Genomic DNA, 287,945 nt, shown 5'->3' with positions numbered 1-287,945 from the left:
CTGTTTCTCTGGAGGAAACTCAATCAGCCCCTGAAACCGTCTAGCTTAAGAGAAGGGGGAATTGAGATTCAAAACTTTGTACCTGTCAAAGCTTGGCTTCACCTTACCGCATACCAACCGATCTGCATCTGACCCGAACTCTATTGATAAACACTGGCATCCCACTAACATTATCTCCACAGACTTGTGTTCAGAGAAATCAAAACATTGGTCCCACGAGTTTTCAATCACAGCTGCCCATTGCAATCACTTAGTCAGCTTTGCAAAGATCTTCACACTCAGGCCTCAACCCTGACCAACTGCTTCAGTGAGGTCCTGGCCACTGACAACGGTTCAAGCTTCTTGATCACCCTGGTAGAACCCCGATGCTGTGTGACAACCCCTGAAGTGTGGTCCTTGGACACCTACAGCAGAATCCTCTCGGGGTCGGGGCAGACACCAGTGGTTGTCAGTCTAACCACCATCCTCTGCTGCTGCATTTACAGCAAACCCCGGTCATGCTCAGGCAGCAGCATGGCCCTAGGGGATGGGTCACGGCTGTCTCAGGTGTAGATTCTGGTCAAGTTAGTCCATCTCACTGTCCCCAGTCACCTTCCTGTGATGGTGCTGCGTGTCACTTCGGCAGGAGTTTCCCAGTTGTTGCTGGGTGGTAGGGACACAAACACTTGGCTGGAGCACTTGCCGCCTCCAGAGTGCATGTGAGTAGCAGGATGGAATTGGAGACAGAGCCAGGACTGGAGACCAGGCACTCTGACCCGGGATGCAGGCAACACAAGCGGTGTCTTAACCACTGATCACACGCCCATTATCTCTGTACATATGCATATGTGCATGAGGGCACTTCAAGGAAATTTACCCAAGTTAGAATTCAAAGAGTTTTGACACAAAACATTTTGAAGTCCCTGCACAGTTTCTTCATAATACACACTTTCCCTGTGCCTTTTGAAGCCCATATATACACAAATAAGTGCATGCACACACATGTGCACACACACACATTAACCCTTTCTACTGGTTCTGTTTCTCTGGAGGACCCTAATACACGTCCCACCTCTTTGGGACACAGTTCCAGCCAAAACACATCAGGTGACTCTGGGGGGATGGGGGGTGGGGAGTGTCTGGGAGAGCGGCTGCTTCTGAATAAAAGACGAAGCTATGGGCGGACCGGGAGCACTGCCTGGTGCCATTGTCAAGCGGCATGGTGAGAGGACGGGCTCCTGCAGCCCAGCATCTGTGACTGCAAGCAGAGACGTGTCTAGAGGAAACGCTAAAATGCCGAGAAGGCAGGGGAGAGCCTGGGGCCCTGCAGATACCACCGAGCTGCAGTAACCCAGAAACCATGATGAGACGGCTGCTTATGTGGGATACTTAAGTTCCTATTGGGCACGTATGACCTGCAGCTAAGAGCATGTCTAAGTGCAGGCCAGAATGATTTAGAATGCAAGTAAGAACTGCTGGTGGAGGGCCTGGGTTATTTGCATTATTAGACACCACCCAGTTCTCTGTGCACTGAAGCCTAGGGTTATTTGCATTATTAGACACCACCCAGTTCTCTGTGCACTGAAGCCTAGGTGCTGTGTCCCAAAGCCACCTATCCAGAAAAGCCCAATCCGAAAACCCCATATTTGCAAATGCATCTGGAATTAAGAGGTAGGCAAGAGGAGTGGGGAGTGGGGCTGGGGACGTCGGGGTAGTGCTGACTTTTCAAAGGAATTGCTAAGTCCCTTTTGGAGGATAGGTGCTCCCAGGGCTGCTGAGATGCTGTTATCAGGGTGCACCGGGTTTCACAAATACGTATGTTCACTCTACCTAGCAGAATATACCTTATTAGCCTAGAGGTTTGTACAGACATCATCTCTTTGCCCAGAATCTTCTAGGCATCCCATTTGCGTGTCTTATCTTCATCAGAACCCCTGCCGTCACTGCTGGTATCTTAAAGATTCCACTGCATAGTAAATTGTGTGCAAGCTTCCTGAAGAGAGCAGCCGTGCCCCTTTGGTTCGTTGTCCTATGCAGAGCCCACAGAACAATGCCCTGAGGGCCTGCTTTGTGGCGCAGCCTGTTAAGCTGCAGCATGCGACACCAGTATCCCTTAACAGAGCACTGGTTCAAGATGTAGCTGCTCCGCTTCTGATCCAGCTCTGCACTAATGTGCCTGGGAAGGCAGCAGCAGGTGCCTTGGACCCTTGCCACCTCTGTGGGAGACCCAGATGGAGTTCCAGGCTCCTGAGTGCGGCCTGGCCAAACCTTGACTTTTGCAGCTATTTGGGGAGTGAGTCAGAGGATGGAAGATCTCTCTCTCCTTCTCTGTTGCTCTGCCTTTCAAATAAATAAATCTTTGAAAGAAAAGAACAATGCCTTGAACATGGTAGGGATCCCAACAGTTCTCTCCGCTTTGGGGGTGTGTGTTTTCTGAGGCAGCTCGAATAAACCGCCAGCTCATTGTTGCAGACGGAACCCAGGACACTGGGACGTGAAGTGCACCTGGAAAGATCGGCGGGCTCAGCAGCACTCTCGAGGTCTACCCTGTGCGCCTTCTCCTGGGTTTATTCCCTGTTGTGCCTGATTGACCTTTCTTTGAAAGCAGCCTCAAACATCTGCTCTATGAGCTTAAATGAAAGAGAATGGTCATTACTTATCCTCAACAAAAGCTGTTCTGCCATTTGAAAGGAAATGTGGATATCATAGAGTCCTCCTGTAGAATCAGAATTCAGTGTCCTTCCTTTGGTGACCTGTGACTCTTCTATCAGACCCTATGAGAGCACTTCTAGAAGTCTGCAGGAGGGGGCTGGCACTGTGGCGTAGCAGGTAAATCTGCCACCTGTAGTGTCAGCATCCCACACGGGTGCTGGTCTGTGTCCCGGCTGCTCCACCTCCGATCCAGCTCTCTGCTATGGCCTGGGAAAGCAGTTGAAGATGGCCCAGTCTTTGGGCCCTTGCACCCGCCTAGGAGACCCAGAAGAAGCTCCTGGCTACTGGCTTTGGATCAGCGCAACTCCGGCCATTGAGGCCATCTGGGGAGTGAACCAGAAGATAGAAGACCTCTCTTTCTCTCTGCAACTCTGACTTTCAAGTTAATAAATATTTTTAAAAATTTTAAGTTTGCAGAAGTTGAATTGTAAGGTTAGCTTCTTTTGGTGCACAGAATTTTAAGGCCATGCATGTGAGGGGGTGGAGGTCTTTACAACCTTGTGAAAAATGTGGAATGTGAAAAAAAAATCAACCATGGTTTTCAAATTTTTTTGCACCAAAATAAACAATTTCATTTTCATGACCTTCTTAAAATACCCTTTTACAGGGGCCGGTGCCGTGGCTCACTTGGTTAACCCTCCGCCTGCGGCGCCGGCATCCCACACGGGCACCAGGTTCTAGTCCCGGTTGCTCCATCCAGTGCTCTACTGTGGCCCAGGAAGGCAGTGGAGGATGGCCCAGGTGCTTGGGCCCTGCACCCACATGGGAGGAAGCACCTGGCTCCTGGCCTCGGATCGGCGCAGTGTGCTGGCCATAGTGACCATTTTGGGGATGAACCAACGGAAGGAAGACCTTTCTCTCTAACTCTGTCAAATAAAAAAATATTCTTTTATAGACAGCAAAATGACCAGTTTGGAGATTGCACATGCATTCACTGTGAGCAAACATCCAAGCACCAGACTTCTTCCCTGTCTCGCTCTCCTTCCCCTCTCATGTCCCTGTCCCGTTCTGCAGCAGGAATTCACAGCTCACTCGGCACATGATGAAATAAAAGTACGCTTTCCCCAGATGCACAAAACACATGTTTTACTTTCGGGGGAACTTTTGATAAACTGGAAAACAAGCAAAGGTCTCCGAATTCCGCTTTCCTCTAACTGCTCTGACAGCTGCTCACCTGGGAGGAGAAGTCTCCTGTACTGAACCGAAGACTTGTTCTCTTCAGCCTGGGTCATCCCCGCTCAGGCCGCCATGCTTCTCCTCTGTTGGCGCAATCTGTGGGAAATGAACTTATTACGCTAATCCCCCACCACTGGCTTTGTGGATGCCTCCCACCCACCGTGGAGGTGGAGGGAGTGCCAGGCAGTGGGGGTTCCTGGGCCCCGCACTGGGGAGAACCCAGGAGGCACCACGTGAGGAGCTAGCTGACCTGAGTCCACGGTCACTGTGCACCCTCCCCGTTCTCTGTCATCGCAGGCTGCCGAAGAGCAGGCAGCTCTTCTCTGGAAGCTTGTGTTACAACCACAGAGTGCAACTCTCGTACTTTTAATAAGCGGACTGGCATTCTAGAAAGCAGGGACTCAGTGTCTGGATTTCCTACGATATCCAAAGATGTTGGTGGTCTCGATGATTATCTGACCCAAAGTGGCCGGACGGGCCTTCTCTCTGTAGGAAGGGGCGCCTTCCCACACAGCTCCAGAAGCAGCAAAGCAAACCAGAACTGTGACAGTGCAGGCCAAGCCCTCCGCAGGCACCGTCCCGAGCAACTTGCTGACTGCTCCCAACCGCCCAAGCCCTTGTTATTACTCGTTAGCATCTCTCTAAAACATCAGTATGGTGCAGAATAGTTGAAATTGATTTTCCCCCATTATTGGAATGTTAAACTTTATTGCCAATGAGTGAGGCTCTACCTACCGAAAAGTCTAAAATGAAGTCATTTGTTGAATGAAGGAGTTTCAAGGTCAGGGCTGCATGGGGAACCAGCCGTGGAAGAAGGTCTGTGTGGGCTGAGACTTCCTGGAATGAAGGGCAAATAAACAGAAAGGTAACAGGAAACCTGACCCAGGGGCAGATTAAAATCACCCTCTCGTGGGCTGGCACCGCGGCTCTCTAGGCTAATCCTCCGCCTGCGGCGCCAGCACCCCAGGTTCTAGTGCCGGTCGGGGTGCCGGATTCTGTCCCGGTTGCCCCTCTTTCAGTCCAGCTCTCTGCTGTGGGCCAGGAAGGCAGTGGAGGATGGCCCAAGTACTTGGGCCCTGCACCCGCATGGGAGACCAGGAGAAGCACCTGGCTCCTGGCTTCGGATCGGCGCAGTGCGCTGGCCGTAGCAGCCATTTGGGGGGTGAACCAATGGAAGGAAGACCTTTCTCTCTCTCTAACTCTGTCAAAAAAAAAAAAAAATCACCCTCTCATCTGTGTGCTCTTTAAATCTTATCAGCAGATTGGATCTCCACTGTGGGCACAGCCAGCAGGAAGGGCAATGGCACACAAAGAACAGGCTTCCTTGGACGGCTTAGGGACTTACTAGCTTTGGCATGAGAAAGGCTGTCAATCCAGAAACTGGTAGTTTTTCCAAGTCAAAGTTTCCTGAACAGGGTATTAGCTTTTGATGGACAGGTCTGAAACTTTGTTTCATCATTAAATCAACTGTATCTTAGTTAAGGATACACTTGGCTATATACCAAGTGGCAAGTTGGTTTTTGGGGGTCTGGGTGCCTGAGACTGTTTTTTTTTGGGGGGGGTGCCTGTTGGTGTCTGCAGAAAGTCTTTTGCTGGTGATAGTTTATTGCACAAAAACTCCTCGGATAAAAATATTTCTAAGTACTAAATATGTCACAGGACATCAGCCTGACTGCTAAGGAGCTTACCAACCCTAAAATACCTGTAAAGGCATCCTCTGTTTGTATGCTTTCCTTTACTGAGCTTTCCAGATATTGCATTTTTTTTCTTACAAATTGAAGGACTGTGACAACCACGCATCAAAGAGATCCGGCACTGCCACTTTGAACAACACACGCTCACTTCACGTCTCTGAATCACATTTTGGTAATTAGGACAATATTTAAAACTTATTATTATACCTGTTACAGTGACCTGTGATCTTTGATGTTGCTGTTCTAATTGTTTTTGGGACACCACAAACTACACTCATATATAAAGGTGAACGTTAGATACATGTTGCCTGGGGCCAGCATTGTGGCATAGCGAGTAAAGCTGCATCCCATATGCAGGCCCATTTGTGTCCCGGATGCTCTGCTTCCAATCCAGCTCCCTGCTAATGGCCTGCGAAAAGCAGCAAAAGATGGCCCCGGTGTTTGGGTCCCTGCCACCCACGTGGGAGGCCTGAAGGAAGCTCCTAGCTTTGGTCTGGCTCAGCCCTGGCTATTGCAGACAAGTAAACCAACAAATGGAAGATCTCTGTCTTTCCTTGTCTCTCTGTAGCTCTTTGAAATAAATAAATCTTTAAGATATTAAAAACAAAAATGTTGCTGGGGCGGTGGGCGTTTGGCAGTGGTGAAGCCAGCAACTCGGGATGTCCACACCCACGTCACAGTGCTGGCGTTCCAGTCCCAGAGCAGCCCTCCATTCCCGCTTCCTGCCAATGTGCACTCTGCAAGGCTCCTAGCTTCGACTTCCTCTGGCCTTGGCTCCTGTGCACACACGGGAGTGAACGGACCATCTCTATTTCTGTCTCTCTTTCAAATAAAATAAGCAATAGCTTTACACAAATGTGCCCCGACAGCTTCACCAGCTGGCTGTTTTCTCTCCCTCTCTCTCCTTATCCCAGGACCTAGCCTTCTCCCCGAGATGAATTGAGGCCATTGATAACCTTACCATGGTCTCTAAGTGTTCAAGTATGAGGAGGCGTCCCTTGTGTCCCATTTTAAATCAAAAGCTAGAAATGACTAAGCTTAGTGAAGAAAGCCTAGGTTGAAAGTTGATGAGAAAGGCCAAAAGCTCAGCTCCTTACTCCAGTTATCCAAGTCTTGAATGCAAAAATAAATCTCTTGAAGGAAATTAAAAGTACTACTCCAATAAACACACCAATGATAAGAAAGGCAAACAGCTCATGGCCGATAAGGAAACTGTTTTAGTGGTCTGGATAGAAGATCAAAGCAGCCACACATTTCCCTAAGCCAAAACCTAATCCAGAGCCAAGCCCTGACTCTCCAATTCTGTGAAGGTTGAGAAAGGTGAGACACCTGCAGAGGCAAAGTCTGACGCCAGCACAGGTTGCTCCGGGAGGCTTAAGAAAAGGGGCCGACGTAAGCTACACAAGGGCAGCGGGCAGGAGCAAGGGCTGGGGCAGGAGCCGCAGCAAGTCGTCCGCCGGATCCACCTGGGGCAGGTGAGGAAGGCAGCGATGGATCCGCCCAGGCAGACGGCGAGGCCTTCTGCTGGGAGAAGAGGTCATCCGGGGCTTTCACAGCTGGCGAGGAGAAGTCCCTGCCAGGCTTCAGAGGTTCAGAGGACAGACTGGCTCTCAGACTAACGCAGCTGGAGTGCCCAGCTCCCAGTCTGAAACCCCCAGGCCCTTCAGGATCGTGCGGAGTCCACCCTATCCATGTTCTGTAACTGGAACCCCAGGGCCTGGATGACAGCACGTCTGTTCACAGCATGGCTGACTGAGTATTTTAAGCCCACTTGTTGAGGCCAGAAAAAAGAAATTTATTTCAACATGTGACTGTTCGCTGGCAACACACCTGGTCACTCCCGAGTTCTGCTGGAGACATACGAGAGTCGTGTTTTCAATCCTGCTAACACGATATACATCCTGAAGCTCATGGTGTGAGGAGGAATTGCATGTTTTATTTTTAAAAATACATTTTGTAAGACGATAGCTGTCATAGGTGGTGATTCTTGGCAAAGTAAATGATGTTGGCTAAGTAATCTGTGTGGGTGCAAACTGTTGAAATCTTTACTTAATATATACTAAATCAATCTTCTGTATATAAAGATAATTGGAAATGAATCTTGATGTGAATGGAATGGGAGAGGGAGCGGGAGTTGGGAGGGTTGCGGGTGGGAGGGAAGTTATGGGGGCGGAAAAAGCCATTGTAATCCATAAGCTGTACTTTGGAAATTTATATTCACTAAATAAAAGTTAAAAAAAAAAAAGAAAAAAAGCCTTAGGAAAAGATTCGCCATTGAGAACGCTCATGACTCATGGGAGGATGTTAGAATAGCAGTAACAGTTCAGAAGAAATCGATTCCAACCCTCATGAATGACTTTGAGGAGAACAAGACTGAAGTGAGGAAGTACCTGCAGATGAGGCAGAAACAGAGAAAGAACTGGAGTTGAAGTGGAGCCTGAAGACGTGACTCAACTGATGCAATCTCGGGGTAAAAACGTTCAACAAGCCAAGAGTTAAAGCGTTCTATTTGTGAAGGAGCATTGAGAGTAATTTCTCTCTTTTTTTAACTTTTATTTAATAAATATAAATTTCCAAAGTACAACTTTTGGATTATAGTGGCTTTTTCCTCCCCATAACCTCCCTCCCACCCACAACCATCCCATCTCCCACTCCCTCTCCCATCCCATTCATATCAAGATTCATTTCCAATTGTCTTTATATACAGAAGATATTTAGTATATACTAAGTAAAGATTTCAACAGTTTGCAACCACACAGAAACACAAAGTGTAAAGTACTGTTTCAGTACTAGTTATAGCATTAATTCACATTGTACAACGCATTAAGGACAGGGATCCGACATGAGGACTAAGTGCACAGTGACTCCTGTTGTTGATTTAATAGTTGACACTCTTATTTATGATGTCAGTAATCACCCGAGGCTCTTGTCATGAGCTGCCAAGGCTATGGAAGCCTTTTGAGTTCACCAACTCCAATCTTATTCAGACAAGGCCATAGTCAAAGTGGAAGTTCTCTCTTCCCTTCAGAGAAAGGTGCCTCCTTCTTTGATGGCCCGTTCTTTCCACTGGGACCACTCACAGAGATCTTTCATTTAGGTCATTTTTTTGCCACAGTGTCTTGGCTTTCCATGCCTGAAATGAGAGTAGTTTCTCGATACAGAAGTGACTTAGGGTGAAGATGCTAGAAATATTGTCGATATGCCAGAGGATTGAACATATTCCATCAACCTGGGAAAGTAATGGCAGGGTTTGAGACATTGTCTGCAAATTTGAAACAAGTTCTGTGAACGAAAAGCTACCAGCTAGCATTGCCTATTGCAGGAAAACCTGGGAGGAAGAATCGTTGATGTGGCAAACTCATTGTTGCCCGATTTTCAGCAATTGCACAGCCACCCCCACCATCAGCAATGTCCACCAGCAAACCTATTGCAACTCACTGAAGGCACAGGCGATTGGATTTTCAAGCAATATTTTTAAATTGAGGTATGTTCATTGTGTTATTAGACATAATGCATATTGTAGATATTTCACAAATAAACTATAGCATACTGCCAACATACATTTTATATACAAACCAAAAAAAATTATGTGACTCACTATATTGCAATATTTTCTTTATTAGGGTGGTCTGGAGCCAATGACATTGTCTCTCCTGAGCTAACGTCTATATTTCAAGGGTGGCATTTTGATAAATATGACAAGACAATCATTTAATTGATAAGGTATGTTTACAACATACTTTCCTTGAGTGCATTTTATAAATATCTGTACTTTCTGAAAAATATATGTACACAGTACAAAATTCAAAAGAAAAAATATAGTAAGAAATATATACCTTCCCTCATCTTGCTTTGAGTTTAAAACATGACTCCACTGGGAGATGCATGGTGCAATGGACATTACTATACTACAGTACTTTAACAGAAGAATAAAACAGAAGACTAGTCAATGAGTTTTAATCTATGGATGTAAAGAAAAAAAAGAAACTGGAGTAGATAGAAGCCAAAACTCATTCTGCAGAGGAGACACTGCGGGGAGCAAACTTTATTGGCAGATTCTATGTACATCTCAACACCTAGTTCTAGGTGCCTGGCACCTGCCATGTATTTGCCATGAATCCTCCCAATCTCTAACCAAGGTAGGCTTCATTATCCAAATGTACTAATGAAGTGGTGATTAAGTAACTTTCTTGAATAGGAATCTTAAGTCAGTTTATCAAAGTTTTGATCCTCACTTTCCTCATCCATAAAATAAGCATAAGCAATGTTTTCCGCAAGTAGAAACCAATCACATCTATGCTGGGGAACAGACAATCGAAGGAGCCCATTCTGGTTTCTTGTATTCTTGTTCCTAAGATCAAACTCTGACCCTTTCAGTCCTTATCCTAAATGACCAACATTTTCTATCTCAGAAAGGAAAATAGAGTCCAAGAATCTCATCTGCCACCATAAGTGATTACAGGAGTCTCCAAAAAGGTCATGGAAAATGTGTATTATTAAAAAAAACTATGCATGAATTTTTAATATTTTTAAGAAAAATAAACTTCACTTTTAATTCCATTTTTCCACTAACTCTTCAAAGTACACTTGCATGCCACTGACATTTCTATTACACCCCATGAGTTGTGATCAAGTTACAAAGACATCTACTTATATATTACCAATTTAGGGAGGGGGATGAAGAAAGAGGCCCTCTGTTTTCATTTCACATCTGCAATTCCCGATTGTGTAACTAAAGCTTACAGCCCCCACGCACTCCACAGTGCCATGAAATAGCAGGTCTGAGTCTGCAGCTTCTATGGGCTGGTTTACCACATTCTTATCGCCCCCTCTCAATCAACACCATCAACATGTGGCCACCCAGATCTAGGAAAAAACTTCTCCAGGGTTTAGATTTTTCAAAACCAGATTAAAGGGAAGTTCAACTGGGCAGAAGCACTGGATTGTAAATGATAAAGACACTTCTGGAAGCACAGTAAGATTAAGAAATCTGTTGGCCAAAACAGTAGGACTATCTTGCTGTCCTGCTCAAGATGAGTGCTAAGGCCTCCAGGAGCCTTTTGGAGCAGTACCAAATGTTCGCTGAGCAAGTGTGGATGCAGTGGACGGAGCACGACCACTCTCACCATTGGAGTACTAAGGATGGAAGCCTGAGCTGGCTCCTGCCCCAGCCTCACACAGAAAGAGGCGCTGAAGAAATACTTGGAGGTAAAATTCAAAGGCTCCCATAGGCCTCAGTTTATAAACTATTTCCAAAGCTCACCGGGGACGACACACATGGAGTTTACACCATGTCTTGATGTTGAATGTTCCACCTGACCCTCTGCACTGAACGTCACTCAGGGGAGGGAGCACCTCCCTTTCTGAAAGGCGGGTGTGCTCCATTCAGTAGCGCAGACACAGATTCATCATCACGGGAGGATTGCTAGGCCTCTCACCTTGCTACAGACAACCAAGTCAACCACGACTCTATCAGTGAACATAGAAAAAGACAATGCCAGTCAACATGTGCAGTGGTGAGTTAAGTCACTTACAGAGAGCTATCTGTCATGGCGTCATCTAGCTTATCATACTGGGGGGTATTTCTCAATGCAGGCACAGATAATGACTTGTCAGAAGCTTAGACAGGTAGTTTGAGTTGTTAGTCATTAACTTTAAGATTTATTTTTTTTAAAAGTCAGTATTACAGAGAGAGGGAGAGACAGATATAGGCATCTTCCATCTGCTGATTCACTCCCCAAGTGGCCACAATGGCCAGAGCTGAGCCAGGAGCTTCATCTGGGTCTCCCACATGGGTGGCAAGGGCCCAAGAACATGGGCCATCTGCTACTACTTTTTCCAGGCCATTAACAGGGAGCTGGATTGGAAGTGGAATAGCTGGGACTTGAATCGACTCCTGTATAGGATGCCAACTTCACAGATGGCAGCTTTACACATTACGCCACAACACTGGCAATAACAAGGTGACTGGGGCCAGTGTTTGAACCCTGATTTTCAACTATACGGAAGATGCACTTGCTATCATGCAGGCACATGGAAGTGATTCAATCACAACACAGCCTTGAGTGTATGTACATTTGTGTGACTTGAGAAGCACTGAACACATCGGATCAAATGGCAAATCCACCTGCTGAGGGATAAAATGCCCAAAGAACAGGTACGCTGTCAAGCATTGGAATATTCTTGATTATATCAAGGCTGTATCAGAGCACCTGGGTGCAAACCTCAGACCAGGCTCACGACTCCAGCTTCCCGCTAATGTGATCTCTGAGAGACGACGGCAGTGAGGGCACAAGTGAGTGAGCTCCTACCACCCACGTGAGAATCCTGCACCGACTTCCCAGCTCCTGGTCTGGCCCAGCAGTGGCAGGAATTTCTTGGGCGAATCACTGGATAGGAGTTCGTGCTCTCTATTTTTCAAACTGTATTGAAAAATGTACCAAAGAAACTTCAGCACATACCCTTGTCTAATGAGATCTGTTTAAAAATTTCTATGGAAACACAGGATATCTAGAAGCGAGTTACAGAGGACGCAAACCTTATCCCTCTTGAAGCAGCCTCTCAGCCTGTTGAGCGCAGTGATACAAATGGCTGCGGTCAGCTGTTCTGTGTATAGCATCCCAGCGAGAGCAGATGGAGTGTGCCTTTGTCAACTGCTTCAGCTACCTTCGAAAGAAATCAATGCACTCAATCTCCTGAGATTTCTTTTTAAACCTCACGCTGACAGTTCACGTGTAGTGATCAATTGGTGCTGATGGTATCCCCTATTGTACCCCATCTTTAACAAGAGAGGCTGTGGCTTAGTAAGCTAAGTCTCTGCCTGCAGGGTGGCATCCCACATGGACACTGGTTTGTATCCAGGCTGCTCCTCTTCTGATCCAGCTCTCTGCTTATGGCCTGGGAAAGCAGTGAAAGATGGCCCAAGTGCTTGGGCCCCCGCACCCACGTGGGAGACCCGGAAGAAGCTCCTGGCTCCTGGCTCCTGGCTTCGGACTGGCTCAGCTTGGGCCATTGTGGCCATTTGGGGAGTGAACCAGCAAATGAAAGCCCTTTCTCTCTGCCTCTCTTTAACTCTACCTCTCAAAATAAATAAAATTAAAAAAAATAGGGGGGAGGGGAGAGAGAGAGAAGCTATTTGAATAACATGCTCTCGTGGACTTGTTGCAAGAAGTTTGTCTGCAAAAGTGAAGAAATATGCTGTCTTGTTTGTAGAATAACAAAGCCTCCACCAGGAGAAATCCTATACCCAATCTCTGCCTCTCCCATGATTTTTGTAAAGGAATTGGTAGCCAGAATATCATCAGTTTCCCATTAGAAATGAGGTGACTTCACACTGCGACATATCTTGTGACAGGGTAAACGGTCATAACTACTAAAGTGTCCCTCTCAGTCTTCTCCCACTCGGCCTGGTACCAATGACATTGAACGCTGAGTGTACAGTGGCAGAGATTCCACTTTATAATAAGGAAACACAGAAAAACTTGAAGTGTTTGTATTCTAGCCTAAATAAATTAGATTATGCATTAAAAAATAAAACACTTCCAAGTCAGGCTGTTGCCTTGAGAAAGGATTTTTTCACGACACTCTCACATCTCTCCTCTCCCCTTTAACCTATCCCAGTTCCAGCCTGAAGGACCCAGATGACTGAGTCCTCCAGTGGGCCAGAGAAGAAACTTCTGCCATCCACGCTAGTAGAGCTCCCAGACCTGCTCTTTTGTGGTAGCAAACAGCATCACAGGGTAACAGACAATACACCCACTCTTCTTCCCAGGGACTGCCTGGAGGAGGGAGAGCAAGAAAGCCAAGGGCAGAAGCGATGTGTGTGCCAAGCGCCTGCTCCTCCAGCTCAGATAACTGAGGAGAGTTCAGGAGTTCAAGGGTGGCTCCCGGCCCAACCCTCCACTTGGGACTGCTGGAGGGAGGAGCTGACCTGCACCAGGCTGGAGAGGCTCCCACGGCACTCGGCAGCGCAGCAGCTCAGGAGCTGGCTACAGTTTCCCAAATGGCCCCAGTTCCCATGTGCATATACGTGGAGGATCCTGTGGCTACTGGCTCTTTGGGGCAGTTTCCCAGTAGGAATTGTTGCAGTAGTCAGGGGGTTGCTGGTAGAGAGGGTTACAGAGCAGGTGCCCACTCCTAGGAATCCGAAGGGTGATAGCACCGGAGAAACCAGATGACAGAGTGGCCACAGACTTGCCCTAACCACCTGGAGACGTAAGAGCAGCCTTCGGGGGCTGCCGTACGCCTTCCTAACCATTGCTTCGGAGCAGATATCGCGAAGTGCACATGCGAGGTTGAAATCCGTATGAGGAACAGAGGGCATCGTGCAGACTTTTTAGGCACACCACTGTTGCCACAACCACAGACCTGAGCCACAACCATCAGCTGGGCTAGTACCAACGAAGTAGGCTAGGTCCACTGTCCTCAGACACTGCGCCCCAGACATCATAAAGCCCACACCTGTCCCCACACAGCCACCGAAGCCATCTAGGAGGGGTACTGATGGGGCACCCCTGGTAAGAAATATCAAAGTCCCGTTTTTGTCCCCCCCCCTAAAATTTGGACGTTATCTGAAATGTTTGTTTTTCTTTACTAGAGCTAAAAAGTGATTTTTTTTTCTCCTACTGAAGTCAAGGAGAAGCCTACAATATTTGTAGATAAAAAATATGAGGGTCTTTCAAAAATCTTACAGAAACATTGAATTAGAAGATAGGTTTATTTGGGTGCAAAGAATTTTGCAACGCTCACGTAGGGTTTTCCTGTACACATCTTCCACAGACACTTGGAAGACTCTTCAAGGAGCACATCTCCATTGTAGCGTAAGGAACGTTGGCAACTCTCTTATATTTGTCTTTGAAATTCACAAGAAACAAGTCTGCTCATTACAGCCAAAGTAATGTGACTTCAAAAGAAAGTGTGTAGCGTATATTTAGCTTAGCAGCCGAGATGCCTGTGTCCCATAGCCGGGTACCTGCTTGCTCTCCCAATTTCCGCTCCTTACTGCAGCTTCCTGCTCACGCCGACCCAGGGAGGCAGCAGTGATGGCCCAAGTAACTGGATTCCCTCCACCCATGTGGGAGACTCTGATCGAGTTCTCAGCTCTTGGCTCTGGCCCTAGCTGCTGCAGGCATTTTGGAAGTGAACCTGTGGCTGGGAGTTGGCTCTGTAATGCTCTCTTTTCTGTGTCTCTCTGCCTCCAAGTAAAATTACAAATAAATTAAAGTCGGCCGGCACCGCGGCTCAATAGGCTAATCCTCCACCTTGTGGCGCTGGCACACCAGGTTCTAGTCCCGGTCGGGGCGCTGGATTCTGTCCCGGTTGCCCCTCTTCCAGGCCAGCTCTCTGCTGTGGCCAGGGAGTGCAGTGGAGGATGGCCCAAGTGCTTGGGCCCTGCACCCCATGGGAAACCAGGATAAGTACCTGGCTCCTGCCATCGGATCAGTGCGGTGCGCCAGCTGCAGCACACTGGCCACGGCAGCCATTGGAGGGTGAACCAACGGCAAAGGAGGACCTTTCTCTCTGTCTCTCTCTCTCACTGTCCACTCTGCCTGTCAAAAAAAAAAAAAAAAAGATATCCTTATTTCTACAATATCTCTGAACAAAAGCTATAGGAATATGTGTATTTTATTGCTATAGTTTAAGTATCCTTAACTCAAGATTATAAATAAACTGCATTTTTGTTTTATAGTTGTAATGGTCTAAAAAGTATTATCTCCTCTCAGAGAGGCTCCTTAGGCGGTTTAAGGATTTAATTTGAGAAAGAAAGAAAGCCAGTTCCCATAGAGTTAGGGATCAAGATTCAAAATTCCCCAGCAGTGTAGCTATCCACAGATCTGGGACCCAAGTTCTAACAGCAGCAACTCTACAGCAAACTCTGATCCAGATGTAACTAACCCAAACGGAGACACTGGGTCAGCGGTCATGTTACACCATGCCTTACAGGTTCTGATAGGCTGGAATGCCTGTTAAGCGGCCATCTGAAAACCTGGAGCATTACATAATCACTCTTGTTGATAGAAAACAAATGTAGTAACTTTGTATAAATTGCAAGAGCACTTGTTGAACATTAAATCATTTTAAATAGGGGTTCTCATGAGCTGCTGGCTCTTCAAGGCTCCGTGTGTCTGTGTCCTCCACTATGTCAGCCCAGTGAGTGTGCACCTGCCTCCCGGGCTCTTCCAGTTGGCACTGACCGTACAACCACTCACCACTGCAGCTCACTCCCTTCAGCAGCAGCAATTGGTCTTATTTGAAACTGGGGCTGCCACCATTCCACATCTCTGGGCCTGTCTCTCCCTTACTCTCACTCTTGTTGTCTAGGTGTTTTATCTTCTCATATACTAGTGGGACATCAGATTGATATTCAAGGACCCCATCACGCAGAGACACAGCATGGACACGTGTAGCATTTTAATGAGCAAGCATTGGTTAGAACGGGGCCATGAAAAAGACGGTCTGGATTCAGTTAGTTCTGCTGCCAAATAATTCTGCTTCTCCCAAGAAAGTTTGTCCACGTAGTCATGTCCCCCGGTCCCAGGGGAGTACATTGAGGCTGTGCGAGTTTGCTTCTTGGGAACGAATGAGAGTGGAGCTTTCCCAAAGTGCCCCAGCTGCTGCGCATGGCTGGGAGTCTCTTCCTTGTGGACTTGATGTTTTCACTTCACTTGGTGTTTGAAGGAGTCTGGCTGCCACTTTAGCATCTCAGCCACCCACCCCTCCCTACCTCAAAGTAGAATCCATTTGGGTGCATGTACGTTCTCTTCATAGCTTCATCAACACAAGGGGACTTCAAAAAGTTGGTGGGAGAAAATTGAATTAAAAGACAAGTTTATTTGGGTACAAAAGTTTTGAAGTCCATGTATGGTATTTTCATAGTTGTTTTTCCTATAAAGACTCCTTTAGACATGGATTTCAAAAGCTTTTTATACTAAAAACAAGCTTATCTTTTCCTTCCATTTTCCATGAACCATTTAAAGTATTCTCATATGCTTGCAAAGAGAAGTCCTGTATATATCAGGAGACCTTATACTTGACTAACTCTTCCTCTTGGCCCAGTAACGTATCCTTGGGGCACCTGAGCCCCTGGTCCTTCAATCCAGAACCAAAGACCCAGCTCCATTGAGAAGAACTCCAGTAATCTCACGTCAGTGTTATGGATATATAACTGTGCAGACATTAAAGCAGCTGACTAATGCCTGCTGCTACCGAGATTTAGAAAAGGACACACACGAATTTATTTTCGGGTATATTCTTGGCTAACAAAATTGGCTACCAATTAGAAAGACTGTCTGGATTCAGTTAGTGTGATTGCCAAAGATTTCTGCTCCCCAGAAGAAACTCTGTCCCATGCAGGCACATCTCCAGGTCCCGAGGGGATCTACCGGGGCGATCGGGAGAAGCTGCTGCTGGGGTATGTAGAAGAAATGAAGTAATTAGGCAGACAAAAGGAAGCAGGGAAATTGGCAGGAAAGGAATGGAAAGTTGTGCAATGAAACACTATTGTCCCTTGGTATCCACAGGGGATTGATTCCATGACACCATGTCTAGCAAAAGATGACGCTCAAGTTCCTTATATAAAATGCTATATTCATGTATCATCTACTCACTTTCAAACATCTCTAGATTAGTTATCACACCTCATATATCACACACGTTATATAACTAGTTGTTACACTGAACCATTTAGAGAATAATGCAAGGAAATATTCTATACATATTCAGTACAGGTACAATGTTTTTCCTGAGTATTGTCCATCCACAGTTGGATTACTCTGCTTATGCAGAACCCATGGATACAAGGAGCCCACCTTGCTGGCAAGATCAAAGAAGAGAATTCAAGATGACCCAGGCCTGCTGGGTAGTATGAACAGAAAGAAGCACTGGGGGCTGAGAAGCTGGGAGGTGGAGACGGAAACCCAGAATTCCAGAGTTACAAACTCAGAAAAATATTCATAGTCAAGATGGCCAATCATCTGCTGGCTCCACTTTCCTCTTCTGAACAGAATTCTCACTTATTTAGGGCAGAAATGTCATCACCACAAGACACTGCCCCTACTGGACTCCCTTGCAGCTAACAGTCTGATGCGACACCAACGAGACAGAGGCGCCTATCACTGCCAGCGTCTCTGTCAGCAAGTGAGGGAGCCTCAGGAAGGAGGGAACACTGCTCCTGCTCTTGCTTCCCTCACCGTGAGTGGTCCTGGTGTTTGCACGTGCTGTCTTACATCTCCCAGGAAACAAAGGCTACGCCCAGAGGCTGAGAGCTGCAGGAGTGTGACTCCCTACAACATCCTGGCCTAGCGTGTTTTTTTTATGACTGGTGCATTTCTGCCAGAGCATAGTATATTTGAGAACAGACACACCCAGAAGAAAAGGAGTCCTGCAAAGGAATCCTTAGCAAAACAAAACCACATTAGATACCTCTTCCTGCGATGGTGAGGGAGGGATTAAACTTCCAGTAACTGATAAATGGAAATTAACTGTAAATTACTCATCATCATTCATGTAAAATAAAATAGTACGACTAATTTCTATTTTGGGTTCTGCCTTTCTTCTATTTTAGTAAACCTACGAACAAGAGAGATTTCCTAAACTTACATACAAACTAAGTCTGAAGTGTTTCTAATTTTTCTGCGTGAGGTTTCAAAGTGTTCAGCTTCAAACAGTACTTCCTCAGGTGTTTTCAGGAATACAGCTGGCAGGGCGTGGACTACTGTGTTATGATTCTCTAAGACTTTGAGCCCAGGGATACACATATCTCAGTAATCACAGCCTTACAAGCATTCAATCTGTTCTCCTTGCAGCTTTTTGGATTTGGCTATAACCCCATTGAAGCCAAGTTATTAGCCGGATAAGGAAGAAACACCTCCAAAAAGCTGTTCACCCCACAGTTTGCCTAACACAGGCTTTGTTGTCAAGGCAAATCCTAACGTTACACACCCAAGGTGAGTGATGGAGGATTAACTACAGAGTCACAGGAATCTAAGCATGGGAGGGTAGCCCAGTCACTCCAATTTCTGAATCATGCTTCATAGGTTGAACCCACCTTAGATAAACTACGTATTTATTGTTGGTGCAATAAGTATGGGCAGAGGATGCATTTCCCATGGCCTCTTAGGAAATTTGAGTTTATGTTTAATATTACTATGTGGTGAAAGGAATATATTTTCTAAAATGTGGAAAATAGAAAAAGGTGATGTTTTTGTTCATTGAGTAAAAGCATTTTTAAAATATATGTAATGTACAAATGGGTGAATTCATCAGAAGGCAAATATTATCAATCCTATTCATATTCTTTCAGAATTTCTTTAGTTTCTTATTCAAAAATGTCTTAGAGGCCAACTTACATACTACTTAATACAGCAGAACTACCAACATCTTCAATACTTAGTTTGGAAGAGCAGGATCAGAACCCAGTTCCACCTTAAATGAACCAAGTCATTTTTTCTATTTTAGTTGAAATTTAAGAGGGAAAATAGTCCCAGTGGGGACATGCCCACATCAGGGGATGAACATGTTCCAAATGGAAGTATAGTTCCACGGTGACTTCTAGGTTTTTTATTTCAAGAGTTGGCTCAATACTTCATTACTGAGCAAGTGTGTTTGATCAGGCGAAACCTCCAGATCTGAGCTCCTCTGTGGTCAGGGGAATGCTAATGGCCGTCTGACAGCTTGTCACAGACATTGGATTTTTTCCCTAGCATCCTGGCTGGTTTTCATCCATTCTGGCGGCTTTGAGGATACAGACTGCCAAGAGACACGATACCCATGATCCTGCGAGAATTTTGTTTCCAGCAAGGTCTTCTACTGTCAGCCCTGCAAAACATCTCTATTCCAAGCCTCACTAGAATTTATAGTTGTACGAGTACAGTTTCAATTGGCATTTTTTTTGTTACATTGGGCGACACATCTCCTTTCTCTATTTCACGAGTCCATGTCTGATCTCCGTGGCAGATCAGAGTGTCTGCAGGATCCAATTCTCTTTGACACAGAGAAGCTCCCTGGACACCACGCCTTTGATTGATTCCACAGCCGGTAAGGACACTCTTTCCATGGCAAACTCTCAGACTGGCAAATGCCCTACGTTACCGAGTAGAGGAAGGAGAGGGGATGCAAAATCACAATACCTGTCCCCAAACACAGTGTGTGCTGGGCAGGGAAGCCGGACTTCCGCTGTCACCTCCTAGGGGAGCCTACATCTCAACCAACGGCAACCGCTGGCTTTTACCTTGGGGTAAACTACATATACAAAATCTAACAATTCTCATTATAAAACATGATGCCTTAACAATATTCTCAGATGCCAGTAACTGATTCGAGCTGCGTTAGGGGAAGGCTTCTCAAAAGTCCCAGGAGGGAGCAATCTCAGGCTTAATCCAATGCGGCTGTGCCCAAGAGCAGAGGGCAAGGGCTTTGGCTTCCCCTCTCCCACCCTCCTTGGGGTGTCCAGGCTCAGGTCTCAGGGAGCTGTGGTTATTCTGAATTTCAAAGACAGCAGTTGTTCAACAAGGACTGTTCCAATGGGCTGAGTGACACTTTGGAGCACGGTGCATGGGCACCACTCCTACTGAAGTGTGCAGGCATGAGCAGGAAAATGGACTCCCTCGTCTCCCAGCACAGGCATGTCCTGGGCACCAAAGCTGCGTGTGCCAGCAATCACCTGTTGCTGGGCCTTGACAGCAGGTACAGGGAGTAGTGTGGGTAACCATTCACCCTTCCTAAGGCTGAGAGCTTGTGGCACAGCTTGAGCCAAGGAGGGGTGTGGCTGACCCAGAAAGCCTCAGAGACTGCAAAGTGGGTAGGGTGGGACCTCGGGCCTCAGGTCTTGTTTAATCCTAAAAACTACTCCTTGTGCTTCTGTTCCTGCCAACGTATGAGTGGATGAGGCAGAAAGTGAGGCCACAAGGAGGAATAAGCGCAAAGGTGTAACAGCAGAGATTGAGTGTCAGGGTGCGTAGCTGCTGTGGTGTCCAGTACAGACACAGCATGGGGACGGGAGGCCAAGGACAGGCAGACAGAATGCTGGCTACACAAGGGCAGGCTGTTGCTATTATAATGCTTCTCCCCTCAACACCCAACCCAAGAATAGGAGTTCCTTGTCTTGCTCACATCTGTCGCTCTGCCTGGAGAGCTCCACACGGAGCAGGTGCACAATAAATATTCATTGAGTGAGTGATGAATTAAATTGGCTAGTATTTCAGCTCACTTTTATTACTGGGGAGATGAACAGCCAGCCAGCCTATAAAACACATTCTGGATTTAGAAGCAATAAGCATCCACGCATTCAGGTAAAAGCAATAAATCCTTCTTTTGTTCCTTCCCTCCTCTACTTCTCCCTGTCCCCCAAATCATTTGTTTTCTGTGACCTGTGAAAGATCTGTTTTGACCCTGTTGAGGCCCAACCCCCACCCCAACTCTGTTGCACCACAGGGTGGGGCCTTGTGCTGACCCCTCTGTGCAGGGAGCTTTTAGCAGCATCACTAAGGTAACCGGGAGGTGGGAACTCGGAGCAATTTTCCACACTACCGCTAAAGCCAAGCCGCAAAGTAGAGGGACACACAGGCAAGGAGTGGATGGCGACTGCCCAAATTTCATCCACTATTAAACCCATTATTAAGCCAGCCCTAGCGATTGAACGCCTTCACTTGCTGCATTGCTGGATTCAGCAAAGCTTCCAAACGGCACACAGAGACACCCTAATGTTCAGGTTTTCCAGGGACAGAGGAAGCCTCAGTGCAACACAGGGTTCTGTGCGATTCCTCCCCGCACTGTATGGGTCTCTCATTTTCAGCTTGGAACTGGAAACCCTCACCCGCTGCCTCAAAATCTTTGGCAGTGATAAATAAGGTAATTTTCTGTAGACAGCTATATTCAGGGAGAGAATGAGAAAATATGGGAGATTCAGAGTGTGTATGCCTTTGGCTTCCTGACAGCCGTTAGATGAAAACAAATTTTTTAAAGTTCCAGGTAAACTTTAATAACATCACAATCAAGATCCTATTAAATCACTAGCATCCACCAAAATAAATGATTTTTTCAAGCAATTCTCTCCCCAGGTCTCAAGCCTCATCCCGAGTCCAACATAGTGATTTGCTCACAGCCTTCCTGGACAGATACTCATTACATGAATGAAGGCACTCATTAATCAATGTGACATCAAGAATTTGGATAAATGATTCCTATGTCTCCTTAACAGGAGAGAAGCAGACTGATCAACAGGCTGATAGGATTTGCGAGTCCTCTTGAATATTCGGCGATCTGTGATTTCATCTCCCAGACACAGAATTTCCAGTTCTAACATGGAATGTTATGCAGATAGATATTTGAGTACCTCGTCTTTAACTTTGTCTTAGTCTTTGTCCCCTGAGCTTTTTGCCATGGATCCTATTAAGGAAAAAGAGATGGAAAGAAAGGCGAGGAGATAGGTCATCCCCATGATGAGGCTGGGATAGAGGAGGGAGTGGAGGAGAGGAGGGAGTCCCCTCGGGATGAACAGGTATGTTTGGATTCTCTCCCATGTAACTGGCTGTCCTCCACCACATCCACTCTGTGATGGCAAAAAGTACTCAGAACGTTGTATGAGCAGAAAACTCAAAACTGAATGCATCGTTGGGAGACAAGATCCCTGTGGACGTGGCCTTTTCATTCTTCCCATGAGGACCCAAGCCTTTTACTGGGTCCCAATCTTCAACTTTTTTTGGGAAAATGTGGTTAAGGATTTGACCCTAATTATAACATCCTGGCTGTTGAAGCTGCTGTTTTTGCCGGAACAACTACTCAGATCACTGTAATTATCTATCTGCCCTTCTGAGTTCTGCGAAAATAGGACATGACTTGTATGTTTAGAAAAGGTTGAAGAAACTCTTAGTGCTAAAAGGAAAATAGGCTAAAAACTCACCAGTATCTTGTTATAGTTCTATGTTTATCTTTAAAGATTTATGTGACAGGCAGAGTGACAGAGAAAGACTGAGGTATCTTCTGTCTGCTTGTTCACTCCCCGGATGGTAACAGTAGTCAGGGTGGAGCCAGGCTAAAGCCAGGAGCTTCCTCTAGTTCTCCCACAAGGGTGGCAGAAGCCAGCTTCCATTGCTTTCCCAGGTGCATTAGCAGGGAGCTGGATCCAAAACCGAGCAGCTGGGACTTGAACTGGTGTCCACATGGGATGTTGGTGTTGCAGGCACAGCTTAACCTGCCCCAATGCCGGCTCCGTCGTTCTATGTTTTAAGATGATCTTTATTGCAGTAGTAATCCTTTGAATCTTTAGAGTTCTTTACCGTTTTAACCCTTGTTATGCATACTTTCTTCCATAGAAATATGTGGCCAGTTTGATGGTTATTCTAAATTGCTGACAAAAACAGAAGCAAAGTGGTTTGCCCTGTTTAGTGTCATCTCTGCACTGTTGTCTCTGCAGGAATCCCCCCATCCCTATGGATTCCATCACCCCTTATGTATAAGGGTGAGACTAACAAATCATTTTTAAACTAGTCCTCTTTAGAACAGCAACCCCATATATTCTCCTGGACATTCCATAATGTCTCACAAGTGCCTTGAAATTGGTATTTAAAACCAAACTCATCATCTGCAAACTCTGACCTGACCTCATTTATTCCAGGCCGAACTCCGTGCACCCGACCAGGTCCTGACCTGCCTCCCTGATGCCTCTTCAGTGCCTTCTCCGAGTTCCTGCCTTCCCTTCATGTCACTGCTTCAGCTCTTCCAGAGCTCTCTGGACTCTGAACTTAGGTCCCTATTGTTCTTCTTGCTTGCGGCCTGGGCTCATCCAGTACCCAGCTGTCAGAGTGACCTTTTTAAGATCACACACCAAGGGGCCGGCACTGTGGCACAGTAGGTTAATGCCCTGGCCTGCAGTGCTGGCATCCCATATGGGTGCCGGTTCAAGACCTGTGCCCACTTCTGATCCAGCTCTCGGCTATGGCCTGGGAAAGCAGTAAAAGATGGCCCAAGTCCTTGAGCCCCTGAACCCACATGGGAGACCTGGAGGAAGCTCCTGATCAGTGCAGCTCCAGCTATTGTGGCCAACTGGGGAGTGAACCATTGGATGGAGGACCTCTCTGACTTGAAATAAATAAATCTAAAATAAAATAAAATCACATACCCAAAATTGTTACTTTCCCAAGTAAAATCCATGAATAGTTTCCCATGGCCTATAGAATGATGCCCTCATTATTCCATTTGGCACATAGGGCTAGCCCTTGGCCACCTGTCCAGCTGTATAACCTTTTAATTTCTGGGCATATAGCCTACACTCAGTTTTATAACTCAAAGAACACATATGCTTTGCTTCACATCTTCTGTCCATAGCAACAAGGAAGCCATGGGATTTCATTTACATAACATTTTTAAAATGGCAACATTATAGAATTGAAGACCAAGTTAGTGGTTTCTAGGTGCTACAGAGGGGGTTGAGGCAGGAGGCAAGTGGGTGTGACTGCAAAGGGGCACCACGAGCAATCCTTGTAACAGAGACGCTTGGTCTCTTGCCTACACCATCACGAATACCCTACATGTGAACGTGAGCTGTAGATTTGCAAGATGTTACTGTGTGGATAATTGGGTATACTGATTCTCCTATGCTTCTATTATTTCTTATAAGTGCACACAAATCTATAATTCAAGAAGTATTATGAAAAATAATTGACAATTACACCAAACATGTCGATTTGACCAAATGTTTTCAGGATTCCTGAAGATTCTGGCTCCATATCTTAGACCACCCCTAATGCTATGAGAAAATACTCCAGGATGAGTGACTTATCAACAGCAGACACTCATCTATTTTGCACAGTTCTTGGGGCTGAAGTTCAAGGTAAAGGCAGCAGCAGGACCAGTGTCCTCTAAGGGCCCAGGCGCTCCAGAACAGACATCTGTTGCTGTGTGCTCACACAGCATGGGGTGAAGGGCACAAGGGCCCAGCTGGATCCCCCCCCCCCCACCCTCTTATAAGGCGCTCATCTCATCCAGGAAGACTCTGCCCTCATTGCTTACCTCTTCAAGGTCCTCCTCACCACAGTCACACTGTTCACTACATTTCAACACATGCATTTAATGGGAGCACATTCAGACTGCAAAACCCAACATCATTGCTTATTAGCTATTTATGAGTTAGGTAGCCTTAATTTTTCCAAGCCCAATTTCTCTCCCTTGTACAGTGTGAATCCCAGCTTCTCTACTTCCTATCTAGCTCCCTGCTAATGCACTTGGGAAAGCAGCGAAAAATGGCTCAAGTGCTTGGCCTGTCACACATGTGGGAGATCTGGATGGAGTTTTAGGCTCCTGGCTTCCACCTGGCCCAGCCCCAACCATTGTGGCCATTTGGGGAGTGAAGCAGTGGATGGAAGTGCTCACTCACGCTCTCTGCCTTTCAGATGAAAGTTTTAAAGAAAACCCACAGTGACTTAATAAACAACATCATTTACAAAGAAATAAGACTTAGAAAAGTTTATTAACTTGACCAACACCTCAGTTACCAAATGGTTACACACGTGATCTTAGCCAAAAGGCTGAGAAGGGATTCATTGAATGGTTAAGCCCATATTTGAACCCAGGGGATTTCATGCCGCGTTTAAGTTCTTAACATAAAGCAATCCCATCTTAATCAAGGGCCTCCTCCTTCTCCTAGTCCTAATGGTGTATGAGAAATCAGTCCCAGGGCCATATAAGGCTCATAAAATCATTTGGTCTAGGGGCTGATGCCGATCTGTGGCATAGTAGGCTAAACCTCTGCCTATAGCACCAGCATCCCATATGGACATTGGTCCGAGTCCCAGCTGCTCCTCTTCCAAACCAGTTCTATTTATGGCCTGGGAAAGCAGGACTAAGTGCTTGGGATCCTGCACCTGCATGCAAGACCCAGTGGAAGCTCCTGTCTCCTGTCTTTGGACCTGCTCAGCGCCAGCTGTTGCAACCATTTGGGGAGTGAACCAGCAGATGGAAGATCTGTCTCTCCCTCTTTCTGTAACACTAACTCTCAAATGAATAAATTTAAAAAATCATTTTGTCTGGCCCTGCCAAGGCAACCATAGGCAGGACTCAAAATTCCATAACCCTATAGCAGGATAATTTTTAAACTGATAATACTAATAATGGCCTGCAAATGGTGTTTTAAATATCCAAATGACCCTTGGCAAAAAGTTTCCCCACCCCTTCAGAGGTTTAGAATATGCCACCCCCAAATATGCCAGTTTGGCAAAGGATTATCTTAAGTTGAAGGCAATTAAGAAATCACAGACATCAAGAAAAATGTTTTATACCATAGCATTTTTCCTGAAAACAGAATAAAAAATCCAATTTGTGTTGTTAAAAGATTTATTTGAAAGGCAGAGTTAGAAAGGAGAGGTGAGGCTTCCATCTGCTGCTTCACTCACCAAATGATGGCAATGGCCAGGGCTGGGCCAAGCCTATGCTGGGAGCTGGCCCTCCATCCCAGCCTCCAACATGGGCAGCACTCATCAAGTACTTAGGCCATTTTCTGCTGCCTTCCCCAGTGCATCACCAAGGAGCTGGGTAGGAAGTGGAACAGCCAATCCTTGAACCGGTGAGCTACCACACAATGTGAGCGATTTCCATATAATGAGTTATTTTTTTTACATTTTTTTATAAAGAATATTTGACAGGCAGAGTGACAGAAAACCAGAGAGAGGGAGAGATAGAGCCATCTTCTATCCATTAGTTCTCTCCCCAGATGAGTGCAACAGCCAGGGCTGGGTCAGGCTGAAGCCAGGGGCAGGAACTCCACCCAGGTATCCCGTGTGGGTTATAAGGACACAGGTACTTGGGCCAACATCTGCTGCTTTCCCAGGTGCAGTATCAGGGCGTTAGGTCATAACTGGAGCAGCCAGGGCTCGAACCGGTGCTCCAGTAAGGAGATGCCAGAGTCACAAATGGCAACTTAGCCTGCTGTGCCACAACATGGGCCCCTCCGTACAATCAGTTGTTGCGCAGGGTCACACTGACTAAGACAGCAACCTTCTGGTTTCACGCTAGGCAGAACACTTGACCTTGGCAGCTGTTTCACTTGTTCCCGGTTGCTTGATGATCCATAGACCAGTTTCTTTTTATTTGCAATGACTTCTACACAATCCCCTTTCTATATATTTGAGATGACACTAGAAGGTGGCAAGAGTTTAACAACTGAGAAAAGGGCAGGAATTTCTAAGTGAAGAGAACAGTGCCTATCAAAATACAAGGCAGAGAATCCTGCATTTCAGACAGTTCTAGATATAGGCAAGGGCAGAATTAAGGTGCCAACCAAATAAGGTGTGTAGCGAGAGTCCACTGCTAGGTTCCCTGAGGGCACTGTCTCATTCCCCCACGTGGAAGGAGCTAGCTTTCTGCATCTTTTCTCAGGGCAGTTACACTAAAGAGAGGAGTCCTCGGCAGCTCAGGACCACTAACGCCCCCTCCCCCATAGCATGTTGGGAGAAGCATTTCACCCTGACTTTGGGTGGACACATTCAGACTGCAGCAGCATGTTTTCAAGGAGGAGTGAGTGATGGATCTGACAGGAGTGTGAAGGATTGGGGTAGGCTAGGACCAGTCTGTGTCCTTCCATACAGTAGCCATCAGCCGCAGGTGGTCAAGAGAAACTTGCTGTGAATGTGAAATATGCGTGGTTTTGAAAAGTTAATTCGACTATTTCTAATATTTAATACTGATTATGTGTTGAAAGTAATTTTGGTAGATAGGACTTAAGTAGATTATTACTATTAATAATTTCTGCTTTTTAAATGTAGCTACCGAAAAATCTCAGGTTACGCTTGTGGCTCCTTTTTCTACAGGATAGTGCTGGGCCAAATTCTGGCCTGACTTGAGTATCAGACCCAAGTTTGAAGGCACTTCTCCCTCAGTTCTGGATATGGCAAAGTGAGGTAGTTATGACAGCACCTGCTGCTATTGTGATAACACTATCGCAATCAAGAGTAAGGGCCAAGTGTTGGGAAGGGCTATTTGAACTGGTGGTTTGTAGGTTTTATTCATGATAGAAATCAATGACAAAGATGAAGATGTCATAAAGGTGATAGAAGTGCTGTAGTTATAAGTAAAACAAGGAACAGTAATCTTCACACACACACACACACACAACAACAATAACCTCATTCAGGATCAGATTTCCTTATTCAGTCTTTATCACTATCAGTAGCAGGCGTGGAGGTCAAAACTCTCAAGTGCCCCACAAAGACCAAAAAAAAAAAAAAAATCAACAAATATACTCAGAAAAATAGCTCGGGGGGATCAGAGCAGTACCATGAAATGGTATTCTCATCAACTCTGCAGAGTGCAAATGGTGAAAATGGCTGCACAGAAAATCACAAGGAGGGGCCGGTGCTGTGGAGTATCAGGTAAAGCCACTGCCTGCCGTGCTAGAATCCCATAAGAGCGCAGGTTTGAGTCCTGGCTACTCCACTTCCTATCCAGCTCTCTGCTGTGGCCTGGGAAAGCAGTGGAAGATGGCCCAAGTCCTGGGACCCCTGTACCCACATGGGAGACCCAGAAGAAGCTCCTGGCTTCAGATTGGCCCAGCTTCGGCAGTTGCAGCCAATTGGGGAGTGAACTGGCAGATGGAAGACTGACCGACCCTCTGCCTCCCCCTCCGTCTCTCCTACTCCCTCCTACTCCTCTTCTGTGTAACTCTGACTTTTAAGTAAATAAATAAATCTAAAAAGAAAAAAAAATCACAGGGGATGTTTTACCTGTGGGACATCACACTCTAGTCTGGAGCAGCCCAAGGACAAGAGGGAGTCCCTCTGTGAAATTTCTCCCATGGGAGAATGGAGAGCAGGAGCATCCAGCAAACTTCATCATCATCATCTTGCACCACTGCAGTCATAGGAGCTGAGGACCCCCTACAATCGTAGTTGATGCTGATGGACCCGATTGGTCTACACCGGTCTACACTGCTGTGCTGCTCTCAGAGGATGAGGCACACCTGCGTCCATTCCCCAGGGATCAAACCAGCACAGCACTACACAAAAATTCACAGGGGCAAAGCCACCTGTCCTGTGGCACTGCACCATCAAAGACAGGGAATGGAGCTGTCAGTGCCGACGCAGGGACCTGGGGTGCCACTGTACCCTGTCTTCCTGGGGTCTCCTCTGTAGCTCACACCAGAGACCTGAACACCAGCTCTCCAAATAATCCACTCTCACTCATCTTACCACATGCACACTACCAGACCAAACGTGCCCATGGCCCTGAATACAGGCACCACAGTATCTCCATGCACCCCCGAGTCCAGGACCCTGACTCTGCAGCTGCTCTCAGAACCTGCACAAAAATGCCAGGGTCATCACTGCTGTAAATATACCTGTGCCCTAGAACCCAACAGGATCACTGAGGCAGGCATGCCTGCACACCTGCATATCCAGCCTTGGCATCCAAAGGGATACCTCTGGGCATGACTTACCCTTCAGGGTAAAGGGAGAAGGGGAGGACACTACCAGGCTTCATCATCAAGGTCCTCAATAATATTTACCTCTGCTACTTCCACCACACTGCCACAGCTTGGGCCACCAAGGACTTATGTAATCATTGCTGACAGTGGCCTCAACTGACAGAGCTAGATAGAGACTATACCACTGAACTCACCCTACAGCTGGAGTGTCCACCTCACCAGCCAGCACCCTTGCACTCACTCCAAGGTTACTATTCCCTCAAGTGTGCAGATATCTAGGCAAGGCCATAAGAAACACACACACACACAAATCAAGCAAACAACATCTCCAAAGGAACAAAGACTTTTTCAGCAACCAACTGCCTCTAAAGTGGAGGTATATGAATTGCCTGAAAAGGGATTCAACATAATTGTAGTAAGGAACTTTTTCCCTTAAAATTTAGGAAGACACCTGAGTAAAATGATAGTTTAAAGGAAGAGATAGAAAGAAATCATAAATGAACCATATAGAAATTCTGGAGCTAAAGGATACAAGGATAAAATGAAGAATGTAATACAGAGCTTCAGTAGCAGGTAAGGAAAATAAACATGAACTCAAAGCTTTTGAAATTAAGAAAGAAAAAAAAAATAAAGTATAAGAGTCTACAGGGCATATGAGACATTGTTAAGTGAACCAATATACCCATCAGAGCTGTTTTAGGAGAGCAAGTGAGCAAGAACAAGAAAATGCACGCACAGGTATGCAGGAGGAGGAAACTTATATTAGTAAATAAATGAAAGATCTCCCAAATATTCAGAGAAATACAGACTTCCAAATCTATGGAGCTCAGTTTTCAAACAATTCTTTATCAAGATGACTTTCAGGGATACACACTATGTTCAAATTGTTAAAATTCAAAGTTTGAAAGCTGCGAAAAAGTGTCATTTATCATATTATGTGTATCTACATGGCTGTCCGTGGATTTCTCAGCAGAAAACGTACAGGCCAGGAGAAAATAGGAAGCTATATTCCAAGTGATGTAACAACCACAACAACAACTCCTACCAAGCACAAATATTTTATCTGGCAAAACTGCTCTTCAGAAAATAGAGAATATTTTCCAAAACCAACAAAATCAAGGGAGTTCATCACCTCAAACCTCTTAAGAAATGCTAAAGGGAGTTCTTTAAATAAATCAAAGAATACTATTTTGCAACATGCAAACATAAGTATAAAATTCTTTGCCAAAGATAAATACATAGAAAAACCCAAGATACTATAACACTTGAAGGCTGGTGCAAATCAATTTCAACTATGATATCAAAGTTAAAGATAAATTAGAAATAACTAGCTATAATATTTTATTAATGGAAAAATGCAGGATGATATTGACATCAAAAAACAAAATGAGTGTGTTGGAGGGAGAAGTATAGTTTTTTCATGCTTTGAATTTAAGTTGTTACCAGCTTAAAATACACTTTTTCAAGACACATTATATAATTCTCATGGTAATCCCAAGGCAAAAATCCTTTAGTATATAGACACATATACAAGAATAAAATAATCAAAGTATACTATTACAAAAAAAATCAAATTATAAAGGAAGACAGCAAAAGAAAAAGGAACAAAGAAACTAAAAAGGAGAAAACAATGTAATGAAAATAACATGTTCTTACCTATTAGAAATTACTTTCAACATAAATGTTGTATTTTCAAATCAAAATAAACAGAGTGGCTGAATTGATTTTAAAAACAAGATCCAAATACATGCTGTCTACACGGACCCACTTCAGCTGAAGGACACATGCAGGTTGAAACCAAGGGGATGGAGAAAGACATTCCACGCAAACCGTGACCTAAAGAGAACAGAGGTGGCTGTTTTGATTTCAGCCAAAATAGACTTTAAGCCAAAAATTGTCATAAGAGATAAAGAGGCCATTGCATAATGATAAAGCTGTCAATAAATCAAGAGGACACACAACTGTAAATATATACACCCAATGCCAGTGTACCAGAACATATAAAACAAATATGAACACATCTGGAGGGAAATACATGTAACAATAAGGGGACTCTACACCTCAGTTTAAAAATGGGTAAATCATCCAAGTAGGTCAAGCCCAATGCTTTTTGGTTGATTCTCTAAAAAATTAAGAAAACCATTTCCATTTAGTGAAATATCAAAAAGAATACTTGGGAGTGAATTTAATCAATGAGGTGACAAACTATGAAACACTGGTGAAACAAAGATGACACAAATAAAAGGAATGAGGTGACAAACTATGAAACACTGGTGAAACAAAGATGACACAAATAAAAGGAAAGATGACATGTTCATAGATTGGAAGATTTAAATGTCCATATTATACACAGCAACTTATAGATCACTGCAATACATATCAAAATTCCAATGACTTATTTTAGAGAAACAGAAAAACAATTTTGAAATTCACATGGAACTAGGGTAGATCCAAGGTAACTGAAGTCAGTTTGGGAAATAAAGCCAGAGGCATCACACTACCTGATTTTAAGTTTTATTACAAAATTTTAGCAATCAAAATAATGTGCTACTTGGTTAGAAATACACACAGAGACCAGTAGAACAGAATGCAGAGCCCAGCAACAAACTCATGCACACACTGTCAAACCATCTTGGACAAGGGTGCCAGGACACACATGGAGTAGTTATTATCTCTTCAGTAAGTGGTGCTGGGAAAACCAGATATCTGGAAGCCAAAGTATGAAATTGGGCTCTTCTTTTACCATATGCAAAAATTAACTCAAAGTCTTAAATGTAAGGCCTGAACTGTAAAATTACCAGAAGGAAATATGGAGGAAATATTTCTTTGTGTTAGACCTGGTAGTGACTTTTGATGTCACACCAAAAGCACAGGTAAGAAAACAAAAATAAATGGACCCACTTCAAAGCAAAGTTTCTATACAGCAAAGCAAACAGTCAAAATAAGATATCCCATGGAATGCAGAGAATTTTTTTTTTTAACAGGCAGAGTGGACAGTGAGAAAGGTCTTCCTTTTGCCGTTGGTTTACCCTCGAATGGCAGCCGCGGCCGGTGCACCACGCTGATCCGAAGGCAGGAGCCAGGTGCTTCTCCTGGTCTCCCATGGGGTGTAGGGCCCAAGCACTTGGGCCATCCTCCACTGCACTCCCGGGCCACAGCAGAGAGCTGGCCTGGAAGAGAGGCAACCGGGACAGAATCCAGCGCCCCGACCGGGACTAGAACCCAGTGTGCCGGCGCCGCAAGGTGGAGGATTAGCCTAGTGAGCCACAGCGCTGGCCGGATTGCAGAGAATTTTTATAAATTATATATCCAATAAGCAGATAATATAAAAAATAAGAAATTCCTAAGGATACATCAAAAAGTTCATGGTAAATTTGTATTATGAAGAACTTATGTATGGATTAAGTATTTTTGAACTAAAGTAAATGTCTTTAGTTTTCTTCATTATCACTTTATCTGAAAGGCAGAGAGACAGATGCAGATTTTTCACTTTGCTGGTTTACTCCTGAAGTGCCTGCACATCCAGGGCTGCAGCCAGGAGCCAGAACTCAATCCCAGTCTCCCATGTGGGTGGCAGGTGCCCAAGCACTTGAGCCATTTCTGGCCTCCTCCAGGGGTGTGCATTAACACGAAGCGGGATGAGAAGAAAAGTAGCCAGGACTCAAACCAGGCACTCCAACTCAAGAGGCATGTGTCCCAAGTGGTGACTTAACTAGAGCACCAAATGCCCACTCCTGAACTTGTCTTTTAATTAACTTTTTCAACCTTTTTGAAGCACCCTCTTACAACTTACCAGCAAAGTACAACCTGCTTTGGCAAAGGATCTGATATTTTCCCACATAACACATTCAAATGGCAAACAGGTATATGAAGAAGTACTCAACATTATGGTTTCAACTCATGTTGAAATGTAATCCCTATGGTGAGGTACTGTAGAAGCTGAATGCTGGGTTATTTTTGGAGGTGGCACCTTTGGGAGGTAATGAAAGCTAAATGAGGCCATAATAGGGGGACCCTACTGCGGTGGGATGGTGGCCTTAGAAGAGGAGGAGAGACCTGAGCTAGAATGTTCTTTCTCATCACATGATGCCCTATGGCACCTTGGCACTCTGCAGGGAGTCTGCACCAGCAACCAGGACCTAGACAGATACTGCAGTCCCATCTTGAACTTTCCAGTCTTCAAAACCAGCTAGACATTTGACCTGGGGTTCAGTGGTGAGGTACGGCAGGTTAAGCCTCTATGCAATGCTGACATTCCATTTCAGAGCATTGGTTCGAGTCCCAGCTACTCCACTTCTCACCAAGCTCCCAGCTAATGCACCTGGAAAAGCAGCAGAGGATGGCGCCAGCACTTGTGCCCCTGCCATCCACGGGGGAGACCAGATGGAATTCCTCGCTCTTGGCTTCGTCCTGGCCTAGCCTCAAGCATTGTGGCCCCTTAGGGGGTGAACCAGCAGATTAAAGTTCTTTTTCCATGTCTCTCTGCCTTTCAAATAAATAAGTAAATCTTAAAAAATTATTTTTAAAGGACACCATCTGTATTCAGTCTATGCCATTCATTTATACCAACAGAAAATGAATTAGGACACAGAACATCAAATCAAAATTTTAACATCACCTTATACATGTGAATGATTATAATCAAAATGTCAAAAAAAAGTGCTGAAAAATATGTAGAAGAAGCCAAGCTTTTGATGGGATTGTATATTAGTATTACCATTATTACAAGAATACAGTGGGTCCTCAGAAAAGCTAAAACTACAACTATCTTATACAATAATCCCTCATCCGTATATACACCCAGAAGACATGGAATCAGTATCTCAGATTATCTTCACTCTCAGCAGTATTCACAATAGCTAATATATGGAAATAACCTAAGTATCAGTTGGTAGATGAATAGATAAGCCATACACAATAGAATACTATTCTGCCTTTGAAAAGGAAATCTTGACATTTGCAACCACATAGATGAACCTAGAAGACATGATCCTAACTGAAATAAGCCAAATGCTGCATGATCACACTTAGTCTAAAAAATAAAATTAAAAATTGAACTCAGACAGAATAGACTAGTGGCTAGTAGCACGGAATCTAAAAACTCACAAATGCAAAAAAGTGGACTCTAACATCAAACTTCGAGAACCAGAGTGTGATCGTGGTTTTCAGGGACTGAGGGGTATACAGGGCAAGGTAGATGGTGGTCAAAGGGTACAAACTTCCCGACAGAATTTAAAGAAGTTCTGGAGACCTGATGTACAGCCTGGCAATTACAGTTAACAATGCAGACCTGAAATGTGCTCTGAGAAATTCATGTGTCCTTCAGGGAAAAAAGGTAACCCTACGGATTGGTGAATAATTAGCTTGACTGAGGTAAACCCTGTCATGATGCTTACCTAAATCAAGAGTTAAATATGTACCATGTTTGTTTACAAACATGGATGGATGAAATAGTTTATAGCCATAGTGTTAGGGAAATGCTTTATCTAGGAATTTCTATACAAGTTCTTACTGGTCTCAATCTCTCTGGCCTGTAACTTGCATTTTCCCTTTGAAATGATAGTTCTTTAATGTAATTGTTAAACACTGAAGGTTGCTTAGGAGCCTTGTTACTGAACTTTTTAGACCGTCTGAGATTTACTTTAAGCATTTCAGCATAGATAGTATGAGAGACGGGTGCTTCAGTTAGCTCTAACCCACACCCAAGGAGATGTGAACACCCAGAGTTCTCCAGCTGCCAACTGACACTTGAAAGGTAGGTTGCGCATGAAGGTTCTGTTCTCTGGATGAGATTTCTAGAGGGGCTCCGGAGATCACTATCCGAACCTGCACTCAGGGGTTTTAGAAGAGACAGGGATAGACCATTTCCAATCGTGAAACGAATGGCATGCCTCTGCAGTTGAACTTAAGTATGAGAAGTTGATGAGCCTGCAGCCCAATGCCTTGGGCAGACCCCTCAAAGGCAGAATCCCAGCATGTATTCGTCCCCTGGGGGAGGGTGCTCCTGTCCCGGACAGTGAGAAAGCAAGCTGGTCTTTCCGTCAGAACACTTTCTTATTTTGCCTGGCAATCAGCCTTTCAGGCCAGGTGGCTACTGGAGTTCCTGAAATAACCAGGGTGCTAGGATTCACTGAGCTCACTGAAAGCCAAGATGATTGCTTGGAAGTCTGCTTGTCATAGATATTTGTGCACATGTTGGTCTCAGACTTAGTGGCTTGAGAGCTTGCAGGGACAGCTCTACCTAAGTGGCAGACACCTGGGTTCCCCGAAAGGGTCCCAAGCTTATACTTTTTCTTCCATCTTGGCTACTAATATCATCATCTTTCAGTCCCACAAGGCCAAGTTTGAATGGTAAGTCACATGGTTATTCTCTTGGGGAATTTTAAACACATGTCCATAAATTCTTTCCCTTCAAGACATGGAGCCTCATTTCCCACCCCTGGGTTATGACTCAGCTTTAGTGACAGGCTTTTAAGGACTGGACTAGAGTGATGACGCGTGACTCTGGTCTGCGCTGTAGAAGGTGGTGTCCTTGCTTTCTTTTGGGCCACTCACTTAAGGGAAGCCGGCTGCCCTGTTGTGAGGATGCTCAACCCGGAGAAGAAAACACACAACAGGGGCTGGTGTCCTAACAAGTTAAGCTGTCACCTGCAACCCTGGCATCCCACATGAGCACCAGTTCACGTCCTGGCTGCTCTGCTTCTGATCTAGCTCCATGCTAATGCCCCTAGGAAAGCAGCAGAAGATAGCTCAAGTATGTAGGCCCCGTACCCATGTGGGAGACTCAGAAGAAGCTCCTGGCTTCAGCCTGGGCTGTTGCGGCCATTTGGGGAGTGAACCCCCCCCCCCACCCCCGGCAGCTCTGCTTTTCAAATAGGTCTTTAAAAACAAGACTACAAAAAAAAAGAAAACACAAACAGCAAGGAACTGAGACCTTCCACCTAGAGCCAAGGTAGCAGGTCATCCCCAAGAGGATCTTCCAGCCCCCTTCAACCCTTCAGACTCTTGGCTCAGCTGACAGCTTAAGGAAAGCTGCAGGACAGACTCGGGCGGCACTGCCCGGCTCAGCCACTCTCAGATTCCCGATTCTCAGGCATTGTGCGTGGATGGAAATACTTGCATTGCTACATTAACTCCCTTTGCAGCAGTGGTTATTATTTAAGGTAACTACCTAATAGCTTTTTGCCAATTCATATCTGGAAGCTGTATTGATTTGCTTACCCTAGAGAGGCCTGACAAATGAACACACACATTTCCTTAGGCCTGGTTGTGTCCAAGACCCTTTCAACATGTTTCTCTATCAGCACAGCAGATAAAAAATTAACTAGCAGTAGTAGTTAGTAGCTGCCATTTGCTGGACAGTCAGTCTCCACTGGACACTTTGCTCAGGGCTTTCCCCAGGTTCATGGGATGCCCTCCTCCCAGGAAGTCCTAGGAACGCGCCCCTCTCCCCGTTTTGTAAGCAGGGACTCAGTCTTATAACGCAACTTCCTTCCTGCCAGCAATCAGGGGTGGTGGAGCCAGCTCCCAAACTAAGCCTTCCTCCAAAGCCCATGCTCCCACACAGCTGAAAACATGCCGGAAAAAAGCCCGGCGAAAGGACAGAACCAACATCCTCGCAAAAGGCCAGGAGCCAACACAGGCTTTGCTTGAAAGAGTGAAAGGTTTTGTTTGCCGTTTTAAGTCGGACTTCCTTTCCGGGTGGACACAGCAGTGAGATCTCCCGGCTCTGCCCCAGCTGTCATGCATGGAGCCACACTCAGTTTCCTGCATACTGTCTGAAAATACTTTATCCAGGTACAAGACCCTCACACAGGGACCCCGGCAACACCTTTCCTCTTACGCCACTGACGGCAAAGAAATTGCATGTCTAGCACCTCGCTTTTCCACCCAAGAATGAAATGCGGGGTGTCACAAGCACCCGTGCGTTAAGAAGTCTTGTTTCTACGGCTGCACTAATTCCAGTGAATTCTATGGCAGAGCGGATGTAACGAGTGGCCTTTCCATACACATGTTAGCCCTTTTCCACCCTTATTTATTTATTTATTTATTTTTTTGACAGGCAGAGTGGACAGTGAGAGAGAGAGACAGAGAGACAGGTCTTCCTTTGCCATTGGTTCACCCTCCAATGGCCGCTACGGCTGGCGCGCTGCGGCCAGCGCACCTCGCCGATCCAAAGGCAGGAGCCAGGTACTTCTCCTGGTCTCCCATGGGGTGCAGGGCCCAAGTACTTGGGCCATCCTCCACTGCACTCCCTGGCCACAACAGAGAGCTGGCCTGGAAGAGGGGCAACCGGGACAGAATCCGGCGCCCCGACCGGGACTAGAACCCAGTGTGCCGGCGCCGCAAGGTGGAGAATTAGCCTAGTGAGCCGCGGCGCCGGCCCACCCTTGGTTATTTCAAAACAAAATGCTGGGATGAGAAACTGTCCACACATCATTTCCAAATGAAAGTGCTTCCCAAAGGGTTAAGGCCTACATCACTTCCTGGCTCTAAATCAAAGCCACGGTGAGCAGCACGTTTGACGGTTGAGGTCTCTGCTGAGAGCAGAGAGAACCCCAGGTAACCACTCTCTGTGTGAGTCCTGGCTGGGAGACAGTTGGGTTGGGATGAGTCGGGTCCAACACACGGGGAAGTAAAACCAAAATGCAATGACACAGAAGAAATACAATGTCACTTACCTGTTCCAGAGAGGCTGCCGGGAGACGACACAGGCCAGCGAGGCGGTGCAGAGTGCGGGGAAGGGTGTGTGGGGCCACGCCTTTACGGAGGTCCAGGGGCGTCACTCCATTCGCTGTCACCAGGGGTGGAGGCATGGCTGCCTGAAAGGAAACACCTGAGAAGCCGGGCTGTCACTTACCAAGCTCTGGTTTGGGCTGGTAGATTCATCACGGTCAGCAGCTGTGCTGGGTTTGAGTTTGTGGGATGAGAAACAAATGGACTCCAACCCAAACCACCACCAGGGAGAGGACGTTTTAACCAGGCCGAAGGTGACAGATACGACTGGATTTCAGGTAACTGTGCCAGGCCTAAAAACGGGTGTCAGGACAGCAATGACATGGAACAAATCTATGTCGGGGCTGGAACGGCTGGTTTCCTTTACTACTCGAGAAAGAACACCATTGCTTTGTTTCTCCTCTTAAACCAACAGGTCTTCATCTTCTACCTCAGCAGGAGACAGCTGGCGCCATGATTGGAGCTTGGCAGGCTTCTTAGTCTGGTGCTTGATGCGTCCTCATTGGGCTACCCAAGCAAAGAAACACTGGGGGCTCTCATCCACAGACTTTCCCGTCTGCTCCTCACACATCCCCCTTCCTCCCTCTCCTCCTCCCTTCTCCCCTCTCCTCCCACCCCCAGCCCCACCCCCTGGTGCCCAGCACTAAAATCTCCCTCCCTTGTTGTCTGCCCTGCATCGTGGTACAAAGGTCCCAAGAGCCGGCCATTACCCCAGGCGCTAGTCCTTAGCTGCTCCAACACTGGCCAGCTGGTAGGGGAGGCTGCTTCTTGCAGCAGCAGGTGGCTGGGTCACACCATTCCCATACCTGTCTCTCCTACCCCGGGCAGCTTCACGTGGGCACAAGGTTTCCACACTCTGGGTGACCGGTACTGCCAGAGGAGTTCTGCAAACAGCAGCCTCCCATGGCGATACGCTGCTGCTGTCCACCTCTGCCGTGGACAAAGAAAAGGTGTCCAGGGGGCAGTTTCCACCATCAGAACACAGCCCCACACTGCACATCCAAGATGGCCCCCTGCCCCAGGACACTTCGCTGTGGGATGCAGGGAGAGTGGAGACTTCCAGCTATGTCTCCCCTGACGACCAGCCCACTGCTTCATCCCTGGCATCTTTTGCTAGACTCATGCTCCATGGCACTGTGGAGCACACAGTGTGACACAGGTGACCACAAAAAGAGCCATGGTGCTTGTCATGTAGCAGTCATCCCCTTATTCCTGCTAACTCTGCACAGTGAGCTTCCTGGATGATGGACACGGTCGGAAAAGCAGAGAGCAATGTTTTCCTGTCTCACCTCCCCGCCCCCTCTCAAACCTGCCCTGTGGATCTGCCCTGCACCAGCTCAGGAAGAAATGGCAGGAAAGTTCTCTCACATTCTCGGTCGCCGTCATGGAACGAGAAGCACCACCTAGTGACCAGCTGCCAAGCAGAGGAAACACAAAGACAGTCGGGGTCCCCAGTCACAGCCACGGCTGCCACCCACCCTCCCATGCAGGCTGGGAGAAGTCCTTCGGGCATCGCTGCCCTTCACAGAGTCCACTTAGCTGAGAGCCACAGCCTGTCAAAATCCTGGCGACAATGGAAAGACACCTGGGCAGGAAGTAGCCTCCTATGGTGGGTGAAACCAAGCTTCTCACATCCAGTCAAGTCATCCAGACCATCAGAAAGTGTTCAGAACAGAACGCTGGTCAAACCTGCTTCTCATTAGCGTGCAAGGAACTACCCGTATTTCCACACTCGTTTCTGAGGTGTACGTCGTGAGAAGGATGAAGACGGAGACATAAATGCAGTGTAAGACTCACAGGACAGTCATGTCCCCAGCCGTCCCTGCACAACCATCTCTCCTCCTGCCGCCACCAGAGGTGGCCAGCTCCTACCACGCTGTTCAACTTGAAGCTGGAGGCAGGCACTGGTTCCACTGACCTGCAAGCCTGGGGGGATACAAATCCAAGCTCTCCAAAGGTGGTTTTCTCTAAGCCCCTCTAATGAGCTGCAAGCAAGGGGCAAACATTCCCCGCCACTGCCCTATTTTGAGAAACACAACACACCTCCGTGTCCTTGAAAAGACGTCCTCAAAAGCTCTTCAACCTCCCACCTGTTCACCTTCTCCCTGATAGTTGGCAGGCAGCTGATGGGCTCAGATTGGCTCCTCCCTTCCTGACTCCCGCCACCCGTGCTGCACAGGCAATCTGCCGCCTCGCCCAGAGTGCCTGGCACTCACCACCTTATTCTTGAAACTTGGCTCGCTGCTGGTTTCAAGACAGAAGAGCAGGTTTCGGGACCTTGTCACTCTTCATGCTCGAGGCTCTACAATGCCGTCGTTGAAAGCACCAGTTCAGTAAGTTTCCATGTGACAGGGGAGAGGAGCCGCGGGGCGCCTCGGGTCTGATCGTCACTGAGATGTGTGTCCACTTCGGGATCTCAGCATCTGCAAGGGAAGAATCTGCCCTCGAGGAAGGAAACCCACGTTGCTTAACCCGCTCGCTCCTCTCCATCCTCCCAGCACCTACTCTTCCTCCCTGTCCTTGGCCGGAGCAGAAGTCTAACCCGCCGGTGAGCAATCAGTGCCAGGAGTCAGCGCTCCTATGCGCTCACCAAATTGTTCCCAGGATATCAGTGTGCTTGTTTCCTGCTCTTGCTGGAACAAATGCCCGCAGTTCTGCAGCCTGAAATCAAGGCGTCTGCTTCCCGAGGCTCTGAGGGACAGTTGATCTGGACTCCCCCCCCCCCCCCCCCCCGCCCTCCCCAGGCAACAGTGGCTCTGTGGCCTTTGCATTCTTTGTCTTGCAAATGCCTCACTCCAATCCTTGTGCTCATCTTCACATGCCTGCCTCTTCTGTGTGTCTCTTTTAGTTCAAAATCTCCCTCTCCTGCCTTTTTTTTTTTTTTGACAGGCAGAGTGGACAGTGAGAGAGAGAGACCGAGAGAAAGGTCTTCCTTTGCTGTTGGTTCACCCTCCAATGGCCGCTGCGGCCGGCGCACCACGCTGATCCGATGGCAGGAGCCAGGTGCTTCTCTTGGTCTCCCACGGGGTGCAGGGCCCAAGCACTTGGGCCAACCTCCACTGCACTCCCTGGCCACAGCAGAGAGCTGGCCTGGAAGACCAGGACAGAATCCGACGCCCCAGCCGGGACTAGAACCCGGTGTGCCGGCGCCGCAAAGTGGAGGATTAGCCTGTTGAGCCGCGGCGCCGGCCCCTCTCCTGTCTCTTGCAAGGTCAGTGAGGGCCCAAAGGGGCCTCATCTTGAGATCCTCAACCTGATCACATTTGCAAAGATCCAATTTCCTGTAAGAGCACCGTCACAGTCCAGGGGGCCAGGGGAGAGGGAGGGACTTGCACTTATCTTTTGGAGTGGACACCGTTCATCACAGAGCCTCTCCAAGCCGGCTCTTCCTCTAGTCTAGGTCCCCTCCCTCCCCCTCGCAGCAGAAACCTGAGGATGCTTCTGAAAGGGCCAGACACCAATGGACGGAGCATCCCTCCCTGCAGGGAGAGGTAGCTGGAGGTGGGGACTGGAAAAGAAGATGTCCAGAAAGCTCAACTGTAGAGGGAGGGCCCGGGGGCTCAGGGAGGCCGCCTCGGGGGGGGCCAGGGGCTCGAGCAGGACACTGTCCTCCGCGTGAGCAGCTCTCGTGGGGAGGCACTCTTCTGTACCCTGGGAACCCTGCTCAGAGCACACACACACACACACACACACACACAGGCCTGCCCGTATAGTGAGTGACCCTGGATCGAGGATCGGGCCCTGGGACAGCGATGGTGTGATGGTGGCATGAAGAGAAATCTTTGGCCTCCTTGGCCAAGGCACAATCCACCATTCCCGTGCCCCACAGCCAGGCCACAGAGCCATCTCTTCCCCGGCCTCTGGGCCTTGTCCTGCAGCTATGGTCCTAAAACTCACTTTGGCCCTTACTGTCACTCTGCCCTAGATGCTTCAGCAGCTCCTTTAAGCCTTCAGAATGGAACCTGGCTACGTTTCAACCACACACCTTGTATAATTTCCCTAACTCGACTCCCTTCGTCACTGGTTCTGTGCACGTGCTGCGCCTGGGGCTCAGGGTCTGCTGCCTTTTTCTTCACCTCTCACCACACCAAGGCCACATCCACTCGGTTGTGCCTTTAGGTATTGAGAGAGGAGGGTAAGATGGGTGAGTAGCACTTACGGCTGTGACGGATAAGCCACTGACCCAGGCAGCAGCCACCTGCGCACCTTGCGCTTGCCCGTCAGCCCTCCTCTCGAGGTTCTGAAATTGACCATCTCCTCCAGAAGACTGTGGCTCCTGCACCTCAGCCATGCTGCCTTACCGACCTTGTATTTCCAGTGCTTGGGACACAGTCAATGTTATGGTTGGATGCCTGGGGGGGGAGATGTTTCCCCAGGCCCCTTCCAAGTGCTCTTCCAAGTAGCAAGGGCACTTGACTTCCTGTGGGTGGGCAGTGTTGAGAACTCGAGGTCACCCCTGTGCCCCAGTTTCTTGGACTTTAACACTGGAGGGTGGGGCCGGCGCTGTGGTACAGAGGGTAAAGTTGCCACCTGCCACACTGGCATCCCGTATGGGTCCTGGTTTGAGACCCTGCTTCTCCACTTCCAATCCAGCTTCCTGCTAATTGCCTGGGAAAGCAGTGACAGATGGCTCAAGTTCTTGGGCTCCTGCACTCACATGGCAGACCTGGATGAAGCTCCTGGCTCCTGGCTTTGGCCTGGCCCAGCACTGGCCTTTTCAGCCATTTGGGGAGTGAACCAGCAGATGTGTGGGGAGCAACCGAGACTAGACTAAATTACTGGAACTGCTAAGACTAATTCTATGCATCTGATCTCCCACCATGTGGCACTGAGAGAGAGTAAACAACTTCCACACAGCTGCCTCACCAATTCGACTAACAAGCTGCAGGAGCTGATCCTGCCCCTGATTGGAGGAGAGCAGCATGCTCAGTACGTGGGGAGAGAATGCCAGCAGAGTTGGGATTGGTGGAAGAGGACTATAAAGGAGGAGAGAGACAACATGCAGGAGGAACATCTGAGGAACCCCTGAGAGAGCCGGCCGACAGTGTGCCGCTCCTCCGCGGAAGCAGGGGAAGCGGCGGGGGTGCCACCCCTCTGTGGAGGCGCGGGGTGGGGGGGGGGAGCGGCAGCAAACCCGGGAAGGACCAGGGAAAGAGAACAGCGCAGGGTCCAGTGTCGTTCCTCTGCGAGTGGGGGAGCGACACAGATGCAAGATGCAAGACAGAGCTCTCACGCTCTCTCTCCTTTTCTCTTTGTAATTCTGTCTTTCAAACAAATAAATTTTTTTTTAATTGGAAGATGAATCAGGACAGCCCTGTCTGTGACCTTGACTGAGCCCAAGACATGATTATCTAAAGCCCAACCTTGGGGGTAATTGCTTGCCTTAAAATAATTGTAATGCATTTTTCATTATAAATATTAATTGTTGATTCATAAAACAAGGAAAATATAGAGAAGTAGATATGGCTGTAGTTAGCTCCACCACTGTGTGATGTTTTGGTATGTGTTTATCTCCAGATGTGGAAAGCAGCTCCATTTTGGTTGGCTTAGGTTTGCCCCTTTGCGGAGGACGGTGACCCAGAGATGTTATCACATTTGGGCATCTGGCTTTTCAGGGCTAGCGCTTTGACGGAAAAAGTTTTCTACACTCCCATAAAGTCTTTGTGAGCATTTCGTGGCTGCTGCCTAACTTTTTGTATCTCAAGGCTGCACTGACTTTTTTAAGCTTCTCTGCCCTTCTAAAGGAAGAAGCTGAGGCAATCAAACAGTGCTATTGATTGATCTCCCCAGAGCTTCTGCTCAACCAGAAATTCAAGTACCAGAAATCTCCTTAACCTCCCGGGTCCGGTTCCCCACTCATTAAACCTACTTATTGTAGTCCTGAGGATTAAATGAGATCATCTGCAGTGAATGGTCAGCACTCCGCGGTCTAGTTGTCCTCTGCTTCTCTAACACTTTAGTTGATAGGCGCTCCGGCCAGGTCCAGCAGGGCGCTCACATACAGGGGACGGACGAGGGCGCTGCACAAGGCCACCTTCTTCTGCGTTCTCCCATCAAACCTCGCTGGGGCTCCGAGGCTGAGAAGCACAACCAGAAGCCTGCATTTTCTCTGCATTTTCTCCTCTTCAATTAGAAATAGCATTAATTTCTCAGTCCTTGAAGCGTTCACAGTGAAGGAGAATTTTATAAGGAAATTCTTAATAAGCATCGACGGTATTAGCTCGGGAATGACAAATTATTTATTTACACAAAACTTTTCTTTGCAGGGTAGCAGGAAGGGAGAAGCAAGTGGGAATGGGGTATAAAATAATTCCAGAATGAGCCCCTCCCCACCTTTCGGGGGCTCCGATGGCTGCACATCCACCCGTGGCAGGAAACCAGAAGTGTGTAGTTCCGTGTTGGCTGAGGGGGAGACCGGGCAGGCAGCTCCTGACTACGTCGGCCTGTGCCATTGCAGCCCTGCACCAGCCTCCCTGGGACACTGGCCGGCAGGGAAGCAGGAGCCAGCACACCCTAACCCGCCTGTATGCTCAGGACTTGGCCTGCACTCCAGGAGTCCCTGGAGAAAGGCAGTGTGTGCCCCTCGGTGCCTTCCGGGCAGGCGCGGACCTGTTCCTGGTAGCCTGCGGGGAATTATTCCTCTTCCTCCAAGGTGCTGATGGGAATGTCGTCTCCCACTGCCTGCAGCCAGACAAGGAGGAACAGGGGCCCTGCTGGGGTCTCGCGTGTCTCCAGGCCTTCGATCCTTCCTGGCTGAAACAAAGACTATGCTTGGACTCTCTCACTTTAGCTCCTGTCATCGTAAGGAACCAGTTGATAGAGCTGTTAAGAAGGGGAGATTTGCCATGCAGGGGACATCGACATTTTGTGGAAAATAGCACGAAGAGATAGTTTGTTTTGGAGCAAAACTTTTTGCAATCCTTAGCAGTTTAATAACATGCATTTTCCATGAAGATCCTTCATGGACGTGGATTTCTTTTCTTTCCTTTGCACCAACACAAACTGAACTTTTTTTTTTCTTTTTTGACAGGCAGAGTGGACAGTGAGAGAGAGAGACAGAGAGAAAGGTCTTCCTTTGCCGTTGGTTCACCCTCCAATGGCCGCCACGGCCGGCGCACCACACTGATCCGATGGCAGGAGCCAGGTGCTTATCCTGGTCTCCCATGTGGGTGCAGGGCCCAAGCACTTGGGCCATCCTCCACTGCACTCCCTGGCCACAGCAGAGAGCTGGCCTGGAAGAGGCGCAACCGGGACAGAATCCGGCGCCCTGACCGGGACTAGAACCCGGTGTGCTGGTGCTGCAAGGCGGAGGATTAGCCTGTTGAGCCGCGGTGCCGGCCACAAACTGAACTTTTAGCGCCATTTCCCGAAAGCTGCTTGTGGGGGGACTGGAGGTGGGAAGTCAGGAGAGAGCAGAGCAACTTCAGAAGCATCGTCACCCTGCTGGGGTCCCTGCCCCCCACCCCCACCCCGTGGCTGCTCCAGTCTCCCTGACCCTCCCTGACCCTCCCTGACGCTGCCTCTTCTGCCCCCGAGTAACCCCGGCTTGCACAGGACTCTCAGCGGCATGGCCCAGACTCGGGGTTATCGCACCAACTCTGGGTTATCGGGGTTATCACACCGTTGTACCGCCAACCCTACAGCCAGCTGGTTAGTTCCTAGCGTGTTTCTTCATTCGCATTCTCAAGAGGAAAAGGTTGACGCAGCGCTGGGGGTAGAACTGTGTCTCAGAGAAAGACGTGTCCAAATCCTGACTCCTACTCCTTATAGGTGTGACCTATAAGATGTCATTAGATGACGGTGGAGTCATATTAGATGGGAGTGGGCCCCAAGTGCAACATGACCATGACCGATATCCTTAGATGATCCTGAGACCGTGACCGGTATCCTCAGACAAAGAGGTCACACTTCGGCACAGAAACAAGACACCCAAGGAGCAGGCCGCGGGGTGGCAGAGGCAGCGACGGCAGGGACGCATCGGCAGCCAGAAGAGCGAGAAATCTTCCCAGAGCACAACACCGCCAGCTCCTGGGTTGCAGACGCAGCCTCCGGGCTGTTGGAGAAGACAGTTTTCCCTGGTTTTAAGTCCCCCCGGCCCTCCCCCGTTGCTACAGCAGCCAGAGGAAGTGAATACCCACACTGGAAACTGGATCACTTCGGGTCAGACACCTGTTGTTTGCTCAGACAGATCAGCCAAGGGAGTCAAAGCGACATCATCCACTCACGGCCACCGAGGTAGCAGAGCGGCGGGAGGGCCGTCTCTTAGAAGGAGGCAGCAGGGTAGGGGGTGTTGCTCCCTGTGACCTCTCCGTTACCGAGGAGATGACTTCTAAATCACCTTTCCTTTTTAAAGACACGCACTGCCCAGTGTTGATGCCATCTCTGGCTGGCTGCATTCTTCATGTTTTTGTTTGCCAAAGCACTGTTTTTAATAGGAGTTATTTTCCTACCTGTGGTTCCCCAGGGTGAGTTTCTACAAACAGGAGGTGTGCTGGATGCTGTCCATAGCTGCTCCAGCTCACAAGTGGGCCCTGTGGCAGTGCCACCCACACCAGGCAGCCACAGGAGGCCAGATGGCTCTGGTCCGACCTTGAAGGCATGTTTATCTGACACAGCCCGAGGCAACAATATCTGAGGGTGAACTAATGATCTCACGCAGAAGATTGAATAGGGCCAAAGTTCATGCCAAGTGAGGTCAAGACAAAGAAAGATATGCAGCCCAAGGGCTTAAAAGTTGCATGAGGGGCCGGCGCTGTCCCCTGGCCTCTTTCCCCTTTAGCTTCTCTCCTGGTACTTTCTTTCCTTGACCCTCAAGTCACTGACTTCTCTCCTGAACACATTCTGGCTATTTTTGCCTGAGGTGCCCATGGTTACTCAAGCTAGGGTCACTTAAAACCAAATCTACCGGTAAGCCTCCTCCCTTACTACTCCCACCTGCCACTGTCACCAAGCATGCAACCGTGCTTTCCAATTTTAATGGTGGCTATCGATATCTTGGGAGTATTTTTTCTCCCTTTCTACTAAGTTCTCAAATTTTCCACCTCTAAAATGTCCCTGATAACTATTTTAGTATTCATTCCCTACGACCTGGAACAATAAAATTGTTTTAAATAGTGTTTTCACTTTGTCTATTTTCATTTGTGCTACCCGTCACCAAGATGACTGGTTAATAATATTGGTCAGATTTTAATAACTATTTCTTCTTGATGCATTAGAGATACCTAGGATACAGGACAAGTGTCCACTACGACAAAACCGCTCATGGTATTCCTCCATAGCTCCCAATTACCCAGGAGGGTTAGACGTTGAGAAAATTCCTGTAACATAGAAGGGGAAGGACAACTGAGAACAGGTGGGGAGAGTGAGCATTCCCCCAGTGCGTCTCCACCAGGAGAGAAGGGTGGAGAAGCAGAGGGAGGGATCCTTCAATGGGGCAGTGCCCAAACCTCCTGGGCCAGAAGTGACCTGAAGCAGGGACCGTGGCAGCTCTCCAGGCCAGTGCTGGGCTTCAGAGGTGACCTCTGTGTGATGCATCTAGGCCAACTTGCAGACGTCACTCTCTTTGTAGAGGTTATCTGTAGGATCAGGTAGAGGCATTTCGGAGTCACTAAGTCAACCATGAAATCAAAACCCTGACTATAAGAGAGCAAAAGATTATGAAGACAAATCACAGACTGAAACCTGCTAGATTGCAATATTATCTAATGGCCAAGCAGGCACACACAGGCCTGAAACAACCTGTTGGGACCTGGGACAGGCCTCACTCCTAGGCTTAGACGGGCACTGGCCAGAGCTGTGAATGAAAGACTTGCTGAGTCAGCGTGACCTTGCAGGATGAGAGGCCCAGCGAGTGACTCAGATGGAGGAGGTGGGGTAGCGGGCAGAGAGTGTGGAATGTAGCTATAGACTCTTCCATTCAGGGTTAATGAGCACGGTACCTCAGACTGTACGCCACTAGACTATTTACAGTAAAACTTGCACACTCGATGAAATGCATACGCTTGTACTGCCATCACCACTGGGCCTTAGAACTCATCCATCACCCTCAAAATCCCCTCATGTCATCTGCAGTCAGTCCCCAACCCCATCCACTCTCTGTCTCTATCACTTTGTCTTTTCTAGAACTTTTAGGCAAATGGAACTGATGTGGGACATGGAGGTGGAGGGGGGGAGAAAGAGAGAGAGAGAGAAATTCCTGTCTGCTAATTCCCTCAGCAAATGCCCCAGGGGTCCCTTGCTCTGCACCACAGTTGGGAGCGGGGCATGCCATCCAGGTCTCGCACATGAGTGGCTGGAACCTAATCACTGGAGCCCATTGCCGCTGGCCCCCAAGGTCCACATTTGCATGAGGTTGGAGTCAGGAGCTGGAGCTGGCACTCCAATATGGTACCCTAACCACTAAGCTAAACATTCACCCTACCCTCTTCTACTTTCTAAGAGTTTCTTTCTGTTTTGCTTTGCTTTTTAGTATTGAGAGTGCTTCTTTCTTAAATATTTGCTAAAAATCAGCAGTATAGCTATCTGAGCCTCAGCTTCTCTTTGTTAAAAAAAAAATCTTAATGGCATTTTTTTTTTTGGCTTTTCACAGGTCTACTCAGCTATTCTGTTTCTTCTTGAGCCAGACTGGGAATTTTGCAGTTCTCTATGAATTTGTCCGTTTCATCTAAGAAATGAGATGCTGAACTGCTGCATCTAACAATTTGGTAGGTTCTCTTCAAAAGGACAGAACTGGACTGTTGGAGGTGATCTTTTGTTAGTGGTGAGGTATGACCCAGGTGAGACAAGGTGGGCAGCCTTTGCCACGGAGGTGGATAAGGCTACTGTTGAAACCCTGGAGGACGTGCGGTCCCGCACCGCAGGGGTCACAGTAGCCCAGGTACAGTGCTCAGTTTTCATGCTTGGAATGCGCTTCTTCACTGCTGTCATCAAGTCTCCAGTAAGAGTTCTTAAACCCTCTGTTTTTGGCTTTACTACTATTCAGGGGAGTTAGCAAAGGGCCTACACATCAAGCAAAGTGGTTAAAAACCAAACCACCCAGCCAAGTACGACGCCTACTACAAGATGTCAAGATGTGACTTCTGAGCCCTGCCGCAGCTGCGTCTCAGAGTGGCAGAAGTGACAAATCCCTGCCAGGAGGACTCTGCAGACCAGGGAGTGACTCCTCGCTGAGGAGCAGACATGGGGGAAGGACGGATTTTCATCAATGAAGGAAGATTCTGTGTTGTTCAATTATGGCTCCTTTAAAAAGCGATATCGGACCTCATTTGATAGCTGCAAGCACAAGACTGGGGGTATAACATTTACACCCCAGTTTCCCAGTCATTATTCTGCACATTCCTCAGAACATTAGCAGAGTCAGGACATTAGTTGCTCCTTTCCAATTAGATGCAACCAGATAAAATCATGTCACATAAAAGCATTCCCTTGCCCAAGGATGACACTTGCGTTTTTAAACAGATACATTCACTATCCCAGAGACACTGCCAGTTGGAAATAAACAAACAGTGAACTAGTAGAATTTCTGATAGGAGTGTTAGGTAGATAGAGAAGAGTTCTGGTTCTTTGGGGTGAGGTTTTTGAGCCCTTTAGATTGCAGAAATAGATAATGCTGTAACTTGCCTACTCATAGAAAAGTTCCATCCTGAATCAAGGATAGCAGCGAGGCTGCCAGCTGAAAGGATCATGTAAAAGGAGCATTTAAACCCCACTGACTGTGTGCTTAGGCAAGTTACTCACGTCCAGTTATTTGACTATTGCACGCCTGTGCGTCCAACCAAAGAGAAAGCTCAGGAGGACATGGATTTGCAGATGAACTCAGCCACCTCAGGAGTAGGTGTCTTTGAAATAAGACTCCCTTCCTCCCAACCAGGATGAGTCTGGAACCTGACTCATATTGAGACTGACATGCAGAACAAGCCACCTGTGATGTCAGGCCGGCAGGCCCTAGCTCTGGGAAACTCACCTTTACATCCCAGTGCGAGAAGACACTCCCGGTGTGATGGGAATTCTAGCCTTGAGGAAGCGTGGCGCAGGGACAAGACTTGTGCGAAATACTCCCTTGTATTAACTGTCTAACTCGTATTCTCTCCATCTGTCTGTTTTTTCTTATCTCTTCTGCAAGCCCCATCCCAGCTCATGGCATCCTGGCTGCTCCACTGTCTCGGAGGCAGCTTTGTCCAAATGTGGAATGCAGACCTACACAGAAGCTTGCAGAGAGACAAGGGTAGGGTAACTGTAGGGGCTCATTCTCAGAAAGACAGAGAAGAATAAGGCGAGGAGAGATAGCCCCTGGCTCCAGGAGAAGAGAAGGCTATGGGGCGGGTAGAGCAGGGCCCTGGCTGAACTGAGTGAGGAGGGGATGGAGCCCCAGGGACAAGGGCTCAGGGCCAGGTCCCAGGGGAAGCAGTCTTAGTCCCTGGTATTCTAAGCCACAGTACCAAAAAGATTTCCATGGTCTCAGAGTCAAAGGAAGGTAAAGAGCGGGGCCAGGCCCAAGGTGCCACACCCCTGCAGACAATGGACAGCGCTCTGTAGGATATGAAACTGACGGCCACAGTTCACCCAGCCCCCTCAGCACTGTGGTCAGCCCTAGAGGGCTGACAGCCTCAAGGCCTGAACACCTGGAGGTGCCCTATTGCCCAAGTGCACCTGAGGTAGAGTTTCCTCCCAGGTTAGTCTCCTGGGGACTCTGTATAAAACCACATTTCTAGGCAGGGGCAGGCTTTCTCACATCCTCTTGTTTGTGCACTGAGCTTGACGCAAGTGTGCACACAGATTTCTCTGTAAACACAAACTGGAAGTGAGGCTGGGGGAATCCTGTGTGTTTCCCATTGGACAAAAGGTTAACAGAGACAGGGAAGGAGGCAGGTGACAATCACAGTATTATTTTCAAGGCCACTCGCCAGCCAACTAAAACAGCACTTGCACTTTAAGGCTGTATTTCCTTTGGAGAAGGTAGTAACCCAGCTGTCGTGACTGGAAGGAGCATGGAGGGAGCCTTCTCCCTATCACCGCCTCTTACCCTGTGCCTCAAACCTGCTAGCGCATATTAACACACTCACTTCTTGCCTTGAAGACCTAAGCTTCAAAATGCATGCCATGAACAAGATAGCAACCACAGCAGGTAGGATTTCTTACCTCCCATCTCACTGCAAGAAAAGTCCACTTGGAATGGGGAAAGGAGGGTGCAGAGACAGGAGGCGTCATCAGGAAAGAGGTGCAATGGCCCTACTGTCCCTGAGATTGACCTGGGGATGCAGGGTAAGAAAGAGGTCAGGCTGCAGCCAGAGCTCCTGGGGCCATGACAGCAGAGCGAGCCCCTGATAGGAGCTTCCTTGTCCTGGAGGGCTGGTCTTGGCCACCATCCCCATCTATGGAAACCACAATCAATCAGTGTTAGAGAGAGAGAGAGATGGTGATGACCAAGAGAAGGGGCCAGTGTTGGCCTAGGCAAGAGTGCTGCTCCCTGCCTCCCTATCATTCACAGAGAAGGAGGGTTTGGGAGCAGAACAGCCCCCTTCTAGCCTGTGCTGGAGGAGAACAGGGGGTCTGAATGTGACATTGCAGTTTTATTGAATAGGAGATTGAGGATTCATTTATGAACATGACGAAAATGTAAGAACTGGGACAAGATTTTTTAATGACTGACTGAAAACTCATGAAACTGGATCGATACATTAAACTACCTGACTTTGAAAGGATACAGGTGAGGGGGCAGTGTTGTGATATGGCACATTAAGCTACCATCCTCAATGCTGGCAACACTGGCATCCCATAGTGGAGTGCTGGTGTGAGTTCCAGCTACTCCACTTCCAATTTGGCTTCCTGCTGATGGGCCCAGAAAGGCAGGGGAATATAGTCCAAGTGCTTGCTCCCCTATCACATATGATGGAAGACTCAGATGGGGTTCCCAGTTCTTGGCTTCCACCTGCCCCACATCTGGTTGTTGCAGCCATTTGGGTAGTGAATCAGTAGATGGAAGAAATCTCTCTCTCTCTCTCTTTCTTTCTCATTCTGCCTTTCAAATAAATAAATAAATCTTTATTTTTAAAGGATGCTGGTGGGGTTGGGGGAGAGGGGGAGTAGCTGAAGAGAGAAAGCTTTTAGGAAAACAAAAATTATGTTTTGTTTAAATAGCAGTGAGTGGAGTTTGCTTGTTCAGAATGATGTTTGTAAGCAATTTAATGTCTTTGTTGTCATTGGTCTGGATTTCCATTGGTTTGTCATCAGTACCTATTGATTAATTATATCCTAAGGAAATTAGTAGTTGGCATAGGCTAGACAAATATTTTTCCAAGTTTGTCATTTGTGCGTCATTCATCATTACTGATGCTTTGTTGCAATATTTTTATATAATTAATTTGACATGGTTTTCCTTTGTGGATTCTGAGGTTTGTGGCTTGCTAAGAAAAGCTTTCCTTTTCCTAGAATAACAGCAAAAGCAACTGTTCCACCATTTCTTCTGGGACTTTCTTCTTCTGTTTATAATGCTGTCTTGAGAAATGTGAACTAGCCTTTAAGACAGAGCATCTACTGCTGCTTTGGCAGCTTGCCCTTCCAGCACTCGTGCATTCATACTTGGGTATTCTTCTCCCCTTTGGTGGAGCCTGACTGGCTGTGGATCACCGACTTCTCAAGGTTTTCTTGAAACAATTCCACCTCATTGCTTGTTGCTCTTATTCTTTCTTGGTCACATGAATACCTGATTCCTTACTCTAAGTATGTGCTATTCTCACTGAATCTCAGTTCAAGGAGTGGCTTGATCACGGGCCAGTGCTGTGCCATAGGAGGTTAATAATCTTCTGCCTGCAGCACCAGGATCCTCTATGGGCGCCAGTTTGAGTCCTGGCTGCTCCTCTTCTGATCCAGCTCTCTGTTGTGACTTGGAAAAGCAGCAGAAGATGGCCTAAGTGGTTGGGGCCCTGCACCCATGTGGGAGATCTGGAAAAAGCTCCTGGCTTCAGATCGGTGCAGCTCCGGCGGTTTGGGGAGTGAACCAGCAGATGGAAGACCTTTCTCTCTGTCTCTCCCTCTTACTGTCTGTGACTTTACCTCTCAAATAAATAAAATATTAAAAAAGAAAAAAGAAACCCCATTGCATTCTGACTCTATCCACAAGATCCACTTTGATGGTAGGGACCCAGTCAGTTCCTAACATTCAAGATCAGCAGCAGTCCCCGTGGACCAGAACATCATCTTTTCCCCTATTTCTAGGGCTTAGATTGGGCTATAGCTTCAGTGCCATGTTGAAGCTGAAGCAATGTCTTGACGTTCTACTGTCCAGGATTCTCATTGCCTGCTGGATAGGGATTCTGGGGTTGGAAGTCAGCAGTGGTCATTACCAGACAGAAGGAACTGGTAGTAACATAAACATAACCTAAACATCCTGCCCTCTGTCAGAAGACACCTGGCAGGCTGTTTGCCGCTGGATTCACCTGTTTCTTGGGAGTTTTCTCTGGGATAAAGAATGATTTTCAAAAGCCCTCTACAAGCCTCCCTAATAAAGACACAAAAGGCTTATTACATTTAATAATGCCCTAAATATTTTTTTTCTCTGTTACAAACTCACTTGTTCATTCACTGGCTCACCACTGAACAGGCACTGGAGATAAAGTTGAACAACACTAGATTCCTGGAGCAGACAGACAGAAAATGCAAATAAGCCAATCAGCATAGCCATAGTGTTATATGGCTATATGAGGTTACTTCAAAAAGTTTTTTTTTTAATTAATTAATTTATTTGCAAGTCAGAGTTACACAGAGAGAGGAAAGGCAGAGAGAGAAAGAGGTCTTCCATCTGAAGGTTCACTCCCTAATTGGCCACAACAGCCAGAGCTGCGCCAATCTAAAGCCAGGAGCCAGGAACTTCTTCTGAGTCTCCCACGTGGGTGCAGGGGCTCAAGGACTTGGGCCATCTTCTACTGCTTTCCCAGGCCACTGAAGAGAGCTGGATCGGAAGCAGAGCAGACAGGTCTCAAACCAGTGCCTATATGGGATGCCAGCACTTCAGGCCAGGGTGTTAACCCTCTGTGCCACAGTGCTAGCCCCACTTCAAAAAGTTTACAGAAATGTATATTATGAAAAAAAAAAAACAACTATACATATTTTCCAACCATTTTGCTCCTAAATGAGCTAATCATCTAATTCCAATTTCCACAAACTCTTTGCAGTACCCTTGTAGATGCTATGAACGTGAAATAATGCCAGGTAAGCACATGAAGAACAGCGGGCACCATGCTGGCAGAGATGACCTCTCTGAAGAAGCGACACGGCGGCTGTGACTTACTCAGCAGAAGGAATGGGCAACGGAGTGCTCTGGAGGCAAAGAATTCCTGCGTGGGGAACAGCCAAGTGCAGACTCTTGCTGGAACATGCTTGGTGTTTAAGAACCAGCAAGCAGGCCAGTAGCTAGAGAAGTATGAACAATGGAGGAAACAGAATTGGTTATAGAGACTAAAGAAGGTTCTAGAAGCCATTCGCCAATTTCCAAGAGGACCACTTTGTATGGTTAAAAGAAAGAGGATTAAAGTCTGATTTCACGAATCACATAGATTATTGCCATGCTAAGAGTCGGGCGTTGGGCGGGGGTCTTTCATTTCAATGCTTAAACAGGGGGGAAAGAATGAGAACAAATCTCATAGGAAATGCATTTAGCAGACAAGGCCTATTAACCACACAGGAGGTGAGCTCCAATTAGAGTCCAATTACTGAAGTTTAGTTGTTCACGTAGGATGGAGGCTGCTGAGTTTCAATTTGGCATTGAGTCCAGTTATTAAAGACTAGTTGCTCAATTAATACAGAAGCAGACCTCCATTAAGACTATGCCAAGTTTTGAGGGATCCCTCCTACAAGGCATCCTCTAGAGAGATCCCTGACCAAAACAGCAGAGATCCACAACAATCAACAAGATCCCACCGTGCTAGGGAGGCGTGCTGGTGCCCGTGGTTAGTGGGACAGGTTTCAGAGAACAGATCCAAGGCTAGCAGAAAGCAGCCTTGAAACACTTAGCTCTCAAAGCGTCTGCCAACACCTTAGGCATGTATGTATTTTGGAGTCCAATAGTTGAGGCGACTAACTCACATATATGGTTGGCCTAATGTTCCCAGGAGCAGGAGGATTATATTTCGTTTTCTTTTCACAAAACATATGCATGTCGCTCACATAGTAAACTGTGTTTAAAATAATTCAAAGCCACATAGCAAGGACATATGCCATTCACATTTATAAGACCGGCTCCGGCTGCAGTGTGAAGACGTGACCATGGAAGAGCAGGATTGGAATGAGGACAGTGGCGAAGAGGGATGGGCCTGCCAAGAACTCGCATGGTAGAGGCTTGGGCCAGGAACATAGGGCTGGACTTGGTGGCAGGGGCTCGGCTTGCGCATTCGCTTAGAAGGACTTACCTTGGAAAAGGAGAAAATATGAGAGGTGGAGGATGACACTGGGCTTTTGGCTTGAGTGTGTGAATGGTGGTTATGCAAATACAGAACATGAGGGGAGAAATCTGTGGAGGCTGCTATGGTTTAAACATGCCCCCCAGAGCGCATGTACTAGAAAGTCAACTCTCAATACAATAGTGTTGAGGATGTGGTGAGTCCACTAAGAATGAGTTGATGTCATTATTGCAGGAGGTTTGTAATTGCAAGAGAGGGTTTACTGTAAAAGTGACTTTGATCCCCTTCTTTTCTGGACCCTCCCCTCCCTTCCCCTCCCCTCCTTTTCTCTTCTTTCTCTCCCTCCCTTCCTCCCTCTCTCCCTCTCCCTCTCCCCATGCTATATCTGCTAGCATGTTATTATGTAGTAACAAGGCCTTTACCAGATACTGGTCTCCTGATATGGGACTTTCCAGTCTCCATATTTTTTTAAAAAAAGATTTTATTATTATTTTAAAGTCAGAATTACAAAGACAGAGAGGAGAGAGAGAGAGAGATCTTCCATCCACTGGTTGGTTCACTCCCCAGATGACCACATGGCCAAGGTTGGGCCAGGCCGAAGCCAGGAGCCAGGAGTTTCTCCCAGGTCTCCCATGTGGGTGCAGGGGCCCAAGCACTTGAGCCATCTACTGCTTTTCCCAGGCCAGAGCAGGGAGCTGAATTAGAAGTGCAGCCAAGACTGGAAGTAATGCCCATATGGAGTGCTGGCATCACAGGTGGCAGCTTGACCTGTTATGCCATAATACCAGATTTTTGATAAATAAATTTCTTTTTTTAATAAATTACTCAGTCTGGGGTATTCTGTTACAGCAACACAAAAAGGCAACTAGGACAGGGGCTGAAAAAAAAATTTGGCTTTGGTGTGTTAGAATGGACAGGCCCATTAAACACCTAAATGGGGGATTCAGGCAGACAGATGTGGGAGACTAGAAGGTAGGGCAGGGGCAGAGATAAAACTGGGGAGTCCTCAGCATATAAGGAATACACAAGCCCGGGGCTGGGTGAACCCTCCAGGGAGAAGTCCTTGGCTTGAGACGCAGGGCCACCTGCCATAAGACCGAGAAGAAAAGGCAAACGTTAGAGGAGAAAACCAGGGGATTTCCTAGAAGCCAAGGGAGAAGTGGGTGCTGATGGAACAATGGAACAAGGACATAAGCCTCAGCCATTTCAGCTCCTTGCCTGAAAGTAGACAAATTCCCTCTCACCCTTTCCCCTTGCCTTCTTTCAAGAGACCAGCTCAGCCCATCTCACTCCCTGCATTCTTTTCCAAGTGTGAAAGCCCGAGAAAACCTGCATGGAGAAATTCACCAGCGATGACTGCCCCCATCCTCCCTCTGGGCCCTTAGCTCCCACTAAGATGTACAAGACCTACCCAGCCCGCAGGACGACCGTGCTCTCTGCCACGTGTTCCATCTCTGTGTACACTGACAGCTGGCCACTTCTGCAAATTTATTTTTCTTCTTGAATAAATTTGTCTTGGCTTTGAGTTCGTATCCTGTCTTCTCTCTGTCCTGCTCCCCTTTCCCTTACAGGTGCTTAAGAGGGAGCGAGCAATCAACTGTTTGAAAGGCTGCCAGGGGATTATGTGAAAGGAGGGCTTCCCACTACACTTGGCTCTTCTTCCCCATGTTTCTCCCCAGGTATATTTCTCCCTGTTGGCACCGACAGCAAACCTTCCCCAGTGTGGGGAGACTGCTTACTGCCTATTGGATTTTTCCTCTTCTCCCTTATTCACAGAACACCAGTTTTCTCCAGGGCGCTCATGGACCTACCTCTTCTGAAGCTGAAAATAATCAGATAGCACACATCTAGGCAATGAGATGTAGACAGAAGGCATAGAATGGGGGAATTCTGAAGAGTTCTCCTCCAAGAGGGACTCACTCAGCGGCATAAATGCCTGTTGCTCATCTCCATCTTCCTGCCTGAAACATGGATGCGGTGTTGGAAATCCAACCCGACGATGGAAGGGCTGTGGACACCTTTTGCAGAAGGTTCGTGGCGAATCTAGGAGCAGCCCAGATTACTCGATGACACTCTAGAGGTTCCAAGCCATTCAGGGACTGTTTACCTTGTGACTTCTTTTTCATAAAAAACTTGCATAATATAGATATGTAGGTAGATATTTGTTCAGAACACTGCCACACATTCACTTTCTGTTACAGGCCAACTGAAGCGAACCCTAAGCAGTATGCTAGTTGGGCAGGGTTTGCCTTGGCTCTCCTTACCAAAGCACTCCCTGTCTTCCCAGGAACCAGGTGGGGCTGGAAGCAGCAGGCCATGGTTCCAGATAATACAGTCTATTGATGTGCATTTGGTCAAGTTGCTTGAGCAATCTTCAAGCTTTTCTTTGTCTAAAAAAATAGGTGTGTTAGAAGAGTCAACCTTGACCTTCCTTTATGACTTTACCTTTTTTCTTCTGTCAGTTTCTGTTTGTCTAGCAATGGGAAAACTCCCTCCTGGCCTGGACAGCACCTCTCTTAGATGATCTAATGACTGTCCTTTGTTTTGGACTCCGTGTATTTAATCTGCCTGTTTGATTCATTTATTCCAGGTAATACAATTCTAGTTGGCCATGCACTTGAAACCTTGAACAGAGACCATTTCTGTGAGCTGGTGCTGCAGCCCCCTCAAGAGGCTACCTGCTGGGACCCTGTCTGGACCATGGGTCCCTACTCTGCCCCTACTCAGCCTGAAGAACTCAGCTTCATCCTCGCCCAAACCCCTGACAGCAGCCAGGGTTTCCATAAGCAGAGGGAGGAAACGAGGGAGCCCAGGACTAGAAACAGGCCGGACTGACTCCATCCCACAGCTCCTTGCCAGCACGTACACACTAAACAAAATGGGAGCGTTCTTTCCCGGTAGCATCCATGCATACACCTGTCTTCCTGCTAACTGGACAGGACTCTTGCTTTGGGATTTTCCTCTTTGTCTTCCCCACTTTGGCCATCATGTCCTCCCTAGGCTCTAATATCTCCTAATATCAATGTCTCTGATATCTCCTCTTATCCTCATAATCATAGTGCTATTTCTGCCAAGTGTAATTAACTTATTCCAAAGGTTCTTGCAGGAATGATGTGATCCAGAGTACAGATCCTCATCCCACATCTACACCCCATATTGGCAGGAAGTAGCCAGAAAGAATTTGGCAGGCCATCTCCTTATCTATACTCAGAGTCAGGACTAATGGGACAGGACAGAAGCCTCAGTCATTTCAGGTTCTTGATTCCCTGCCTTCTTTCAAGAGATCAGTTTCTTCTCACACCCTGTATTATTCCCCACCCCACCCCTTGCATTCTTCCCCAGGTTTGGAAGCCAGTGGGCCAAACAGGAAGAACCAGTATGGAGAAGCTCAACTCCGCCTACTGCCCTGACTCCCACCCCTAGCTCCCCTAAGATATAGAAAGGTCCAGCCTGCTGGGGTCCGGGCCTCTGCTGTGTGTTTGGTCCGTGAGCATGGTGGCAGTTGGTCACCTCTGCAGATTTATTTTCTCTGGATAAATTTGGTCTGGCTGTAGATTTGTATTTCTGCCTCCTCTCTGTTCTGCCCCTCTTTCCCTAACACTTTCAGATTTAATTCTTTCTTGGTTATCTGTGAGCTGTTTTGGTTATACTACTTGAAGGAAATGTGAATGCAGTACACCTCTGGGGCCTGGATTAAACCAAGGTTGTGGGAAAGAATCCATGAGCTACAATACAAATAACTCAAACAAAGCCTGAGCTACTGAAATAGAAAGCTTTGTGCTTTAGTGACTGCCTGGTAAGCAAAGCAAACACAAGAGCCAAAATTTCAGTTGCAAAAGAAAGTAAGACTTGACGCATTCAAGGGCCTACGTGTGAATTACAAAGTCAGAAACCTCCATCAAAGGTCTAGCTAAGTCGGAGCAGCGTGGGTTTTCAGAAGGCTTTGGCAATGACTGCCAGAGACACTGGTAGAGTCCACCAGCCCTCCAGAGAATGGGCGGGGTCACAGAGGTCAACATCAATGGGATGTAACTTCCTGGCTGAAGACACGTGTGAGGTCAGGGGGGCTGACTTTGGAAGTATGCCTATGTATGGGGTTGAAGTGATGCAACAGAAAAATGAAAAATGTAAGAGTGGGAGAGGGAAAGGTGTTCCCTTTCAAGGTGTCATATACCGCTATGGTCTGGATTTGGTTTATGTGCTGCAGGCTGGCCCCCAATGTAATGGTGTTGGGAGGAGGCAGATCTCTCAGTGGTGTGTCCTAATGTGGAGTAGTTAGATTCTGGGGCTGATGCATGGATTAAGGCTATCTTGAGAGAGCGCACCAGGTCTCATGGAACTGGATTAGTTCCTGCAAGAATGGGTAGTAACAAAGAGAGTTTGGCTTCCTTGGTTCACTCCTTTGCCTGTGAGCTCTCTCACATGTGCTTCTGCCATGTGTGTTGGGACACAGCTGTTTGGACTTTCTAGCCACCAGAATGGTGAGCCAAGGAAACCTCTTTAAAAAGGAAAACAAACAAACAAAAACCTAGTCTGTGATATTGTGTTACTAGCAACAGAAAACTAGCTAAGACATCTACAAGCACTGACAGTTACAGCATAGAATGTGCCAGGATCAAATGATTTTCTTGTTGGAAACTCTCCCAGGTAATTAGAGAGGCAGAGGGCGGGGCAGCCCCAGCCCAGGGCAGCACTGCTTGAGTGGATGGCAATGCTTACATTTGCATAGCTTAGGAGAGCGCTTAACTTTGATCACCTCCTAGCCTCACAATTACCACATCAGGCAGGCTGGGCAGGTTCAGGGCCAGCATCTGTCCAACCCTGTCAATCTCACACTTGTGGAAGAGGGGCACCCAAAAGCAGTCAGGGAGGCCATGCCCTCTGAGCTGAGTGACAGCTTTGGTGGAGCCACAGAAGGCCCCCATCGATCTGATCTGTACCACTGAGCTACTGAGCACCAGGCTGCCTGTGGCACCCATCACTTGCCTCTACGGGAGGACGGCCCACACTTCCCTGAAAGATGGGGAATGGCTGAGCTGTAGGCAAATAAAAAGAATGGGACTCAGGAGCACTCTCTGCCTTCCTTCTGTTTGCCTAAAAGCAGAACACAGATTTATAAAAACTCCCCTATCAGAGAGAACAAAGGCCATCCACTCAAGACAGCTTTGCCCCTTATCTGCTGGCAGTGGTACCAGAGGAATTTATATTAACCAGCTTTCCTAAGCAACTTTTATCTGCCATTTGTTTACCTTTCCCCAAGTCGTCACTTACAAGGACTCAAAGTCCTTTTCTTTTGTCTGGTCACTTCCCTGGAAAAACGCACTGCTTTTTGAAGATCATATGTAATGGAACTTAAATTCTCCTCTTTGAACTGCTCATTCTTTGGATAGCTCCACGTACATATGAAATACGTGTATTAATAAACTTCCGTTTGTTTTCCCTGTCTTTTGTCACAGTGGTCTGTTTCCCCTAAGAATCTTCTGGGGAGCTATTATTTTCCCCTACATTTCAAACACTTTTTAAAAATGACGCTTCTGTTTCCTAATGGGTTTGCTTTTGCCATGAGGGTAGGAGTGGTGGTCACTGGGTTCTTTTTATGTCTGGCAAGAGCCTCCCCTGGTTTGTTTCAGCCCCGGGAACTGGGCAGCAGGAGGCTTGCTCTGTGTGGTTGGTGACAATCATTCCTTTTCCCCTGCCCAGAACACTCACAAGAGGGAGGCCCCAGGAGGCAACGTTTTAAAATTCAAAGGCGTGACTGAGCAGGGCTCATGGAAGGACTTCAGACACTGTGGCAAGCAGACGGAATAGATGTTCTAAGACGACACAGGATTTGCCAAGCTCTTCATGTCACAGAACGGCCGCAGCCAGGGCACACTGATACAGCATGCCTAGGCAGTTAAGGTTTAGGTGAGCTGGAATCCTTGGAGCCCTGCAGTGTAACCCTATTTCTTCAACTGTGGGCTTGATATCCCCACCTCCAGGATGCACCTCTCACAGATGGGACCAGCGCACTTGCTAAGAGCCCACCTCATTTGGATATCCTATCAAGCAGCATCCCCCGCTGTACAAAAAGTAGTAGAAGGTATTGAGAGAGCTCTCTTTTTACTGTGGACTGCACTTAGAAGTACTGCTCTGAGAGAGAGAGAGAGGTTTTGGTACTTAATTTCAGTTAGAAGGTCATGCATCTCAAGTTGTACTTGTCTCTTCATAAATGTGATGATTTTTAAAAATATGCTATATACCTAAAACCAGGTCAAAGTAGATAGGGACTGGTGTTGTGGCATAGCCGGTAAAGCCACCACCTGAAACACTGACATCCTACATGGGCACCAGTTCAAGTCCCAGCTACCCCTCTTCCAATCCAGCTCCCTGCTAACATGCCTGGGGAAGCAGCATAAGACGGACCAAGTGCTTGAGTTCCTGCACACATGTGGGAGAGCCAGATGAAGCTCCCGGCTCCTGGCTTTGGATTGCCTAGCTCCAGCCACTGCAGCCATTTGGGGAGTGAACCAGTGGATGGAAGAGCTCTCTCTCTCTTTCTCTGTCTCTCCCTCTCTCTGTAAACTCTGCCTTTCAAAATAAATCTTTAAAAAAAGTAGATAGGAAACATTCAAAGCCAGAAAACATGGCAATAACCCAGAAATTATAGAACTGATTGTACTAGTTAGCTCTTTACTTGACCAATAAAAACTGCCTTTTAATTTAAGCACTTTCATACTTTGGCAAATAAAAACTACTATAATGACATTTGAAAAAACAAAAGAAATACTGCTCTTGTTTCTGCTTACAGGTACTGTTCTCATTTTCTGTCTTGTTCATAGATAACCCTCTGGCCGACTCATTATGGGCATTTGTTTCTGTGGGGCAGCCTATACTCACATGTGAATGTACGTTTCTTGCCTCACTGTTAAATAGATTCTATTTCTATTTGCACACAATACTAGTCTCCACTTAGTATTTCTATTTATGGCAGAGACAAGAATCTGCATCAGCAATTAATATATTCATTGCCCATATCAACACTACCCCCAAAATATGACCCCTTGGAAAAAACAAATGAAATGGGAAAGTCGCCTCTCACATTTCCTGCCCCCACCCTCTGCTTTTCTCCCCTGAAGCAGGTCATAAAACCTCTGAAACATTTGCTCACCTGCCCAAGGAGTGAGTTATAAGCCCTCATGTGAGAGCTGCCCTCCGTATAACCAGAGGAAAGGAGCCAAGGACACAGGGACACCCAGAAAAGTCTTGCTGCCTTTCACTCGTTGTGCTGAGTCCTAGGGCTGCTCACCACTAGCGACTCCTTAGAAACCCTGTAAGAAGGACTGCTCAACCTTCTTCCTCTAGGTCTTCATTTCCTGATGAAGGCCTCCTTCTCAGTGAAAACGTCTCTTGAATAAATGTGTATGCTTTTCTTGTGCTAAATTGTCTTTTCTCATCAAGGCCTCAGCTATGAACTTGAACGTGTAGAGAATAACGATCTTTTTCCTTCACACAGGACCTTGGAACCCACCTCCTGTATGATCAAAATCTGCAATGTCTGCAGCTGCCATCCCTGGTTTGGGTCAAGGGACAAGAGGCGTGAGAGAGAACGATGGCCACGCAGTGGGGAGGATGGGGTGAATGGGTTGATGTGGCAATGACTCGGAATCCCTTCAATGATGCGTACAGCTGTGGGGCCTGTTCCTTCTCTCACCCTCTCCTCCCAACCCTGCTTTCCTGAAAACTTTTCCATTCATCCATTCAAACAATACAACTTCACTGGAGCACCCATTATGCACAAGACAGTGTGCTAGGTCCTAGAGAGAGAGTGAGCATGACATCCAAGGCACCTGCTCTCAGACGAGGCAAGAAAAAGTGAACCAACAAATGATGTGGCAGGTGAATCTAAACAGAGAGGTCACAGCAGGCCATCACCCTGGAGCAGGGACTTGAGAGATCAAGATCGAATGAGCTGTTGTCCAGAACTGGGAAGAGCCTTCCGGGAAGAGGGAAGAGCAAGTGCAAACCATGAGCTGGAGGCTGGAAAGGATGCCAGTGTGGCTGGCAGTGAGGGGACGCAGAGGAGGAGAGCTGTGGGAGACGCAGGTGGCAGCAGGAGCCACGTCTGTCTGGGCACTGCCCTGTAGGTTTCATGAGAGGCCACTGAGAACTCACTGTGGGAGGGTGGCTCAGTGCCATTCAGCTGAACAAAGACTAAGACACAGCCATGGGACAATGTGTGAGCAGACTCCAAAAGATCATGGAAAACAGAATTAGAAGATACATGTATTTGATGGAAAAAATTATAAAATGCATGAGAAGAATGTTAAGAAGTTCACAGAAATTGTATATCATGAATGAACTGCATGGATTCCAACGTTTTGTGCCAAAATAAATGCCTCTTAATTTGCATGAACCTTTTGAATTATGCTTATGTTGTGTGTTGCGAGGAGGAAGCTTGATGGCGACTGTGAGGAGCAGAGGAGTTCCTGTCCCAGCCTCGTTCTGCAGGATTTCCACAGCTGAGGCGGGAAGCAAAGCGTGGGGAAGCACACACTGTAGTTTCCTCACCCAGAACTCTCCCCAGTCCCAAAGACCTGGGTGGTGTTTTCTCTTCCTCTGTGGCCGTCTGTGTCTGTTTTGCAGGGGGCACATGGCCATGGTCTGCACAGTGCTGATCACATGGCTACATCTGCTGCCACCTGGACACGTGGGCTTCCCTGCTCCCAATGCTCCCCTGTGCTCCAGCTCCTGCAAAGCTGGTTCAGGGAAGAAGAGAACAGGATGGCTCTCATCCCACAGTCCAAGAAATTTCACTTGACTCATGTCCTATTTGTCAAATTATGATTTTTTTTTGCCTGTGCTTTCGAGGATCAAATCCAAACACTCTATGCCCAAACCAATGTTGTGAAGCACTTTCCTTATGTTTTCTTCAAACATAAGAGTCAACCTACAGAATGGAAGGATATATGTGCAAACTATTAAGAATTAAAAAAAAAAAAACTCAAACAACAGCAAAAAATCAATCTGATTTAAAATTATGCTAATAATCTGATAGACATTTCTCAAAAGAATGACAAATTTACATAGACAAAAACACTCGAGCCGGCGCCGCGGCTCACTAGGCTAATCCTCTGCCTAGTGGCGCCGGCACACCGGGTTCTAGTCCCGGTCGGGGCGCCGGATTCTGTCCCGGTTGCCCCTCTTCCAGGCCAGCCCTCTGCTGTGGCCAGGGAGTGCAGTGGAGGATGGCCCAGGTGCTTGGGCCCTGCACCCCATGGGAGACCAGGAAAAGCACCTGGCTCCTGGCTCCTGCCATCGGATCAGCGCAGTGCGCCGGCCGCAACGCGCCAGCCGCGGCGGCCATTGGAGGGTGAACCAACGGCAAAAGGAAGACCTTTCTCTCTGTCTCTCTCTCTCACTGTCCACTCTGCCTGTCAAAAAAAAAATAAAATAAAATAAAAAAAAAAAAAAAACACTCGATATCCCTAATCAGAGAAATGAAAAGTCAAAATCACAAAAAGATATCACCTCATCCCAGTTAGAATAGCTGTTATCAAAAACACAGAAAATAGCAAATGCTTGCAAGGATGCAGAGAAAAAGGAACTCCCCTATGGTGTTGATGGGAATGTAAATTAGTACAACCATTATGTAAAACAGCTTTGAGATTCCTCAGAAAACAGTAGAACCACTACATCATCCAGCAGTCCCACTGCTGGGAATCAGTATGTCAAAGAACTATCTGCACTCCCATGTTTATTGCAGCATGATTCATGATAGCCAAGAGATGAATCGGCCTACGTGCCCATCCTCAGAGGAATGGATAAGGAAAATGTGGTTTATACACACTATGGAATACTATTTAAATGTGGAACAAATGAATTCAGTCGTTTGAGGCAACATGGATGGAACTGGATAACTTCTGTTAAGAGAAATGGGCCAGGCACAGAAAGACAAATGCCACATATTCTCACTTATGTGTGGAAGCTCAACAAGTTGACTTAACAGAGAGAGAGAATAGAACACAGGTTCTGGATACTGGGAAGGGAAGATGGAGAGAGGACAGTTAATGGGTTCGGGGTACCGTACAATGAAGGAATAACTTCTACTATTCTATAGTACAGCAGGTAACTGTGGTTGACAATAATTGATTAAATATTTCAAAATGGCTAGTTGAGAGAATTTCAAATGTTCCCAACACAAATGACAAATGTTTGAGGTAATGAATATGCTAATTACCCTGATCTGATCAATACACATGATATGTGAACACATGTTTTAATATCATACTCCATGCCTTAAAGAAAAGTAATTGTGTGCCAATTAAATATTTTAAGTGTTAGGAAGAAAAGAAGGTCTTGGCCTCCATCCAGCGTGGGTATGAAGGTCACTAGTGGTTGCCACACAGCATACAGGTAATTCAGTGTTCTGCCAACAGGTTGCTTTGCATCTGTTTCTTTGGCTCCAACCAAGCCACCTCCTACTTTCTTCTAACAACCAAAACGCTGGCGTTACCTCAGCAACAATTGTGTTGCCCTCACAAGTCCCATCCTGCTCTCAATCTGACCTAATGTGATTCTGACCTTAGCCTTTGTGGACCTGACTTTTGTCCCCGGTGAGGACCATCTGCGGATGGCGTTGCTAAGAATATGAACAACAACTTCTCCCTTTGGCCCTGGACTTGCTCTGCCACCAGTGAGCTACAGGCAGCCCCAGCTCTCCCTGACCGTGTTCTCATGGGGAAAGATCTCTGCTCAGTGGAGGGGGCCCCTCCCTCAGCAATCTATCAGACCTGAAGTTGCTTTTGCCTTTTCTCCCAGGAGTCTGAGAATGTTCTTATAGAAACCGGACTCACAGCCGGCTCTGTTATTCTAGAATTCCCAAGGCAGACATGAAACTTAGATCTAAGCTATGCCCTTCATTTCATACATATAAAAATTACATGTTGTTGCTGAAGACCTCTGGCTTGTAAAAGCAGTCACATTTCTTCAATCATTTTTCAAATACTACTAATTGCTTTAACTTTTCAACCTGAACAAAAAGCAGTTCCCACTCAGCCAGAGAAAGAAATGAGAAGGGCCAGCATTGCGGTACACCTGCCACACCAGCTTCCCACAAGAGTGCTGGTTTGAATCCTGGCCACTCCACTTCCAATCCAGCCCCCTGCTAATGTGCCTGGGAAGGCAGGGGAAGGTGGCTCATTTACATAGGACCCTGCCACTCATGTGGGAGACCCAGATGGAGTTCTGAGCTCCTGGCTTTAACCTGTCCCAGCCCTGGCCATTGTGGCCATTTGAGAAGTACACAGTGGATAAAAGATCTCTGTCTCTCCCTCTCTGTGTCACTCTGCCTTTCAAATAAATAAATATATATATAGAAAATGGAAAATAAGAAAGGAATGAATAGACAGTACCGCATCTGGGCCATCAGTGCAGCTCCTGTCTTGAATGACAGCGTCTCTGGTCTGCTCTCCCCCTGGCTATCTGGCCATCCTAGCCTTGACCATGCTGGGATGGAAGCAGGCCCCGGGCAGAGAGACCCTTTCTCCTCACTGTCTGCCCTCCCTGGGGATTACTGTCGTGAGTTACACCAGCGAGCCTCTTCCTTGTTATCTGAGTCTAATAATTTGATTTACAAGAACCAGATACAGCAGAAGCAAGCATGAATGTCTTGCTAATTACATGGGCAATGGTTAGCAGACTTTCCTACACGTGGGGGAGAATAGAAATTATGACCCCAACAGGTTAGACCTCCACAGGGAGCAAGAGGAAGCAGGGAAGCATGAGGGGACTTCAGAGAGTTCATGGAGAATGTAACTCAAAGATAAATCTATTGTAGTGCAACAGTTCTTCAAATCCATGCCTGGTTTTTCATAATATGTATTTCCTGTGAGCTCTTTGAAGTCCTCTCAGAGTTTTTGGTTTGGCTCTTAGGAGTGTTAAAGAACACGATGTTTATGATCTTGTAATTGGCAGGGATGTGAGGGAAATGAATGGGAAAACCAGAGCTAACATTAAACCAAACTCAAAATCCACCAAAGAAACACGGATGGGGCCAGGGTTGTGGTGCAGCAGGTTAAGCTGCTGCCTGTGATGCCAGCATCCCACATGGGCGCCAGTTTGTGGCCCAGCTGCTCCACTGTCATTCCAGCTCCCTGACAATGATCCGGGACAAGCAGTGTCTACTGTCTTTGGGTCCCCATCACCCTGTGGGAGACCCGGATGAAGCTCCTGGCAATGTCCTGGCTCAACACTGGTTGTTGTGGCCATCTGGGGAGTGAACCAGCTGACGGAAGATCTCTCTCTCTCTCTCTCTCTCTCTCTCTCTCTGGAACTCTTTGAAATAAAGAACTAAGTCTCTTTAAACAAATTAGGAAAATAAAAAAAAGAAACATGGATGGCTTTTTGCCAAAGAAAGAGTTTGAGGATATTGCTTAAGCGTGATGTCGTACAGACGCTCGGTATGTTAGGAATCACTCTGTTCTTTCGCTTTTGGGTCACTGAAGGCACTGCCTGTGAGTGGCAGTGAGGTGCACACATGAAGGGCACTGAGCCAAGGCAGGAAGACCTGGATTTTGCACCAGGGAAGGACAAAGACCTGGGGCTGGGCAGCGTTCCGTGCAGCGGTCAATCAACAAAACCAGTGCGAGACTCACGCTGAGTACTGCTTCAAACAGGGGAACACTGCTAACCTTGTGATCCCCGGGGACCAGACCCAGTGTGGTACCACGGCTTCTCAGGGCACAGGCAGCCCACTCCCCCGCTGAGCAGGCGTTTGCTGCCCACCCTGCATCCAGGTGGGAAGGGCAAAACAGTGGTCACCTTGCTTACCTCCACCGACTGTCTCAACACCTACTCAGCCACTGGGTTCTGTTCTGAGATAGATCCCTTGCCCTAGCAACGCTGACCAATGGTTACCTTCTAACCTAATCCTGAAGAGATGGAGGAGCCAGTGTTGTGGCCCGGTGGGTTAAGCCACTGCTGGGGATGCCGCATCTCCCATCGGAGTGCCGTTGGTAGTCCTGTCTGCTCCACTTCTGACCCAGCCCCCTGTTGATGAACCTGGAAAGGCAGTGGATGACGGCCCCAATGCTTGGGCCCCTGCTACCCATGTGGGAGACCCGGATGGAGTTCTCGGCTCCTGGCTTCAGCCAGACTAGACCTGACTGATGTAGTCATTTGGGGGAGCCAACCAGTAGATGGCAAGTTTCTCTGTCTCTCTCTTTCTCTGTCACTCTGCCTTTCAAATAAATAAATACTTCTTTTTTTAAAAAAAAGTCTGGAATGACAGCTGAATTAGAAGAAACTGCATTGTGAAAATTACAGCTGAGACTCAGTAGTATGTAAAGGAGAACTGGTGTTTTACGAGCACTAGTCAATGATGACTGTAAAACAACGCTCAGAGTGCAACGCCTGGAAGTGGATGGACGGCCTAATCAAACTTGCCCTGGGGCTGTCTAAATTACAACCTGCTTCCAGAGAACAGTGGACTGGATAGGGCCTATCGGGACCTTGAGATTGTGAGACACAGTTTGGTCATGTGGATTTAAAATTCTAACACACTTGAGTGTAGATCATGCTCTAGGCCTAGGGGTCACACTCGAGAGACCCCTTGAACGCCCTTCAGTTCCAGCTCCACTTTCCGAGCTGCTCTGTGAATAACCCCAGAGCAGCATTGCAAGTAGCTACAGCTGTGCCCGCCTCCTGGTTCTAGCCCATTTCCCCTATGAAACCAGCAGAGGTTCTGTTTCAGGAATCTGACTGCCCGGAGCCCACCAGCTTCACAGGTGTGACTCAGAGCTGAGCTGCCCCCCTCCCCCCGGGGCACCTGCAACCTGGGAGCAGCCCAGAGCCAGAGGCTATAATTGCAGTTTCTTCACTATCAGACTCTGAGGCCAGAACCAGACACCTAGTGGGTCATTTACCCCATTTCCAAACACCCAGAGCAGAAACCTGGTAGCGAGAGCTGTTTTTAGGTAGAAATCTTACCATATAGCTAGCTGTGTGACTAGATAGATCAACTCATCAAAGTCCCTGGCTAAATGACTGGGCAAAGCATCTACCTCCAGGAACTGAGGTCTGTTACACTCTGTAAAATGAAGGCCTTGACTCAGCTACTTGGTCAGCTGCATCCCGTATGAGAGTGCTAGTTCAAGTCCTAGCTCCTCCGCTTCCCAGCCTGCTGCCTGCTAGTGTACCTGGAAGACAGCAGATGATGGCCATGGTGGTTGGGTCCCTGCCACCCACATGGAAGACCTAGATGGAGATCCAAGCTCCCGGCTGCAGCCTGGCCCAGCTCTCACTACTGCAGCCATCTGGGGAGTGAACCAGCAGATGGAAGGTTTCTCTCTCTCCCTGTTTGTGTGTCTGTTTGCTCTGCCTTTCAAATAAATAAATCTTTTCATTGTTGTTAACAGTCTAGGTCTGTTTCATTTAGATATGCCTAAGATATTTCCCCAATGATTCCATTAAGTCATTCTTGGATTTATAAAGATACTATTTGAGGGTCGGCGCCATGGCTCAATAGGCTAATCCTCTGCCTGCAGCGCCGGCATCCCGGGTTTTAGTCCCAGTCAGGGCGCCGGATTCTGTCCCGGTTGCCCCTCTTCCAGTCCATCTCTCTGCTGTGGCCCAGGAGTGCAGTGGAGGATGGCCCAGGTCCTTGGGCTCTGCACCCCCACGGGAGACCAGGAGAAGCACCTGGCTTCTGGCTTCAGATCAGTGCGGTGCGCCAGCCGCAGCGGCCATTGGGGGGGGGGGGGGTGAACCAACGACAAAGGAAGACCTTTCTCTCTGTCTCTCTCTCACTGTCCACTCTGTCAAAAAAAATTTTAAAAATAAAAAAGATGCTATTTGATATAGTATCCTTTTTGTATTTCCTTAATAATAGGCAATATTTTTGCTTCATAAAACTCCAACTACTATTTGTTTTACGTTAGAATGACATTTCAGAACTGGATGAAAAAGCTAAGATTGTAAGAAACTTCATTTACCTAGTAGGTATCATTCCCCAGCATGGATCTGCTGTCCACATGTGGGTTTCATCTGGACTCCTTTTGTAGGTAGTGTGCTTTTGTAGTGAGGGTATAAGCTCTTCAACTTGTTTTTCAGTTCCAGTAAGAGGTAATTCAGCACTCTAAAGAGTCAGCATTCTATAGGAAATTAGTTATTGACTCCATCTAGATGGCTGGGGAGGATGAAGGACACTGTTATTTGCCCCTCAGATCTGATGCCACTTTTGCCTTGCTAATCAGTCAATAACCCAAGCACATGCCGGTGTCACCTTCCCCTTGAAGAATATCTGTGGCTGAAAACGAGGCCCAAGTGATCAGACTAGAAAAATGTTCACGTGTGTTCCCTTAGGCGGAGCAAATGTCCAGGTGTCTCCTATATTTCCCTGCAGGACTCCTTGTTAAAGTGTTAACATTTCTGGGGCAAAGGGTGCAGCATTGCCGCGGCACTGGTATCCCCTGTGGACGTCGGTTCCAGTCCTGACTGCTCCTCTTCCAATCTAGCACCCTGCTAATGTGCCTTGGAAAGCAATGGAAGATGGCCAAAGTGCTTGAGCCCCTGCACCACGTGGAAGACCCGGAAGAAGCTCCTGGTTCCTGGCTTCGGATCTGCCCAACTCCAGCCATTGCAGCCATTTGGGGAGTGAAGCAGCAGATGGAAGCGCCTGCGCTCTCTCTCTCGCTCTCTCGCTCTCTAACTCTACATTTCAAATAAATAAATCTTTTTTTTAAAAAAGCGTCAACATTTCAATAGTAGCAAGAACAGCCAACACACTCATTGTCAGTTCCCAATTACATTAATGATGTTCTCAAACAAGGTAAATGTTACTTTATATATCAGTGTTTTCCAAAGCAACTAAACCAGTAGGATGGAAAGAGAAAGAGACTGATTTGAAGGCATAGCTCACCGGTTGGGGTAAGCTTGAAGTCTGCGGGGTGGAGAGCCTCCCAAGGAAGAGCTGATGGTGCCGCTCATGTCCAGAGGCAGCCGGAGGCACAGCCCCTGCTTCCGCACAGGGCGTCAGGTGTTGCTCGTAAGGCTTCCAAGCCGTTTGGATGAGGCCCAGCCCGGTAGAAGACAATGTGCTCTACTCAGTCTACTCGCTTAAGTATTAATCACTCGTGTCTTCAAAACGCCTTTACAGCCACACCTCCACTGGCATTTGACCCAACAAGTGGGCACTGAAGCCGGGGCAAGTTGACCCAAAACTCAGCCTCGCACAAATAAAAGCAGAAAAAAGGGATTTTCGGCCATGCACACGGTCCTCTGAAAATTCTGATTTCCTTCACTATTTGAAATGTTCTGCAATGAACAAGGATTTCTCACGTGCACAATTTTTTTAATTTTTGAAAACACTTTCTCTGATGTTTTACTGCCTTGTCCCTGGGAACTCTGCCTGGGTGTTTGTTCATGCTCTCCATCACTGTTCTACACTGGGGCCCAGGATACACAGAAGCAAGCCGTGATTCTGGCTCTGAAGGAGCCTACCATGTGTAAGAGAAGAACATGCAAGCTTTTGGATTGCAGTGAGTTTGCGGCTCCGGGTGCACCAGGACAGCAGGCAACACAAAGCCGAGTAAGTAAATTAGCAGAGTGATGCGGGTGTGCACCAGCCCTGTCTGTTTTCCCCGTGCAGTTCACTTCTCATTACGCAATGGCTGGCCGTTTGATTTCCCCTGGAGCTGAGTCTGAGGGCTGTGACCGAGGAGGGCTGGTAAACATCACCCCACCCCCACCCACTGCCTCAACACCCTCAGCTGAATAAATTTAGCCTCCGCAAAGCAAGCTGCCCGAGAAAACGAAATTAATTCCAGTGGAGTTTCTCTTCATTTCTGCTTACAACTTTCCATTCCCTTCCAATCTGATGTTGAAATGGGCTCTGCAGAGTCCTATCGGCAGCGGATGGGGCTGTGTGTGGGGATGAAGCGGACAAGACAGCTGTCTCGTGTCCCAGAGACCACGTCTCGCAGCAGCCGGGGGATTTTATCATGCAGCTCGGGCTCGGGCTCCTTAGAGCGACGGATTCGTTACACGAGCCCGGACTTTTAATGAACGAAGCCTCCAACCTCCAGCCCACGCCAGCAGGCAGTGGATTCTAGGAACGGGCACGCCCGCAAATGCACCTCCTGGAATTCGGAGCGCGGGACAGAGGTTCCAGCGGACTCCACACCTCTCTTCGACGTTAGCATTAGGGAGGGGACAGAGGAGCTGGGGGTGGCCCGAGGGGAGGGGCGGAGACCCGGAAGAAGCGGAAGAATCCAGTTCTAGACCGCAGAGAGCATCCTCGTTTTCTGTACCTGAATTCCAGAAATCCGGGGGCGTGAAGAGAGCGGTCATTGTTTTTGCCCCTTCCAGGTCTGGGGTGGGGGGTCCCGTCACCGACTCAAAGGCCCCCCCACTTCTCTTTCCACGCTTTCTACTTTGCTCTCAGACACAAGCCGCATTCATGGTCTGTGACCAGGGCACAGAGGTTTAGAAATCTTGGACTCTGCCCAAAGTGTGAAGGGCTCTGGGTTTTAGATGGTGCCAGACGTGTCTGTAGCTGCTCTCTGAGGAACTGGGGGAGGCAAACATAATGGAGTTTCTCAATTATCCTCCTCACATGCCTAAAATTCCAGGGCACTATTAGATCCCAGAATGGTTCCAAGTTACAGTTCCAGGGAAAATGGAATTATTAAAAAGCAAAGCCTGAGGCATATAGCATTTAATAAAGCTAAAAAACAGCCTCAGATTCTGCAAGCGGAGGAAAAATGGTTATTTCTGCTTTTAAAAATGGTCTTCAGGCATTCCTTATGCATCCTGAAATTAAAAGCTTTATTCCATTTAAATGACTTCTGCATATTAACCATTAGTGTGAAATGTGCCTCCAGAGAGAATTTTGGGCTTCTTTCCCTATGTTTTCTTCTCTCAGCTCCCCAGAGGAATTGCATGAGCTCAGGTCTTTAAAAAAATGACTGATGTTAAATTTCAGTCTCTCCTATTCTTTAGGACCCAAATAAAACATAGCTGATCAGGCACAGCACGTGGGAATCATAACTGCTGCTTCCGGAGCCTTGAAGCAGAGCAAGGGGACTCGGCAGATGATGCCAGTGCCTGCAGCCCTCATTGAGTGACAGCTGAGGCATCCGTCCACAACAGGGGCAGACCTGGGCACCACATCCGGCTATGAGCTGGTACGCACCACGCGCTCTAGCTAGGGCATGATAGAACCACTGTATTCAGGGCGGGGGGAGGGGGTTGTTGTTGTTGTGTTTTTTTTTTTTTTTTTTTTTTTTTTTTTTTTGTAAGACCAACAGAGGTTTCCCACCTGCTGGCTCATTTCCCAAATGCCTAGAGCCAACAGGGCTGAGCGACACAGAAATCAGTGCCTGGAACTCCATCCCGGTCTCCCATGTGGGTGGCAAGCATCCAAGGACTGAGCCAGCACCTGCTGCCTACTGGGTGCACGTGAAGAGGAAGCTGGAATCGGGCGTGGAGCTGGGACTAGGACTCGACTCTCAAGAGGCTTCTTAACCATCATGCCAACCGCCCACTTCCCCAAACATAGCTGTAGGGTGGATTTAAAATCACTTTGCAAATAGTCGAACCATCTCTGAGTCAAGGTAACCTTGCACAGCCACTGTGAGCAGGCTGGGTTGCTGTACGAGAGCATTGCAAGTGCAGGACCATTTCACTTCCCAGACACTGCTTGGTGCTCGGCCTTCCACGGAGCTGCAGGGAAATGCTCCAGGAAGCAGCACAAGCAGTTGGGTTTAAACCATAAGAAGAAAAGAAAGGTGAAGTGAAGAAATTGAGGTGGAGAAAAAATAGAAGTGGTAAGACGAAGGTGAGAGACAGACAGGAGAGAGAAGAAAAAGATAATTTTTGGAGGACCCGTTCTTGCTAGAGATATAAATTGCCTGCAAAACCTGCTTCCACCATTTATAGATTCCTGGCAGCAAGTCAGGAAATGCAAGCGTCTGAGCTAAGGAACGAGCAGTGCATCCTAATCCCGATTTAATCTCCTAGTCATGCTTTAGTCAAGTTGCTACCTTTCTGTGTATTTTTCCTTCATAATCCCAGGGTAGCTAGTATTTGCCAAGTAGAATGAAAGTAAAGACTGGGATTTGATGGCTAGTTATAATTACTAGCCAAGGGCCAGCACCATGGCTCACTTGGTTAATCCTCCGCCTGTGGCGCCGGCATCCCATATGGGTGCTGGGTTCTAATCCCTGTTGCTCCTCTTCCAGTCCAGCTCTCTGCTGTGGCCCAGGAAGGCAGTGGAGGATGGTCCAGGTGCTTGGGTCCTGCACCCACATGGGAAACCAGGAGAAAACACCTGGCTCCTGGCTTCGGATAGGCGCAGCGCTGGCCGTAGTGGCCATTTGGGGAGTGAACCAACGTTCTTAATGAACGTTGGAATGATGATAAATCCACATCTGTCTCACTTGAACCTTGTTCCATTCATTCTTAATGCGGTTTCACCTCTTTGGATAAGGTGGTTACTTCTGTTAAATGTGCTCTTCAGATACACATACGTGTTGACATCTCTAATCCGAAAATCCAAAATCCAACATGCTCCAAAATATGAAGATTTTTGAATGCCAACATGACATCACAAGTGGAAAATTCCACACCTAAACTCTTGACAGCTCACAGTCAAAACACAGATGCACTCCAAACATCATACAGACTGATCTGCAGGGTATGTATGTAGTGTACAGGATGCACCTGAATTCCAGGTTTCACAGATTCAGATCCTACCCCCAAGATACCTCATTTTGTATATGCAAATACTCCAAAAATGTGAAAAAAATCCAAAATACAAAATGCTTCTGTCCTCAAGCTTTTCTGGTATGGTAACCTTGCAACAATAAATAAAGTAATGGAACAGGTTAGAGACCCGGAAACACAACCACCACGTCTGCTCACCTGACTTGTGACAAAGGTGACAGTGCAGCGCAGTGGGGAAGAGGATGATCACTACCACAACAGGGCCTCAGTGAACTGAGAGCCATGTAGCAGAAACGCCTTCCTCTCTACAACATACCTCAAGGGTGATTCCAAATGGATTGAAGATTTAAACATGGTATACAAGTGTCTGACTTGATTTTTGCCCTGTATTGCTAGAACAAGGCCAGCACTGTGGTGCAGTGGCTTAAGCCTCCCCTTGTGGTACTGGCATCCTGTATCAGAATGCTGGTTCCAGTCCCACATGCTCTTCTTCCAACTTCCAATCCAGCTCCTCACTCATGTACTTGGGAAGGCAGCAGAAGATGGCACAAGTACTTGGGCCCTTGCCACAGGTGTGGGAGTTGCTGGCTCCTGGCTTTGGCCTGGCCTAACCCTGGCTGTTGCAGCCTTTTGGGGAGTATACTAACAGGTGGAAGATATTCTCCCTCTCTCTCTCTCTCTCTCTCTCTCTCTCTCTCTCGGAGATGAGGTTGGGACTATGGTGCTTTTCCAGTTCATGCCTTTTGCCCATCCCCCCATATCTCTGTGCTCCCATCTATCTATGCTAACTGGTGTCATGGTAACTGACAGGCTCACCTGCTTGGCCAGCTGCCCACAAATCTGTTACCTAATGGATCGGCTCTGGACCGCTTTTGTCTGTAAACTCATACGCAAGCTAGGCATGGCTGCCTGTGCTTGGATGTGGACATGTTCACGGTTGCCTTTATAGTTAGTTTGTGGCGGAGTGGCTGTGTGTGTATGTAGATGTGTATGTGTGTGTGTGTGTGTGTGTGTGTGTGTGTGTCTGGCTGTTGCCATGGACACAAAGGCAGCTATCTTCTGTGGTCTCTCCACTGTTCCTTGTGCCTTTCTCACTGCCACTGTGAGTAAAGGAGATGTAAGCCCTTAACTCAAGTTGTTCTCGACCTGTCCAGAATCCAGCTCTGGTTGTCCTGGGCCCTAAGCCTCGGGCAGGGCATGCACTCTCCCTCTCTCTCTGTCACACTGCCTTCCAAATAAATAAATCTTAAAAAAAAATGTTAAAGGCTCAGTGTATGATTTCGCATATAATAGGCATTCACTTGGTTTATGCTATTACTGTTATTACTGCAACATGGGCTCACTTGGCATACCTTACTACCATCATTAACTACTCAGAGTGAAGGCCTGGGACCCTCAGGTTTTGAATTTATGTCCCATGGCCAGCTTATGTGTCTCAGGTTTTTGGTTTGGAAAACATGGTAACCATAGTGATGAGGCACTAGGAAGGCAAATTTGTGGAACAGAATTCAAAATCCGTGATTTAGTGACAGGAGAGTCATATTCATGTTCCCAATACTTCGGTCTTACCTGACTTTGGCTCAAAGAGCAACACAGAGGGCCTTGTGACCACAGGTCCCTGGACCCCAGTCCTGCTTCAGCTTGAGTGGCTGCCACTTCCAGGGAAAACCCCCCGGAATGCTGGCCTCCTGGGCGCACGGTTCCCCTTTTCCTGTCCAGTGCCCCGCTCTCAAAGCCTTGCTTTAAACTTGGCCAAAGCCTGAGGGGCAGAGACGCCTCTGAAGTAATAAATGCAGGTGTCCCACTGTCTGAACACCAATGCGTGTTCTAATTCTCTCTTATCCACTCCCAAGACACTGGTTCTTGGACTTAATCCTTTCATTTCCCAATTGTCGCCCCTGTTCTGGGCTGCATTGTGTCCCTCCAAAATGCGTATGGTCGAAAGTCTTAACTGCCAGGCCCTTAAACATGACTGTGTGTGGAAACAGAGCCCTTCGGGAGGTTAATTAAGATAGAACGAAGAAGGCGCGGGTATTTGATGCAGCAGCTCAGCTGCCTCTTGGGATGCCCACTTCCCACACGAGGGCGCCTACGTTGGGTCCCAGCTCCACTTCTGCTTCCAGCTTGCTGCTGCTGAGCACCCTGGGAGGCGGCAGAGGATGACTGAGTATGTGAGTCCCTGCCACCCATGTGGGGCACTAGATGGAGCTGCAAGCTCCTGGCTTCAATGAGGTCCGGCCTTAGCTATAGAGGGCGTTTGGGGAATGAACCGATGGATGGAAGATCCCCCCACCACCACCTCCTGCCCTTTCTCTCTGCCTTTCAAATAGAATAAAAATACATTTCAAAAAATATTTAATGAAAGACACACTTAAAGATAAAATGAAGTCACGTGGGTGGGTCTTCCTCCATTGTGACTGGTGTCCAAGAAGAGGGTGTTAGCACACAGCTACCGCGCATGTGCAGAGAAGGAGGACTGTGGGAGGACACAGAAGGCAGCCATCTGCCAGGCAAGGAGGGAAGCTGGAGAGGAAGCCAGACTGGCTGACACCTTGATTTTGAACTTCTTAGAGCAGGTCTAGGAAACGAATTCATGCCACCTTCCATTTTTGCTTCTCTGTCAGTCTGCTGGGTATTCCACGAGCCACCCACCACTCTTTCTCCTTTGTTACTCCACTGTCCTGCCAGCCCACTGGCCCAGCCAAGTTTCACCCTTAGATGAACAGTCTAGTTCATCCACGCCTGCAAAGCAGCAGCTGAATGTGGCTGGGGAACACAGCAGCAGCCTGCTAACTGACCGAACCTTAAAGTCGTCTTCAGCATCTCATCCAAACCTATTTCCCTGGCTAGGATGGTGTCTGTATTCATAGACATCCAACCCTTCCAACTCTCCTCTCACCCTTGACAATGTACGTGCCTCTTTCTTCTCAGTGAAAAGGAACCAATTTATTCAATATCCCACTACCCAGTCAACGCATGTCTCTGCCCTGCACCCAACTGTCCCCCTTCCCACCTGTTGTAATGGAAGCGGTGAACTCCAGCTAACTCCCATTTGTGCTGTGGATCGCAGGTTCTCCCTCCACGTCAGAAACTTCCTTCTTTCAGAGATCTCTCTCATATCATCAACCTGCCCCTCTAGACGACTCCCTTCCAGCATCATTTAATCACAAGCAAGTCTGTTAACACTAAAAACAAAACAACTGTAAAAAATCAGACTTCATTTCATGTAGTCAATTGATTGCAAAAGGTAGACCCAATTTTTTATTCCTACTGATGCACTGTACAATGAAACCTTGGAGTTACCCCTATGGAAAGGTCAATCTCTTCCCCAGTACCTTGAACTTGGGTGCTTTGTGACAGACAGCGTGGCAAGTCAGCTCATGATTAGGACTCAACAGACCTTGCGGAACATGGCTCTCAGAGCTCTGCCATGGCCACGTGAACCATGTTGCCGGATGATGAGAGACATTTGCCCCAGTCACCTCTATCAGTCCAGACAACAGAAAATCAACTTTCAAAACTGTGAGCAGGATCCTCTTACCTAAGCCAGTCAGCAAGTGACCACAGATGCACAGGTGAGCCCAGTGAAGCTCAGATCAAAACATCTGACTCGGAGGCAGCATTGCTAAGCTGCTGCCTGCAGTGCTGGCATTCCACATGGGTGCTGGTTCGAGTCCCAGCTATTCCATTTCCAATCCAGTTCCCTGTTAATGCACCTGGGAAAGCAGTAAAAGATGGCCCAACTCAACTCCTTAGGCCCCTGCACCCAGCTGGAGACCTGGCCCAGCCCCAGCTGTTGTGGCCATCTGTGCTGTGAACTAGCAGATGGAAGACCTCTCTCTCTCTCTCTCTCTCTCTCTCTCCCTCCCTCCCTCCCTCCCTCTCTGCAACCCTCTGCCCCCATAACTCTGCCTTTCAAATAAATAAAAAATCTGACTCAGTCATAGATACTTATTATCCTAAATGCTTATTGCTTGAAACCAGAGTTTTAGGGTTGCTTGGTATTTAGCAATACTTAACCAATACACTCCAGGTCCCCTTTTAGCTACTACTCAGTCTTTTTCCTCTTACTTTAAAGCCAAATTTCTTCAAAGAACACACTGACTGCACTTGCTATCTCCCCTTCCTTTCTTCCAATTCACTCCCTGGGCCCCTCAGTCTTGCACCAGCCCTGACACTTCTCTGAGATGCTTTTACCAAGATCTCCATGACTGTCCTATTGTTCAGGTCAATGGACAATTTTGGTACAAAGGTATAAATCTGGGCAAATTTTTTTTTGGTAGAGTTAGAGAGGAGGAGAGTTTGGGGGTGGGTGAGAATCTTCTATCTGCTTGTTCGCTCCCCAAATGGCCGCGACAGCCAAGACTGGACCAGGTCACAGGAGCCTGGAGCTTCATCTGGATCTCCCACATGGGTGACAGGGTCCCAGATACTTGGGCCATCTTCCACTGCTTTTTCCCAGGCCATTAGCAAGGAGCTGGATTGGAAGTGGAGCATCAGGGACATGAACCAGCACCCATATGGGATGCTGGTATGGCAGGTGGTAGCTTTACCTGCTATGCCACAATGCAAACAGACCTAGACTTCAAATTTAAAAAAAAAAAAATTTAAACTTCAGAGGCAGAGTGACACACATAGAGGAGGGAAGGAAGAAGGGAGAGAGAGAGTGAGCAAGAGAGCACTCCCATTCACTGGTTCTGTCCCCAAAAGCTTGCAAGAGCTGGGCCTGGCCCAAGGCAAAGTCAGGAACAGGAACTGCAAACCAGGCCTCTCACACAGGTGCCAGGAACCCAACTACTTGGCCCATCACTTCTGACTTCCGGGGTCTGCTTTAGTCTGAAGCCAGAAGCAGCAGTGGCACTGGTCTAGAGCCCAGGCTCTCCGGTGTGGGAGACAGGCATTCCAGCCAGGGCTTCACCCACGCAGGCCAAACGGCCACCCCCAAACTCACCAGGTTTTATATCCTGTTCCAAAAAGGGCAGAGTCCTATAACATACTTCTGTTTGACTAAATACTGACTCTGAATGGTTAATTCTTTGCAATCCCTTATTTCTCATTAGCTAATTTTAAGAAAATCTTTTTTTTAAGATTTAAAAAGATCTTTTAAGACATGTATTCTACTTTCTTCAAGAAATGAGTTGCTTTTCAACACAAACATTTGCCCTGATAACATAGATAAAAGTCCCTGATTTTATCTTTTTAAAAGAATTTATTTGTTTAAAAGGCAGAATGGGGAGGTGGAAAAAGAGAAAGAGAGAGAGACAGGGAGAGACAGACAGAGACAGAGACAGAGAGAATCTTCCATCCCCTGGTTTATTCCACAAATGGTTACAAGAACCAGGTCTGGGCCAGGTGGAAGCCAGGAGCCAGGAACTCCATCTGGATATCCCACATGAGCGACAGGGACCTAAGTACTTGGACCATTATCCACTACCTTCCCAGGCACAGTAGCAGGGAGCTGGATCGGAAGTAGAGCAGCCTGGACTTGAACGGCAGCTCCGATATGGGATGCAGGTGCTGCCAGTGGCAAGTTAACCACTGCACCACAATGCCAGTCACAACTCCAATTTTAAGTAAGCTCAGAAATTTTTTGACTAATAAATCTGAATCTACACTCATGAAAGAACTCTTCTAGAAAAATATACATTCTTGCTAAAATGAAGAAAATTTAGAGAATCAAAAAGCCCTATTAGAGGCTGTACAATGTTGTTTGAATTGGAAAGAAAAATTATTTTCCACTGTGGAAGTGGATACTAAATAAAACATACAGAATGTTCTGGAAATACACTCAAGTTTTTCAGATATGTTCATGTTTATTCTGTAGTTGATGGTTCAGGAAATCAAATGGTATCACTAAATTTCCTGTAATAGTTGATTTGGGAGGCTTTTCTCAAAATAAATTAATGAAAAATCTATTCTTTTTGAGAGCTCATTTAAGCTGAGTGTAAAACAGAAATTACAAAGGAGGGGGAGTATTTGGACTGCTAAAATGGGTTTAGGAGAGATATCCATGAAACTAACAGATCTGGGGGAAGGCAGATAACAAATGTATCAGGGGCAAAACTTTCCTTCTCTTTGTGCCAAATTTCCAATTAAAATTATTTGCCAGAGCCTCCTGATAGTGGAAATATAAATGTTATCCATAGGGTTCAGTTTAAAAGCATTATTATCTCATGATATTTAAATTTGTTTTCTTTATCAGATGAGATAAAACAGTCACACTATTTCAGCAGAAATGAATTAAGAAAATGTCTCCGGCGAGCTGCTTCCTTCTACCAAGTTGCTTTCCCCATAGTGGATAGGTCTTGATAAAAATAAATCATAACGTACACACTAGCCAAAAACAAAACACCGGCCAGTGTGAGGTGCACCTCCCTGTCCTCCCTGAGTGTGATGCATGAACCCCCATTTGAAACACCTGCTTACGGCCTCCTTTAAGGGGGCACAGCGCCCTTTGTTTCCCCAGTGAGTGGCATTAATAACTGCAAGCTTCTAAAGGACCAGAACATAGCTGTTTCTCACATCTATTCTAAGAAAAATGACTTTTCTTCATATTTTATTGCTACATTTCTTTTTAAAATCTTTATTTATTTATTATATCATTTATCTGGAAGGGGATGGGGTGGGTAAGAGGCAGGAAGGAGAGGTGGGGGGAGGGGGAGAGGGGAGAGAAGGGCAGGGGAGGAGGAGGGGAGGGAGGAGGGGAGGGGGGAGGGGAGGGGACAGGAGAATTCTCTCATTCATTGGTTCACTTTACAAATGCCTGCCACAGCCAAGGCTGGACCAGACTGAAGCTGGAAACGTGGAACTCACTCCAGGTCTCCCTCTTGGGAAGCAGGGACCCACATATTTGGGTCACCACCCCTTGCCTCCCACGGTGCACATTAGTAGGAAACTGGACTGTGAACAGAGCTGGGACTTGAACCCAGGCACTCTGATATGGGATGCAGGCATCCCAAGTGGTGTCCTACTTTGCCAAATAACTGCCCCATAATGCTAAATTTCTAAAAATGATCTTAGTCTCCCCATAGTTCCACGAAAGGAATATACTGAAATCGCAAGCCTAAGCAGTCCTTTCTCTTCCTTTTGCATTATGCTAACTTCATGGTCACTTCTCCCAGCCCAGACCACTGTAGGAACCCAGCTTCGCCACCTCAGGTGCTGTTAGCATCTGTACCCTTAGTAGATGCCACTAGGGCAAAACTATTTGGGGGGTGAAACAAAAGGGTGTCATTTTTTTAAGGGAGTTGGGGAAGCCTTCATCAAAAATAGGATTTTTTAATGAAGTCTTGAGAAAAAGTAGAAGGCTCTCTTGTGGAAAAGAGCTAAAGGAAAAAACAGGTGTGAAGACACGAAGGCAACAGCACCAAAAACAGACCCAACTTCCATGTTGGGATTATGAGGCAGAATGGCTGGAGCTGGAGCACCTCGGGGGAGGGAGTGATGCGAGCAAGCGAAAACCGGGTTGTGGAGAAAGTCCTGCCCACAAGGCACCCTACTACCTCACTGTGGGGAGCAACTCGGACTAGACTGTTACTGGAATTAAGACTTATTCTATGCATCTGCTCTCCCACAATACGGCGCTGGGAGAGGAGTAAACAACTTCTACGCAGCTGCCTCTCGCCAGTTTGACTGATAAGCTGCAGGAGCTGATCCTGCTCCTGATTGGAGGAGAGCAGCATACTCGGCGTGTGGGTAGCAGAGTTGGGATTGGTGGAAGAGGACTATAAAGGAGGAGAGAGACAACATGCACCAGGAACACCTGAGGAACACCTGAGCAGCCCCCGAGAGAACCGGCCGGCCGGCAGTGTGCCGCTCCTCCGCGGAAGTGGGGAAAGTGGCAGGGGGAGCCGCCCCTCCATGGAGGTGGAGGGGTCGGCAGCCAACCCGGGAAGGACCAGCAGCAAACCCGGGAAGGGCTGAGCAGACAAAAGAACAGCACAGGGTCCTGTGTCGTTCCTCCGCGAATGGGGGAGCGACACCTCACTATGGAGGTATTGGGGGTACTTTGAAAATAATATGATTTGCATCTTATAATAGTTATCATGAATCTAGGAAGAACTGGCAGTAGAACATTTAGAGGGAGCCACCATTAGCATAGAGACGGGAGGACAGCTTTGAAAGAGATTTCCGGAATTGAATTGGTAGGACTCGGTGACTTATAGAATGCAACAGCTGAAGGTGAGCTTGGGAGATGGGCTACACAGCGGTGCAGTCAGCTGAGACAGAGACAACAGGACAAAGCTGGGTTCAGAGGACTTGGGTCTCTTACTGCAACTACTCCTGCTTTCTGAGTTAGGTAGTAGAAGGGGGAGGTTGTGATCCCCACCCATGGCTCAGACGCCCTGAACTCCCCTAAGATGCAGGAATGGCCATGCGATCAGACTCAGGCCAGTCACCTCTGGGTCAGGTCGGGGCGGGCGGGGTGGGGGCAGAGGGAGTTAATTGCCCACCACGTGCAGGAGCTCTCTTCCCTGGAGACGCCTCCTTCTTTCTCACTCAGACTGCGGAAAGATCAGCTCATTCTCATTTCTCTTTCTCACTCCTCCTCCCTCCAAGGTGCTATAAGATATTGAGCAGCATTGTGGAGAAGTAAGTGTAATACAACAAACAGCATGTATGTAAAGTACACAGTTTGGGGATGGGTGTTTGGCAAGGTAGTTAAGTTGCTGCTTGCACTAAAATAAACATTTTTTTATTTGAAAAGCAAAGGGAGAGAGAGAGAGAGACAGAGGTGCAAAAAATATTGAAATCCATGGACAGTTTTTTCATGATACAGATTTTCCAGGAAATTTTTGAGGACCACTTGTATGGATGGATTTTAATATTTTTGGCACTAAAATAAACTTGTATTTCAATTCCATTTTTTTGTATTTTTTTAATTTAAGGGACAGAATAAGAGAGAGGGAGGGAGATAGTGCTCCAAACAACTGGTTCACTCCCTAAATGACCATAACAGCCAGGACTAGACTAGTAGGCACTTGGAACGCAATCCAGGTCTCCCATGGGAGTGGTAGGGACCCAATTACTTAAGCTGTCACCACTCCCTCCAAGGGTAAAAATGAGCAGGAAGTTGAAGTCAGAAGACGGAGCTGGGAATTTAACTCAGGCACCCTGATAAAGGATCCAACTGCAGCTCCACTGGAGCCTGCCCAGCCCTTGTGACACACAGGAATACAATATTAAGCTCTAAACAACACCACTACCCCTGGCCCAACACAGGAGCCTTGAACTTCTCACCTAGTGCTCGACTTCCCTAGATGTCAGCTATTGGAATTAGGTGTGGCTATGGATGGATTCATCTGGAATTATGCCAAGAACACAGGCCTGCCTGAGTGTTGCTCCAAACCCCAGCCCTGGCATGGAGTAAAGATAGTCCCTGGCACTCCATCATGCTGGCACTGCTTCAGCCTTCATGAAGTCTATTTTCTGGTGGAAGAAAGACAATCCCACAAATAATCATTCAATTAAATTTACTCTTGGAAATACTATGATGTGGTATTATGAAGAAATGTCCATTGTGCTGGTAAAACTCAGAGTTGAGAAAACACAGCACAAGACGAGGAGTCTTCATGGCAGGAGACCACAGCTGTCCCGAGTATTCTTTCTCCATTCTTGCCATCTCCCTGTAGGGAAAGCCTACATCCTCCCCCATGCATTTGACTTTGGGCCCGCTATTGCTCTGCTCTGGCCAATGGCAAGTGCACAGACGTGAAATTCTCCACAGATGCGCAGCGTTTGCCTGTTTTTGCCAGGGGTCTCTTGTGTTGGACCTCCACTGAGAAAACAGCACACTCCTGTCTTCAGTTCCAGAATGAGAAGGCAGATAGAGCTGAACTTACCAGGGAGTCCAGCTGAACCAAGCGAACCTAGCTGAGCCCAGCAGAGCTGGCGCCAACTGCTACCCTCAAGTAATGTGAGCAAGAAACAAATGTTTGCTTTTGTAAGCAACTTAGATTTGGGGTCGTTACCATGGTGAAAGCTGACAAACACAAATTCCTACTGCTAGAGTTTGTCTAGTGTGTGGTTGGGAGACTGCAGTCCCTGATCTGGCTGATGTGAGACAAGAGTAGGGATTAAGACTTGGTTAGTTCTCTGCCCACATAGGAATCAGCTCCAACACTATGACCTTATTGGAATAAGAGAGAGAAAGAGGTAGACAACTTGGAATCCAACCAAGATGGAGTGACAGGGATTACATTTACTCCATGCTCAAAATAACCAAAACAGACAAAACATACAGAAAGATGGCTTACAAGACACTGTAAATCAGGCAAGAAATAATAGTGATACCCAAGAGGCAGGGGGGAGAGTGAGATGGACCCAGGATTACTACTTCAAGAGTTTCCAGGCTGCAGCACAGAGAAAGAAAACCAAGGCATGGTCAAACAGATCCCTGGATTGAGACAAAAGAACCGAGAGTCCAAGGAAGACCGAGGCAGCTAGAGTTCTGAGAGCACAGTACTACAAAAGAGAGAAATTCACAGGTGGAAGACTTGGAAATATTTAGTTAAGTCCTTGTGATAAAACCAGTGAAACCCACAAACAGAAGCAATAGAAAGGACTAGAAGGAGCAGGTGCTAGTACTGGAGTAGGAATAGTACTCATCACACCAGCCAGACTGGAAACCTCAAAATTCACAAGATATTGGGGAGAGTACAAATTCTACGTCCTGTGTAAGTATCAATAAATTCTAAAGAGTTCAAATCCCATATTGTATGTTCTCTTATCACAATGGAATTAAACTAGGAATAATTAACACAATATATTTGGAGAATTCTCAACCATTTCTATACTACATAAAACATAGATTAAAAAATAAATCAAAGAAGGTATTAGAAAATGTTCTGAACTGAGTGAAAATAAATATGCAACATATAAATTCTTGTGGGATGCTGCTAAAGCAGAACTTGAAAATTTGTAGCACACAATATCACTGGAAGATAGGGCTCAAATCATTGACATATGCATCCACCTTAAGAAACTATAAAGGAAGTGTAAATAAGTAGAAGAAAGGGAACAGTCAAGACCAGAGTTAACACAAATGAACTTGAAAGCATAAAACTGCTGCCTTCCAGGGTGCACATTGGTAGGAAGTTGGAATCATGCTAAGAGCTAGAACTTGAATCCATTTGTTCTAAAATTGCATTGCAGGAATCCTAACCAGCAGTCTAACCACTGCACCAAACATCTGATGCCTAAACTTGTCTTCTAATTTCATTTTCCATGAACATTTTAAGTACCCACATACTGTTTTGAACTACACTCAAGAGAGGCCTCTAAGAGATGGCGCCGTGATGTAGTGGGTTAAGCCACCACCTGTGATGCTGGCATCCCATGTGGGTGCCAGACGGAGTTCCAGTTGACCCACTTCTGATCCAGCTCCCTGTTAATGCACCTGGGAAAGTATTATGCATAATGCACCTGGGAACGTGGAAGATGGTCCAAGTACTTATGCCCTTGCACCCATGTGGGAGAACTAGACGAAGCTCCTTGCTCCTGGCTTTGGCCTGGTCAAGCCCAGTGAATGGAAGATATCTCTCTCCCTCTGTCTCTCTTCTCGATCTGTAACCAATCAATCAATCAATCTTTAATTATCTCTTTTTAAAAAGAGTGGCCTCTGGGAAGCCACACAAGATAACTTTGGACACAGTAACCTCAGGGTCCACATAGCACATGGCTGCCTATATGTGCTCTGGGGATTCATGTAGCACATTATTGGGCATCACAAATCATATGACCACTTATTTTTAAGTTGAGATTGGCTTTATCCATTTGAGGCAAACTTAGAGGGGCTCCAGTGAGTTGGTAATAATCTCTTTCTTAAGCTGGGCAGTAGATCCCCAGGTATTTGTATGCTTAGTTTACTATAAACTTGCTTCTATGTAGCATAGTCTCTTGTATTTAAAATACTGAACAAAATCAAATATGGGAAAATGGAAGAAACACAGATGACCATTTAACTCAGAACCCATTGTCACCTATCAAACAGGCAAAAATTAAAGAATTGGTAACATTCAGTGATAATGAGGACGGGAAGAGCTAGCAGGCTCAATAGTTGGGGTTGTAAACTGGGAGCTTCTCTAAGAAGGCAACTTGGCAAACCTGTCTAAAAGGACATCGCTTTGGAGCCAGCATTGTGCTGTAGCACAGTAAGCCAGCACCTGCCTCCCTGCCATCCCAAAGGGGCGCTGGTTCATGTCCTGGCTGCTCCACATCCGAGATCCACCTCCTTGATAACGGACTAGGAAAAGCAGCAGCAGATAGTCCAAGTATTCAAGCCTCTGCCACCCACGGGGGAGATCCGGATGAAATTCCTGGTTCCTGGCTTTGGCCTGGCTCAGCCCTGGCTGTTGTGGCCACCATTTGGGGAGTGACCCAGCAGATGGGAGACGTCTCTCTGTCTCTCCTTCTCTCTCTCTGTAACTCTTTCAAAGAAAGAAAGAAAAAATTTCAAAAAAGTACACTTCTTTGTCCTTACAATTTTTTTCTACAAATACATCCTGCAGATACACTTACCCAAAGACTAGTGTGTACAAGATGGTTGTTAAATTCTGGTCAAAATAGCAAAAGGCTGGAAACATCCAAACAACCAGAAAAGATGGCCATTAAACTAAAGGAAGGGATACAACAATGTTAAAAAGAATAAGACAGCTGCTTGTCCACTGATTAGACAGTATTTCCTAATGCTGAGTAAATTAAAAAAGAAGGGAGAGAAGAGGGGAGGGGATGGGAAGAGAGGGAGCAAAGAAGGGAAAATTTCAAAGAGACGGGAGCGGTGTTCTCAAATGGTTGAGTACCGCTGAGTCGCAGAACATGTGTGAGGACATGGGGAGAGAGAGACTGGAAAAATAAACAGCAGTGGGGCCCTGAGAACCTGGACTACTGTGCTACCAGGTTTGCACTGCACCTGGAAACAAATGGAGAGCCCCTAATGAATTCTAAGGAGAAAAATGATTGGGTCAAAGTCGCTGGAACAACATAGCACTGGATGGATAAAGATGGGAAATAAAGAGATAATACTGGGGATGAGGAGGCCAGCAGGGAAGCCAGGAATGACAAAGGACTCAGGTTGGAAAGGAGCAGGAATACGGAAGACGGGCAGATCCTCTGAGCAATCGGATATGAGGAGTCGGGGGAGGAAGGGATCTGGGACCCCTTGGCAGGCACAGCCAAGGCCATGGGCTGGGGACTGCGCCATCCACAGAAACGCACGCGGAGAAGCTGCCGCTTGGCAGTGACAATGGAGGTTCACACAAAGCAAATTTAACGGGAAAGGCTCAGCTCACACTCAAAAATTTTGAGAAGCATGATTTTAGCCCATTTTTACTACATTTGTCAATATTTTTCCAATAACAAAGCATGTAACACACCACAGAATCTATGCCAATTCAGTATTTATTTCTTAGGCGTTTAGAGGTGAGATGACTACATAAAGGCAAGATTGCCTTTGTTTTGTTTCCCAGCATGCATATGTCCATCTGTTTTCTCACACAGCTAAAGGTAAGTCTAAGCAGTGATTTATTTGTCAGAGAATCAGTCTGAGAAAAATCCCAAGTTGCAAACACCAGCAAATCATAGCCCTCCTCATCAAGATGCAAGAGAGGAAAGATGGCTGAATGACAGATTCAACCTAACACCCACTGACGTGCCAAGGTAGAAATAACTGGAGAATGCCATTATGTTTTAAGATAATGTCCAGAAACAGCATGGTGTTCAAAAGCAGATTTGAAGGATGGGAAAAATAAAAAGAAGGCTCCGATCAATTTCAAAAAGAGATGGGGAGAGAAGTACTTTGCTTTGCTGTTTTTCTAATCCCTAAGTCCCAAATTGCTGTTTAGGATCCTAGGAAGCAACTCCTCTGGTTCTTTCTGCTTCTGAGATGGAGAGAAGCTTACCTATGTTTTCCATTTATGCCACAGCCCCCTTGAAGGAAGAGCACAGGAACAGCATTTGTAGAACAAGAGATGTGATGTGTAGGTTTGCTCCTTTTCCGATTCCCGTCGCAACAGCATCCTTACAAACAGGAGGGCACGTACAGAATCGGAGGGAAGGATGGTCAAAAAGCCACGGAGATAGGAGAAGCTGTAGAGTGAGAAGACATGATAGCTGTCCTGAGTAACACAGTCACTGGACACAGCTCCACAAGGTCAGAGCAGGAGTTTGCAAGCGTCAAAGCAGAAGGCACAGGAGACCCCCAGCTCCAGCTCTCGCAGTGGGAGTCAGTATTATCTAAGAAGGGGCCACTTCAGGAGGAGACAATGGCTCACCAGAAACCCCAGGAATGTCCCACCTCTTAGGGTGCTTGTCCGAAGGTGAAAAGCAGTAGTGACACAGGACTAGAAGGCTCGAAAGATTCTTGTTGCTTCTAAGAGCCCATGTTTTCTGTTTTAAAAGTATTAACTAATTAATTTCAAAGTCAATTTTCTCTAGAAAAACTCTTCTTCCTTTTTTTTAAAAAAAGTTTTATTTATTTGAAAGACAGGGCATCAGGGGCTGGAGGGGATACACACACACACACACACACACACAGAATCTTTCACCTTCTGGTTCACTCTACAAATGCCTAGTACAGCCAGAGCTAGGCCAGGCTGAAACTAATAGCCAGGCATTCCACCAGGGTCTCCCACGTTGTGTGTGTGTGTGTGTGTGTGTGTGTGTGTGTGTGGTCGGCGGCACAATCCCAAGTACTTGGACCATCACCTGGTCTCTCCCAGGTGCATTATCAGGAATCCGGATTGGATGAGGACGCTGGGACTCAGTCCCAGGCACTTGAATAGGGGTGCAGGCATCCTGAGTGGCAGCGTGACCACTGCTCTATGATACCCTTCACAGCTCATGTTTTCATTTCTCCTTCTTTTTGTAAAGATTGATTTGCCTATTTGAAAGGTAGAGTCACAGAGGCACAGATAGAGACAGATCTTCCATCCACTGGTTTCCTCCCCAAATGGACACAACAGCCAAGACTGGGCCAGGCCAAACCCAGGAGCCTGGAATTCCATCCGGGTCTCTTACGTGGATAGCAGAAGAACCACGTACTTGGGCCATCTTCCACTGCCTTCCCAGCATATTAGCAGGGAGCTGGATCAAAGGTGGAGTAGCCGGGACTCAAACCAGCTCTCATATGAGGTGCTGGCATCACAGGCCCTGGCTTAACCCACTGCACCACAATACTGGCCTAAGACCATATTTTCTTAATTTGATTAAAACGGGATTTAAAAATTCCTAATTTTTAGTGCCAAATATGACCTTAAATTAATTTAATTGGAAGGATATTTTCAAAGATTACCAATTTATATAAAATGACTACTTTTAGAAATAAAATCAGCCTGAGGTTTTAAAAAAATTAAAGATGAAAATGTCATAAATATATATGTGAAATAATTTGGAGCTATTCTTGTTTTAGCAGTCATTCAAACATTTCCAGTTTATTCTAAAACATCATACTTTTAATGACAGTTGACTTAGAGATACTAATAAGGAGGGGAAAAGATTTTGGACACACGAACACGACTCTATCTTTCCATTGCTATTCACTAAAGACACTGAATTACAGACCAGGGGGAAAGCACAGGAACAGCTTGTCACTTAACAAAGCAAGTCAGCTGTTAGACCTCTCCCAAGATCAGTATGATTCAGACGTAGCCCTGGTGTTTCCGAGCAGAATCGCCCATGGCTGTTTACAAACACACATGCTCCCTGCCCTCAGCCCAGGCCCACTTTAGTGGTAAAGACGGGCAGACTTGACTGCATTTAAAGCAAGCCTTTCAGGAACAGGCAGTTAGCCTAGTGGTTCTGGTGCCCGTGTCCCGCATCGGAGCATCTGCACTCGGTTACCAGTCCTGGCACTGGACTCCAGCTTCCTGCTAATGCAGACTCTGGGAGGCCATGGTGAAGGCTCAGGTTACGGGGCCTCCGCTTCCCACTGGAGACCTAAAATGAGTTTCTGTCCGAGCTCCAGATGTTCCAGGCATTTGGGGACTGAATTAGGGGTGATATTAGTATTCCTTCCCTCCTCTCCTCTCTCTCCTCCCTACCACCGTCTGTTTCTCTGACTCTCAACTGAATAATTCTTCAAAAAGATAGGTGAATATTCCATGAACTTTTTTTAAAAATTAAGAACTTCCATTCATTAAAACAAAAGGCAAAAAGACAAGTTACAAAGATGTTAGCAACATGAATAGTAAGCAAAGAATGTACTCTCCGAATACATGAGAACTCTAAGAATTCAATAAAAGACAACTCAATAGAAAAAAGTCCTCTCCAGTTGTATACAGACACTTCAAAGCAGCAGCAGCACGACAGTAAACACATATAGTAGGACTGCTATCAGAGAAATGATAAATTAAAATAAAATGCCATTTTACATCTATATCAACAAAATTAAGAAATCTGACAACACCAAGTGCTGACAAAGTTATCAAGCAATGGAAAATCTCTCAATTGACTGGTGAAAATTTATAATAATTTGACACGAACACATCAAAAAATTTGATATGATTGACTGGTTTTGAACATTTACATACCTTGAAATTTAGCAATTCTACTCTGGAGCCTATACCCTAGAAAAACACCGGCATATTTGCACTCAGAGACATAAATAAAAGCATTCACAGCAACATTGGTGGAACAGTGAAAAATCTGAAATAGAAGCAATTAAATTGATCACAGAGTCAATAATGGTTAAATAGATTGTGCTGTATTCTCATAGATACTACATAACTGTGGAAGTAAATGAATATGTGGATTATGATAACCTGGCAGGCTGGGAGAATTATATATTATGATACAAATGTTCTAAAGTTTAAAACACTAAATTATTTAGGCATGCATTTTATATATGATAAGACACATGGATCAATTATCTCATTGACAGACACAGCAATTGCAGCAGGCTGGCACAAGGCACCACTTTGAGAAAGCTCTAAAGTCCGCAAGACTGAAAAGGCATTGTTTGGAGATACACAGAACACACTAACCGTGAACTGACAGCGTACACACTGAAGTTCAAGATGCGATACCCCTGGCACGGAACAGGCAGCTTGGATAGCGGAGGGAGCCAGGTGGCCTCAATAGCATTGTGAATATTTGGTTCATTCTCCAAGTGTTTACTGGTGTTCACCTCACTGGTGTGTTTGTAACTTACAAGTGTGTTGCCTGTATTCTTTTGTCAATTATTATTTAAGTCCCTCAAACTAATATTAGTGTTGCTATGATGGCTCTTTTTTGGACTGTTGAACTGGAAGGAAGGTCACAGGTCTGAGAAGAGCTGTGTCGTGAGATAATCCACACAAACGCTCTCTGAGCTCAGCTCAGAAGGCATGGTCTCCCCAGACTCAACCTCACAAAACTTTCACAAAACGACAGAGCCAATTCTAACTCTCCATTACTTACATTTTAATTTGGTGGCTCATTTTTCAGTGTGAATCCTATCTTTGAAAAACCCTGCTCAAAAGCATATACAAGGGGTGGGCATCGGGTGGGCCTAGTGGTTAAGACGCTTGCGTGGTGAATTGGGGTGCCTTGGTCCAACTCCCAGCTCTGGATTCTGACTCTCGCTTCCTGCTACTGTGCACCCTGGGAGGCAGCAGTGATAGTTCAAGTACTTGGGTGCCTGCCAGCCCTGTGAGAGACCTGCATTGAGTTCCTGGCTTTGACCTGACATCTGTGTTTCTGCCTCTCAAATAAATACATAATTTTTTTAAAGACTAGATGTGAGCTCCAGGTGGATCATGCCTGCCAAATGCCTTCTCATTCTACCCCCATAAAACTGAAAGGAAGCAGGTGAAATGCTCCTTTGTTTAAATACATAGTTCAAACACCCAATAAATCTTTGTTATAAAAATATGTCAGAGGAATGGGCTGTGATCATTGGTGTTAAGTAATTTTAACTCAGATTGGTTTCTGTTACCATTTTCAAGGCATGTGTGACAAAACTGGAACCAGCTTCCTCATTCCAACCCCTGCCCAGCACGCCTACACAAACCTGTTCCCATCACTTCTCGTGTCCCAGCCAGTGATCTTCCGTCACCACCTACCTTTCCCTACTAGCAGAGCTGGGGGAGGGAAGGGGGTGGGTGTGGGCGGGGTTGGAGATTTAATCTGAGATAATTCGTGCAACAGGAATTCACAGGCATCCAAACTGCAATGCCTGCTGGGAAGCAGATGGGCATCAAAATTACACAGCCCCAAGTGCACATCCCCTGCTCTGCCATCGTTATTGGGGTGTCCGGTTACCAGACCTCACAGAGCCTCAGGGTCCTCATCCGCATGTGTGCCTGAGAATCCTGCACCCTAGGCTGCTGCGAGGGTTGGCTCGTGTTCCCAAGCTGTAAACACTCAGCACACGCTGGAAGGCGGTCCTTTATTTGTACTGGGTGAGTATGGTGACGTTACAGAGGCTCTTTCTAGGCTCTTGATGGAGACGATTCCCTTGCTCAGTCCTGAATGCAGATCTCTTGGCATTCCTTTTCACTGTTGAATCTGTTTCCTGAGCCGTTGCAGCCACTGAACCAAAAGCGGGCGCAAGAGTTGACCTGCTTGTCGTAGTACCAGCGGACCACGTAGTCCGTACAGGTGCCAGGCTGCAGGGCCTCCCCACACCTGGGATCTGCAGAGTGAAAAGGATCCTGTGTTAGAATTGGGGATTGAACCAAAGAATTAAAAGAATAAGAGCTTTATAGAGTTATTAAAATATTTATCCTCCGTGCACACTAACAGACTAATTGAGAAAGCATGGCTTCAAGCTAGCCAAAGAAGAGTTGGCGAATGCCGGAAATAGACCTTCACCACCAGAAACTCCACCACTAGACGGTCAGCACCTTAGAAACAGAAAAGGTTTTGATCTTCTCGAAACATCCCTGAAATGCCCATTTCCCTGAGGCAAGGGTGTGAGTTCACGGGCTAACAGTTTCATGGAGATGTGTCCACGGGAAAAGATGGGACTCCTTTCGTTTACTTTGGATTTGTTCTAAAAGTAAATGAATATTTGGGATGGAATGACTTCAGCCTCTGTGCACATTTCCTCCCAGTTTGTTCACAGAGAACATCACTCATATCACGTGTCGTTGTGCCTACTGAAAAAACGAACATTCTTTGTTTCAAAAGAAGCCAAACAGGGTTCTCTTTAATCCCAATTCTCTTTTTCAAAGAGCAGCTCTTCCAACAACTGAAAAACGTGATAGGACTTCCAAATGTCAGTTCACAGATGAATTTCAGAAATGCACCAACTGCACGAAAGCACCGCAGGGCCCAAACAAGGAAGCCACCCATACGGAGGCGGCCATCCAACCAGAGCTCCCCAGTGGGTGGATCCCTTTCATTGTGGGGTTTCCTACTTGAGGACGTCGTTCGTAGGTGGGAGAAGCCCAAAGAGAAGGCCAAGTAGGCAATGGCTCTCTGGTTCTTGAATTCTGAGAGAAGGTTTAAATGTCAAAAGCTGCTTCTCTCTACAGCAAAGCCAGCCCTCTCTCCATTGCCTTCAGTCACTTGCCCAGATTTGGAGACTGTCTTGGTTCATTTCTTTTCTAAAACGAACATCTAAATCTCCCTCTCCGGTGAAGACTCCTTGGAGCAAGTGGAAAGCAGCGGATCTGCAGTATATCTGTTACTCAAACCAAACACTGCATTCCGTGTAATTGTTTTCAAGACAATCTAAGCTTCCTTTGAGCAAGGATATTGCATCTTCCGTGTGTTCTATAGAAAATACACACTTGAGAACAGGTTTTCTGTAGATATTAACTCCATAAAAATAGGCTGATGGATCAGAATTTAGGTTTTGGCTTTTTTTTTCTTTTCTCTTTTTTGTTTAATCAAGGAATCAAAAACGCAAATGTCTACAAGTGTAAAAGAGTACAGGTGAGACAATAGGGAGCAGTAGGGTCCATGGCAAACAAGAGAACACAACCCTAAGGGCATTTATATTAAAATAATAATAAATACCTTAAGAGCTTCAAAAATTTCTAAAGACCATACTTATTGCCCAGCTATCCAGTTTCCAAATTCTGTATACAATCCAGCAGGGGAAGAATCTTCTTCCTCTCCTATTTGGAGTTACAGTATTTTCTCTCTGGGTGACATTCTAGAGACCACCCTTCTTCTGCTTTCCTCAATTTGTAGCCACAGCAGCTGATTAGCAGGTATCTCTTACCTTTGTGCACCAGACTTCCTGGCTGTAAAATCAGTGTAGGGCTTGGAGTTCTGGTCTCCACAGCCTCTGCCCCATGCAGATCAGGGCTGAGCAATGGCCCGTGGCGGGTGGCGGCCTCCAGTGAAGTAGTGGCAACCAAGCCATCTGCCCATGTAGGCTCTGAAGGTTCCTTCTCCTCGTCCGGAACTCCAGGGACACTGACCTACACACACACACACACACACACACACACACACAAAGTCACATTTTTGTTTATAAAAATACCGAGTTTAAAAAGCTACCTTGCTTTGTAGAACATTTAAGGAAAAGTTCAGCTTTCCTGCATCTCCCCAAGTCCCCGGAAGGAACTATTTCAAGTCAAAGCTCAGGAAATAACACCTTCCCCTCTGTATCACGCATTCCTGAACACCCAGGTGGAGACCTGCACACAGGGTGCGAGAGGTGTGACCTTGGGAGCCCTTTGTCTTCATTCTCTTCTTAGTCACTGCTATGAGGAGGGGAAACAATCACTAATTTCTTTACTTTTTTTTTGTCCATGGCCCTTTTCTTTCCATTTCTTAACACTGGAGAACTTAACAATATATTCCAAAACATCTGCCGTGAGCCTAATCAGTTTTAAGACTTGGGGGATTGTGGGACAATAAAGCAGGTAAAATAAAACCAGGAACAACTCCTGCCATCTATTGGACTGCATACACAAGTCTCAGCCGGACACGCCCCTGCCTGCCCTTCTCATTACCCAGATGCCAGCCAGTGCCAAAGGCTGAAGAGGCTTGGCTTCCAAGAAGTTCTGAGAAGTGTTTGCTACCTAAGGAACTCCCTGCCCTGCCCTGCCCTCTCCTCCCCTTCCCGCTCCTTCCTTTCCCTTCCCTCTTTTGTTTTGTTTTCCTTTTCTTTTCTAATTTGAGAAGCAGAGAGCTCTCTCCCGTCTACCTGTTCACTCTCCAAATGCCCACAAAAGCCAGGGCTCTGCCAGGCAAAACCGGGAACTGGAAAAACATTCCGGGTCTCCCACATAAGTGGTAGGGACCTAGCGTTGGCCTTAACAGGAAGCTCGAATCAAGAACAGAGGCAAGACCTGAACCCAGGCATTTTGATATGGGAATGAGGGTGTCCCCAGTCTTTTTTTTAAGATTTTTTATTTACGTATTTTTTTAAAGATTTATTAATTTGAAAGTCAGAGTTACACAGAGAGAGGAGAGGCAGAGAGAAAGAAGTCTTCTGTCTGATGGTTCACTCCCCAGATAGCCACAATGGCCAGAGCTTCGCCGATCCGAAGCCAGAAGCCAGGAGCCAGGAGTTTCTTCCTGGTCTCCCACGTGGGTCCAGGGGCCCAAGGACTTGGGCTATCCTCCACTGCTTTCCCAGGCCATAGCAGAGAGCTAGACTGGAAGAGGAGCAGCTGGGACTAGAACCGGTACCCATATGGGATGCCGGCGCTTCAGGCCAAGGCGTTAACCCACTGCACCACAGTGCCGGCCCCATATTTATGTGCTTAAAAGGTAGAGTTACAGAGAGGCAGAGGCAGAGAGAGAGACAGAGAAGGAGAAAGGTTCTCCATCCACTGCTTCACTCCCCAAATGGCTGCAATGGCCAGAGTTGGGCTGATCTGAAGCCAGGAGCCAGGAGTTTCCCCCTGGTTTCCCCTGCAGGTGCAGGGGCCCAAGTACTGGGGCCATTCTCCACTGCTTTCCCAGGTCAGAGCAGAGAGCTGGATCAGAAGTGGAACAGCCATGTCCAGTGTCTTAACCACCTGCAGTACACTAAACACCTGTCTCAGCAAGGTTTTCTTAATAGAGGTTACTCAGAATTTAAATCTTTACTTTGTTTAGGTTCTGAGGCCTTATACGTTACTCTTTACTTCTTGGCAGTTTAAGAATATGTGTCTTTTCTTAATCACATAATCTTTTGGGGATTTTGGTGATGGTAATAGTATTCCACAGGTCCTAAAACAAGCAAAAATAATTTTTTTATAAATGAAAATAATGTCAACAATCTTTAGATTCAATGAGATTTTAGATTCTTTAAATAAATCCATAATCATTATGGTTTGCAATTTTTATAATTTTCATCCTTATTCCAAAAGCAAATATGTTCATTGAAAGGAATTTCAGAAAATATAGAGAAGCAGAAAGAATAGAAATTTGAGATAATTCTACCTTCCAGAGACAAAAATTGTTGACTTTCAGGCATATTTTTCCCCAGACTTTTTATTTTTTAAAAATGTGTTTTTTTAAGATTTATTTTATTTATTTGACAGGTAGAGTTACAGAGAGGGAGAGGGAGGGGGAGGGGGAGGGGGAGGGGGAGGGGGAGAGAGAGAGACAGAGACAGAGAGAGAGATCTTCAATCCACTGGTTTACTCTCCCAAAGGCTGCAATAGCCAAGGCTGGGCCAGGCAGAAGCCAGGAGCCAGGAGCTTCATCCAGGTCTCCCATGTGGGTGCAGGGGTCCAAATACTTGGGCCATCTTCCACTGCTTTACCAGGTGCATTAGCAAGTAGCTGGATCGGAAGTGGAGCAGCTGGGCCTTGAACCAGCACCCATATGGGATGCTGGCATCACAGGTGACAGCTTAACCCATTACGCCATAATACCAGCTCCAAGATGCTTTTCCTATAAGCATACACTTTTTTAAACAACAGCAACAATAACAAATCGTATGTTTAACTTGGCATGGTACCTATTTTTAGTTACTAAGCTATGATCATTCTATACAGTTCACCAGGATTCTAAAGCAGTTTTAAATATATAATATACATAACCACAGTGAGTTTTTTGACTATTTCCTGGACCAAAAGAACGTGCATATTTGAGGCTTTGAGACAAAGTACCCTCCAAAATCTGTTTACAAATTTGCACACCCACTAGGAGTCTCTTTCCCTAAAATATCACCATTCCCTAGCTACTATGATTGCAAAATTAGGTATTATCAGGTTGACAGAGGAAAACTTCAGCCGCTGGACAGAGCCTCTCCACACTCTGTCCCTGCACCTGTCTATAACCTCACCCTCTTCAACTCACAGCCGCCACCTTTCGCTCCTTCCTCCTCTCCATTGCGCAGCAGGCGCTCAAAAGCAACCCTTCCAGCACAGCCTCGGAAAAGCTGGTCCCCATCTGCAAAACCTCCTGCACCACCCCAGTCAGGGCTCTTGTCCGCCTTCGAGATGATACACATTACTGTGTCTCTCCCGTCCTTGGCCCTGGTCACATGGAATTCAACCCCTAGCCCCAGTCTATGACATGGTGACAGAAGATGCCACCCCTACAAAAAATGCCACATTGGGATATTGATGGAGTTCAAGACAACTGGCAAGCAGCGGATCCAAGAAAAGCTCTCTTCCTACTCCTCTTTGCCTAAAAGCAGAACATAAATGTGTAAAGAGAGAAGTCTAGATCATCAGAGACAGCACCAGAGGGGTGCCCATCATGAACTTCACCAAGGAAACCTTGTCTTCCACTGACCCCCATCTACTGCCCTTCCCTCCATGTGCTATTCCAGAAACTCTGAGCTCCCCTCCTGTGACTTGTCACCCTCGAAAGGTTACTGTTCTGTTGATGAGATGCAAAATAAAGCTCAAGTTGTAACCATCCTTTTGGGTTCCTCATCCCTAGTGCTTCTATGTGTACACATGCTAATAACCATGTTTCTTTTTCTCTTACGAATCTGTCTCACCGTCTCAGATACACACCCCCAGCCAATGAACTTGAGATGGAAGGAGGATAAAGAAGAAATCTCCTCTCTTCCATCTTTCATCTTTCCTGTTTCATGTGTGTAAGTAGCACTTCTCCAGCAAGAGAAATTAAACCACACAACATCGTTCTTTCTTCCCTCCTTTCTCCTTTTTCTTTTCTTTTTAAATCTCCATAGCATACAAGAGGCCAACAGTAGCCACTGAATAAATTGCACAATGGGTCAGAGTCTCCGTCACTCTCATCTTGACACTGAACTTGATAAAGATGTGCAAAGAGAGGGGGTAGAGAGACAAATGTGGATTATTCATTCCCTCTAGGCATTAATGTCATCATCTTTAAGACAAGAAGAAAGATTAGGCCCCACTGTACCTCCCAACTCTGAGAGAGGAGATTTAACTCTTCCAAACTCCATTGGCAGAAAACATGCTAAATGTATGCCAGTGGGAGTCTCTGTAGAGAGGAGGGGGTGGGGAGATCCAGAGGGAAACCCACTGGACTTGGAATTCATCTGAAGCTGGAGCAGTGGACACAGGGACGCTCCGTTACTTCTGGGGTGGACGCTTGGGTGCTTGTCGGCTGGATTCCTGCACTTGTTTCTCATTCAAAAGCCTACAGATACAAGCCTGCCAATCAGCTCTGCCAGACTCTTCCTGCCGCCTGCCCGGTCCCGGAGGACAGGGCCAGCCTCAGCTTCATGCAGGGGCCCACCACAGTCAAAGATGCAAAAGAAGAGCCTCGGGGGTGGGGACCGACAACTGGAGTTCGGGATTGCTCCATGCAGCTGGACAAGCAGATGTGCTGACGTCACTGCCTTCAGCCTTCCGGCTTGTCTGTAAGAGGACGAAGCAAGCACGCAGGAGCTGAGGGGGATTCGGACTGAGCAGGCACCAGGCGATTCCTGCAGGTCTCTTGGTTTCTGGTTTCTCCTCGTAATTTACGGCCCAGTGCCTTTCACAGATCACACACAAACGCTTCCCATCTGAGCTCATGTCTGCCCTGGATGAATACTAATGATCACCTGCACTGGCCTCTGTGCTCAGACCTAGTATTCTCCCAGCAGTGGGGTCAGAGTCTCCCCCATTCAGCCGCAGGGATCTGGCCTCTGCCCGCTGGCTCCACAGCCAGCGACTTGGAGCTCCTGAGAGGAGCTGACCGGGGATACCTTGTCTTTGCCAGGTGGCTCAGCAATCGCATGTACACAGATGGAAGGCTCTTCAGCTGCCTTCCATGGGTGCTGAGCACCTTCGGGACACCTGGAGCTGGGGCTGCTCGTCCCCAACTGCCCCAGGCTTCCCGCTCTCACGGAGGGTAGAGCGCAGGATTTGTTCGTGTGTAACTTCCTCCCGCACTAGGGCGATGCTCCCGGTTCTGGCACTGTTCAGCGGACCTACTGGCTGCTGTAATGTATCCTCACAGCGGAGGACTGGCACTGTGGGGGTGACTCCCTGCCTTGACAGACAGGAAGCTGAGGCCTCAAGAAAACGGGGGACTCTCCTATGTCAGGCTTCACTTCTAAGGAATCACTCGTCATGCGACTAACCACAGGTGTAAAAGACAGCATTTCTTTCTTTCTTTCTTTTTTCTTTTTTTTTCTTTTTTGACAGGCAGAGTGGACAGTGAGAGAGAGAGACAGAGAGAAAGGTCTTCCTTTTGCCGTTGGTTCATCCTCCAATGGCCGCCGCGGTCGGTGCGCTGCAGCCGGCACATAATGCTGATACAAAGCCAGGAGCCAGGTGCTTCTCCTGGTCTCCCATGGGGTACAGGGTCCAAGGACTCGGGCCATCCTCCACTGCACTCCTGGGCCACAGCAGAGAGCTGGACTGGAAGAGGAGCAACCAGGACAGAATCCGATGCCCTGACCGGGACTAGAACCCAGGGTGCTGGCGCTGCAGGCAGAGGATTAACCTATTGAGCCGTGGCGCCGGCCAAAGACAGCATTTCAAGATCACCTGCATCAAACATGCATCCCAGTTTCTGAAATAACAAGTGCTGTGGTCCAGCACCGAGACCACAAGGCCGTGTCCCAGCTCAGGTGACAGCGTATGTTGCTGCTCCTGTTTTCTCTTCATTGGGACAGGAGCATTTCCTATCCTAAGGACAGTAAGTCTATTATTAGCATTATACAAGGGTGCCCGAGCACCTGCACACGACAATAACACTAACAATTTGTTGTTACACAAGGTTGTATCCAACAATTTGAATTGTTTGACCTCCACAATGAGATTATTAATTTCATTTCATAAATTAGTCAAATGGTGGTATTGATCAATACAAACATACCTGGGTAGGTGATTTGTCAAGGCCACTTATAAAATACAAAATCTGACAGCAGGAAAGCAACATAATTTTCCCATCAGTGAAGAAACTGAAATAAACTGAACACTAGGTGCTGAAAGTTTCAAGAGCATTGATCATAGCCTTTGATTCAGCCACTTCACTTATCACTCGATATGATATGATTGAGCAACTACATAATGTTCCTTGCATAGAACATTAGAAGAAAATATAGATGCACTCAAACATGTTATTTTTCCAGCTGTACTATCCCAGAGGCTTGGCACCAGGTTAAAATATGCCATCGGGCCGGCGCCGCGGCTCACTAGGCTAATCCTCCGCCTTGCGGCGCCGGCACACCAGGTTCTAGTCCCGGTCGGGGCGCCGGATTCTGTCCCGGTTGCCCCTCTTCCAGGTCAGCTCTCTGCTGTGGCCAGGGAGTGCAGTGGAGGATGGCCCGAGTCCTTGGGCCCTGCACCCCATGGGAGACCAGGAGAAGCTCCTGGCTTCGGACTGGACCAGCTCCAGCCATTGCAGCCATTTGGGGGGTGAACCAGCGGGTGGAAGAGCTTTCTTTCTGTTCCTCTGTCTCCGTGTCTGTAACTCTACCTTTCAAAGAAATGAAAAAAAATTAAGAAAAATAAAAGAAAGAGAGACACGGAAAGGAAAATGGGACTTCTAAGAGAACTGTTTTCTTGTTTTGCAATATTACTTAGAGTGTACTTGGGAGCAATCTAAGAAATGAAAGTTTTGACAGATTCCCTTCATTTTAGATGTTTGGATACTGCAATTACATTTATTAGAGGCAGTGGTGAGTGCAGAGAGACATAAAAATGTTTTTGTATTTGTGAGTGCATTTACTGCATATTTACACTAGGGTATTTCACAAAGCTCATGGAAAACCAAACTGAAATACAAGTGTATTTTGGTGCAAAAGTTTTTTGCAATTCATGAATGGGGGTCTTTAAAAACTTTATAAGGGGAATGGGCATTTGCACAGTGGGTAAGACACCACTTGGCATGCCCACATCCCACAGCAGAGAGCCTAGGTTCAAGTCTTGGCTCTGCTTCGGATTCCAGATTCTGGCTAACACACACCAAACGAGGCAGCAGGTGATGGCTCAAGTGTTTGTGTCCCTGCCACCCAAGTGCAAGATCCAGATTAAGTTTCTGGCTCAGCCTACCCCTGGCTGTTGTGGGCATGTGATAAGTGAACCAGATAAAAAATCTCTGTCTATCCATTTCTGTCTTTGTCTCTTGCTTTTCAAATAAGCAAAAATAAATGAAATCTAACAGTTCATTGAAAATGTGCATTGTGGCCAAACAGCTGCATAATGTTGAAAAGTCACTGAACTATATAAAAATTGCAGTATCTTCAAAATCAGGAAAAAATGGTTTTGCATCAAAATAACCTTATATTTTAATCTCATTTTCCTCTAAACTCTGGGGTACCCTCACAGATTTAGATGTGGATATAAATACATTAATGTATCTTCAGGCTAAATATTAGGAAATTAATTATTTAAAACTTCAGTTTTGCCTTGGTGCAGTCAGCCAGAGTAAGAAAGCCTAGAGACAAGATGCATTATCCAGGTTCAAGATCATGGCAAGCTCTTACCATCTTAATCATTAGCACCCCTAGAAAGACCTAGCAGATGCCCAGTTTCCTCCTCCATATGACTCTTAGCTACCAAGCGACACTATTTACCCATCACTCTTCTTATGCTCTTCCCTCACCAGCCACTAGAATGCTTCATCTGTCATAGCCTGCTAGTGTCACTTGTCTCATGGGGCTGTCAGATGCCCTGGGACATGAGACCAGAGGCATGTCCATTCTGTGACCCTCAGGCACTCAATATGGTGCAAACTCAACTATTTCCTTGCAGAAGTCCTACTCTTCCTCCATATGGTATTTTAATCCATCCCACCCTAAAGCTAGAAATCCAATAGTCACACCAAAACTGCTAAATCCTTCTAGTTCTACCCTATGATCGACTTTCAGAACTGCTACAACTCGATTTTATTCCCTCTCTTAGGGCCTCATTGTTTCCCACCTGGACTACCACACCTTGAACCCAGCCTCCGGTCTCCCCAGCTCTTCTCTTGGTTATCTTGACACTGCGTCCAGCGTTTTTGGCTTCTGTGAACCAAATGCAACCTTTCCTTTAAAAATGCCTCTTTTGGTGTAGCAGGTGAAGCTGCCACCTGCAGTGCCGGCATCCCATATGGGTGCGACTCCCGGCTGCTCCACTTCCAATCCAGCTCTCTGCTATAGCCTGGGAAAGCAGTGGAAGATGGCCCAAGTCCTTGGGCCCCTGCACCTCTGTGGGAAACCAGGAAGAAGCTCCTGGCTGCTGACTTCGGCCTGTCCCATCCCCGGCTGTTGCGGCCATTTGGGGAGTGAACCAGTGGATAGAAGACCTCTCTCTGTCTCGACCTCTCTCTGTCTAACTCTGCCTTTCAAGTAAACAAATAAATCTTAAAAACAAACAAAAAGAATAAACCAATGGATAGGCACTCAATCAATCTCCCTCCCCCTCTCTCTGCCTTTCAAATAAACACAAATAAATAATTTTTAAAAATCACCTTTGTTGGCTCTCGGCTGCCTGGCTATGAACCAAGTTTACGCTCCGCAGCTGAACACATGAAGCGATCACAATTAGTCCTCAGATTATCTACCCAGCTTTTTTTTTTTTTTTTTTTTTTGACAGGCAGAGTGGACAGTGAGAGAGAGACAGAGAGAAAGGTCTTCCTTTGCCCGCGCACCGCGATGATCCAATGGCAGGAGCCAGGTACTTTTCCTGGTCTCCCATGGGGTGCAGGGCCCAAGTACTTGGGCCATCCTCCACTGCACTCCCTGGCCACAGCAGAGGGCTGGCCTGGAAGAGGGGCAACCGGGACAGAATCTGGCGCCCCAACCGGGACTAGAACCCGGTGTGCCGGCGCCGCAAGGCGGAGGATTAGCCTAGTGAGCCGCGGCGCCAGCCTATCTACTCAGCTTTAACTCTTACTGTTCAGCACACACACCCTGGGCTGCAATTAGCCTGAGCTGCCCGTCCTTCTTCAAAGCCATGCAATTTGGAATGTCCCATTGCCCACATGCTCCCCCTGCTACAAACGCCATTCCCTCCACTAATGTGGCTCAATGCCACCTCCTCTGTGAAGTCCTCCATTGTCTCCATTGTGTTCCTGTCCTTCCATCATGCATACATTAAAACCTGAATCCCAAGGGTGAAGGCATTTGGAGGTGCCACTGTGGAAAACAGCATGGAGATTTCTTTAAAAACTAGAAATAGACCTGCCATATGCCCCAGCAATCCCACTACTGGGTATATACCCAAAAGACACATGGTATCAAAGAGACAACCATGCCACCATTTGTAGCAGCACTGTTTACAATAGGCAAAATGTGGAATCAGTCAAGGTATCCATCATAAGCTGAATGAATAAAGAAAGAAAAATATACACACACACATATAAAATAGAGCATTGTTCAGCTATAAAAAAGAATGAAATCCTAATCAGAATGGATGCAACTGAAGGGCATCACGTTGAGTGAAGCAAGCCGGACACAGAAAGACAAACTTTGCAGGTTCTCCCTCGTGTGTGGGAGCACAAATAGTCTTAATTAAAAAATAAAAACAACAACATCAAAAAAGAAATGCCTGTGTATATCAATTTTACTGCTAATATAGCATTTTGTCAAATTTTATTTTATTTTTTTGAATCTCATGCCAGACTGGTCAAAAAATAAATGTTGTGAATGGCTTTACTTTATGTCAGAAAACTAAATCCTGAGTAGAGTATTTCTTAGGTTGCCCAGCAAAGGGACCCAGCCTCATGGTAATCTTGAAGTCAGCGATAGGGCATGAAGGAAGTACAGCTGAGCAACAGCAAGGAGTCAGAGCAATTGGTAGAAATCTGGATATAATTATCAATTGCTTCATCTTGGAAATGGATTTAGACTTCATTGATGGCCCTGCAGTTAATGCCAACTGCTTGCTTGCAGCAGGACTAATGCGAAGGAGTGAAACCTAAAGAACCAAAAAGAGATGCTGAAGTGTTCTAGATGAAGTTTATGCAATTAATTATGCATTGGTTCAGAAGATCCTCTACATCCATGGCTTAGGATGGACAAATACTGTTCTCCTTGGAAAGTGCAAATAGTACCACAAGATAAATTGATTATGACCTCATCCTTAATTCATGCACACATACTCAGCTGAGCACTTTAAATAAGCGATAGAGGTCATAAGTTAAATACAAGCAGTGAGGGGCATCGAAATTCATGGAAAATTGGAATTAAAAGAAACTGCATATTTTCTGGACCCTTTGAAGCCCTACTGTATTTTGGTTGAAAATATTTTAACTTAAGTGAGATTAATACATTTGCTCAATATTGGATTAGAAACTGGACTTTGCTTGGCACTGGATTATTTATTTGGCTTGAAATGTGGGTTTCCAAACTGGCTATGTAAATCGATGGGAAGATATACAGTGAGCACAAATATAAACAAATACAGTCCCATGTTTATTATTTTTACTAGGTTCCCCAGAACAGGTATACAAGTGGAATGAGGAGGTAATATATAATAACTTTCTAGGTTATGACACCGAGGTGGAGGGCCTGAAAGCTACAAAATAATGGGAAGTGAGAAGTATCTTCACTACATCCCTTACGAGGCAGCATTCATCAACATATTTGTGGTGTTTACATCTGTTATTCACCATTGTTCTTTTCCTACTGAAGTCAATGGAGTTGACTAAAAAGAAATTGAAGTCTGATGAGTGACTCCTGTAGTCTATGCCCTTCAGCATGGCATCGCAGTCCTGATTCCTCGATGGTGCTGCATCCAGCTACTGAGCTGGGTGTGCTCCGGGCCTCTGTCTAACTACAGTTAGCTGAATCCAGATGCTCGAATACTGCTGCACTTGCTCATGAATCCTCCGTGCACAGGAAGCCTTCACGAAAGGACTGTGCAGGAACTTCACTGAACTAGGGGACAGGGCACGACAGCTGTGTGCAGGCTAGCCAGGGGACATCCATATGTGCAACAGAAATCAACCTAGACTTGCTTTAGTTATAACTTCGTGGGCAAGGGGCTACAGCACCCAGTTAGCTATAACTATTAGAGGCTCCCTTGTTTTTACCCAAAAGAACCTAACAGTCGCTCATGATCTGATTGGCCCAGGTCCATCCCCGGAAGCTTGCCATGAGGACAGACACATTCGGCTCAGTTCGTGCAGGAGGTAGTTCTTCTCAAGCAACGTGACTGGGAGCTTGAACACACAGTCTCCCTTCCAGTCCCCACTCTGAGCACACCGTGGCTCGCAGGCTGGGAGGGTGTCACTTGAAAAACCCTCAAGAGAGTACAGAGTGGGGAGCAGGTGCGCAGATGGGAGAGAGAGCTGTAGTCTGGTACCAAGGAACCTGAAAGCATGATCAGCGGGTGAAGACAAGCAGTGCTGCGTTCGCTATCCCAGTGCACGTGACAATGTGGCCATGGCAGTGGTATGCTATAAACTAGCATTTTCAATGCTGAATTTTAAAAGATCTATAAAATAGGGCCTTTTTAAAAATCACAGTTTCATGTTTATTCCAGAGCTATCAACTGGAAGTCTGGATTTGAGGTGCTAAAACTGAGAACTAAGAGCCTGAGAATTCCCCAGCTGATCCTTGACCACACCAGGCAAGACGGCCTCTGGTGATACAGACAGAACGCACCACTATCGGTCCACAGAGCAGACAAGACAGCCACCTACCGATGCCAAAACTTCCTTCCACGGCTCCGGAGTGGATTCACTGAGTTTTCCCCCTGACATCCCAAGTCCAGGTTGAAGAGCAGGAGAACCAAAAACTTCATAAAAGTATTTATCAAACTTCTTACAAATTTTCCGAGACAATCTTTGCTTCAGCATTTCTTAGAAGTGAAAAAGGGAGATGAAATGAAAAATTACTTAAAATCTAGTCTTGAACTTAGAATTTCTACATCCTCTGTAAGAGATCACCTAAAATAAATTAATTTAATAACATGTGCACAAAGAGGCAACAGAATTATCTTATTGATTGTTTGCCCAACAAATCACTTAACTGTGAATTACTCTATGCCAAAAGCTAACCTCATCCATAAGAAGTTGAACAGAGGGGTGAGTGTTTGGCACAATGGTTAAGACACTGCTTAGCACACCTGCATTCCATATCAAAGGGCTTGGTTGAGTCCTGCCCCCCCCCCCTTATCCAGCTTCCTTCATTGTACACCCTGGGAAGCAGCAGGTGTTGATGCCCATATTGGGGTTCCTGCCACCCCTGTGGGAAACCCAGTTGGAGGTCCAGCATCCTTGCTTCAGCCTGGCCTAGCCCTGGCTGTGGCAGGCATTTGGGCAAGATCTCTCTTTTTCCTCCTCCTTTTCAAATAAAAGGAAAATACACAGATGAAATTTTTTTCAAAAAAGAAGCTGAATAGGCTATATTTCTGATTTTAGCACTAGCAAAAGGCCAGGCACTTTAAAAATACATTCCTCACTGGTTCTTGCTTCTAACAAATTATTAATGCCTTCAAATAAGAGAATAAAGTTCTTCAGTCATTAAAATATAATTTTTCCCGGGAATGTATAATTCTTGGGCCATTCCACCACATGAACAGCCCGGTGGGATGGATTGTAGCCAATAAACCCGCCGGTCACCTACATGGGTGACGAGGAGTTAGAACCCCAGGTTAGAAAGCCCTGGAGAAGGAGGGGAGGTGAACATGGAAGCTCCTGAGCCGGCTGTGCCGCCCTGGGGCAGGCAGCGCCTGAAGCCCCAAGCGTCTGCGCTCAGCGCGTCGGGAGGCTGGAAGGCACAGCGGAGCCCCCAGCGGAGCCCCGCTGAAGCCTCTCCCTTCACACGCTTGCCAGGTACATGCCCTATCAGGGTGAGTCATCAGTTTCCAAATAACTGGAGTGTATTTCCTGTGAACCGACACTGACCATGATTTAATTGCAGATGAGTCAGCATCTTGGGCTGCCTCATTAGTAAATACCAGTTATGGTGAAAGGGTAAAATTAGCATATGGAGCTCATGGATTAACACTGACTGCATGGGGACGAGCTAAAGGTTATTCTTTGTGATAAATTTCTGACATCAACCTATCTACTCACTGCTTTCTGCGTTTCACTAAAACAGAATAGAAAATCCCAGGTACTTGTGTTTCTCATCTCTTTCCATTACCATAACACCTCATTCAATGCTTTATTTTAATTCTGGGGTTGTGTTTTGTCTTGCCGCTGGCTTGCTCCACCATTCATTCCAGTTAGGTAACTTTCTGGACATGAACCGATCTTAGCAGTCCCTCCAAGTCCTATTCTCTCTCTTCAATCCCTGTCCATGGAGCAGGGACACTGGAGGTGAACAACTCCGAGTCCGACTCAGCATTTGCTGCGTGTGAATAAAAACAACGGATGTACCCTCTAAAGCCAAAGATGCCTTCCGGGGTTCGTGCGCTACAATTGAACCCTGGCGTGAACCTTGGGAGCCTTTTGATTTCCTGCTGTGGTCCAGCTGGTCCAGTGATGGGACACCCGGAAGAACAGCATCAATTCCTTCTCCCGGGGAAGCCAGGCTTACCTTGCAGGGCAAAGAAGTTGTCAAACAGAGAGACGTGTTGCGGGTCAGTAGCAATCAAAATCATTTCCCGGTGGAACATGTCAAAGTTGGGGTCATTTTTCATCACCACCCCAATTACAAATGTCTCCACACTGATGTTCCGGGCTTCCTTCACCACCTCAGTCAGGTTCTTTGGATCTCGGGAATCTCTCTGCCCATCGGTGATGACCAAGGCCACCTTCTCTATGCCTGGCCTTGCATCCTTGAACATGTTGTTGGCTGCTTGGAGAGCCGTGGCTGTGTAGGTGCCTTCCCCCAGGTATTGCATGTTGTCCACGGCCAGCTTGAAGTCATCCTTGCTGGAGAAATGCTTCAAATTGGCCACCTCCTCCACCTGATGGCTATAGTTGATTATGCCAATGCGGGTTGTGGCAAGGTCTACGGCAATCCGGTCAGCCAGAGTCTTCACCAGATCTTTGACGATCTGGAAGTTCTTTGGCCCCACACTTTCCGAGCTATCAATCACAAACACCAGCTCTAGGGAGGGCACCTGGCATTTGGGCCCGCAACCTAAACGATAAACGAAAAAATCAAAGCATTGCAGACTGAGTGCATCATAGTGGCGGGGGGGGGGGGGGGGGTGAGAAGAGAAAGGATGCACCTGAGGCCTGAATATCAATTTTTCTTTTCTGTGACTGTAAAAATAGCTGACAAATGGGACTTGTGTTGTGGTGTAGTGGACCAAGCCTCCACCTGTGGCACTGGCATCCCATATGGGTGCCAGTACATGTCCTGGCTGCTCCTCTTCTTATCCAGCTCTCTACTATGGCCTGGGAAAGCAGTAGAAGATGGCCCAAATGCTTGGGCCCCTGCACCTGTGTTGGGGCCCTGGGGGAGGCTCCTTCTCCTGGCTTCAGATTGGTCCAACTCCAGCCATTGTGGCCATTTGGGGAGTGAACCAGTAGACAAAAGACCTTTCTCTCTGTCTCTCCCTCTCTCTGTAGCTCTGCCTCTCAAATAAATAAATCTTTAAAAAAAAATAAAAATAAAAATAACTGACAATTGCCTCCCTTCTGGTTCCTAGACTTGACTCTTTTTCAAACATAACATCCTAGGAAAAAACATACTGTCTTTGATAAAATAACAAATATCTACGGGCTCATTTCTTAGATTACAATATAAAATACTTTGAAAGAGTGAGCATGCTCTATGTAGGCCTTCTTAAATACATTCCTCTCCTTCTCTCAAAAGGTAACCACCGCCCTAAATTTGTTTTTCATCATTCCTCCATATGGATTTAATCTAAATCTGAAAGTTGATGTCCCAGCCTTCTACCATATTGCTCCATGGAAATGGAGATTTGCTCACTGGCATGGCCAATAGATGAAATAATGGGATGACAGTGTCCACCGTGCAGGAAGGGTTGGGTGCTTCAGCTGTGCACAGACACACCTCCCCTAACTGCTGTGGGTCATGTCTCTGTCCTCCACAGTGACAATTATGGAGACTTCCTGGTTCTCAGGGAGCCTTGCACTTTGTCCAGATTATGAAAGTTTTGAGGGGAGTCGCCCTACACAGAACTGGTCACTGGTCAATTTCTCCTTAGGTCAACAAACAACCATTCAAAACCAGCACCAGAGTGAGCAGGAAACACAAATGATCAGGCACTGCTTCTGGATTTGTACACTCACGTTGCCCAACAACCTGCTGTAGAAAATCATCAGGAAACCATGTGCTGTTTTCCCGGGGCTTCCAGATGCCAGAAGCCACAGAAAGCCAGGCTATTCTTAAGTTCAGAAAGGGGGCGGGGGCAAACCAATTCCAGGACCCTGTGTACAGAAGGACAGTGATGTCCCTCCCATTTTTTTTTTAATTTATTTGACAGGTAGAGTTATAGACAGTGAGAGAGAGAGAGACAGAGAGAAAGGTCTGCTTTCCATTGGTTCACACCCCAAATGGCCGCCACGGCCAGCACTGTGCTAATCCGAAGCCAGGAGCCAGGTGCTTCTTCCTGGTCTCCCATGCAGGTGCAAGGTCCAAGGACTTGGGCCATCTTCTACTGCTTTCCTGGGCCACAGCAGAGAGCTAACTGGAAGAGGAGCAATCGGGACTAGAACCTGGCACCCATATGGGATGCTGGCGCCACAGGCGGAGGATTAACCAAGTGAGCCACGTCGCCAGCCCCATCCCTCCCACTTTAAACACTAATGTTGGGGCTGGCGCTGTGGCTCAGTGGGTTAACACCCTGGCCTGAAGTGCAGGCATCCCATATGGGCACCGGTTCTAGTCCTGGCTACTCCTCTTCCGATCCAGCTCTCTGCTATGGCCTGGGAAAGCAGTAGAAGATGGCCCAAGTCCTTGGGCTCCTACACCCACAAGGGAGACCTGGAGGAGGCTCCTGGCTCCTGGCTCCGGATTGGAATAGCTCCGGCCATTGTGACCATCTGGGGAGTGAACCAGTGGATGGAAGACCTGTCTCTATCTCTGTCTCTGTCTCTGTCTCTCTCTCTCTCTCCCCTTCCCTTCCTCTCTCCCTCCCCTCCCCTCCCCTCTCCTCTCCTGTGTAACTCTTTCAAATAAATAAATAAATCTTAAAAAAAAAAAAACAATGTTTCCTTCATTGTTATTCTGTTCATCTCCTGCCTATTGACGAATTTCTTTCCCTGACTTCCTCTATTTTAAGTCTAAGTCTTTCAGCCTGAAGCATTTAGACATAGTTGCAAATCATGGCGACCCCTGCCTCTGCTTTCCTGCTCCGACAAGTGCAACCCCAGAGATTCAGAACGACTTCTTGGCTTCAGGAAAAACATGAATATCAGAGCCACCAACCAGGCCAACTCAGATACCAGCTGGGCTCTGGCAGTCATATTTCCTTTGTGGGGTTTTTCTTCCCAAGCGCAGGTAAATGCCACTGTGGGCAAATAGCCATGGTGTTTACCAAACATCCAGCTGCCCACACCCCCTAGGCTGGTACCTTCACGCTCTTTTTTTTTTTTTTTTTTTTTTTTTTTTTTTTTTTTTTTGACAGGCAGAGTGGACAGTGAGAGAGAGACAGACAGAGAGAAAGGTCTTCCTTTGCCGTTGGTTCACCCTCCAATGGCCGCCGCGGCCGGCGCGCTGCGGCCGGCGCACCGCGCTGATCCGATGGCAGGAGCCAGGAGCCAGGTGCTTTTCCTGGTCTCCCATGGGGTGCAGGACCCAAGCACCTGGGCCATCCTCCACTGCACTCCCTGGCCACAGCAGAGGGCTGGCCTGGAAGAGGGGCAACCGGGACAGAATCCGGCGCCCCGACCGGGACCAGAACCCGGTGTGCCGGCGCCGCAAGGCGGAGGATTAGCCTAGTGAGCCACGGCGCCGGCCCCTTCACGCTCTTTAACCAGCCTGGGTAGACCATGCTCCAGGAATCCCATGGCCTCTCTGGCTGCTACCTTTCTGTTTCTCACTGACTTTGGAAATGAGCTTCACACTTTCCACCATCTGAATTATCACACATCTTCTGGATGAGCACACCATCTCACCATAGTGAGCTGCTACTTTAAAGCGATGGGTGGATTTTGGTAATCAAATCTTACCGCATATTTCAACAATAAGTTTGATGATTTCTTCTCTCTGGAGGAAAATAAGAAAACCATATTAGCATTGAAGATATGACTATAATATGTTTTCTTGTAGTCATAAGAGATATGTCTTATTACAATCAGCATTGGGCCATTTGACTTACTCCTTCCACTGCAGAAAATAATATAGCATGGAAGTTAGAAGTCGGATGTAATATGTCATAACTGAAATGGGTATGAGCTATAAAACTTAACAGCTCAGACTTTTGGAATTCAAACAGCAGCTCTAGCATTTATCAGCTGTGTGACCTTGGCCATCAGGTGACCTAGCATTGTCTGTGACCCAGGGCTGTGGTGTAGATTAAGTGAGGCGAACGCACACAGAGCCCCCACTAAGCACTCCCTCCAATGGCATGGTGCAGCATGTGCAGTCAGTTTTACGATTTAAACCGTGTGTGCAGAGCAATCAAGACTTGCACCAGGGCCTAATGAGAACCTACTCTATGGTGTATCCCTCCCTCCCCATCACGGTACTATGCCCCAGTTAAGCAAGCTCCCTCCTCAGCTTCTGAATACTCTAACTTGGGCTCTTCTAGAAAACGCTCCTGTGTTCCCAAATGCTCTTCCCTTGACCTGCTGCCATCGGCTCCCTTAGAAGCCTCCTGGGAACCACAGGAAAACCTACCCTGTGCAGCATGTTTACTGGCCACTAGGATGAGACTACACAAGGCAAGATGCTACATTTACCAAAGACGTGCAGCCAAAAGGGACAAGTCATGGAAATGCAGATCTCAGCAGGAAGGTGCAGCGGGCCCAGTCTAAGAAAATAAAGCTTAACAGGTGCAATAATAAAGTCTGGAATTGACACTTTGAGATTCAATGATTATTTACAGCCCCTGTCTCTACTGTTGAGGAATAGTGTTTTTTTTTTTTTTCCTCATGCTATTTGTTGAACTCTTTACTAACTGTAAGGTTAATCTTATGAGCATAAAGTAAATAGAAAATAAATCTTTGGAAAAATTAAGAGTGGGAATAGGAGAGAGAGAAGGAAGAAGGGTGGGAGCACTGGCAGGAGGAGGGTAGGGTGGGAAGAATCATTATGTTCCTAAATCTGTATATATGAAATGCATGAGGTCTGTATACCTTAGTTTTTCAAAAAGTTTTAAGAGCAATGACAGAACTGGAGTAGAGGCGACATAGCTGTTGACATGGTTTACTGGTAGTGTATATGGGGACTCCCTAGGACATTTCAATATAATTTAATACTTTTATTATAAGCTGAATATAGCCAAATGACTCCAAGTTGCTATTTAAGAAGAATTCCCAATATGATGCTGAATTACATTAATAGAATTATGTAAAATGAGAATTCAACGCCTATCTGTTTTTTAGGCCTTATCATTTGTTTCCAAATTTAGAGAGACCTTTAATAAATCTAAAACTAGAACATGTATAGAAAGAGTATATGTATTTGTACATTTATATTAACTGCATGTAGAAATATCTATGTATTTCTGTTTAACATTTTGTACTTGGAGATATATTACAAGCTTTATGACTAGCTTTTCACTTAGATCGTAATTACTTTCTCACATTAAGTAGTCTGGAAACTATATCACCAAAGTCAAATGCATGACCACTTTAAAGCTCTTTAAAGCCCATTACCAAACTAGACTTCAGAGAGTCGTAGGAACAGAAACCTCCAACAGCAGTATCTAAGAAAACTTGTTTTATTTTAGATATATAATACTAGTTATTATATAATCTTTGCCACTTGGCAGAACAAACTATCTCATTGTTTTAAATTGTATTTATTCCATTTTGAGGCTAACTTTTGTTCCATGTGCTGATTTCCAAGTTGTATTGTCTATTATTGTATACTCTTTTCATGCCCTTTGTCTATGCTTCCTAATGGAATGTTTGCCTCTTGTTGATTCGTAAGAGCAAGGTATATACATTGACAATGGATTTTCTTTCTTTTCAACATGTTTTTATTGTATAAAGAGGTTTAAAATGCTTTAAGTAGTCACATATATCAATCTTTTCCTCACATTCTTTTAAGTGACTGGAATAATTCAGTCTTTCCATTTAAACTTGGCACCAATGCTGAAAAATTAATCAAAGGATTCACAAAGTAGTAGTAGGAAGTAGACAACAACTTGGAAGAGCTTGGCAGAGCCAAGGAAATGTGCTGATCTGCTGGAAATCCCAGGGGTGGGAGGATGCAGTGGGACTGTGGTCCACAGAGGTGGATTCTCTCAGCATCAGGGCAGGCAGCAGAGGACAGGGGAGAGGAGAGGAAGAGCGTTCCAGCCAAGGGGAACAGCATTCACACAACACACACTGCTGTACAGTATTTGAGTAAATTTATGACTCAGAAAAAAAAACAAATAAGAAATGGAGACGAGAGAAGGAATCTAAAAGGCCTTGGTATGAAGTTGGTCCTGGACAGAGGGTACACCAGAGAAGAGTGCTGGTAGCTTTATTTAGCAGAAATAATCAAGGCAGCTAACTGGGAGGGTTAAGGTTTCTAAATAGTTCTGGAGAAGAAAACGAGACCAGAAAACTGTGGTGGTAGTGGTAGAGTGGCCGAGTAGAGGGGACGTTGCAGAGGGAGAGTGAAGGGAGCTGGTGAGTAACTGGAAGGAAGGATGAGGGAGAGAGGAGTCCAAGAGGAAGCAGCTTATGGGGTGATGCCTGGTGCAGTGAAGATGCTGCTTGGGAGACCCACATCCCACATCAGAGTCCCTGGTGTGCATCCCAGCTCCACTTCTGATCCACCTTCCTGCTAATGCGCATCCTGCAAGACCCATATCCCACATCAGAGTCCCTGGGTGTGTGTTCCAGCTCCACTTCTGATCTACCTTCCTGTTAATGCGCACCCTGGGAGGCAGCAGCTGATCACTCAAGGACATGGGCTCCTGCCGCCCATGTGGGAGACACAGATCAAGTTCCTGGCTCCTGCTTTTGGCCTGACTCAGCCCCAGCTATTGTAGGCGTCTGGGGAGTCAATCAGTGAATGGAAGATTGATCTCACTACCTCTCTCGCTCGCTCGCTCTCTCGCTCTTTTTCCTCCTCCTCCTCCTTCTCTTCCAACTTCCCTGTTTTTCAAATAAGTATAATTTGTCAAACATTAAGAAGAGATAGATGACTGCTCTGAAATAAGGAGGCGTGTGATAGGGGCAGGCTCATGAAGATGACGGGGCCTGGCTTGGGCCGGGCAGTTTGCAGCCCCTGTAGGACGTCCAGCCGCAGATGTCTCGTGGGTGATAACACACATGATCTGGTGTTTTAGGGCGTGGTATATGCTGGAAGCAGATTTTAGAAACTTACAGTTGACTGTGCAAGCAGGGACTGCAAAGGAGATTATGCGGAGCTGGGCTTTTCGGCCTGTGTTAGCCAGTGTGCCGGCCACTCTTCCCCAACTCTTTTGATAAATATATTCTTTCCATTTTTATATATGAAATGATACTTTTTAATCATCGTATGATTTCATGATGCTATTTAACTAATCTTTATAAACCTCACACTCCCCACCCCCACCTTGCTTTTACTGGCTCTCCTTCCTCCTGGTTTGAAGACAGAGAAGAGAAAACTGAGCGTTGACAGCGGCAACTGCTAACAGAGAAAGGACAGGTACGGAATCTGGGTCTCTTGAAGTCATTTGGCATGAATTAGGAAAGCATCTAACTCTCCCAGTGTATTTGCCTCTCTGAAGAAAAGCTCATACGCCGCGGCTCAATAGGCTAATCCTCCGCCTAGAGGCGCCCGCACACCGGGTTCTAGTCCCGGTCGGGGCACCGGATTCTATCCTGGTTGCCCCTCTTCCAGGCCAGCTCTCTGCTGTGGCCAGGGAGTGCAGTGGAGGATGGCCCAAGTGCTTGGGCCCTGCATCCCATGGGAGACTAGGAGAAGCACCTGGCTCCTGCCTTCGGATCAGCGCGGTGTGCCGGCCGCAGAGCGCCGGCCACGGTGGCCATTGGAGGGTGAACCAACAGCAAAAGGAAGACCTTTCTCTCTGTCTTTCTCTCTCTCTCACTGTCCACTCTGCCTGTCAAAAAAAAAAAAAAAAAAAGTTCATAGTCTGGAATGAACCTGAGATTGATAGGCACCTGGGGATTCGTTTGATCAGCCAAAAGAGGCATTCCAAGAACAGCTTTCACAGGGCGACAGCCTGGACTTGGCATCAACTTTAATGTAAGTCCCATGCTAGCCAGAAGGACTCTGCTACTTACTAGCTTGGGGCATACTGTTCCATATTTCTGTCTGACTTGGCATGTTTTCATTTGAAGGAGATAATGCTGTGGAGCCAACGGAGCTGTCACATTGATTACATGTGGGATCTTAGGCAACAGAAGACTGTGTCTATCATCCTGCCCCATTCTTTTTGTGCCCTATCCCTAACACTCCCTGAGCTTCACGGAGCACTGGCCAACATTGATTAACACAGTCCTCAGTTCCACGCTCCAGCAGTATCTCCTGAAACATCACCCTTTGGCTACCTCCTAGATGAGCCCATGCATCCAGGACAAGTTCATCAGTTCTCCAAATCTGGGGTCATTTGGGCCAGGAATTCTGAAATCCTGGATATCTAAAGCGTGACTTGGAGGGGCACATGCCCAGGGTGGTGACACCCTAGGCTCTGGGGACTCCTTGCCCAGAGGAAGGACTGCAACAGGAGAAGGACTGGGAGTCCAAAGTGCAGCTTTAGAAAGCAGGGTCCCCCAAGCACTTGCAGTACTGGGTAGCCGTGGTATTGATGGGAAGGGGGCCAGCAGGGTACCCACCACAAACTAGATTCTCAGCTGATGCAAATTCTCCTGTCCCTTGTTCTTCCCTTCATGCTAGTCCCTTCTTCTATACTCTAGAAAGCCAAGGTCAACAAAATAGTGTCTCCATTTGTCAAAATAGTGTCTCCATCTGTACAGCCTCTTCATCTTGGCTAAAAAGTTTCTGTTCAAGAATAGAAACTCTCTTGACCCAAACATCATCATACATCGATTTTTCTGCCTTGAACACCTATAACCATTTCTGCTATCACAGCATTTATCCCACGATGAAGTCAACATCTTCTGTGTCTTTTCTCCATTAAACTGTGAGTTCCTCGAATCCTGGGAAGTTGTCTCTTATTCTCTACTATCTCCCTAGTGTCAGTCTCTGAGCCCAACCCCAACAAACGTTGGTGCACTAATGACTAAATAAACAAGTGAATGGTTGAAGGAAAAGAGTCCCACTCCCCAGGCTGGAACACTAGGGCAGGTGTACACCTACAGGGAATATTCCAGGGGCCACATGCTTATACTTTCCCCTGCTACTTTAGGGAAGGAATTGCTGCAAGCCTCCCTGCCTCACCCGCTGAAGGCAACTGTGGGGTCTCATTTGTGGTGGGGAACAAAGAGGGAAGGAAGGCAGGTCATCAACACACACGCAGATCTCTTCATCACAGGTTGAGTCTGCTCTTGCCTTTACCTCCTGAGCTCCTAGCAGCACACACCTGACTTTTCCGGAATGTGCATAAGATGAGTATCTCTGGATCATGAACCATGAAGAAGCCAAAAAAGGAAAAGGTTCCATTGTCCCCTCAACACAATCCCGATTTTGTGACCGCTATTCTCCTTAGAACACCACCTGAAGGAACTAGTTCAGGGAGAAAGAGCCCTCGGTCAAAGTGAGAAGGAACACATTAAATAAAGTCCTTTGGCTCCTTTTAAGCAGCCTAAGTCCTTGTTATCAAGAATAGCAGCGTGGTCATTTCTACAGTGCTCAGAGGGGCGTGGTCACGTGCATCCACCACGAGGCCACACGAGGCTGCTGCTGTCACTCCTCCTTTCGCATTCAGATTCAATGACCTCATGCGTCAGTGCTGGGAGGGTAGCAGTTGCTATCATTTAAACAGAAACTGCATCCAAAATATTCAGAATTCTAAAGTCAAAACACGAATGTAATAATTTTGCAAGCACAAAACCCTCAATGACCCTCTATGTGAGATACTCACTGTCAGTCCCAGGTCTCCTTTGGGTCCTTGTAACCCCTATGGATCAGGAGAAGAGTAACAGTCAGTACAAGCTTGAAGCAGTTAGAATACAAAATCATGGTGGGACTTTGAACATCGCTCCTTGCCTGCCTTCCTGGAGATCCGGGCTCTCCCACCTCCCCTTTGTCACCTTTCCTTCCCACGTCGCCCTGTTCTCCATGCTCTCCCTGTAAAACATGTAAGAAGGCAAGTTCAGAAAGTGTTCATTAAAGCCAACTAATAAAACCTCTACAATTTGGCTAATTGGCAACTGGAATCTCTTGAAGACATGCAGTTCTTGTTGATGAAAATACATCATATGTAGAAAATGGAGGACAGGTTATTTTCATGCCCTGAGGTCCCATAATCTAAACCAGGATGAACCAGAAATCCCAAAGTCAGGAGACCTGAGATACCTTCTGATCAGCTCATTGCCTTCAGGAAATTGAACTACTACATAATTTACCAGACGCCTGAGCTAGCTGGTATCGCCTACACGGTATGTGGTAATGATGTATTCCTTCATTATCCAGCTTTTAACAATGCAGAAAAGGAGAATTTATAAAGTGAAATTGTGTGTAGATATAAAATATGTCTTCAATTTCAATGGGATTTTCTTCCCTGTGAGAGTTGTAAGGAGAAGCATTACACACACACACACACACACACACCAATGCACATGCGTGCACGCACACAGAGACGAGAACTCCCTGGGATTAAGCTATAAGATCTTAAACCTAAGCATGTCTCTACAATCCTAGAATACTTACCTTCTGGCCTGGGAGACCAAGGCCCATTGTGCCTTTTGGCCCTGGAAGGCCTTGAGGTCCCTGTTCTCCCTACAAAAGACACAAGAAAAGGATGTTCTGTTTACTTCTCAAAGACAAGTCAGAATGTTTTCTGGGTCAGAAACATAATTGTAGATTCAACTCTATTATAGCATTCTGTGTGTTCTGAGACACACATATCGCAAAACGTACTCAATGACTATCAAATGTTGAACCCCCAAATCCAGGTGAGGAATGATGGCCTCGACTTACAATATTTGCCTGGTTCAGTGGTCTAAGCACTCCTACCCTGGCTGATATCAAGCTGTGAATGCATCAACTAGTACACAAATAATATTCTATTGAGGGACAGTTAGGTTATTCCCAATATTTCTTTATTAAAAATGATACTTCACAGATGGAACTACAGGCCATTAGGTACAATAACACAAGCACACACAGGGAAGTCACACATGATCTCATTCGTGTGCAGTGTCTTTAAACAGGTGGTCTTCCAGAAGTTAGAAGTGTAATGGTGGTTACCAGTGGCACAAGGGGGAAGGAGGGTAGGGAGGATGGGTAAAGCTTGGTGGGTGGGGACTGAGTTAGAGTCAGACAGGAGTTAGATGCTTTGGGTTTCTATTTCACCATAGAGTAACGTTAATGTACTGTATATTACCCTATTTAAAAAACTAGAAGATGGGTTTTCTAATGTTTTCACCATAAAGAAATGTTGAATGTATGAGGAAATGCTTAGACATTACACAGTGTGTGCTGCATCAAAATATCACCGTACCCCATAAAAATTGAAGATAGAGGCTGGCGCTGCGGCATAGTGGGTTAATGCCCTGGCCCTGGCCTGAAGTGCCGGCATCCCATATGGGCACCTGTTCAAGTCCTGGCTGCTCCACTTTCAATCCAGCTCTCTATGGCCTGGGAAGGCTGTAGAAGATGGCCCAGGTCCTCGAACCCCTGCATCCACGTGAGAAGACCTAAAGGAGGCTCCTGGCTCCTGGCTTCAGATCGGCACAGCTCTGGCAGTTGCGGCCATTTGGGAAGTGAACCAGTGGATGGAAGACCTCTCTTTCTCTCTGCCTCTCTCTCTATGTGTACCTCTGACTTTCAAATAAATACACAAATCTTTAAGAAAAAGTGAAGATAAAGAATGCCTCAGCGAATACCCTTTTATAGATATTTTCGCAGACTTGTATAATCCCTAGGAAGGACCTTTGATATCAAAACAAATACAGGGCCGGCGCCGCGGCTCACTAGGCTAATCCTCCGCCTTGTGGCGCCAGCACACCGGGTTCTAGTCCCGGTCGGGGCGCCGGATTCTGTCCCGGTTGCCCCTCTTCCAGGCCAGCTCTCTGCTGTGGCCAGGGAGTGCAGTGGAGGATGGCCCAAGTCCTTGGGCCCTGCACCCCATGGGAGACCAGGAGAAGCACCTGGCTCCTGCCATTGGATCAGCGTGATGCACCGGCCGCGGCAGCCATTGGAGGGTGAACCAACGGCAAAAGGAAGACCTTTCTCTCTGTCTCTCTCTCTCACTGTCCACTCTGCCTGTAAAATATATATATATATATATATATAGAAGAGTACAAAACAAAATGAATACAAGTAAAGTTTCTTTAAAGTTGAACTGAAATGATCAATTCTTCATGAACCCAACTCTGAACTTCTCTCCACAGAGCGGCTTGGCTGAACTCTAAGGTTCCTTTTATCTTCTGCCAGGTTGTGTTTCCAGATGGATCACAAGTATGGGATGTCAATCTCGCCTCCTCAACACCAGAGGACTTACAACAGCTTCCATACAATGGCCATACAATGTGTTTTCTCCTTGGTATCTCTTTAGCTAAACCCCACACCATAACACCATGGGCCCCCCACGGGGAGGGTGTCCTTGTCATGCTAAGGACAATGGCCTGGCCCCACCCACAGATACTGATCCTGTAGAAGAAGAGGATCCTGGTTACTCACTCAGTTGGAGGGGACACACCGGGATTTTTGGTCTTCCTTTTTCAGTTTATAGTCAATAGAGAATATTTTTTCCTAAAAGGAAACCTGGTGGCACTGGGAGTTCCAGAAACTTGGACAGGATTTTGTCCAGTTAAATCTGTCCAAAATATTAAACCAATACTTGGATGCCAGGCACAATGTTTAAGCAGCAGAAAGGAGAAAAATCTGTTGTGTTTGCAAATTGCGCACACCTATACAGGTGCTATGAGGAGGAACTGATGGGAACGTGTAGACCCACAGACCAATCCCTTCGTTCCTCTCATGGAAAACCTGCTCTGGGAAAAGTGGATCTGTAGCCTCACCGAGATTAGGAAGGTTAAAATGTCCAGCCTGGTGCGGACAAGGAGGCCAGCCCACACAGTAGGACCAAGTACCTTGGGAGATGGCTGCTTGAGATTCTCCCATCCTCTGTTCTAATTTAAAAGAAAACACACCCAAATAGCATAAGAAAGTTACCCTCTACCCAGAGGTGTGTCAGTGAAGGACACTGGTGTAAGGACACAGGCTTTTTGTGGAGGCGAATAAGGACATCTTCATTCAACGAGGTACCTGACAGACAGGAGCTTTGGGTTGTCAGGGAGATGCTTCAGACCCTTAGTACCTGAAGCTAGGGGTCAAGGAAGGCACCTGGCCAAGTGTCTGGGACACTGAGGTTTGTGTTCATGGGGAAGATGGAAAAGAAATCTACAGTGGCTTTACCCTGACCCCCAGAGGCAGACAAAGGAGCTAGGACTTTGGTACAATGGGGGACTCGCTGCTGGGAATTCTGTATTTTGGCAAAGTGGGACAAGAAAGAGCCCATAGCCTGCTGATAATTATTCAGAATAATTTCCTTTACAACATTTCACATTCTCGCAGCAGCAAATACAGAGGAAATCCCTTCAATGTTTGTGAGTAAATGGCTGTCTTGAAGAAATGATACAATTTCGGGGGCCGCCGCTGTGGCTCAGCAGGTTAATGCCCTGGCCTGAAGCACCAGCATCCCATATGGGCGCTGGTTCTAGTACTGGCTGCTCCTCTCCCAATTCAGTTCTCTGCTGTGGCCTGGGAAAGCAGTAGATAGCCCAAGTCCTTGGGCTCCTGCACCCTCGTGGGGCTCCTGGCTTTGGATCGGTGCAGCTCCAGCCGTTGGCGGCCATCTGGGGAGTGAACCATCAAATGGAAGACCTCTCTCTCTCTCTCTCTCTCTCTGCCTCTCCTCTGTGTAACTCTTTCGAATAAATAAATTTTTAAAAAAAGAAACGATACAATTTCCCAACAAGGTTAAAAGCTACTGTGGCTTTATTGCCATGCCCTGGGGGCAACACCTCAGAGCAGCCAATTATCATGTTGGGATCGTTCCATGTTCAGGAATTTATTTTGTGTTACTTCATAATATTAAGCATTTTCAATATAATAGCACACTGTAGCTATTCCAGGAAGCTGCACTTCCCTGTAATAAACATATTTTCTTTTTAATTACCAGCTTCCCTTCAAATACTTGCAGGTCCTCATAACTTTCAGGGTAGACTATATAGCTTTTCACAAGCAAGCAGGCAAATCCGTGCCTCAGCTTGACAGAGGCAACTGCTAGCCAATCAGACTGCTTTCGTTAGATGTCCCAGGAAAATGATGAATGATTATTTCAGTATGTGTCAGAAGCAGCTGCAAGAGAGAACCTGTCTAATGGAAGGCATAATTAAACCCCAATTCCAAACCCAGCTTCTTAATCACTGTATCATTATATTCTAGTCTTAGACCTGTCCTCCGAAAATGTGATGGCTTTCATTTTCCCGATGAGGATTTGTTCTCTGGAAGAGAAATTTCCAACAACAACGAACAGCCACCTGAAAGCTTTCATCGATGTGGAGGTATGGTTTTTGTTGATTTTTTTTTTTTTTTCGCATCACTGGTATGTCAGGAAACAACAGGATTTTTTTCCCCAAGTGTTTTCTCAGTAAATTGCATTAGGAAAAAAGTATCAAATTCACAGATGATCAAAAATGTAAAATGAACATCTAGCTTCTACTGAGAGCAGAAAAGTAGAAAAAATGCTACTCTCATCCCTAAGACAACAACGGGAAAACGCTAACTGATCTGTAAGATCACGGCCTGTGTGACTGCATCACACAGCGTGGTTCAGGGCAGCCTCTGTGGAGACACAGGATTCTGTCAGGAGACGCAGGACGTGGGCACTTGCTTGCCTAGTGGAGACGCCAGCCGTCCCGTAAGCAGGTAAGAGGAATTCAGCTGAAATTTTCAACCAGTTGCTCAAAGCCAAGTGTGGCCTAGTGTGAGAAGACAGGAGCCCTGCGGGTTTGGGAGCCAGCAAGCGTCTGGAAACACTTCGCTGTGCTGTAGGCCTGGAAGCAGCAATCCCTGTGTGTCTGACTGTTCGGGCTGCCGCAGACGAACAGTTCCTAAAGAACGGCAAGCTATTCCCCAAGGGGCCCAAGACCAAGGCAGTGGCAGGAGCGGTGTCTGGTGAGGGCGCGGTTCCTGGTTCACAGGTGGCGCCTTTTGCTGCATCCTCACAGGGCACAAGAGGTGGGGGAGCTCTCTGGGCCTCTTCTGAAAGGACCACCTTCCTGTTCCTGATGGCAGAGGCGCCCTCCAAGAGGGCCCACTTCCCAATGCCATCTCCGTGGGGAGTTGAATTTCAACAAAGGAATTTTGGGTGGAAACATTCAGACCATGACCCCCCAGGAAAGGCATGCAGCCCCACTGGAACAACTTTAGGCTGCTGGAGGAAGAGCAGCAAACCCAGCCATCTTTGGGACCAGATGATGACCCATGGCCACTAGGGGCAAGGAGGGAATCCTGGGCCCAGACCTTGGGAGACCCACGACTGCTTGGGGAGGGTCAGGAAATCATGCCCAGCCCAGAATAGTAGGGGGTCACCTAGGGGGTTGCTGGAACTCAGAGAACTGTACCTGAAAAAAGGGTGAACTGTGTAGAAGCTATTTACTAAAGAGTGAGAAACATTCTTTAATAAATGAAAAATAACTAAAAGAACACTTGGTGACATTTGACAAAGTTCTATACTTACAGATTAAATAGTATGTCAATGATAATTTTCTGATGTGTATCATTGTTCTGTGTTATGTAAGAGAATTTGATGTTTGTTGCAAAAATCCTAAAGAATTTAGAGGTAAAGGAGTACCATGGCTACAACCGACTCTGAAGTGTTTGAGGAAAATAACATGCATGTGTACACACACACACACATGCACACACACAGTTTGCTAAAGCAAATGTGGTAATGTAACATTTAAGGCATCTGGGTACAAGATGTATGGGAGTGTTTCAAACTATCTTTACAACTCTGGAATTTTGAAGTTATTTCAGAATGAAAGTTAAAATGAAAATAATTTATAAAATGAATGAGTGAATGAATGAATACCCTAACTGGTTGCAAAAGATGTCGTGTATCAACACCATGGCAGCTGAAGGGTGTTGATAGACTCTCCAAAAACCTAAAGCAAAGTCCCAAGTGTGGATTTCTGCCTACAGAGACAACTTTGCTGCTTACATTCCAGAAACATCCACCGGTACCAGAAACTGTGGCATTACCCAGCCCTTGTATCCAAGCCAAATCCAGCCTAATCTTTTCAACCACCAGCAGCATGGGCTCACTTGGCCACAGCCAGTTCCTAAGCTTGACGCTGGTTATGGACAACCAGCCTGTGACTATTGCCTCTATAGAGTTAATATAAATGCTAGCACAGAAGTGAGAGCCCAGGGCACACAGCAGGACCGGCCCTCTCCTGCTACCATTCTCGTTAGGATTCACATCTCCCAAGCTCCCTTCATCCTCTCACAGGTAGTAACAGGGAGTAATTATTTATAACTCAGTTACTGATTTCTAAGAAGAGATGCTGACTTCACATTGACCAGAGGGTACCAGGAGGTCCTCTATCAAAGGGAAAAAGAAATGAGATACTCTAGGATTTCAGCACTCACCTACTGGAAGGTAAGGGGGGACAAGAGCCAGCTATGGTACTTGAATGTGATTTTAGCCCAAATCCAGGCTCAATTTAGCGAGCACATTTGGCCATATCATGTTTCATGCCTATAACTTTTCCATTTTACTGTAGAGTTGCTTTCTTGTTTTCCATTTCTTATTTTAAAAAGGGGGAGGGTGGCTTAAAGTCAGTCATCATAGAAGGTGTCAATGGCCAGGTTTCCCAGCTCAAATACAAGCTTGCGTTTCTCCTCCAAGGAGATTTGCAGTCCTGTGTGAGAAACCGCAAAGACCTCATTGCAGATGGAAAACAAATGAATCCCCTGGCTCCCCTTCAGCTGTAAGTTAACTGAAACATTCCAGGGTCTGCAGCACTTGGTGTAGAAGCTCTGGTGAGAGATGTTCAACCAAGGTCTAGAATTTTCTTTGCTAGGATGCAATTGTACAACCATATTAATAGTTTAAACCTTTAACCATCAATTTGTAGGGGCCCCCAAAACCTCTTGATGTCTTTTTTTCCTCTGCTTCTCTTCCTGTTTGTCTCCCGTCCTTTCTGATGGGGATTACGGTATTGCTAATCAGGAGCCAAGGGAGTCGTCATTTCGAGAGTGAAGAGAGAAGGCCCGGTGCCAGCTTGAATAAAGGAGCCAGTATTGTACCAAGATGTTGACTTAGTGGGCACAGGGTACAGTGAGGAGGACTCGGTGACCTGCCTGCACTGCATTTGGCCTGGAATCCAGGAAGTCATTTGTATTGAAAGGGATTATTTTCTGCATTGTGGGCACAGCTAGTTCATTTGAGAATGAAAATGGACTTTCTCGGAGGTACATAAAATCATCCACATCGACAGACGTCTGGATCGGCCCAACCGTCTACCACTTGGGCATTGATTTCCCTGAGGTTCTGATTGAAGCAGTCACCTATCAGCTGCCATATACTGTGTCTGTGTGTGTGAATGTTCTCATTAAAGTGTGTAAATGATAAAACCAAGGCTTTTGTAATTAACTCTTGCATGTCAACTTGGAGTATAATTCATTTCACAACCATAATTTTAAACACTACTCCTCTTTCCAAGCCCAAAGCTGACAGTCCCTCCCAACACAGTCCTGGCTCATAACTTTTCTTCAGCACTATCCTGGTATGAAGTAGAAGCTGAGTGGTTTCTGCTCTTCAACTTGATAATCGACAGTTTCCAGCTTCTGAAAATCCTTTTCTTTGTGGAACTGAATGCTTAACTTCATGTCCCATTTGATGAGCTAATGTTCTGTAATGGGGACTAAGGCAGCCTAACGCTTGCTCAATACAGCATTGCCTTTGGTATAGGAGCAGAATCAATGAGTAAGTCACTTGCTATCGGGTGACTTTTTGCTGGAGTGCAGCTGGCTCCTCTGGTACCTGGCCAGATATTGTCCTAAAAGGACTTAATGGAACAAAAACATGGCTTCTTTCTGTTTGATTTTCATTTCAATGGGGATCTAGCCCCTTGTGTCTAGTGAGAGGTGGGGATTTACTCTTCCTAGATTTCTGGGCTGATCTGGGGTCTGTTCCTGGAAACCTGTAACCACGTGTTCCTTTTCTCCTCTCTCCGTTGCCCTCAGTGCAGGGCCTTTGTTAACAACCCAAGAACGGGCTGGCACTGCAGCTCACTAGGCTAATTCTCTGCCTGTGGTGCCGGCACCCGGGTTCTAGTCCCGGTTGGGGCGCCGGATTGTCCCGGTTTCTCCTCTTCCAGTCCAGCTCTCTGCTGTGGCCCAGGAGTGCAGTGGAGGATGGCCCGAGTCCTTGGTCCCCTGCACCCACATGGGAGACCAGGAGAAGCACCTGGCTCCTGGCTTAGGAACAGCACGGTACGCTGGCCGCGGCAGCCATTTGGGGGGGTGAACCAATGGGAAAAAAGGAAGACCTTTCTCTCTGTCTCTCTCACTGTCCACTCTGCCTGTCAAAAACAAAAACAAAAACAAAAACAAAACCTGAGAATGGTGAGCCAGGGACAGCAAGGGTTTGCAGAATAACCTCCATGGAGACTTCCAGGAGCTGACCAAGGACCAAGATACTGCTGACATGAAAACTGATGGCCATATTCATATCTGGTTGCTGCCGTAACAAATTACTCTAGGTTTAGTGGCTACAAACACCACCAATTTATTCTCTTACAGTTCTGGAATTTGGAAGTCTGAAATCAGTCTTGCTGGGTCACAGTCAAGGTGTTGACAGGCCTGGGTTCCCTGGAGTCTGGGAGGAGAATGGCTGCTTCCCGACCTTTCAGCTGTTAGTGGCTGCCAAGGGCTCTCGCTCTCCTCCACCTCCCTCCACTCCACTGAATGTTTTCACCATCACCCGGCCTCTTTGACAGGCTCTTTCTGCCTCCCCCTTGCTTGTCACTATACTTAGGGCCCACCCACATAATCCAAGCTGCTCTCCGTCTCAGAATTCCTTCTGCCACACAAGGTAATTCTCACAAGGTTGGGTATGAGGACATGTGGCCATCTTCAGGAGCCATTATTCCGCCTCCCGCAGTGACTTTTGCTTTCTTTGTGCAAAAAAGGTAACACAATTGTTAGACTGCCTGCAATTTACCTTCATATCCTTCTGCTTAGAAAATATCCCAAATATGTGTATATGCGAGTTAATTTACACTCTAAGGGTGCTGAGTTAACAGCTGAAACGCAATCATGTGTTGTATATGATTTTTTGGTCAACATGGACTGTATTTACAACAGTGGTCTATTAAGATTACAATGGAGTTGAAAAATTTCAATCACTGAGTGACACTGAAGCCATGTGAAAGTCATGACACAACATATTTCTCGTGTGTTTGTGGTATTAGTGGCGTAAACATATCTACTGTGCTATCAGTTATGTAAAAGTAGAGCATATGCAATTTTTTTTTTTTTGACAGAGTGGACAGTGAGAGAGAGAGAGACAGAGAGAAAGGTCTTCCTTTTGCTGTTGGTTCACCCTCCAATGGCCGCCGCGGCTTGCGCACTGCGGCCAGCGCATCGTGCCAATCCGAAGCCAGGAGCCAGGTGCTTCTCCTGGTCTCCCATGGGGTGCAGGGGACCAAGCACTTGGGCCATCCTCCACTGCACTCCCTGGCCACAGCAGAGAGCTGGCCTGGAAGAGGGGCAACCGGGACAGAATCCGACGCCCCGACCGGGACTAGAACCCGGTGTGCCGGCGCCGCAAGGCGGAGGATTAGCCTAGTGAGCCGCGGCGCCGGCCAGCATATACAATTATGTACAATGTATGATACTAGATGATGATAATAAACTACATTACGGTTTTATGTACTTTCTACACTATACTCTTTATCATTGTTTTAGAGTGTACTCATTCTACTTATTTAAAAAGTGTTTACTATTCAACAATACACTGTATTTTGTCAGCAAGAACCTCATACACTCTGTGTTTACCATGACTCTTACTGCATCAAGAGCCCACATCAAGTGACTGCTCCGTTCCGTCCAGGTTTGTATAAGTGTACACTACGATGTTTGCACAGTGATGAAACTACCTAATGACACATTTCTCAGAATACACCCCCACTGTTGTGCAAAGCATGACTGTATCGTAATCAGCAGTCCACGTGCTCCAGCTACGGCTCTGGGTACTTTCTCTAGAGGGAAAAGCAGCAATAATTTCTCTTTGACCAAGTAAGTCGTACTTAAGACATATGGTGGCTAGAAATGTGGTAGGCACTTCAACTACACTTAGCTGGATTTTCTCCAGAAGGAAAAGAAAAAATAATTTATCTTTGGTGAAAGGAAGGGTACTCAAGACATATGGTAGCTCAAAATATTGTGCAGGTACCTCGCTGCTTGTACAAATGGGGCATAAGCATCTGAGGAGCCCATGAGCCAAACACTTTCAGTACAGCACCCTAATTCTACAACTCCGTGCCGAACAGGTGCCTCCTACCCTCATCTCGTAACGCAGAATCCCTTCTTGTGAGCTGACTAAAAGGTTAATTTGTCCTGAGAATATTGCTGCATTTGCCTCAGAGTGATCATTTTATGCAAAGCACTCATTAAAGTGCTTGAAAAAATGTAGAATTGGCTCTTTGATCTTTCGGTACTTTTTTTTTTTTTGGTACATGCTTTCGTGTCTGCTTAATGGACAGCTAAACATATGGTAGAATTCTGTCTCAAACTGGTTTTAATTGAAGCAAGGTTGTCTAGGAGAAGCAGGTAGCTCTCACTGACAGAGGCCACTGACCATCATCAGAAAGAATCCAGCAATTGTAAATACTCAAATTGACCTAGCTGAGCTCACAAGAGTTAGATCCAAACGTTCTCATTTTGGAAATGCTATTTCCTGTTTCCCTCTCCCCTAGCCATTTTTCTGTTTTTTGATTTTTTTTAAGATTTATTTATGTAGTTGAAAGTCAGAGTTACAGAGAAGTAGAGGCAGAGAGAGAGAGAGCACGCACAAGCAAGCAAGCTATCTTCCATCTGCTGGTTTACTCCTCAAATGGCTGCAATAGCCCAGTGTGGGCCAGGCCAAAGCCAGGAGCCAGGAGCTTCTTCCAGGTCTCCCACATGGGTGCAGGGGCCCAAGCTCTTGGGCCATCTTCCACTGCTGTCCCAAGTATATTAGCAAGGAGCTGGATTGGAAGTGGAGGGAGACATCGGGACTCAAACCAGTGACCATAAGGGATGCTGGCGCTGCAGGTGGTAGTTTTACTGGTTAGGCCACAGTGCCAGCCCCCAGACAGTTTTCTTAAATGTTGAACCTATGCTTCCCTTTTTCCTGTTTATTACTACTAGCAGATAATAAAGTGATTGAACAAGGAGCAAATGAATACGTACAATCACAACAGTCAAGCCACTTAACTAGACTACTGGATTGCTTCACATGAGCCTGTGCTCCCAGTTTTCTATCCAATTCACAGAATTTCATCCTGCTTTCTGATAATAAGATTGCTCAATTTTAATCCTGCATTTAAATACCTTGAGAGGTTCAAGTGCGAAAAGTACCATGCCTTAGGGCGCTTTATCAGCTGGACTCACTTCACACAGTAACCTGTCCTGCCCTCCTGCCCCTGGCAAAACTCATGACTATCTCACAGGCAACAAGGGTTGATTTTAGGGCCAGTGACTGTGCTAGGAACAAGGACGTCTCCTGTGGAAAGCTCTTTGCCTGCTATCTGCCCATGCAGTCTCTTGGTTCTCCTCCTGGGTTTCTTGTGGTTTGTAGGTTTAATTTTTATTTCTCAGATGCCTCTCTTGGTGCTCCCTGAGCCCTTAACACAGTTGTCTGTCAGGGCCCTTACTTTTCCTTTGTATTGACCTTAGTAATCTTGTCCATGTCAATGACTTTTAGGTAGAGACCCTAGAGGGCTTATCACCAACTCTCTGGTGTCTGGTCTCACCTCTTTGTCCAAGAAGCCTTTCCTGATCCACCCTCATCCCAGCCATATTCTCCACATCAACCTGCACCTGTCTCGTAGCATGCATCTCATAACACATTGGGTGCTCACAGCCTGCTGTCTGCTCCTGAAGTGGAGGCACATCGTCTTGTCCACCTGCCACCAGAGGCACCGACGTCAGAGGCCTGCATGGCACACAGCACTTGGGAGAACACACACGGACGCCGACCATCTTCTGGCAGAAGTTGCTTAGAGACCCTGCATCCTACACTCTGTCTTGCTTAGCCTCACAAATCCTCTAAGGGCCTAGGTGCCTCTGAGGTTAGCACAAGGCAAATTTCATGATAAACTTTGGGGATGTGTGGAAAAGATAGAAGTGTAGTTATCCATGAAAAGTACCAGCAGAGAATTGATTATGGGAGACCACCAAAGGAAGTGTTGCAACCACGTTCTCTGATCCTGGAATCAGAGAACTCCAAGGCCACTTTCCTAACAGCATCCATGACACTCGCCTCTAGGGCAGCTGAATGCAACAGTAAGAAAACCACCGTGACCCACTCTGGAAGCATCCTGCTGGCTGCGTGTCTGTTTCAGTAGAGCTGCAAGGGAGCAAAGACAGCAGAAATCATCGACCCGTGCAGGCACTGCTCCTCCCACAGCGGCAGGAAATGGGGCCTCTAGCACAACATTCAAACCCTGTATATTCGCTGCATGGAAACATTCCATGAAGTGTTGTATGGTCTTCAAACTACTCTTCTCTTCACCATATGCCAGTCCAGTAAGAGGCAAGCATGGGTCCAGAGGCAATCAGAACAGTAAAGTCCCCTTCGTCCTGATTTAATGCTAGACTGGACTGAATAATGGCCCCCAAGGACATCTAGGGCCTAACCCAGAACACCTGAATGTTAGTTTCTATGGACAGGGCCTTTGCAGGCATGATTAACTGAAAAATCTCAACATAAGGAGAGCATCCTGGATTATCTGGTAGGTCCAACATGTATTCACGTATTATTAAATTTTATTTGAAAGACAGAGAAATCTCCCATTCACTAGTTCACTTCCTCAATGTCTACAACAGCTGTGGCTGGCAAGCCAAAGCCAGGAAGTGTGAACTCAATCCAGGTCTCCCTCTGGGTGGCAGGGACCCAAGTACTTGAGCCATCACCTGCTGCCTCCCAGGTTGTGCCATCAACAGGGAGCTGGATATAGAAAGAGGAGGCAGGACTCACACCCAGGTTCTCTGGCGTGGGATGCAGAGTGCCAAACCTCTACCTCCACCCCAAGGACTCTTCTAAGATGGAAGCAGAGGGAGAATTCACAGCAGAAGAGAAGGGGCCATAGGACAGCAACAGAGCGAAGCTGAGTCAGAGAGACACGACGTAAACCCTCAACTCTGCAGATAGAGGAGGGTACCACGAGTGAAAGAACACAAGGAGTGGGACCCCAGACCCTGGAAGAGGCGGGGCTAGGAAGTGGGTTCTCCCTGAGAGCCTCTGGACTTCCTGCCAACGCCTTCCTGCTGAATCTGCAGGGTCCACGGCAGACTTTCCGGCTCCAGAACTGTGAGGACAAATGCGAGTTGTTCTGAACCAGCTGACTGAACTTGTGGTCATTTGTTACAGCAACCACAGGAAACACACACAGATACATCATCTACCGCCTCCCCCCACCCACTGTAGATCAGACCGTAACAGAGCGCGCTTTGCAGTGGACTGTTGAGAGAGAGAATTTGGCTCGCCTCTGTTTCAAGTACCGCACAGTGAAAATCACCACAAGTAAGACGAGGGGACTGCGGGCAGTGTCCAGCGTGGCTGAGGGTTTTACTGGGAAATGACTCCAGAGAACGACGCTCTTCTGGGATCTGCTCCCTTCCAGGGAGAAAACTATGCTGCAAGACAACATTTCACACCAAGGGGATGGCCATTTACTACAAGGCTTTGCCTCTGCTGTATATTCCGAGATGCATGGAAGAAGGCCAGGAGTCGCTGGGAGGAGGGGTGCAGAATCAGCTCACCTAACTCTTCTAAACTGGCCCTGTGCACACCCCCACCACCTGTGGACTAACTTGTCACCAGAGTTTCTCAATCCAGGTCTTTCCTTCAGTTCCATCCATCTACACTACAGATCCTCAAAGGTAGGCTCTCCAACTACACAGCCCACCTCTCCCTCCACACCACCGCCTGGAAAGGGAACTGTTGCTGATGGAGTACAATGGCCACGTGATGGGTATGGAGGCAGGAGATTGAGGTTAAGAATGGTCCCAAGTGGTTAAACACCCAGTGCTCAGTTGACCAGGCTATGCTTATCCTTAAAACCCTGCCAGAGAATATATATCCAAAATAAAGGAAAACATCTGTCCATGCACACACTGGCACACGCAAGTTCTCAGCATCACTACTTGTAATAGTCATAAAGCAGAAACAACTCAACGCTCATCCATGGGCATAATGGATAAACAAATGTGGTATACCCATACAGTGGAATATTATTTGGCCATAAAGAAGAATGACATCCTAATACTACAATGGGTGACCCTTGATCATATTGTTATACAAAAGAGGCTAGTCACAAAAGACCACATATTGCATAATTCTTTTAAGAAATGTCCAGTGTGGGTGAAGCTAACGAGACAAAGTACAAACAGCTGAGTGGCTGCCAAGTCAGGGGTTGAGTGGGAAGGGAACAGAGAGTGACCACCAAGTGGCACAGGGTTCCTTTGAGGGCCAGTGGAAAGGTCCTAAAATTAGGTTATAGTGATCAGTATGCAATTCTGTGAAAAATGCTAAAAGTTATTGAAATGGATTCTTTACTGGGTGAATTGTATGGTATGTGAATCATATCTCAATAAAATTAAAAACAAACAAACCCTCCCAGGATTGCTTTTCATCAGTTAGTGGTTCTCAGACTTGGATGCTCATCGGAACACTGTTCATCAGAGCCTGTTGAAACAGGGACTACTGGCTGTCCTCTCATAGTTCTGGCTTCACTGGTTAGAGGCAGAGCCCCAGACCCTGTATTTCCAACACGTCCCTAGGCGACACTGGGAGAGCAGATTGGCAACCTTGCTGACGGGCAGGATTCAGGAGGGACTCTAGTCTGGCCATGAAGGTCCTTCACAAACCTGGCTCTGTTTCTGCAGCCTCTTTGGTCTCTTCTTAACCCCAATTTACATAGATATATTTCTAGTTTACTGATACTTTCTGGTCCTCTGTTAGACACTTATATACCCCTAATGTCTATGCCAAGGCTCAATTCATGTTTAGGAACCAGTGATGGGGCCCGGGCCACTCCAGCACCTTATCTCACACAAACCACTAACTACTACTACTTCCTAAAGCTAGTACTTATTCAAATCCCCTGGAATAGGGGCCATAAAGAAAAAGAAAAGAGGGGACGGCACTATGGTGCAGCAGGTTAACGCCCTGGCCTGAAGCGCCGGCATCCCATATGGGCGCCGGTTCGAGACCCAGCTGCTCCTCTTCTGATCCAGCTCTCAGCTATGGCCTGGGATAGCAGTGGAAGATGTCCCCAGTCCTTGGGTCCCTGCACCCACATGGGAGACCAGGAAGAAGCTCCTGACTCCTGGCTTTGGATCAGCGCAGCTCAGGCCGTTGTGACCATCGGGGGAGTGAATCAGCGGATGGAAGACCTCTCTCTCTGTCTCTACCTCTCTCTGTAACTCTGTCTTTTAAATAAATAAAATAAACCTTAAAAAATAACAGAAAAGCCAAATAATATGCATAATCTCTAAACTCAAAAATTTCAAATAATGCAAATCCACAAGCTGTGAGTATGTGAGCACATAGCCAGAGGGAAGATTCGAATTAAGAGTTAACTAGCCCCAGTAACCATAAACTTCAGAAATGCCAGCAGTAAATGCACGGTGAGAGTCTGGTGTATACTTAATGATGAACAGAGAATACAGCAGGCAGCTTTATAGGCAAACAGAAGGTAGCAGCGCCAGCTGTCAGGACGGAAGTGTCTCAACTGTCACTCTTTGAGGTGTGAAGGCTGGTAAAAAAATGATGTTTACTTTATCACCACCTGATGATGATGGGAAGAGGGGAACTGTTCAGCTCACGTGTCACGTGGTTCATCATGTAAATACCCAAAACACGGTCCAATGTGACGTCAGCCAGCTCTGCCCGTATTCCTTAGCTGCTCCCCATCAGTAGGCTGCTGGGTGATGCACCAAACAGCAGGCCGAAGGGTGGGCTGCCCTCACACCTCACCCCGGGACCTCCAGCCCACTGCATGCAGAGGGTCTGCAAGGCCAACTCAGCTTCCGGGTCAGGCCCCCAGCCATCTGGGCACTTAGATCTGGCCTGTTTCATGCAGAAATCCTTGAGGCACCACTGTCAGGGACATCAAAAGGCCACAATGGAAACATGGTGCTTTTACATTCTTGGGTTTGAGATGTGACTTACAGGGTACAATGCCTCTGTATTGCTCTTACGGTTTTACCACCTGGCAAAAAACAACTGAAATATGATAACACTCTATAAACTGGTTGTTGTCTACCAGGAATGCACAGCACAGAGAGGACCAGCAACAGCCCTCCCAGAAAATCGTTCTGGCCTCAGTCCCATTTTTGGATACTTTACAAGGATTAAAGAGGTAGCATTTATTAAGTCCTGTGGTTAGCACTTCCTGTAGACAGCCCTCAACTTCTTCCACTTGTATGCCCTGTTTTCCTTTTCCATTGCTTCCACCTAACACGAGAACTATTCCCGACAACCCAGACCAGGGTTTGGGGGCTAAAGCTGACCACTCTGAGATTTTCCTCAAAACTACTTGATGACAATCAAGTTGTTGGCCTCACTGTACCGCAGAGGCCCCCATGCAGGGAGCATAGCTGAGGCCAAGAAACAGAGGGAGCTACGAAAAGACCCACAAAGTCACAGTCCCTGGGTTAACTCATGTTTTTATTGTGCCTTGCTTGCTTCCAGGACAAAGCATGAGAATGCCTGATGGGAGGTTTAATAGTGAAAGACACAAATATATGCGTAATGTAACTGTGTTCACAAATGTTTAGAAAGCTCAGACTCGTGCTCAAAGTGAAGCAGAAAACCGCATCAAAGGCTTAGCAGCAGCAGGAAACTTTGCAAGTAGGCAGATTGCAGAGCCATTTAAGGGAGAAAAATCTACCAATTATAAGTACAGCATAAACCTTTCAAAACCCAATGAAATGGAAATATTAGTAGAGTGTGATACGGCAAATTCTCTTCAATGTTATTTAAGGCAGGGAACATGCAAAAAATATACTACCATCCGACTGTCTTAAAGTATAATACTTACAAATTATGTATTGATTGAAAGGGTGTCTGTGCTACATTAACTGGGTGAAAAAGGAAAGCTGGGAAGGCTAGGTCTAAAATGACTTGAAAGGTTGTTATGTTACTTGTGTATGGACAGTAAGGAAGCCACCACATACCAAACTACAGCGATAGCTTCCATAGGGTGGGGCCAAAGGAGAGATGGAGATATTCAGACCTTTGCATGGTTATGAGCAAATCAGATTTAATACAGCATGCAGTGTTTTCATTTTAGGAAGTCACAAAGCTTCTTGAATTCGTTACAAGGTCACTGCAAAGTATTCGCTAAAAGGAGGAGGTGTCCATTCCCAGGAACCTACAAGCAGAGCCTGGGTGGCCTTGTGCCCCTCAGAATGTTACAGAACAGACCAGCAACCTGTACTGGGTAGGAGGGGATGAAGAGAAACCATTTCCAGTTCGAAAGATCAAGGACACGACTGGCAACTCCCTCCCCCTTGGCATCACAGATTTTTCTTTGCTCGCTAAATGGCTCCCATGGCCCTTCAGCATACCATGAACTGCCATCATCCCGATGATCTTCCTCAGTCATACAGCTCACTCCCTCCACTGCCCACCCTGTTCTAAGTGCTGCCTGTATAATGTCTTCACTTCCTTTCTCATTCTTATCTCTTTTGTAAACTTCCTAAAAAGTTAAGTTCAAATTACAGGCGGAAACGCAAGGATATCACAAATACTTCCTCTATTCCCTTTACCCAGGTTCATCCATTGTTAAGATTTTCATATTTGTTTCTCTTGGGCTGTGTGTGTGTGTGAGTGTGTGTGTGTGTGTGTGTGTGGCAGAGGGGGAGGGTGTACACAGCTCTCCCTCTTGTCAAGGTCTCCAGTGACTTCAGTGCTGTGAGACCTAACCATCCTGCTTCAGTTCTCACCCAGTCAGCTGCACTGAAACCAGTCCTCCCTGAGAGGCTGCTTCTCCTGGCTCCAGAACACCACTGCACCTTGGTCCTTCCCACTCCACTGCCCACTCCTTTCAGCCTCCTTGGCTAGGTCCTCATCACAGAAAATCCAAACACTGGAGCGCACGGGGCCCAGACCTTGATCTCTTCCCTTCTCGATCTACACTCTCTCTTCTACATGTTCAAGTCCAACCTGAAGAGCATCTATATATTGTTGCATCTATTTTTTACCTCTTGTACAGATCTTTCCCCCTGAACTCTAGAATTTTAACCCCAAATATCTACTTAATATCTCCACTGGAAGGTTTATCTTTATATACCAAAATTTAATTTTTTAAAATTTTCTACACCTACTCTTCTGTATCCCCATTCTTCCTGTAACATCTCTCATCTCAGAAAAGGGCAGCTCCACCCTTCTAGTGTCTCAGGCCCCAAATCTCAGTCATCTTGGGCTCCTTGGCTTATGCTATGCCACCTGTCCAATCTAGAATCCAATCGCCCTTGACCAAGTCCTCCACTACCGCCTTCAGCTAAGCCTGCAGCACCCCTCCCCTGTACTGTGGCAACAGCTTCCCATCTCACCTCTTCTTTGTCTTTGTCCCCTCACATGAGTACTGTCGGGTCACTCCTCTATGCAAAGCCCTTCCAGAGCTTCTCCTGTCTCCCAGGGTTCACCGCATTTCAGTTAAACTGATAGTGATGTTCCTTGAATATGCCAGGCAGATTCTTTTCTAAAGTAACTTTTATTTTTCTAACTGTTTTATTTGCCAGGCAGAGAGACAGAGACAGAAAGAGCTCCAATCCTCTGTTTCTCTCCCCAGATGCCTACAATGGCCCCTGGGGTGGCCCAGGTCAAAGTCAGGAGCTAGGAATGCAATCTAGTTCTTTTCGAGTGCATGGCAAGGACCCAAGTATTGGAACCATAACTTCTGCCTCCCAGAGTGCACATTAGCAGGAAGCTGAAATCAAGACCAAGGCTAGGAATTGGTCGCAGGCACTACAACACGGTATATGGGTGTCACAAGCAGCATCTGCCTCCAGGTGTAGGTTCTTATTTTAAATCTCTAAGGCAGAACTCCCCACATTTCTCCCACCCATGACCTGGGCTTCTGCCCTAACCTTGCAGCAATGAATGTCAAGGGCCAGCAATGCAAAGCGATGAAGAACAAAGAATATGCCCAATAAGGAGGTGTTTTTGACAAAATAAGCCAAAGCAGGTGATAAAACGATTCTCACAATGGGTAAGGTGCTGGCCTGAGTCCTTGTTCCTTTAATTCATACTTGAAAATCTACTATCAGTACAGCTGCTATCATTCTGGGAAACTGTTTATTTTGCATACTGGCTGACATTATTAGAATTAGTTCCAGTTCATGATTTCATCATCAGATAGCAAGGTTAAACTACAGAACATTCGGCTTCCTCTTAATAAAGCTGGTTGCAATATTGTTCTTTCCCACAATGAGAAGTGGTCAATGGTACATATCTGTTCTCTAGGGCTCAGAAAGAAGTGGCTTATTATAAAGTGCGACACAAGGGTTCATTCTTACTAGTTCCCAACCTCACCTTCTAAGCCTCTCCTGAACACTTTCATCATAAACACCATCCGTTGTCAATAAGCATATGGGAGGATGCAGATAGCAAATGCCTCGGATAGGAAGAAGACTGCTCTGTTCAGATGCTTAGAGTCAGACTGTGTCGAATTCTAGTTCTCACTATGAGCTGAAGACACCACAACTGCTTCTATCAGGATGTTAAATATCAAGTCAAAGGCGAAAGATTTATAAGATCTGAAGAGAAACCAGAGCACAATTGATCATAATGAAAGGACTAAGAGTCAAAGGGAGCACATAAACAAGTCTAGTGTCTGCTAACACCAACCGATAGAATAAATAAAGGGGAGAGTGATCCAACATGGGAAGTGAGATACTCAGCAGACTCATAGAATGGCGGATGTCCTAAATAGCACTCTGGCCTCAGAATCAGCCCTAAAGGCACTCGGATCTGGCTGAAAAGCCCATGAGAGTATTTCAGGCATGGAAAGCCAAGGCACTCTGGCAAAAAGATCTCTGTGAGTGAGATCCCAGTGGAAAGAACAGGTCTTCAAAGAGGGAGGTGCCTTTCTCTGAAGGGAGGAGAGAACCTCCACTTTGACTATGACCTTGTCTAAACAAGATAAGAGTCGGAGAACTCAAGGGGCTTCCATAGCCTTGGAAACTCATGACTGGTGCATAGGGAGATTATTGATGCCATAAACAGGAGTGTCAATTTGTAAAGTCAACAACAGGAGTCACTGTGCACTTACTCCTCATGTAGGATCTCTGTCCTTAATGTGCTGTACACTGAGGCTTAATGCTATAACGAGTACTCAAACAGTATATTTCACTTTGTGCTTCTATGGGGGTGCAAACGATTGAAATCTTTACTTAATATACACTAAACTGATCTTCTGTAAAAAAAAAAAAAAAAAAAAAGAAATTATCAATTCCCAACTTGACTCTCACTGGGATTAAACATGACAATAGGTCTGATCTGATTTCATCATGATTTAAAAAAAAAATCATCTATTATTTTTCACTTTATGTTTCTGTGTGGGAACAAACTGTTGAAATCCTTACTTAAGGTATACTAAGCTGATCTTCTGTATATTAAGATAATCGAAAATGAATCTTGATGTGAATGGAAGGGGAGAGGGAGTGGGAAAGGGGAGGGTTGTGGGTGGGAGGGACGGTATGGGGGGGAAAGCCATTGTAACCCATGAGTCGTACTTTGGAAATTTATATTCATTAAATAAAAGATAAAAAAAAAATATATCAAGTCAAAACACTAAACAAGGCCATCTTACTCTTTGTAAGGTAAAGGGCCAAGACTCAATCCACATGTCCTCATTCTCTTCTCTTTCACTGCCTGTTTTAAGCTTTTATAACCTAATGGATATAAGAGAACACAAATGGAGACTCCATCAGATCTAATCTGCATAGGCACTTTTGTTGTCATAGTCACTTCTATCCCCAGCACTTAGTGCCTAGAACACGGTAGATACTTGTTAATGTTTGTTAAATAAATGCTCTGGAAGACCGGCAAGGTTAAAAATGCTAAGGGAAGGGGCCGGCTCCATGGTGAGGCAAGTAAAACCATCGTCTGCAGTGCTAGCATTCCATATGGGCGCCGAATCAAGTCCTGGCTGCTCTACTTCCCTTCCAGCTCTCTGCTATGGCCTGGGAAAGCAGTAGAAGATGGCCCAAGTCCTTGGGCCCCTGAGCCCACACAGGAAACCCAGAAGTTCCTGGCCCCTGGCTTCGGATGGGCTCAGCCCCGGCCATTGAGGCCATCTGGGGAGTGAACCCAGTGGATGGAAGACCTCTCTCTCTCTCTGCCTCTCTGTAACTCTTCCTTTTAAATAAATGAGTCTTTCTAAAAAATGTTAAGGGAAGCTACAGATCAGACTCAATTTTTCTTCACTGGATACCCACTAAGTACCAGGTTCATGTTAGGTGCTTGGTATGCAATAGGAAATAAGATATCCACTATCTCATGGTCTGGTGGTTAGACAAGAGAACGAGAATTTATAGTGTGAGAAGTGGGATTACCCAGTGTATCCTCAGAACACAGGCTTACGGAGATAAGGGGTGGTTTCTTCAAAAAGTGCTATCTGATATATGAGTCTTGATATATAAGTAAGAGTCAACCTGTTGGGGCTGGCACTGTAGCGTAATGGGTAAAGCCGCTGCCTGCTGTGCCAGCATCCCATGTGGGAGCTGGTTCGAGTCCTGGCTTCTCCACTTCTGATCCAGCTCTCTGCTATGGCCTGGGAAAGCAGTAGAAGATGGCCCAAGTCCTTGGGTCCCTGCACCCGTGTGGGTGACCTGGATGAAGCTCCTGGCTCCTGGCTCCTGGCTCCGGATGAGCACCACTCCAGCCATTGTGGCCAATTGGGGAGTGGACCAGAGGAGGGAAGCCCTCTCTCTCCCTCTTCCCCTCCCTCCCTCCCTCCCTCCCTCACTCCCCACCCCGACTCTGCCTCTCCTTCTCTCTCTGTAACTCTGATTCTCAAATAAATAAATCTTTTTTTAAAAAAAGAATCAACCTAGCCGGCGCCGCGGCTCACTAGGCTAATCCTCCGCCTAGCGGCGCCGGCACACCGGGTTCTAGTCCCGGTCGGGGCGCCGGATTCTGTCCCGGTTGCCCTTCTTCCAGGCCAGCCCTCTGCTGTGGCCAGGGAGTGCAGTGGAGGATGGCCCAGGTGCTTGGGCCCTGCACCCCATGGGAGACCAGGAAAAGCACCTGGCTCCTGGCTCCTGCCATCGGATCAGCGCGGTGCGCCGGCCGCAGCGCGCCAGCCGCGGCGGCCATTGGAGGGTGAACCAACGGCAAAGGAAGACCTTTCTCTCTGTCTCTCTCTCTCACTGTCCACTCCGCCTGTCAAAAATAAAAAAAAAAAAATTAAAAAAAAAATTAAAAAAAAAAAAAAAAGAATCAACCTGTTGAAGTACACACAAAGGGAATTTCTTCAAGAAGACAGAGCCTCATATGCAGAAGCCCTGGGACCAGCTGGCCTGGCTTCCACAGGGAAGCGGATGACTCGTGGTGTGCTGACCTCTGAGAACTGCAAGTGTGAAGACTTGAGACGGCTGCCCAGATCACGAGCCTCGCTGATGCTGAAGCTGGCCTCTTTGGGCAACATTAAAAGTGCTTCAGACCTGTTTTCTTAATGAATTAGTCTGTGAAGACGTTCCATGTTATAAAATGGGCTTTGGGTTAAGCGTTCATGCTCACATCTTACTATGGATGAAGGCTCGGTTTATGAAGACGTCATCCCAGGAAGTGTGTTGATGCCCAGAAGACTGGCAGCTCCTTCCTGGGCTGTGGCAAGGAAGGCAGTTCAGGTCACACGCTGTTCCTGTCACGTGTGCGCTTGAAAGCTAGGAGCCTCCCCTACTGTGTCTCAGCCTGGAATCAGCGTAGAGTCAGCAAAGAGGAAGAAAGGACGGGTTCTACTTGGTGCTTGCCAGCTAGGTAATGAGAAGATGCTTCTAAGGCCAAGAGTTTCTGTTTTCCTTTATGCTACAGTATAGATATAAAATTCATGCAGTTCAGTAGGACTCAATAGTCAAAAATTCAGTGGATCGATTTGCCATTGGACTTACATATCTAGCACCAACTTTGTCATAATAGAATGCCTTCTATTAAGTGTTGCAGCTTTAAAACACAGGCTACTAGATAAAAAAAAAAAAAAAAACCCGTCCTAAGAAGTTATATTTTTGTGAACTAGAATTTAACACAGCATTTGTAATGTCCTGGAATCCTGCAATAGCCCAGGGCACACTGCTGGCCCTGTCACAGCCTCTCCCAGCCCAGGGGTCACAGCCTCTGTCTCAAAGGCAAAGTCAGACCACACCACACTGTTGGTCAAAGCTGCGCGTCACTGTGAGGGACAGCTGAGCACCTTCCAAGTTCACGTGGTTCTGGGTCCTCGTTCACCCTCACGGCTGTTCCCTCGCTGACCTCATCTGCAGCCCTGCTGGACCTGCTGCTCTTCGTGGAGCATTTGCACTAGTTCCACACGCTCTCCCTGGGGTGTTCTTCCCCCCAGAAACAGACAGGCTCCCTCGCGCCACTCCTTCAGGTCCGTGCTCAGACGCTTCCCTCCCACAAGGACGCTAACTTAAAACTTCATCACACCCTCCTCTCCCTTCTCTCCACTTCTTTTGCCATTCCTATTTCCTCTTTCAATACATTGTCTCGCTTTTTATATTTTTATTTATTTTCATTTTATATGAAAGGCAGAGAGACAGAGATGGACAGAGAGAGGTCTTCCATCTGCTGGTTCACTGTCAAATACCTACCATAGCCAGGGCTTGGCCAGGCTGAAGCCAGGAGCCTGGAACTCAATCCGGGTCTCCCATGTGGGTGGCATGGACCCAGGCACTGGAGCCGTCACCTGTTGCTTCCCAGGCTGTGCATTAGAGGAAGCTAGGAGCTAACTCAGGCACTCTGATAAGGCATGTGGGAGTACCAAGTGGCCATAAAACTGCTGTGCCAAATGCCTGCCCCACTGTATAACTTCTGGATGTCATTATGTTTATTGCCAACAGAACATAATTTCCATGAAGTCAGAAATCCTTGTTTCTTTTGCTTATGCTATATCCCAAGACCTAGAACACAGCCTTGTGTATTAACATGTGGTCAATAAGAATTTGCTGACAGAATTGCTGACCTAGGACTGATTAATGGAGTCAGTACCCTCTATTTTAAGCTGAAAAGAAGATCTGATTTTAAAGCTTGTATATAAACTTATTTTCCTTGTGTACAAAACAAAAGCAGATTTTACTCATTTTAAAGGGCATATTAACATTATTCATCTCATAAGACTGGCAAAGAGTAGGTGTACACTATACTGAGGTATAGACATAGCAGGAAAGCACAGCAAATATGATGGTTTACAAAAATTACCACAGTAATCTAATTTAAGACTGTGGTCTGTGGACAATTAATTTCTTTGTAAAATTGGCATGATGATCACAAAGGAAACTATTAACTCATCAAATTTCATTTTTCTAACTCAACAGGAACCACTTGGAGAGCCTTCAGAAAACTCATATTCTCATGGATTAAAAACCTATTTTCTGCTTTGAAATTTAAGAGGCACCATTTAAAAGCATGATTGCAAATGCCAAAAAAAGTCCTATAAAAGCTCTCTGTCTTTATGCCAACAAAAAGAAATTGTAATGGATGCGTTAGCACCAGTCTAAATATCGTCTCTATAAATACGAATTCACAGGAAAATTTGTTTATTTCCAAGGCTTAAAATCCCTGGTAGAAACTGCAAAGTAGTCAAAAATGTAGCAGCTGGATAGCACCAGGTATATCACTTATTTCTAACTTATTAATCTAAGAGGATGTAGAAAGTATAACAACATGCATAATGTTTGACTGATCTACTGATAGGCAGTGATATATTAAGTTTCCTCCACCCTAGAATTTTAATCTATTAGTAATAGATTAAATATAGATAATCTGAGTCATTAAAAGTAGGATCTAGCTTAAATTAATCAATAATTTACTGAATATGTACCCTATCATGGCAGAACCCACTGAGCACACAAAAGAACCAACAGGAAAATAACCTTAGGTATGTGCACATTCAATAAATACATTTGGGGCCAGCACTGTGGCATAGCAGGGTAAAGCCACTGTGGCAGCATTCCATATGGGTGCCAGTTCAAGTCCCAGATGCTCCACTTCCAATCCAGCTCTCTGCTATGGCCGGGGAAAGTAGTGGAAGATGGTCCAAGTCCCTGGGCCCCTGCACCCACATGGGAGACCGGAAAGAAGCTCCCGGCCCCTGTCTTCAGATTGGCACTGCTCTGGCCCTTGCAGCCATTTGGGGAGTGAACCAGTAGATGGAAGATCTCTCTCTCTGACTCTGCCTCTCTGTAATTTTGCCTTTCAAATAAATAAATAAATCTTAAAAAAAAAAATACATTCACATCTGTTGCATTCATTGTGATCACATTGCATTGTAGAATTGTATTCCGGAAAGCCAACTTTAGCTCTTTTAAGCAAATGGCTACTGGTTAGAACAACTAACCATATACTGGTTAGAACAACTAACTATACCAAACTAAGAGTAAAGTAACTGCACTATCATTAGAAAAGCATTCATCATTTCACAGGTCTAGGGTGCACATTAGTGACAGAATTCAATAATTACTGACTGAATTAAACAAGGGAGCGCCTGGCCCACAGGCCATCTAAGGCCTGTGCAGTCATTTGCTCTGGGCCTGCAGAGGCAGGCAGGGCTTAAAATTCAATAAATCTACAGCAGGCTAATTTTTAAGCTGATAATTTTGTATGAACCATAAATGAGAAATATTTAAATGGCCCTTGGCCCCGGATGAATCACTTTGTGAGTAGTACAGTTGTTGGTTGCAGTCACTAACCAAGCAACCTCCATCACCCACCATGTAAGAAGTATTCATTACTCTGCTCTTTGAACAAATACAAAGTTTTTACTGTATGCCAGATACTATGCCAGGTCCTAGGGAATTAGAGGCAGATGAAAGAAATGAGTCCCTTAAAGGAGTTTCCACTAACTTGGAGAAGACAGGTAAGAAGTAAACAAAGAAAAAACAGCTTCTGATAGTGCTAGTGCTAGGACAACAATAAGACAGGCTAATACAATGGCTGAGACAAAGGACACAACAGTACAGACAGGGACGGTCTAAGGAGATGACATCTGATCTATGACTTACATAAAGACAAGGAGCCAGCCATGTGAAATGACAAGGCAGAAGGCAACACAGTGCACAAGCCCCACTGATGGAGAGAACTTTGTAAAAAAAAAAAAAAAAAAAAGACAAAAGCCAATGTGCACAATATGCGTTGCTTGCACTTAGTGAGATGAAGAGATGCACAAGATAAAGTCACGGAGGTGCACAGCATTCAGATCAACAGCTTTGCAGTGTCTTGCCTTCCTTCCTTTTATGACAAGGAAACTTTAGAAGATTTGAAGAAAGGAAGTGATACGGCTTCAGTCCATTTTCTAAAACCATGCTCTGCTTTTATACAGAATGACTATGTAGATATTAAAATTCAAATAGAATTTCTGGGAATAAAAAATGTAGTGAAGTTGCATAGTGGGTAAAGCCAGTGCACACAGAGCTGGCATCCCATACGGGTGCTGGTTTGAGATCCGGCTGCTCCACTTCTGATCCAACTCCCTGCTAATGTGTCTGGGAACACAGCAGATGATGACCAAAGTGCTTGGGCCCTGCGTCCATGTGGGAGACCTGGGAGAAACTACTGGCTCCTGGCTTCATCCTGGCTTGCCCCCACCATTGCGGTCATTTGGAGAGTGAACTAGCAGATGAATGATCTTTATCTCTACATCTGTCTCTTCCTCTCACTGTGTAACTCTGACTTTCGGATAAATAAATATTTTTTAAAAATGTAGTGAGGCTAAAAGTTCAGTGGACTGGTTAAATAATAGATTTGATATAGCTGAAGGAAGATCTAGTGAACTGGGAAGTAGACTAGAGAAATAAAAATCATAATGTGGTTCAGAAAGGTAAGATGGAAAATATGAAAGGATATATATGTAGAAAGAAAAGGATGAAAAGGTCTAACCAATTGAAGATGCAGAAGGATGGATTGGGAGACTAAGTCAGAAGCAACTTTGAAAAGATAAGGCAGAGTTCTTAGAAAAGATCCCAGAGGCACAGGCAATCAAAGCCAAAATTGACAAATGGGATTACATTAAATTGAGAAGCTTCTGTACTGCAAAAGAAACACTCAGCAAAGTGAAAAGGCAGCCCACAGAATGGGAGAAGTTATTTGCAAACCATGCAACTGATAAAGGATTAATCACCAGAATATATAAAGAGATCAAGAAACTCAACAACAATAAGACAAACAACCCAGTTAAGAAATGGGCAAAGGACCTAAACAGGCATTTTTCAAAAACGAAAATTCAAATGACCAACAGACACATGAAAAATGCTCAGGATCACTAGCCATCAAGGAAATGCAAATCAAAATCACAATGAGGTTTCATTTCACCCCCATTAGAATTTCATACAGAAATCAATAAACAACAAATGTTGGCGAGGATGTGGGGGAAAAGGTACACTAATCCACTGTTGGTAGGAATGTAAACTTGTAAGACTACTATGGAAGATAGTATGGAGATACCTCAGAAATCTGAATATAGACCTACCATATGACCCAGCCATCCCACTCCTGGGAATTTCCCCAAGGGAAATGAAATCAGCATATAAAGAGTTATCTGTACCCCCATGTTCATTGTAGCTCAATTCACAATAGTTAAGATATGGAATCAACCCAAATGCCCATCAACTGAAGACTGGATAAAGAAATTGTGGGATATGTATACCTTGGAATACTACACAGTGGTAAAAAAAAAATCCAGTCATTTACAATAAAATGGATGAAACTGGAAAACATAATTAGTGAAATAAGCCAGTGCCAAAGGGACAAATACCATATGTTCTCCCTGACCTGGGCTAGCTAATAGAGCACCTAAAAGGCAATCTACAGAAGTGAAATTGACACTTTGAGAGCAATGAATTTTTTTCATACTATTTGTTGAACTCTTTACTTAACATAAATTTAATCATATGTGTATAAAGTTAAGTGAAAATAGATCTTAGTAAAAATTAAGAACAGGAATAGGAGAGGGATGAGGAAGAGGGGTGGGAGGGCAGATATAGCAGGAAGAAGCACTTGTTCTTAAAGTTGTAATTATGAAATGTATGAAATTTCTATTCCTTAAATAAAAAGTTTCTGGGGAAAAAATAAAAACATTTTTAAAAGATAAGGCAGAGGGCCAGCGCCATGGCTCACTAGGCTAATCCTCCGCCTTGCGGCGCTGGCACACCAGGTTCTAGTCCTGGTTGGGGTGCCGGATTCTGTCCCGGTTGCCCTTCTTCCAGGCCAGCTCTCTGCTGTGGCCAGGGAGTGCAGTGGAGGATGGCCCAAGTCCTTGGGCCCTGCACCCCATGGGAGACCAGGAGAAGCACCTGGCTCCTGCCATCGGATCAGCACGGTGCGCCGGCCACAGCGCACCGGCCACAGCGGCCATTGGAGGGTGAACCAACGGCAAAGGAAGACCTTTCTCTCTGTCTCTCTCTCTCACTGTCTACTCTGCCTGTCAAAAAAAAAAAAAGATAAGGCAGAGAATTCTTCAGAAATATTAGAAGTTAGTCTACAGAATCAGGAATCTTAAGGAGTAAAAATAAAAAGAAATCTGTACCTAAACACATAAGACTGCAAAAAAATAAAAAAACAAAAAAAAACAAAAAACAAAAGAAAGGGAGTGAGAGAGAGATCTTCAGATGCCATTGGAAATGAATAAATTACTAATGAGGGGAATAGATTTTCAGGAGACTTCCCAAGAGCAATAAGGAGGCCAATGACAAGAAAGCATTCCATGCACTAGTGCGTCTAGAATTCTATTCTCAGAAAAAATACATTTTAAGAAGATATTGAGCGGCCGGTGCTGCGGCTCACTAGGCTAATCCTCCGCCTAGCGGTGCCGGCACACCGGGTTCTAGTCCCAGTCGGGGCGCCGGATTCTGTCCCGGTTGTTCCTCTTCCAGTCCAGCTCTCTGCTGTGGCCAGGGAGTGCAGTGGAGGATGGCCCAAGTGCTTGGGCCCTGCACCCCATGGGAGACCAGGAGAAGCACCTGGCTCCTGCCATCGGATAGGCGCGGTGCGCCGGCCGCAGCGGCCATTGGAGGGTGAACCAACAGTAAAGGAAGACCTTTCTCTCTGTCTCTGTCTCTCTCTCATTGTCCACTCTGCCTGTAAAAAATAAATAAATAAAATCTTTTAAAAAAAGAGAAAAAGATATTGAGGAAACAGAAATGGAGAGAAGTTGCTGTTGTAAACCTCCACCAAGAAATATTCTGAAGAATGCAGTTGCACAAGAAAGGAGAGTGGTTCTGATCTGAGATGCAAGATGGATTAATTAGAAGGAATCAGAAAATGGATAAATCTAATTATACAGTGACTGCATAGAAATAAAATCTTGAGGGGTCAAAAATTGATTAAAACACCGGCGCCGCGGCTCACTAGGCTAATCCTCTGCCTGTGGTGCCGGCACCCCGGGTTCTAGTCCCAACTGGGGCAGGCACCGGTTCTGTCCCAGTTGCTCCTCTTCCAGTCCAGCTCTCTGCTATGGCCCGGGAGTGCAGTGGAGGATGGCCCAAGTGCTTGGGCCCTGCACCTGCCTGGGAGACCAGGAGGAAGCACCTGGCTCCTGGCTTCAGATCGGCACAGTGCGCCAGCCATGGCAGCCATTTGGGGGGTGAACCAATGGAAGGAAGACCTTTCTCGCTGTCTCTCTCACTGTCTAACTCTGCCTGTCAAAAAAAATTTTTGATTAAAATATCAAACAATAGCACCAAGGTGAGTAAATGGAATTAAAATGTTCTGAATTATTGTGAACCAGAAAGTTGGTACGGTCAATGTAATGACTTTAATTTAGCACACAGAATGAAGGATTGACATCTGGTTCAGTGGTTAAGATGCTATAAGGATGCCCACATCCCACACTGGAGTGCCTGCCACCTTTGCTCCCAATTCCAGGTTCCGGTTGACGCAGTCACTGAGGGCAGTGGTGTTGGATGAAGTACTTGGACGCCTGCCACCCATGTGGGAGCCCAGGATTCACTTCCTGGATCCCAGTTCTGGTCTGGCCAGCTGTTGGGGACATTAGGGAGTAAAGTAAGGGATGGAGTGCATGTTCTCTCTCTCTCTCTCTCTCTCTCTGTCTCTCTGTCTCTCTCGCTTTCTCTGAATAAAAATAAATAAACTTTAAAAAATTTTAAATAATTGCTTTTGAAGAATTTCTCACAAGATGAAAGAAAGATGATCTGGGTCTGTTTTTATGGTCTGCCATTTACAACTACTTAGAAAGCTGTATAAGCTCCATTGTGTTCGGATTCTCTGAGTGACCCTGTTTACAGGTAATTGACTTCATTTGCCCTCACTTCTTATTTGCAACTAGACAAGGAAAAGGAGGATAGAAATGAAAAGTCAACAATCTGAAGTTGTTAAGAAGTCTCCAAGAACAATAAAAATCAGCTCAGATTACTGGGCTCCTCCTCATCAATTTGTCACAGAGCTTTGAACTTCAGAAAAGTATGTCTTTCACGAGCTGACTGGAAGGAAGGTGATAAGCCTTGCAGTACACAACAAGTGTGCAATGACTGCAGCCCCACCCAAAGGCTTCTCATGCAGCCCAGATCCTGCTGTCACTCCTCGTTAAGTCCAGCTTGGCTTCTGGACTTAACTCCTAACTCCTGCCCTTAGATTTTCACAGAACTGCACTTGGGAAAACTAAATGCTTTTTTAATTCTCAGGCTGCATGGAACTCACATCTTAAAATGTCAACTTTTAATTTCAAGATGCAAATTAACATTCCCAGTGACGTTTACCTGTGAAAGGGCCAAGTGGATCAGCTCCTTCCCTCTGAAATCGGCCCTCATACGATTCCTACCTAACTCAGTTTCCTGCAGGAGGCCATGGACAAGGGTGGCAATGGGTGACCCCAGCATATCCTCATCTCTGAACTTCAGCTTCCCAGAACCTACTGGATAGGATGACGAGACCTGAACAAAATAACACGATGCAGGAGTGCATCACAAAGCTCACGGAAAATTGAATTAAAAGTATGAATTCATTCTGATACCAAAGAAAATCCAAAATCCAAGCACAGTTTTTTCATAATAAACTCATAATTTTATTCCTTTGAAGCTCCCACCTATGGCCCTACCTCTCTCCAGGAGTTCAAAGGTGTGAGTAAAAAAGGAACCTCTTATCTTGCTAAAGAGAAGAGGGGAATATTTGTAAGAGGGTGCTCCAAACAGTTTATGGGAAAATTGAATTAAAAGATATGCATATTTTGGTGAAAAAAAAATTGAATCTGTACATAGTTATGTCATTACTTGTATTTTCCATAAACTTTTTTAAAAGATCCCTTGTATTAGTATCTTAACTTCCAAGTCACCATTTATGGATGGGAGAAAGATAATATTCCTTTTATATGTTTTCAGCAGTGAAATTCATGGGATACAAAGATGGTAGAGGCAGCCAAGAGTAATTTTTCCATGTCTTTCACTGGACTTGGTTTTATATGGACACCATCTGTTTCAAGAATGAGAAACAATAAATGCATAGTATCTACAATTTTCTATATTAGACAGAGGAGTGGGTGGGTAGGAGGAAGGGGGAGAGAAGAGAAGAAATTCAGGAATAAAAGGGGGGAGGAAAAGACCAATTTAAACCAGCAGCATGCCCACTATAATTGTAAATTATACTCTTTCTATTATGATGACTTGATGTAGTATATTGTCATTCTACTGCAATTCTTCATATATTTTTCTAACATTCGGTGATATTTAATTTTATTTAAATATTCAATATCAACACATGACATCGACAATGTGTTTATTACCAACTCAGAACTCATTTTGACTTTTCAAATTGATGGAAAATAGTAAAACCTTGAAGTAGGGTCGTGTATTTACTTCAGTAAATGTGATGTCAAAATGTTTTTCCTTTTAGGTTCCCAGCAGTGTAAGGAGTGTGTAGAAGTGAAATCTGTGACAGCTGCTGGTCATGGCAGGGAACAGTGTTCACAGTACACAGGCAAGAATTAAAAGCTGCTAATAATGATGACTTAAGCCCCACCCAATGGAGAACCTAAAGTTTTCATTCCAATTCTGATGTGGGGAACTAGCTCTTTATTTGAAAGACACAGTGACAGAGAGGGGAGAGGGGAAAAGGGGGAGGAGGGAGGGAGAAAAAGATCTTCTGTCCACTGATTCACCACTAAAACGACCGCAACAGCCAGGATCTGCAGGATGAAGCCAGGGGCCAGAAATTCCTTGCAGGTCTCCCACATGGGTGCAGGGACTCGGGACTTGAAGTGTCACCTGCTGCTTCCCAGGAGTATTATAAGGGAGCTAGATCAGAAGCTGAGGAGCTGGGATGCAAACCAGCACTCTCATATGGAATGCAGGTGTCTCCGTAGTAGCTTAACCCAATGTTGCCACAACTCCTGCCCCAGCATTGGCTAATTAAAAAGGAAACTTCGGGGGCACATGCGTAAGTTACCACTTGAGTTGCCCACATCCCAGATTGTCATGCCTTGTTCAAGTCCCAGCTACTCCACTTCCAATCTTGCTTCCTGCTAATGTCACACCCTGAGATGAAGGCTCAAGAAGTGGGGTCCCTGCCACCCACATGGAAGATCTGGATTGAGTTCCTGGCTCCAGCTTGGCCCAGCCCCAGCTGTTGCAGGCATTTGGGAAGTGAACCAATAGATGGACAATCACTCTCTGTCTCTCTCTGCCTTTCAAATAAAAAATGAAAAACATTTTTTTTAAAAAAAGGAAAATTTAACATTGAGAGAGGAGAGCACCCTGCCATAATATCAGATTCAGAAATTTACAAAAGCAAGAACCATTCTTTTTCCTAACTGGCATGAAGGGATCAAAGTATCTCGACCCAGGAGGAAAATGAAAGCAAGAAAGCGGCCTCCGACCAGCCCCACTTAATAAATGCAAATAATTCCCGATGGGTGAGACCTGTGCACAGAATACTGTGGACTCAGTGCTTTCGGCTTTCATTTATGACCCCTGCAATTGTTTTCAATTTGATTTTAAAGATAATAAAAGGCGTAAAGACTTGGGGATGCCTTCTGTTTTAAACTGGGCTTGTGCAACTTTGCAGGATCAGTGTTCAGTCCCAGCCTTAATCTGTCACGGTCATTTTGGCAGGTATAATCCCAAAGCACCAAACTTTAAAAGTTGAAACCTCTCATGTGGTTTTGACATCTCCAGGTACAGCAATCGTGTGTGCACTTGAAAATTATAATAAGTGATAAGTATCAAACACTAACTCAAACAAAGTTTCTGGCATAAGCACACACACGATCTACTTGCTATGCTATTAGCTACATGACTTAGCATTTCTATTTAACTTCTGAGGTGTGTTCAAATTGAATGCAGTGATTGTACTATTACCAAAGTTAGCTTTGTTTTAATTTTTTGTGTTGGTGCTTGTTTGCAGCCGAGAGAAGAAAGAAAATGTTCAATTCGAACACCAGGAACCTGTAATATTAGTGTGTTTGTGAGTGTGTGTATGTGTGTGCGTATGCACATGTGTGTGCTACTCCCTTAATATCATCATCTGGCACAGTTATGAATTTAGAAGACTAAAAAATCCCGATGTCCACGCTTCTTAACCCCTTTGCAGTGTTTGCAACTTAGTATACATCAAACTACCGCGACATTTTTTTCCCTTAAGGCAATTACATTACTAAATAAATCATTTCCATGTGGCCTTTAAGGGTGCAATTTTCCATGCTGTAATGGGTCCATTCTAACCACAAATCTAGTCAAATGGATTCTGCAAACGCTTTCAAAGCAATCAGGCCACAGGTAGGAGAAGGCTGGCAGGCTCTGTGTGCGAGCCCTGCCACAGAATCCTGACAGTCCAAGCCGTAGCCTTTCAGGTGGATGGACACCAGAGGTAGCAAAAATGCCCGATTCAACAAAAAGAGCTCTTGGAGTTTACGGAAGCTTGGTGATTTTAGCACAGATCTACTTAAGAAATGACATTCCATGAAGACTTTGAACCAAGAATGGTACAAACTTCTGGGGTCTGCCCTGAATCCGTAGATCAGAGTGCTGTCTCCTCTCCCTCTTTGTCTCCTGAAACCTGCCTTTTCTGCCAGCTTTGCTCCCTCCTAGGATGTCCTCCCTCTCTCCCTCCCTCCCTCCCTCCCTCCCTCCACTCCTCGCCCCTCCTCTCTCTGTGCACATGCCTTGGAACCACAGGTCTCCAGCCGGATGGTCAGTGTCCCCCCTGCTCTGAGCCTGGCTTTGTCATAGGCTCCAGTGAGCATTTCCTGGTCCTTTGAACCCATGCCTCCTCCAGTTCTTTGGCTGGGACTTAGCCTATCTACTCACGTAGCTTCTCAATTATCCACTGGTACTCTTGAAGCTGCTTGAAATAAGTACGACTATGAAGGGCCTTCAAGTGTTCTTTTGGGATAGGATGAACGCAATGACAGGGCTGAACACAGTGCTTACAGTCCCAGGTAGCTCTACCCCATAGCGTCAGGAGAAGACGGGTATTCTGGAAGCTGCCATGGAAACCACCTAAGTTTTTGACTCTCTTCCCGAAGCACCAGCATACTTCAAAGAAACAACGTTCATTTCTCCATCTTTGCTAGAAATGAACTACGTCAAGTGTGGCATATTTACCAGTTCTTCACCAGCCCAAGCTGTTTACTTCCTGGGCCCACAGTCAGACTACATTTCCCAGCCTTCCCTGCAATTAAATAGCGCCTTGCAGCTACTTCTCACTGATGCAGTGAGTGGTCAAGACTTGCAGATCACTAGGCTAATCTTCCGCCTTGCGGCGCCGGCACACCGGGTTCTAGTCCCGGTCAGGGCGCCGGATTCTGTCCCGGTTGTCCCTCTTCCAGGCCAGCTCTCTGCTGTGGCCAGGGAGTGCAGTGGAGGATGGCCCAAGTGCTTGGGCCCTGCACCCCATGGGAGACCAGGAGAAGCACCTGACTCCTGCCATCGGATCAGCGCAGCGCACCGGCTGCGGCGGCCATTGGAGGGTGAACCAACAGCAAAAAGGAAGAACTTTCTCTCTGTCTCTCTCTCTCACTGTCCACTCTGCCTGTCAAAAAAAAAAAAAAAAAAAAAAAAGACTTGCAGAAGCAGGTGTGCCCCTCCTGCACACTCCCTCCTGATGCTAAGTGCAAGCAGCAAAGACGCCCCGCAGAGGGAAGGAACCGTCAAAGGAAACAAGGTTCTCTGTAATTCTGTGTGGAAGAAAACTACCCACCAACAAGGAACACCCATCCTGGGCTATTATAGAGCAAAAAATTCTAGTGAGTTTTTTACACTTTGGGGTTCTATGAGGGAGCTTCAGAAAGTTCATGGAAATGTGGAATTAAAAGATAATGCAGGGGCCAGCACTGTGGCATAGTGGGCTAAGCCTCCGTCTGTGGTTCCAGAATCCTGTATGGGTGCTGGTTCACGTCCCAGCTGCTCCTCTTCCAATCCTGCTCTCTGCTTATGCATGGCAAAGTCGTGGAAGATGGCCCAGGTCCTTGGGCCCCTGTACCCTCGTGGGAGACCTAGAAGAAGCTCCTGGCTTCTGGCTTTGGATTGGCTCAGCTCCAGCTGTTGCAGCCTTTTGGGGGTGAACCAGTAGAAAGAAGACCTTTCTCTGTGTCTCTCCCTCTCTCTGTCTGTAACTCCACCTTTCAAATAAATAAAATCTTTTTAAAAAATAAAAGATAAAAGATAATGCAGACAACTCACATTTGGTACTGAAACCAGACTTCCACTAAGTAACACAAACAATATATTATGTTTTAAAGTATTAAATCACTTGGATGTCAAAATTATAGGGCTTATTCCTATAAAATACAACAAGAACTAAGGAAAGAGAAGGGAAGCAGGAAGGAATAATAATAACTGCAAACATTTACCACACATGTATTAAATGCATTGCAATACTATCTCACTTAAGTTCAATTATTCCTCCCAACAACTTCAGGAAATGGTACTGTTATTATTGCCATTACTCAGATGAGGAAACTGGGGCATAGCTACAGTCCTCAGAAATAGAAAAGTCTTGATTCAAATCCCTTGTGTCCTAAGCCCAAGCTCAGGTTGAGTATCCACAACTGTGGACTAGACACTTTTGACAACTTTAGCTTCACAGCAGTTTGTAAAATGGGCCTTGTTATCCCTGTGTTAAAGATGAGTAGCCTGAGCCGTGGCACAGCAGGCTAAGCCTCTGCCTGCAGTGCATGGCACCGGTCCATGTTCCGGCTGCTCCTCTTCCAATTCAGTGCTCTGCTTCTGGCCTGGGAAAGTGGTGGAAGATGGCCCACCTGCTTGGGCCCTGTACCCACGTGGGAGATATGGAAGAAGCTCCCGGCCTCAGATCAGCTCAGGTCTAGCCATTGCAGCCATTTGGGGAGTGAACCAGTGGATGGAAGACCTTTCTCTCTGTCTCTCCTTCTCTATCTCTGTAACTCTACATGTCAAATAAATAATATCCTTAAAAAAAAAAAGATAAGTGGCCTGAGATTACTTGGAAACTAATTTTTCCAAGGTTACACAACTAGAAAGAATCACAACTCAGATTCAGGCCAAGGCCAAGGTCAGAGCAGCTCCAAGACTCATTCTCCTTCATTTACACCGCTGGGATCAGAACAGAGCGGGGAGAGGTCATGAAACCAACTTTCCTCCCTTGTATAGGAGCCAGATGTCTAGACTGATCTGTAGCTGTATGATCGCATAATCACAGCCATTATTACTATTTGTCACCTTGGGAGTCACTAGGACTGTTATTAGATATGCTCACTAGTTTCCCCTGAATGTCATGAAGTCTATTTTTTTCTTTTTTAAAAAATATTTATTTATTTGAGAAGTAGAGTTACAGACAGAGAGACAGACAGAGAGACAGAGAGAGATCATCCATCTGTTGGTTCAGTCCACAAATGGTCCCAATGGCCAGAGCTGGACCAATCAGAAGCCAGGAGCCAGGAGCTTCTTCTGGGTCTTCCATGTGGGTAGCAAGGGCCCAGCATGTCTGCCGCTTTCCCAGGCATATTAGCAGGGAGCTGGATTGGAAGTGGAGCAGCTGGGACCAAACCAGTGCCCATATGGGATGCCAGCACCACAGGTAGCGGCTTTACCTGCTACACCACAGCACTAGCCCTATTTGTTTCTTGACACTGGTAACAAAATGGTCACCCTGTAATGGCCCAACCCTCACCACAGCCTGATGGCATGCCCAGTACTGTCAGCCCTGTCCAGGCTTCAAGGAAGAAAGGAAGCCAGTGCATGGGACTGGTTCTTTCAGTGGATGCAGGGTTTGAGAGTAACAAGAGTTATAGGAAAGCCCCATCCACAGATCTTTCCCAGAAACTCTGTGAAGTCGAGGAAGGCCACCAGGAACCTTGTTTATTGGAGGACCTCCTGCATCTTAGAGAAAAACGACTAGGGGAATGTCTGGGCTGACCAGGACATGGGAACTGACCTGCACAAGGAGGGAGAGAGGTGGGCGCAACCTCTCAGCAGAAATGAAGGCAGGGGAGGACCCATCTCTGTCTGTCCTTGGCTTTTCCACCTGGATGGTCCACCACCTCATTACGTCCCTCCTGCTGGTCTCTGTAAGGGCCGGCCTCACTTAGCTGTTGTTATGTCAAGGAATCCCCCGAGATGCAACTCGATCTCTTCTCCAGCCTGACTTAACCTCTGGCATCGGTGACATAACTAGGCTCGCAGGGAAGCGGTCAGAACTAGACGCTCACAGTGAGACACAAGGGTGGCATCCGATATGAAGCTCCTGTCCTATGCTGTGAACTTGAAAGACAAGGCCATCAGGGATGAATGAGCCACAACCCCTCTCATGCACTTAGCCAATCAAAGCACAGAGGCCGAACAGACTGGTAGCTCCTGCGCACTGCAGAGACAGCAGGGCCACAGGGCCACTGTAGGGGAGCAGCAGGGGGCAGCAAGGGCTCGGGAGACCAGCTTCAAGTAGGGAGCCGCAGTCCCCAGGAGCAGCTTCCAAAAACGGAGTGAGGGAACCCTGCTGAGAAGGAGCTCATGCGCATCGCCACCCAGAATGCAGTGAGCACTTCTAAATCTGGCCACGTCTGCAAAAGACATGAGCATCCTAAAGCCACAGCTGTGGCTGCCACAATGAACTTCCACCTAGAGACAGCCATAGCAACCAAGCCCGGAGAGCCCGTCCGTCCGTGTCAGTCACCGTCCCTGGTGACACCTGTGCCAGCGGCCCGGGATTTCCTGTCATCCTCCCCCCACCAAAAGCCCTGTTCCATCTGAATTTTTTTCTTTTTTTTTTTTCTGGAGTTCAGTATGGTTTTTCAAACTAGATTAGCATTCCCAAATTGTCATTCCTTTCAATTATAAATGTAATTCTTTCAAAACTCTAAGTAAATGCCTTCTTGGATAATGCGGTGTTGAGTTTTCTTCAGATTGGCCGGCAGATCCGCCAGCCAGGGTTGCATGGGATCAGGGCTGCCACTGCAGCAACTCGGGGTCGTCCCAGAGCCCAGGAAAGGCAGGGAGAAGGGGCTCCCAGACAGCCACACACTCCCATGGGAGAGAGGGAAGGGGCGTGGGCAGGGGCACTCTACACGTCCCCATTTCTTCTAATCATGCCCCGCCGCCCCCCCCCCACCCCGTTATAAAGGAGCAGAATGCGTCTTTTAGAACCCGATCATGGTAGGCTGGCGCCGCGGCTCACTAGGCTAATCCTCCGCCTTGCGGCGCCAGCACACCGGGTTCTAGTCCCGGTTGGGGTGCCGGATTCTGTCCCGGTTGCTTCCTCTGCTGTGGCCCAGGAGTGCAGTGGAGGATGGCCCAAGTGCTTGGGCCCTGCACCCCATGGGAGACCAGGAGAAGTACCTGGCTCCTGCCTTCGGATCAGCGCGGTGTGCCGGCCGCAGCACCCCAGCTGCGGCGGCCATTGGAGGGTGAACCAACGACAAAGGAAGGCCTTTCTCTCTCTGTCTCTCTCTCTCACTGTCCACTCTGCCTGTCAAAAAATAAAAAGATAAAATAAAAAAAAGAACCCGATCATGGCACTTCTGTGACCTTAGGATCGAGATCCAACTCTTGATGTGGGGGTCCCACAGCCCTCTGTAAGCCAATTCATTGCATTGTGGCAGCCCGCCTCACTCTCTGGAGCTCGAATCTGAAGACCTTACAACCTATAAACTAGATGGGGACTAAGTTCACCGCTTTGCACTTACCATTTGACAAAATTAGCTGATTACAGCTCTCTGCTGCAGCCTGGGAAAACAGTAGAAGATGGCCCATGTCCTTGTGCCCCTGCACCCACGTGGGAGACCCAGAAGAAGCTCCTGGCTTCTGGCTTCGGATCGGCACAGCTCCAGCCATCTGGGGAGTTGTGGCCATCTGGGGAGTGAACCAGTGGGTGGAAGACCTCTCTCTCTCTGCCTCTCCTTCTCTCTATGTGTAACTCTGACTTTCAAGTAAATAAATCTTTAAAAAAAAAAAATTAGCTGATCGCCCTGACACAGATCTTGCTTTTGTTGGTTGGTTGAAAGACTAACTGAGGCACTATTTTGGCAACAAAGTCAGGTGGGTGCGGAGGCAAATCCCTTCCGTGTCTGCCTCCCCAGCCTTTATTTTCCCCATGGTTGGGATGGCAAAGAGAGGCATGGACACAGGCGGGGGCCCGGTGGCAAAAGTTGCCAGCAAGGATGGCTTCCATCAAAGCCTCCTCACTGGGAGACGCGGGCACAGAAGCAGGTTCCACGGCTCCACGTGGCCTTGAGAAGGGGTGGGAACAACGTCAACAAATGAATGCAAGGAGGATCTCAAAGCACTCTGAGGGACCCCCACCAGCCCCGTTTGCAGTGAGAGGGCTGGAGTCCTGTGGGCAACACTTTTGCTCTTCTGCCTGCTGGATCCGCACAGTGTCACAGGTCACAAGAGGTTTCCTGAGTCAAGGTTCACCTCCAGGTAGCCTGGCGCCTGATGGCCACAGACCCGAGTCGCGGAAGAGCTTATCTCGTCTCTGCTAAGACGTGGCAGTTCCGAATTTGGTTCTTGCCCTGCGTGGACAGGCCCATGACCTGATTTCACTCAGGATGGAGTTTGCGTATGGCATCACCTTGCGGGCACAAGAAAGGGCTGGGAGCCAGGTGAGTCACAGTCGGTAAGGCTTAAATAAATGGAACCCAGGGCACCGCAGGGTGAATGAGGAAGTATTTCCCAGATAACTGAGGGGAGAAAAACTGGACTGAAAGAGGTGGAGGAAATGACCTAGCAGCCCGTGTTGAGCTGAGCTCATGTGGGTGACAAGACCGGCACACTGACGCAGGTTCATTTCTTAAGTAAACGTATGCAAAGCCATGTGCCGACCACTGCCACCTTGGGCTGCAGAACTTAAGGGCAATGTTGCCCATAAGGAAGCCAGGGTTTGCTGTATTTTCCTTTGTTCCTGTTTTATCAACATGCTGCCTGGCCTGTGCCTGGACACTCAGCCCAGCAGGTGAACCTCTGTGACAGCAAACCCCTGCCGAGGGAGCCCCTGGACGTTGCGAGATAGATTGGAGTCTTCACACAGATGCTATGAGTTTTGCTCTTCACTCTAAGCTCGCTCTCTACCCAGGAATAGGGGGTTTAATGTCAACACAGGACTTTTATATTTTTTACCTTGAGCTCCTACGTCTCCTAAGGAATTCTGCTATTCCAAAAAGTGTACTTTGAATGTTGCTACTTTCTTAGAGCCCATGTTGATTATCCACGGCTATCAGATATCAGTCACTCAGTCTCAAAGCTTAATTTGGCAAAAATAAATAGCAGTCCATTTCAGGGAGGGAGGTAGACAAGTGAGCCAGTTTTGTTTTCTTTCAGTCAGCATATTTGAAGTAGGAAAGGGAATGATTTGAAATGGCAAAGTCATCTTTAGATGCCAAAGTTTTGTCTACTGAGATATGAGAGACCACCTTGCGGCTGCTGGGCAGAACTAAAGCAAAATGCAGACGCCTGTGAATTCCCTCTACACAGACTCAGAGCTCAGAGCAGTGTTCCTCGCCTGATGCACCCCGGGCCGTCACCTGGGAGGGCTGAGAGCCGCGTCCTCACACCGCACCCCCTGAGAGTCCTGTGCCATTCCTCCAGGTATCTGAAAGCGAGCGCCAGCTGGTTCTATCAGGAGCTAAGATTGGGAAGCCTGGGGCTATGAATGGAAGCTACGGGTGAGGAAGGTAACATCGGAAGAGCAGGCAGCAGACGTACATCTCCTACTCGGTTTGGAACTCAGGGAGAACAGCAAAGCATGGACGGGTGCAATCGGCCCCCAGTTTGTGTGATGTCAGCATTCGTGAAACTTCTGCACTTAGACTTCACCCTGATGATGTTCCTAAATGCCCACTGCCCTTTTAACTGCGAGGCTCACATTAGACCCAGCTCATAAAAGCCACGTTTGCCATGATTTATCCTTCTCCTCCTCACCCCAGGGAATCCGGAGGGGACTCCATCACAATGATATTCACTTACTTTAATTCCTTGGGATCCATAGCCAGGGGGTCCCGGGGGACCAGGCAAGCCTTTCTGCCCAACGTCACCCTGGTGGAAGATGCGGGGAGACAGAGTAAGAAGAGGGAGGAACAAACACTAAGGATCACTGCTCACCCCCCCCAGTCTGATAAGCCCTCAGCTGCCCTTAAACTAGCTCATATTCCATTCAAAGCAGTGTTTTTGTAAATATTTTAAGCCACAAAATCACCTGCAAACAAAATCTTATATCTAATCCAAATATAAATAAAGAGGTAAGGCAGCACTGCTGGGCCTAAGCAGGAGGAGACACACAGTGTGTCCTCCACTTGGTTTTCTCCGCTCCGCTCCGCTCCACCACAAAGCCTAGGACAGCAGGGCCTCCCTGCGCCAAGTCTGACAACACCGGCACAGGATCCTACGCAGCCTTTGAGTCTTGCTGCATTTCAAGACAGAGTGGCAACTCACTGGGACCTGGAGCTGCAGAGTCAGTGGTTATTAGTGTGATTCACGTTAGATTTTTTAAGATTTTATCATTTATAAAAGAGATGCACAGAGAGAGAGAAAGAGAAAGACACACACACACACACACACAAAGAGAGACAGAGAGAGCTCCCCCTTGTTGGTTCACTCTGCAAATGCCTGCAACAACCAGACAGCCAAAGTGGGGGCCCGGAGCTCAACCCTGGTCTCCCACATGGGTGGCCAGGCCCTGAGTCCTTGCACATCACCACGGCCTCCCAGCATCTGCACTAGCAGGAAGCTTGAAGCAGGGGCTGGAGTACTTCAAGTCCAAGTACTTCAATACAGATGCAGGCATCTCAGCTGAGGGGGCAAATGCCCACTCCAGGTGTCAGAATTTCTTAGGAAATATCTAGATGAAAGCACAAGCTAGCACAGAGGTTCTTAGTCTGTGCTCCTGGGGGACCTCCTGTATCTCGAGGAAAGAGTTCTGTAGTGGAGTAAAATTAGAACACAGTATGAGCTGGCGCAGCGGCTCACTAGGCTAATCCTCCGCCTTGCAGGGCAGCACACCGGGTTCTAGTCCCGGTTGGGGCGCCGGATTCTGTCCCAGTTGCCCCTCTTCCAGGCCAGCTCTCTGCTGTGGCCAGGGAGTGCAGTGGAGGATGGCCCAAGTGCTTAGGCCCTGCACCCCACAGGAGACCAGGATAAGTACCTGGCTCCTGCCATCGGATCAGCGCGGTGTGCCGGCCGCAGGATGAACCAACGGCAAAGGAAGACCTTTCTCTCTGTCTCTCTCTCTCACTGTCCACTCTGCCTGTGACAAAAAAAAAAAAAAAAAAAAAACCACAGTATGTGCCCCCCTCGCACATTCATAGAGTCAAGGCTCTAAGAAAGCCCACAATAGAGAAACTGGTTTATTTCTGTATATCCCAGAAGTTCCTAAAATAATGTTGGATAGAAAAAAAAACTTTGAGGAATGCTAGGTTAACCTAAGTCCTAAGTTACTCTATAAGTTAGCCTGTTTCTTTCCAGTATGAAAAAAAGCACTGTTTTTTTTTCTAATTGTGAGAAAAAATGCTTGCTCATTGTAAAGGCATTTCAAAAACAGACATTAAAATGACATTGAAGAAAAACAGACCCATCCCATCACCCAGTCCTACTGACTACTGACATCTTGGAGAGAGCTTCATCCAGAGTGAACTCTAAGGCTCAAAAATCATCTACTGCCAAAGTGGAGTTGATGGACCAAAAAAAAAAAAAAAAAAAAAAAACAGATAAACTAAAAACCTTGGTAATTCTGGAATTCTCCGTAAAATCTTTGGCTCATGAAGCCTTTTCCCTCTTCTCTCCGAGGATGGGATTCTAAATCATTTCTGAGCATCCTGGGTATGAATGTACCATTTGAAATTTGAATTTGTGATGGATGGCTCATGGACAACTGTTCTCCCCATGACTAGGCCAGAGAGTTCTTTAACTCTCCTTTTGGATAAATTAAAGAAACTATTGCACAAGTAAGTGAACCATGAGAGCAGGCATCTTAAATAGCACTAGCGACACTTTGACCTGGATAATTCTTTGTTATGGGGGCTGTCCTGCACACTGAAAGATGACTGGCAGGGTCCCCAGGCTCCACCCTCTAGATGCCAGTAGCATCCCCTCTTGTGACAGTCAAAAAGGTCTCAGTGCATTGCCAGTTGTCTCCCCAGGACAGGGAGGGGAGGACAAAAGCTCCCTCAGTGAGAAGCACTGGGTTAAAAGAATACACGGATGAAAAGCATCACCACGCTGGGGCAGACAGAAGGAGCAGACATTGACATGAGGGCACAGGGGCAAAGCAGCTCCTCCTTACCTTCAACAAAGACATGAAATCAGACCCTCGGACTGAGGCCCTGACTGGGTGGTACAGCACCGTGCACACAGGTGCTTCAGCTAGGGACTTGGTAAAAGGCACTACAGCCCTTCCGGTCAAAGGGAAGACGTGTCATCTGATGGTGGCACAGCCTCCAGGAAACATTCTGGGTACTCCGCACCCGCTTAACAGAAGCTGTCTTTCTAATTTCTTTGGGGTAAGCAAATGGCTGAATCAACGTAAATGTTCTATTTTACTGAGTGGTCACATGATATGGAAAAATAAGACCCTTCACCAGTAATAATAATACAAGTCAGCACCCGAGTGAACACTTCCTATAAAGCGACTGCTGATCTGGTTGTTCGGGATGCTCTCTCGGACCCTCACAGAGCACAGAACAGTGGACTCACCTTTGGCCCTTGGATTCCTATGCCCCGAGGCCCCGAGGGACCGGGAGGGCCTCTGACCCCGGGCTCTCCCTGAAAAGACACAATGAATGACAATTTACTGATTTTTTAAGAACTTTCTGTTGTGTATTTCACATTCAAACATATTCTCAAAAATGTATTTTAAGTTTGAAATCTCTTGAATTTGACTCCGAAATTTATTCTGTGCATGTGGAATTTTTTATTGCCACTTGTGCCTGTTTCAAACCAACTGGTATGGATCCATTTCAAATCAACTTACCTAATTTCTTGCAACATGAACCTATACATTGTATACATTTTTCAGAACTCCTTTCTCTAGAATTAAGAAGAGTAACTACCACTATTGTGAACAGAATACAAAAGAAGAGAATTAGAATAACCACTAACAGCTATAACTACATCCTGAACTAGTTGCTTCTATAGTTTTATGCAACATGATGATGCTATTTGAATCAGGGACTGACCCTTGATATTTCTGCCACTAGAGTAGTTGAGCTCAGGGTAAATGCTGTAAGGACTTTGCCATTTCTCCAAAGCATGGCAGTCTCATGGCAGGCACCAGCAACAGAAAAGTGGTGGAACCCAAGGCTAAGGATGGCAAGAAGCAAATAAATAAAAACTGAAAAGATGCTAATGATTAAAAACAGACCAGAGGAAGAAGAATCTCTTTGTTAGCCACCTTCTGTATGCCCCAGTCCTTGCTTAGCATGTTCATGTAAGTTGTTTGGCATAACTCAGCATTCACAATAATCCTGCAGTGCTACAACGAGGACTAGTTTATCTAACTTCCCTGAACTTCAGCAAAATCATCACAATATGTAAAAAATAGATAGACACTTCACAGAGACAAGAAATGAAGTGGGACAAAGGGAAGGAGCACTCCTGTCACATCGTCTGACACTGAGTAGGCACTTGGTAAACAGCAGATCCCCGCCTAGCGTTTTATTACAGAGGAAACTGAAGTTTGCCCAAGCCTGCACGGCTAGTAAGAGGCAGAGCTAAGCGGATGTGGTAAAACAAGAACCTTCATCATGGCTGGGGCAGGCCCTTTGGAAAACAGTTCCATGGTTTCTCTAAAAGTTCAACATAAATTTGCCACATGATCCAGCAATTTCACTACTAGGCACATATCCAAGGAAAATAAAAACATATGTCAACACAGCATCTTGCAGAGCAATGTCCTTAACAGTGTTATTCATAATAACCCCACACGGGAAATAGTCTAATACCCATCAGCCGGTGAACAGAGAGACAGAATGTGGTACAGTCAGCATTAAGAAGGCAGAAACTACAGATACGTGCCACAACCTGGAGGAACCTCAGAAACAATGAAGGCAGCCAGATGTGTTATGACTCCATTCAGATGAGATGTTCAGACAAGCTGAATCTACACAGAGAAAATAGAGTAGTGACTGCTGGGGCCAGAGACCGGAACACAGATTAACTACAAATGAGCAGGGGGAATCTCACCGGAGGGGTGAAAATAACTGATTTAAAGTAATGGCCATAGAGCTGGACAAATTTACTCAAAAAACATTAAATAGACTATTTGAAATAGGTGACCCCTATAATATAAAAAATATGCCTCAATAAAGTTATACAATAATAAAACAGAGCTGTGTTTCTTTTTTAAGATTGATTTATTTATTTGAAAGACACAATTACAGAAAGAGAGAAAGACAGAAATCTTCCATCCGCCGGTTCACTCCCCAGATGGCTGCTGTGGCCAGGGCTAGACCAGGCTGAAGCCAGGAATTTCATTCGGGTCTCCCACTTGGGTGCAGGGGCCCAAGGACTTGGGCCATCTTCTGCTGCTCTCCCCAGGCCATTAGCAAGAAGCTGGATTAGAAGTGGAGCAGCCAGGACTTGAACAGGTACCCGTGTGGGGTGCTAGTATTGCAGGTGGTGGCTTAACCCACTGTACCACAACACCAAACCCCAGAGCCAAGTTTTGAATCTACATCTTCCATGATTTTTGGACTTCTAGGTAAAACTACAAAAGTGAGTAAAACTTTTAAACTATATTTAATACTGAATGAATTCTTTTTTAAAAAAAGATTTATTTATTTATTTGAAAGGCAGAGTTACAGAGAGGCAGAGAGAGAGAGAGAGAGATTCTTCCATCTGCCGGTTCACTCTCCAGATGGCCACAATAGCTGGAGCTGAGCTGATCTGAAGTCAGGAGCCAGAAGCTTCTTCCAGGTCTCCCATGCAGGTGCAATTCTTGGCACCAAGAATTGTTTAATGTTTTATCAACAATTTATAATTGTTTGCTTCACCTGCCTACTCCAAGGCCATCCCAGATATGACAGCTTCATTGCTCGGGTTTCTGTTCACCTCTGCCCTTCCCTGTTGAGGTTGGAAAGGGTGTGGCTGACCACCTTGTGCCTCTCGCTGTGATGCCTGGGGAATGCACAACCCCACCTGAGAATCTTCTGGCCAAGGAAACTGGACCTGGATCTGAACAGATCTCGAGATCTCCCAGTTTACAAAAGTAGATGATGGAGAGGTACATTAAACAGCACTAAGCTATACTATCAAAGTACAGGACCGGCCTTGGGCCTAGCAGTTTAGACACCAGTTAGCACACCCATGCTCCCTATCAGAGCACCTGGGTTGACCTCTGGCTCCAGCTCCTGAGTCCAGCTTCCTGCTAATGCAGACCCTGGAAGGCAGCAGTCATTAGGTTCCTGCCACCCATGTGGGAGACCTGGACTGGCTTCTTGGTTCTCAGCCACTGTGGGCAACTGGGGGTTAACGGTGGATGGGGACACTTTCTTGCTCTCTATCTCCACCTTTCCTATCAAATCAATAAGCCAAAAATAAAAAAGAAATCCTAAAATACAATTACTACATCCACAAAAAAGTACAAGGGACAAAAAAGAGAGAAGTCACCGCAGTTCAGAAAGATTTCAGAGATATCTCAATCAAATACAACATATGAGCAACATCTGGCTCCCAACCCCAGCAAACCAACTGTAACAAATTTATGACACAAGCTGGAAAATTTGAATGCTGGATATTTGCAATAGTAAGACATTGTTGTTAATATTTTTCAGGTTTGATAATATACCACAATTATGTTTTAAAAGGGTTATTGCATTTGAGACACAAGTATTAAAGTTTTATTTCTGTGATGTCTGAAAATTGCTTCAGAAAAAAGCAGTAAGAGGAGGAATGAGCAACACAGATAACAAAAGATTTACAAGTTGCTAAAGAATTATAAGTAAATGAGAGCTCATACCACTAGTGTTTCTACTTTTGTATATGCTTAATACTTTTCACAAACTATTTAATAACATTCTTAAAAAACAAGGAATAATACATAACAAAAATCTCACCAATGAATGTGAGGAAGTGCCACTGTAATGTTCACTGATATTAATAATACATGATTTAGGGGCTGGCGCTGTGGTGTAGTGAGTAAAGCCACTGCTTGCAGTGCCAGCATCCCATATGGGCATCGGTTCAAGTCCCAGCTGCTCCACTTCTGATCCAGCTCTCTGCTATGGCTTGGGAAAGCAGTAGAAGATGGCCCAAGTCCTTGGGCTCCTGCACCCATGTGGGAGAACTGGAAGAAGCTCCTGGCTCTTGGCTTTGGATTGGCGCAGCTCTGGCCATTGCGGCCATCCTGGGGAGTGAACCAATGATTGGAAGATTCTCTCTCTGTCTCTCTGCCTCTCCTTCTCTTTGTGTAACTCTGACTTTCAAATAAATAAATAAATCTTTTTTTAAAAAAACCTAATACATAATTTAAAAGGTTTTAAAAATGGGCAAAGAGCACACAGGTGGATTCAACATCATGAGTAGAACTCACATATGCTTCATGTGTTCTTGGTATGCCACAAATGTCATGTAAGTTTTTTAAATTAAGGAAAATAAGGGTTTTTTTTTTTTTTAAATAAAGTAGGGTCTCTTTTAAGAAAGAAGATGACACTCTTGTTTAATTCATGATTTTAGTTAAGAAGTTCCTTTTCAACTAGTATTAATCAAATTCACACACACACACACACACACACACACAATACTTCCCATGTAGGGAGCTATCAGGCACCAAATGAGCTGCAAATACATTGACACACTACCTCCCCACCATCATGGGATCTTTCCAAATGTGTGATTTTTGTTCCACAGGCCATGTGTCCCTGTTAGGCCACTACACCTGGTGATTGTAAGCAACAAGGCAGTGGGAAATCTGGTTTGGCTACCCCACAGCACATCATCAGTAGTTAAAATATGTGTTACCTGCTAAAGCTTACAGTCAGTGGATGGAGTGACATTCACAAATGAAGGACATTAGAACATTTCTCACATGGCTGGACTTAGCTTCCCACATAACATCTTACAGTTGTTGAAACCTGCAGGGGGAGCCCTTGTATCAAGAGCTATGAACCAACCACAGAGTAAATACTACTTCCCATCAATTTCATAAAACCAGAACCTTAGCCCTACTCTTATCCGCCTCCACCTCCAAAATAAATAACTGTTTCGTGGGTCTACTGCTTCCTCTTGGCCCACAAGTGACTCCAGCTGGCAAATATTCCTTTCATTTTATAGGACATGACCAAGTGCAGGATCGTCTGCAGAGTATGTGAGTGAGCGACTCAGTGAAGGCTTCGCCTAGACCATAACCTTGCCGACCAGCTCGTGCTAAACCCTTTAGAAACATCTTATGGTGGTCCTAGTAATCTCACGTTGAAGCTGTCACTTTTTCAACAAAAGAAGAAAGAAAAAGGGCACCCACACTATCACATTTTCTCAGTAGTAAACCGTTGCTTTGGCTAATATTAACAAAATTATGATAAATAATAACTAGCATTTATTAACTCTATTATAGAGCAGGTACACTTCATTTTCTTACCCAGTCCTATCAACATCAGCTCACTCTGTTTTATAGGTAAGGAAACTGAAGATAGAGGACCCTTGACTTGTCAAAACTTGCAGCCTGAAGCAATTCTAACCACACATGATCCAGAATCTGCCTCCCATTTTGATGTTGCCTGGGACTAATGCAAGAGGCAACTTTGTAGACTTCCCGCCAGCTGCCTATTCATGCCCAGACCATGGCTGTGCGGCTGTGAATTCCCTTCCCCTACATTGTCAATCACACCCTCTCAAGGAGAAAAGAAAACATCCTAGATGGCAGAAACTCAAGTTAGACTCCAAGAGGCCCACAGAACCCACACCTGTACAAGAACCCAGCTGCCTTTCCCTCTTCCTCCCACTGCCATTCCTCAGTTTTGTGGTTTACCACAATGTTTTCCTTGGTCTAATTCCAGATCTGCTACCCAAACGCATACTTTTCATTGACATATTTATGGGATACAGTGTGATAATTCAATATAATAATCAAATCAGGGTAGTTAGCATTTCCAGTTCCTTAAACACTTACCCATTTCTCTGCCTACACAACATTTTTAAAGACTTATTTATTTATGTGAAAGGCAGAGTTATAGAGAGGGAGGAAGGGAGAGCGGGTGAGAGAAGGAGAGAGAGAAACAGATCTTTCATCCACTAGCTCACTCCCCAATGGCTATAACGGCCAGGGCTAGGTCAGGCTGAAGTAGGCCTGGAACTCCATTCAGGTCTCCCACGTGTGTGCAAGGACCCAAGTACTTGGGCCACCCTCTGCTTTCTCAGGTATATTAGCAGACAGCTGGATTGAGAGTAGAGCATCCGGGACTTGAACCATTGACCGTATGGGATGTTGGCGTACAGGTGGCAGTTTAATCCACTACACCACAAATTGGTCTCAACCTTCATAAGCTCTTAATATGTCTTTTCATCTATCATACATGGCACTAGGTTTGGCAGAATAATGTATGCTATGACTACTACTACTACTATTTAAATATATTATTTAAATATTAATATATTAATATATATTTAAATATATAATTCATTAAAATGTCTTGTGTAATTCAATTAATTTTTCAGAATAACCTGGGAAGTGGCCACTATTATTTGAAATCACAGATGAAGATGCTACAACTCTGAGAGACTAAATGACTTGCTGAGGTCACATAGCTAATAAGTGACAGAGGTTTCAAGGTGGACCAGTAATAAGGAAAAGCCCACCGCACTCATTTTATAAAACATATACAATATTTGGAAAATGATCTATCTCCTCTCCCCCTACCCCTGCTCCACATCCACATAACGAGACTTTAATCACTATCTCTCCTTTTGTACTAAGGATGTCCCTACCATTCTTTGAAGAGAACTGTGGGAGTAACTCGGTTGTTTTGATAGTGACATTATGTTTTACCACTTTGGGGACAATAAAAATCAAAGTGAATTCATGATAAAAAGAATCAGCCTCCAAGAATTCTCTGAAGAATGGAACTTGAAGATCCCCAGTGATGAACCAAAAAATGACTGAGTTTTAAAAAAAGTTAGGAGGGGCTGACCTTGTGGCATAGTGAGTAAAGCCACTGCCTGCAATACTCACATCCCATATGGGTGCTGGTTTGTGTCCCCACTGCTCCACTTCTGATCCAGCTCCCTGCTAATGTGCGTGGGAAAGCAGTGGAGGATGGCCCAAGTGTTTGGGTCCCTGCTATCCACATGAGAGACTTGGAGGAAGCACCTGGCTCCTGGCTTCAGCCTGGCCCAGCCCTGGCCATTGCAGCTAACTGGGAAGTGAACCAGCGAATGAGAATCTCTCTCTCTTTCTCTTTTTTTCTCTCTCTCTCTCCCTGCCACACCTTCATAATTCTAACTTTGAAATAAAATAAAAAAAAATTTTAAATAAAGTTAGGAGAAGTCAAAGTGATTATTAGCACCTGCTTAATATTTCTTTCTTTCTGGCTTTTAAGTAAAATTAAGATATATGTAACTACCAAGTCTTCAACTACCACCAACATAAGCACCGCTCTGGAATCAATTAGGTGTTTTAGCATAGGTCACGGTTTGCTAACCCTTCTATACCTCACTTATGGTTGCCATTATGTGAAAGCACATTTTAGAGGCTTTATGCTAAGCTCATGGATAGACAAATGTACTGATTATTGACTGGCCATTGGCTCATCCCTCAGTCATTTCTCACTGATACACTTCAATATGAAAAGAAACCTTGACCACTACCAATTCCATCAGCACAGCGATGGGAACATAATTAAGAGAATCTTAGTAAACTAAGTACACTTACATTGCTATTACATTTCAAGTATTTTCCCAGATCTAAATTTCAACATATTAAATTTCAACTCTTTGAAACAATTTCACCCCTAGAACTTTAATATTCACGCCAAAACAGCTATACCTCAGGGCCCCCTGATAATTTAAAATCTTGCTTTAGGATTTGGGGAGATTTGTTATTATTTCTTCCTTTTCTCAAAATCAATTCATTGAAAATGAGCCAACCATTGCCCTGTGCCAACTCACTGTAGAGACAGAGGGAAGCTTCTTCACAGAGCTGAGTTAGAAACCTTGAAAGTAGAGACACTGATACCATCATCATGAGAGGGAGAGGAGGAGGCTCTTGTACTTAGTTTGCTAGAAGTCCATAAGTTAAGAGCCTCTGGTCTGTATGATTAAAAATACAAATGTGTTGGGGCTGGTTCTGACTCAGGTTATGCTGCTGGTGGAGATACTCACATTCTATACCAAAGTGCGTGAGTTCTAATCCTGGCTCCACTTCCATCTCCAGCTTCCTGCTAATGCGTAACCTGGAGGGCAGATGATGGCTCAAATACCTGGGCCCCCGCCACCTATGTGGGAGATCTAGATTCAGTTCCCAGCTTCTGGCTCCTTCCTGACCCAGCCACAGTCATGTGGTCATCTGGGGACTGATCCAGCAGAAGAGAGCGCTCACTCGCACTCTCTCCCCCTACACCATCTTTCTGCTTCACACACACACACACAAAAGTATGCTGATCTTCAAGAAAAAATCACAATGTGCTGATAGTGATGTGGGGATTTTCTGTGTATCTCCAGCCCTGAAGGGAAAGTCTTAGGTCCCCCTGGGGAAGGAGCACTATGGTAGGAAAACAGTAGAGAGAGATGAAGGCAGCATTAAAAGTCCCAAGGAGGGCTGGGGTCTAGTTGATTTTAGAGCTTACGCATAGAACTAAAATGAAGACCAACTTGCAAAATCATCTTGTCAAATTTTCCTGTTTTTCTAAAGCGTACAGTTCAAAGCACCTGGCATTCAAACGTCATACGGCTCTGGTTTTAATCAGCACCGTTTTGAGCTGACTGTCCAGCCTACAGCAATTTTGCCATCATGTTATGGGAAGATGGGTTTCAAGTTCATTTTGGACACATGGACTCTTAACTTCATTATTGAGAAGCCCATATCCCAGGCCAGCCCTCCTGGTTGGGTGCTGTCCAAAACGGAGTTCTTTGCTCAGTCCATGTCTGCTGGAGAAATCCAAGAATTCCTAAGGCATCTCTCTGTGAATCGGCCCTCTGTTCTGCCCCTGCCTGGTGGTGGTGCACACATATGTGAGCCATTGCAGAGAACACAGCGGCGATTCAGGGGCTGGGAACATTTTTGGAATAATGATACTCGGTGGAATTTCACAGAGACTTGCATTCTAATTTATGACTATGGGCTGCTTTTGTCAAATAAAGCATGCGTTTACAATAGTCAAACATTTACAGTTTTTGAAAAATATTTAACTCTTCTGGGTTTGGTTTATGCTTCTTTTTAAGGATGATGTAACTTGAGTTTTGACAGTGGAAATGAATGGAAAGAGAAACAACCCTACCATACCCAAAATGATGTGTTGCAGACAAAGCACCCGTGAATGAGACTAAGTCATTCTTTCCGCTCTGATTTATTCATCCTCTTACTGTTTCATTCTTTCACCCATATTCATAGTCTCCCTCTCATATATAAAACAAATATGGGATCAAAAATGTTCATATTGGGGCTGGAGCTGTGGCATCATAGGCTAAGCCTCCACCTGTGGTGCCAGCATCCCATATGGGTGCCAGTTCGAGTCCCACCTGCTCCTCCTCTGATCCAGCTCTCTGCTATGGCCTGGGAAAGCAGCAGAGGATGGTCCAAGTGGTTGGGCCCCTGCACTCACATGGGAAACCTGGAAGAAGCTCCTAGATTCTGCCTTCGGATCAGCCCAGCTCTGGGCCGATGCAGCCATTTGGGGAGTGAACCAGCAGATGGAAGATGGATCTCTCTGTCTCTCCCTCTCTGTAACTCTGCCTTTCAAATACATAAATAAATCTTTACAAAATATTTATTTATGTATTTGAAAGTCAGAGTTACAGAGAGGAGAGGCATAGAGAGAGAAAGAGAGGTCTTCCATCCCAGATGGCTGCAATAGTCGGAGCTGCGATGATCCGAAGCCAGGAGCCAGGCGCTTCCTCCTGTCTTCCCACATGGGTTCAGGGGCCCAAGGACCTGGACCATCTTCCACTGCTTTCCCAGGCCACAGCAGAGAGCTGGATCAGAAGTGGAGCTGCTGGGACTTGAACTGGCACCCATATGGGATGCTGGCACCGCAGGCAGCGGCCCCACCTGCAGCACCACAGCGCTGGCCCCATTAAAAAAAATATTTGTAACAAGGCAAATTGTTCAAGTTTTCTGGTCCTTGATTTCTTGTGAGGCCATTGTATTCTGGAAGCAGTTAAGTAATATTTACAACAAGAATCTAATGTCTTTCCTGCCCAAACACTTTATTCCAAACTTGGAGGCTTTGAAGAACTCCAAATCCAGATTAAGTTTCCCCTATGCAATGAATGGAGCAAGTCCCATCATCACAAGGATTGGGGAGGGCTGTGGCTCTCCCTGTGATGAACCAACACACTGAAGAGGCTGGAAAAGCTAAGAGAGGCTCCAGGCAGGATGGACCTGCCCTTGTGGCACGCAGGAGAGACACCCCTTGTATGTCTCTTCTGCAATGTTAGAACCAACTCAGATGCTGGGACAGCAGGTGGCCAGTTCTTGAGCTTCATAAGCTTTTAGGAATGAAAATGTAGGAGCAAGAGTTATCTGCAGCTTCTCAAAGGACGACAAGATTTTACAGCATGATCGTACTCACATTACAAGGCGTCCTCCCAGTCTTAGTGAAGAAATGCTGGGAGTTACAGGCAGGGGCTTTGGGCTTGCCTTCCCTTCCCATCACTGAGCCAGGAGTAATGACACTGGATGAGTTATTTCCCACTTAGCAAAGGACCAAACTGTCCATTCCTCTTCCCACCATGGTTCAAAAAAAAAAAAAAAAACTAATTATAAAGCTATAATTTGCTATAATTTGTGTCCTCAAAAAGTTGATGGAAATTGCCAATTATGGAAAACTATGCATATATTTCAATTTTTTTGCACCAAAATAAACTTATCTCTTGGTTCCATTTTGCCATGAACTGTTTGAAGTCTTCACATATCTATTATGTCCCTGGAGGGTTTTTTTTCCTTTTTTTTTTTTTAAAGAATACTGGAAACATCTCAGAAGATCTTGCCAAAATTTGAATTAAATTCAAAGTCATCAAAGATAGAAAAATGCTAGCCAGCAATGTTATATGGAATTCTTGCACTTGAGAAAAAGCCAGAACATTACAAGGGGAGAGCTGTCAAGAACTGCTTTGATATGTTTGGAACACAGAAGCTTTGATTCTAATGTCTGTCTCATATGCTAAACACATGTGACCTTAACTAAATATCAGAAAAATCCATCATAAATTAATTGTCAACTTTAATGGTTTCCTCATTTCAGAATACATTTACTTTGCAACTTAATGCCTTAAGGCCAAGATTTTAAGGTGACTACATAGAGTTTAAATGAAAAACATACCAAGGTATATATGTCTAAACAGCCTCACTACCACATACCTACAGTTTCTCTGTCATTTTAACTCAAATTGGAAGGAAGGAATTTTGCACACATTTGGGTCTTAGGCTTCTGCTGTCACTGACAGTTTTTCATATTTGAGAGTCTCACCTCCACTTTGCCAAACAAAATTAACTGGACAAAAGCTTTTCAAAATGTCTCTCTTTCTCCCCTAGTTTCTGTCTATGTGTATCTAAGTGTGTGCACACTCATGGAAGTGTGTGTGTGTGTGTGTGCATATTTAAACATTTTCTCCAGAAAGAAAGTCCACAGAGAGACTTTGGGAAATGATTGTGAAAGTTATTTACAAATGGATCAAATGGATGTTTCCTTTTGGGATTTTCTTTATTTTCAAGTTGATGATCCAAGTCCCTTTGACCAGCTTCCTCCCTGAACATCACCTTTAGGGCATGAGTTATCCTGGAAATGCATGTTCCCAACATGCACCAAGAAAGAGACACGAGCAACAAAGAAACGTCGCAGGCTGCTGAGTGGGAGGCCGACTGGCAGAGGGGGTCCCAGCCAGCGTCTGACTGGGGGCTCTGGCCTGCTGCTTCACCAGCCTCCTGTGTGGGTTGACAAAGACAAGGGGAGCTTCAGCTGGCAACATGCTGGCTCTTACAAGAAAAACCAAGCAAGCTGAATTTTTTTTCAAGGAACATCTTTTTAAAATGTTTTCCCTCTCAAACGCATATAAAAGCAATTACAAGGGGCTTTTGGAAAGGTATACAAAACCGTTTAGTACCTGGTTTAAGTCTGTATCTTAAATAATCTGAAGTAGAATATTCACAAAGATGAAATTTTCAAATGTTCTTTCTCTGTGTCTAAATGTCTGCCCATGTTATTGCGAAATGGAAAACAGCAATGTAATAGTATAAGTGAACAGGATATAACACACACTTAGATTAAAATCATAATAATCTACTCTGAAAACAAATGATCATCTGGTTCCACTGGAAGGCCACCAGATTCCAGAACACACTGAACAGAGTTTATTTCAGGCCTTATTTTACACAGGAATAAGCTTCTACTTCCCTAAGGAGATATTTACCATAAAAACATTTTCACAAATGTTTCATGCACAGTTGAAAATAATAAGGTTTCCTATTCAATATCTTTTTTTAATCATTGTAATATTTTGAAAAATATTATGCCTTGAAGAAGAAAGAATAGCTCAATCCCCAAATTCAGTGTGGTTTAGCAACACTGTTGGGCTTTACTCAAGGATCTGATTTAGTTCTGAGTCAGAACAAGCCAGAACCTGCAGCAATGACCTTGGGTTTGTCTCTGACGTACAGGTTCCCAAGAACTTTCAGACACATCTTCTCCCTGAACTCACAATTACCCCCAAGAAACAGAGACAGGGCAGGTGTCAAGATCTCCCTTAGAGACAGTATTGAGTGCCATGGTCCCCACCTGACTTTCATTCTACCTAGGAGAGGATAAAAGGGCACCTGCCCAGTTGTCCAGGAGCAGTATCAGGGCACTGGCACTCCTAAATGCTTTGACAAGACAAGAACTGAGCATTGAGCACATACAATTGCTCTCTCTAATGACCTGGAAGCATAAGAAAAACTGTGAATAGTACAATTGTAAGGAAACATTTTCTCTTTAAGGTGTTTGTAATCAGTTATTCCCCAGGCATTCAACAGGTTAAAGAGCTGCTATTGAGTGGTATGCCTAGTTCGGTTGCCAGGATATTACGAGTGGAGAAAGAAGGAGGAGGGAAGGAGGGAGGGATGAGGGAGGGATGAGGGAAGGGAGGTGAGGGGAGAGGAAGGGGGAGGGAATATTGAGGGAGGGAGGGGCAGACTTACTCCAGAGAAGTCAACACTCCCCTAGAATATGCAGAACCATGAATGAGCAAGACCATGTCAGAGAGTGATCCATGCTACACAGGAAATGCACAGCAGGGTGGGACAGTGATGATTTTTGAATGAGTGATCAGGGATGTGAAATTTGAGCTGAGGCCTTAGGAACTGGCCACCCTAGTAGAGCCGAGGTCCTGAAGCAGAAATGAGCTGAAGTGGAACGGGCCAGCACAGCCGGACATAGCAGCGAGGGAGAAATAGATAGAGGCTGTGGTCAGGTTGTGGTTGGGTATCATGGGGCATGCAAAGAGGTTGGAGTTTGTTCTGAGTACAAAGAGAAGCCTCTGGTGTGTTTCAGAATGGGATACGATCTGAAGTGTGGTTTCCAAAGCCCACTCTGCTTGCCATGTTATAGGAAGGCAGAGGCAGAAGGGAGCCCAGGCAAGCAATGAAAGTGGCCCTTGGCAAGAAGAGAGGAGAAAAGAAGCCTGGATCAGACGCATTCACAATTGGGAAGCAGCACTAACGGGATTTCCCAAAGGACTAGACATGGGGAAAGGAGAGGGGCAGGCAGAAAGCAAGGTGACTCTTAGATCTTCCAACTTGAGCAATGGGTGACGGCAGAGCCAGTTACAGACTCGTCGGGTGAGAATCACAGATTGTATTTTGGACTTTAGGGTAGAGATATCTGTGAGAAATTCAAGAGGAAATATCTGCTTAGAAACTAGATTTGCGAGACCAGAACTTGCAGGAAGGAAGATGGGAATTTTGACTCTGTGAGTACATGGGTCATGGTTAAAGGCATGGTTCTAGATGGGAGCACCAGGGATAGAGCATGGCTAACTCAGAGAGGAGGGCTCCAACCTGAACCATGATCCTGGCTCAGGGGAAGGAGGAAACAGCCAAGAAATGAGAGCATTGCTTCCAGGAGAAAAACCATAAAGTTCATCTGCATGTTCATATTAATGCAAGTTCCCCCGGGAAGTCCATAAAACAGGATAAATCATCTCATCAATTGTTTCAGACACCGCTATTCTTCTATCGCACCTGATGAATAAAAATTCATTACTTAAGTCACTTACTTATTTGTACTTTTTTCAAGCTAGTACATTGCCCACTTTAAAATCTTACCTTTGCTCCAGTATCTCCCACTCCTCGTAAACCCATTGGTCCTGGGGGTCCTGGTAATCCTCGGGGTCCCTGGGATGACACAATAAGGATGACAGGGAGTATCATTGTACTGTGCAATGCTCAGAAAGGGAGGAGAGAGTGAGGGGAGGGGTGGGGAGGAAGGTCCACACTTACTGCCACACCGGGATAGCCATCTCCTTTGAGTCCTGGAGCACCCACTGGTCCCTGAGGGCCTTGAGCACCCTGAGTAAATTCCAACACCAAGTGATGTCATGAGACAATGAGACATAGCACAGCACCACTTCATACACCAAAGGTGGGTCTGATCAGTACAAAGGGTCGATTTCAAACACACTGAGAAGAAATCCCACCACTTAAGGCAGCTTGTTATCTGCATGTATCTCTTACTTACCTGAATTCAGTGGCAATGAATGCATGGAATAAAGGTAGGAAATATACATATATGAACCATAACAAAGTCCTGTGTAGGACGCACTCCATAGGATTGAGAAATGTCTGCTGCTAATATTTCAATTTTGAAAGTACAACTGCTACATAATAAATTAGGGAGAAGTATTAAATGGGAAAATTTAACAAGCACCATGACAAAAGAAGAGAATATAAAACAATATGCTGAGTGTGCAGTAAGGTAACTGTTTCCTACTTACTGTTAAGTGTACTGTCTTCAGTAATGGGGCCCAAAATACACAGGCAGTAAGTAAACCCAAAACAAAACAGATTAGTTTTTTAAAAAACAAGTTTTGGGGGGAAGAGATACCAAGAGATTGTGGTTCCTATCTTGGGACCTAGCGAAATAGTTATAAATATTCCTTTATAGCAATCATCTAAGGCATCAAAAACATTTAGGGGCAGCCATAAGCCCCCTGCAGAGAGAGCAGGAAGTGGTGGCTGTTGTCTTTTGGGCAATGGTTTTCCCAGAGGTGTAACTCTCTTACACGAAACAAAAGTAGTGCCTGGCTAAAGTTTTATGAAAGAGAATAAGAACAAGGTCTTTAGGACAGGTGAATCTGGGTACATTCCCAACTAAAGGGAACTGGCCACCTAACAAAAGCAATTTTTTTCTGCTATTCCAACTACATTTAAGATTAAAACTATGGGGCTGGTGCTGCGCCATAGCGGGTAAAGCCGCCATCTGCAGTGCCAGCATCCCGTATGGGCGCCAGTTCAAGTCCCGGCAGCTCCACTTCTGATCCAGCTCTCTGCTGTGGCCTGGGAAGGTAGTGAAGGATAGCCCAAATCCTTGGGCCCCTGCACCTGCGTTGGAGATCTGTAAGAAGCTCCTGGCTCCTGGCTTCAGATCAGCACAGTTCCAGCCATTGTGGCCATCTGGGGAGTGAACCAGTAGATTGAAGACTTTTCTCTCTGTCTCTACCTCTCTCTGCCTCTGCCTTTATGTAACTCTGCCTTTCAAATAAATTAATTAATTAAGAAAAAAGATTAAAACTCTAAAAGTTCACAGCTGAGACCCATTCCAAAATAAGAGGCACATTTCTCTCAGTGCTTGTATAAGGAAGGGCCAACAACAAAATAAAGCAGTCATTGCTCCCCAGTTAGGAAAAAGAAAAGAAAATTGGAATCCTAATTCACAGCTCAGTTTTTGTGTTAACTTCCAAGCCCATAACAAATTATCAGCAGCTGTCAGAGCTTAACCTCTGGCACCTACAGCAGAGGGGAAAAAAGACATTGAAACTCACAGTTTACAAACTTGTTTCCTAGAGATCTTCTTGCTCTCTCTCTCTCTCAAAAGAATCCCCTTGGTATGTTACTTCTACTGTTAATGGGGGCTATCAACAGGCAGATTTGCATCAAGGATCCCTCACGAGATTTTTATAGATGGAATTGTTACCATTCAGCTTTTCTGCACTGGACTGAAGGAAATGTCCTACAAGTCACCCACTTCCAAGTTCAGCTCTGTTGCTCATAGAAATGAGTGGGGAAAGTGAAGGCTGGTATTTTGAAGTGTGGTTTGGGTTGTAGGTCTGACAAGCTCACTAAAGTAGTATACAAAACTGAAATAATACGCTGGAGCCTCCACCAGACATTCAAAGAGGTAGCTGAGCGTCCCAACGCGTAAAAGCTAATGAATTAGAACAGAATGGCAGCAACAGTATTATTGGAGCCTAAGAGATTAGCAAAATGTGTGTGTGAAAAGGAGGTATCTTTAATATTATCTCATGCAATGCTCAGAAATGACCAGGGTCTACGCACTGTAGCGGCATCTTAGAACTATTGCAAAGTGTGAGTACCCATAGAGAGAAGTAAGTATAAATAACCATGGGTTTTAAATAGTTATCAAAGAATATGAAAATTGTCACACAAATGCAATTGATCCATGTCATATTTCCAGTTCTCACATTAAGAAACTTGGCATTTACTTATTGAGTCATCTACATAGCTCAGGTTGCTATAAGGAGCGTGCATATCTGGGCTCCACGGACCTTAGGGGCTGGAAAATAGGATCAACAACTTTCTTCCCTCTGCCCAAGGCTTTCCCAACTGTAGCCCTGAAATCCCTGCATCCTAGGGAACCCCAGTCCTGGGAAAACAAGGGTAGTGGTGAGGGCTGTGAATGGTCAGGACGGTGTTGGCTCAGGATCCTAACTCTACCTTCCATAAGAACCACTTCAATTGGTATCCATTTTATATAAGAGATTTTGCATTATATTTCATTGAAGATATGACTCCAAGTTTTCAAGTTGAAAGTCATTGGTTTAGGTATGTGCATTCTTTCATTTGGAGGAGACTGTTAAGAAAACACACGAGCCGCCTTCAGAGCTGCATAAACCTGATGTTAGTTCAGTAAGTGCTGACGACGGGCCCCTAAGCCTGTGCTGGAGCACACAGGTGCCCTACGTGACACGGAGGAGTGTGACGGATGCAGAATTTTGCTGTGCTGTGGGGCAGAGTGAGGAGGGAAATGGTGCTTTGTTGCCATGGAAAACCAAGCATGATGACTTGAAGTTGGTTTCTCCTGTACTTAATTTCCTTTCGTTTGAAATAATTCAGAAAGATGGACAGAGTAGGGGAAATCTTCCAAATTTGAAGTTTTGGGGCAGTGTTTTGGCAAAACAGATAATTTAGCCATTGAAAAATAAATGGAAGAGACCAGAGGCCATTTTAATCCCGTATATCACACACACCTGGCTGAAACAGCACTTTCAAACAACTGTCAAGTGAGCAAAAATTTAACCATAGGAACTACTCTCCCCCGCCCCACCATGTGTGAAAAGTAAATTATCTGATTGCCTTTTTTAAAAACAAAAATGGACTAGCTATATTATTGCCTTCTAATTCACCAACAGACACTTTGCAAATAGAACAATCAACTTATCCTGCATTAAGTCTACCTTCATTTCTCTCATAAGCAGAAAAAGGAACGGAATGTGAATTAGCCTACCTTTGGTCCTCGGATAGAAAGTCCAGGTTCTCCTTTAAATCCAGGCAGCCCTGGTCCTCCCCTATCACCCTGCGCATTTCAAAGAACATTTACAAGCTGTAGATTGCATGAGAAACCACAAGGATGTGAGGTGGTCAAGAAGAGATCAGCTAATCTGTAACATGCTGAATCCATGAGACTCAGACGTGGAGACAACACGTTCCTCTAACAGCTGAGGAGGACTTTCAAATCCTCAGTTACAGCTATCACAGCTGTTTAGAAAAGGCCCATTCAGAGGGGATTTGGCAATTTAAACTCAAATATTTAGACTAAGAAAGCCTGCTAATGCTTTTACAACTGACTGGATTTCTTCTCTGCCGAAGTTTTCAGTTATAAATCGTAGGTTCTTCTGAATCAGTGCAATGAATTCCCACCTGCATTGAGGTCTAGGATTTGGGAGAGGTAGTGCAGGGCGTGGTGACAAGCTTGGCACCAGGAACGGGGGATGTGGGTTCTAGCCCTAACTCTGTTGCTGGCTTTTAGTTTTCTTATCTATGAAATTTCAGGATTGAATGGGGTCATTTCTTGGGGCACTTCCAAAACAAAAATTCTAGCTCACCAATATCCTGATACACACCTATATCTCTAAATATACATACATGCATATTCCTGCAACTACCATAGATTCAAAGAGAAGACAAAGATCCCCAGGAAAAGCTACCTTGGGTCCAGGTGGTCCAGGAATTGATGCTCCAGGCATCCCAAAAGGACCCATGATGCCTGGCTCACCCTGAAGAAGAGAAAACAAACACATTACTTTTTAAGCAGAGAAATACATGAAGACTATATCCGTAAAAGCAGAAGTAATCTGGAGATTTTTTAAATGATAGCATCATCTCTATTTCAAAGACCAGCATGAAAACAACTTGAGCATTTTTATAAACCACTACTGAAGCTGTTGATAAGCAAGATTTCCATGCCTTTAAATAAATACATTCGATTAATTCCTGAATGTTAGGAAAATTTTGTCTCTTGTGCATCCTCTTATTAACTAGCAAGAATTATACAATTCATAGTTCTTCCCTTAGGTGTTGCATGCTGGGAACTCAGAGGCAAATTTTTTTTGCCTAATGATAACACCTATCTTTAGTTTAAGCTTTGGGGTACATTCTAGCTTACAATTTTTTTTCCTTTATTGCTTTTATTTAATAGCCCATGGTATATAAGTCTTCCATTGCATGTCCTTTTTTTAAAAAAAGTAGAGTTTGTTGTTAAAACATTCAAGTAGAAAAGTAAAAACATTTGTATAATATTATTATTAAGTCTCAGACACTCGATCCGGAGCAACAGGCAATACCTCTGTCCCACCTGAATGTACACCAAGAATTCTCAAACTTGAGAGAATAGAGGGATTATCCTAAGAGCTTGGTAAATGTGTAGTTCTGTGTTTCAAGCCTCAAAGATTCTAGTTCAACAGACCTAGAGGCTGGGCCCCCGGAATGTGAATTTTATTTATTTATTTATTTATTTTGACAGGCAGAGTGGACAGTGAGAGAGAGAGACAGAGAGAAAGGTTTTCCTTTGCCGTTGGTTCACCTCCCAGTGGCTGCTGCAGCCAGTGCTGCGCCGATCCGAAGCCAGGAGCCAGGTGCTTCTCCTGGTCTCCCATGCAGATGCAGGGCCTGAGGACTTGGGCCATCCTCCACTGCCTTCCCGGGCCACAGCAGAGAGCTGGACAGGAAGAGGAGCAACCGGGACAGAATCCGGCGCCCCAACCGGGACTAGAACCCAGGGTGCTGGCGCCGCTAGGCGGAGGATTAGCCTAGTAAGCTGCAGCGCCAGCCCGGAATGTGAATTTTATTAAAGAACCCTGGTGACTGATGCAGATACCACTCCCACTGGGATATCAGAAGAAAATATCAGGACTTCTCTATATATTTAAACCTCACCTTTTAAAATTTCAGTTATTTCATGGAAGACCAGGAGGAAGCATAGGACACCAGGAGGAAGCACCTGGCTCCTGGCTTCGGATAGGTGCAGCGCTGGCCGTGGTGGCCATTAGGGGAGTGAACCAACGGAAGGAAGACCTTTCTCTCTCTCTCACTGTCTATAACCCTCTCTCTCTCTCTCTCTCTCTCTCTAACTCTGCCTGTCAAAATAAATAAAATTTCAGTTATTTATGTAAATGTCATAACATATAATAGTATGATAGTTAATAAATACAATTTACAAATAAAAAGCAAACCTATGTTGGGGTGTGGTCAAAATTTGAATGACAGAGGCTTATAATCAAAGCAGCTCAGAAGCTACTACTCTAGAGTAGGCATCAGCAACATCCAACCCTTGGGTCACGGCCAGCCTGCCCCAGCTCATATAGCCCCAGGCAAAGAATGTTTGCATTCTCAGATGGCTGTAATTCCAGTACCTGTGTAATCTCAATTTTCCATCTTGGCCTTGGTAGCTAAAAATGCTTATCTAGCCCTTCATAAAAAAAAGTTATAGAGGGAATGATTAAGAGGCCACTTGGGACAGCTGCACCCCATATCCAAGCACCTGAGTTTGGGTCTTGGCTCCACTTCCGGTATGAGTTTCCTGTTAATGTGCATCGTGGGAGGTGGCAGGTGTCGGCTCAAGGGCTTGGGTCTCTGCCTTCCATATGGAAGGTACAGATGGAGTTCTGGGGTCCTGGCTTTGGCCTGGTCCAGCCCCAGCTGTTGTGGACATTTAGGAAATGCAACAGTAGATGTAAGATCTCTGTCTCTCTTTGCTTTTAAATAAATAAACAAAAATTCAAAGAAAAACACTTGTGGGCACCTATCTTAGGTGGAATGAATGTGCTCATGCTGCATTTCAACTCTGCTCTCCAGAATCTCACACTGAGCTAACGCTGCCTCTGCCTAGCTCCTGTCCTCTGAAAATGCAGCAGCACGAGCTGCCCACTCTGCCAGCCTCTCCCTCCAGGAGGGACTCAGCCACCAGTCACCAGGAAGAGCCACGTTCATCTTCCCAGCTGAGGCCTCCTGCCATGCTGATCACCCAGTGCAAACAAGCTGAGCACACAGCCGGCGGCAGCCCAGGCCAGGGCATGTGTGTGCCAATCCTTAAATCCACAAGTGGGAGGCAGGAGCACGTGGCACAGTCAGGACCTGGCAACAGATAAACACCCTCTCCAATACAACGACGTAGGAACAAAACAGTAACCTCTTAAAATTCTTCCCTGAAACCAGGGATAACACAAAATGACACTTCTAGATTTAATTTGTTCTACATTTGTTTTTAGAAAGTATACACTTGTCACAAGACAATACGATGACCTAGTGAAAAGGCATATTAAGAGAAACCAAGACATAAAGAGCAGTCACCGTTAATGACAGCCCCGAGCACTCGGATGCAGTGACATCCTTCCTGGCGGGTTTCTTGAACTGCCTGCCGCACAGGGCACCTATTTAAGAAATCTCGATTTCAGGGGCTCACCACCTATGGAGTCCATATTTCTGTGGATGGCATGAAGTCTGGATTGGCAACAGCCTTCCAGGTTGATTGACACTAAAGGCTACGAATCACTACAGGTTATATTCCGTTTTGTTTTGTTTTGTTTTTCACCTGCTCTTTCCAGTGTCATTTTTTAAAAATCTGATGTTGAATCACCCAGTCCTTCAATATAGTCCTTATCGCCTTTTTACCAACGCCAGTTCGCAGTTTCTGCATCCCGAGACAGCCCGAGGGCCTCACTGCTGCTGCCCGTGAAGTTAGGACGCACACCACGCCCCGCCTCACCATCTCCCCACGTCTTGCTCAGTGCCGGTCTGGACAGCTGACCAGGACGTAGATTCCCCATCTGCCATATCACCGAGCTGCTGAGCGACCTCTCCAAGTAGCACACGGACTGAGAACGCACTGTGTGCCGGGACCTGAGACACAGGCTTCACGAACTCGCCTCTCTTCCCCACAACCCTGGGAGGGCGACCCAGTCGTTTCCTTTCCGTCAGGAAGTGACCAGCTCTGAGAGGCCCCGGGCAAGCGCCCTCGGAAGGCCACCCTGCCTCACCACTGCGCTCCCCCCCAGGCTGTGGCCACCCTGCCTCACCACTGCGCTCCCCCCCAGGCTGTGGCCACTGTGGCTGCTGTTCAGCAAGCCCAGACCATACAGAACTGGCATCTCCTGGCCGAACCCTCTGCCAGCTTCTGATTGGCCGTCGCTGGAGGATCCTGGCCTATGGGTTCTCTCTGAGAAGCCTAAGTATTTGCATAAAGATTACACACTTGTACAACCTCTTTATTCTATTCTGTATTGGTCTGGGAACTGCACGTTCTCTAAAGACTATTTGGGAGGGAGGTGTTTTGTATTTGTGGGGAAGGAAACAAGGAATCAAACTTGCGTTGGAAATCAAATCGTCTACCGAAATCCGACACAGTTACCACCTCCCCAAAGCATAAATGAGGAAATAGCAAACATACCTTCGGCCCCTCTGGCCCTGGAAATCCCCTCTGTCCTGGGTTTCCTTTGCTCCCTTTCTTCCCTTCATCGCCCTGACAAAGCAGTTAGAAACGATAGATGTAACATTAACAATCACTCCCCAACCTGACAATGGCCCAGATTCTCAAGTGACACCAGCACGTGCCCCAGGCACAGCTCCCTTGCGTGGGGTCTGCCAGTGATCCTGAGCAGACCGGGTAACTTCACAACTGTTCAGGCTTCGCCACTGACTCGGTATGAGTTAATATTTCATTAAACCCAAGTCCCATAACTTCCTTTGGGAACTTTTCTTTGCATGGACATCTCTGCGCACTCTTGGTCTACTCACAGATGGTTGTGAGATGTTCATGGTTTCAGAAGAGAGCTCTCTATGCTTTTTGACACTGCTTTCAGTTTTGAAACATAAAATGAAACATTTTCCAAAGCACAGCCCCATTTCTTCCTAGGCAGGAGTCTAGTTCTTTCCCCGCAAGGAGGTCGATAGTTAGATCGGTAGGAAGATGTTTGAGCATTAACTTGGGACAGAGCTAAAAACTGTCTCTGGGCCGTTCCCCTTTGTGCTGTGTATGACAGGGCTCCCCCAGAAGAGTGCTGTTACCTCCAGCCAGAAGTCTCATGGCATTGCCAAACCACCTTGCAGCTCCCCAGCGGCAAGGCCCTCCCTCCAGCTGTGAGCTGCGTTCCACAGAGGAAGAGCTCCTTGGGTGTTGCAGCTGAGGCGCTCACGCGTCTTAATACCCACGACCATCCCCTGGCTGTTAAACTTGAGCATCAAAGTCACCAGCAGGGCATGTGCAGACACACAGCTGGGCCCTACACCCCAGATCCTGACTTAGTGGTCTGCACTGGGCCCCAGATCTTACATTTTACCATATCCAGGTGCTGCTGCTGCTGCTGCTGTCCACACCTGGGCAACAACTGGGCTACACTAAAGCCATCAGCAAAACAGATTCCTAAGAAAAGGCGACCTGGAAGGATGTCCAGGGCTGTAATTAACTCCCTGTGTCCCTGCCAATGGAGAGCAGTGGCACAGGTAGTAACGAAACAGTTGAATGTCCAAGTATCAGTTATATTATCACTTTCCAATAGAGAAAAAACCCAACCACAACTACTCATTTTTCCCATTCACTACTAGATTTAACTTATTGTTCTAAATCAACCCCAGAAGAGAAGCCAGGTTAAATGTAACAATGTGTCAATGCTGAACCATGTCCTGCCTGGGCTATGTGGCATATTCCTACCCCTCTTCCAAGCCACAGATTTAGCGGCTTTCTCTCCAAGGCACAGTCTCCTTGTTCTATTGGTGGCATTTGATACCATTTATGCTTCCATCCTGAAACCCTCCCTTTCCCCCTGGGTTTCCTAACATGGTCCTTTTGTGCTTACGTGGTTCTGAATGCTCTTTCTCCAGTGCCCTCCCTGTACAGGGCCTGAACCCCACCTCTCTTTCTCAGATATCATTCATTCATTCTCACAGTGTCAATGATTAATTTCTACTGTCTATTTCCCAGAAGTATAGTCTAGAAAACTTTAATTCTACTGAATGTGAATAGGCTGATATTTCTAAATTTATATTTGGCATGATGTTAAAAAGATATTCCCAGCTCCGTACCCTCATGCCTCAAGAAAGGATTCCATAATCTGGTAAGTCATAAATTAAAATGTTTGAAATACATTTGAATGTCAAATTCTCACATTTAAGAGTAAGGAGTCATTTAGCTAATACTTTCATAAGATATAGACCGCTTAATCTATCAATTACTATTTTAAGATAATTCTAAAGTGTTAAAAAATAAACAAGTTTTTACTTCATTGATCTATAAAGATAAGAATATACGGGCATTGATAAGTGTATATAAAATTACAGAAACATCTGGACACTTAGAAGCTGAAGGTTATGTCATCCTTTTGATGAACTTGCATATTTTCATCTTGACATATGAAGAGATCATTTATCCAGCATTTCTACAGCGTGTAAAATAAATTTATGACAATGGTAAGGTGATACCGCATTTAATAAGGTGGTGTTTCCTACTATGTGAGAGTCTATAAATATTTGAAGAAAATGTATGGACTTCCAAGTCTCAATGATGTGTCTTTTCCTTCTTTTCCCTCCTATGTGTTTTCAGTGTCAGTCTGATCACCTATTGAGAAACATGCTGGGCTCTTCTCTGTTTGCTGAGTCTCATCATAAACATTAGGAAAATAAAAATGGACCCATACTTTCTGTCTTTCAAAAGCTCACAAGACAGAGTCATGAGCCAGATGGGAACACACTGACATAGCAAGAGTAACAATCAAATTTTCCGGCATCAGCTTCTTTGGCTCCGCACCAGAAGGCAGGGGGCTGGCCCCGGACTCTGTCATTTGCATACCTTGGAGCCAGGCTGTCCTTTCCCAGGTGGTCCTTCTGGGCCTCTGGTTCCTGGAAGTCCTGCTTCTCCCTGGAGGGAATGACGCCGGCATCTAAGTTGACCCTCCACAGACAGCATGCGAAATCCCACCTTGTCTCCTCTTTCTGCCAGTGGACTCAGCTGAGACCCTCCAAAAGAGACTAGAACTTCACTGTCATCTCAAAATTAATCTGGGAGTTTTTCAGCTTGAATAAATTAACATTAAACTCCAGTTTAACTGGAGCAGATGAAATATCATGAAAAAGTGCAGTTTCTTAGCCAATTTCCAAAGCAATAAGCCCACTTTCCTTTGGCTCTTCATTCACATTTTGTGGATTTTTTTTTGAAAAACAAGAAAGACCTTCAGCCTCTCCATCTGCTGTTTTTCACTACTTTTATTGAAAAATGAGGATTTAAAATGTCAACTCAAAATAACTCAGGAAATCTTTACAATGGCCTTGCTGACTGCATTTTCAAGCTCTCCTTTTGGAGGTACACAGTTTAAATTATTGTGCTTTCTAGAAATTCTAGAACTAGGTTACTGGAGAATGCCACGGCCAGAGGCCAGAGATAGCAGAGAACGTGATGTTACTTCAGTGTCTGACTTGGCGCTCTTTCCGTCTAGGGCAAGTAAAAGGGAAAATTTAGAACTGCGAGTGTTACTTCTTCTTAAGGGAACTCAGTTTTCCCTGCACGGTTTCATCTGAGCTCCTGCAGGACCAAGATAGCAATCTGACTCTGTAGTTCTCACTCTAGTAACAGAAAAAAACTAAGCATCACCTTCTTCCCCGCAGCTCCATCTTCTCCTGGTACTCCGGGTTGTCCTGGCAACCCTATCGAGCCTGGCTCCCCCTGGTGGACGAACAGAGATGTTATTTCCCGAAAGTTGATACTTAGCGTGTACCTGTATTTGGAGGGACTTGCAATTGGACATATATCATAGTGTCTAAGAAAAGCCTCTGAGCTAAGACATTGACTATTAAGTAATTATAGTTCAATTATTTGATTGAGCAAGACGCTTGTCCTCTCTGGGCTTGTTTTCTGTTGTTGAGTTGAACTGTGATCTTCCCCGAAGATATGTTAACCCCTAATTCCTGGGACCTGTGAGTGTGACTGTAGTTGGAAATAGAGCCCATGCGGAAACGATCAAGTTAGGATGCCTCACGAGGGTGGACCCTAACTCAGTATGGCAGCTGTCCTTCTGAGAGGGGGAAAATGCCAGGTGGAGACAGACACAGGGAATGCACCACGTGGGGGAAGAAGCAAAGCTAAGAGGGAACAGCTACAAGCTAAGGAAGCCAGGGAATGCAGGAGAGGTCAGCCTAGAGCCTCCTGCACAGGTTTTGGAGAGAGCACGCCCCATAGACACTTTGATTTTTAACTTCCAACCTCCACGACTGTGAGATGATAATTTTCTGTGCTTTTGAAGCTCCGGTGTGGGGTGCTTTGTTCTATCAGCTCCAGCAAACCAATAAAATAAAAAATTGGGGCTCAAACACTACTTCCGGCTCTAATATTCAACAATTATGTATGCTTTCTAGTTAATCTATGATAAAAAGTCTTGTGAAATCTAAAGAAAAATCACATGCCACTTTCAAACAGTGTTCTTAGAGCCGGTGCTGTGGTGTAGCACGTAAGCCGCTGCCTGCAGTGCTGGCATCCCATATGGGCACAGGTTCGAGGCCCAGCTGCTCCACTTCCAATCTGGCTCTCTGCTATGGCCTGGGAAAACAGTGGAAGATGGCCCAAGTACTTGGGCCCCTGCACCCATGTGGGAGACCCAGAAGAAGCTCCTGGCTCTTGCCTTCCGATCAGCGTAGCTCCGGCCACTGAGGCCATCGGGGAGTGAACCAGTGGATGAAAGACCTCTCTCTCGCTTTCTCTGCTTCTCCTTCTCTCTCTGTGTAACTCTGACTTTCAAATAAATAACTAAATCTTTTTTTAAAGTGTTCTTACTGCATGTATAAGAGCAAAATGCTTTGAGTTGCTTGAAAGTCATCTTTGCTAACCTAAAAAATCTAGTGGAAAATAAAAAGCATAGCAAGCCTACAAATAAGTTGAAGAATATAACAAAAGTAGGGGAAAAACTTGAAAACAAAAACTTAAGTGCTCCAGAAACCTAAAATACTTTTTTTTTTTTTTTTGACAGGCAGAGTGGACAGTGAGAGAGAGAGAGACAGAGAGAAAGGTCTTCCTTTTCCGTTGGTTCACCCCACAGTGGCCACCGCGGCCGGCGCACCGCGCTGATCCAAAGCCAGGAGCCAGGTGCTTCTCCTGGTCTCCCATGGGGTGCAGGGCCCAAGCACTTGGGCCATCCTCCACTGCACTTCCTGGCCACAGCAGAGAGCTGGCCTGGAAGAGGAGCGACCAGGACAGAATCCAGCGCCCCGACTGGGACTAGAACCCTGTGTGCCAGTGCCGCAGGCGAAGGATTAGCCTATTGAGCCATGGCGCCAGCCCTAAAATACTTTTTAAAACTCATAAAAATAAATAAATCTGCAGCAGAAATGATCAATATATATTAAAAAAAAAGCACAACAAGCACTTTTATAAATGAAAGGCAGATCCAACTACACATAGTAGATATGCTTAAAAATCATAAAAATTTACATGATAATTTCCAACCCATGTATTGGAAAACATTAAAAAGTGCATATTTTTCAAGAAGAATATAAATGACAAAAATAGAAAGAATGAGTAAGCTCGGTAAAACAACTTATTAAACAAACAAATTGAATCAGTGCTGAAATGTTTAACCTCCTCTCCCCTGAGGGTAGCAGGTTTAGTTGGTTTAATGATCATACATTACCAAACCATTTTGCCTTTGAGGAATACACATCCCCTATTTACAAAAAGATTTGCAAAAAATAGGGAATGAATGAAATCCACCCAATACAATATGACCTAGTCATTTCACTCCTGGGTGTTCACCTAAGAAAAATGGAAACATATGTCCATGCAAATACAAATATATATATATATATATATTCATAACAATTTTATTTGTAATATCAAAAACCTGCAAGTAACCAAAATGTCAATCAACACATGAATGGAGACAGACTGTGGACATACATATGAATAAACATTGGAGCACCATTCAGCAATATGAAGGAATACATTCTTCAAATGTGTTACGACATGGATCTCAGTATAATTTTGCTGAATGAAAAGAAGCCAGACCCCTACCTCATAAAAAGTATACTTAGCATCTGATTCCATTTTAGGAAATGAAAACTAATCTGTACTGACAAAAAGCAGATTAATAGGTACCAGATCATTTGAAAGCATATCAGTAGAGATGAGAGAAGTTAGGGAGAGATGGAAAGAAAATATTATGAGAGAACACATGGTAGCTCTTGGGAGTGATAGATATCTTTATTACTTTGTTGTGGCAATGGTTTCAAGAGCATACACATTGCCAAATCTTATCATATTAAGTTTGAACATGTGTGTGCATATTTGTTATATGTCAATCATATAACAGTTATATAAGTGGATGTGAAATTTTGCATAAAATATTAGTCAGTTCAACTATTCTCATAGAAAGCATACATAATGATCAGTTGGGTTTATCTCAAAAAAGCAAGGATGGTTCAATATCTAAAAATATAGTAACAGGTTAAAAGGAACAAAAATACAATTAGTATAAGCAGATGTTGGTAAAATCCAATACTCATTTATCCTTAGTAAGCAGTGTTTGCTACAATTGAAATAGAAGAGAATTTCACTCACCTAATAGATACTATTTCTCAAAAACCTACAGCAAATGTCACATTTAACAGTAAAATTGTAGAAGGACTTCCTTTGAAGTCACTTCTTTAAACATTGTACTGGTTGCCGGCGCCGCAGCTCACTAGGCTAATCCTCCGCCTTGCGGAGCCGGCACACTGGGTTCTAGTCCCTGTCGGGGCGCCGGATTCTGTCCCAGTTGCCCCTCTTCCAGGCCAGCTCTCTGCTGTGGCCTGGGAGTGCAGTGGAGGATGCACCCATGGGAGACCAGGAGAAGTACCTGGCTCCTGCCATCGGATCAGCACGGTGCGCCGGCCGCAGCACGCTGGCCGCAGCGGCCATTGGAGGATGAACCAAAACGGCAAAAGGAAGACCTTTCTCTCTGTCTCTCTCTCACTATCCACTCTGCCTTTCAAAAAATATAAAAAATAAAAATAAAAAAAAAACATTGTACTGGTGATCCCAGCAGCGCAAAATTATAAAAGTAAATGGGGGGACCCTAAGAAACAATAGGTAAAACTATTTTTATTTTTAGATAGGTAAGTGCACAGGGTATAAAAATGTAAGGGGCTCTACAAACAATTAGAAGTAGTAAAATTTCACAGGGTGGCTGGATTAAAAAATAAACGTATCAAAACCAAAACAAGGAGCCGGCACTGTGGCATAGAGGGTAAAGCTGCCTATGGTGCCAGAATCCCATATGGAGCTGGTTCAAGTTCCTGCTGCTCCTCTTCCAATCCAGCTCTCAGGAATGGCCTGGGAAGGCAGTGGAAGATGGCCCAAGTGCTTGGTTCCCTGCACCCACATGGGAAACTCAGAAGAAGCTCCTGGTTCCTGGCTTTGGATTGACCAAGCTCTGGCCATTGCAGCCATTTGAGGAGTAAACCAGCTGATGGAAGACCTTTCTCTCTGTCTCTCTCTGTAACTCTACCTCTCAAATAAATAAATAAATCTTTATTTAAAAAAAAAGACAGACAAATAAAACATACCTATCCTACAGAACTGTAACAGCTAGTTAGAAGAAGTACAAAAGAGGGGCCAGGACTGTGGCGCAGCAGGTTAACGCCCTGGCCTGAAGCGCCAGCATCCCATATGGGTGCCAGTTCTGGTCCCACCTGCTCCCTTTCTGATCTATCTCTCTGCTGTGGCCTGGGAAAGCAATGGAAGATGGTCCAAGTCCTTGGGCCCCTGCACCCACGTGGGAGACCCAGAGGAAGCTCCTGGCTCCTGGCTTCGGATTGGTGCACCTCCGGCCGTTGCGGCTATCTGGGGAGTGAACCAGCGGATAGATGATCTCTCTCTCTCTGTCTACCTCTCTGTAACTCTTTCAAATAAATAAAATAAATCTTCTAAAAAATAAAATAAAAAATAAAAAGATGTACAAAAGAGAAAAATTCACTTTGCAAAAATTTCTCCAAGTTACTCATAGAATAAATTCAAGAAATGTACAATATTTTTTATGGACAACATGATAAATACTTTCCGAAAAATTAGAGCATTTTACTCAGTTGTTTGAAAGATTCAATATTTAATCTGTAGATTTGATTCAATCACTGTGGGATGATTTGTTAAATTTAAAAAGAAATTCTGAAATGCATATGTTAGAATCAATAGTAACCAGGAAGAAGATAAGGCTTTTCCCTATCAGATAACAAACTTATTTTAAATCAGTCATAAGGTAGGGAGGTAATAGCACTGAGAGATGAGAATGGACAAATGGACCAGCGCAGAGAGCTCAGGTTCCCATCATCTTTGTGACTAATTTTATGGTGTCAACTTGTTCGGGTTAAGTAACACCTAGAAACCTGGAAAAGCCGTATTCCTGGCATGTCTGGGGAGGTACTTCCAGTGTGAATTAGCATGTGAGTCCAAGTGGACCAGCCGGGACGAGGGTGCTCTCTGCTTCCTGGCTCGAGATGTGATCTGCCCCCCTCCATCCTGCAGCTCCCCAGGGACCTGAGCCCGTCGAGCTCTCTGAGGCTCCAGACTGTGAGCTGACACAAACCTCCCCCCTCCCCGAGCAGCTTCTCTCAGGTATTTCGGTTACAGTACCAAAAAGCTCACTATCACAGGGACAAACACAGAAAATTGACATCAGTCATTCAGGGTATTACAGATCAGCATGTACTCTCAATAACTGATGATGGGCACCTGGTTATGTATGTGGGGGCAAAATAGAGACCTACATTGCCCAAACACAAAAATAAATTCAATGTAAAGACCTACATTTAAAAAGCAAAATGCTAAAAATATCATTAAAAAGAATGTCTTTATGACTTTAAGGCCAACACATTTTAAAGATAATATTCTAAAAGCACAAACCATTCAAAGACAGGAATATATCAAAATATAAAATGCCTATATTCTAAAAGGTATCTCTAGGAGGCAATATTTACAACCCATACAAGAAAGGGTTAATATCCAGATTAAAATGAACTCTAGTTAGAAAAGAATCTGGTCTCAAAAAAATAAAATAAAGTAAAATGGAACAAAAAAACTAAAATAAAATAGCACATGAAAAATCATTCAAACACTTAGCTACCAGGGAATACCCACGGAAACAATGAGATTTTTACACACTTTGCAACAGAAAGGATGCAGAGAAGGAACACCATTAGCTATTGCTGGGAGGAGGGAACATGGCACAACCATTTGGACAGGACTCCCCCGTGCCAAAATGGAAAGCATATAAACTCTGGGATCTTCTCATTCTACCTTTAGCTATCTGTGTGCTATAAGCCAGGGAAATCTGTACTCTTATACAAAAGGAAACACAGAATGCTTATGGCAGCACAGTCAGCAAAAGCGAAACACTAGAGGCAACTTAGATAGTCATTAACAGGAAGCTGAATAAATAGTAAACAAGATAGGCTCATCCAGTGGAACACTGAAGATCAGTTACAATAAAAGAGTTAGAGGCACACAAAAACGCACAGAAAAGACAAGCTCTTTTATCCATATGGCTGATGAATTAAAACATGGGAAATTATAAAAGCTGTGACAAAGTGTTCAACACCAAATTCATGATGATTATGTCTGAGACAGGAGAAGACAACAATGGTAGTGGGGAGGACAGGCAGGGACCTCCGGCCTGATTTGTGATGCTTCTGACAAGATTTTTGGAGTCCATATGACAGAATATTAACATTTGACTTTGGAAAAATGGGTGTTCTTTGTATTATTCTCTATACTCATCAAGATATGGGAAACATTTTATTTTTTAAAGTGAAAGATTGTTATCTAGTAAGTGGTAAAACTTGGATTTGAATTTAGATAGTCTAACTGCTGAGTCTTATTATAACATACATTACTGCTCTGAAATTGACATGAAAATGACATCATATATGTGTATGCCCATACATACATGTGTATACTATATTTATTTTTCTGTGTACACACATATGAATCATACTTAGCATTTAGCATATTGTGTAGCACATCAAAATCATGCAATATGGGGCTAGTATTGTGGCATAGCAGGTAAAGTTGCCACCTGGCATCCCATTTGGGCTCCAGTTCAATTCCCAACTATTCCACTTCAAACCTAGCTCCCTGCTATGGCCTGGGAAAAAGCAGCACAAGATGGCCCAAGTGTTTGTGTCCCTGCATCCACTTGGGAGACCAGGATGAAGCTCTTGGCTTCTGGCCTCAACCTGGCTCAGCCCTGGCTGTTGCGGCCATCTAGGGAGTGAACGAGTGGATGGAATATCTCTCTCTCTCTGTCCTCTCCCTCTGTCTGTTAACTATGACTTTCATATAAATAAAAAAACATTTTAAAAATGCAAAAAATGGCAGCTACTATATGCATAAATGTTTAACCTATGTAATTAAATATTTTATGCATTTGGATAAAATTATGGATAATCTTCTCAGACCTACATCTTGCATATTCTTCCGATACCCAAATGTTTGTAAGACTAATGCCAATGGCAGCAGAACGATCAATAGTAAGGACTGGGGCCCAGCGTGACTCAGCAGCCCTTACACACCTTCAGGATGCATTATAGGAACAGTGCCTCCTGAGTACCTGTCCTGTCCTCCAAACAGAGAAGACGAGCAAAGGCCCTGCCCCAGTGGAGTCTGTGGTTTAGAGCAGCGCTGTCCAGTAGAAATACGACACAAGCTATCCAGGCAATTATGACTTTTCCAGCAACCACAGTTAAAAAGGTGAGAGAAACAGGCTCTACGGAGTCATGTGACACACGCATGGTCTGTACTGCACTGCACTATAAAGGAGCCCTAACTAAGATTACATGAATTGTTTATTTGTCTCCAAGCAGCATAGTCAACTCACCTTTGGACCTTGTACTCCCAGTCCTATTGGTCCTCTAGGGCCTGTAGGCCCCATCTGGCCTATTTCTCCCTAGTACGAAGAGAGGATAGCAACACATAAAAATAATATATTCCTTCCTTTCATGCCCTAAAAGTATCTTACACCAGCAAATTAATACAAAACAGTTTCTTGGGGTAGCATCTCATATTGAAGAATAGATGTGAGTCCCAGCTGCTCCACTTTCCATCCACCTTCCTGATAACGCACCTGGGAAGGCAGGGGAGATGATCCAAGTGCTTGGGCCTATGTAGGAGACCCAGACAGAGCTCCTGTGTCTTTCTGCCTCCCCCCCCTCTCTCTCTGTCACTCTGCCTTTCAAATAAATAAAATAAATCTTTAACAATTTTTTGGAATATCCATATATGAGGGGGTCTTTAAAAAGTTCAAGAAAATGTACATAGTGAAAAAACTGCATAGATTTCTAAAAATTGATAGACAGCTTGAAATGCCTTCAGATGGTTGGATTCTCACCAAATGAATTATATATGTGGCAGGAATTAAAGTACAGGCCTCAGAGTGTATTCAAAACTGATGTTAAGGAGCCCCTGGGGAGGGCATCACGAAGAGTTTGACAGTTACGATCCAGAGCAGCTAAAACTGACACGAGAGAAGCCCAGGTGACTGCTGATCAGGAGCAATGTGGCTGGCAGAGAGCCGTCTCAGCTGTCACTGGTGCACTCTCGAGGACGCACAGTCACAGGGCTGGAGAGAGCTGCTCGCACCTGGGCTGCTCGGGGGCGCGTGCTCTCAGCTGAGTCGTCTCAGAGGAGTATTTTATGCAGCAACAATGACAACTCGTTCTTTGAAACAACTGTAAAATAATAAGCGCCTTGCTTATCCTTAAGGGATAAATAATAGTTCCAATTTAGGACATCATCTGATTCTCAAGTTCATAGAAGAAAATTACCGTCAGGTCACTTTGGAGTCCACTGCTTTAAGTGTTCGGCAGTTGGACTTAACTGTGAGACTGCTGGGGGGCATAAGAATTAGCCAACCAGAGAGACGTCCATTCTATCTGCTCTCTTCCAAATGCATCATCGTTGACCAGAAAACAATTACCCAGAGATATTGAGATTACCTTGGGACCAGGTGAGCCTTGTCCTGGGGGCCCTTGTGGACCTGGTGGACCAATAGGACCTTGAATTCCCTTTGAAATAAAAAACAAATGGCATCAGTAAAATTGAGAAAATATTTAGATAAGAGTAGTTCCCATTTCTCTAAAGTGAAAGGTTAGTCCACACCCCGTCACAGATTACTCATCTCCAACTCACGTCGGAAGAAGCTGCTACGTGAGCTATAATACGCATTCTCCCACTTCTTCCATAGTCAGAGAAACTTCATTAGGCCCACACAGCAGCCTGGAATAAAGATCACATTTTCCAGGCCCGGCTGTAGCCAAGAGTGGACTTGATTCTGCCCCCATGGATGTGAATGGAGTTATGTGTGCCATTTTTGGTTAATGCAAAAGAAGCAAAATCCCTGCTCCTTCCCTTTTCCCATTCCCTGGTGGCTGGAATAAAGGCACGTGGCTACCCTGGATCATGTGGTCAGGATGGGAGAATCACAGTCATGATGAAGCCTCAATCCCTGGTGACACTGATGAATGGAGCGATCATACCAAGCTTGATTTTTAAATAGGAAAAATAAAACTCCCCCCTCCCCGTCAACCCATATCACATCTCCATCATATGCAGGCAAAACTGTATCCTGGTTATGCCAATCGGTATGTGTATCAGGTTATTACCGTGAAGTTTTGTTGTAGGCTCTAAGAAGCAAATAGCTAGCCAGCAGCCACCAAACTCAGACACCTGATTCCCTCCTTCACACTGCGGGGAGAGAAACAAGGAGGGAGATGGGAATTTCTTCTATGGGGAAAGTGGCCTAGACTAGAGTTTCCTTGTAGAGACGAATGGTATTTGGATTGCTTCTCTCCTTACTCTAGTCTCAAAGAGTGATTTCAATGAAACCACTTGAAGACTTTGACTTTGGTCTTCAGGACACAAGACTCATGTCTGGGACAGCTAGATGGCCTTTGGCAGCCAGAACAGGGCTGGGATGGGGTGAGCCCACGCATCCAGGGTTTGTCAGGGCAGAACCACATGAGGTTTCTCATAGAGCAGGTGTATTCCAGGAGCAACTGCAGCTGGCCTGGAGCGACTTTGAACCCAGCGGTGAGAGTGGTTGTAGAGTAACCCCAGAAAAGCAGATGCTGAGAGAGAGAGACACAGCTAGAGCTGGAGGAAGAGAGCCCTTCACCCGTGTGCTAGGGGTATGTTTTGATGTAACCTAACAAACAGAGCATTTTCTCCAGTTAGATGATACAACTGATTGTTCACTTTTAATTTACACGTATGATTCCCCTTCCTCTGGTTGCTAAGACTGAAGCAGCCCAAAGAATTAAGGGAAGCTCGGGTAGCTACACCATAAATACTGAGTTGTTTTAAGAAGCTTTGACTTCTACACTGGTTCACAAATAGCAGACAACAGACAGCCCCCAAGAAACTCACGGGCACATGTGCACGTGCTCATGTCTCATTTCATTCTGTAAAACACCTGAAATGATCAGAGCTATTTTAAACATCGTGCTGGAAAGAAAAGTTCTCTCACAAACAGATGAGTGGGAAATGTCATTTCTATAAGAGAAATGGGAAGATCTAATAACAAAAAGAATTCAGTGGGTGAACACATTAAATTGAGGATGAGAAGAAAATTGAATGGGGAGTTTCTGAATAAAGCTAAGTAATTATTTTCCTATTCAGAACAGCGTCCCTTCACTCTCCTAACCAAGAGGCATCAGTTCTACAAGGTTACATCCACCTCACAGTTCTTCCTTTTGGAAAAAAAAGAAAAGAGGATGAGAAAACAAAAGAAGAAGAGTTTATTTTTTAAGCTAAGGAACCCGTCAAGGGCCAGCATTAAAGGCAAGAGGAAGCCGGGGCTGGGAGGTCCAGAATCCACCGGCCACCTGCACCCTTTCTTTCAACCTCTTCTCGGCCCCAGAGACCCAGGATGTGACAGCCCCATCCAGCCGCGTCTGGGATCAGACCAGAGTCCTGCTAAAGCCAGCAAACAAACCACAGAGCTTGAGAATGCCTGGCAGGAGAGTCAACCCATGATCCCTGAGTAGCTGAAATGTCCAGTCCTAGATTGTTATCTAAATATTTATTTACAGATTTATCTTGGCTGCTTCCGCACTTTAATCCTCCTAATGTAGCACACTAGGACCTCTGCCAAGGGCAAAGAAACGGAACAAGGAGTAACAGCCAACTTCGCTGTGCCTGGGCTAGTGAATAAAGTATAGAGCTCATAACAAACTAGCAGATGGTCTGAAATAAAGTAAAACTTAAGTGTCAACAATGAGATTTGGAATTATCTCATTTTTAAAATTCTTCCTTTCAATTACCTCAGATAAAGGACACATTATTCATTCTCCAGACAAAAGATAATTCAGACCTTAATCATAAATTTTAATCAAACTGATTTGTCATTTTCTAATGAGCAGGATATTCAACATAAATCTAGGTTTGCTGGACACTTAGGTTAAATGAAACTATGTAAAAAGAGCTTGTACACAACAATTAATAGTACTGTACACCACGTCTATTTTATTTAGTTTAACAAAATTGACCAGCTGTTTCAAAAATCGTCAGATTTCGGTCTCGTTCCAGCCACACTTGTCGAGACATCCTCAGAGATCTCAGCTTTCTTCTGTGGTTGGTGTCCACTCAGGGAGGAGGCCCTTTCACTTAAGTGCCCAAAATTAAGTGCCCTTTAAATTCAGATACCTCTGAAGTAGCTGGCCCTTATATTCAATACCCTTTTTAGGTCGGTATGTGGTCAGTGGTGTGGAAAATATTATTCTACGGGCATGGGAGAGAGGAATTTTATCACTCACTGAGCTTCAAGGGGAAATAAACCCCACACAAACCAATAGGTGAAACTATTACTCCCAATGAAGTAGGCAGGCATACAGGTTAAAATTGATAAGGTTTGTGGGCTGGAAGACCACACCTTCACCATGCCCCTGTGTGACCTCATGCCCCTACCTGGCCACACTTGAGCGTCCACTGGTCAATCAGGTTAATTAACCACTCCCCTTTGAAAGAGGATTAAAAGCCTGGGACAGGGTGTGTCTGGCCCTTTCCTTCTTTTTCCTCCCCCGGCCTCTTGCCAATAGGGGGCTGGCTGTAGCCCTGCACCACCTGCCCTAGGCTTCCTGGCCTAGATGCATAACCACGTGGCTGGTTCCTGGTGCTCGGTATGAACTCACTAGAGCTTATTAATATTGGGGGTTTATTAATAAGCATATGGTGATATCATATGACACCCCAAATTCTGATAACGTATGTGGCACCCCAGATGGGACTTCTGGGGAACTATAAAGGGCCACATTCTGATATATTTTTAAAGGGTCACATTCCAATAGCATATGGCACCCCAGATAGGATATCTGGGGAACTTTAGGGGGCTACATTTCATATATGTTTTAGGGGACCCAAATTCTGATATCACCAAGGGAAGCTAAACATAGGAAATATTACCCCAAAACTCTTACCCTGTTAATAGGCAAAGACCCAGAAACATAGAGTTCGTTTTTTAAGTCTTCGGGGGTTCTAAGAACAGAAATCGCATCCTAGGACCATCTGGTCTTCGCCTGCGTTCACCGCTGCAGCTGGACCACCGAATCCACTCAGAGGGGCACGCAGGGCTGGCCTGCAGGCGACACTGCTAAGTGCAGATGGGACCAGAACGTTCTGGTACGTTCTTTCCTGAGGAGAAAGGAAGAGGACGTGAATTACCTGTTCCCCTTGACTTCCAACTCCAGGGATGCCCATCGGTCCTTGGGGTCCCACAGGTCCCAAGTCTCCCTGCACAGAAAATCAGTCAGAAACAGGACAAGAAAACAAAATCTCATTCTTCCACACTCTGCTCACCAGGAATTCCACTACATCAAATCTATATTGATACTATACAAAAATTCAAGGGGAAAAATCACAGAACTTCATTCCTTTTAAGCAGTTTACACTTCAAGTTCGCCAACATAATAAATGACATGTTTTGCTATCTAGTCTATATTGGTGAAGATCTGCATCAGCTTATGTTTATCATTTTTCTCAAAAAATTCCTCTTTTCCATATGTTGTGACATACACACTTCCTTTTAGAATCATGATAGAAATACTCAAAAGTATAAAATGTACTGGGTACAAGAAAACTGAAATTTGAGAGATAAATAGAAGAAAAATATTTTTAAGTTCTCTAAATAACTTTTCCTTTCAAATCTTATGAAAATATATTTTAAAAATTAAGAAATGATCTAAGGTCAATAAACTAATATTAAAGAAATTTACTGTCTCCTTCCAAGAAATAATTTGGGAAAACAGTGAGAATTATGAGTAAGAACAATGCCATTCATTTGTTGTGTCTTTCTACAAATACTGCTGAGTTCCCATTATATGCAGAAATTATTCCAAATACCAGGGCAACAATGGTGACCAAAACAGACCCAACTATCTTCCCTCAATGGAGTTCGCATTGCAGTAGGGGCAATAGAAAATAATACACAGGGCAGATAAGATAAATAGTTTGTTGACTAATGATATGTGCTAAGGAAAAAAATTAATCAATTTGGACAAGGTAGCTCAAGATGGCTTCATTGATAAGAGCGAATGATGCATATTAAAAACCTGGAGGAAAAGTATGGTAGACAGAACAAACAGTCCCCAGAGAAGGCCTGGCACGTTCCAGCAACAGCAAGGAGGCGAAACTCAGTGAGTCCAAGAAGGATGCAGGGGATCAGGCAGAAGGATGACAGGATCATTAAAAAAAAATCAAAGGTTTCTTTACAGGGTGGTGTATACTATTTATTTGTTTGTTTGAAAGTCTTTAGAATAAAAGCCCTGTGAATTCTAAGTAATAAAGTAGCCAAGTTCTGTGTCAAAAGATTCCAACCATTAATCTGAACTTGACGCTATTGCATTTTCTTTCCATGAGATTTATTTTGATCAGGGCTGACGCAAAGCAAAACGCTATGAAGCACATTCCAGGGTGTGTCTTCATGTGGGCTCAATGCACTTTAATAGTACAGAAAGTAGGATCAAGTGATCCCGTTTTGTTCATGAAAACATAGTATTTTTAGCCCAAACATTGGCCTCCTATGGGGCTGGCTGGCTGTTTCTGTAGGTAAAATGTTGCTGGAACCCAGGCGCACCTGTTCATCTATGTAATGCTAGAGGCTGCTTTTGCACTAACCAGTTCCTTTGTTATAAAGGTAACTGTACAAAATGTCTCTTATAAAGAGACCTTATTATGGCCCTCAGGTCAAAAATATTTACTACCCAACTGTTTCAGGAAAAGCTTGCTGATCCCGTGTATTCCAAATACAATTGCTGCTGAAAGAAGCCTGTTTACCCAGGGTGCATTGCCAGCCGTCCTCTCACTTGACCTGTCAGTGGCATTTGATAGGTCGCTCCCTCACCTTCTTGAGAGCTCCCTTGGCTCGGTCTCCGGCCGCTCACTCCCAGTCTCTGCTGCTGCCGCTTCTTTATCTATTTGACCTCTAACGATTGCCGTACACAAAGGACTCACTCCTCCTTCGCTTTTATTCCATCTACTTGTAAACTCACCCAGTCATGGCCTTAAATACCATCTGTACACAGCCGGGCCCTCCACCCCAACCCCCATGGTCTATTTTTGGCATCTCAAATCTAGCCTAGCGCAGACTCAGCTCCGGATATCTCACCCCCACCCCAGCCTTGCTTGTCTTTTAGGCTGCTGCTTCTGGGTAAACCATAACTTCATTCTTCAGAGAAGCTCAGAGACATCCTCTCGACGCACAGCAAATCCTGTCATACCTACCTTCAAAACACGCCCAGGCTCTGAGTGCTTCCCCACGGCCTCTGTCGGTGACACCCTGGCCCAGCCGCCCGTCACCTCTCACCCACCTCCCTTCATCTTGCTCTCTCCGCAGCCGCAGGTGGGGCCTGCACACCCGAGCTGCACGGCTCTCTGCTCAGAACCCTCCATCTCACTCCTAGGAGAGCGGCCGCAGAGATCCTGCACAAGGAGCTGGCGCGGTGGCACAGTGGGCCGAATGGTCCTCGCGCTTTCTCATTTAATCCTCACAGCGACAGTCTGGACCGAGCACCCCCATTTTCCATTTCCACCCCAGGTCACATGACTGTTAGGTGAATTTCAACTCCACTCTGACTCCGGACCCCACTATTCTGCAAATACTCGGTAACACATAAGAGAGAATCCCTTTTGTGCAGTGTTATTTGCAATTAAATATCAGTGTCATAAGTTCTTTGTTTTGTTCTAATTTTATAAATAAATATATTATGTATGTACTTGAGAGCTTTATCATAGGGATGCTTACATTATCACTTGAGTCACAGAGACCAGTCTCTGAATGTACTGTTGTACATCAAAGGAGAGCAAAGGAAGAAAGAGGGGAGGGGGGATTTCACTCGGTAAGGGAACAGCAGACTAAAGCTTTGCTACGTGATAATGTCCTCATATTTCCAAGTGTTTTCTTTGCCTGAGCTCCAGATGGGAAAACACAAATACCATGTCACAGCAACACTGGAAAAAGTTAATTTACTGAACTCGTAAAAGAATGGTTCTCTTGTATTCAGTTCTCACTGCGCCAAAGGAAGAAGGAGCATCTGGCAAATTTTTGGAGTATTTTGGAGCTGCAGTTAGGAACAGAGCTGAGCTATGTCAAAGAAAAAAATTATGTTACATCTTAAAATGTATTTGATTCACTATTTTTTTTTTTTTTTTGACAGGCAGAGTGGACAGTGAGAGAGAGAGACAGAGAGAAAGGTCTTCCTTTTTGCCGTTGGTTCACCCTCCAATGGCCGCCGCGGCTGGCACGCTGCGGCCGGCGCACCACGCTGATCCGATGGCAGGAGCCAGGAGCCAGGTGCTTCTCCTGGTCTCCCATGGGGTGCAGGGCCCAAGCACCTGGGCCATCCTCCACTGCACTCCCTGGCCACAGCAGAGAGCTGGCCTGGAAGAGGAGCAACCGGGACAGAATCCGGCGCCCCAACCGGGACTAGAACCCGGTGTGCCGGCGCCGCTAGGCGGAGGATTAGCCTAGTGAGCCGCGGCGCCGGCCTTGATTCACTATTTATCACTATTTCTGCTATTTAAATAGATAGCCAAAAGAGATATCTACTAATAAATAAGTCATTTAAGACTGAATGCAACACTTGAGCGAATTGTGATTATCAATCATTGTTCTAGTATATCTCCTATGATGATATGCTCAGAGGTTGGCATTCTGACCCCAAACTGACAGGAGGTCTTTGGTCCTGTGTACTTCTTAAGCCACCTCTCCTCTACCCCACCCCGGCAGCTATCACTCCCCTCTGCTCTTTTGGGTCTTCTCAACCTCCAATACCTGCTATCCTAAACCTCACTTGCTTAATGAAAACAAGTAATTAGTGCAAAAGAGAGAAGCAATGCCTGAGAGCCAGGAGCCAGGCGGTGGTGCTGAAATCGCAGCAGACAAGGCTGCTGCACCACTGGGCTGGCCCAAGACAAAACAAGACCTCCCCCGAATCAGGCCTGATCCCAGACAGAAGCAAGCACTGCCCAAGTGCCTCAGAACCATCCCCCTATGCTAGCTAAAATGAAGGAATTTTCCCCAACTTCAGTGTGATATTCATTAGAGCACTCAATCTTAAAATTATCTGTGCTTCCTGACTGCATCCAAACCAGAGCTTCCTTGAATCTTTCTAAAATCACCTAACACAAGCTCAAACTCTGTGAAAAACCTCACCTCCATTCTCTTCCTGACTTCTCTTGGTTTCTCATGGCCTGTGGTCTCCCTCACTGAAATGAATCAGGTAACTGTTGATCAACCATCGGTGCTGTCCTGTGGACGCTAGAGGGCACGAGCACTAGTCTTCTTAAATGAGTGCCCTTAGTTTAATCTCATTTTCAAATAATGCCTTTGGGTGAGAGCCTACGAACAGACATGCACTGCTGTGATGAGGTCAGGTCAGTATTTCTAACAACTATTTTTTAGCCAGGAGTGCATTTGTTTTGCTTTCAAAGCTGCTTTGTTGATGGTAGGAATCATTGGAAGAGAGAACTCAAATAACTGAGACATCAAATATAAATACTGATTACTTCCCAGATCATAATTTGTTCTATATAATTAAAAACCTTGCATAAACTAGATAACTGGATACATATGTGACATGGTTATGTTGTATGTAGTTTAAAAATGTACCCATTTAAAAAAGAGTGTATTGACATTTTTTCTGCACTGTATCCTATGCACAATACCTTGTCCCCTTTGATTGACAGGCCTTGTAATCCAGGTGGGCCGATTGGTCCTTCAGAACCCTTTTCACCCTGAAAGTGAAACATGGGAGGAACATCAGTCCAACAATAACAATCAGGATTTTAAAAGAGTTTACCTTATACTTCATATGAATTATGCTGCAAGCTGATTTTGTAAATCAAACATCTAAATTCTCTGCTCACTACAAACGGGTAATTCTAATGAACTCTAATATTTGCAACTTGCAAAAAAAAATTTGTCCTAATCCTTAAACAGGAAGGAGTCTGTCCACACAAACACACATGCAGCATTGCAGAAGGTAGAAAGGCGCTCAATCCCTGATCTCCACAGAAATTTCTGGAGGGGGAAGAACTCAACATCACATAGTACTACCAACTGGATAAAGCCTCCTTTTCCTTAATATTGCTGAAAATGAATCCATCACACAGGAAATTTTGTCTGTCATGTAAGTATATGAACTAATATTTGCAAGGATTGGATGATTTATTAAATGTTTTATACCTAAATTTATAAAAAGTCATTAAAAATTAGGTTTAAAGAATTCATGGGAAATATTCTTGGCTATGCTTCTGTGTTCACATGACCTAGGTGAATTGTTCTGGTCTTAAAGTAATATCAGTGAAACTGTATCACTTTGTGCCTTGGTAATGAAAAATAAGCCATGTAACTAGTCAGAAATGGCATTCATTTAATGAATTTAATGGAACCAAGAGTAAATCAAATTGCAATTGCAGGAAACCTAGGAGAACATAACTATACGGCTTTCTATATCCATAATTTTTACCACATCATGGCAAATTAGCTACATTATTGCAAATTAGCCACAAGTTACTCATATAGAAAACTCCCATATATTTGACTGATACAGGAATGAAGTCTTCTGACTAATTGGTTCTTCTGATCATTACTACATGTATTTGACCCTTAAGCAACCTAAAGATAAAGTATTATTTTTTTGGTGAGAAATAAGGCAGTGCAGAGCCCTTGGGTTGTGATAGTCAAGAGTGTTTTATTTTATAATACTTCAGATGATATAAAAGTACATTGAAGATGCCACTAAGACATGCCTGGAATATTCTTCATGGTGTTTCACACAACCATTTTTCATTGGCTTCTTTATTTTAAAAAAATCCACAGATTACAAGAGAAATAATTCTCCAGATGGCTTGGGCTGTGCATAAATGGAAATATACCATGTGACAAAAAAAAATTAAGAAATTGAAATGTACTTCCAAATTGTTGACCTCTATCTTTTGATAGTCATACTTTATGAATGGCAAGGTCATTAGTAATGTCTCCTTTATCCAACAAATTATTTCATTATTATAACAAAGTGAAATTTGTTGACAGAGGCCTCTTTTGCAATTCAACACAGCAGTCACCCATAACTTAGTCCGAATGATTTGTTTTCAGCAAATTGCTGGCCCTCTAGTTGAGATTTGGGTTTCTCATAGTAATTGAATATTGATCGTAGCAGGAGATGCTGTGGACAAGATGCAGTTTGAGAGCAGGAGGCCACAGTGGGACAGCCAGGTCCTAGTGACCTCATGGAAGGACGATGTGGATGGTCTTGACCACTTCACAGCAGCACGTGATTGGGCAAGGCATGTGCGCATGCTCACAGGAGGTGCTTGGGAGACAGATTTTAGAAATGAAGAAACAACGCCAAAACCTACCTTTACTCGCTCTGGAATTCTGTTGATGCTGCCCAGAGATTTTTTGGAAAACTATTTCCTATGTGGCCTTTAGCAAATGTGCCAGACACTCTGAGTAAACTGCCTAGACCAGGGGACAGCAAATGCTGACCCACTGGCCAAATCCAGCCCACTGCTGTTTTCTGAAAACTTGATTTTATTGGAACAACCACACTCATTCATCTGTCCATTGTCTGCAGCTGCTTGCCAGCTACCTCAGCAGAGTTAAGCAGTTGCTACGGATACCAAATGACTCACTAAGGCTAAAACATGTGCTCTCTGGCCCTTGGCAGGGAAAAGGTGCCAACCTCTGGTATAGAGGAAACAGCTCTGAGAATCAAGCAGTAGAAGAGTTCAAATTTCCATCTTCCAGGTGGAAGGCAGGTCTTTCATACCTTGTGTTCTGATGGTAAAATTTCCTTTCTTATTACATTGGTGGCAGTACGATTACAAAATAGTTTGTTAGATTAAGTATCTTGTCTCTGTTTCACAAAACAAAACTATGAGGAAAGTCTTTCCATAGCTACACTCCATAGCTTAACTTTCGGGAATACACCTACTGTAGCCTTGATGACTACACACTGAAAGATTTTCCTAATGTTACATATGGAATTTGCATGATGTTGAATTTCATCAATTACTTATTTATAATCACAAATTTCATTGTACTTTCATGGTAAGGGCAATGTGTGCTCCCCTTCATTTCCTAGGGTGAGGACAGGCAGGAAAGCACTCGGCTTTAGTAACTGGCCAGGACAAATGTGTTAGATTTTGAATTCATGAGCATGTGAGGCAAAGACGCTTTTCCTGCTACAGAAGGTAGTGTTTGTTACCTTTGGTCCTGGAAATCCTTCTCCAGGTAAGCCCCTCTCTCCTGGAGCTCCCTCAGGACCACGGGGACCCTGCGTGGGAGAAGAGGAAAGAGAAATAGGCAGAGAAAGACAGAATGGGATGAGAAGAGATGGGGAGGGAGGGGGGAAGAGAGAGGATGGTTACACATCAGTTCACATGGACATGACAATGCACTCATCCTATTTCAGTGTTGAAAATTTTTCTAGTAGGCTCCATACTGATCAATAGAACTGTAGAGTTGTAACAAATAATATGCCCACTGCATGAAATACTCATTCCATTTGACTGCATAAGGCCTTTTAGAATTCTGAAATGAAAGGAAATGGAAGATAAAGTCAGGCTTTAGATAAGAACCAGGAGTTAATCCTCTGAGGAAAAGCTGAAGACCCAGAGTGCCTGGGGGAGGATGCAGAAGGATGCCATAACTTAACAAAATATCAGGGGAGTCCCATGAAGCCATGACTGCATGGCTGCTGCAAAGCAATGAGTACTTCTCACATGCGTTTTAACTTCTGACCTGATAAATTTGGTTTGTAATTTGCATTATTTCTGGAATGGGTTGAACCCACTGACAGTTTTATGTGCAAATTGGATCTCTTGATAGGATCATTAAGGAGAACCATGGTTTTCTCTCTTGATTAAAATTCAGAGGTCCATGTAATACTCCTCAGAAAGCACTAGGAAAGGAGAGAACTTCTCACAAAGAAAACCAACACAGCCCCAGGCTTTGAAGCGAACTAGTAAGAAACATACCAGCTGGAAAAACCCAAGTCCAGAGCCAGATTTTTACAGAAGCCGGGCATTTTCAAAGGCTGCACATTTTCCTTCTTTATGTCCCCTCCCCCTACTTGGCCAGAAGACAAAAAGATAGAAAAAGAACCAGCAAAAGCAAAAATTTAAGAAGCACACCCTGGAGCTTGTACTGTAATGGACCTAAACAAATAATTTGAGTTTGCTTGCTGGGAACTTACACCTATGATGGATCAAAATCTACCACATTTCCCACAAGCTCCAAAGCCAGCACACTGCAGGCTCTGGGTGATCTTGGGCCTGGGATCCAGGGTGATCTAAAAGGTGCTCTCTGCTCAAGCCCGGTAGCAGAAGGAGGATGCAGTATTTTGCTCACCAGTAATGAAGCAGAGTTACAGGTTTGTATTAAAGAAAACTAGCTTTGTGTCAGTGTTTAATTTTTTGCACTATCCTAGTATTGTGTATTTTAAGAAACAGTCTTTAGTATTTATATCTAGTCTTCTTAGCAAAGACTTTAATTACAAGAAAAAAAAAAACAGCTACATCTAATTCAATTTAAATTGCAATGCTTTTGGGAAATCTCACTCTTTACACTCCAAAACCTTAATCAAAGTGCTAATATCCATGACAGCTTACTCTAAAGGCAGAGCAATTCGCTGGGGGAAAAATTGAAAGGAGCATGAAAACTAGATTGCAAACTAAACTGAGAAGTGCCTAACCAACAACACATATTTTAGCAAGGAAAATATTAACCAACTATTCTCCTTCCCTTATGAGATGACAAATTAAAAAAAAAATCACAATTTACATTAAACATATGGAGTCAGGGCCGGCACTGTGGCATAGCAGGTAAAGCTGCTGCCTGCAATGCTGGCATCCCACATGGGCACCATTTCAAGTCCCAGCTGCCTCACTTCAGATCCAGCTCCCCGCAAATGCACCTGGGAAAGCAGTGGAAGATGGCCCACGTGCTTGGGCCCCTGCATATATATGGGAGACCCAGATGGAGCTCCTGGCTCCTGGCTTCTTCCTGGCCCAGCCCTGGCTGTTGCGGTCATTTGTGGAGTGAACCAGTGGATGGAAGATCTCTCTAAATAAAATAAATCTTTTTTTTTTAAAGGGAGTCTTTCTTGAGTCCATATGTTTCATTACTCAACAACTGCTTATCAAACGTCTAGGAGGCAAAGCCACAGACAGACCTGCTGCTTGTATCATGAAGATTACAGTCTCACACGAAAGTGAAAAGCAGATCTTGGTGTCATTCAGACCCAAGTTCAAGTCTAGACTCTGCCACATCTTAGCAGTGTGACCTTAAATAGACGTTCCATTTCTCACAGCCCAGCATCAAACACAAATGGTTAACACAAATGTCACTGTCAGTGTAAGGTTGGCATCACTCAGATCCAAAGCTCTTACCTATGGAGCACTCGGTAATCCTCTGCTAATACTGTCAAAATTACTTGAGCCCCACAATTGTTAAGAACGTCATTTGAAGGAAGTTTATATGAATAAGGCAATCTCAGCGAGAATGGCTTAAACTCAGCGATGCAGAGAGAGGCTTGTTCCACACAATAAACACCACATCTCCCTTCCTCGTCTGCATCTCTCGGATGGATCAGCGCAGGTGAGGAGCAAATGTTGGAGGCGCTCAGGAATCGTGTATTTGAAGCTGCTGAGAGTATTTAATCCTTGCAGGCACTCAGAGGAGTTTAAAAATCAGTAGTCCAAGGTCAAATTACTGCGAACTGTCAAAATAACATTCCACACCAGGTCTTCCAGTTAAACAGCATGGAAGGCAATTATTACCAGAAGAAAAATAGCATACACTTGTGTTAGGTGAACTATACTTTGAATTCATTAGGCAGTACCAAGGGATCGTTTTTAAAAGACAGAAATGCTTCTATAAAAACACTCAGTGCTGGGGCCAGTGCTGTGGTGTAGCTGGTAAAGTCACCACCTGTGGTGCCGGCATCTCAAAGGGGCACCATTTCACTTCCCAGCTAGCTCCCTGCTGATGTCTTCTGAAAAGCAGCAGAGAATGTGCAAGTCCCTGGGCCCTGAACCCACATGGGAGACAGAAGAAGCTCCTGGTTCCGGGCTTCGGACAGGCCCAGCTCTGGCTGTTGTGGCCATTTGGGAAATGAAGCAGCAGATAGAAGATTTTCTAACTCTGCCTTTCAAATAAATAAATAGATAAATAAATAATTTTTTAGGAGAAAACCCTCAGTACCCTTTTTTAAAGGCCATGAGAACCAACTACAACTTTGAATTCTTTGCCATAAAAAATTCTTTGTCATAAAAATTTCTATTTATTTGAATTCTAATAAACTCCTCTTAAAAAAAAAAAGACTATCAGTTAACAGTCTAATCAGTACAAAACCTCATTTGAGAAATTAACAATTAGATAAAATGTAATTTCCCATATTTATCTTTTTTTTTTTTTTTTTTTTTTTTGACAGGCAGAGTTGGACAGTGAGAGAGAGAGAGAGACAGAGGAAGGTCTTCCTTTCTGTTGGTTCAACCTCCTAATGGCTGTTAAGGCTGCCACGCTGCGCCGATCCGAAGCCAGGAGCCAGGTGCTTCTCCTGGACTCCCATGCGGGTGCAGGGCCCAAGCACTTGGGCCATCCTCCACTGCACTCCCTGGCCTCAGCAGAGAGCTGGCCTGGAAGAGGGGCAACTGGGACAGAATTCGGCGCCCCGACCGGGACTAGAACCCGTGTGCCGGCGCCGCAGGCGGAGAGGCTTAGCCTAGTGAGCCGCGGCACCGGCCCTTATTTTCTTAATCTCATTAATGTTAGTAATCCATAAAAGTAGTTTCATTATACATTGTAAGCATTAAGATAAAAATGTGAAAAAAAGGAGAAATTGTCCTTTGTTACCAGTGTCATCTATTTTAACACCAAAGTAATTTTAGTTTTACTTTAGGGGTATTTTTTCCTACTGAGAGTGCCCTCAATAACCTTGCACACACACAAAAATAGATTACCTTCAGGGTCGTAATTCATTTTTCATGAAACAGTTATATCTACCAGATCTACCAAAACTGAGGTAAGATGATATCTGACAGTTCAAAGTTAGGTTTTAGAGCTGGATTATTAATTCAACTTATTAGCAGACTTATATTAGCACAATATTGGGGGGAAAACTGGCACTAAATGTGAAATCACTTTAATTGACTCAGGCAAAGAAAGAAAATAGGGGACTGCATGACACTTAGCAGCAACATTTGGACACATTATTTGAAATCTTTGTCATCTTTTGTTATGATTTTCATTTCCAATTAAATCCTAAAACTTCATAGCATCACTTTGAGAGTGTGGCTTGAAAAGAAAGCAAACAAACAAGAATTTCATATGCTGTCAATATTGTGAAAATTCTCTAGTTACAAACAATTAAGAAAGAAAATATAAAATTTGCCTTAAAATAAACTGTAGGGGCTGGTATTGTAGCATAGAGGTAAACCTATCACCTGCGGAGCTGCCATCCACTATGGTTGCTGGTTCCAAACCCAGATGCTCCACTTCCAGTTCAGCTCCCTGCTAATGTGCCTGGGACAGCAGAAGGTGGCCAAGTGCTTGAGTCCCTGCACATGCATGGGAGACCCAGGCAGAGTTCCTGGCTCCTGGCTTCGTCCTTGACCAGCCCCAGCCATTGCCATCATTTGTGGAGTGAACCAGAGGATGGAAGATTTCTCTCTCCCTCTCTCTCTCTCTTTCCCTCTCTCTCTCTACCACCCTCCCTCCCTCCCCATCTCTCCCTTTCTTTCTAACTCTACCTTCAAATACATTTTTTAAATTATAAAATAAAATAAAAATAAATTGTATAGGTGTAACTAAGCCCAAAGACAGCATAGCAAATCACAGGGTGCAAAAACAAGAGCTGAAAACTTAAGTGTCCTGGGTAGAAAAATGTGTTTGTGTGCTGGAAAGACATGTAGGAAATCCAAGGGATAGACAGTAGCAGACAATTTGGCTCACCCAGTGGAACATGAGAATTAGAGCCGAGATTCCCACAAAAAGCTAGGCACTTCACAGTTACATACACTGAGAAGGCAGAGTAGGAAAAAGCCACCTGACCAACACAACAATATGGATGACAGGAATCTTGCATGCCTTGCCGTGGGCTCTAAATCATCCTGAAAATTCCTAGCATGGCCCTGTGCTGTGAATGGGCTTGTGGCTTTGACTGCCATCACCTAGATGGTCTATGAACATCTTTAGACTTTAATATCAAGGAAATCCCTAGAGAATGTAAGAGACGCAATCCCAAATTCCTCTCAAACACCCTCCACACACAGCACTTGGGATTTTCACCATGAAAGACCTGCTGAAATCAATTCGGATTCTAAAGTATGAAACATTCAAAGAAATAATTCATAATTAATAAAAGTGAGCAAATTGCACCCAGACTTTCAAAAAATAGAGACCCAAAAATATACTATAAATGCTTAATAACTTAAAGAAAAAAAGAAAATATAAGAATCAAAAAATAAAGCTAATAATAGTTTAAAAGGCAGATCAAGAAATAATTTCAAGAATGTTAAGAATAGGGGCCAGTGCTGCAATGCAGTAGGTTAATCCTCCGCCTGTAGCACTGGCATCCCATATAGGGACCGGTTCTAGTCCTGGTTGCTCCTCTTCCCATCCAGTCTCTGCTATGGCCTGGGAAAGCAATGGAAGATGGCCCAAGTGCTTGGGCCCCTGCATACATGTGGGAAACCCAGAAGAAGCTCCTGGCTCCTGGCTTCAGATTGGCACAGTGGCCATTTGGGGAGTAACCGGTGAATGGAGGACCTTTCTCTCTTGTCTCTCCCTCTCACTGTCTGTAACTCTGCCTCTCAAATAATTAAAATCTTTTTTTTTAAATGTTAAAAATATTCTAATATTAAAAATACAATGGAATTAGTTGAAAGCATTTTATCATCAGATCAAGATAAATTTATGGATTATAAGTGAGATGTGAAAAAGTTACCCAAAATGTATCCAAATATAGTAGGATTTCTAACTCAGTAGAGGAAATTAGAAAGGAAAATATTTGAAGAGATAATAGCTAAAAACTTCCAAAATCTGTTCAATTCTTAGGTTCATAAAATGGCAATACAGATGAGAGTATATCAGTTTTTATGTGCATGACTGTACAGAAGAATGGGCATTAAAAAATTGCACAGTCAGCCTAAGTTAAAGGAACAAATTTCTAAGAAATTACAGACTGCAAACAGCTCAAAGGAGCAATGGTTGTCAGTAGAACGTGGAGTTGGTATACAATCCAGATCTCCATACCAGCTTAAATATTCTTAAAGAAAACCAATTACAAAATTGAGCCAAAAACTTGAAGCTTAGTGCTAACATACTTTTACTGGGAACAACTTCTGTGGGCAGCCACAGGCAGTCGCTCCCTTTGTTTACACTTAAACATGGATGGAGACTTCCCAGCACAGACAATTAGACTAAGGAGATTCCGGGAAGAGGCAGGAAGAACCTTATCTCACTGCTAAACCTTTCACAAGAGATGGTATAGATAATCAGTCACACCTGAAACCTGCATTTATCACCTAAGTGTTTTATTGTACCCTTGTAATCAAGAATTAAGAACCTTATCCGGAACTCTCTGTAACCTTAAAAGCCTTTTTGATATGTAAATCTTTTGTGCTCCTTCTTGTAAACAACTGGTCATGTTTAAATACTACTGGATTTGTTGAATAAAGGAGCCTTGATCAGGACTTGTCTTGGCTTCATTCTTTGTGTCCTTGTCCCTGCATTCCCACTCTCTGTTTCAGGAAACCCGGTTCTTTGTGCTGCAGGCCGGCACAAACTTCTTTTCTAAGTTTTCATTTATTTAGTCTCATTCTATTTCAAAGACAGCGAGACAAAGACAGGCACACAGAGAGATCTATGCACTAGTTTACTCCCCAACTCTTCACTACAACCATGGCTGTCAACTGCAAATAGGGACAGTTACAGTTCTCTTTGTTCTTTTTTGTTTCCATGTTTCTCAGTTTATTTTTTGTCTGATTGTACCAGCTAGGACTTCCAGTATGGCACTAAATAATACTGCAGTGAGTGGACCTCCACGTCTCTTCCTGATCTCAGTGGGAAGCTGTGGGGAGCAACTCGGACTAGACTAAGTTACTGGAATTAAGACTTATTCTATGCATCTGCTCTCCCACAATATGGCGCTGGGAGAGAAGAAAACAGCTTCTACACAGCTGCCTCCAGTTCAGCCAATAAACTGTAGGACTTGCTCCTGATTGGAGGAGAGCAGCGTACTCGGCGTGTGGGCAGCCGAGTTAGGATTGGCAGAGGAGGACTATAAAGGAGGAGAGAGACGGCATGCACCAGGAACATCTAAGGGAACACCTGTGCAGCCCCCGAGAGAGCCGGCCGGCGGTGTGCTGCTCCCCTGCGGAAGTGGGGAAAGTGGCTAGGGGGAACCGCCCTTCCACGGAGGTGGAAGGGACAGTAGCCAACCCGGGAAGAACCAGCAGCAAACCCGGGGAGGGCCGAGCAGACGAAAGAACAGCGCAGGGTCCTGTGTCGTTCCTCCACGAAGACGGGGAGCGACATAATGGTGCCGTGACTCGGATATGAAGCCTAGGCAGGGTTTAGTGTCGTTCCTCCATGAAGAGGGGGAGCGACATAATGGTGCCGTGACTCGGATAGAAAACTTAGGAGGGAAGAAACGGGAAGAAATGGGAAAATATCGGAGAGAGAGACTAGCAAACAGCCTAGGGAAAAGCCGGACGAAAAAGGTGCCGGAAGAAGCTATTGAAAGCCTAGGCATAGACTCGGATACGGACTATGGGGGGAAGCTGGGAGAAATCTCTAAGGTCGAAAGCAAAAGTGAAAGTTAGAACAAACAGACTTGGATACGGACTGTGGGGAGAGGCCAGGAGAAATGAGGGAGGAGTATTGTTGGAGGAAAGCTTGGGGAAACATACCGGGTAGAGAAAAATGTTAGGGAAATTGAAGCCGTGGGGGGCAGGCCGAGGCGGAGACGAAAGCCACTTTGGGATTCTCAAGTTAGCCCGGGAATGGGGGGCGAAGAGTTGAAACCAGAAGCGGAAACGTAAGCCAGGTTGGGATCCGTCTGATTAGCCCGGGGAGCAGAGGACGGGAAGCCAGATCGTGGGGCGGAAACGTGAGCTGGGTTGAATTCGCCAGGTTAGCCCGGGGAACTTAGATTGAATACTAGTGGCGGAGACGTGAGCTGGCGCTGTGTGACTCACGGAGGCTGCCGCGCGCAGAGAGAGCGTGCGGGGCACAAGTAGATAGGGAACGCTGGGCTAGTGCGAGACCGCAGAGTGTGCGCGCGAAGCCGAGCTGCGCAGAGCCGCGAAGCCGCGCAGATAAGAGAAGCGGGCTGAAGCGGCTCAGCCGGGAAGCCGCCGAGAAGCAGCCTCGGGGCGGGCGCCGGGAAGCCGCAGGGATAAGAGAAACAGAAGTTTAGAAGTAAAATGAGAGAAATAGGAATGCTGGTAGATAGAAGTAAAATAGGAGAAATAGGAATGCCCGGAGATAGAGAAACAGAAAAATAAGGCCTCCCAACAACACAGCAATGAGAGAGCTTGGATTCGGTCTGCCTGATTAGTGAGGCGATGAGCACCTGCGGGCGGCTAGCAGCTTATGCGCCGCAGGTCACCGAAGACAGGCACGTTATCAACACCAATAAGTCACCCCACAACATGGCAATGAGAGAGCTTGGATTCGGTCTGCCTGATTAGGGCAGTAAGCACCAGCAAGCAGCTCGACCAGAGTATGAGCTGCAGGTCACCGAAGATAGGCACGAATCAACACCAATAAGCCTCCCCACAATATGGCGCTGAGAAGGCTTGGATTCGGTTTGCCTGATTGCTAGGTTTTGTAAGCACCTGCAGGCAGAGCAGAGCATGCACTGCAGGGCACCGAACACAGGCACGCATCAGCGCCTAAAAACCTCCTCACAACATGGCGAAGAGAGGACCCGGATTCGGTTTGCCTGATTGATAGGACTTGTAAGAACCTGTGGCAACTCTAGCAAGTAGAGCAGAGTGTGTGCCGCGGGACACCGAAGACAGGCGCGTATCAACGCCAAAAAATAAAAAGAAAGGGGGATCTGTGGGGAGCAACTCGGACTAGACTAAGTTACTGGAATTAAGACTTATTCTATGCATCTGCTCTCCCACAATATGGCGCTGGGAGAGAAGAAAACAGCTTCTACACAGCTGCCTCCAGTTCAGCCAATAAACTGTAGGACTTGCTCCTGATTGGAGGAGAGCAGTGTACTCGGCGTGTGGGCAGCCGAGTTAGGATTGGCAGAGGAGGACTATAAAGGAGGAGAGAGACGGCATGCACCAGGAACATCTAAGGGGAACATCTAAGGGAACACCTGTGCAGCCCCCGAGAGAGCCGGCCGGCGGTGTGCTGCTCCCCTGCGGAAGTGGGGAAAGTGGCCAGGGGGAACCGCCCTTCCACGGAGGTGGAAGGGACAGTAGCCAACCCGGGAAGAACCAGCAGCAAACCCGGGGAGGGCCGAGCAGACGAAAGAACAGCGCAGGGTCCTGTGTCGTTCCTCCACGAAGAGGGGGAGCGACAGAAGCACCCAATCTTTCTACGCTAGGTATATTAACTGTAGGTTTTGGGTAGAAGTTGAGAAAGTTTCCCTCTATTTCTAGTTTTTTGGGAGTTTTAATCAGGCTCATAAGAGTTTTGAATTTTGTCAAATGCTTTTCTGTGTCTTTTGATTTGATCATGAGATATTTCTCCTTTAGCCTATTAATATCATGTGTTATATTCATTCTCAATTATTAAACAAACCTTACATCCATAGAATATGTCCCATTTCATTCTTTAGTATAATTCTTTTTTATGTATTTCTGAACTACATTGTCAATGTTTTATTATGGATTTTGGTATCTTCATTCACAGAGAATATTGGTTTGTAATTTTCTTCTGATATATTGTTACAATTTTGTTTGGTATCAGGGAAACATTTGGCTCATCAAATAAATTGGTTAATGTTCCTTCCTCTTCAATTTTTTGGAAGAGACTATGAAAAGTTTATTCAGAATTTTTTATGATTTTTAAAGAAAATCTAAAGCAAGGGTTGCAAATCTACCAACTAAATTTTTCTTCCCAGAGGTATACTAAATAATCCTCTCTATATTTCTCAATATGCTTAAAGTATTTCAATAGTTAAAAATAAAAATGTTGGGGGGGGAAGCCATTGTAACACATGAGTCGTACTTTGGAAATTTATATTCATTAAATAAAAGATTAAAAAATAAATAAATAAAAAATAAATAAATAAATAAAAATGTGATAAGAATTAGAATGAATAAGTAAAACTCATTAAATTTATTGCTGAGTTTGGAATAATAGTAGCAACGAATAAAGCTATTTGAAGAAAATACCATTAATATCAACTTATACTAAATTTATACTGTTCTCTTCATAGTTTCTGAACTCTAATTCAGTATTTCCAGTTCTGAAAATCAAAGAGTCGGGAAGAACCCAGTATTTTAATTTTATAAAGGTGAGTTACGGATGTCCCAGTACTTTGACATTCTTCTTAGGGAAGTGGAGTCTTTTTCCACTCCACTCAGTGGCTGGTCCGATACTTACTTTAGCCAAGTGCACTGCAGAAACTGGGCCAGGGCTTACAAAATGAGTGGTTTCTGGAAACCTCCTGCTTGCATCTAAGCTTCCACGTAAGGGAGCCCGGCAGCCACATGCAGAGGCTCAGGTGGAGGAGAGCGGAGGGGCCTGGGCAGCAGCTCCAGCTGAGCTCTCAGACAACCACCAGCAGCCGACTGTCAGTCATCTAAGTGTGGCCACGTTTAACATTCCCGCCATTCTGGGACTCCAGTCAAGTTCACATGATGTAGGACTCCCCAGCTGCCCCACAGAATCATGAGAAACTACAAGTCACTGTTCGAAGACATCAGGTTCTGAGCTTGTTGTTAAGCAGGTATATAAGACTCGAAGAAGGTAGGTTCAAAAGCACTATGTAGCTAACAGAAACAGAATGGATCACTGATCTCTAAATGATTAGACCTAAATGATTAGGTATCATCCATATGATGTTCTGGTTTTTAACATTCAGGCGTTAGTGAAAGCCCAGTGCTTTAACAATAAGCTGCCATTTCATTTGTACTTTACAAAACGGAAACACGTTTCTGTTAATATTTACATGTGAGTAACCATGCAATGCCAAAACCAAGTTGGGAGGCCAACTGTCTACAGTCAGTTGTTTTTACTCATACTTTGGTGAGCCAACAGCTGTTCTAACCTAGAAAACAGTAAGTTGAAAAGTTAAGATTCTTATAATACCATAGTTATCATGTTTTATTCAAGATTTCTCCAGATCTCTTTTGATAGAAAAATATTTTCCTCTCCAAAAACATTAAACTTCAAAACTACTTAGCCAGACACTCAATAACTTTTTTTTTCTTTCTACCATCATCAATCCTAGCCTTGGAGGTACTTATAGGTTAGATAATGAACAAGGTCCTCATTCTCTGTGTTTTTTTTTTTCTCTATGATTACAGGAAAGTCAATTATAAAGTATAGATATTAGGCCTGAATCCAGATCTTTTATCTCCTAGGAAATGTTAACAAATGAGAACCCTTTCTTCTTGGACAAGCTGATTAATCTTGTAAGAAATTACAGTAAGAGGAAGCTCACATATGAGTATAGAGATAGGAGGGGACTTTTAAAAACTCATGAAAAAATGGAATTAAAGGATGAGTGTAAACTGGTACAAAAACTGAAATCCATGCATAGCTTTTTCACAATATGCACATTCTATGAACTTTCTGAAGACCCACTGTATACATGGATTTAAAAATTTTTGCACTAAAATACACTTATCTTTTAATTCCCTTTTTCTAAGACCTTTTTGAAGCACTTTCATATAAGTGGCCCTATTTCAAAAGTAATGCAAAATAATATTAAATCTGGTCCTTGTATACTCACTGTCTTCTTCTATTCAAAAAGAACAAAATGGATTAATTTGACCATTTATTCTAAGCATAAGAACACATTGAGGAGCAAGTGTTGTGGCCCAACAGGTAAAATCATTGCTTGCGACTCTGTTATCTCACAAAAACACCAGTTAGAGTGCTGGCTGTTCCACTTCTGATCCTGCTCCTTCTAATGCACCTGAGAATGCAGTGAAAGATGTCCCCAGTACTTGGGCCCCTGGCACCCACATAGAACGAGATGGAGTTCCTGATTCCTGTATTTGCCCTGACTCAGCCTTGGCCATTGCAGCCATCTGGGGAGTGAGCCAACAGATTTAAGATATCTCTATCTGTGTCCCTTCCCATTTGTGTAACTCTTTCAGATAAATACATAAACCTTAAGAAAAAAAAAAAACAGAACACTTGGGATCTATATTTTCCCCTCTTGCTCCATTTAGAATTTTCACGACTTACTGGCTGCCCAGGTTCACCAACTCCCACTGCTCCAGGAGCGCCTGTTCTTCCTTCTTGACCTCTTTCTCCCTGGGGGAGAGAGAATGGAATGAAAGCTTGAGTTTTAAAATAAAAAGATATATAGCACAAAATGTTGCTGAAATTTCAACAAGACAAATAGCAGCATCACAATAAAGATTTTTGTATTCATCACAATAAAGATTTATCAAGAGAAATATCTTGATTTAAGTGAGCAAATCACCCTCCATGTTTATCATCTCTTCCAGTCTAGATGCAACGCAATGGTTTCAACTCTCAGGAACCGCTGTGCAGTAACTGGCAGGATGGACTGTGCGCCCACTCACTTTCTGGTGACTGAGATGATCAAGCTGACAATGCTTGTGCTGTCTCCTGCCCCTGAGCCACCCTCCTGGAATGTTTCCCTTCCGTATCCCCTCTGTGTCCTATTTCACCAATCCTTCAAGCTGTTTCATGACTCATCTCCTTTGGAATTCTTCTCCAAAAGTTCTGCCAATATAAACTCCACCTTCCTGGAGTCTCAATGTACTTATTGTTGAAATGCTAGCCAATGGGTCTTCAACATTTTCATGAATACATAGTATGAAAGAATTATACATGGATTTCAAATGTTTTGCACTAAATCATTTTATCCTTTAATCCCATTTTCCACAAACTTTTTGAAGTCCATGATGACATTTAATTACATTGAAAGTACACACTTTTCTACTGATCTCTATTTTAGTACTACTTCAAAGGCTTATTGCTCAGCAATTTTCCACATAGAAAGGCCGTTTAAATATGTTCTTATGCTCTATCATGGCCTGGATGATGCAAAGTACCCCAGAAAAGGAAGTGTCCCTTTTTAGTTCCCTACAAACCTTCTGTCAACATTTATTTAGTGTCATGGGCCAACTGGCCTGTGTTCTTCCATGCTTATTTAATGTGATAAAGGTGATAGCTGATGGCCAAGGTGTGGTATTTCCTAATAACATATTCACATGCTCGTGTTTAAACACCATAAAATCTCAACAGAAGTACACGAAGATTGGCAAGAGAGTGTGTATTTGCAGATATATTCATTCCAACCAAATAAAAACAAAAATCATGATTATGGTACTTGCCCCTGACCAGGGCACTTTGCTGTCTAAGCATACAGAACCTAAGTAGCTTCTGCAAGAAGCTTCCTTCAGACTATTAAGGTTAGGCTGAACAGAGTTTAAATCACACTGTCCTGTGCCCTGCTCTAAATTCAACGATCATCAATGGGCAAAGAAACAAGTATTCTTACCTTAATACCTTGCTGTCCAATTCCAGGGGCTCCTGGAGGACCATAAGGGCCAGGAGGTCCTGGCTCACCCTAGAGGAAGAAACAGTGATGGGTTAGGTCAACCTAATAGTAGCAGCGCATAGCTGTTCAGTGTTGCAATAGGGATTCTGAAGGTAACAACAAAACCTGGTAGAGAATCCTTCCTTCAATTATTTATAATCCATTTGGAAAAGCACAGACAGTATCTAGCCCACACACAGTACTTTAAGGGTCCATAAAAATGTTTTAATTTTTTAAACCAGAACAAAATATAACCCTGATAATAAGGAATATATAACAATGAATCCATCCTGTATTATAATTGTCTTTATATTAACTCAGTCATAAAATATAACTTAAAATAAAATATTTTTAATGGAAGAAGGGTCCCACAGGGCAAAATACTTTAGGATTCATGAAAGCCATAAAGAAGCCCTCACTCATTCATCCAGCAAATCTGTAGTTGAGTGCTCTAGCACACCCATTCTGCTTCCTGCTCAGTGGCTGTTCTCAGCCTTACTTTTCTTCCCTGCTGATGGAACCCTGATCTGCCCTGATCTGTGAGGCCAACGAGCAGCTATTCTTTGCACTCGGATGGAAGATGAATGATCATCAGTCTAATGCAGGTTAGAGCCACCTTTCCCTTTGCCATTGATTAGTATGGTTGTACCTGTGCTCATTTCTGACAAATGAGATAGGAGGGAGTTTTCTGCTTATAAAGGACAAACTTTTTGCCTCTTTTCCTGCATGGAGGTGTGATAACTATCTTGTGACCATGAAGCAACAATCTCTAGAATGAAAGCCAATGGTTGAAGAGGACAACACAGGGAAAATTGGGGAGATCCTGGCTTCCAGATGCCCCTGTTGAGCTACTGATCCAGTCCTAGACAACCTACTGTCAACATTCCATGTCCTCAACAGAGTTATTGTAGCTTAAAACTTTCTTAGTCAACATTATTATTACCCAAGCCAGATCATTCTCAATTAATGACAGCCTACCATGTGGCAGGCACATAGTAGAATTCAGCTATCCCAGAACTGGATGAGACCATGGCACTCAAACCCTTCCATTTCACAGGTGACCCCAAGAGAGGCTACCTGGCCTGCCCAAACACATGCCTCAATGTGATTCACACAGACAAGGCTCTTCAGATCTCTCAGGCTTTGGACCCTATGATGTTATGATGAGGGAAAGAGGGTGGTTATTGATTAACTGTTTTTCTTATAATATGAATTTATTGTTTATCAAAATAATATATCTTCATGGCAGAAAATTGCCATATATTAAAACTACTCAAAGAATATTTTAAATTACTCATCCGTAACTTCTATTAATTTGGGGTTTGTTTTCTTCCTTTTTTTTTAGTGTCCAGACATGTACCTTCAGTTTTTATACTAAAGAAGGTTTATGAATATTCTTATGTTTGAATTAATGATATTGGATCTTAAATTTCATAGGGGAATGAAACCAAGATGGTGGCTCTGTAAGAGGTATCAGCGACCACTTCCCAGAAAAGATACCCAAGTGAACAGCTGTACAAACAGCCGTATACCAAGTCACCTTCACAAGAGCTATGGTAGCCAAGTGAAAAATCACAGTGCCTCATCTTTAATTTTTTTTTATTTATTTTATTTATTTGAAACAGTTACAGAGAGAGATAGTGAGAGAGAGGTCTTCCATCCACTAATTCACTCCCCAAATGGTTGCAATAGTCAGAGCTGAACCAATCCGAAGTCAGGAGCCAGGAGATTCTTCCAGGTCTCCCACATGGGTGCAAGGGCCCAAGCATTTGGCCATCTTCTGCTGCTTTCCCAGGCACAATAGCAGGTAGCTGGATCAGAAGTGGAGCAGCTGGGACTTGAACTGGTGCCTATATGGGACACTGGTACTGTAGGCTAGGGCTTTAGCCAACTGCATCACAGTGCCAGCCCCAATAGTGCCTTATCTTGATATAATCACAAGAAAAGCCACATTGAAGAAAGCAATATGGAACAAGTTGCCTACATCACCCCTTTCCAGCTCCAAGGGATATAGCCTGGAGAGCACCTCCTGCTGGAGAGAGGGAGAATAAACGGAATCCCAGTGCCAGGCCTGCTGTGAAAAGTTCAGTTAGACTGAGCACTCCTCTCCCAGTGCCAGGTCCATAGTTGTAGAGTGACTATTTGGAACCTCCTCAGCCAACTGGCCTCCTCCAACCACCAGCAGAAAACTAAACTCTAACCACTCAGAGAGGCTGGGACAGGGAGGAAATCAGACTCAAATTCCAGAAGCCCAAGACCTCAGCTCAGACTGAGCCTCTAGGCTTGCCCAGCATCAGGAGGAAACCTGGGCTCCAGTAGGTGGCACTCATTGTCCTATCACTGCCAACTGCAACAGAGTGAAGAGACAATCTACAGAATGGGGAGAAATATTTGTAAGCTACACATCTGACAAGGGGTTAATGTTGAGAATATGTAAGGAACTCAAACAACTCAATAGTACAATAACCAAATAATCCAATTTTAAAATGGACCATAGATAGAAACAGACATTTCTCAGAGGAAGACATATAAATGGCCATCAAGTGCATGGAAAAAATTCTCAACATCACTAATCATCAGGGAAATGCAAATCAAACTACAATGATATATCACCACACTTCAGTAAGATTGGCTTTCATCAAAAAGATGAAAGATAACAAATGTTGGTGAGGATGTAGAGGAAAGAGAACACTTGCAAACTGATGATGGGAATATAAATTCATACAGCCACTGTGGAAAACAAAAGTAGAACTATCATATCCTCCAGAAATCCCACTTCTGGGTTTATATCCAAAGGAAGTGAAATACATCTGGCAAATAGTCATCTGCTCTCCCATGTTTAACATAGCACTATTCACAATAGCCAAGAAATTAAAACAACTTAAGTATACATTTGGGGACCAGCATTGTGGCATAGTGGGTAAAGCCTCCACCTGCAGTGCCAGCATCCCATATGGCTCTGGTTTGAGTCCTGGCTGCTCCTCTTCCAATCCAGCTCTCTGCTATGGCCTGGGAAAGCAGTAGAGGATGGCCCATATCCTTGGGTCCCTGCACCCACATGGGAGACCCGGAGGATGCTCCTGGCTCCTGGCTTTGGATCGGTGCGACTCCAGCCGTTGCAGTCAACTGGGGAGTGAACCAGTGGATGGAAGATATCTCTCTCTCTCTCTCTCTCTCTCTGCTTCTCCTTCTCTCTCTGTGTAACTCTGACTTTCAAATAAATAAATAAATCTTTATAAAAGTGTACATCTGTCAATGAATGGATAAAGAAAATGTGATACATATACCCAATGGAATATTTCTCAGCCACAAACAAAGGATGAAATCTTGCCATTTCCAACAATATGGATAGAACTGGAGTTCATTATATCAAATGAAATAAGCCAAACAGAGAAAGACAAGTATCACATGATTTCATTGATATGTGGATTCTGAAAAAATATGTGTTCTCATAAGACTGGGGCAGCAGTAGAGAGAAAGGGTGGGGAAAGATTCGGTAAGAGGTACTAGGTTATAGCTGGATAGGAGTGAGAAGTCCTGGGATTCTATTACACAGCAATGTGATTATAGATAAAGTAGTATATTATATATTTTTCTATTAAAATACCTTGCAGATAGGATTTTGAATGTTTTCACTATCAAGGAATGTTAAGTGCTTAAAAGGATAAATCCATCTACCCTGTTGGATATTACACAATGTGTATGTGTAATGAAACAGCAAATTGTACCACATAAATATGCACTATTTTGTATGTATGTTAAATATTTTTAATTAAAAACTTAAACTGCTTGAATAGCATGATTATAAAAAGGTATTGTCCTGATACGTTATATACTTTATCTCACTTAATCTTCTAACAATCCTAGGAAATAAGCATTCTTTCCATTTTATAGTATAGAAATACAATCTCCATATTTTAACCCATGTTCAATCAGAGGGGAAAGAAACATGGCTCAGAGTCATTCAGTCCAGTGGAATACTGGCTCCATTCATTTACTAACAGCTCAAACATTTGTAAGATCCTCATCTGCAAAATGAAGATAATGATATCTACCTTGCAGCATTGTTGAGGACATTAAAAATGCTGCTGATAAAATATCTAAGTCATAACCAGTCACACAGTAGCTGTTTAATGTGAGTAGATTCAATTGTACCAGGTTGGTGGTCAATAACATTCTGGTACATAACAATTTATGTCTATAATTGAGTATCAGGTTACATAATTAGAGACATAAATCAGATTGCACCTGCACTTTGCAGAAGCTTACACAATCTGGCTAGAGAGATAAATGAATATAAAACAAATACAAGCATGTGAATTACCTATAACAAAAGTATTAACAGAGCACATAAGTTTCTGAGGCAGAAATGTTTAATTATGCCTTAAGGAATTGGGAAAGTTTCATTATAGAGGGCTTTTCTCATTTGAACAAAGAAGTAGAAGTCATAGCTAATCTGGTAGGAAAGAAAAGGAGCAAAAGTTCAGGAAGAGAAGAGAATAAGGCATAAAATGAGGTACAATGTCCCGGGGACAGTGAGCATTCCTGTGGGCCCAAAGGCCAGGAATGAAGTCACAATAGAGGGTCACTGCAGCAGTGCCTTCCACTGGGAATGTACAGTGAGCCACATGTGTAATTTGAAATTTCCTAGTAGCCACATTAAGAAAGTAAAAAGAGCCAGGTGAATAACAAATAATACTGTATTTTACTTAACCTGATACATGTGTAAAGTATTATCATTTCAACATGTAATCAATAATTTTAGAGTATTATTGATTGCATTTTTTGCTATGTTTAATGCGAAGTCTTTGAGAGCCAATGTGAGGACACTTATAGCACATTTCTATTTGGACTAGCCACATTTCAAGTGCTCAATAGCCCCATGTGGCTACTCTATTGGACAACAGAGATTCAGGTCAGAACCATGGACAGTGCCAAGTGGGTGGGGAATAAAAGAATGCAGACATGGCTTGCTGGAGTTGATGGAAACTAAAATTTCAAAAGGGAGCCATCATTTCCAAAGTCAAACTCATAATCATCCACACCCAGACCTGGTCATCTTCCAGTGCTGTTTATCTTTGGGAAAGATACCACAATCCCTCCTGAGTCAAACATCTATCAATATGATTCTTAAATCCATCTCCCTCTCCAACTGTCTACCACACCTCCATACTCTCCACCAAATTAATATCCTCTCTTGTTTATATGACACCAAAATCCTTACCACTCAACCTGCATCCACTCTACTTCAATTCATTCCTTATATTGCTGCCAGAGCAATATAAGGATCAGGTGGAATCCCTATTGTTGCCACTGCAGTTTTGATAGCACAATTTTCTTGTTTTTCTGAGCTTTCACTACAGTTGCAACTTTGCATTTGTAGGCATGTTAATGTGTTACCCACTAGACTGTGGAAGGATGCATGTGGTTTTTCTCAGCTTTGCATTTTCAATGCTTAGCTAATTACTATCATTCCCTTAGCTACTCATGCAACAAACATTTATTGGTGAGCAGTCACCAGGGCACCAGGTCTGTGCTAGCTGTGGGAGATAAACAAACAGAAAACCGGTTCTAGACTGAGGGCATCTATGGGCCTGAAAATGCCTCTGTGGAGTTCCTTCTAGTTTACTTGAGTTTTCAACCAGAAGCAACTATATACAAATTGCATAAATATATCAAGAACCTATTACACGGTTTCTCCTATAAACTTGCTCAAACGCAATTAACTATCTTTTTTGTTTTCAGCTGAAATGGTAATGGCACCAGAATTAAACAGCCTGAGGAAAGTTCAGCGAGAGAAAAGCCAACATTCTCTATACATGACACTAACCAAAAGCAAAGCCTTCCTTTCCTACAATAACAAACAGCAAATGGTTCTCTAAGATTTGGAATTGTTTGAGGCCAGAACTTTAGCTTTTCTTGGATAATATAATTAGGAACATTTCAGTCACACTTTGGGCTCTTATAAATATTAGAAAAACATTTCAGTGACTTATTTTAATCATTTTCCATATACATGTGGCAACACCTTTAATATTTTAAGTCTCATGGCTAATATTCTTTTTTTTAATTTCTTTTGACAGGCAGGGTGGACAGTGAGAGAGAGACAGAGAGAAAGGTCTTCCTTTGCCGTTGGTTCACCCTCCAATGGCCGCCGCGGCCGGCGCACCACGCTGATCCGATGGCAGGAGCCAGGTGCTTCTCCTGGTCTCCCATGGGGTGCAGGGCCCAAGTACTTGGGCCATCCTCCACTGCACTCCCTGGCCACAGCAGAGAGCTGTCATGGCTAATATTCTTCTGCTTTCCAAATGGAAGGAAAGGAGGAATAAACATTTTATTTGGAAGGGAAGGAAGGAGGGGAGGGACCAAGGGATGGATACAGTTGATATTTGTCATGTACTTGTTAAATCGAGCCCCATTTTGCATCTGTTTTATCTTGTATCACAGAAAGTATTGTATTTAGTAAAAAGCTTGTTTTTTTTTTAGAAAACATCAGGGTAGATTTGGTTTGATTGATATAAACTTGTCAAAATACCTAATAGCTTAATAAAAATACCTAACAGCTTAATAAAAATTATCAATCCATATGGCACTAAAAATGTAACAAGTGATGCTGTAAGAATTTTACATTCATTTAATTTTCACAAAACTGTAAGAGGTAGTTTCAGTCTTAACACAGCACATGGATGAGAATGCTGAGTCATAGGGAGGTAAAATAACTTTCCCAAATCACACAGTAAAAAAATACAGTGCAGGGTTTCAATCCCTGTAGTCTGGCTGCCAACCACTGTACCAAAGTGGCTCTTAAGAATTTTTAAGACTTTTCTTAAAGTATTTCAAAAATCAGACTAGGGGGTTTGTATTGTGGCACAGTGGGTTAAGCTGCATGTGCAATGCCAGAATCCCAGATGGGCACCAGTTCATGTTCTGGTTGCTCCACTTCCAATCCAGCTCTGCTAATGGACTGGAAGAAACAGCGGAAGATGGCCCAAGTGCTTGCACCCCTGTCATCCACATGGGAGACCTGGATGAGGCTCCTGGCTCCTAGCTTCAGTCTGACCCAGCTCTGCCCATTGTAGCCATCTGAAGAGTGAACCAAAGTTTGAAAAAATCTACATAATTCTATCTTTCTCTACCTTTTTGTCTCACATCCCTTCCTCTAATTCTAACTTTCAAAACAAATATTTTTTAAAATCAAACTAAACTCATATCTTTGTTTATAGGATGGAAAACAGAAAAATCAAATACTAGCATTCTATCCATAATGAAAGATCCATCACATGAAGATGAACAGTCTACAACAACACACAAGCCAAGAGGGAACTGAATGTACACAAGCTGACTCACATACCATTTCAGTACAACACGTCTACCTGGATCGGTCTTGTCACTGAATTAGTGGTCAAGTTGGACTAAACTATGGCTGGCAACACTGATCACATATGTAACCTTACACACAAACAGTAATTAGCAAATGGCACTAAGGTTGGAACTACCATTATTTCAAATCTCTAGTTAAAGTCTTTTGCTTTAAATATTATCCACCTGCATATGAAAAAAGGTTACCCTACACACAGGCTATCATTTGTGCCTTCTGAAGCAGAAAAACTCCACAAGACAAAGAATTAGTGAAGAACAGAATGAAAATTGCAGCATTAGATTTTAGTGACCCATCTCTCTTTCTAGATTGCTGTCAGGACAAGCCACAAGACGCTGGCAATACTTGACCACGTTTGGCCAACAAAAATGGTTATTCATAGTCTTCTGACAATCTAAGAGAAAACTGGACATCATCATACATAACAAAACCTAAGGAAATATGTGACATTTTTGCTGAAAGCAAGGACAAGTCAGCAGCCTATCAAGAGAGCTTTTGAGAATCATAGCACAAAAAGGAGCTGCTGGGAAATGTTAGAGTGGACACTCTCCTCTAATGTGACAACAGCACATCGATGACCAGAAGAGGCCCACGTGACACGTTTCTTAACCGCTTGCCCTCGGAATCTGTGAGAAGGGAGAAATGAGGAGTGACCATTCAATGTTGGAATGATGAAAAAGTTTTGGGTACAAATAGTGCTAATGGTTACACAACACTGGGAATATATTTACCACTCTTGAGTGAATCAGATGATGCATACTATATTATATATATTTTATCACAATTTTAAAAAGTCTTAACCTTGAGATAACAATAATTTTCTGTTGCAAAGTTGCTATCACAACTTACTTGAAAGAGTAAAGGACATTTTAAAATGTGACATCCCTCTGAAGATACTACGGCCGCTGATCCTGCTCCACATTAGGGCCCAGTTTAACACAGCATGCAGGTGAGACTCAACAACTTTGTGGGAAACGTTGGCAGCATTTTGGGTTCCCTGGTTTGCCAAAGCCTTTATCTTGGCAATCACACACACACACACACACACACACACACCATGCACCCCATCTGCCGAGAGCCGTATGCATCGGAGATTTGGGAATGGAAATCATCTACCTTGAAGCCACTGGCTGACATCCACATGTTCTGGCAGCCACTTCCAGTTGTCACTATCACTTGTCTCATGTCAAGTGAGCTAATAAGCTCATTTAGAGTCCTGGTGGGCAGATGTGCATGTAGGTCAAAGCTCTTTCCACAGCAAGAATTGCTGGATGTCTAATGATTCTTTCCCTTTAATTAGGCCCAGAACAGAAATAGCATTCAGACTCTGACATCTCTGAAGGAAAAACATGCACATAGTTTGGCAGGTTGGCCCTTGTTCTTCATTTAACAGATATTTATAATTAAAAGTGTAAAGGGATTCTTCCTTTATGCTGAGCAGTCACAACCTTATTCATAGTTGCTAGCCTGCCGGAAGAACCAGACAGCACATTATTGCTTTTTGACAACCAGAAAAGCTGACGCAGTCAAGAACCCTATAGTTAAACCATTTTACAGGAATCCAAAAATACAGTCATTCTGTTAAGAGAGCTGTGAACTTCAAACCTTTTTTTGTTTGATTATTCTTTATTAGGAATTACAGATGTCTACATATGTTTTCCTGATTTATTTCACATAAAGTTAGATGTAATTATATCCTGTTAAAATCATGACTTTATAATCACTTATTTGAAAGGCAGCATGACAGAGACCATAAGAGAGCATTCCTGTCCCGTTTCACTATCCCAAATGCCCACAATGACTAAAGTTGGACCAGGCTGAAGCCAGGAGTTCAGTCCAGGCCTCCCACACGGCTGTCAGGTATCCAACTATTTGATCCATCACCACTGCCTCCCAGGTGAACATTAGCTAGAAGCAGGGCTAAGAATCGAATCTAATGATGTGGGACATGAGCATTCTAACTGGCATCTTAACTGCTGGGCCCACCACCGTGATTTCTTTTAGTGGTTGAAAACAACATGATTTTGAGTTGTCTGAGCTCTATGCAACATGTTTGAGAAAAAGTTTAAAATCCGTCATAGTTGTTCACAGTTCTGGTGTTACACTATTTCCAAACTATAACTGGAAATATTATTTATGTTTAACAGATTGACCTACTAAAGCTACAAAGCTCTGAGCCAAACCAAGTTTTGAGATAATGACCAAAACAAGAAATGTGTGTTTAAATCTACTGAACCAGAACATTTAGTAGTGATTTTTCCATTCTAATAAAGATACTGGTATTATAGAAAGCAAGAGACCCTAAGTTGTATGAATATATATGGAACTGTAAAAATTAAGCTCAATTCACAAGTCTTCACGCCACTTTGAAACAAAAGTATAAATAGCACATTAGTGTTTAATGCCCAGAAGCTGTTGATGGGTTTTGTCTACACAGAGCGCTCTTTATTACCAGCGTGTTGGAAGAAGGGTCAACATTCCAGACCACTGTGTCGTGTTCTCTAATTCTGTCAACCCCATCACCATCTCCCTCCCATTGCTGTTGAAACCGCCATTGCAAAGGTTTCCAATGACCTCAACACTGCCACATCCAGTGATAACTCAGACTGTTGTCTACTCTGTTCCCAGTACAGTACAGCTGGCCACTCTTCCCATCTGTGGTAGCACCCCCTCACCTATGGTTTCACTGTTCCTGGTTTCAGATACCCATGGCAAATCCTATTCTGAAGATGTTAAATGAGAATTTCCAGAAAGAAGCAATTCATAAATTTAGAATAATGTTTTACAGAATATTTTTATAATTTTTTGTTTTATGTTATACTTTAATCCCTTATTGTGTTTCAGTTATAAATTAAGCATTGTCATAGGAATGGATATATAGTATTACACACAGTTTCAGGAATCTACTAGGAATCTTCTCCTGTGGATAACGTGGACTACTGTAAAACCGTTAATTCTCTTTCAAGTATTCATTCATTCAAGAAATATTTGTGTTGGGGCCAATGCTGTGGTGTAGTGAGTAAAGTCGCCACCTGCAATGCTGGCATCCCATATGGGTACCAGTTTGAGTCCCGGTTCCTCTACTTCCAATCCAACTCCCTTCAAAAGGCCTGGGTAAGCAGCAGAAGGTGATCCAGGTCTAGGCTCTGTACCCACGAGGGAGACCCAGAAGAAGCTCCTGGCTTCAGATCACCCAGCTCAGGCTGTTGTGGCCATCTGGGAGTGAATCAGCACATGGAAGCTATCTCTCTCTCTCTCCTTTCAAATAAAAATATATAAACAAATAAACAAATACAGAAATAATATTTTAAAGGTATAAGCAACAAATTGCTGGGAAAAGGATGGAAACGTGATTCCCCACTGTTGGAAGTATCTGTATGTGCATTCCTAGCACTGACATTCAAGACTGACAGCTGGTCTTCTGGCTAAAATCAACCTCATTTCAAAGTGTTCTGGAGAAAATAGGATGTTGTGTCTGCCAGGCTTACAGTGTTAATCTGAGAGTCTGCATATCTTACTATAGTTTATATAATATCCTCATTAGTACATCATTTACTTAAAAAAAGAAAACACCGCCTTTTTCTTAGGAACTTCAAAAACTAGAACAGACGCTTGCTTGAGCAGGATTAGGAGAAGGAAGAACTGCGGTTTGGTGTAGAGCAAGCTAAATGTTCCTACTCTGAAACACAGATTCAGCTCATTCATTAACACTAGGTCTTCGTCCAATGTGATGGATGTTTGATTCACTGGAGATCGACCAGATTCCATATCCATTTATTAAACTGGAACAGACTGATGCTGTTTCTCCATGGGTTTCCTTAGCATCTTAGAATCTAAGGTGAATATAAAGTGTGATCGAGTCTCAGGTCAAAGGACTTTAAGTTTTTTACACTTGAGTGTGGAGTAAGAGTAAGACATTTCAGGGGAAAACCCCACAGGAAATATGATTGTTAGAGGGGAGAGCAAGGGAAGGGGTTAGAAGAAGGGCATCTCGCCATCACGATAAACCATCGTGTAAGCTAATGTGACAGCATTTTTTCCATTGTCGCAGGACAAAATACCATCCTCTGCCTTGGGAAGAGGCTTTGGGTTCTCTCCTGGGGCTCTGCGGGCCCACCCCCTGAGCTCTGATGCTGAGACCCTGAAAAGTGTCACAAGCTGGCCCCTGCACATGCCACAGTGCTGTCCCTCCCCCAGCCCCTACCCTGAGCACAAAGAGAGTCTTAGCAGCAGCAAATCACGTGAGGTCTGAGAAGGAAATGTCCTTCAGCAATAACCTCAGACAGACATCAAGAAATGGCAAAAATGACCTAACACGGGCTTGCCCCCACCCAGTGTTCCACTGTGCTTATCTGTTCAGAATTAAATTTGGTAACTTGTTCTCTGTGACTTGAAAGGCCTGCCAATCACGAGCCACTCTTTCTCACTCTTATGGGACCTCCACCTGAGGCACCTGGGCATGAGTGCACGCTCCCGCCGGCGTTCCACCCTCACTGTGATCCCAGGGATACGACTTCTTGGACACTTGGGTTATTATTGTTGTTGCTGCTTTCAGAGAGCCCTGGGACATTCTTATGAATGACGCTCTGTGACCCTCATGTGAAGGGGAGGCTGAGTAGCCTCCAAGCCAAGGCTTTATTCTGAGAAACTTCTAGGTTTTGTTGCTAAGGCAACAAGGACTTTCAGGGCACAAAGCTACCTTAGGTGTAGACAATATTAATGACAGAAGTGATTTGAGACACTGGGCCAGAAGCACATGTTGCCTTGATTTAACACATACTACTTTTTTTCCCTTTTGTTCTTTGGCCACCCTTTCTGGAAAACTTCTTGCTTGAGAAAATCCAAGCCCTCCAGCAACATAAAGTGATTGCAGTTTGTGAGAGAGGCCATTCACACAGGCAGACCCACCTAGACGCTCTCAGGGAATCTTTGCGAATGTTCCATGTCCAGAGGTTTCTATTCTAAGGTCTAGTAGGAGACACAGCATTTGAAAATGCTCAGTTAGCATTCTGTTTTCTTTTCCCCTCGTGACTCCCCCCTGGTCTTCCCTGAACTTTCAGATGAGCGTTGCAATGGAGTAGAAATGCACCTTTCAACACGCTGCCGTCCCAGCCAGAGGGCCCTAAGAGGGAGACAGAGGTGAGTGCCAGAGAATCCTGACGAAATGCATTTATCTCAGGCCAAATATTCAGGAAACACCGCTGTTTTTCATAAGTAGATGAATACAATATGGTAGTTACAAGCAGACTTTTGGGTTTGAATCTTGGTTCTGTCCCTTTCTAGCTCTGTAGATTTGCATGCATTGCTTAAATCTTTATAAGCCTAATCTCTATAATGTGGATGTAGCAAGGTCTACAACAAAAGGTAGTATTAGCGTGAAATGAGTATTTAGACTGTATATACACATAATATTTAATAAATAAATGTTAGCTACTGTATAGAAGTTGCCCCTTAGAAAATATAGAATTACTAGATTTGAGATTCTTTTGACATAAGCTGAACAGTTTCCTAAAAACATATTCTAATAAAATTATAATGGACAAAAAGAAATGTTGCTATAACATACAACATTATGTCCAGGCTGAGGGAAACATATTTGTGGCATCTTCAAAATTTAAAAGCATATCCTGGGAGTGGGGTCAGCATTGTGGCATAGTAGGGTAATTTCCACCTGAAGTGCCGACATGCCATATAGGCGCTGGTTCAAGTCCTGGCTGCTCCACTTCCAATCCAGCTCTCTGCTAAGGCCTGAGAAAGCAGTAGAAAATGGCCCAAGTCCTTGGGCCCCTGAACCCTGAACATGGGAGACCCAGAAGAAGCTTCTGGCTCCTGGCTTCGGATTGGAACAGCTCCAGCCGTTGCGGCCATCTGGGGAGTGAACCAGCAGATGGAAGACCTTTCTCTGTGTCTCTCTCACTCTCTCCCTCTATCTCTCAAATAAATAAATAAAATCTTTAAAAAAAAAAAAGTACATTCTGGGAGGCATGATGAAATCATTCCCTGAAATGTAACTTTTTGAACAATACACTAACAAAAGGGTAAGACCAAAACAAAACAAAACAGAATAAAAAAAAACCCTAATGATTAATGTGTTATAGTTCTCTGGCTAACAGGGGAAAGAAATAGAAATTATACAGAAGTTAGCAATAATCTCAAAGCAAGAGCCAAGAGATCACTATATTTGTGACCTTAAACCAGAAATACACCTAGCAGGAAAATGGGACACTCGTGCCCACCTCACTGCCTCCCATCAGCCCTCAAAACTCCCCCCAAAATTAGTAATAAACTGTGTGTGTTCACTTGGTAGTGAACTTTGGGATTGGAACCTAAATGGAAATTTCATATCATGTATGTTTTACAATTATTTTCAGTTTTTTAAATTAAAAGTTTTATTTAAAGAGAGGCACTTAGGACATTGATCAACTCCTCAAATACTTTTGGAATAATGCCTCCTCGTTTGTGTGATTATGTTATGAAAGTCAGTACGGGCCAGCACCGCTGCTCACTAGGCTAATCTTCTGCCTGCGGCGCCGGCACCCCGGGTTCTAGTCCCGGTCGGGGTGCCGGATTCTGTCCCAGTTGCCCCTCTTCCAGGCCAGCTCTCTGCTGTGGCCCGGGGAAGGCAGTGGAGGATGGCCCAAGTGCTTGGGCCCTGAATCCACAAGGGAGACCAGGAGGAAGCACCTGGCTCCTGGCTTCGGATCAGCGTAGCGCTGGCCGTAGTGGCCATTTGGAGAGTGAATCAACGGAAGGAAGACCTTTCTCTCTGTCTTTCTCACTGTCTAACTCTGCCTGTCAAAAATAAAATAAAATAAAATAAAAATTAAAAAAAAGAAAGTCAATACGAGGGGCCAGTGCTGTGGCGTAGCAAGTAAAGCCATTGCCTGCAGTGCCTGCATCCCATATGGGTGCCGGTTCAAGTCCCTGCTGCTCCACTTCCAATCCAGCTCTCTGCTATGGCCTGGGGATGCAGTAGAATTTACCCCAAGTGCTTGGGCCCTTGCACCTGCATTTGAGACCAGGAAGAAGTTCCTGGCTCCTGGCTTTAGATCGGCCCAGTTCTGGCTGTTGTGGCAATCTGGGGAGTGAACCAGCAGATGGAAGACCTCTCTCTTGCTACCTTTGCCTCTGCATTTCTGTAACTCTGCCTTTCAAATAAAATAATTTTTTAAAAAAAGTCTAAGTATCACCAAATCCTACAGACTTTTTAAAAAGTCAATACAAATCTCTAATATATCAGAAAAATTACAGCCATCACTCCTCCCACCCAAGAAAACACTTGATTCATTACTTAATAAGTATTCATGCATTGTTAGAATTCAAAGATACATTTTATGGAGAAAAATTTAACTTTTAAAATAGCTTAAGTAGTAATTTTCCTGGCTGTACAGAGAAGTGATCACACAACAGCACCTTCTCATGGATCTGTCCCTCCCCCTGCCCACTGCCGTGGCACTGTCACTTAAGACGCACACACTGCTCCCAGCCCACCACCTCTCCACTGCCCTGGGAGCTGATGATGGGAGCTGGCTGGGCCTCTGACCTCCAGGTTCATTTCCAATATGAAAATGTTGGCCAGTATGGTCTCTAACATGCTCGGTGGCACCAATACTGTGATTCTATCCCTGTTGCAAGCTCCAGTTTTGATGCCTGATTTTGAGCCTCTTTTTCACCAATATGTGAAAACCCTCTTTGTAAGTAACAAAAGAATCCTAGAAACATGTGTATCTTGTCAAAATACATTTTTTCCTGCTGTAAGACTTCTACCTATAGCCAATGCAATTTTATCAGCATTTCTATTCTGTATTCAACAGGACCCTTTCTTTCCCCCCAGGGAGGATTAATCACAGGCGAGGACTGGAAAAGACCATTTCCCCAGATGAAGCTTAAGCAACGCCTGCGGAGAAGCCCATTCGATTTTAATTTGCCAATTAAAAGTGGCCTGGGAAATCACAGGCTGTCATTATCTCGGTAAAAATACTGTACTTGTCACTCCCTTTCCTCTCTCTGGGAAAATGAACACTCAAGCAGCCCAACTACTCCCTACAGCTGAAATTTCTTATCACCTTTGAAAGTAGGCGCTAACAAAGTCGCCTTTGCCTAGGCTCACTTGGGACAACATTCTCTGCAGTCACCGATTCCACACAGCTCTCGTCACTAAATCAGCACCATTTCTGGGATATTTACTATATTCATGAAATTTATCAAGAATTGAGAAGAATTTAAAAGGAGATTAAAAATCTAATTTTTAGCAAATTCATGGCCATTCTCCTTGGGAGAACAAGAGCCTTATAACCACAACTTGTAAAGATCCTCTTACCAGCCTCTTTGGGTTCTATTTGGCACCTATTCAACTGCTACCTTTCTGTCTTGCCTGGCTATCTGTTGAATGACATTAGAAGTCAGGACTGATGGTTGCAATTGCCTTGTAATTTTTTTAATGGCTCGACATCTGTTGGTACAGAAGTTGTAAATTCACTTTCCCTATAAATAATCCATGGAGTTGGCATCACCTGTGGGAAACAGTGATTTGAACTGCACTATTTGTTACTGCTCCTCAGTTTCCAGGAGCCATAAAATGACGAATGGTCAGGAATAAGAAAGAAATACAGCAGAGTGTAGATGATGCCTTATATCAATCATTCTCTCGAATGAGGGAATAATAAACGGAAAACCTATGGTGCTGACTTGTACTTGAACTTGATTCTGTGTACATACCTGCAGTTTATTATGTATTTCCGAAGGTGCTTCTTCACAGTCCATTGACTTCTGCCTAACAAAAGCCTGCATGGCCACAGTGCACTAGAGGAAGGTAATCAATAGGGAAAATTACCTTATTGCCTTGAAATCCCTTCGGGCCTGGATCCCCTGGAGGTCCACTGATGCCCTGTCCCAAGATAAAAACCGAGAATTAGTTCTGTGTACAAGAGTACAAAAGGATTGGAATGAACCAATCCTTTAGGATCCTGGATATTAGAAGTCAGACTATCTAACTGAGAGCTAAATTGAGATTACATCCAATTGAGAAATGGGATGAGATAAAATTCCGCGTGTCAAATAAGATGCTTCTAAAATGGCTGTTGAACTGACAGCAAATATTTTCATAAAGAGGTTTTTATTTTCTAAACCTGTATTTCCAAACTTATTCCTGTGCTGGATCCCATTTTTGAATGATTTTGAATATTCAAAGACTTCTTAAATATCTAAAGCTTATATACTTGAAAGAGTTTCCAATGACCATGTAATGATTAATTACTGCCCTTCCAGGACAACTCCAGGCCAAAGCAAAGGATTTGACAGCTAGCTAGATGTTATCTAAGAAATCTTGAATAAAATAATAATGAACACTATGAGAAACGGTGACTTGATCAGCCCTCACCCTGACTGTTGATGAGCAACTTGATATGTTATCCCTCCTAGTATTTTTTTTGTTTGTTCTACTTAATACTTTTGGTTGAATACTGTAATCAATACACAATTATTCTTAAGTGCTGAAACTTAACTGAAAGGTGATCACTGTTAAATATAAGAGTGAGAATAAGAGAGGGAAGAGATGTGCAAATCGGGACATGCTCAAGCTGACTTACCTCAAACGGTAGAGTTAGAAACATACCAGGGGATTCCAATTCAATCCCATCAAGGTGGCATGTACCAATGCCATCTCACTAGTCCCAGTGATCAATTTCTGTTCACAATTGATCATAATGATAGGACTAAGAACCAAAGGGATCACATAAACAAGACTAGTGTCTGCAAATACTAGCTGATAGAATAAAAAAGGGAGAGAATGGTCCAACATGGGAAGTGAGATACACAGCAGACCCATAGAATGGCAGATGTCCTAAACAGCACTCTGGCCTCAGAACCAGCCCTTAAGGCATATGGATCCGGCTGAAAAACCCATGAGAGTATTTCAGGCATGGAAAGCCAAGACACGCTGGAAAAAAAAAAAAAATAACCTAAATGAAAGATCTCTGTGAGTGAGATCCCAGTGGAAAGAACGGGTCATCAAAGAAGGAGGTACCTTTCTCTGAAGGGAGGAGAGAACTTCCACTTTGACCATGGCCTTGTCTAAAAATGATCAGAGTCAGTGAACTCAGGGGGCTTCCATAGCCTTGGCAGCTCATGACAAGAGCCTAGGGTGATTACTGATGCCATAAACAAGAGTGTCAATTTGTTAAGTCAACAACAGGAGTCACTGTGCACTTACTCCTCATGTAGGATCTTTGTCCTTAGTGTGCTGTACATTGAGATTTAATGCTATAACTAGTACTCAAACAGTATTTTTCACTTTATGTTTCTGTGTGGGAGCAAACTGTTAAAATCTTTACTTAATGTATGCTAAACTGATCTTCTGTATATAAAGAGAAACGAAAATGAATCTTGATGTGAATGGAAGGGGAGAGGGAGTAGGAAAGGGGAGAGTTGCGGGTGGGAGGGACGGTATGTGGGGGAAGCCATTGTAATCCATAAATCGTACTTTGGAAATTTATATTCATTAAATAAAAGTTTAAAAAAAAACAAAAAAAAGTATAATTTTCAGGAAACTGCTGGGAGTATTTGTAATTAACTCTTCATAGTCACCCTCTAGTATACCTTTAGAATCAGCAATTACTAGACTGGAAAAAAATGTGTCCAGATTATTTCCTGAAATCCATGGAACATGTATAACTTAAATAAGTGCTGTAAAGAATCATTCCATATTATAAAGTATTAACTACTGATAGTGATGGAACAACACAAATATTATAATTTAGATAAAATGCATAGGTTATTCCATCTCTCTTCCATTGGCAATGCAAAAAAGTTACCTCCTGCTTTTAACTATTTTGAATTTCTTCACCTCTCTAGACAGTAAGTTTTTTCATCTCCTCAACTACTCACCAAGCAAGCTGACTGACCTGCTGGCACCTTTTAGGAAGGGTAATTTTAGGGAGCCTGAGTTAGTTAATCAAAACATTACAAAAGTGGTGTACAAACTTGGTGCACAGTAGAATCATGGCGGCGGGGGGGGTTAAAACTATTGATGCCTGGCTCCAATCCACAGATATTCTAATTACATTGGCAGAGAGTACAAGTAGGCAAAGGGATTTCTAAAAACTATGCCGGGGACTATAATCCAGACAGCTTTGGTTGCAGACTCCTTACCTGAAGTCCTCTTGGTCCCTTCGGTCCATATGGTCCTGGAGATCCCTATGGCATAAATGGGTGGTCAGTGTCTCCAAATACCCACTGATAAACACAATGACTTTAGGAGGGAGGGAAGGAAAGCTGCTCTGGGTAATACCCAGTCTTCCATGGTTGTCCATGCAGCTCAGCCAGCAAATTGAAATTATCCCAATTAATGAGCCAATGACGGTCCACACTTGCCTTTACTAAAAAGATTCCATGCAAATATAATTTTAGATGTAAATGCTTGGCCTATAATACTGACTTTTTAAGAATATATTTATTTGAAAGGCAGATCGACAGAGAGAGAGGAAGAAGCAGAGGCATCTTCCCAAATGGTCACAATCGTCAGGGCTGGGCCAGGCTGCAGCCAGGAAGCAGGAACTCTATCCTGGTCTCCCACTTGGGTGGCAGGGGTGCAAGGATTTGAGCCATCCTGCACTGCCTTCCCAGGCACAGTAGCTGAGCGCTGAGTGAGCAGCGAAGCTGAACTGGGATGCTTGTGCGGCAGGCAGCAGCGTGACCTGCTCTGCCACAATGCCAGCCCCTATACTGACATTTTAATAAGAGTGAAAGAATTACTTCTTGATATTCCTTACAAGGCAGTCACCTTGGCAGAATGTTTTCCTCCAAAAAGATAGGGTCTGTTAAATCAGCAATTTAGTGAGTTTCTGTATCTAGATCATTAGCCTATGGAACTGAGCAAAACACTATTTATACTCGACACTCTTCTAATAGAAAACATTTCAGTATGTTACCTAACTAGGAAACTCACTTAAAATTAGTTTTACGAGAATATAATATAGTCGAGTTTCTCTCTTCCTCAATTTCAACTTTTTTTTTCTTACCAAAGTATAATCTGCTCCTTTTTGACAAATTTTGGTGATGATGAAAAGAGGTAAAGATACTATTTTAAGAATCACACAAATACTGTTAAAATTTTAACATTTTCATCCAGTTTTATTCCCAATATTTTTCTTCAAATAATTTGATCAAAATGTATATCTAGGCCGGCGCCACAGCTCACTAGGCTAATCCTCCGCCTGCTGCGCCAGCACCCCAGGTTCTAGTCCCAGTTGGGGCGCCGGATTCTGTCCCAGTTGCTCCTCTTCCAATCTGGCTCTCTGCTGTGGCCCGGGAGTGCAGTGGAGGATGGCCCAAGTGCTTGGGCCCTGCACCTGCATGGGAGACCAGGAGGAAGCACCTGGCTCCTGGCTTCGGATCGGCGCAGCACACCGGCTGTGGCAGCTATTTGGGGGGTGAACCAACGGAAGGAAGACCTTTCTCTCTGTCTCTCTCTTTCTCACTAACTCTGCCTGTCAAAAAAAAAAATGTATATCTAATTTGAAGCCCTGCTTAACCCTACATTGTCTCAGAAATATTGTTGCACATCACTGAAAACTCTTGGTAAAAAGGCTCATAGTCAAGGAGAGGGACTTATAATTTATCATTCATGTCCCACTGTTTGACATTAAAGTATTACTGATTTTTAAAATAATGAGTATCTTTGTGCACAAATCTTTCTCTAATTCTGACTCTTTTTTATGTAAACTTGCATACTTTTATAGAGTACCTCTTGTCCAACTTCTGACTCACTGCTAAGGATAGCTTCGTAGGTGAGGCTGATAAAGCAGGGATGAGAGCACATTTAAGTCTCCCTTTCTTGCTCTTCTGTGTTTCCCATGCCAATTATACAGAGAGAGGTATCTACCACGGAGTTTGATCATTGCCCATTTCTACAACTTAGTATGAGAACATACCTTCATCTTCTAGAACCTCTGTCAATATTAAGTGCAATATAGTGTTTGCTAATCTGACGGGGGAAATAGTATCTTAATGTCTTTGTTCCACTTGTCTGGTCGCTAGCATGTTGGGGTATTTTGTGCATTTATTGGTTATTTATGTCTTTTGCTGTTCTTTTTTTTCTTATAAATTTGTGTGTATTCTCATAACAAGAACACTATTTCATTGACTCTTATAAGATAAACAATTTTTTTTTCAAATGTTTACATCTCCAGCATTGGGGTATGTCTTATACTCAATCACATATTTATTTCAAAAACAGAGAGACAAACTGATCTCGCCCATTTGCTGGTTCACTCCCCCAAATGCCTGTAACAGTTGGGTCTGGGCCAGGTCAATGTCAAGAGCTAGGAACTCAATCTGGGTCCACAATGTGGATAACAAGGACACATCTACTTTATCATCACCTGCTGCCTCCCAGGGTCTGGGTTAGCAGGAAGCTGGGACTAGGAGCAGAGTCTGAGCCAGATCCAGGATGTGGGTGTCTGGAGCAGCATCCTAACCCTCCACTAAACATAGTCTCCTCTGTTGCATCTTATAATTAGCAGCGTTTCCTTTTCCTTTTTTTTTTTTTTTTTTTTTTTTTTTTTTTTTGACAGGCAGACTGGACAGTGAGAGAGAGAGACAGAGAGAAAGGTCTTCCTTTGCTGTTGGTTCACCCTCCAATGGCCGGCGCGGCCGGCGCGCTGTGGCCGGCGCACCGCGCTGATCCGATGGCAGGAGCCAGGAGCCAGGTGCTTTTCCTGGTCTCCCATCCACTGCACTCCCGGGCCACAGCAGAGAGCTGGCCTGGAAGAGGGGCAACCGGGACAGAATCCGGCGCCCCGACCGGGACTAGAACCCGGTGTGCCGGCGCCGCTAGGCGGAGGATTAGCCTATTGAGCCGCGGCGCCGGCTCCTTTTCCTTTCTCTTGACACAGAAAATGATGCCTTTAGCATTTCCTGGCATTTCAGTCGAAAAATACCATATATCGATGCTGTGTTAACAGCTTTTATTTTATGAAGTTTCCTTAGGCATTGTTTGACTTTTATTTCCGTTGTATTCTATGGCTGTCCCTTCTGTACATCCACCCTCCATTTCAATTACCCTCCAGGAGAAACTATTTGTTATCAAGTTTTCATTCTGCCCAGAGATAATTACCAAGCACACCCTGTGCAGACCTACCTCACCGTAAACTCCACAGTGGTTGAAGAGTTCTCAGTAAGTCTCAGGCTCTTTAAAGTGTTCAGTTCCATCCAAGCTGCTTCTTCTTTTTTTTTTTTTTTTAATATTCTATTTATTTATTTGAGGGGTAGAGTTTCAGAGAGAGAGAGAGAGAAAGGTCTTCCATCTGCTGGTTCACTCCCCAAATGGTCACGACAGCCAGAGCTGGGCCAATCCGAAGCCAGGAGCCAGGAGCTTCTTCTGGGTCTCCCACGTGGGCTCAGAGGCCTAAATACTTGGACCATCTTCTGCTGCTTTCCCAGGCCCTCCGTAGGGAGCTGGATTGGAAAAGGAGCAGCCAGGAGACAAACCAGCACCCATGTGGGATGCTGGCACCACAGGCAGAGGCTTAGCCTCTGTGCCAGCCTCCCATATCCCAGTTTCAATGTCATTATGTTATTCTCTTCTTTTAAACTTCTGCCTCATTTTCTCATTTTGATTCCCACCCATCATTACAATATTTGTCTTGAAAGAGTTTAGTATCTCTTGGTGGCATTTTGCTAATAACTCTAACTGTGTAGGGTGGATTTTTGGCCTAGTGGTAAAGGCACCACTTGGGTTGCCCCATCCACATTCACGTGCTGGGGGTTGAGTCCCTGCTCTGCTCCTGGTTTCAATTTCAAAATCAGGCAGTAGGTGATGGCCCAAGTACTTGGGTCCCTGCCATCCATGTGGAAGTTTTGGCTCCTGGCTTCATTGTGGCCCAAGTCCCAGCTGTTGCAGGCACTGGGGAGTTAACTGGTAGATGGAAGATCTCTGTCTCTCTTCCCACCCCTTCAAACAAAATAAATAAATTTAAACAAAAAATATTTCTTCACTAAAATGAAGCTATTTTTACCCTATATTTTGGGGGCCAGTTATTAAATCCCAGATATATTTTCCCAGTTTTTGGCCTATGAAAGAACTTTTTTAATATGTTTAATGTTGTTTCCAGTCTTAGTACTATTTCATATTTGTTTTTTAACTAAACGTAAAAAAAAATGTCTGTTTCTTGTTGCACTTTCAAAATTTCAAGCATTATTTATGATTATTTCATTAACTTATTTAAGATTTCACTGGTTGGATTATTCTTCTTAATGTAACATTGAGTAGACCTAGCCTCACAGGTTAGGATGACACAAACCAAGATCTTAATGGTCCATAAGAAAGGTATGTGAGGACTCCATTAACTAGGTTAGGTATTGCTTTGTTTGGTACCTCATCTTTCACAGATGTGAAAATCCAGCCACTGACTTTCCAATCCTAATAGTGAGACCCACAAAATTCATCCCAATAAGAAAACAGCCCAAAGCTGATCACAGCTGTTAGCATTTTTTAAAGATTTATTTATTTATTTGAAAGGCAAAGATAGAGATAGAGAAAGAGAGAGAGTGAGAAACATCTTCCATCCCCTGTTCACTCCCCAAATGTCTGCAATGGCTGGAGCTGGGCCAGGCCAAAGCCAGGAGCCAAGAGCTTCTTCTGGGTCTCCCATGTGGGTGCAGGGGCCCAACTACTTGGGCCATCCTCTGCTGCTTCCCCAGGTGCATTAGCAGGGAGCTGGGTTGGAAGTGGAGCAGCCACGACCTGAAAGGGTGCCCACCTGGGATGCCAGCGCTGCAGGCAGCGGCTTCACCTTCTACAGTCAGCGTTCGCATTTTAGAAACGCGTTCCTGTAGGTGGGGGTGAGACCAGCAGTTACGACACCCAAGTCCCACAGCAGAGTAGCTGGGTCCAACTTCCAGGTCTGGTTCCCGGCTCCAGCTTCCTGCCAGTGCAGACCCTGGGAAGCAGCAGTGATGGCTCAAGTCATTGGTTTTTGCCACCCAGGTGGGAGACCTGAATTGCTTTCCTAACTTCTAACTTCTGCCCCATCTGGCTGGCTTTTACAGGCATCTAGGGAGTAAACCAGCAGACGGGAGAACTCTCCCCATCCTCCACCCTACCCCTCCCTCCCTCTCTCCTTTCCTCAAATAAATACATACATAATTTTTTAAATGTTCCTTACTTTGTCACCTTTTATTCCTGGTTTACCACATTCTCCACGTTCACCCTAAAAAATAAATGAGAAAATTTGTTAGGACTCTTTTTTTTTTAACATTACCATTAACTTATCACACAAGCATTGTTAATTTTTACACAGTTTTAACCTCAATGTTGTGAGTTGAATGGGCACTGAACTTGAAAATTTCTACCTATCAGTCACCCTTACCTGACAGGAACAAATCAGTGATGCCACCAAATGAGATTTGACATTTTCAAGCAAAGGATGAAATAACAGGAAAGAAACTGAACATCTACCACATATTAGATAACTTTTGTCGATGTGATTTACTGATAGCCCAATGAGATCAGCTTCACAATTCTTATTGTAATTGAGAAAATTGAAATTCGGTGAAATGACTTCCCCGGATCACACATCTAGTAAGTGGAAGGATTAGGTCTGAACCCAGCTCTACTCTAACTCAGAGTCCCCGTTTCCACAACACTCGGCTCCAGTGTGTCAACGTTGGCCAATTACTAGCATCTGCTGAGAGAAGTGCGGAAGGAAGGTTCTGGGACAAATCTGTGTGATGGAGTGGAGGGGAGGGGAGGGGGGAGGGGAAGGTAGAGGGCGAGGGGAGGGGAGAGGAGAGGGGGAGAGGGGAAGGTAGAGGGCGAGGGGAGAGGAGGGGAGAGGAGAGGGGGAATGGAGGGGAGGAGAGGGGGAATGGAGGGGAGAGGAGGAGAGGGGGGATGGAGAGGAGGGGAGGGGAGGGTGCCATCAGGCTTCCACAAGGTCTGTGCGGTGGGAAAGTGTGGGCTCCGTGCCAAGCACCTTACATAGGGTCCATGATCAAGCTCTACTCATTTATCTGCCTTTGACTATTACTGGAAGAAAAACTCTAACATTTGAATCATGTTTAGAGTTTAGAAAGACAACATTTTACACTTATTTCAGTTACCTTGACATGAACCATCTGAGATAGATATTATTAACCCGGTCTCACAGACTGAAAAATTGTGGTTCAGAGAGGTTATGAGGGATATTCAGAAAGTTCATGGAAAACAGACACTATGAAAAAACTATGCATAGTTTTTGTACCAAAGTAAACTTTTCAATCCACTTTCCACAAACTTTTTGAAGGCTCTTTGTAAATACCCAGTGGAATATAATTCAGCATATAGGAAGGGAATTTTGTCATTTGTGGCACCATGGGTGAACCCGGAGGCCATTACGTTAAGTGAAACAAACCAAGCACAGAGAGAAATCTCATTTATAAATGGAGCCCCAAAAGGCTGAAGTCATAGATTCAGGAGAATGAGGGTCACCAGAGGTAGCAGGTGGGAGGCTGGGCAGATGTTGCTAGATACAAAACTTCATTAGATGGGCACAATAAACTCAAGAGATCTATTGTACAACACAGGGACTAATAATAGTTTATATTCTTGAAAGACACTGATAGAGTGATTATATGCTCTAAACATACACACACAAATGACAGGTATGTGAGATGCAGGATGTTAATTAGTTTGATTTAGGCATCTCACAGTGTGTTCATATTTGAAAACATCGTGTTATACATGATAAATACATGCAATTTTTGTTAATTAAAAGTTTATAAGGAGCTGGTGTTATGGCACAGCAGGTAAAGCTGCCGCCTTTAATGCCAGCATCCCGTGTGGGCGCCAGTTAGTAGCCCAGCTGCTCCACTTCCATTCCAACTCCCTGCTAATGGCCTTCAAAAAACAATGGAAGACACCCAAGTGCCTGGGCCCCTGCACCCACGTGGGAGACCTGAAAGAAGCTCCTGGCTCCAGGCTTTGGCCTGTCCCAGCCCTGGCCATTGCGGCCACCTGGGGAGTGAACTGGCAGTGGAAGATCTCTCCCTCTCTCTCTCTCTTTCTCCCTCTCTGCTAACTCTGACTTTCAAATAAATAAATAAATATTTTTAAAAAGCAACTTTTTAAAGAAAAGTTTTTTTTAAATAAATATCTTTTTTTAAATGATAGTTTTCTCAAGTAGAATGAGAATGGAGACCTGAGTACAAGACCATTATAACAGATGTTCAAGACTTCTAATAGTTAAACTAAAGCATAATAGTCGACTAGAAAAATTATTTGTCTTACCATTATAATACCATCTTATTTATAAATCACTTTAGACATTTCAAAATGCTTTTATGTATGTATTTATTCTGAGTCCCAAATCAATTCTTATTTTTATGATAAGTAAATCCAATTGGAGAGTTAAATGATTTACCTAAATGTATATGGTAGTCAATGGCTCCCTGTCTGGTGCCCTCAGTACCAATTCCTGCTTCTGCCTTATCTCTAAGCTGATCTTGGGCATGCTGCTCTATACAACGATATAAGAACACTGCACTAGCATAGAAATCAATGCATTACTTCCTTCACTGTGGAAGTCTTGCTATGAAAAATAAATGTCAGCTGCACTTAACAGCATAGCTGGAATAAGTGGATTTACAATCTGCTGCAAGCTTATCTCAGATTGCAGAACAGCAACTGTCAACAGCCTGCCAGCCAGCCCGATGACCACACCTTCACCAGCGCTGCCCTCGGGAAGGAAACCACAACTCTAACCACCACTTACGCAGGCCAAGTGTGTGCCAGACCTTTGCATTATTGCTGGGCCCCACAACCAGCTTGCAAAAGGTGAACTATATAGATAGAGAGATAGAATAGATGAGTAGGTTGATAGAAGGATGGATGGATGGATGGATGGATAGATCTCTAATAGATAAGGAATCTAAGGCTCAGAGAGATTGAGTAGCTTTCCCATGACTACAAGTTTATGTTTGTTAGATCCCCAAGTTCAAGTTCTCACCAGTTACCCATAGCTGAACGCACCGTCATGGGCAGCAAGTCACTTCCCACTAACCTGACACTTCACCGAGAATACTATCTAGGCTGTTGCTGACACAGAGAGCAGGAAAGAAGGAGGGGCAGTTCTTCAGAACCAGCTATGCCTCTGTTCAAAAGCAATCTGTTCTCCCTCATCATTCTGTGAGTCAAACTGACCCAGGAAAAACTGACCTTTCCCATAGAACAAGTTGAACATTTATTTCTGAATGCAAATGGAAAATCACTCTTAAGGACTCAATTAGAAAGCAATTAATTTGCTAATGTTGGATGGGAATAAAATGAGTCAACCACCAAAATATCAAATAGAAAGCACCATAAATACACTCAAAATTCTTTTGGCCAGAATTCACATTCCATTTGTCCAGACAGATTTGTTAGCTATAGGGTCCTGAGGAACAGCATTTGTTTTGGGGGCAGATTTCCATCAATGAAAATATTGTACTCATGCTATTTGCCTCTGAAAGGCGTTTTTCCTTTTTGGTGGGCCCATTAATCCCTGAGGAATGGCCACAGTTGCATAGTTCCAGAGACCAAGTCCTTAGAAGGCCAGGAACAGATTAGCACTGTTCCCAGTCTCTGACTTCTGATGCCGTTTGCTTCTGCTGAAATTCTGCTGTGAATGCTGATGCTTCAGGTCACTTTGCTCTGAGAGCTTCTTTTTTCCAAGCAAGAACTCTTCCAAAGAATCTGTAATTCTCCAGAAGCTTAGGTGAATATTTTTAAAAACATACATGAGGGTACTTCTAACAGTTCATGAGAAATGGAATGAAAAGATAACTTTACTGGGGCCTCTGCCTGTGATGCTGGCATCCAATACGGGGGCACCCGTTTCAGTCTCAGCTGTTCTGCTTCCCATCCAGCTCTCTGCTAATGCACCTGGAAAGGTATTTGGTCCCCTGCCCCCAACATAGGAGACCCAATGAAGTTCTGGGCTATTGGCTTTACAGCCATCTGGGGAGTGGACCAATGGATAGAAGAGTTTGTTCTCTCTCTGTCTCTCCATCTCTCTCTCTCTCTCATCCTGCCTTTCAAATACATAAAATGTTTTTTAAAAAATGTAAGATCAGTTTATTTTGGTAACAAAAATGGAAGTCCATGCAGTTTCTTTATAATGCATAATTCCATCGACTTTTTGGAGACCCTTCAAATACATGGATTTCAAAAAAAAAATTGTGGGATGTGAGGGCGATCTGGTTGCGACATCCGTCACCTCATTGATCACCAGGGTTGATTCGGCTGATCTGGCTGGCCAGGCAGGAGTCCCCTTCCTCCCTCACCATTCCATGTGCGTCCCTCCCGAAGCGGCGCTCGGTAGAAGAGGACGACCTTCCCCGCTAGAGGAGGACCGGTCTTCAGTCAAGGATATACGAGTAGCTGCGCTCCCCTGCTAGAACCTCCAAACAAGCTCTCAAAATAATTGTGTACCTATAGAAGCTTATATTTTAATTCCATTTCCCATGAACATTTTGAAGAACAATCATCTATAAATGTCCCTATTGTTGACAACTAGCTTATTGTGGAATTCAAGATGGGGCAAGGGGTCATCCAAAATTATCACCAACTACAGAGAATTTTACAATCTTGACATTTTTTAACTTTCCCATAAGAATATTTGTTCCTTGCCCCTTCATGATACCCCTTACATTTACAGACCAGCAAATAGTTTTTCATTCATTGTCCACCCTCTAAATCTGTCAGGTTTATATCAATCCAGTTCTACATGGATGAAGAAGTAGACACTCTGAATTCCTATGACAACTAAATGCAAAATCATGTGAATTTTTACCTCTTCCCCTCCTAGGGATGTATTTAGAGAACTGTGTGCAGGTTCACAGGTTCACCCCTAATATTTGCAGAGCTAAGGGAAAGAAGAACAAGTAGAGGCCCATATACTACATGTCTAACTGGTTGGAGGCTATAAATCAGACTCATAAACTAATACTCTTCTGATTTCCTTTCTTGGCAAATGGATCTTCAAATGGAATAACAAATTAGGGGATTTCTCAGAAGTTGGTGGCAGACCAAGCCCTTGCCCATGGCCTGCAGCCATGGGCTACTCTTGCCTTTTGTTTGCTTGCTTGCAAATGTTACCCCTCTCACCTGCAAACTTTACTCAGATGCCTAATTCCCTGGAGTCATTGGTTCTTTCCTGATTAGCCAGGCTAAATCCCCAGGTTCCCTGGAAGAGGATTTAGTGCCTAGGTTGTCATGGGGGGAGAGGGGAGGGCAGGTGTTAAATCCCAGGGAACAACATACTCATGGTATCCCAGCATCTGCTTGCATTGATGCTAAACTGGGGTCTCTATTGAAAGTATTCATGTTCCAGAGCTGAGAGAGGCTGGATTCTAATCTCAGGAATCCTAGAGTGCTTCCACTCCTAACAAGACACACTTATATCTTCAAGTTCCATTATGACATTAGCAAAGTTAAGGGTGCACTTAGGAATGAAGATATCTTAGACAAAAACAATTTTACCAAATTCATAAGCATACTTATGTTCCTACTTTTCTTTCTGAAATTTCAACCTATATGTTGTTAACCAACTTACCTTGTCACCTTTGTACCCAGGAAGTCCCTAATTAGAAAAAAGAACAAAAGTAAAATGTGATATTACCAGGCACAGTTAGAGAAAGTATTAGATGTTTTTCACTTCTAAGGTATAACAAAAACACATCTGTACAATCTTGGATAATAAGATCATATAAACGTAAGGTATTTCATTGTTCTTTGTGCTTGGCAAATGTACATTTACTAGGGAGAAGAAAAGAACCTAATTTTTCTTTATTACTTTCTATTTTCAGTCCCAGGTATTTTTTTCAACCCAATTCTTTCCCTTTTGGCCCCAAACAGAGGACAGAATGTCCCTTGAAAGCCATTGTCAAAGCAACCACATTTAAGGGTCCTTTCAAAGTTGTTTTAAACCATGAACTGTGGCAGCAGAGACTGTTTCACAGAATTTTCTTAGAGAAATTGGTTTGAACATGAGCTGAGCTAATGACCTTTAAAATGTACACAAACATCTGTATCACTTAGGGTCCTCCTTTCAAATTTGGTCAGGAATCTATAATATCAAGGAAATGAATGGGTCCTTTATCAACACTAATGAGACAGCGACCTTTATGTTATTGTCTTTTATCTCCCACTTAATAAGGGGGCCCACACCTCTGCTGTCTTCAGAGCCATTTGGGGGATCCTGCACAGCTCCCCCTGCTGTGTTTCTTCCCAAAGCCCTCTAAGTAATACAACATCCAATGTTCCAAAGGACTGAGGGATCAACCAACTCTAAGCCACAGCAAGTCTTCTTCAACTGTGATTGCACATTTTCCCCATACAACTGTATTCTCAAGTATGAAAACAGAATTGCAACACATAAAGTGAGTTGGTGAAAGCAATGGAATAAGCAAGCCATTGCTGCAGTTACAGGTAAGGGCAACTGCACAAGGTTGTCCTGTGCATGGATTTTCTTTTCATTCTTATTTTTTTTTTTTTAATCAGAAGAGGCCATCATGAAAGGAAGAGCCCTTCTCTGCTGATGAGTGCTCACTGAACAGAAGATGAACCCTGAATCAGTGAAGTCGGACCTCTGTTAAAACAATCACAGCTAAAGTGTAGAGAGCGCCAGGACATCCAATCTCGGGAATTTTAGGGCATACTCTGCCCCTTAAAACACACAACTATGTTTAAGCTTCTCTAATTACTTTTTCTTTTTTAATTTATTTGACAGGTAGAGTTATAGACAGTGAGAGAAAGAGACACAGAGAGAATGGTCTTCCTTCCGTTGGTTCACCCCCCAAATAGCCGCTATGGTCGGCACTGCGCCAATCCGAAGCCAGGAGCCAAGTACCCCCTCCTGGTCTCCCATGCGGGTGCAGGGCCCAAGCACCCGGGCCATCCTCCACTGCCCTCCCGGGCCACAGCAGAGAGCTGGACTGGAAGAGGAGCAACCGGGACTAGAACCCGGTGTCTGTATAGGATACCGGCGCCACAGGCAGAGGATTAACCAAGTGAGCCACAGCGCCGGCCCCCCTTCTCTAATTACTTTGTATTAAACTATTAAGTTTGTATTTTCAAAGAAGCCAACTGTAGTTTAATAAAAACAAAGATATATTACTTTTTATATTACTTTCTTCCTTTCCTACTCTTTCTGAAATCGCTGGTAAGGTTACTGTTTGGCTGCTATCAACTCTTTCTTCTCTCTTTCTTTCAGTGCTTCTTAATTACTAGTTTTAAAACATTTAGGAATGGCATATGGCCAAGCCATTAAGATGTCGGGTTAAGGTGAACTGGGTCTCATCCTGCGTTTGATACCCACTCTGCGTCCTAACTCCAGCTTCCTGCTAATGTGGACCCTGTAAGGCAGAGCTGATGGCTTAAGAACCGGGTTCCTGCTACTCACGTGGGAGATCTGGAATGATTTATGAGCTCCCAGCACCCAGCTTCAGCCTCCCCTCAGCCGCAGCTGTTGCAGGCATTTGGGAAATGAACCAGCAGATGGGAGGAGCATCTCTCCTCTCCTTTTCCCTCTTCCCCCCACCCCTCCTCCAAGTAAAAAAATGATTTTAAAGCATCCAAAATTGTACTCATCAGTCTTTGACATTCTCCTATTTCTAGTAACGGCACAATGACAAATCAGAGTCAAAATGTTACAATCGTCTTCATTTTCTTTCTTTTACTTACCTGTTGTATTTTTCATCTCATTTGTGTAAGATTCCCCAACAACTTCCCACCTTACTTGGTTGAAATCCGCTCTTCTTACCCTTGTCTACTAGGACTCACGTGATCCAACCCCTGCCTACTTCTGTAGCCTCATCCTCCACCATGCTTCATTAGCAGGTCCTGCTTTTCTATTTCTCATGCCTGCCAAGTTTGTTCTCACCTTAGGACCCTTGTATCTGCCACTCCTTCCACCTAGCACACCTCACTACCTTGTTCACACCTTCATAACACTTCTCACTGCCTGAAATGAGGCATCTTTGTCTGCTTATTGTATCCCCTGCATGGCTCATTCCTATTTCCTAGCTCTAAAAGAAACGCCAGTGCTCAGCGAATGTTCAGTCAATATTTGCTGCATACATGACCTAACTACCACACGTCATCATTCTCTCCCCTTCCCAAATTCTCATCATGTTCCCTTCTGCCTTTTTTTCCCCTCACTGTAGCTCAATGCTGTCTAACACAATAGAACCAGAAATGCAAGCCACATATATAATTAAAATGTTCTCATAACCACATTTAAAAGAGCAAAGAAGTGAAATCAATTTTAATAATATATTCTGGTATCCCAATAGGTTCAAAAAACTGTCACTTCAGCAGTTGATTGAATTTTATCTTTAAAAAAATGAGATAAAAATCTCACGGATAAATTTCATTAAAAATTTATCAATGATATATTTTATATCCTTTCATTTGTACAAAGTCTTTAAACTTCAGTGTGTATTTTTGCTCCCACAGCTCATTTCGGTTCAGACCAGCTGGGTTCCCAGTGCCCCACAGCCACATATGGCCAGCGGCTTTCCTGTTACGGACAGAGAAGGTCTTGTCAATTCCTGCCACCTCTCATGCTGTCTGCAGCTTCACACATGCTTCTAAGCAATGCTTTTTCCTTGCTCCAATGTCAGACTCTCTTTTGGAGCCTTCGAGCACTTTACCCAGAATCTCAGGGGCTTCCCACTATCCAACAAAGCACGGATTTTGCAGCCAGACTTGAGCATGAATTGTGACCTCAGCCCTTCCTGCAGACCGTGGCTGATGCTGTCTCTTCAGGTACCCTATCTCATCAGTCCCCAAGCCAGAGCCTCCACCGCCCTTGCCTCTCAGGGCGTCCTGTCCATCAGGAGTGCCTGCTGCTCCCCCATCCTGCTCCATCCCTGTACTTCTTCAGGGGTCATCCCACAAAACCTAACCTGGTAGCTCTGATCTCGCCTGAATGCCCGAATGTCTGAATGCCAATATTTTGCTCAGGCCTTTTTCACAATATTTAGACTTTTTTATAGCTGCTTGGGATATCTTATCTCTCCTGAGATAACACACTTTTAAAAGCTGTAAGTGGAATTAGCTTTATTTTCATGTACTAGTATACTTTATATGTGGATGATACCTAAGAGATGTTTCTTGAATGAATAACACAATGTTCTGAATCAATTTCTATTGGCATTACCAAGTTTTCTATGAGATATTTTCACTAAATGGATTAAAAACGCCAAGAGAACAACTTTTTCAATCTCTGTCTCAGACAGGGCTCGCATTGACAGGGATGGCAGAGAAGGGCAACATAACGTGCCTCCATTTCATTCCCTGTATGCTTCTCTGCTATTCTCCACATTTGCCGCAGCACCCACAGAGATGCAAAATGCAAAATGTGCTATAATTATTTCCCAAGAAATCTCTTCTGTCTTCTAATTTGCGAGATTAGAAATCAACCAGAATGATAAATTCTACTTTGTCTGTAGAATTAGATTACAAATGACTATGCTCGTGGAATTCTAATTTTCACCACACATAAAATATAAGAAAACACATAAAAACAGCTTTCCCCATCTGAGCCCTTCAAAAATGCCTAATTAAGCATCAGGGAACATCACGTGTTGAACACCCCTTATCCCATCATCAGTCCTGTTGAGCAAGGTAGTGTATCACCACATTTCCACTTCTCAGATTCTATCTGGCTGCTGGAGCCATCAAGAGCACAGGTGGATATAAGTCATTTCTGCCCTCCCGGGGTCAGAATGGTCAATCAGACTCTGAATACCTGGGATCCCATTCTAGTTGTATACGTACCCTTGGCCCTTGTTCTCCAGTTTCACCTTTTTGAGCATCACCCTATGACAAACAAAAAAAAAAACTCAGTCAGAATCCAACAGCCCTGCAAAGTGACTGCTCAGTAAAATGTGTTCTTCGGAGGCCCCATGTTAATAGGGTAATCCAACTTAGGGAAACATCAATAGCCGTGACATTGACATTTCCACCTTACAACAGGGAGCAATGGCAGCTCAGATAGACTTGGCCCACTGGAGTGAAGCCAGAGGTGTGGGGGCAGAACCCAGGTCCATTTCAGAGCTCAGACTGCATCCTGCGTGGGCAGCACACTTCGCATGGACTTCACTTGGAGTAGCTGTTTGGGCACGTTTCCAAGGGGCTGAGGAACAGTCCCCAAAATGTCCTAAAGAATGACTGCTTGATTTCAGCAAGACTTAGAAAAATTATTGTGGGGCACAAAATTGCACACTAAATAAATGAAATATGAACATCAGCTTATGACAGGTATCAACACAACAAAAAGAAAAAGGCCTCATGGCATCAACACAGACTTGCCTGAGAGGAGTGACCGTACAGTTGTATATGTGTGTGTATGCTGCAGAGCTACCAAAGATGCTATGACAAGCAAAAATCCTCTCATGCAGATAACTGAATATATTGTTCAGAATCTCCTGAAAACACTCTCAGAAATAAGGCTATCAAGTAAAAATTTTGAGTATTTGAATGTTTGAATGACTTCTACCTATTGACTAATTGCTTTCAAAATACATGTGCCAAATTACCTTTGCAAGGAAGAACAAACCAGTTTCACCAATACATTGCTATCACTGGTTATTAGTATTTTAGCTTTATTGCCTTAGTTACTATAAGAAAAAAATTTTAAAGTTCAAAACACATACATACACACACACACACACACCAAACTTTGTGGACTAAAAAACCGTCCCCCCCCCCCGCCCCCCAAAAAAATAATCCTCTGGATTCCAAAGTTTCAAAAATGTAAATAATTAGTGTTAAAAGGGGATCCTGTCTTGACTTTCACTATCTAAAGAAAGCAAATTCAGGGCCTGGAATTGTGGCATAGCAGGTAAAGCAATGCTGGCAACTCATATAGGTACCAATTCATTGCTAATTCAGTTCTGGCTGCTGTACTTCCAATCCAGCTTCTTGCTAATACCCTAGGAAAAGCAGAAGATAGCCCAAATACTTGGGCCCTTGCATCCATATGGGAGACCTGGAAGAAGCTCCTTGGTTTCTGGCTTCAGAATGGCACAACTCTGGCTGTCGTGGCTACTTGGGGAGTGAACCAAAAGATTGAAAATCTCAGATCTCTCTCTGTAACTCTGCCTTTCAAATAAATAAATAAATAAATAAATAAATCTTTTTTAAAAGAGAAAGCAAATGAATTTCTATTTCTTCCTTTACTAGCTTTACTTGACCTCTTGAAATTGTTTCCTTTGTAATTATCAGAGACTTGATATTCCCTCATCTATTTTATAAGGTTTTACATTCAATAGCATTTAACTGGTGATCCATTATATTTGATGTAAATATTTACTAGATATTTTTCTTTTTTTAATGATTATTTCTTTTCTTTTTTAAAAAAGATTTATCTTATTAATTTGAAAGGCAGAGTTACAGAGAGAGAGACAGAGAGGTCTTCCATCCTGGTTTACTCCCCAAATGGCTGCAACAGCCAGGGCTGGGCCAAGCCAAAGCCAGGAGCCTGGAGCCTGGAGCCAGGAGCCAGGAGCTTCCTTGGGGTCTCTCATGTGGGCACAAGAATCCAAGCCCTTGGGCCATCCCCTACTGCTTTCCCAAGTGCATTAGCAGGGAGCTGGATTGGAAGCAGGGCAGTCAAGACTCCAACTGGTGCTCTATGCAACAACCTCTAATAATTATTTCTTATTGTAAAAATTTTGTCTCACATTGGTTTGTGCCCTGGCTGCTCCACTATGCAGGACCCTGCTAAAGACCTGGGAAAGCAGTGGAGGATGGCCCAAGTGCATGGGCCCCTGCTCCCATGGGAGGCCGATGAAGCTCCTGGTTCTGGCTCCTAATTGGCTCAGCCCTAGCCATTGTGGCCATCTGGAGAGTGAACAAGTACACGAAGGTCGGTCAGTCACTCTCTCTCTTTCTCTTCCTCTCTCTGTGTAACTCTTTCAAGTAAATAAAAAATCTTTTAAGAAATATAAAAAAGCAAGTGCTAATGTCCATTCAATGTGAAAATACATTACAAGTTCATGAAACATTGTCTTAATTGATTTGGGCCACTATCATTTAAGTACAAGTTCTATTTATTCAATATCCCAAGGTTTCCTAAACTTACTGATGAAAATGTTCATGTAATTCAGAATTTGTAACTGCAAGCTAACACAAGATAGATAATATTGGAGAGCTACATCTTGTGTTTCTCACAAAATATCAGATTTTTGCTCATTCTATTTGTTTTATTAGTTCTGTACTTTAAATAAATCTAAGAAGTAGATACATTGGATTAAAAAAAAAAAGCTGTTTAAGCCCTTGTCTCAAATGTTGAGAAACAATTTTTTATTTTTCATACTATTTGTCAAACTCTTTGTTTAGTGAAGGGTTAATCATGTGTATAAAGTTAATTGAAAATAGAGCTTTGTAAAAAGTAAGAATGAGAATAGAAAAGGGAAGAGGAAGAAGGGTAGGAATGCAGGCAGGAGGGTGGGTAGGGTGGGAAGAATCACTGTGTTCCTAAATTTGTACATATGAAGTGCATGAAGTTTGCATACCTTAAATAAAAGGTTTCTAGGTATAAATACATACATACATACATATATACACACAAAAAGCAAGTTTAAAAAAAGCTGTTTATTCATTTACCGGGTTTCCTTTTGGTCCTCGCTCACCTTTGACACCTGGGTTTCCATGTGTACCCTGAAGGCAAAGAGAAAGAAAAAGATCATTGTGAATTGGTGTTCTATTAGTTCCTGATACTTTCTAATAATTTCTAATTATCCATATTGCATAAAATGAAAGAAAACTGGAAAACCTTTACCTGCCAAGTAAATTCAACTCCTTTTGTCCCTTTATTACACAAGGAAAACTGCACTGTCTTGAATAGACAGATTTTCTAAATTTGCTTAAGTGAATATAATGCTTCCCTTTCCCATCAGCTACTGCTTCCCTAAGCAGTTACTTCTCAGGAACTTTGCAAACAAAATCTGACATCGAGGGGGCAACCTCAAATGATGAGAGAAGGGAGCTCTTCAATCCTGTTCCACAAAGGCAAGACCTGTTCTCAAGTCATCAAAAAAGGTTGCTTTCCTGGGAACTGATTTTGGAAAGTCTTCAATAACTGTTAAATATCATGTTTCTATGGCTTATCCTTATTAAAACACAACATTAGTAAGTGAATGAACTTATCAGATTAGCTCTGCAATTGTAAGCTTTCTTACTGTTCATTTTAAAATCCATCACGGGGCCGGCACCATGGCGCAGTGGATTAATCCTCCACCTGTGGTGCCGGCATCCCATATGGGCGCTAGTTCTAGTCCTGGCTGCTCCTCTTCTGATCCAGCTCTCTGGTATGGCCTGGGAAGGCAGTAGAAGATGAGCCAGGTGTTTGGGTCCCTGCACTCGTGTGGGAGACCTGGAAGAAGCTCCTGGCTCCTGGCTTCAGATCGGCATGGCTACAGCCGTTGTGGCCATTTGGGGGGTGAACCAACAGAAGGAGGAGGACCTTTCCTCTGTCTTCCCTCTCACTGTCTGTAACTCTACCTCTCAAATAAATAAAAAATCTTAAACACACACACACACACACATCTGAACATCCTTCCCCCAGGCAATCTCTTAGTGAAATAAGTTGAAACTAATACTTTGTAACATGGGAAAGTTCAACCTTTGCTTTACCAAAAGTAAGTTTCTACGGCTGGCCCATTACCCTGTAGGTATCTAACTCTGTTTTGGGGGAAAAAAAAGAAAGAGAGAGAGAAAGAAAGGGAGGGAGGGAAGGGAGGAGGGAGGGAAGAAGACAAGTGTGGGCAGACATGCTCACTCTTTAAAGCCTTGATTGTTAGCCTGGTTTTAAAAAACACAGGCCTTAGACCCAAGTGTCAAGCTGAAATGTGTTATATTCTAACATATTCACAGTCCACATTCCCCCCACCCCCAAATACAAGCATTAGTTCAACATTTTTATCCACTCATTTTGTGAAACTTTTTCACTGGGCTTCTGAACTCTCAGGATAAGGTTTGGAACCACATAAATACACTGAATACTGGACAAGCAGATGGATGCTTCCTGCTGATATGTGCTGGAGAAACGTTCAGCGTGTTGGGGCTGCCCCTTGGGATGCCCACAGCCCAGCTGCGAGTCCCAGCTCTGCTCTCCATTCCTGCTATCCACACCTGGGAGGCAGCTGTAAGGGCTCAAGTACTTGAGTCCCTGCCAATCCCATGGGAGACCCAGACTGAGTTACTTGCTCCTGGCTTCAGCCTAGCCTAGCACTGGTTGTTATGGACACTTGGGGAGTGAATCAGTGGGTAAGAGATTCTCTCTCTCTCTCCCTTTAAAATAAAATAGAAAAACAAAAAATTTAATTTTTGAAAAATAAAAATATAATAACAAAACATATCATAACAACATAAAATAAAATAAAAACTCAGCATCTCTAGTAATCCCAATGTTACTTCAAATATCTTTCCATGACAGACAGGACACCTACCAAATATTAGGCCAGAATATAAAGGAAGACTCCTCTGAGGACAATCCTATCAAATTTGGAATCAGCAGGACCAGCATTGTGGTAAGCAGGTTAAGCTGTCACCTGCAAAACCAGCATTCCATATAGATGCCAGTTAAAGTCCTGACTCTCCACTTCTAATCCAGCTCCCTGCTAATGCACCTGAGAAAGCAGCAGAAGATGGCCCAAGTGTTTGTTCGCCTGCCACCCACATAGGAGGCCCCTATGGACTTCCAGACTCCTGGCTTTGGGCTGGCCCAGCCCCAGCAGTTGAGGCCATTTGAGGAGTGAACCAGTGGATAGAAGATGGTTCTCTCTCTCTCTCTCTCTCTCTGCCCCCCAACTCACCACACCCCACCCCACCCTCCCCCCCAAAAAAACTCTGCCTTTGAATTATTAAAAAAAAAAACTGAAGCATTATGGTCAATCCTGCTTTAATTTTGGGTTGCTTCCATGTCAGAGATTCACCCCTAATCCCCTCAAAGCATCCTGATCAGCTTGCTGTCTGTGAGGCCTCTCTGCTGCGGCCGCTCCTCTAGATTCATGTGAAGGTAGCTTCCAGGGTGGTCTGTGCTGTGGCCTTAGTGGGATAAAGGTTTGCCTAAGGCTCTGATGATCTGTGTTATCGTTTTCTATATTTTCACTTCATTATTGAGAAATTCTGCTCGTAATGATCATGAAAGTAGTGAGATGTCTTTGGTGGAGAAACCTCATCATTTTAAACCAAGTCTGCCGTCATTAGGTCAGCAAAATCTGAGGCCTATTTTTAAGGACAGATGTGTCCCTTTAGAAATAGAAGAAACAGTCTGTCCATTTTTGCTGTGATTTCCAAACAACTGCTTTGCAACAGCAGGAGATATCCCCAGAGCTTTCCAGTGAGAGCAGAGCTGTCATTGCCAGGACGATGGACGGTGCCCAGCACAGGACGCAAGGTCAAAGCAGAAACATACTCACAGGAGCGCCTGGCTCGCCTGGGTCCCCCTTCTCGCACTCACACATCTGGCGCTCACACTGAATTGACAAAGAAACACAATATTAACACACAGTGAGAGAGAGCACTCAGGTATTATTCAGTGCATGACTAACTGAAGTCGTCCTCTGAAGAAATCTTACTTTGCAAGTTTATAAGGATTTTTTTCCTTCGGTTATTTTAGGCAGACTCAGGCCTAGTTGGAGTCAGCTAATCAAATATTACTGAGTGTTACCATGCTTATGTAAAACAGATAGTCCATCAAAAATGCATATATAACTTAGAGGCAGACACTTATGGTAGCAGTTAAGAAACGGTTAAGGTGCCAGCATCCCACATCTGAGTATCTGGGTTCCTTTCTCAGCTCTGACTCTTGACGCCAGCTTCCTGCTAATGCACACTACAGAGGCAGCAGTGGTGGATCAAGTGGTTCAGTCCTCGCCACCCACACGGGAGATCTGGAATGAGTTCCCAGTTCCCGACTTCTGTCCTGGCCAGTGCTAGCCATTGTGGGCATTTGGAAAGAGAACCAGTGTATAGGAGTGTGCTCTCTTTCTTCAGCTCAAATAAAATTAAAAATGTATATATATAACTTATAGATGGCAATTGACAGGGGAAAACAAACATTTCCAGGTAACTTAGAATTTCTGCTGTTTTTCTTTATAACACACATGGAAACTCAATCAAATACAAGTATTAAATGCTCATTTTCTTGGCAAGGAAAAACATTTGAGCTATGATATTTTATCAATTCCAAGATGTACATTTTCCCTCATTTTGACCTTTCTAAAACCAGAGTACCCCTCAAACTAGCTGCCAAGCAGGCCCAATCATGATGAAGGAATTGTTTTCTGCAAACACCCTTCAGGTGGTACAGAATGAAATGGGAAAAAGGACGAGTGCACTTAGGGACTATGGCATCACCAGTGCTTTGGATGAGGCCAGCATTGTGTAGAAAAACAAGGGAATCAACAGTTCAGACAAAAAGTGATTCTGAAGGTGTAGACTTTGACATGAAGACGTTTTAGAAACCATCCATTTTCCCTTATATATATGCAAAAAAAGTGATACAGAATTCAAATAACTCTAAAAGGACTCTTAAGTATAAAATGCAAATTAGAATTGATAAGAAGGCACAATATTCAAGTCTAATTGGCAAGGTTTTTTTCATTTTGTAGTGGGTCATAATACAATAATATATCTAACCATGTATAATTCAATGAAACTCCTACAAGGTTTGGATGGTTTCTATTATTTTATGCAATAATACTTACAAATGCCCTGATGCTAAATAAGTAATGGATTGAACAAAGTTCAGGTGCTCCAAACTCTTGGCTTTAAGAAATTCATGTCTAGTACGGTAGCCTTTGGGAGCTGGTGATCCCCCATAGTGCTAGGTCCTATCCAGTTCATTGATACTGGCCGGCTTCCTTTGCCAGGTGGTCTGATAGACATCATCAGATTCTCTTTGCTGCACAATAGGAAGGAGGATGAGCTTGAAGTCAATCAAAAGGTGGCAAGAGAGGATTCCTGGGTTTGTCTGTTAGCTAGGACCTCTCGCCTAACTGTAGCCAACACCAGGAATACCCCCCGCCCAGAGTAGAATTCACATGATTAGCAGGTGTCAGAGACAGAGAAACAGAATACATATTGAATATTTCCTACTTTTCTCAATTTTCCAACCTGCAGTGGATATGATGGCATAAAAGAAACCAGACGGCTGCCTCAAAACAGAGTGGCTCCTTTCTTTAAGGGAATTAAGCTTTGTTATTTAGTCACACCTTATCTTCTAATGTGAATTATCACGATGATTAGCTAAGGCCAGCTTTTAGAGTAATTCACAGTAATCAAAGCACGTGGTGCTTACCTTCTTTTCAAATAGGATATCCTAGGAGGGAAAAGAATGAGACATTAATTCAATTCATGGTTCTGCTTCCAGCTTCTCATTAGTCTTAATTATTCCCTATGGGATATGCAATTTTCAAGAAGAATAGCAACTCAGCCTTTTTAACCTTGTAAAAGCAATAAAGCCGACCAGCCAGCCACCCAAGGAGCACTCGCAGCCACGGAAGAATAGGAGATATGAAGGGCACACACATTAAAAACTACTCTACATTTTCTAGGAACTTAGCCTGTTGCACCCTATGCTTCATCTTTGGTTTCCTTTATCAGCTTTATAATCTCCATAATTTGACCATAATTACGAGCCATAATGAGAAAGTTCTCATTTTTACCTAAAAAGATTGAGGCAGAATATATAATTTTTTCTTTTTTTCTTCCCCTATACATATACACACTTATTGGAAGGCATTAAATCATTAATTTTAGAGGCATAATTTCACAAAATATTAATGGCTTTATATAATCATACTAAAACTCAAAAAGAGAAATTTAGAAAGCCCAGTGGCTTTTTTTTTTTTTAGGTTAAGGGACAACAAAAATTTGCATTAAAGTAATTCTCAGGAGAAAGGGTTTCTCTTTGAAATTCTATGAGCTTTACATGTGCCCTATTTGTAAAATTTCAGCCAAAGAAAAAGTGATTCAGTTTTTAGATTTTAAGAGTATCAGAAATGACATTTTCCAGGAAATCTGAAAAGTTCATAGAAATATGCATCATTTCTATAAAAAAAGGACCTATATTTTCAACTTGCCATCTTGCAGAAAAAAAAAATTAAATGGTGGAAAAATAGTATCTCTCCCATATAGAAAAGTCATCATGAAAAAATGTTTGCTAATGATTCTGAGATGTCTATCATGCTCAACTTCTCATTCTGCATTAAGGAAATGTGCTTCCACAATAATGCGACTTGGCCACAGTCGCTTGCTTGAGCTACATCCTTGTCTTCAAAGCCACTTCATACTTACCCACACAAGAATGAATTAGCCAGAACATTTTTCAAGACTATTTCAGATTCATCATTTCAGAGAAATGTCACAATTTGGTTTTTGTCCAACTTCTTGGCCTCACTATTATAGTCCAGCTCACTTGGGCCTTACCTGACAAGTACATCAAAGGCCACTTCAGAAGTCAAACACTGGAAAGAAACTGACCAATGGTTACAGGCAGAATTAAAGTAGAAAGTCTGTGTCAAACTAGTGCCTTATGAGTGATGCTGAAGCACTGATTTACATTCTGTAAAACAGGAAATTGAAGTAGAAAACACTGGAATATCTGTTACAAGATATCTTAAATGAGGAATCTAAGGAGGAAATTAACAATCAGAGTTTGAAACTTCCTGGAGGATCCTACAACCCTTTGGTTTTGTTTTCCCTTCATTTCCATACCAACTAAGAACATAGAGGAACAAGGCAGTGAAATGTTTTAAACACTAATGTTTAATGAGGAAAAAAAGTTAGGCTGGGAATTAAGAGTCATCCTGGGTTGCCATCCAGTTTCAACTATTAACTAACCACGTGGCCTTGGACAGGTTATATGATCCTTCTAGGTAGTTTTTCCCATATATTGAAAGGGGGAAATTTGACCATGTGGTCTCAGGAGCTTTAAAACTCAGGCAACAGATGTTAGCTACAAAATTTAGAGTCTTGCCTATTACCCTCCACCACCAAATGCTTCAAATTACTTGGCATGTAAATCCAGGCTGAAAATAGATGATATTTGTATCTTCAAGAGACAAGAGGCCATCTGGAGAAATGTGAACTCATTGACCATGTAGATGTCAAATGGTATTATTTCTCCATAGGACATTTGGCTGCACTCACAAGAGTGAAGCTGTGGCTACACTAACTCTAGGCTGCCCAGGGCAACGCTGGATCACTCATTTGATCCTCACACCCCTTAGAGACCATCCCTGGAGAAATTCTTACACTTGTACACTTCAACATTTGCCAGTTTTAATCATTAAAATTGGAAATAGTTAAATAGACATCAATAGTAGAATGGGTCAATAAGTGAAATACTATCCAGAAGTTAAAGTGAATGCATTGGGCCTGCCTATTTCATCATAGATAAGCTTCCAAACACCACTGAGTGAAAACGCAAGTTGCTGATGGGTGCATACAATATGATGAAAATATTTAAAACACATCAAAAACTTGGTTTCTTCTGGGAGACAGGGAAAAGGAATCAGAAGGACTTTAGGAGAAGCAATAATAAAACAGCTAATAATTCAAGTCAAATTGTAATATTGAAAAAACTACTGAAATAAAGAAAAAGTCAGTTTTGTCACTTGACAACCATTTTTTTTTACAATACGCAATAGCCATGTCTGTTTTTAAATTTATGAATTTACCTCTCGCTGTGCCTGATGTATACATTCACACTTTTGTTCATCTCTTCTTTTTGAAGATTGAACTTCTGCATTGCTTATTGCTATTTAAAAATACGTATCAGAAGGCTCAAAACCATAACAACCCAACCAAGTAGCTATTTTGGGAACACATTTGATTTCATATTTGCTGGAATTTATATCTCTATGGAAACAAAAGTGGACCTAAAACTACACAATAGAAGAGACTGTTTCAAACAAAGAACAAAGCTCTATCCCTCAGGGCACTTTCAGCCTGTAAGCCCCAGGAACAGAGGGCAACACACGTCAACTGTGTAGGAAGGAGGCCTTAGATTGGGGTCTGGTAGCAAGATGGTTTCTTGGAATAGATGGGGTTTCTGAATGACTTTGAAGAGAGGAATGCAAAGGATCAAGTCATGGGTGGTATGTGTTCTATATGTCAAAGTTTACAAGGAAGAAAGTCACAAAGAGTAGGCAAGAGGACAAAGGAAGCAGTGATGGGGGACATTTAAAGAGAGTGACAGAAGGGCCCATGTGGCCAGAACTGGGGGCCTTGGGGAGTAGTGAGGCTTCCATTCACTCAGAGAAGCAGGTTGTAAGAACAGCTGGGGCTGGCGCCACGGCTCACTAGGCTAATCCTCCGCCTTGTGGCGCCGGCACCCCAGGTTCTAGTCCCAGTCCGGGCGCCGGATTCTGTCCCGGTTGCCCCTCTTCCAGGCCAGCTCTCTGCTGTGGCCAGGGAGTGCAGTGGGGGATGGCCCAAGTGCTTGGGCCCTGCACCCCATGGGAGACCAGGAGAAGCACCTGGCTCCTGCCTTTGAATCAGCGCGGTGCGCAGGCTGCAGCGCGCCGGCCGTGGTGGCCATTGGAGGGTGAACCAACGGCAAAGGAAGACCTTTCTCTCTGTCTCTCTCTCTCTCTCCCTGTCCACTCTGTGAGAACAGGACTGAGGCCAGAGCAAAGGGAGTGTTCCAATGCAGTCTAAGGGAATCCTGGAGTGTCAGTGCAAAAGGATAAAGAAACAGACGCCTTCATTAGGTCAAAAAAATGTACACCAAAGTCATGGATTCAAGTTTTTATGATGTTATACATATGGGTGCTTCAAGAAGTTCACAAAAAATGGAATTCAAAGAATTTTGGTACAAATGGTTTGGAAATCCATGCAAATGAGTGATCTTCAAAATATTCAGGGAAAAAATGCATGAACTTCAAAATATTTTTATCCAAAATAAACATATCTTTTAATTCCATTTTTCCATGAATTTTTTGACATACGTTCATACGTGAGGGACAGGATATTATACATTTGGATTTTTAGAAAAATGGATCAATTTGTGACAATTGTTATTCTCATAAATATTTAATTACAAAGATGTTAAAAGCATGAATTTTTTAGAAGTTTCCACATACCTTCTTCTACTCTTCTAAAGCTTTAAGCAATATATTCAGGAGATGAAGTTGAATTATTTCTTAGCTTTTAATATTGTTATGTAAATTACAATAAAATATTTTACATATTCCCTTCAGTTTGGAATTATCAAGTCTCTCTAGGGTAATTCAGAACTGAAGTATTTTCACCGGGTTTTTACATGATACTTCCTATGCAAGCATCAAGGAATGTACAGTGATTCCTTATTTGTCTTGACTCCTATAAAATCTATTCATTGTAGACACTCAGGCGAATTAAAGTCAACTAAAGTCTACTCAACAAAAAAAGGAATAAAGTTCTAATGCAAAAGACAACTCAGATTCATTTCAAAATCACTATACTAGGCAAAGCAATCCTGACACAAAAAAAAGTACATTTACTTGTACTTGTAAATTTACTTGTATCAAGTTCTAGAAGTTATACACACATCTAGAGAGCTGAAAGAACAGCTGCTCACGAGCAAGACAGGTATGAGGAAACATTTGAGAGCAACGGAAATGTTCTACGTTCTAATCCTGTTGGTAGTTTCATCTGTCGAAACTCAGGGAACTTTAAGGAGACGCAGTTTTGAACTTAAATTGTACCTAATCAACTTATTTTAAAAGTCATCTACAGAATTATTTTAAGCCAAAAAGTTAACAAAAAAAAACTAAAGATGCAAAAAAATGGATTTAATGAGGGAATTTTCCAATGATCTGAACAAGCGTTGATTTCTGCCTCCCAGATGGTGACCGTGTGAAACACTGCACCCTGGCTGGCCTTCTCTGAGGAGCCTAGGAAGTACTTCGGATCCTGGAAGTGTTTGGAAAGCAGCGTCTCCTTCTAAGAAGGGGCTTATTCACAGAGCTCCCATCTGAACAAACAGGCTGAAATCACAGGATGCTAACCAAGGAAGAGCTGCGTCATTGCTTGTTTTCTGGTTTCTCCAGAAACAGTTTGGCTTCCAGTCTACTGCCAAGAGCCTGTGTTCTCAGGTGGGCAGGAGCTCTCCACCAGGGTGTGTCTGCAGGGAGCAGGGGCATCCTGAGCCGACACATCTGGCCAGACAATTTGCTGCTGGCCCATCCTCTGCAGTGAGAGCTTCTCACCCTGGTAGGGAGGTGGGGAGATAGCAACAGATGACGCAAGGTCTCATCCCCAGGATTTTCCCTGCTCATGCCGGGATCTTTTGTTTTAAGCTTAACGTTGAGGACTCCTTAAACCATAACACACACAGGGCTAGGTGTCAGCCAGGCACGACTGGCTTTCCTGAAAAAAGTTTCCCCTTTCCTGAAAAAAGTTGCTCAGAATGAGCCTTTGTCCCAAGGACCAGGGGCTAGGCCTCTCATCTCTGTCTCTGATCTCAGCAGAACTCCCCTTTGAGCCCTCCATCCTCCAGTGTGAAAGGCCAGAAATCATAGCAGCTTTGGAGGAGAAATGTTGCTTAACCATAGAAAGGCAGTTCTAAACAGAGAAAACCTTAAAACCAGACACTATTTGCCTTCTCAATACGCCACTACAAGGTTAAGCATGCAGACTCCAGGGTCTTTGCTGACCTTAAATTTTAAGCCATTAAATCAGAATACTAATGTTCCCTACAATGTAAGATTGTGGGGAACACTGAAAAAATAAGATATATAAAGTGCTCAGAGTAGTGCTTAATATTTGGAGTGCACTTGCACATTATTTAAACAAGGAAAACTCTAGTCTCTGCCAGAAACAACTGGGTGTAAAATGGGAACAGTAAAGTTGGGAAGAGGACTGGGGGAAGGGACAAAGGAGCAACACAGTCTCTGGACTTGCAACCAACAGCAAACGGCCATGTGAAAGGCTCAGTTCCTAGCACACACATCTATCTGCTTTGTCCTCTTCTCAGGAAATCACAAAGTCAGTATTTTTAAGAAGATCAATTTTTAACACTTAACAAATCATCCAGTTTATCTCCAGGAGTTTTCTCCTGGAGAAATGTTGTAAAGAAGGATTTCATTTCGATTGTTTTGCCTTGTGTTTCCCAAAACAGCAAGGAAAGGCTCTCATACGTAGCTGAGCAACGAATCCAGAAAACCATCAACACAGCTAATCAGCCCAGCTGAGTGGGAATCACTATTGTGATGGGAGAAGCTGTTGGTTGGGTGTAGGCTGCAATCGATTTTAAATTGGATGGACTTGTTAAAGTCTTCTCCTACTTCGTAGAAGTTAACATTGAAGTCTCTACACTGAGTAGAATAATGTGACAATAAATGAAACAGTCAAAAATACTTCTGCCGGTGTGGCATGGGGAGAAACCAAAAAACAGCAGACCCCCAGTTGACCACAAAGTCAATGCAAGTCAGCAGTGTTCATCATCTTAGGATGTATACAAACAGGAGCCAGACGTATATGACTGGAAAGCAAGCCTCCCCAGATCCTCAGCATTGGTGAGTAATACAGTTAGGAATGTAATTCCAGGAAATGAATCTGGTAGTTTCCCAGGTTATCTGGTGTAAACTATGAAAGAAGTGGAGAGACTTCAGAAAGATTTCTTTCCACTCCCAAAGTGATAATTCCACTTAGTTTCTTTATGTTTTTTTTTTTGACCCAATATCTATCCTTACAGAAATTCTAAACAAGTTATAAATAATATGGCAAGAAATAGATGACCAACCCATTGGTACCTACCAGGCGATCCCAAATTTTATCCACAAGGGTTGGGTCACTCAAGAGTAGAATGGGTTCACTGGATGAATCTCCAGATATCAAACGAAGTTTGGCTTCATTGACATCAGTGGAATGTCCGATGGTGATAAATGATATCCCTGAAGTTCTGGCATCTTCAGAAATACTTTTAACATCTGGATTCTTTGGATGGTCGATGCCATCAGTCATCAGCAAAGCCACTTTCACACCATTTTTGCGCCCTTCCCTCTTAAATAGCCTGGTAACATTGGAGATGGCATAGTAAGAAAAGGTGCCTTGCCCAATCAAATTCAAAGACTTGGCCCTCTGCTTAAATGTCTTCAGGTCTTTCCAGGAAGAAAAAGGTGGGTCAATTTGGACAGAGCTGCTGAACTGAAGGGCTGCCAGTCTGATGTCATATTTCAAGGAGTGACCTGGAGTCACCTGGAAAATCTTGTCACTCAAGCGCTCCACAAAATCTTTCTGTTTATCAAAGTGGACAATTTTGGAACTTTCAGAGCTGTCCACAATGAAGACGATGTCTATGAAGCAAATAGAGGCTGAAACAGAACAAAATGGTTAGGCAAAATAATTATCCCTGCTCATGAAACACCTATGCTTAAGGAAAGCCCAGAGGTATATCATGTACATTTTTGAGAGAGGAGGAAAGGAAATATGAGAGACACTTTGGGGATAAGGCTTATGCTGTAAAGAAGTAAATTCCTTTCAAGTCTATAAATTTCCCCCTTGTAAAATCATGCAAATAAAGAGAAAACAAAAATGTTACAGATTCTAAGCATCTTCTTACTTTTAAACTCTTGTAAAGTGGGTGAAGGAAGGGTCTCTCACAGTTCAAAAACTGAACAAATAGTGGGAGAAGTTGCCCAGAAGCAAAATTACTGAGTCCTCACGTTGGTTTTCTGTTTTGTTTTTACCTTTCTTGAAGTCAAGGGAGTATGTGACATGTACACTATAGCAAGAGTAACGGGGAAATAAATTTAACTCTAAACAGGGAAGTGGAGCCAGTGCTGTGGCATAATGGGTAAAGCCACCATGAAGTGCCTGCATCCCATATGGGCGCGGGTTCAAGTCCCGGCTGCCCCACTTCTGACCCAGCTCTCTGCTGTGGCCTGGGGAAGCAAAAGTTGTTGGACAATGTCCTTGGGCTCCTGCACCCATGTAGAAAACCTGGAGGAAGCTCCTGGCTTCAAATCAGGGCAGTTCCAGATGTTGCAGCCATCTGGGGAGTGAACCAGTGGATGGAACACCTCTCTATCTGCCTCTCCTTCTCTGTGTAACTCTTCCAAATAAATAAATAAATCTTTAAAAAAAAATAACAGGGAATTTAGGTTTGAATACTTGCTCTGTACCTTACTCGTTACTTTGCCTATGGCCTTGAATATGTCACGTAATCTCTCCTGACCTCAATTCTTGATCTGTAATATGAAAGTGGCAATCTCTGTCCTACTAAAACTTACAAGGGTTCTGTAAAGCTCAACTAAAACAATAAACACACAAGTGGATAAAAACTCTAATGTGCTCAAGTTATAGAAAATGTATTATCATAATATAATGATATCAGGTAGAATGCCGTGTGTGTGTGTGTGTGTGTGTGTGTGATTTGCTCTTTACATGAACATAACTCAGAAAAGCTCATATCAGTGTTTAATAGGTTAACACTGATACTTAAAACAGAAACAAATTTTTTTTTACCCCGGAAGTCATTTTTCCTTGCAAGTGGATTCGGTTTTGGTCCTTTCTTTCTTTGTCCATACACTGTTTGATTCAGAAAAGCTGGCAAAAGCAGGAGGCAGAAGGCAAAATAGCTGTTCCGCATTATGGTAGATGGTGAAATCTCATCTGCCTTGTAGAATCTTTAACAGAAAAACCAGTTATAAATGTCTTAGTAAAATACAGTGTTCGCAACATTTTTATTTCAGACCAGCAGAGTTGAAACATTTGCATGTGACTACAGAAAGAGGCTTTCATGAACACTTCTAGGAAAATATTTACATTGAGATTTTACATGTTGTTAATTCAAAGAAATCATGACACCACAACCAAGCATTTATTAGTAAATATTTGTCCCTATTCAAAGAAATGTATTCAAGGAGTCTTAATTTCCCATGATATGATGAGGAGCAGAGAGTAGGGGAGCCAGTTAAAGTTTTTCAGCCATACTCCGTCTGGTGAGGTACGTTCTCAGGGTCTGCTTTGTCATTTCCAGATTCTTTAGGGTGAATTCAGATTGCTATGCGGCCATTGCATTCATTATAACTGATTCTTGACAAACCAGTATTTTGCAGGATTGTAGAGAACCACCTCCATTTTGGTCTTAATGTGGCATGCACAACTTCAAGGAGTTCAGAGAGGAGTCAAAATCAAATCGCCCTCCTGTTCCCATAGAAACCCATTTCTCTTTTCTGCTCCTGTTTTGGAAACTGTCTCCAACAGGGTTCCTGGATAGACTGTAGCTGAACATTCCACGAATCAAGAGAGTGTGAGAGCAAAAGCAACAGATTTGCTGAAAAACAACATTGTTCTTCCAGTGTTAGCTGGAAGAACTAATGGGCAGAAAGAGGACTTGAAGCCATGAATCATCCCCTTAGAACTGCACTGCAAAACTACTTGGGTAAATTGACAATGAAAAATCTAATTCTGTATTAAAATCCTCAGTCATCTTCATTAGCCAATATGTCCAGCTACATGCCGAATGATTTTTAAACCCACATACTTCCATGGCAAAAGAATGATGTGTTACTAGCTCAGTCTGTCCAAGAGACAAGGAACAAGAAAGCTCATTTTGAGCCAGTATTCAACCTGGTCTGGAAATGCTTGCCTACTTCAGGAGTTATGGAAAACGGGTCACATTTACCTTCTTTGACATCTTGCCTTTAGGATATGTGAACTGAGAAGTGACAAGCACAATTTCTCCAGGTTCTGAACACAGAATGGAAATACAAGTACGTGTAAAGGCAGTGAGGAGTGAGATGGGAAGACTGACTTCTTTCATGCATGTCAGATGGGTAAACCCAAAGGAAGCAAAGCTGTTGGGTTGGGGATGGAGAAACAGATGGCTTCATACCACAGTATGCTCCTCAAATACCGCTGTCTAGCAGGAAGTTTATTAAAAGAACTTTGGATCAGTGCGACCAAGCAACTCAGCTGGCAGGCGCATCAAGTGCAATTGGCCAAATGCCAACTGCGCTTCAGGTCAGGTATACTAACATGTGACGACAGCTGGATTAAAAAAGAAGAGGGAAGAAGAAGAAGAAAATGTGCAACGGAAAAGGAACAAATTAAGGACATTCACCCTTAGGGAATTCCTTTAATAACCAAGGAGAATAATACAAAAGATGTACAACTTTAAGTCTGAAGGTTGGTGTAGAGGCAAGGCAATACAGAAAAATACAGCTGCTATTGCATTACAAAGAGAAATGTCCCTTGTATTACAAATGACTTTTCTCTTTGGTTGAGTCCATACCATAAGAAACATCCCAGAAATTGGGAGTATTGAATTTCACTAAGAGGAAGAGAGATTTTTTGCACACAAGCAACTCTTCAAAACACAGAGGTGATTTTCATGCTGGATTCTAAGAATCTTCTTAGAATCTTAGAATCTTCTTCTCCTTGGTAGGCTTCATTTATGGCTTTGGAAATACTGGCTTTAAACAGACTTATCTTTCCCCAAAACTAATTACCTGCTCATGTGGTTCTATAGGCATAGAATAATGCAATCATATCCAAACCCCAGTATGTATAATGTTCATTACACAATTCACTCATCACAATAATCACAAGATCTCATATTTAGTTACTATTTGCTCTGACAATTTTGATCTAACCTACCCAAACCAGTCTTGTCCTTCCATTCTGGTCCCCTATCATAGCTAGAGTACACACTTCTACCTTTCTACTCTTGTTCTCTTTTACTTACTAAAATCTCTTTCTTCTTTATTTGTTTGGCCTCTTAGGAGCTGCTTCATTTCTAATCATTTTTACCACATTTTATTTGCTTCAGTTTTTAATAATTCTAATCTATCTCCCTTTCAGAAGTCACATACAAAGAAAGCAGATTTCAAGGCATGAGATTCCATTATTTAAATGAAATAAATGTAATCTCTAGCTTTACTAATGATAACAGCAGAATCAATGACGATCTTTAGCTAAATGCAATATTTTACTTTTTTTGCCTAAAACTTACTTGAGTAAACATCAGGATGAGTGAATCTAAGAGACTTTATATTTAAGAATTTTTCAGAAATGAAATTATCTTCTAGTAGAGTTGTCCAATTTTGTTAAGTGTTTGCATCCCAATTATTTCTTTATGAAGATAAAATGATTGTATAAAGATGTTACTTTAATTGTCAAATTAGTCAAATACCCTATAATTAAAATTGAATAAAATATTATCCCAAATTAAGAAAAAGATCCCAAAGAGTATTAACATCACTACAATACAATACTGTTTAGTAGAATGAAAAATTAAAAATTTCAAAATATTTTTAAAATAAATTTTAAATGTCTACATCTTAGCAATAATTTGTTTCTCTCTAATAACTGATTTACAGTAGTAGCAGAGGATACAAAGTTTTGACAGCTTTCTTTATATAACAAGTATGTAAGCCATTTGGTCTTCCCAAATGTTTGAAACAAAGCAGTGATGTCTTACCTTACAATGACCGTCAGGAATTAAAGACAGGTTGCATAAATGTCCACAGCAAAGACTACCACCAGGGATGGAATTAGCTACTTGATATTGCTCTGCTTTGTGGAGTACAAAAATTGTCTTTGCATTTGGATCTTTTGCGATCTTTGATTCATGTTTATTAGGCTAAGTTTAAGCGAGAGTGGTCAGGCATTTGGCCAGGGTGCAAGATCTGGGTGGGAACTGTAAGTAATTTAAAGGAACAGAGTCCTTTCAGAGCAAGTCTGTGTTTTCCAGTCTATTGTCAAAACAACTTGAGAGAATTTTCTACATTTGGAGCATTTCTTGACAATCTGCTTTTGTTTCAGATGCTGTGTCCTTCTCCTCTTTTTGCTATATTTCTTTGCTTGCGGTATGCTCTCTAAGATACTGATTCTGAACAGCTCTGTGAAGTTATACATGACACCAAAATCAGATTAAAAATCAGTTGTCCAAGACAAGTAACGTGCTGATAACTATGGAAATTGGATGATAAGTACATAGAGAGTCATTGCACTAGGTTTATTTCTTCAGTCTTTGAAACTTTTCATCTAAACAGTTTATGGAAGAGTAGTCTAAACTTGGTCCTGGTTCTGCCCCTGTTTTCCCACTTAGGGAATGAGAGAATAGAATTATTAGGATCCACTGTAATGAGAGGTAGGTTTACAGTGGTCAATTTCTGATATCTCTGTTTCATCGACCTTTTTATATTTTCTACCCTGTGGGTTCAAACCATATTAAGTTGATGTTTATCAAAGGAAAATGTAATTCCAAGAAGCCCACTGACCCACAGATAATTCACGGTGTAGGAGGGCTTCTCTGTGGACTGCCTCTGAAAGAATAAAAAGGCAGAATACATTCATGCCATAACTGTTTCAAATCAGCTTTCTTAGGAAGTCATGTTATCATTCATGAATTTCATTAGGAAGCAGCCTCCTCCTCACAGTCATTTACCAGGTTCCAGGCCCAGTGCTAGGACTCACATACATTCTCTGAATCCTCCATAAACACACCATCCACTTACAGAAGTTGCTACAAGAATAAGTCAAGGTTTTCAGACAGGGAGGCAAAGGAGAGTTCAGAAACTTCCCCATTGTCTATCAAATGCTGGAATGAGACTTTAACTCATCCTCTATCTGACCCTGCACCTCACTTACAACAGCTTTTACATCATTACATTGAGCAACCATGTGAATGTTCCTGTTTCCATTCTCTCCCCATCACAAAGCAGTGTTTGAAGTTTCATGGGCTTTACTAACAGAAAAAAAGAAATGGGGGGTGGCATTTAGCACAGCGGTTTAGATGCCACTTGGGACACCTGTATCGCCTTTCAGAATGCCTAACCTGGAGTCCTGGGTCTGCTTTTGATTCTAGCTTCCTGCCAATGCACTCCCTGGGAGGCAGCCAGTGGTGGCTCAACTAGTTAGGTCCCTGCTATTCACAAAGGGAGATTCATATTTAGTTCCTGGCTCCTGGGTTCATCCTGGCCCAGGTGTAACAGGCATTTGGGAAGAACCAGTGGGATGGAAGCTATCTTTCTCTCTGTCTCTTTCTGCTTTTCAAATTAATAATTTTTTAAAAAAAATAAAGAAGAAATGGTATCCTCCAGAGGTAACAGTAGAATTTTCCAGAAACAACCATATATTTACCTGATAGCCTGCATATTAGTCACACTTTTCACCATATGAGACATGAGTACTAGGGAGTGAGATGTTTTCAGAAGGTCAACATTCTTTTTCCTGGGAACAAGCAAACAAGTGGTTCCTAGAGAGGAGAAAGGGATTAGAGCCCTCCTGCTTTAGAACTGTTGTGATTGAAGTCAGTGGGGAGTTGGAGTCCTACTGCCATTCCACTCTATCCTAAAATGTCAGAGAAACTCGAACTTGTGTTTTACTTCCTCTCATTCCCAGCTACAACAATCAGCACTAAGTTGATTGGGTAGATGACTTGAAAGAAATTTTGAGTTCTGTTCATTCATATAAAGTAATTAACTTTGTACATAGAAAAAAAAAGTTGATGGTCTATAACACAGTTGGATACACACCAGTCCAAATAAGAGAGCATGGGTGGGTAACTATGATGATGGGGAGAAAGGCAACTTGGAGACCGTGCCCTTCTGACTGTTGTTCTGTAACAAAGTCTTTGTAAAAGAAAGTCTTCATTTTTTACTATTATTAATGTAGATGGCCTAAAATAAGCACAAAATAAAACTGTTGAATGAATGATTATCAGAAGTAATATTTAAGTGTTTGTTAATCTCCTGAGGACCATGATATAACAGACTGCACCTCTCTAGAGCATTCCTGGTTTGAAAATCTTTTTCCAATTTTTAAAATATTCTCCTGTAGCACAATCTATATTCAATTATTAGTTTTGGTATAAGTGACAAAATCTTCATCTAAGCCCTGATAGTATGTTGGAGTTCTAGGGTCACTTAAAAGAAGTCAAAGTCTATTATGACTTATATGAGTGTACTTTAAATAGTTCATGGAATAGTTCATAAAAGTTTATCTTGGTGCAAAAAAAAAATTGAAATCTGTACACCTGAGGGGTATTCAAAAGGTTCACTGAAACATCTATTATGAAAAAATAGGCATGGATTTCAAGAAATTTTGGACCAAAATAAACTTATCTTGCAATTCATGAACTATTTAAAGTCCCCTCATAAACCTAGGAAATTTTATCTGAATGAAGTCACAGCTGCACAAGAGAGGCTGATAACAAACTAATTCAAACTTGCATCAAAATTACCTATCCATGAGGTTGGCATTTGTCCTAGTGGTTAGAATGGCAATTAAGATGCCATGTCCCATATTAGAGTACCTGATTTCAATTCCCAGTTCCAGCTGCCAATTCCAGTTTCCTGTCAACGCAAGCCCTAGGAGACAGCAGACCCAAGTTGCTGGATCCCTGCTACCTATAAGAGATGCTTGGACTGAGTTCTCAGCTCCTGGCTCCAACCCTGGTTTCCCACAACCATCATGGGTATTTAGGGAATGAACCAGCACATAGGAGTGCTCTTTCTCTTTTTCTCTGTCTCACTCTTCATCTCTATTTCTCTGGCTCTTGACTTTGAAAAGGACCGAGAATAAGGTTTGTGTGATGTTTCACTAGCTTCCCTGCAATGTCAACCATCCCTCACAATGTTGATCCAAAGGAGGAAAATACATTATCAACTGATATAGGAAAGACCATCAAGGCACAGGAAACAAAAGTAAAATGAAACAAATGGGATTATATCAAACTCAGAAGCTTCCGCACATCAAAGGACACAATCAATATAGTGAAGAGACATCCAACAGAATGGGAAAAATATTTGTAAACTACTTATCCAACAAAGAATTAATATTCAGCATATATCAGCAACTTAAAATTCAACAACAAAAAGTCAATTCAGTTAAGAAGTGGGCAAAGGACATGAATAGACAGTTCTTAAAAGGAGAAATACAAGTGGCCAATAGATACAGAAAAAATGCCCAATACCACTAGTCACCAGGGAAATGCATATCAAAGCCACAGTGGGATAATCTCACTCTTTCAGAATGGCTATAACCCAAAAGAGAGCAACAATTGTTGGTGAGGATGTGGAGAAAGGGAATCCTTCTACACTACTGATGGAATGCAAATTGGTGCAGCCATTGTGGAAAACTGTATGGAGATTTCTTAAAAAAACAGAAATGGACTTGCCATATGATCCAGCAATCCCACTACTGGGTATAACCAAAAAGCATGAACTCAGATAGCTACACCACCATGTTTATAGCAACACTGTTCCTGTGGGGAGCAACTCGGACTAGCTAAGTTACTGGAATTAAGACTTATTCTATGCATCTGCTCTCCCACAATATGGCGCTGGGAGAGGAGTAAACAGCTTCTATGCATCTGCCTCTCGCCAACTTGAGTGATGACCTGCAGGAGCTGATCCTGCTCCTAATTGGAGGAGAGCAGCGTGCTTGGCGTGTGGGTAGCAGAGTTGGGATTGGTGGAAGAGGACTATAAAGGAGGAGAGAGACAACATGCACCAGGAACATCTAAGGGGAACACCTGAAGGAACACCTGTGCAGCCCCCGAGAGAGCCGGCCGGTGGTGTGCCACTCCCCCGCGGAAGTGGGGAAAGTGGCAGGGGGCACCGCCCTTCCACGGAGGTGGAAGGGTCGGTAGCCAACCCGGGAAGAACCAGCAGCAAACCCGGGGAGGGCCGAGCAGACAAAAGAACAGCGCAGGGTCCTGTGTCGTTCCTCCACGAAGAGGGGGAGCGACAGTTCCAAATAGCCAAAAGGTGTCCATCATCAGATGAATGGATAAAAAAAAATGTAGCAAATATACATATATAAAAATCACATTTTCATATGCATATATACAATGAAATATTATTCAGCTATAAAAAAGAATGAAATTCTATCATTTGCAGCAAAAATGGTTGGAGATGGAGAATATCATGTTGAGTGAAATAAGCCAGACACAGAAAGACAAATATCACATTTTCTCCCTTGTATGTGAGAGCTAAAATTCAAGAAAGAGAAATGCATGTATTAGTTTTACTGCAAATACAGTGATTTTTTTTGTGAAACAAATTGATAGACATTATATATTACTATAGTTTTAATGATCTTGTGACTATTTTTAAATTTACTTTATATGAACGAAGTTGAATGTCTTTTCATTTGATTATTGTTTATAGCCCTCACCTATTTTCCTGCTAGATTATAGTATTTTTACTTTTTTATTTGTTGAACTGTTTATTTAGTGGAGCCATTCAGCCTTTGACTATAAAGTAAATAAAAACACATTAAATCAAAAAATGATAAATTAAGTTGGAAAAATAAAATGCTATAAAAGAAAATAAATATGAAAGCACAAAAGGAAAAAATAACACCAAAATGGTATTGGTTCTATCTATCTGTCAACAAAGGGAAAGAATAAAAGCATTCAAAGGCAATTTTGAGAATGAGAATCATTTAAACAAAGAGTGAATATGCATGTCTATAAAATGACCTATTGTTAATAAAAGGCAGGAAGTATGACATTACTTAAATCCCTGTTCCCTAACCAAATTCTGATTGAGTTGACCTTTCTACATTCCATCGATTTTTTTTTTGAAGATTTCTTTTATTTATTTGAAAGAGTTACAGAGGGGGGCTGGCACTGTGGCATAGTAGGTAAAGCTGCCACCTGCAGTGCTGGCATCCCATGTGGGCGTGGGTTGGAGTCCCACTGCTCCACTTCTGATCCAACTCTCTGCTATGGCCTGGGAAAGCAGTGGAAGATGGCCCAAGTCCTTGGGCTCCTGCACCCACATGGGAGACCCAGAATAAGCTCCTGGCTCCTGGCTCCTAGCTTTGGATTGGCACAGCTCTGACCATTGCAGCCAACTGGGAGTGAACCAGTAGATGGAGGACCTTTCTTTCTGCCTCTCCTTCTCTCTGTAACTCTGACTTTCAAATAAAATAAGTAACTCTTTAAAAAGAAAAGAGTTACAGAGAGAGGTAGAGGCAGAGAGAGAAGAGTCTTCCACCTGCTGGTTCACTATCCAAATTGCCACAACAGCCGAAGCCAAGTTGATCCAAAGCCAGGAACCTGGAGCTTCTTCCAAGTCTCCCATGGGGTGCAGGGGCCCAAGTATTTGGGTCATCTTCCACTGCTTTTCCAGGCCACAGCAGAGAGCTGGATCAGAAGTGGGGCAGCTGGGATATGAACAGGTGCCCATATACGATGCCGGTACAGCAGGCAGAGGTTTAGTCTACTATGCCACGGTGCCGGCCCCCTCTATTTTTTAATTACTTAATAGATTAAAATTATTCTAAAATTCTTTGATAAAGTTATAGAAATATTAGTTCAATTAGCTTTATATTATTTACTCCCTTCTATGTTTTGCTTATTTTTTGTTATTTGGTTCCCCATTTGAATAACTGTACCTCATGTGCAACACATAGAACCTTCTAGAGCATGGTGATAACATCAACTCCTTTGTCCCCATATCTTGTTTTGTTTTGACAGATAGAGTTAGGCAGCAAGAGAGAGACACAGAGAGAAAGGTCTTCCTTCTGTTGGTTCACCCCCCAAATGGCCACTACGGCCAGCATGCTACACCGATCCAAAGCCATGAGCCAGGTGCCTCCTCCTAGTCTCCCACGCGGGTGCAGGGCCCAAGCACTTAGGCCATCCTCCACTGCCTTCCCAGGCCACAGCAGAGAGCTGGACTGGAAGAGGAGCAGCCAGGATTAGAACCTGGCACCCATATGGGATGCCGGTGCCTCAGGTGGAGGATTAGCCAAGTGAGCCATGGCACCAGCCTCCCAATCTTATATCTGTTAAAACATTTCTCTACAATTTTCCTTTAATATTGGTATTTCCTTATTCCATGTTGGTTATTCCTTAGTAGCAGCAATAATTTTATACTCAAAAAATCTGGGTGCTAACTAAAAATATTTACAATTTTCCTCTCTAATGACTTTCTGAAAGTGGATTGAACTACTCCAATTATAAGTTTGAACTTCCATTTTTTGTTAAATTATTCCTTTCAGTCAATGGATAGAACAGTCTTAACTATTTCATGCAGAACCCAACAAGACAAAGATCAGATCCATTTACACTTTACTTTTAATGGGGAAAATAAATCCTATTTTTCACTTCCTTGATTTTCCTTTCATGTTTATAACAATGTTGTACTGTTTCTTGGTAAGTTCTTCAATTTTCCTCTAGTTATATTTTTCAACATTTCTGGATTGGGGATTAATAATAACATCAAATCTCAGAACTGGAAGCAAACATAGAAATCCCTTTTCTTAATCATTCCATTTAACAGTTGATCAAACAGTGGGCAGGTATTGAGACCCAGTGAAAAGTGAAAACACAAGTCAGGGAGGGAATAAAGTGTAGACTATTGGGTGTCAATGGGTCAATTTCCATTGTCCCTACACTCCCCAAGAAGTTGTGGGTCTTTGCATGAGAAACTAGAAGGAAAGGGAGGCTGTATGACCCCTAATTTTTGCTGGAACTGTAGACAGAGGCTTAGCCTTCTATGCCACAGCACCAGCCCAGGGCTAATGTTTTGAGAAAATTGAATTGACATTATGTTTGGATAATAGCTATCTCTTACAAGGCTTGATTATACAACCCTAATTAAAGTCAGAATCAACTGATTTTTCCTATATTTAAATTCTATATTTCCTCCTATACAACAATAGTTTATTTCTTCTGTACTCTTAATTTCTGTACTAAGGATAAATCATTCATGGACAAAATTCACAGTGAAAGGTACTTCAAGTGAATTAATATTTTGAATATTTGCATAAGAAAAATCTTTTAATACTACTAAACCCTACAAAAAAATACTCATTATAATCACTCATTGTTTATACCTAGAACCATAGATTCTGAAATTATACATATAGTTTTTCAATGTAATTAACTTTGACTTAATCATGTATTTTTATATGATAATTGACCAAATTCAGAAATGACAAATATCAACAAATTAGGATAGATCATTGGTCTTTAGGGACTATGGCTTGAAAAAGATATTTGGGCACCATCTTGTGGAGCTTTGTAGAAAGACACAGAGTGACAGTTTATTCAGTATCATTAAAAGATTAAAGTTCTCAGTCACTCAGGATGCTGGATGGGTAGAATATAGGCTGCTTTCTATCAGTTTTATGGGTAGAGGAACGAGGTAGTGGAGCAAAGGATTGATAAAATTACTTTTATGTATAAATAAACTCTCTACATCACTTCTGATGAAATCTGAAATTTGCTTAACATATGAACTTACTTTCTACTGTATGTGAGGCACTGGATACAAAACAAATAAAGTCACTTCAACCTATCAAGGAGAGTCAAGTAAAAGACAATGGAAATTTTTACCAGAATGTTTTCAGAAGTCATCAGATTCACTGGCGTGGTAGTTTAGACACTACTTGAGACACCTGCATTCTACGGTGAATGGAGGGTCTGGGCTCAAATCCTGGCTACACTCTTCATTCTAGCTTCAAGCTCATGCATACCCTGGGAAGCAGCAGGTGATGGCTCAAGTACTTGCGTGTTTGCAACTCAGAAGGAAGACATAGATTGAGTTCTTGGCTCTTAGCTTAGCTCAGTCCTGGTTGTTGCTGGCCTTCACAAAATGAACTAGCAAATAGGATATATTCTCTCTCTCTCCTTCCCTCCCTCCCTCCCCACCTTTCAAATAAATAAAATGTATATTTTTAAAGAGTAATCAAACTCAAACTCTGGGTACTATTTCCACACTGAATTATTTGGGACTAAAATGTACTGGTTCTGTTGTGCCCAGATCGTTAGATCCCCACAGAGACCCCCTGAGAGTCGATCACACTGAACTGCAAAAGCAAGATTTATTCAGGAGTACAAGCCACGACAGGGACCCCATCCAACCAACCGGCATAGTGGAGGAAGGAGTGAGGCCCCGGTCTTTGGGAGAGTTTTTAAAGGAAAAAAGGGCTACATCAGCAGAAAAATAGAGTTACATACAGCAAGGGAGCTTTGGGTACAGGGAGTTACAGTGGGGGGCTTATAGCATGGGAGCTTTGGGTCAGGGAATTACTTTGTTTAGCAATCTCTACTGTGCTGTCCTTGGTCTACCGAGCTAGCTGTCCCTGGTAAGCTTTGATATCTCTGGAATGCCTGAATGCCTGCTTTTACAAGGACTTGGGTCTGCTATGGGAAATGGAGGCTGCTTTTTTTTATTGTTTTAAAATGGAGTCACTTTGGTTCTTCATTTCCCCCTTATTTTTGTACATGTTTGAAAAACCCAATCATGGGTTTTGGACTGACATTTTATAGGTTTTACAAACATTTAAAGGTTTATATTGGGACCATTGGACCATTAATTGAATGGTGCCCAATCTCTGTTTCATAAACTGTACAAGTTTGTTAGCAATGGAAGGGCCAAATGTTAAAAATCAAAATCAGGAGAATAAGGGGCCCTATGAGTCCTGATAGTAGGGTGGCTTGCCACGGAGAAGAATTGAACCAAGACTTAAACCACCCTGAGAGGCCTCCCGTTCTCTTTTTCATTTTGCCAGCCCCTCCCTGACTTTAGCCAGCCATGTTATCTTTTATTAGGCCCGAGTGATCGGCGTAAAAGCAGCATTCTTTCCCAGAGTGGCACACAGCCCACCACATCAGTCCCAGAAGTCCAAGAAGTGCAGAGAGATGATGATCCGTCTTCAGAGTCACCCCTGCTGACGTGGAACAATGAGGTACTCTGCGCTGCCATGGGGCGATGTCTTAAGCCGCTGGCTCCTGGGTGGGGAGCCGAGCACATTCCTGTAGTAGCATTTGGTTGACCGCCTGGTTGCCGAAGGCCTTGGTTCACTCCATTACCAGCTGTAAACACTTAGACACTGTAGTATAGAGACAGGGTGAGAATAAAGCAGATTCCAGTCAAAACCGGGAGAAAAGCCACTCATTAGTGTGGGAGAGGATTATCAATACACACGTGCTGGGAGTATAAACGGCAATCTACTTCAGAGAACAAAGAATTTACAGAAATCCTCAGTGTTTAATTTTTGTTCTACTTTTATACACAGAATAATGACTAGTTATTTGCCGTATGTCTTTAACTTTTTAACTTTGTGCATTTACTTTTTCTAAACAAGGCGGAGCTGCTGCTGCTATGTGTAACTGAGACAGTAGTTGATATTTAATAGGAAACACTGCTCACAGACTCACAGAACTGTACTCCCTACTAGCCAAATTTACCTAATAATGAATTATCTTGATAATGGAGAGTAGATACCATATGCACTAATACAGATGTTGAAGTCACACTTTTAAACAAGGTAATTTACATTTTGAAGTACACTATTTATGGTAATACTGTTTAAGAGATACTACTGCTGCCCCCACAGGATATGTACAGAATGTCTGTATACCACTGACTTTAATAAGCAACAAAATTACAAAGGAATGAGGCCCAGGAGTGTGCCAGACAGGGTCCAGAACAAAGGACAGAGTTGCTATTAGAGGAGTCAAGAAAGGTGTTGTCCAAGTTACAAGTAAGTTTTCCGATTGAGAGGCAAAAAGAACCAGAAAAAGGGGCTTGATAATATCCTGGTGGCTTTAGGCCTTGTAAGTTAAGGGACCTAGACCTATCTATCTCTTTACATAGGGTACATTTTAAGGGAGGTGTGAACCTCCTTGGGGAAGGCACTCTGTTGACTTTTATTACTTACCTGGCCTGGGAGAGCAGCTGGCCAGGTAAAGACAGGTGGCATCTCCAACAGGAAATTTACAGCTCTGTCTGCAACTGACCCTACTTGGCCATTCTTTCAACAGTGGTGGTCACTTTTCAGCTTAGAGCCAATAGGATCTGTGACTCTGACCTGAAGTCCTTCGATTCCAGGGCAGGTCCATTTCCAGTGATCCAACTCTTGGCTGGCAGAGCTCCCAGAGCTCTTTATAAGCTGACTTCTGCTGAAGCCCAGGCTTACCACATCGAAAGCCACTGCAGTGGACTGGCCCATTGGGTCTCCCTGAGGGCAGATCACTGTACAGAGCTACCTGTAATAGGCCTGCCACCCATCTTTACATTGTTTCTGATGCCCAGCTCTCTCTTCCTCCTGGTTTTTGTTAAATCAGACCAGAGAATGAAAGTCAAGGGCATGCTCAATCCCACCTCTAATTTTTGTTGCCTAGACTAGAAGTCTAGAGTTATAGGCGTGTTTCTTATGAATATTTAGCTGGGCTGAGTTACTCTGATTTCTGAACATGGTTGACCTTTAACAGAACTGACTTATGTCCTTACCCAAATAGCTATGCAAGGATACTGCCAGATTGTCACTACAAAATCTTACCAGTTACCAGCCACGCTTAAAAAACCTTGCACCACCAGAAGCAAAACAGATACGTTACTCTGTGTGGTGTTGCCTGGCAGTGGCTTTAATTTTCTACGCTAGTCTTTAATCCAAGTAATTAAGTAATCTCACAAGGAATAATCATATATGGCAATAGGGTCAAAAAGGTAGGGCAGTTCTTCCATGCACAAACATTTTAAGAGTAATATCAATGAAAATTTAGCAAATAGATTTAATTATTAGACAACAACTTAGGAAAACACCTACCAGAAGGTCCAATGTCCTTTACAAATGTTAAGAAACATCTCTTAAATACCCAACATGGTATAGCTTATTTAATCAGCAAATTTAAGCACAAGTATATAAAATGTTTCCAGTTTTTTTTTTAACAAGTTTATAGAGATTTAGGTTACACAAATTTTCAATTAACTTCAGCTGTTTAAACTTACGGGGAACATTTTGTTACAGATTACAATATAATCAAGCTCTATAGCAATATGAACACTTGAGATAACTTTCTTGTATACATAACATTTAGTTCAGCAGAGACATTAGAAAAACATACATAAATGATACAGAGGAGTTGATTTAAAGGCTAACCACATTTAGATAGATGCATTTAGTTTCACAGCAAACTACAGGGTTACATACATCAGAATAAAGCAGTTTCAGTAATAGTTGTTAAAATCTTTAACCTTTTTTATAGATCACCAATTGATTTGAATTACTTTATGATCTTAGTAACCTCAGTTAACTATACTTTTTTCCCAGTTGGTACCTGTAATACATTATTGGCTTTATCAGTTTACAGAGTCATCCCAAAGTACTGAATACAATAGATGTAGCTGGAAAAAGTCCATTGCAACCCATAGGAGGACAGTTAAACACAGAACCAACAGTAACCAACAAGAGACACTTGTTTACTTTATATAGCATTTTGAAAGCACCTGTAGGATTTTATAAGGCACACTTAACTCTTTTAGGCCTCTGGGGCCCCTTCACCAAGATGACCATTATGTTTAGTAACACTGGATTACCAGACTTCATAATTTTCAGACATTTGTATTAATACCATTTTATATCATGACATAATACAGACCAAATTTGATCATTGTTACAGGGTTATTATTTAAAGGTTTGAAAATAAGCACATATTTAAATAACCCATAGCTCTTAATAAAAACTCAGTTGTTTTTAAACAATTAGAATTTAACAGAGACATCAAGAGAACATAATAGATTAACTTATTGCTCTAACAGAGTCAGTAATAGTTTTTCTGTCTAAAAATTTTTTATAACTTTTTGTGACTTTTACATACCCTCTTTAACTTATTTGAAACATATTTTTATACTTGTGATTTTTTTATCTGTCAAGACAACATTTTTAAACAAGGTAACACATTAAATTTCAGCATCAATTACTTTTAAGTGATGAACTATTTTTATATGGACAATTTATGAAAACACGTTAGCAAATTTTAGTAGTTTTTCTATAGAACATAAGGTGTTGAAAGTACCAAAGTTTACATTTAGACACTTATCTCATTTGTCTTTACCCAATTTAAATTAGCAGTTACACCTAAATGACTTAAGATCCTGTTATTATATATCTCTATCTGAATTTTATTAAAATTAAAATTATATTTATCTAAAACAAGTGTTAATTACTTATTACGGTTTCATTGAGTACTGACCACCCAGAAATTTGTTAAAACAAATTGTAAAATAAGTTCAGCAAGTTACAAAGCAGTATCTTCTGGCTTGCACGAGATAAAACAGAAGAGCCATCAGAAGGGTGGGATACCCGATTTGTTTCATTGATAAGACAGGGAGAGTAGACTTTGGAGCAGACCTGGTTCTAAGGTAAAGTTCAAATTCTGAGATAAGACAAGGGGGAGGAGAGTTACCCAGGCCACGCCAGTCTCTAAGGCCAAATTCGAATTTTGCGCCAATCTTGCGCACAGCACCGCTGCTTTGAGATCCGCCAGTAGCGCCTGGCGATAGACATGGAGTCTCTCCTTTACAGAAATTAACCCAACTGTAATTGTCCTTTTTAACATTTACATTGTTCCAACACGCCAGAGGCTGTTCACCTTGGAGACCTGCTGCAGATATGGGTACGGCCCGCCGCAAGATTTACACCCTCTTTCCCAGATTTTTAAGGGCCAGCGAGAGCTCACCGGACGCCGCTGCCAGCCCCCGTGGGCTCCCGCTGGCTTCTCAGCGCTTCACTGAATTTCTTTACTTTGACATATAGAGCACTGGGCAGAAATCACATCGCATCCACACACCCCACGGGCCCTCATGTTGCTTTAACAGTTGGATTCCCCTGGTCCGCACCAGTTCTAAGTCGGCTGCTATTCGCCCGCCAAGGCGAGCCACTGCGCGGAACAGTGGCCACAGAGGCGGGCCCGACGTGGGGGGGAGGGGCCGCGCGCCCGCACAGCACCTCAGCTGGGGGGGAGGGGTGTCTCCTTGCACCCCGACCCCGGGAGCGCCGCGTGCACGCGCACATGCCGTGCCTGCCAGGCTCCCCGAAGGCGGCTGCAACTCCCGTCACAGCTGTGGCTATCCATGGGAAGGGCCCAGAGTCCCTACCACCTGCTCCCCGGGTGCTGGGGGGGGGCATTGTCCAGCCACGGCACGTGCCCAACTCTGCTTTGCGCTCCATCCCGACTGACCCAATCCTTAACCTACATTATCATGAGCCACTTTTTTTTACATTTTTTCACTGTGCAAGAGTTAGATTCAGTGGAGAGGATGTAGTTGTAGTCGCCCCCATGTTCTGTCCAGTAAAGTCAGTTGTCAACAGAAATAACACAAACACCACTTAACAAAAAGGCGAACAAACACGGGGCCTGCACAGAATTTCCGCAGACAGATTCAGGTGGTCATATTAGAGAAGGTCTCCACTGTTCTGAGGGCAAACCTCCAGGAATCTGAAGGAGACCAAAGACCTTATGGATGGGACGAGAACTCTGCAACAGTCCCTCTTCTCTTCGTCCCCAGACACAGATTGGACCTCCCCAGGTCCCAGCCAAGGAATCGGGACATCTCCCATTTCCTCCGGGGTGTGCCCTGCAAGCACGTCCGCTCGGGCAGTGACCCTCCACAGATTCAGAATACAGATGCAACGGCGGCCAATGCTACAGATTCAGACTTAGACACAGTTAAACAACGAACAAATAGACTAACAAACTCACCCAGTTGACTGGAGCAATCCTTCGGGGTCAAGGTCACTGGGGGGCTTTTGGGGATCACAATCCCAGACGAGCCCCCAAATTACGTTGTGCCCAGATTGTTAGATCCCCGCAGAGACCCCCTGAGAGTTGATCACACCAAACTGCAAAAGCAAGGTTTATTCGGGAGTACAAGCCACGACAGGAACCCCATCCAACCAACCGGCACAGAGGAGGAAGGAGTGAGGCCCCAGTCTTTGTTTGGGAGAGTTTTTAAAGGAAAAAAGGGCTACATCAGCAGAAAAAAAAGAGTTACATACAGCACGGGAGCTTTGGGCCCAGGGAATTACTTTGTTTAGCAATCTCTACTGTGCTGTCCTTGGTCTACCAAACTAGCTGTCCCTGGTAAGCTTTGATATCTCCAGAATGCCTGAATGCCTGCTTTTACAAGGACTCGGGTCTGCTATGGGAAACGGAGGCTGCTTTTTTTTATTGTTTTAAAATGGAGTCACTTTGGTTCTTCAGTACCTATAATTTACTTTGAACTGCATCATTAAATAAAGGGAAACGGATAAAGGGGTGGGGAGATGGATAGATATGTGATAAAGCAAACCTGCAAAGCCAGCATCCCATACAGGTGCCGGTTTTAGTCCTGGCTGCTCCACTTCCGATCCAGCTCTCTGCAATGGCCTGGGAAAGAAGTGGAAGATGGCCCAAGTGCTTGGGCTCCTGCACGCACATGGGAGACCTGGCAGAAGCTCCTGGCTTCCCGCTGGCTCAGCCCTGACTGTTGAGGCCATCTAGGGACTGAAGTCGTGGATGGAAGATCGCTCTCTCTGTCCTGGCTTTGGCCCAGCCCAGTCCCTGCCATTGCAGCCATCTGGGGAGTGAATTTACAGATGGAACTTCTCTGTCTCTTTCCCTCTAACTCTGCCTTTCAAATAAATAAAATCTTTTTTTTTTTAATTTATTTTTTATTTATTTTTTTTTTGACAGGCAGAGTGGACAGTGAGAGAGAGAGACAGAGAGAAAGGTCTTCCTTTGCCGTTGGTTCACCCTCCAATGGCCGCCGCGGCCAGCGCGCTGCGGCCGGCGCACCGCGCTGATCCGATGGCAGGAGCCAGGAGCCAGGTGCTTTTCCTGGTCTCCCATGGGGTGCAGGGCCCAAGCACCTGGGCCATCCTCCACTGCACTCCCTGGCCACAGCAGAGAGCTGGTCTGGAAGAGGGGCAACCGGGACAGAATCCGGCGCCCCAACGGGGACTAGAACCCGGTGTGCCGGCGCTGCTAGGCGGAGGATTAGCCTAGTGAGCCGCGGCGCCGGCAATAAAATCTTTTTAAAAATTGTGGAATCTACTAGGTGAGGAGTGGGTTTGGTATATAAATCTGTCAATTTTTCTTAATGTTTACAAATTTTTATAACAAAATGTTAGGCCAGAAAAAAAAGATAGCAATATAGTGTGAAAATATCCTTAAAAGTGACCTGGAAAGAGGCACCCTAAAGACTGATACACAAGGAGAAAGCATAGGGAGCACAGGATAAGCAGGGGGTCTTTTATTCCATATTAAAGTCTGCAGACTTTATCTTGAAAGCTATGAAGAGCTACTGGACAACTTTTTTTTTTTTTTTAGTCTGGACTGGGCTTTATTTTCAGAACACAGAGAAATGGAAGTAAAGACCCAACAGTGGTCTGGAAGGTGACGCGACGGATCCCGGCGTGCGGGGGCGCAACGTCAAAATAAAATCCACCGTGGGTCCATCGTCGTGAGGGAGGGGCCAGCCCTGGGCCGTGCTACTGGACAATTTTAAGCAGAGGTGGGGGAAGTGACACTAACACATTTTCATTTTAGCAAAATCACTCTGTAGCTGTATGAAGAATTAATTGCAGGAAAACAAGCCTGCAAGCTGAGACCTATTAGG

At 44.5% G+C, this 287,945-nt stretch overlaps 1 protein-coding gene across 2 annotated transcripts; it reads right to left on the bottom strand.

Annotated features, from left to right (window-relative positions):
- Positions 1-91,289: 91,289 nt before the first annotated feature.
- On the bottom strand, positions 91,290-286,329 carry COL28A1 (collagen type XXVIII alpha 1 chain). Of its 2 annotated transcripts, none has more exons than XM_008261700.4 (35): positions 286,049-286,329; positions 269,059-269,219; positions 267,349-267,905; positions 260,903-260,923; positions 259,020-259,076; positions 256,204-256,257; positions 253,372-253,413; positions 249,143-249,169; positions 243,737-243,781; positions 238,722-238,766; positions 236,407-236,460; positions 220,157-220,225; positions 218,869-218,937; positions 206,684-206,752; positions 204,138-204,206; positions 199,638-199,706; positions 195,917-195,985; positions 194,800-194,868; positions 187,554-187,625; positions 186,756-186,824; positions 184,362-184,433; positions 180,625-180,693; positions 179,925-179,993; positions 176,681-176,749; positions 176,507-176,575; positions 162,754-162,822; positions 160,033-160,101; positions 118,849-118,917; positions 118,186-118,266; positions 118,061-118,096; positions 112,080-112,116; positions 108,529-109,077; positions 106,686-106,843; positions 94,954-95,155; positions 91,290-93,414 (listed from the first exon to the last, which is right to left on the bottom strand). In XM_008261700.4, exons 2-35 carry the CDS (start codon positions 269,180-269,182, stop codon positions 93,242-93,244), a joined length of 3,441 nt encoding a protein of 1,146 aa, XP_008259922.3. In that variant the 5' UTR covers positions 269,183-269,219; positions 286,049-286,329; the 3' UTR covers positions 91,290-93,241. The 2 variants fall into 2 exon arrangements, with proteins under 2 accessions (XP_008259922.3, XP_051708907.2); XM_051852947.2 differs by lacking the exon at positions 286,049-286,329 and adding an exon at positions 272,018-272,902.
- Between the last annotated feature and the right edge of the window lie 1,616 nt (positions 286,330-287,945).

The sequence above is a fragment of the Oryctolagus cuniculus genome, chromosome 16, assembly GCF_964237555.1.
Source record: "Oryctolagus cuniculus chromosome 16, mOryCun1.1, whole genome shotgun sequence".
Classification (NCBI taxonomy): Eukaryota; Metazoa; Chordata; class Mammalia; order Lagomorpha; family Leporidae; genus Oryctolagus; species Oryctolagus cuniculus.
The sequence above is the reverse complement of the archived record's forward strand: the minus strand, read 5'-3'. Positions and strand labels throughout refer to the sequence as shown.

Bases quoted from the DNA above. Each gene is read 5' to 3' on its own strand.
- COL28A1 (XM_008261700.4), bottom strand. From the start codon at position 269,182: ATGCGGAACAGCTATTTTGCCTTCTGCCTCCTGCTTTTGCCAGCTTTT. The intron at 253,414-256,203 runs GTAAATGAATAA...TGTTTGTCATAG, and splicing joins GAGGACCAAAAGGAAACCCG to GGTGATGCTCAAAAAGGTGA. The intron at 199,707-204,137 runs GTATTGTGCATA...TTTTCTGTGCAG, and splicing joins TGTCAATCAAAGGGGACAAG to GGAGACTTGGGACCTGTGGG.